This window comes from Prionailurus bengalensis, chromosome B4 (genome assembly GCF_016509475.1).
Source record: "Prionailurus bengalensis isolate Pbe53 chromosome B4, Fcat_Pben_1.1_paternal_pri, whole genome shotgun sequence".
Lineage (NCBI taxonomy): Eukaryota > Metazoa > Chordata > Mammalia > Carnivora > Felidae > Prionailurus > Prionailurus bengalensis.
The window spans coordinates 82,139,716-82,414,995 of NC_057358.1; the positions used below are offsets into that span (position 1 = coordinate 82,139,716).

The following is a 275,280-nucleotide window of genomic DNA, read 5'->3' on the forward strand; positions in this document are numbered from 1 at the left end:
TAAATGAACAAGAGACTTCCTTTTATAAAAGGCAGAAATGTAATATAACTAGAAATAAGTTTAACAAATGTTCAATATCTACATGAAGATATCTTTGAAATACTCCTCAGGGAACAAAAGAAGATGTGAACAATTGGGAAAACATAACATACTTTTGAGCAAAAAGATATGTCATTCTCCCTAAAAGATATTTCATATAATCCTAGGGGCGCCTGGGTGGCGCAGTCGGTTAAGCGTCCGACTTCAGCCAGGTCACGATCTCGCGGTCTGGGAGTTCGAGCCCCGCGTCAGGCTCTGGGCTGATGGCTCAGAGCCTGGAGCCTGTTTCTGATTCTGTGTCTCCCTCTCTCTCTGCCCCTCCCCCCTTCATACTCTGTCTCTGTCCCAAAAATAAATAAACGTTGAAAAAAAAAATTTAAAAAAAAAAAAAAAAAAAGATATTTCATATAATCCTAATAAATAGAGCAAACATTATACTCAATGGTGATAGACAAAAAGTTTTTCCTCTGAGATAAAGAATAATAAAAGGATTCCTGTTTTCTCCACATCTATTCAACACAGTACTGAAAATTCTAGCCAAAGCAAGGCAAGAAAAAGAAATAAAAGTCATCCAAATTGGAAAGGAAGAATTATCTTGAATGTAACTACATTACTTATTTAACACAAGGACTTCTGTCTCAACCCCAGAGCCCACATCATTCTTTATGGGTTCTGTGGAAAACAGTATGGTGGTTCCTCAAAAAATCAAAAACAGAATTACCGTATAATCCATCAATTTCACTTCTGGGAATATACCCAAAAGAATTGAAAACAGGGTCTCAAAGAGATATTTGTACACACACTTTTATAGCAGCATTTTTCACAGTAGCTAAAACATGGAAACAACCCAGTGTCCAATGATAGATGAATGGATAAGCAAAATGTAGTATATACATATAATGAAACATTATTCAACCTTGAAAAGGAAGAAACTCTTCAATATGCTACAACATGGATAACCTTGAGGACATTAGGCTAAGTGAAATAAGCCAGTCACAAAAAGACATTTATAAGACATACCTGGAGCAGTCAAAATCATAAAGACAGAAAGTATAATGGTGGTTTCCAGGGACTAAGGAGAGGGGATAATAGGGAGTCATTGTTTATTGGATATAGAGTTTCAGTTTTACATGATAAAAGGAGTTATGGGGATGGATGGTGATGATGGTTGCACAACAGTGTGAATGTTTTTAACACCACTGAATAGTACACTTAAAATGTCTAAGATGGTAAGTTTTGTTATGTGTATCTTACCACAATAAAAAAAGAAAAATAAATGGCATTTCCTCTTTAAGGGAAGAGACCCAGCTTCCTATCACCTTAAACCTGTCAGAATGACTAAAATCGAAAACCCAAGAAATAATAAGTGTTGGCAAGGTTGTGGAGAAAAAGAACCCTCATGTACTATTGTTGAGGATGCAAACTGGTGCAGCCACTATGGAAAAGAGTATGAAGTTTCCTCAAAAAATTAAAAATAGAATCCCTATATGATCCAGTACTTCCACTACTGGGTATTTACCCAAATAAAACAAAAATTCAAAAGGTATATGTGCCCTATGTTTATTGCAGCATTATTTACAATTGCCAAGATAAAGAAGCAATGCAAGTTTCCAAAAATAGATGAATGGATAAAGAGGCTGTGAGATAGAGATAGATAGATGATTGATAGATAGATAGATACATACATACATACACAGATAGATACATAGATACATAGATGATAGATGATGATGATGATGATGATAGATAGATAGATAATGGAATATTACTCAGCCATAAAAATAATGAGATCTTGCCATTTGCAACAACGTGGATGGACCTAGAGAGTATAATGCTAAGTGAAATGTCAGACAAGGACAAATACCATACAATTTCACTCATATGTGGAATTTAAGAAACAAAACAAACAAAGAGAAAAAAAGGAGACAAACAAAAAAACAGACCCTTAAATACAGAGAACAAACTGGTGTTTGGCAGAGGGGAGGTGGGTAGGGGAATGGGGGAAATAGATAAAGGGGATTAAGAGTACTACTCATCGTGATGAGCACTGAGTACTGTATAGAATTGTTGAGTCATTATCTTGTACACTTGAATTAATTAATTATATATAACACTATGTGTTAATTATACTTCAATAAAAAATTAAACAAATGACACTTCCAAAATAAAAGAATAATTTCACATTATAAATAAATAAATAGCCATTCCACACCCAGGCAATTACCCAAAGGAAATGAAAATGAAAACATATGTCCACACAAAGACTTGCACATAAATGTTCATAGCAGCTTTATTTGTGATAAACAAAAACCAGAAATAATCCAAATGTCCATTAACAGCTGGATGGATAATTTGTGGTATATCCATAAAATGGAATACCACTTAGCAATAAAATGAATTACTGATACATGCAATGACACAGATGAATCTCCAAATAATCATGCTGAGTGAAATACGCCAGACAAGAAGAATACATACTATAGGCTTCCATTTATCTAAAATTCTAGAAAATGCACTAATCTATAGTGACAGAGCAGACCAGTGGTTGGTTCCCTGAGGATGGGGATGGAAAAGGGAAAGATGGATTGCAAAGAGACATGAGGAAACTTCAATGGTTGGTAGACATGTTCATTATGTTGACTGTGATGATGGTTTCACAAGTGTATTCATACATCAAAACTTATCTAGTCATACACTATAAATATGTATGCTTTCTTATCCAACTCATACCTTAATAAAACTGTAAATAAATAGGGTATTAGGTTACAACCCATTGAATAAAATAGGAAATCTGTGAGTCAATAATAATATGAATGAGTGAATAAACAGAGAGATGATAAATAGATAGATAGATTAGATGATTGATAGATAAAAGATGCATAACACCAAATGTTACTATGTTACTGGTGGAAGTGTAAATTGAAATAGCCACTTTGGAAGACTCTTGGGCAGTATCTGCCAAACCCAATAAAGCAAGGTATTCAAGAGCGTGTACAACACACTATCATTTGTAAAGAAAGGGGAGTATGTATATGCATATGTGTCTATACATCTAAACGCATGGTGGGTGTGTTATCTGCTAATTTGCAGATCCTCTCCAGCTCCAGAAAGATTCCAAGAAATGGCTGATGTGATGCTTAGTGCATCCAGAGGGGGCATCCGAGTGGTTGAGAGATGGGAGTAGAAGACAGAACTTTCTCTGTAGTCCCTTTGTACCTTTTAAGTTTTGTGCCTTGTGACTGTATTACCTTTTCCAAAAAAAAAAAAAAAAAAAAAAAGAGTTTAATGATTCTTTTAAAACCAAAAAGAACCCTTCTCTAAGGAACAACTATTCTCCGACCTCACCTCCCACCACTTCTCCAGCTCACCCCAGTCTCCACTGAACTGAGCCACTCACCCTTTCCAGGAAGGGGCAGGCAGTGTCTGTCCCGTACACCTGCTTCGTTCCATACACCTATCCCCCTCTGAGGCGCCTCTTTTGTCCCCCAGTAGGGTTGTCTACCCCTGACTCTCTTTACTACTGCAGAAAGCAATTCTGTGCCTACACCGTGTCATGAACAGGCTTCAAACATTGCCACTTCCTTCATGAGCTCGCGCCCCTACTGTGGGGGGAATTTCTGCCTCCTTTACAGGGACAACAGAAGCAAAGCCTAGAGAAGAATGTGTCTCACTGTGGGGTCACAGAACCTCTCTCCTGAGCAGCAGCACAGGGGCTGCTCCTGGCTCTGGCAGCTGTGTGGGAAAAGACAGTTTCCTGAAATAGTTCATCCCTGCCTGACTCAGGAGTTGTCCCCAGACCTTTTTTCTAAGGCCCCCACTGGCCAGGGCAGATCCGTTGGTGGGTCGACTGGAGGGCAGAGGCAGCGGATTTTGACAGAGTGACCCTCTCAACCAGGGACTTTTTTTTTTTTAATTTTTTTTTTAACGTTTATTTATTTTTGAGACAGAGAGAGACAGAGCATGAACGGGGGAGGGGCAGAGAGAGAGGGAGACACAGAATCGGAAACAGGCTCCAGGCTCCGAGCCATCAGCCCAGAGCCCGACGCAGGGCTCGAACCCACCGACAGTGAGATCGTGACCTGAGCCAAAGTCGGATGCGTAACCGACTGAACCACCCAGGTGCCCCCCAGGGACTTTTTTAAAACTCATTCCTCCTCCAGAGGCCATCAATGGCCCTGGGAAATGTTCCTCATGAGATTTTAGATTATTCTCATTCCCTCTTGTATAATTCTGAGCTATACAAAATTTCCTTTGGCCTCTGTGCAATTGGTGTGCAGTCCTTAGGACTGTCTGGGGGAGCTTCCCCCAAGACTCTGAGGGAGGCTTGGGCCAAAAGAAAAGCCACCATCTAATAATTTGGGGACTTTCTGCTAAGATGACTATGACCCCAAAATCTGGGCTCTGAGACTCCCTTGCCTTAGTGGCAGCCTAGTACCGAAGCCTCAGGGGGTACCGTCCTAGGCTGTAAGGACAGCTAGCATCATCCCTTAAGGACGGGAGACCTGCTTCCCGTCTCCCCCCACTCTCCTTAGATCACACGAATGTGGAAATAGGAGGAGACCTTGGAAACTGTGTAAGGCCCACCCAATCTCTCTCCACCTCCCCATTTTACAGATGAGAAGTTGGAGCCCAGAAAGCAAAAAGACTTGCCCAAAGAAACAGCAAGTTGTAATGGCAGAACTAATTCTGGGACCTACACTTCCCGACTCTTCTTCTCCACTCTTTTTCTCCCTTCTTTTCTTCTATTGCTGAGGCACTGCAGCCTTGAATGTGATAACAAACACCAGTCAGTTGAGAAAATGCCTTCCTTTTGGCCTGCAACCTCCCTCCTTCTTCTGACCAATCAGGCCTTACCCTGAATACTCTATCTGGGGCAATATTCTATCTGGGGCAAAGGCATGTTACAGTTTACAGGCCCCTGGGGGTGTGCCAGGAGAATCCAACCAGAGTTTCCAGCTTGCATAACCTGTGCACGTCCCGGGGACAGAATGAGGCCAGCACATGCCCATGAGTCAGCTCTGTCCCAGCACTTGGCCCCCATGAAGCTGTGACCTGAGACATATCTGTCTCCGCCCTTCCTACTCCTCTCTGAAATGATCAGCACTTCCTGCCTTCAACTGACAGAGCACCCCGGAACTCAGGACACTAGCACCACCTGTGCCTCCACCCCTCATAAAACTTGTTGAAGAGCCTGTAGGGCTAAAAGAGCTGAGCCCTCCAGAGGTATTCCATACACCCTCCCCCATCCTGGCAAAGAAAAAATTGACAATGAGGACACAGGGAACAAAGTCCTGTCACAGGAGGAAGAGAGACTCCTGTCTGCAGTGACTGCAAAGAGAGAAAAGGCCAACGCCCCAGCGGAAGCACCACTCAGAGTCAGTCTGTCATGGATGTCCTGGTCCGACTCCTGCAGCTGCTGGTGCTGCTCCTGACCCTGCCCCTGCACCTGATGGCCCTGCTGGGCTGCTGGCAGCCCCTGTGCAAAAGCTACTTCCCCTACCTAATGGCGGCACTGACTGCCAAGAGCAACCAAAAGATGGAGAGTAAGAAACGGGAGCTCTTTGGCCAGATAAAGAGGCTTACGGGAGGCTCCGGGAAGGTGGCCTTGCTGGAGCTGGGCTGCGGCACTGGTGCCAACTTCCAGTTCTACCCAGCTGGCTGCCGGATCACCTGCCTGGACCCAAACCCCCACATGGAGAAGTTGCTGACAAAGAGCATGGCTGAGAACAGGCATCTCCAATATGAACAGTTTGTGGTGGCTTCCGGAGAGGACATGAAACAACTGGCCGACGGGTCCATGGACGTGGTGGTCAGCACCCTGGTGCTGTGCTCTGTGCAGAGTCCGAGGAGGGTCCTGCAGGAGGTCCAGAGAGTGCTGAGGCCGGTAAGCAGAAGGGAGAGGGAATGGGCAGGGGGCAGGCAAAGGCAGCAGTGGCCGCTCCAGAAAGGCGAATGTGCTGTACTAGCGCATTAGACACCCATCCACCCCCATCTGCTGGTGAAGAGCAAATAGGACCAGGGCTTCGACGGGGCAGAATAGGATGCTGTGGAAGCACACAGGAGAGCCACCTTACGCGGGGGTTGTTTGGGAGGTAGGGGAAGACGGGAGGAGGGGAGAAGGACACCTAAGGAAGTGAGGTTTTACATTGAGATCTGAGAGATTAAGCAGGTTGTGGAGGAGTGGGGAAAATAAAAGAGTGTTCTAGATAGAGATATTAGGGGAAATAGAATCTATAAGATTTTGAACTGAGCATGGAAAGGAGTTTAGGATGGTTTCCAGGTTTCTGGCATGAGTGACTGGTGGAGGGAGGGAAGTTTAGAGGGAAGTGTCATTTGCTGAAATGGGAGAAACCTATTTGGGGCTTGTTAGGCCTGAGATGCCACTGAGACAGCCAGGAGGAAAAGTCACAGAGGCGGTTAGAAGTCCAGATCTGGAAGTCAGAAAAAAGTGTAGCCTGAAGATAGTGATCTGGAAGTCACCAGCTTGTAGCTGGTAAATTCAGAGCACAGCGGTACATGAGATCACTCAGAGAGGGTTCAGCAAGGAGACAAGAGCTGAAGGAACCCCAATGTTAGAAGTCAGGCACAAGGTTTCCCTGGGATGTTGGCCAAAGGAAGAGGTTGGGTGTATGCATCTGAGTTTCGGAAGTGAGCATCTCTGTACACAGTGAGATCTCTGCTCTAGTCTCTCCATCTCACCATCTATCTGCCCTTGGCTAGGTTGTTCCTCTGGCCATCTTTTAAAGATCTCTCACCAGTCATCCCCACTGGGAGGTTCCTTACATGCACTTTTGAGTGGGAGGGTGGGACCCAAAGTCTGCAGAAAAAGTCAGGAGCAGAACAATTCCCCTCATAAACTTGCAGACCAGCAACCCCTGCTTCACCAAGAGGCTTGACCAGGTTTGGTCAGCGGGGTGGGGGTGAAGTGAGAGGAAGGGTGCGGAATGGAGCAAGTAAGTGACACTAACTCTTCTCTCCCAGGGAGGAGTGTTCTTCTTCTGGGAGCATGTGGCTGAGCCCCGTGGCAGCTGGGCCTTCCTGTGGCAGCAAGTTTTAGAGCCTACTTGGAAACACATTGGGGATGGCTGCTGCCTCACCAGAGAGACCTGGAAGGATCTGGAGAGTACCCAGTTCTCTGAACTCCAAATGGAACAACAACCCTCTCCCTTCAAGTGGTTACCTGTTGGGCCCCACATCATGGGAAAGGCTATAAAATAACCCTTCCCCAAGCCCTGCCTCCAGCCAGAGCAATCCCACCTACCTGCTAAGTCTGCTTCCCCTGAGAGAAATCTAGGCAAAGAAGTCATTCCCCCCACCACCCCCTCTTCCTCCTTCCCTCCACCTCTGCCAGGAGTCTAACTTCAATTCTTCCTTCCAAAGTGAAAAAGCTCTGGGGCGCCAGCCTGGCTCAGTCAATAGAGCACATGACTTTTAATCTCAAGGTCATGAGTTCAAGCCCCACACTGGGTGTGAAATCTACTTTCAAAACAAAATGAACAAAGTGAAAGAACTCCATTCCCACCCTGACCACAGGGAGGAAAGTGATATTCTCTCCTTTCCTAGACTGGGTCTCCCAATTTTTGCCCACCCACTCCTAGGGCAGTTCCCTGTCCCTTTCCTTTGTTCCCACAGTAGAGCTCCCCCTCCTCTCTGTCTGAAGCACGTACCTCCAGGGACTGGTCACAAAAGTCATGATACGTGCACCCCCGCCGGCTCCCCAACCCTCCCTCCCACTACCAGCTTTGTCTGGAGCTGGAGCGGGCGGTGCAGAGAGAAGCAATCTTACCCTGGAGATCCTGGACAAGGGGGAGCAGGACTCAGCAAAGAAGTCAGAGGTTTTGTCCTCAAATATTGTTTAATAAATAGATAAAATCCACTAGATTGATGCAGCAAACTAAGGTCAGAGGAGAGGGGGAACTAGGGAGAGAAGAACCCCTGAGTCGGCAACACAACCTCCTCTCCAACCCTCTGGGTTTAAGGCACTTTCAGGGGGACAGGTCCTTGGGGTCCTATTAAACAAGGTGAATGGGAGGAGGGATTAGGGTCCCCTCTCCCACTTTTGCATCAGGACCTCACTGCCCTTCTCCCCCGACCCCCACAACCCCATTCTTGATCTGCCCTCATCTCACAGTGTTCTAAGGGGAAGTGTGTTCTAAGGGGAAGTTTTGGGAGGTGCTCCTTGTAGGGGGTGGGGGGAGACATCTACGCCCCTGAGGAAACAGATCCTGTCACATCCTGATGGGACTCCAGCAACCCACTCTACCCTCTTCATCCCAAGGAGCCAAATCTGGGGAAAGGGTGGAGGGGACCCACAGGCCAGGCTGGGACGGAAGCAGCTAGGCGGTGCCTGACACGGGATGCCCCTCTGAGCCTGGCTCAGGGTGCCCATCCGCAGCCAGGATGGGGTGTGCATCGGGGCCCTCCCGCCGGGGGCTGCCCCAGTTGTTCCTCAGGATGGTGCCCGTCTTCTCCTCTTTGAACTGCTGTCGGTCTTCCCGCGGGATCTTCACCGCGTGGTACTGGGGCACGGTGGCCTCGGGGTACCGTGCCCGCTTGAAGAATCCCATCTGTAAGGACACCAGGCCCAATGTGAGGAGTGTGCAGGGCTGAGGTCCCTGGAGCAGATATCAGCACAGCACAGAGCCTTGCCTCCACCATCACTGGGACAGAAAGTACCAACTACGGCTGAAAGGGGTTGCGTTGGACAGCATCCAGTGCAGTGCGCGGCCCCTGCAGGTGCCACAGTCAATGCGGGGTCCCCAGGTCCTCACTCACAGAAAGAGAAAGACCAGGAGGGGCCAAGGGTGCAGGACCAAGGACATATCCCTTGGCTCCTGGAAGAGGGAGTTGAAGATGGAACGTCAGGACCGCTGACCCCACCCAAACTTTTTAAGAGACCCAATAGCATGCCCCAGGACATAAACGAGATCTGAGGCAAAACATCGCTCCCTAGACCCCTGCATACTTGGAATGACTTCTCTCGAGCCTCAGATGCACACAGCCCGAGTACTCAAATGGCATCTTCCTCAGGGCAGGGCCCTCTCATCCATGAATATGGTGGCCTAGCCCCTTCCTACATCGTGAACATGCTGGCCCTTACACACGAAAGTGGAAATGTGTCCCTTGCACACTCACACTCAGGACTGCCTGAGACTCCTACGTGCTCCAACTGCACGGCATGTCCTTGCACGTTTGTCTCTGCACACAATGCCCACAGAAAAGCCATGCACAAGCCTTCCTGCACTCCCACATGCTCATATGCTGGGAGCCCACCCACCCCTCTGCACATGCCTCAGGCTATGTATACTCACCCTTATAATCTCACCCTTATGATAACCACCCACCCCAGTTCCTAGAACTCACACCACCCTCATGCAATCTCAGTTCTTCACCCTGCACATTCTTGGTCCCCTGAATGCCGGGGGCTCTACTCACAGTTACACACACACACACACACACACACGCGCGCGCGCACACGCACACACATGCACACACACAATTACCCCGCAGTCCCTGGGCCCCCAGCTTCCACGGCCGAGGGCTGCACAGCCAGACGGGCCCGGTGATAGTTGGTGGGAAAAGACGAGCTCTGGCTGCTCCGATGGAAGAAGCCACACTGGGATGTCAAGGCGGGGGAAGGGAGCAAAAGAGGTGGAGGATGGGAAGACTCAAGAAGGATGGAGGCCCTTATCTCTGCTCTGTCCCCCTCCCATGAAAGCAGGGAGCAGGGAGTCTGGTGCCAGTTTCATGAAGGTATCCATCTCCCCTAAGACTGGCCAGGCTCCCAACAGTTTGGATGCTAATCCAGAGGCCTGGTCCACTGATGACTCACATTTGCCCAACAGTGTGCTTGGTCAGCAACTGGTCCAGGGAAGACTAGGGCCAGTCCCCGATGGGGCCCCAAGAACATGCATGGTTCCCCAGAGCCCCATTGTGGCATGTGGTTCAGGGTATGACCACTGATGGTGGATGTGATTCCATGTACTGACATGTGCATGTGCATGCTTTTACATGGAACCCCAGACACAAATGTGATTCTATCTATACTATGTACGAAGACAGTTCCAGGTACAGCCTGGTATGTAGAGGCTCCGAGCTCAGTCCTGGAGGTAGTCCCTGGAGTCCCTGCTGTGCCTTCTGTGTCACAGTTCCCTTCTCGGCCTTACCTGCCAGGCTCCAGTGAGATCAGACCACACTTCCCTGCCTCTATGACTTTGCCTCCCTTGATCCCACCCACCTCATCCCCCACATCCACATCCTACAACCGCACCTTCTTCTAAGCCAACTGCTCTCAAGCTCTCTCACCTCTGAACTCCCACTGCACTGTCTTGCTTTAGCGCCTTCTGCCTTGTCCTTAACTACAAGGCTCACCTCCCCCACTAGACTGACTCTCAAATCCTTGAGGCCAAGATCTGCATCTGACTTCTCTCTGAGATGTCCAAAGCCTGAGAGAGTCCCTGGGACATACAAGTGTTGAGCGCAGCCTGACTGAACAAATGAGAGTGTGGCTGGGAAGGAGAACCACAGCATGAAAGGCCACCTGCCTGGCAGGGAAGACCCCCGGCCCCACCTCCCCGAGCCTCACCTTCCACATGAGCAGCACCAGCAGCGCCAGCACCAGAAGCCCGGCCAGTACAGCCAGGAGGATGACCCACCAGGGGACTCCTTCTGCCACCACAGCCACAGGGTCCAGGTAAACCATCACTGGGATCTGGGGAATGAGGGGTTAAGAGAATGAGGGCTGGCACAAAGGGAAAGAAGAGCTTCCTCACCTCAACATCCCCAGGCCTGCAGCTCACCACTGTGGAGGCGTCTCTGAGCAGCAAGTTCTTGATCGAAGACTTCACAGTGATGTTTGCTCGCACAATCACTTCCAGGGACTTCACAGCTGAGTACTCCTAAGGGAGCAGGGAAGGACAGATTCCTCCTGAATGCCCCGTGCCCCCCATCTCCCCTCCCCGCCAGCTCCTGAATTTGTAAATGGAAGGGTCCCCAGCCCAGAGGGTATTTCTGTCTGTCTTGGGTTAAGAGTGTGCTATATTTCGGGAGAAGGCAAAAGCAGCGGTGAGTCCCAGACAGACTGCTGGGGAAGAAGACACCAGTCCGGCACCCCCACAGGGCTCTTACCTCCAAGAAGGTGCTGTTCCAGAGGCGGCCCCAGACGTGCAGCACAGCAGCTCGGTCAAAGCTATATAGAGGGCAGCTGAACACCACACAGTTGGCAGTGCCCCGGACACAGTCCTAGGGACAAGGACAGGCAGGGCTCTGAGCCACTTGGCCCCAGCCCTCTGAGCATACGGAGGGCCCAACACCCTCACATATGTGTTCACACAGACACAGAGTCTGCCCAGTGCCTACACTCCATCCCTCCATGAGCTCCGACACCTTGGACCCCCTTTTCCCCTTGTTCCTCACTCATGTCTCTCCCATTTTCCTTACCCGACCTCAAACTCACCTTCTCCAGGAAGTCTTCCCAAACTAACCCCATGGTCCAAAAGAGCAGCCTACCCCAAATCTGGTCTACCTGGCCTTGAAATACGTGGAGAACAGGGAGGGGGTCTCTTACTTGACATCAGCAGCAGAGTAACTTCCCCAATGAATGCTTACGTTATATAACAATGGCTCCCTTTACTGAGCACCACTTACCTGCAAGGTACTTATTAAAGCTTCCAACTGTCCTGCAAGGTGCATATTATTATCATCCCCATTTTCCAAACTAGGGAATTAAAGTTCAAAGAGGCCAGGTGCAGGACTCCTGGCTGGCTCAGTCAGTGGAGCATGCAACTCTTGATCTTGGGGTCATGAGTTCAAGCCCCATTTTGGGTATAGAAATTACTTAAAAAAAAAAAAAGAGGGGGGTACCTGTGTGGCTCAGTCCATGGAGCATGCAACTCTTGATCTCAGGGTTGTGGGTTTGAGCCTCACACTGAGCTTGGATATTACTTAAAAATAAAATGTTGGGGCGCCTGGGTGGCTCAGTCGGTTGAGCGACCGACTTCAGCTCAGGTCATGATCTCATGGTTTGTGAGTTTAAGCCCCGCATCGGGCTCTGTGCTGACAGCTCAGAGCCCGGAGCCTGCTTCTGATTCTGTGTCTCCCTCTCTCTCTGCCCTTCCCCCACTCATGCTCTGTCTCTCTCTGTCTCAGAAAGAAATAAACATTTAAATAATAATAATAATAATAAAATCTTAAAAAAAAAAAAAAAGGCCTGGTGACCTGCCTCAAGTTGCACAGCTAGCAAAGCTGGTAAGTGGTGGAACAGATATTTGAACCCAGGTCCATGGTGGGCAAAGCCACATGCCTACACTAAGCCCAAACCCACAGAAGGAGGAGGAGGCTGTCCCAGGAGCTGCTGTGGGACAGGGGACTTAAGCCCTGCTCCTTCCAGGTCAGACCTAAGTTCACTTGGCCCAATCCCACCTGATGATCCAATTGCCTAAAATTTGTGTTATAGTCACCACACTTCACGTACAGAAGAATGGCTTTGAAAGCATTCGAATTCTTTGCATGGTCTTTTATTTTGCCACTTTTGAGCAATTCAAGAATCCTTGATCGGTTTGTCTAAAAGCAATTTTAAAGTCTTTGGGCGCCTGGGTGGCGCAGTCGGTTAAGCGTCCAACTTCAGCCAGGTCACGATCTCGCGGTCCGTGAGTTCGAGCCCCGCGTCGGGCTCTGGGCTGATGGCTCAGAGCCTGGAGCCTGTTTCCGATTCTGTGACTCCCTCTCTCTGCCCCTCCCTCGTTCATGCTCTGTCTCTCTCTGTCCCAAAAATAAATAAACGTTGAAAAAAAAAATTTTTTTTTTAAAATAAAGTCTTTAAGTTTATTTCTTTACTTTGAGAAAGGGTGCGGGGAGAGAGAGAGAGAGAGAGAGAATAGGGGAGAGGCAGAGAAAGAGAAAGAGAGAATCCCAAGCAGGCCTGATGTGGGGCTCAAACCCGTGAACCATAAGATCATGACCTGAGCCGAAATCAATGACACTCAATCAAATGAGCCTCCCAGGCGCCCCCCTCTAAAAGCAATCTTCAGCAAAAGAATAGATTTCAAGTTCTTATTAAAAAGGGAGGCCTTTCAAGGGAAATTAGTCATGTAGAAAAAGCAGGACAACACACGTAACAGGGAGTCTGCTGTTTTTCAAGTTCGGACTACCCGCACGTGCCTTCATCTTGCCTCCTGCCATGCTCCTGCTATGCTCTAGTGGAGCAGGGAGGCTGAGGGCCCCCACAAGAAACAGGTGCTCTGGTGGAGCTCCCTCCCAGACAGATGACACCAGAGCTGGCCCAACTGTTTAAGATCCCCCTGCAAACTGTCTCTTTGACTCCTTCTATTGCCCACTCCTCCATAGCTGGGATTCACCTCCTTGCAACCAGGCCATAGTCTGCCCCCACCACCACTCCCCTAGTCTGCCCCTCCACACTCTCACTGCCAGCACCATCCTACAAGGGTCGAGCACAGAGCGCGTGCTCATCGGCTCAATATATCTACTTAAAGAACCAAACTATGTAAAACAAGGAATTGATTGTGTGGCTAACTGGCTGTAGGTCAAGTGCCCTGCTCTGGACTGAGTAGTACTTGGTGGCCACAGGGGACCTGTAATGTCAGCAGCTGTGACGTAACCTGTCTTGTCAACTCTGTCCAAGTGTCTGGCCGTCACACCTTTCAACAGGCCAGCCTCTCAGGCAGCCACCCCCTAAAGCTCCACGTCCCCCAGCATCCCGTCACAGCACCAACACCCCTGCCCTTCATTCCGACTGTACCATGTCTGCCCTGCCCTCACCAGGGTGATGTTTTTCTTCTTCTCAGCAGAGGACACTGGCCACCAGGATGTGCTGGGCTCTGGCTGCTCAGGATGTTCCTGCTGCTCTGGCTGCTCCAGCTCCCTCCGCCTCCTATCCCTGCTGTCCACGTCCTGGATGCAGGGAGTGGAGGCAGTGAGCATCCCTCCAAGCAGCAATCCTGAGGTGGCCTCTCCTCCCCCACTGCCTTCCTCCTGGCCCTCCCTCCGGCTTCCCAACCCCAAGACATCCCCAAAGTCTAACCACCCCCACCCTGTTTCAGTGGCCCCGACCACCCTGCCTAAGCCTCACCAGTTGGAGGATGTTGGGCCTTGGGGAACAGAGCCCCTTCTGCCCAGGCCCTTGCCCGCCCTCCAGCTCCACCCGCATGGGGTACAGCAGCCACTTTCCGTTGGCAATCTCATGGGGCCACATGATGTTGAGGAAGGCAGAGCCCAGGGTGTTAAGCGACTGGCCTTGGTTGGAGACCTGTGGGCACAAATAAATATGAAGGGAGGGAGCTTGGTTTTTGAACAGGCCCTAAATCTGCAGAGATAGAGGAGACAAGGGCTGAGGGGAAGGCCTCAGGAAGCAGAACTTCAACAAAGATTCGGGATCCTAGACCCCACCAAGCATCATTCTCTGCCCACTCCAAACCAGGAAGACCTGGAGATGTCACTGCAAGGGTGGGAGGCCCCAGTCAAGCAAGGGCAGAGTTCTAAGGAGAAACATCATCCCTCCCCCTCTGTCCCCATCCCCCAGCTAATGGCCCTGGCAGAAAAGCTTCCCTGGACCCTCATGGCCTACCCAGACCAGTAGGTGAGATGTCCATACACACTTGACCAGAAAATGGTCAACTGAGGCCCCAACACAAACACCTGCCCACAACCAAGGTCCAGGACTAAGGGGAGGCCCTGAACTTGCTGACCCATCATACTGCCATAGGGTAGAAGAACCACAGCTTTGGGACATGTCTCAGCCTCTCTACGTGCCAAAAAAGGAGGGGCCTTACCAGGACACTCACCGTGACCTCATACTTGACCTTGCTGCCTATATCCCGCTCAGACCGCATGGCGCTCTCGCCCCGCACCACACCAGAGAAGAAGAGCTGCTGGGGAATGGCCACCCTGGCGCAGAAGGGTCAAAACGGGGGCTGAGGAAGCCTGGGGCCTGGCTGATTGGAGGGTCAGTAGGCAGAGCCCGGGCCAGGGCTCAGGAGTAGCAATGCGTCCCCCCTTCCAGCAGATATGCCCATTTGGTCGGAGCTTACCCCGTGATGGACAGCGGCAGCTCAATGAAGACACGTGCTCGGGCAGAGACCGGATGAAGCTCCTGCTCACTGATCCTGGCATATGAGCAGGAGCAGGCATGGGCAGGGGGCACAGGCACCACCCCAAGGGCTCAGATGAAGACAGCAGAGCCCCACCCAGGTGGACATCAACCAAGCTGCCCCCACCCTCACCACACCCTGGCCCCACCAGGCTTACGTGGCCAACAGCAGCTCCACTTCCAGCTCTGTGGTCTCAATAGTGATCCCTGAGGTGCTAAGGATGAGGTAGAAGGTGACCTAGACCAAGAGTAGAGAAAGATTAGGGTCAGGGAAGGCTAAGGGCGGGAGAAGGGGTCTGGGCTTAGACGGGCACTCCAACAGAGATAAGGGCTGACATGCTCACCTGGGCACCTCTCTTCATGGGGTTCCCTAGCTCACACTCGACATGGGAGGCATTCTCGTTGGACAGGCAGAGCGGCTTCTCCTGCAGTGGGGAGGGAAGAAGAGGTTAGTTTGGGTTACTGGAGCCCCCAAGACCCCACCCCCACCCCGCTGCAGGTCTTCACCGCAGGGTCCAGGGCTCGGACTCCTGAGTAGTGCAGGGAGGCAGGGAGGGTGACCAGAAGCTGGGCTTCATGAGCATCATCTCCATCAGCCTGGGGCTGGGCTGGATCCGAGGGCAGGTTGGTGACCGTCAGCTCCAGGCCAATGACTGGCTGCCCACTCAGGGCAAACAGGGCTGTTGTCCCATCCGCATCCCTGGAGGTCAGATCCCATTCACTCTAAATCTGAACACCTCCCTCTGCCTCTCCCACTCCTGCCTCCTCCTCGCCCAGTGCACACTGCCTGCTTCTACCCCGAGTCTCTCCTCCCACCAGCTCCCTCACATTGGCCTCCACACCAGTCCAAACCTCAGGTCTTCCCACACTCCAGAGAATCAGACTAGGAGTCAGGAGACCTCCCTTCCGGTCCAAGCTCCCTTACTTACCCACCTGGGGGAAGTGACTTAACCTCTCAAGGCCCCCGTTCTCTATCTATAAAGGGACTAATAATAATTCCTACCTCACCGGGTTGGGAAGACTAAACAGTGAGCTGTATGTAAACTTTATATTATCATATACATTCACATACATATACTATCATATATCGTGAAGGCTTGTTATTCTTCGCCAGGAGAGCCCCTATGGCCCCATCACTGATCCTCATCTTCTGCATTATCACAGATCCTCCCCAGCCTCGGCCTGGCCCTCCGGAGGGGGCTTCCTTCTCTTCCTTGAATTCTCGCCTTCCCACCCCACCTGACCCCTCACTCCTCCTCACATGGGCAGAGGTTGGAACTCCGTGTCGCTGACCCGGGCACAGAAGCGAGCATGAACCAGCTGCAGGTTGCTCTGACAGATCTTGTCTTCACCACAACCTTGTTTCAGGAAGTGGATCTAAGGAGAGATTTGAGGAGAGGGTGATTCGTAGGTGTGAGGCAGGGGATGAATGTGTCACTAAGGCATACAGTGGGGTAGAGTATCACAAGATTAAGCAACCTGGGTTCAACTCTCAGATCTGCTGTTTACTAGCTGTGTGATATTGAGCTGGTCACTGACCACCCTGTGCTGTGTCCTTTTCAGTAAAACAAGCATGTGATGATGACAAGGTAGAGGCCAGCAGGTAAGTCCACAGCGAGGCCACATTTCCCTAGCCTCCCTTGCATGTAATTGAGTTCCAGATTTAGAACATGAAGAGAAGTGAAGAGCATCCCTTCCAGACTGGCCAGGAGGGCCATACAAGGGGCTTCATGTTCTTCCTTCCGGGTGATAAGGAGGGAGGCTACCTAAGGACCTTGGAGGCCACATCTGAAGATGGCAGATCCCTATGAGCCCAGGCCCCTGAATGAATGCATGGGATGGAAGATTAGTGTCCCCTCTGACTAGGAACACATGATCACTTGGGCCATTTTCCATTTGGGGGTCTACTTGTCACAGCACCTAGAGATATGAGGAACTGCCGAGGTAGCACACAAAAGAGTTTTGAAAGCTACAAATGCAGGTCACTGGGAGGGACAATGATCACTGCTTCTCCTAGCCCCTTCTCCTGAGCTAAACCAGAACCCATGGCTCACCTCTGCCCTCTGGGTGCTGGGCTGGTGGGCATTGAGGATGGGGGCCACTGGGGGCAGACCCTGGCCAGGAGCCTGTCGCCGGAGCCGTGGGGTCTGGAGACTGTAGGACAGGGTCACCACAATGGCCCGAAGCTTGTCTTTGACATTCTCCTGGGAAGAGGAAAGATGGACAAGGATACAATCTTCAGGCCCCAACCAGATCTAGGACAGATTTTGAAACCTGGCAAGAAGATTAGGGAGGTAAAGGAGAGAGGTGGAGACCAGAGCAAAGGGGAGGGAAAGCGACTGGGATGGAAAAGGGAGGAGCCCAGGATCTAGGGCTTTGAGGACCATGTGTGACAGAGGAACCTGCCATCTCTATCTCCAGGGAGGACAGAACTTGTACTCTGGACATAGAAGGCGGAAGACACAAGAAGGCAGCTGGCGAGGAGAAGGTCAGCCTATAAGGGAGGCTTCCCAAAAGCGGAGATCAGAAAATGAGGTGTAAGCATGTTTGGGAAGAAGCTAAGAGGAGTCAACAAAAAGAGACCATGCAATGACAATGACTCTCAGAGGCCAAGGGGTCAGTGTCCACCTGTAGCTGGAACATGGTGTCTCCACAGACTCGGTCATGCTGGTGCTTCAGCCACACGGTGCCTGAGGCCTGGTGCTTGGGGTCATCTGGGCCACGGCTCAGGAAGGTCACACGGGGGACCTGGCCCCGGAGCCTTCGGTCTGTGTCCCCATCTAACACATAATCCAGGGCTATGGCGTGTGGGGAGAGGAGGGGAGCCAGTGAGCTGGAGAACTGCTCTAATCGGACCCTGTCTCTGAGATGCCTTTCTCTCCACCTCAGAGTGACCCACCCTGAAACCCAAAGGGTGGAAAATGGGAAAGGAACCTCACTCACCCACAACAGGGCTGTAGCTGCTGGGGGTTGCAATGTAGCTGAAACAGACCCGCAAGTCCACACTGTGGGGGCAAGGGTAGCTCCTGAGCCAGGCAAGACCGATGGGCCAACACCTCACTCCTGTCGCAGCCCCAGTCCCCAGCCCCACACTGGGCAGAGGAAGAAAAGGGGAAAATGGACCCTGAATTTTCCCTGCCTCCCCTTGGATCCCACCTCACCAGACTGAGTGGCCAGCAGCACAGTTAGGCTGTTCTAGATCAATGGCTCGGGGAGCAATGAAGACCTCATGCGACACATGAAGGACGGGTCTGGCCCTGTGGAATGAGGAGTTGAGAGCACAAGAAACATGAGACTATGAGGCAGGGAAAGAGAAGAGCTGGCCTTAAGCAGGGAGAGGCAAAGGCAGAGGAGGGGGCTGATCACCTGAAGAGCACAGCAGTGTCAGCCAAGGAGCCAACCAGTAGGTCTGGGTAATGATTCCCATCCACATCCAGGCCACCGGACAGGGAGTAGCCAAAGCTCTTTATGCCCACGGCCTCACCCTCCAGCACCTGCAGGACCAGACCATCAGCTCCCCACCAGCATCACCCCCAGCCTGCCCCCTGCCCTCTGCTGTTGTGCCCCCTTTATTTCCCCCACACCCATTACCCCCACACCTCATCCCAATGACCCCCTCTTACCTGGGAAGGTTTGATGACAACCCCCAGACTGCTCCCATGGTAGATAAAGACTTTCCCATCCCCATCAAAGGGAGCCCCCACAGCGATATCTGTGGGTGTGGGAGAAAGGTAATCAGACTGGGGCGGGGCAGGAAGATGGGGTCCAGGCCCCAACTTCCCCTCAATCACTCAGTTCCATATAATATGCTTTCTATTTTATTGAGAGGCTACTAAGTCCCAGGCACCTTACACACATCATCTTTAAGCCTCTTAGCTACTCTCTGCAGATATGACTATCAGAAAGGTTACTTGCCCAATGTCCCAAAGCTGGTAAAATGATAAAGCTCAGATGTGAGCCCAGGTTGTTTCTCTCTCAGAGCCCTCAGAAGGCCTCCCCCTTGACCTCTGAGGCACTTCCCCATCCCTGCTCCTGCCCCCTCCCACCCCTGAGGCTTTCCAGTTCCCAATCACACCTGCAAAGCCATCTTGGTTGAGGTCCCCCAAGACAGCCAGGCTGATCCCGAACATGGAGTCAGGAGAGCCACAGAGCCGGAGAGGGGAGACCCCAGCCCAGTGACCCCCCTGGTTCATGTACACATACACGGCACCCCCCAGCTCTTCTTGGCGCTCAAAGAAGTAGGGGGCACCCACTACCAGGTCTGCCCAGCTATGGAGAGAGGGAAATAGTCAGTGTGGCTCCCTCCCCAGCCAGGGGAGTCAGACAGATGCCAGAGGCCCCTGAGACCTCCTAGACCCAGCCTCCCCCAGGCTGCACTCCCCTGTGCCCACTCTTACCCATCATTATTGAGATCGGCCACAGCCAGTGAGTAGCCAAAGCCGGAGGTCAGGCGCTCCCCAGACAGCATAACTTCAGGCACCAGGCGACTGGCACTGTCTTTGCGCAGAATGACCACAGCACCCTTGTGGTTGGCACGGGGGGCCCCTGCCACAAAGCTCAGCTCTTCTGCACGCACCAGACCCTTCCCCGAGTCGATGGAGAAACCTGGGTGGGGCGGCTTACCAGTGAGCACTCCCCAGAAGATTTAGGAGCCAGGGTGTGTCCAAGCTCCCCCCACTTTGCCCCCTCCTCACAGGTCCGGAGCCAAAAGGTAGAGGTGCCCTCCAAGTTATCAGCACCACAGCCGGACTGCTCTACCTCCCCCTCCAGAGCCCTGGAAGCCCTCCCACACCCAGAGGCTGGAGTTTGGCACAAGAAGTGCGATGAGATCAGCCTTGGGGACTGGGGAGGAAAGACAAAGGCAATGACTAGGAAGGCCAGCCAGCTGGGCAGGAGCTGAGCAGGGCACCACGCGTAAAGTTCCCAGGGAACGTCTCCCCTCTGCACCCCCAGGTGGCCCCAGTCCCATCCAATGCACCTTCTTTGCCCCCACTCCCAACGCACTCACAGGGAGAGGAAGTCTTCATGTGGACAGAGGGGAGCCAAAGGGGAGTGGGAAAGAACTTGGTTCACCCAAACATCTCCCAGGCCTCGTTTCCTCCCCCTCTGCAGAGGGATGCAGTTGAGACAAGGAGAGGGACTTACCAACAAGGCTAGGGCTTTCTCGGGCTTGTGCCCACCGTCCACCCTTCAGAGAAAGTCCCACTAAAGCTCCACCCTCCTTCTTTCCCAGTACGGTGTCAGCCCACCTGGTTCTTCCTCCATGGAGACCCCAGGTCACATCCCCCTAGGCCATCCCCCTGGGGGCATCTTCTCAGGCCTGGTCACCGCGCCCAGCTCTTCTCTGAAATTTGGGCCCAACATGGATTTCCCTGGGTGTATGTTGGTGAGGGCAGGGCAGGAGAGGAGGGGAGGCCAGGCCAAGCCCCCAGGGCCCAGGGAAGCTTACAAACCTAAGTAGCTATTCAGGGCCAAGTCTCCGGCTGGTCCTGGGAGCCGGTCAGCGGGGTCCAAAGTTTTATACACCAGCTGGTCAGGGTCTGAGCTATCAATGTTGGTCACAAAGAGCAACCCTGCGGGGGGCAGGTAGGGGGAGACACCAGGGAAGGGACATCCAGAGGAGGGGCCACAGAGTGGGGAGACAGAGTCAGACATAAAGGCAAGAAGAAGGAGGTACAAGAGGAAGAGGTGGAGAAAGAATATGAGAGAGACAAAGAGGCCAGAGAGGTAAGAATCAGAGACAGAAAGACAGAGAGAGACAGGGTGAAAGCCAGAGACAAAGACACAGAAGGATGGGAGCATGGAGAGGGATGACAAGAGAGAGGAGCAGAGGGTTAGAGCAGCTCTGGGCCAGGGAGGGGTCCCTACCAAAGTAGCTGTTGGCAGGGACCGGGATGAGGCGGGGGTCCTGCTCCTTCTCACCCCCCGCCTCGTAGGGCCCGTCGTCCAGGTGCGCCAGGTCCGCCGAGCCCTGCACACAGAGCTCCACCCTGGCGGTGCCTGCAAGGACAGACCCATTAGTGCTCCGGGGCAGGGAGCTAGGAGCACCTCTCAGGCCAGATGCCAGTTAGACAGGCACACGGCGACACCCCTGGTCTCCCATGCAGCCCTGTCTCTACCCCTTCCCCAGCCCAAGCTTCCTGGCCCCACAGACTTGCTGTCCCACTCACCAAGTGTCAGCTCGGCCAGCGGCAACGTGTGGACACGGGGATGGGGGTGATGAGGTTGGGGAGTGAGCAGGCCCAGCCGTGCACGTGGGGGTTCATGCCAGCGTGGTGAGGAACACTCGGCCATTCGAAGGACAGGAGATGCCCCCATTTGTGTGTGTGCTGGCACGATGGGGGTGGGAGATGTGCCAGTGCCCCAGGGCTACGTGGTAGTGAATGTGTGGGCATGCTCAGCCACGTGCTGCTCCCAATCCCATTGCTGAGGTAAGAGGCCATTTTGGTTCCCTTCTCCCCTCCCCAAGGGGTGACTCACCCTTCCAGTTATAGGTTCCCGGGGCCCCAAAGAGGAGGTAGTGGCTGTCAGGGGAGAAGGCGGCAGCTGTGCCCTGCTGGCAGAACCCAAATTGTTCATGGCCTTGGGGGCGACCCTCACAGAACTTCCATTCCCCGCCATCCAATTCATCACGGACGGCCAGGTCTTGGCTTAGCACAAAGCAACGACCGATCACATCCCTGGTCTCCAGGATCTGGTCTACTCGCTGCCGTGCCTCATACCGGTGTGCACAGGTCTGTGGGAGGAAGGGATGTGGGGTCATCCACTGTGTGGGCCAATGACCCACAAGAGCCACGCAGCCCGCATGCAGACGTGTGGCAGGCACAGTTTCGTGAGCACACACCACATGCACACAGACACACACATCATGTGAGCACCGCCACTCAGCTCAGTGGTAGGCAATATATACGTAACTATCCCACTTGTGCCCACTCGCTTGTCCCAGAAGGGAAGAAGCCTTGTTCCACATTCTGCCCGGGCACCCGCAGGTATGACTAAGCCAGCACACAGCACTCTGCCTCTTTGACCATGCCATATGTGCCTGTCCCCAGCACGCCAAGCTGGTCCTGTCTCTACACTTTGGTAAGTGCCACCACTTTGCAAAGAACTTCCTCCCCTCTCTGCTCCTGACACGTTGCTCATTCTGGAAAGGTTGCCTAAGATCTCTGCCACCTGCAGGAGTCTTTTCTGTCCACTCTCCTTTGGACTTTCACACAGTGACTGTACCCCTCACTTAACATTAACCATATTCTGCCCCACAGTGGCTTAATTGTGCATCTGCGTGTCAGTGATGGTACAGAGAGAAACACGCAAAGAAAAAGAGAGAAGGAGCGTCTCCAGAACTATGTGGTAGACTCTTTGCACCATGGACCAGGCTTTTCCTTGTCTTTACGTTTCCTCTCTTAGTAGCTAGCACAACACCTGATGTTTAAAACGTTCTCAGTAAGAGTTTGACAAATGGATAGATAGATAGATAGATAGATAGATAGATAGATAGCTGGCTTTAAATTATAAGGACAGGGACCAGGGGTACCTGGGTGGCTCAGTCAGTTGAGCATCCAACTCTTGATCTGGGCTCAAATCATGATCTCAGGGTCATGGGTTTGAGCCCTGAGTTGGCCTACTTAAGATTCTCTCTCTTTCTCTCCCTGTGCCCCTCTCCCCGGTTCACACTCACTCTCTCTCTCTAAAAATAAAAATAAAATAAAATAAAAATAAGGACAGAGACCATGTCTTATACCTTTTTTCTATCTCCCTGAGGTCCTGGGAATTAGGCCATCATACTACATGCCAGCCTGTGTTCTATAAACACACCTGTGCACATGCACACCATATACACACTCACACACCCCACCCTTGCATACAGTCACAAGGAGTAGTACTCACGACAATCTTGCCTCCAGGCCCCTGGCTCCGAACACTGACTCCCAACCACTGGTTCTCCTTGCTTTCTTTCTGCACATCAGCTGGAGGCAGGACACTGGGAATAAGGAGAGGGAAGAGGAGGCCAAGTCCTCTCCTCCCCTTCATGCGCTGCACCCCCTCCCCACCCCTACAGGGACCACACCTCCACGGTCGATGTCCACTCTGTAGCAGTCGGTCTCTTCCAGGCTCAGGGGACAAGCGAAGAGGCCTCCAGTGCGATTCGCCTGCTGCCCAGGCAGAGCCAGGGCCTGCGGAGCACCCACCAGCAGCCTGCACAACGGGACAGGAGCAGGAGTTAGCAGACAGAACGCTGTGCCTCCCCAGGGCTGCCCAGGTCCGACCCCTCAGAACCAAGCCGAGTGTGGAGAACTAAGGAGTAGGGCCAGAAGTCAGTTTCCCCAAGTCTGGCGAGGACAAATTAATATACTTGGCCATGCAATCATCACATTACACACGCACATACTATCTGGATGAGGGGCCACATGCACTGTAGATACACACACGTGCGCATGTGCCAAACAAAGCAGCCTGGCCAGAGCTGCTAGTTTGAAAGAACCGCCTGTTCCCAGCACCTGTTCCTGACCAGGCCTTCCCTACCCACTTCCTGGCCCCATCCCCAAGCTCTACCCTCCTCCCCAAACCCAGTCCAGTTAGAACCCTCCCAGAAATGCCAAGAATGCTGAGAGCAGAAGCAACAGGAGCCCACACTGGTACCACAGGGTGGCCCAGGGAGCAGCCTCAGAGGCCGAGCAAGAGGCTAGATATGGGCCTGTTCCCCCACGCTTCATCCGGGGCCCACCAAAGACCCCACCCCACCCCCAGCAACCCTGCCAACCCCAGATTCCGTCAGACAGCTGGCCTCGAGGTAGGGGCCAGTTTCTCCTCTGTCTCCAATCCTACCCCCATTTTCTGCCCCTGTCCTGAATCCCCTTCCCCATTGTTCCTCCTCCTCCCCACATCCATGATTTTCCCCATTCCTCTCACCCTCCCTGCCCCCACCCTGTCCTCTCTCCTACCTCCCCCTCAGACGCTTTCCCAGCTACAACTTTCTTGGCAGGACAATTTTCCATGATCACAGCCAAGGTTTTTTTCCCCAGGGGAGGACTGTGCTGGGAATGAAGGCTGCCTGGGTCCCCTGGGGCTGAACCCCAGGCCAGGAGTGAAGGAAGGGGTAAGGTGAGGTGACTGGCACCCAGCTGACTACAAGGATCTCTCTTCACAGAAGGAGAGACTCAAAAGTGGAAGCAGAGAAACCTCGAGGCCTCTCTCCCACATTCTTCCTCCATTTCCCTTGCTGGGGATGAGGCCCAAAGTGGTGTCGGGCAATATTGCAGACAGGCATCTATGGGGCACTGTGCCAGTCCTGAGGGGGAGGGGAGGGCACAGAGCCACACTCCCTTCCCACAGCTCTAGTCTCTTAGCAGCTGTCATCCCGCGTCAGAGCCAGTGTCCAAGTGAGGAGGGGGCAGGGAGTGGCAAGGAAGACAGCGTGCATTCGGCATTCATCAACAGCTATGTATTGAGAACTTAGCATCTGCCAAGCCTTGTGTCAGGCACTGGTGAGACAAGGAAGTAGTATTTCTTCAGCACCTACTATGGGCAAGGCCCTAGGCTAGATGCCAAGGATATGAGGAACAAACATTTGTCACCCTCTACCTAGGTTGCAGACATCAGGCTGGGCAAGTTACATGCATTCTCTCTTTTAAGCATCACAGCAATCTTATATGAGGGTTCCTTTCTCGTCTTTCAGAGGAGGAGACTCACTCACATACATTAAGTAGGATGCTGGAATTCAAATCCACATCGGCCTAACTCCAAAACCCATGCCTTTTCCACCATAGCCAATGATGGGCCATCTCCAGAACACTGAGACCACTCCAGAGAAAGAACAGGAGGAAGGGGAGGGGAGGGTACCCTGCACAAAAAAGGAAATGACACGGCCAACCTTCCAACAAGTCCGCAGTACCCCCCGCCCCATCACCAAACTCAGAGATGGCCCTGTCTTGGAGGACTGGGGCTATCTTACTCATCTCTGCACTTGCCCCATAGGAGGCACGTGGATGCTTTTGTTGAACACACACGTTGTGTGGACTCCCAGAGACACCCAGTGCCTCAGCTGGTCAACACATAACTAAGAACCAGAAGAAGCTAATATCAGTGTTTAGTGTTCACTTCTCCCCTAGAGGTCTAAGTGGGGAGGAGTATGGAGGGAAGAGGTCCATATGGAAGAAAGAGGCTTGTGCACATACATGCGGCCAGCCTCACTCTCGGTGGAGAACAGACCAGCCCACCCAACCTGGGAACAAGAGTTCCCACACACAGCCTCTCTAGTCCCTCCACCTCTGCCCTAGCCACACCCTTTTCTGGCTTCATCCCACAGTCCCTGGCCACCCCAGGTCTCTGGACACTGACTCCCAACCACTGGTTCTCAGCCACAGCTGTACCCATTGCAGACAAAAGCAAGAACACCTTGGCAGCTGGGGGCAGAGGGATTCCCCAGGAGCCTGGCCAAGTAGAAGCAAAGGAGTAGCCCACTACCACCACACCTCTCAATTCTGCACATACTCCAGGGCTCTGACCCAAGGCCTGCCCTCTCTGACTCTCTCAAACTGGGTGGCCCTCTGGGGGGAGTGGGGGTGTGCTTGGCCCAAAAGTTGACTCAACCGGGGTGATCTGGCCAAGCCTTTGGATCCAGGTTTGCAGTAAGGCACTAAAGCTATTCTCTAGCTCTGTGGATCATGATACAGGAATAACAGTAACAGGAATAACACTTTCACAGCATTCCCTGTGGACTTTGCGCTATTCTAAGGGTTTTATACATACTAAGAACTCTTAATCCCCACAAAAACTCTATCTGGTAGTCCTACGGTTGAACTCCACTTTACAGCTGAAAGATATAAATGAGGCTGAAACCACAGAGCCAAGAAGGTTAGACTTCAAAGTCTCATCCAGGGGCAAGACTGAAAGACATCACAATGGGCGAAGCCTTTCAATCGGTGGGTGCTGGTGAAGGAAAACTGAAACTCAAAAGCTAGGGACTGAGCAAGGTACCTGGTCTCTCACGTGCCACCAGGCAGCAGAGCACCCCTTGCTGGAACCAAAGCAGGGTTAGACAGTCAGGCTCCTCTGGGAGTGCCCCCAGTTTGGCTCTGGGAGACAGAGTCAAGGGGCCACCTTCAGAGAGGAGGGGGAAATGACAAGAGACCAAGCTATTAAAAATAACTTAGAATTTGCCTGGAAATAGCTCAGAGAGTTCAGCATGTCCTAAAAAGGCCTCCAGTCCTGGAACTCTGGCCGATGGGGGAAGAAGGGAGGGAGAGACAAGATGAGGTAGGAAGCAGATAGAAGGCTGAAGAGATGAAGTCAGTTGCTTTCTATCTCTCCCAAAGGGTGGGGGACCACTGACCATGCTCCCTGATGACAGGGATAATGGAAGAAGATTAGAGCTAGCCCCTCCTTCCCAAGCTGGGGAAGAGAAATGAGCTCCTGTCCCTACCCTCTGCCCCCAAGCAAACACTATCCAGGAGGAGACAATCCCAATGGACAGCATTGATCCCAGTAATGGACACTTAGTGTGGCTTAGGCTCTGGCCTAGGAAAGAAAAGCCCCCTGGCAGGAGGGGGTGGGAAGCTTTCTTCCTCTTGTCTCTCTTCTTAAAATCATACATGTAGCTGGAGCCAATAGGATATGAAACATGACAGACATAGGCCCCACACATATGTGTCCATCTCCCAATGAACCCTGAACTGAATAGGAAATAACTAGAATTGTACTCTGCCCCTCACTCCTCCCTGCCTTCCCCCACTACTGGGATTCCTAGACCTGGAAATTTCCTGAGGAGGAGGAAGGGGAGCACGAGCCTGGCCAGCATCCTTCTTGAGTCTCTGTCGCTGTTGCTGCTGCTGCTGCTGCTGCTGCTGCTACTGCTGTTGCTGCTGCTGCTACAACTTTTGGGGGTTCTGTTTTCTGCTCCATAATCAAACCACCTAGTACAGGCTGCCCTGTACCCTCCCAGGTCCTCTCCCAGCCTCATATTCTTGAGCCACAGAAACAAATGGCAGGTCTCCCCTGGTCTCCAGTGTCCTGCTGTCTTAATTCCATCCCATGGCAATGTTCTCACAGGAACTTATGTCTGGAGTCTAACCCTCCATCCTTCCCAGGGTGTCTTCAACCTCTCTGCCCTTTCCCTCTCCTCCTGCCCTAAGCACAGACAAGACGTTCAGTCCCTCTTCCTGAGGAAATTCAGCCCTCTGACGGAGGGGAGTCACAGACCCTGGGACTGGAGCAAGGATGCAAGTTGGGGGGAAAACAAAAGGAGATCGTTCCCTGCCAAGACAAGAACCTCTCTCTCCCAACTCATCCCCAAAGCAAGACCCTCGGGGTCTCAGAGCCTGAGGGTACGCCTCCAGACCCAAGACAGATGAGGCAAGGTTGGAGTGTGGGGTATCTGCGGACAGCCTGAGTCGTCGTGGGGTTGGAAGACTGAGAGATGGGATGGGGGTTGGGGGAAATCTGTGGCTCGGGCACGGGGATTCTGGGCGGGTGCGGTGACTCACCAGCTCTGGGGTCGGGGCTGCAACTGCCGGTGCAGAGCCACAGAGAAGCCGAAGAGGCTACCCGGCTCGCCCTCCTTGCGCAGGGCGCCCATCACGTCCAGATTGAAGGCGACAGCCCCCGGGCAGAGCAGTCCGGCCAGCAGGGAGCCAAGAAGGTAACAAATCCCGGGGGGGGGCCGAGGACCACGGCCCGGAGTCCCGGCCATGCGGCGAACCTTGCGCGCGCTTCCCACGAGCGCAGGAAAACTCGCTCGCGCCCCAAGCTCCAGGTCTCCCACGGCGAGCCTCTGGTCTCGCGTCTCGCAGATCTTTCAGGGGTCTCGCAATCTCTCGCCTCGCCCCCCTCTCCCGCCGCCCCGCCGCCCCGCCGCCCCGCCGCCCCAGCACCCCTCCAGGGCAACTGCAGCGGCCGCAGCCCAAGGGTAAGCCCGAGCTCCCGCCTCCGCTCCCAGGGGCGCCGCCCCGCACCCCGGCTCCGCCCTCGGCCCCGCCCCTCGCCCGCGCGGCAGGTGGAGGCTTCGCTGCGCCGCAAAGGGATGCCCAGGCTGGCGACTCCGGGTAGGAACGGGCCCGGCTCGGCGGGATCCCCACCCCAGCTTCGGCCCCGCCCCAGCCTGCGCGCTCCTGCCCTTCCCCCACTCCAGCCCAAACCCGCGAGTGGTGCGGGCGGCGCCTGGGAATGGGGGGGAAGAGAAGTACAGATAGAAAGGGACCGAAAAAGAGAAAGGAACGTATGAGATGAGAAGTGCGTGACGCAGTCTGGGAAGAGAGATGCAGACGGAGAGATGAAAGGGGAGGGTCCTGTGTGGTCCTTTGGTGCTCCTTTCTCTCCAAGGTCAAGTAGAGCGCCTCATTGCTTTTTGAATCACGCCGCTTCCCGCCCCATGCCATCCCACCCCCCACCCCCCACCCCCAGAAACGCCCAGCAATGACAACGGCTATGCTAGCCACGACGTCAGCATTCAGGGAGATTGAGGAAAAGATAGAGGAAAGAGGAGAGAGAGAAACTCAGCAGGTCTGGAGAGGAGAGCAAAAGAAGCAGGTAGAAAGAAAACAGAAAGAGAAAAGAGATGGAGAAAGAAGGGCAAGAGTTTGATTAATAAAGGCGGGGGGCGGGGGGCGCTTGGCTGGCTCTGTCCATAGAGCATGAGACTCTTGATCTCCCAGTCTGAGTTGGAGCCCCACCTTGGGCAGAAAGATTACAAGAGAGAAAGAGAGAAGAAAGAGAAGAAAGGAAGAAAGGGAGAGAGAGAGAAGGAGGAAGGAAGGAAGGAAGGAAGGAAAGAAGGAAGGAAGGGAGGGAGGGAGGGAGGGAGGGAGAAAATAAAAACACCCACAAGGAATGGAATGGAGAAAAGAAAATTACTGAGGCTGATACAAGAAGAGGAAATTAAGCAGCAAAAAGGGAGTGGGGGGTCAAAGAAGGGCAAAGATGAAAAAGATTGGACCCAAGAGGGAGAGGGATGGAAAGGATGTCTTCATTGGAGAGGGCAGAGTTCCAGACTGGTCCAGGCAGGATCAGGGTGGGGCTTTGCAAGGATCTCCACAGGGAACTGCAAGCCTGTCCCTTTTCCTCTCCCTTTCCCCCAGGCTGAGACAGAAGCAAAGGGAGGGGACATTTTCCAACCCTCTGCTATTTATAACTCCAATCCAGAAACGGAGCCAGGAGGAGAGATAGGAAATAATTTGGGACAACTGGAACCTAGCTTGTTCCCACCTCCCTTCTCATTGGGTGTTGGTCTTTTGTATATCCACCTGTCCATCTTTCCCTTGTCTCTCTATCTTGTTTTGTCTCATCTCAAACTCTTTTTGTCCCTCTTCTTGTCTCTGTCACTTGGAACCCTTCTTCGACAATTTTTCAATATCTATATGTTGTCTCTGCCCCTCAAACTCTATCATACTCTTGAGATTTTCTCTTCTCAGGGGCGCCTGGGTGGCTCAGTGGGTTAAGCGTTCAACTTAGGCTTAGGTCATGACCTCACAGTTTGTGGGTTCCAGCCCCTTCAACTCCACTTCAGCCTCTGTGCCGACAGCTCAGAGCCTGGAGCCTGCTTTAGATTGTGTCTCCCTCTCTCTCTGCCCCTCCCCTGTTCCCTCTCTGTCTCTCAAAAGTGAATACACTTTTTAAAATATGTATTTAGGGGCGCCTGGGTGGCTCAGTCGGTTAAGCGTCCGACTTCAGCTCAGGTCACGATCTCCCGGTATGTGAGTTCGAGCCCCGCGTCGGGCTCTGTGCTGACTGCTCAGAGCCTGGAGCCTGTTTCAGATTCTGTGTCTCCCTCTCTCTCTGACCCTCCCCCGTTCATGCTCTGTCTCAAAAATAAATGTTAAAAAAAAATAAAATAAATAAATAAATAAATAAATAAATAAATAAATAAAATATGTATTTAAAAAAAAGATTTTCTCTTTTCATGGAGCACCTGGCTGGCCCAGTCTGTAGAGCATTTGACTCTTGATCTCAGGGTTGTAAGTTCGAGCCCCACATTGGGTGGAGAAATTACTTAAAAATGAAACCTTGGGGGGGAAAAGATTTTCTCTTCTTCCCTTTCTTAAAAGCCCCAATGCGTCCTACCTAATTTTTCCCCATGCTCCCTTTGTCTCTCTTACTTCTTTGTCCAAGATTATACTTTTAAAAAACAAACAAAAAGGTAGGCTTTCACTCTGCTGGCCCTGAGACAGTCCTCGCCCTGGGTAAGTTACCATACATTTGAAGGTTTGGTCCTCTGTTTTTGCAACACTACACTTGTGGACATCCCTTCCAGGGGACTAGCACTATAAATAAGTACTATCAAGGAAATACATGTGCTGCCAGCAAGTTGGCACCAGGATCCTACTTTTATTATCCCCAAGATCTGCCCTCTCCATCCCTTTTCTATCTCAGAGCCCCAGACAGTAGAGCTGATATGTGACTGCAGAGTAGTAAAATCAGGATCAAACCCAGGACTCCTGACTCTGAGCCCGGATCTCCAACAGGAGTCAGAATGCCTTTAGAGCCCCAGGTGCCTTCCTCTCTGCACCTGCAACTTCTGCCTTCCTTCATCTCCACCCCACTGGCTCCTGCTAAATCCAAGGTTGAAATCGAATGCCAAGAATCTGCTTCTGACCTCCTCTGCCCAAATATTTGAGAAGTCATCTCACCCGCCACAGGAGGAAGGAGCAGGAAAAAGAGAGCGAGAGAGGCTGCCCAAAATTAGCCTGGCTATAAATAGTGGGGCAAGGGAGGGCAGTTGAAAATGTAAGAGCCCTAAACCAGCCTAGTAAATTTAGACATGTAGATTTTCCCTAAACCTCCTTTAGGAGGACCAGGGGCGCCTGGGTGGCTCAGTCGGGGTTAAGCGTCTGGCTTCAGCTCAGGTCATGATCTCCCTATCCGTGAGTTTGAACCCCGCATGGGGCTCTGTGCTGACAGCTCAGATCCTGGAGCCTTCTTCGGATTCTGTGCCTCCCTCGCTCTCTGCCCCTCCCCCACTCACACTTTGTCACCCTCTTGTCTGAAAAATGAAGAAACCTTAAAAAAAATTGGTTTTAAAAAGAAAAGGAGTGAGACCAGATTGTTGGAGTGAGGCACAATATCATAGGTAAAGGGGGGGAATGAAGAAGCAAGAGGGATCTGAAAAATAAAGGAAGCTCAACGTGTCAATAAATAATCTGCCAGAGAACTTCTTGTATTTGAGTGAAGAGTTTGGAAATTCATTAAATTAAAACTATAAAGATGAAGAACAGGTTAGTGATTGCCAGGGGACAGGGATGGGAGGAGATAAATATAAAAAGATAGCACCTTATACCTGAAACTAATATAACATGTATGTTAATTATACTTTAAAAATAAATAAATAGGGGCGCCTGGGTGGCTCAGTCAGTTTAAGCGTCCATCTTCAGCTCAGGTCATGATTTCACAGTTTGTGAGTTCGAGCCCCATATTGGGCTCTCTACTATCAGTGTAGAGCCCACTTCAGATCCTCTATCCCCTCTCACTCTCTGCCCCTACCCCACTCTCGTGCACTCTCTCTCTCTCTCAAAAATAAATAAACATTTATAAATAAGTAAATAAATACCAAATACCAAAAAAAAAATATATATATATATATATACATATATATATATATATATATATAGCATGGGAGGTTCCATTGTGGTGATGAAGAAATCTGTATCTTGATTTTGGTGGTAGTTACTCAGATCGATACACGGGATAAAATTGCACGGAACTACACACACATGTACACACTTACACACACATGAATACATGTGGGGCACTGATAAAAACTGAATAAAGCCTGTAAGCTAGTTAACGGTATACCTATGTCAGCTTCTTGGTTTTGATATTGTGCTACAGTTATATGAGATGTCACCACCGAGGAAAGCTGGGTGAAGGGTACACAGGACTTCATGTACTATTTTTGCAACTTCCTCTGCCGTCTATAACTATTTCAAAATAATTTTAAAAATTGATAAATGTCCAAGCCCAGCAAAGCTTTCAGCCTTTATCTGAGTGGAAGCTGAGACTTTCTCCAGCCCCAACTCCATGTAGGATCCGTTTTTCAGCTTCCCCAGACTAGACATTTTCTAACCACTGCCTCTAGCCTACAAGCAAACACTTCTAGAACACACTGCAGGGTTAACTTCCCTCCACCTCATCTGGCAGCAGAGGCTTGGAGCATACATCCCAGGGTCAGCCTCTTCCTCCCCAACACACACAACATGAGGACTTTCTCACCCCACCCACATCTCTAGCACTGGATTCCTTCTGCCTGCCTCTGAATGCTGGCTGTAGACAAAGCTCAAACTATGGGAGTAGCTGGGAGAGAAAGAATATAAGTTTGATTGAAAGGAGTCACGGGGGAAATGACTTGACTGCTTTAGGGATCCTAGGGAAACCCATGCATCTTCTGGAGAAGGGCTGGGAGGTCACTTCCCACAGGGAGCCATTTAGGCTGTCTTGAGGGCCCTTTTCTTGGAGCACTGGCCTTGGGCCAACATTTGGAACTTGGCCACACCACCAACGGCACCCCCCTTCTTGAAGCCCAGCCAGACTTCCCAGCATGAGAAGCCTTCTCCACTCACTCCATGTTCTCCTTCAGTCCTCACCCAACCCTTAACAATTCAGCAGCTTCCGGCCCTAATGTTTGGCCCCATCTTCAGTTTGAAGCTTGCTAATTAAAGCTAACTCAGAAAGAGATTTCAAAAGAACAAGGAAATGGGTGGGGGAAAGGAGCGTGGAGTTGCATCCATTCATTCATTAAGAGAAAATAATCTAGGTGGGAAAGTGTACAGAGAGGTGGGCAAAAAGAGATTTCACATGTCAAGTCATTCTCCAGGGATGCACGAATCTTGTGCCCATCTCTACCAAAGGCAACTGGGGAGCTGAGCTTCAACTCAGCAGAAACTCAAGTTACACAGTGAGCAGCAAAAGCCTAGAAAAAGAGCATCTGGACGATGACCCAGAGAGATCAGCTGGGGTCCCCAAACACAGGTACCTGTGTCCTCTGCCCTAGGGCAAAGGAACAGCCAGTGTGGGGAGGAGGGCAGGGCTGATGTCTGCAGAATCCTGGCAGTCTCCATGCCGATTGTGAAAATGTCAGGCGGTTGTGCCAAGGGGGGTGAGGGTAATGCAGGATGGGCTGGCACTCTCCCTGAGTCAACTTAATCTTAACATTCACAAACTCACCACTGAAACCCCCGACACCAACCCCCCCTCATTAGCCCCTGCCCTCTGTTTCACATCCCCAAGTAGCCATTTTCTGGTACCCCTTCCAACCCCTGCTCTTCTCTCCCAGGCCCCACAGCTCTGGGAGTGAGGCACCCAGCATCTTCCAATGTGCTTCTATTTTGCTTGCTCATTGCAGTTGGAAGCTGGAGCCAAGTGGGGGGTTGGGGGTAGGATTGGAATAGGCTGCCCGGTGATGCTCTCACTCTTCCCACTTCTATTGATCAGCCCCTTGCTAGAGCAGAACCTCTTCCCAAACACTCCTCCCCTTGCCAGGATTCTCTTCAACTGTGCCCACAAGCTAGAAGGTCATAGTGATGAGAGACAGAATCTCCCCTCCTGGGGTCTTTCCCATGGTTTATGCAGCATAGTACAGTGGTTACACTCGGCCTCCGGAGCCAGATAGCCCGGATTCGTATCCTGGCTCTACCACTTAGCTCTATTACTTATCTGCTCCGTATCTCAGAATCTTCATCTGAAAATTGAGGACAATACTTCACACGATAGTTCTAGGGATTAAATGAAGTAATACATGTAAGGCATTTGACCCATGAGAAGTACTCAGGAAATGTTGGAAAAGTAAATGATAGGACACATACAAGCATAGACACAGACATACACATTCCAACATTTAAAAAAAATTTTTTTTTAATTTTTTTTTCAACATTTATTTATTTTTGGGACAGAGAGAGACAGAGCATGAACGGGGGAGGGGCAGAGAGAGAGGGAGACACAGAATCAGAAACAAGCTCCAGGCTCTGAGCCATCAGCCCAGAGCCCGACGCGGGGCTCGAACTCACGGACCACGAGATCGTGACCTGGCTGAAGTCGGACGCTTAACCGACTGCGCCACCCAGGCGCCCCTAAAAAAAATTTTTTAATGTTTATTTACCTTTGAGAGAGAGATAGTGACAGAGCGTGAGTGGGGGAGAGGCCGAGAGAGAGAGAGACAGAGAGAGACAGAGACAGACAGAGAGAGACAGAGAGAGACAGAGAGAGAACAGACAGAATCCGAGGCAGGCTCCAGGCTCTGAGCTGTCAGCACAGAGCCTGACACAGGGCTCAAACTCACAAACCATGAGATCATGACCTGAGCCGAAGTCGAACACCTAACCGACTGAGTCACCCAGGTGCCCCCACAGTCTAACATTTTTATTCAGAGTTTTTATGTTGGGGGCATTTAATGTCCTGCTTTATGCTACCACTTAACTATTTCATTCACTAACACTTTCAAGGTTGCACACCTCCCAGGACTTAATATGCTACTCTCCAAATAGCTGAATGACTCAATCAATCAGTGATCCTCAACTCTTTCTCAGAAAACCCAAGAAGAATGTTTTATTCTAAATCAGCACCTATCGGGGTGCCTGGGTGGCTCAGTTGGTTGAGCTCAAGTCATGAACTCACAGCTCGTGAGTTCGAGCCCCACGTCAGGCTCTGTGCTGACCGCTCAGAGCCTGGAGCCTGCTTCGGATTCTGTGTCTCCCTCTCTTTCTGCCCCTAACCCACTTGCATTGTCTCTGTCTCTCTCAAAAATAAATAAACATTAACAATTTTTTTAAATAAATAAATAAATCAGTGCCTATTTCTCTTCCCCTGCAAGTAGATATAGCAAGGCTAATTTTCTAGTATGTAACTGGATCACAAAATGAGACTGCCAAAGTTGGAAACAGCCTTAGATATGGTTTAGTCCAACGATTCTCAATGTCAGATGCATACTAGAATTAAATAACTTTTTAAAAAATACTTGTACTGGGGCACCTGGGTGACTCAGTCTGTTGAGTGTCTGACTTCGGCTCAGGCCATGATCTCATGGTTGACAAATTCGAGCCCCTGGTCAGGCTCTGCGCTGACAGCTCAGAGCCTGGAGCCTGCTTCAGATTCTGTGTCTCCCTCTCTCTCTGCCCCTCCCCCGCTAGCGCTCTGTCTCCCTCTGTCTCAAAAATAAATAAACATTAAAAAAATTTTTTTTAAGTTTTTGAAATGTCTATTTTTGAGGCAGAGAGAGAGACAGAGCATGAGCGGGGGAGGGGCAGAGAGAGAGGGAGACACAGAATCTGAAGCAGGCTCCAGGCTCTGAGCTGTCAGCGCAGAGCCCGACACGGGGCTTGAACTCATAGACCATGAGACCATGACCTGAGCTGAAGTCGGATGCTTCACCGACTGAGCCACCCAGGCGCCCCTAAAAAATCTTTTTAATAAAAAAGTAAAAAATATTTGTACTTGGGGTCCACTCCTTACAGATCTAAGTTAATTTACCTAGGGCCAAGGCATTTTTGCAAACTTCCCCAGGTGGACCTAATGTTTAGCCAGGGTTGAGAGCTGCTGATTTAATCCAATCCCCTTATTTTACTAGGGGGAAAATCAAAATCCAGAGTGCATAAGCAACTTGCCCAGAATCACCCAGCATGTTAGTGCATGGTGCGCCAAGAGAGATTATGGCAATAGCAAGAATATGTTGATAATGTTTACAGTTTTTTCTTGTTGGAGTTAATCCCGGAAGCATTTCTCTTTAATTCAGAGAGGTGTCATATGATTTACCTTTTACTGTGACAGCAGCACTTTTTCTTCTGGTCAGACTGAAAGGCTTCGCATTCCCTGACCACAAAAGGACAGAGATGGGATTATACTTTCACCACACATGGAAAACCAAATTAGCAAAGCTCCCTAGGAGGCCGCTTGAAATGCCGAAAATGCTTCTTCTCTACAATGATCACCCAGAGCTGAAGAACCTTGGCAGAGTACTGAGAAGAGAAAGGGCTGGAAACGAGAGGAATGCTTTCCCTCCCAGAGGGAGAGTGCTGAGAATCAACTGAGAACCGGCCAGAGCTGCCAGAAGGGAAAGGCGAGGAAAGGAAAAGAATTTCAATGAGTCCAGGGAGCCTCTGCTCCCCCAATACGGAACAAGGATGGATATCCTGGCAGTACCAACCCTCCTGGGAGCCTTGAGATCCAAAGATGTCCAAAACGAGCTCTGTAATATGGGTACTGGAGAAAATTTCTTCCAACACTGACCAAAAAGGGAGCCCCCAATAAAGACAAAAGCTCGCTTACCCCCAACCCTCTACAAGTCCCTCCGTTCCCAGCCAAGATCTTCTATGTCCTCTACCCTAGGTCTCAAAAGGGGGCGGTCCAGGGCTCACGTGACACTGCGGTCACGTGACCCGGGCCCCTTGGGAGCCGAGGCACCAGTTCCAGCTCCCGCAGTCGGAGAGGGCCGGGCGCGCCCAGCCCCCAGCGCGCCGCGATCATGCTGTCTCGCCTGCTGAAAGAACACCAAGCCAAGCAGAACGAACGCAAGGAGCTGCAGGGTGAGCAGAACGTCCCTGTCCGCCGTTTTCTCTCCCGCCGCGGCCTAGCCTCAGCCGGAGCCTGGACCTCGAGTAACGGCCCAGATCCAGGGAAGGGCGCGGGCTAGTGGGCATGGGCGTCGGGGAGGGGGTGGGGGCGCTTTTTTGGAAATTCGGTTCCCTTGCCAACGGGCTCTGGCCCCTCGGCAACACTGCGGCCTCCTCTGGGCCACGCCCCCCACGCTCTGTCTTCCCGCATCCTGGTCCCGCCCCTGCGCGTGGAACGCGGTGCCGATTGGCCCAGGGAGCCTCGCGTCCTGAAAGTGGCAAGGGAAGCTTCTGAAGGCAGGGGGGTGCTAGGACCCGACCGAGCCGGGACTCTTAGAGGCCTGAAACCACCGAAATAGGGGTGGGGCCCTTGTTTCCTGAATCTGGCCAGGGAATCCGGGAGTTACCAATCCTCAAGCCAAGACTGTGGGAAAATAGTGCCCGAGGGTCTGGAGTCCTGGGCGCTGCCACTGACTCGTTAGCGTTCCCGGGTGAGTCGCTTCCCCTCCCAGGGTACCAGTTAACTCACCTCTAAAATGAAAAGGCCTAGAAAAAAAGTTTTCTAATATATTTTTTTTTTTTAATAATGAAATAAAATGAAAAGGCTTCATGTTTTGCAAGGTCCTTTTCAGCTCTGGCGCTGTGAGATTAGCTGAGATGTTCCCGCAACTAGCGGAATAGTAATTAATGGGTGGTGAACCTTCAGCACCACGCTTCAAAAAACCAAGTCTCCACTCCAATCCCTTTTCCCCCCACCCCCAGAGAAGAGGAGGCGAGAGGCTATCACTGCAGCGACCTGCCTGACAGAAGCTTTGGTGGATCACCTCAATGTGGGGTATGAACCTCTTCCCATCAACCACCAGCACCCCCCGCCCCCCAAATTTAGGCACTGGCAACGTCTAGCCCTCAGATTGCTGTTGAGGGGATGAGATGTTCCATTTCATTCCCTCCATTCCTGTCACCCAGCTTAACTTTATAGAGAAAGGCTTGAGTCAGCTCTGACCCCTAACGTTGCACAAGGAGGAGCAGCAGCAGTGGTTGAAGAGGAGCCAGATTTCCCCCTCCCCCTAATAACTTCCCTGGTGCTCACAACTTGATGCCATCTGCCCACTTCCCTTCACTCCTCCAAGTCCAGCTGTCGCTTCAGCAGAAGGGAGAGCACCCTCCTTTACCACAACTTGCCACCCTCTCCTTCTCTACCTCCCACCCTCTGGCAGGCCTGGGGAGCAGCTGGCAGGAAAGAGGTGGCACAGCCAGTGAGGGTGAGGGCAGGACCTATGCCAGGAGCTGTAGCAGAGCCAGGCTGTCTCTTCCCTTCCTTCCCGGTCTCCAGAGACCACCCCCTGTGCCAGCCCTATATGAGAATGCCAGTAACAACCAAAAACTTGGGAAGGAGCAAAGAATATTGTCTCTCGACCCTGAGTGACCCAGAAGAGTGCTGCGACGATGATGTGATAGGCTATCTGTCGGAAGAAAAGGGGCAGTATGATGTCTCCCATGGCAGGGCAAGTAGAATAGCTTGGCTGTGAATCCAGAGACTGAGTCACCCAAGTGAGCCATGCAGGGACTGTCATCTTCATTACTCATCTCTGGGGAAGATTAAGGGACAAGAAGGCAGTGCTTGGAGCCTCTGATCTCTCCCCTCCAGACCTCTCCCTTCACTCAGTGTGAAAGTAGGAGGTCAATAGGAAAAACTGGCATTTTAGGAACTCCCAGGGGAATCTCTTGAAGCATTGGGAGCCCGCTATTACTGTTTCAGCTCCTACACTACCCCCTACTATGGCCAAGCTGTCTCCCAAAGAAAAAGGACAGGGTCTGCCCCCTTTCCTTCCTCCCACATTGGCGCCTCTCGGGCTCTGCTGTGAGACTGGCCCAGGCTTCTCCCTATGCTCTTCCTTTGCTAGGGGCCACCCCTCTTTCAGCTTAAAGGACAGCTAAGCCAAAGCCAGATTAGAAAGGGTTTTGTGTTCTGCCCACGGGTCCTCTCATTCCCTGGAAAGGAAAACAAAGGCTCAGTCTATCTCAGCCCCTGTCAGGTGTCCTTCCCACTCTTTCCACCCACCCCAACCCGTTGCCCCCTCCAGCCCCCACAGATTCCAGTGGGGGTGGATACCGGATGCGGAGTCTCCCAGCTGACCTAGAGCTTTGGGATGGTGAGTGAAAAGACTCCCTAGCCAGTAAGAGAGAACAGTTATTGTGAGATTGGGGGAAGGGGGAACAGGGCAGAGAGTTGGAGGTACCAACCTCATGGTATTAATGGTAAGTACAGCCAACCTTGGTTGAGGAGAAAAGAAAAACTACTGCCTAGAGCAGAAAGAAGGAAGGGAGAGAGAGAGATTATGTGTGTGTGTTCGTTCATCTGTGTGGGCGAAAAGAGAAGGGTTGGGAGAGAGACTTGAGAGCCAAGAGGCAGCCCCTGGGATATCTTCTCTTGACCCTGAGTTCCTGGGGAGGGGAGCCGCTCTCCCATCCCATCCCAGAGTCAGGGAGGGGCCCAATTTCCCTTCCCAACTTCTTGCACAGACCCTTGGGCTTCCAATCACTGCCAGATGTGTCCCTGCTGCTGGATTTTCCCAGCTTCTCTGCACCCCCTTTACCCTCTCAGCTTCTTCCTCAGGGAATCCTCCCTTCTCCCACCCAGCTTCAGGAATTCCTTTGGGGGGGTAGAAGATGGTAAGTTTCTAGTCAGCTCCCAGTTAGGCTTTCCTGGGAATCCTGGGAGTGGGAGGAAGAAGCTGGTTCATTTGCATGTACAGTAGTCATTTGCATCACATCCAAGAATGGCCAAAATCATGAGGTTTTCCCCAGCCTGACTCCTGGCTGACCTCCGGCTCTTGCAGTGGAATATTAGTCCTAGAGACCACTGCCCACCAGCCGGGTGAGTTGATCTCGTCTCTCTTCCAACCTCTAGTGTGGCCCAGGCCTACATGAACCAGAGAAAGCTGGATCATGAGGTGAAGACCCTACAGGTCCAGGCTGCCCAGTTTGCCAAGCAAACAGGCCAGTGGATCGGGATGGTGGAGAACTTCAATCAGGCACTCAAGGTGGGCCACACTCCCTACATCACTGGCCCCATCCTGGGCCCCCGTTAAATGCCTCCAGTCGGGTCACCTTAGGTCTCATGTTAAAAAAAGAAGTGGGGCTGGTCCCAGAAATGCCATGTATGGCCCCAGTGTCAGAAAAGCTAGAGAGATGAAAATAGCTGGTGGGTCCAAGCAAAGCCCTTTCTAGGGGATGGACAGAAAGTGCCCCTGTCTGTCTCCTTAGAGCTACATTCTACCCACCCTGATTCCCCACCTCCCACCTCCTCCCCTTCCCAGGAAATCGGGGATGTGGAGAACTGGGCTCGGAGCATCGAGCTGGACATGCGAACTATTGCCACCGCACTGGAATACGTGTACAAAGGGCAGCTGCAGTCTGCCCCCTCCTAGCCCCTCTTCCCTTTTCTCTGCCCCGCCCCTCCTATCTCCCCCAGGGTGGGGCAGGAGACAAGAATAAAACACAAGCCTCCGTTTCTCTGTGGTATGTTTCTTTTTTTTTTTTTTTTTTTTTTAATTTTTTTTTCAACATTTATTTATTTTTGGGACAGAGAGAGACAGAGCATGAACGGGGGAGGGGCAGAGAGAGAGGGAGACACAGAATCGGAAACAGGCTCCAGGCTCCGAGCCATCAGCCCAGAGCCTGACGCGGGGCTCGAACTCACGGACCGCGAGATCGTGACCTGGCTGAAGTCAGACGCTTAACCGACTGCGCCACCCAGGCGCCCCACTGTGGTATGTTTCAAAGAGTTACTAGCCCAGCATGGTGGGTAGGAGTGGAAGATTCAAAGACTGTCTCCCTAAGCTACAGGTACCCTTTGGCTAGAGGGTGGAACTAGCTTCCTCTTACTGTCTCACCCCTCTTTTCCTCTTTGGGCCTGGTGCAGGTGTATGTTGGGTACCTAGAGGGTAGAAGTTTCCCGCACCTCCCCAGAGAAGGTCTGGGTGCCCTGCCCCAAGCTTCCTAACACAGGACTTCAGTTTCTTGCAGAGGAGAAATAGGACAGGGAGCAGGCCTGGTGCTGGCTCTGGCTCTCTGCCTCTCCACGTGCTCGTGGCCTCTCCCAGCCTGGTGCTAAGCAGTGTCATGAGTCCGGACCAGGTTGGAGATTAATTCTTGGTCATGGGGGCACTTCAGGGCTTGGAAGGAGGAGGAGTGTCAGGTCCAAGGTCACCAACAGAGAGGGGTAGCTGCCATCCTTGACATAGCCCTCTTCCTGGGAGCCCATGACACAGGTGGTCAGGTACCCCCAGCTGGTAAAGCCAGCCAAGAAGGGGGCCGGGGCACACCTGGCCTGTGCCAAGCCTTGGCTTCAATTGCCAGGCTCCAGCTTCCCTGGCTCCTCCTCCCAGCCCCTCCCCTCACCCACATCCACTTAATACCCTGACACCCAGTCCGCCCACTGCAGACATTGGCATTAGCTGTAGCTAGTGTGGAAACCTGGGAAGACTGGGAGCAAAGCCTCTCGAACAAAGGAAAAGAAGGATTTGGGGCACCTACCTGCTAGCTTTCCCCAGAGGAGGTAAGCAGGGCCCTGGGAGCTGGGTGCTATGAGAGGAGTATCCAGGTGTTGCATGTATTGATAAGTCAAAGCTTTTCATGTGTTTCCTCACACATTATCCCCTCTGACCTTCCACAATTCCCAGGTGGACCACAGTGGGTGTTGGCCCCACTGGTAAAATAGAAAACAGGTGAGATACTCAGCATCCCACAGTAAGTTTAGGGCCACCAGGACTAAAATGTGGGGCTCTTTGCCCATGTGTTTCAAAAAATAAGGCCCAGTTTACATTTAGAGAATTTAGATGTCCCTAGCTTAGCGGGAGAGGTGACTGCGAACCAGATCCCTCTGCTCCCGTGCAGCAGGCCTGCACACAGGACCCCGCTAATCTGATTTTAGTTAAGTTAGCAACAAATATAGGGTCTGCCTCAATCTTTGCTTTGCTTAGATGAGCCATAGTTTGCTAATTACCCACCCAGCAGATAATTTCTCAATATGCTCAGACCAGACTTCCAGTGAGGGAGGGGAGGATATTAGGGGCAAGGGTTTAAGAGCCAGAGTAAACTAGACAAGTTTTCCTGCCCAGTCTCGGCTGCCACCTGCAGGTCACTTGGGCTCTGGCCATGTGGCTGCCTCTGCTGCTGGGAGTCTTGGTCTGGGCAGCGCTGTGGTTGTTCAGGGACCGACAGAGCCTGCCCGCCAGCGATGCTTTCATCTTCATCACCGGCTGTGACTCAGGCTTCGGGCGGCTTCTGGCACTGAGACTGGACCAGAGAGGCTTCCGAGTCCTGGCCAGCTGCCTGACCCCCTCAGGGGCAGAGGACCTACAGCGCGTGGCCTCCTCTCGCCTCCACACCACCCTGCTTGATGTCACTGAGCCCCAGAGTGTCCAGCGGGCAGCCAAGTGGGTGGAAACACATGTTGGTGAAGCAGGTGAGTAGCAGTGGGGCCACAGGGCTCGTGGTGCAGGGTGCTCAGTCACAGGGGCAGCGGGAAGCTAGAAAAACTGCGTGGGGAAGGAGGAGTGATCAGGAGAGAGTGTTGGAACGCCTTACCTACCCAACGGGATCTGTTTCATCTCTCCACAGGGCTTTTTGGTCTGGTGAATAATGCTGGTGTGGCTGGTATCATTGGGCCCACGCCGTGGCTCACACGAGATGATTTCCATCGGGTGCTGAGTGTGAATACGCTGGGTCCCATTGGGGTCACCCTTGCCCTGCTCCCCCTGCTCCAGCAGGCCAGGGGCCGGGTGGTCAACATCACCAGTGTTCTGGGTCGCCTGGCAGCCAATGGTGGGGGCTACTGTGTCTCCAAGTTTGGCCTGGAGGCCTTCTCTGACAGCCTGAGGTAAGGGGTGCAGAGCCCTGGGCTGCCCGGCATAGATGACTAAAACACTGCAGAGTGCGATACTGAAAAGGAGACAGCTGAGGGCTTAGCTTTGTGGCTTCAGACGCCAGCCATCTCTCATGGGTGCTTTGTGACCTTGATAGGTTACTCTCTTTTCCCCCAGTTTATTCCCTGTTAAATCAAAATGAGAAGACGTGCCTCATGGGTGTTGTGAGTGGAATGAGGTACATGGAAGGCCCCAACAGAGACTGGCATGTAGAAAATGCCCCAAGAAGCCTGCTGTCATTATTAGTATTATTATTAATAACTGTTACTTGTGATGAGCTAGTACCTTTGTGGAACACTTTCTCATTTCTTCTAGCAACCTTATAAGGGATTAGGTATTGATATCCTCAGGGTAATATAACTTACCCAAGTTATTACCCAAGACCACACAACTAGTTAGTAGAAATGCGGGGACTTGCCCCCAAGTCTGCTTGCCTGGTCATTACATTCTCCCATCCCTCATCTTTAAGCAGTAATGTCCAAAGTCCCTTGAGAGCACAAAGGAGACTTGACAAGTACCACATGAGACCAGAGCCTGAATTCTGATCAGTACAAGTACCCCCCCAGCCAGCCTATCTTCTGTAGGAAGTCTGCCTTCATCACCTTCACTCAGCAATGAATTTAAATTATATACCTTTGCGGAGGGGGGGGGGGTTGTTTTTTTTAAGAGAGAGCACGCATGTGCGTGCACAAGTGGAAAAGGGGCAAAGAGAGAGGGAGAATCTTAAGCAGACTCCATGCCCAGCACAGAGCTTTCGATGCAGGCAGGGCTCGATCTCCCGACTGAGATCATGACCTGAGCCGAAATGAAGAATCTACCACATAAGCGACTGAGCCACGCAGGCGTTCCCTATCCTTGGGTCTTTTCATTTTCCACTCAGCATCATGGAACACAGACTTTATACTTGGATTTCTGCATCCATGTCAAGGGAGTTGGATGTATCCCTGCAGTCTCCGCAGCAAACACCAATCTACTCCCTTCATGTCCTGCACTCAAGATTCCATGCTGTGTTCTGGGACCTAGGGAAAGGGGTTCTTCTAGCTCAGGAGTTGGTAAACTGGTTCTTACGCCAAATCTGGTCAGTAGCCTACAAGCTAATAATGGTATTTACATTTTTAAATGGTTACACTGTAAGTGATTATAGAAGTACCTATCTGAGGGCACCTGGGTGGCTGTCAGTTAAGCTTCCGACTTCAGCTCAGGTCATGATCTCCAGGTTCGTGAGTTTGAGCCCTGTGTCAGGCTCTGTGCTATCGAAGTAGAGCCTGCTTCATATCCTCTGTTTCCCTCTTCTCTGCCCCTCCCCCACTCACACTCTATCTCTCTCCCTCAAAAATAAACACCTTTTAAAGTACCAGGGCACTTGGATGGCTCAGTTAAGGATCCAACTTCAGCTCAGGTCATGATCTCACAGCTTGTGGGTTTGCACCCCACGTCAGACTCTGTGCTGACAGCTCAGAATCAGGAGCCTGCTTCAGATTCTGTCTTCATCTCTCTCTGCCCCTCCCTTCCCCCTCAAATACAGACATTTAAAAAAATGTAAAAATAAAAAAAGTACCTACATGATTATCATTAATTTTTATGTCTGCGATGCCAAAAGTATTTACTGCCTGGCCCTTTAAGAAGTTTACTGACCCCCCCCCCCCTCTAGATCATAGAATATAAAGGAAACCTCAAAAATACCTGTCCCACTTGTCCCCATCCCAGGACAGCAGGGATCTCCTTTACCATCAGGACCCCTGTCCCTGGCCTGTGATAACTTCCCCATTTTAGCCCCCATACCCATGTCTCAGAAGATCCCTTTCCTATAGAGCAAGAACCCAAAAACCTCCGGTCTACTCCCATCCAGGCGGGATGTGGCTCCTTTTGGTGTCCGAGTCTCCATTGTGGAGCCTGGCTTCTTCCAAACCCCTGTGACAAACCTGGAGAGTTTGGAGAACACGCTGCAGGAGTGCTGGGCACGGCTACCTCCTGACACACAGGCCCACTACGGGGAGGCCTTCCTCACCAAGTGTGAGTATCTGGGCCCACACAGGGTCGTATGAAGGGAAATGAAAGTGCCAGAAGGGCCCATCCTACACCAGCCTGCTGGGAGGAGGTGGGCAGAGAGGAGGTGAGGGAGAATGAGATGCCAAAGAACATCCAGGCCATGTGGAACCTGCCCACTCGCCAAACTGGGGAGGGGACTAAGGATCCATCTCACCTCTGCTGGGGACCAGTTCCAGGACCCAGAAGACAGGGCCTGAGATAGGCTGGGGTGGGACAGGGACACTGATTACAACCACCTCCTGGACTGCAGACTTTAAAATGCAGCGGCGCATCATAAGCCTGATCTGTGACCCAGACCTGACCAAGGTGAGCAGGTGCCTGGAGCATGCCCTGACTGCTCGTCACCCCAGAACCCGTTACAGCCCAGGCTGGGATGCCAAACTGCTCTGGCTGCCGGCCTCCTACTTGCCAGCCAGCCTGGTGGATGCTGTGCTCACCTGGGTCATTCCCAAGCCTGCCCAGGCAGTCTGCTGAATCCAGCCTTCCAGCAAAAGATTGTTTCAGTCCCCACCCGGGTACTGCCTGGTACTGGTACAAAATAAGTACTGAATAAATGTGTATTGTTAAAAAAAAAAGCACCGGAAGTGGGCAGAAATGGAGTTGCCCATTGGGGGACTGACCCCATTTAAGTGCTCGCCCCTAGGCTGATTTAATGCCCAGGGTCTCTGGCCTGTTTAATGCCTGCAAAACAACTAGCAACTAGCGGGAAGGGGGACAGAGGCTAAGGGAACTGGCTTGTGACTAGGTGCTCTTTGAAGCACATGGAAGAATGGCCACCAGATGGCACTATTGGACATGTATTTTCTACAAGGAGTCAAGTTGCAGCTCAGTGTTGGGAGTGCAAATGGCCTTTACCTGCTTTTCTTGGGAGGGACAGAAGGTGGTGAGGAGGGGTCAGGGCCAGGCTGGGTGGTTTTCATTGGGGAAAAAAGGCAATACCCACTTCAGTTGCCTTCTATTATCTAAGTCCAGAAAGATGGATACTGGCCACAAAGGTGTCATAGCAACTTGTCACCAGCCTGAAAGGAGCCAGGTCCCCTTTGTTGGGGAGGGAGTTGCTGGGCCCTCAGAGGTGGGCAGAAGGCCAGGGAAAAGATGTCCATGGTAAATCTGGGCTGGCCTCTCCCAGACAGAACCTTTGTGGGGAACCCCCTGACTTTTGAAGGAGATGGCTTCATGAACATTGCAGCACATGGCTAGGAGACAGGGAGGACAATGGGCCACAGCCTCCAGATCCCCCTTCCACTGCTAGCCCCACTAACGCCTTCAGCAAAACCTGCCTTTCCAAAACATCCCTCCCCCCGCCCCCTAAAATTAGCCTTTCTTGCCCAAGGTGCAAATACAAGGTCCCACAGGACAGGAACACGGTGGAAGAGAGGGAAAGGATAAAGTATCATTCTTCAAGACAAACTGAGACTTTTTTTCAGTCTGAAAAAATAATCAGTTTAATTGAAAAACCTGGAGTGTGCTACCCCACTCCCTTAGATGAGGGGGCTGAAGCGACCAGACCCCTACATCACCTCATAGCCACTTCGGATGCTCTTCACGAGGCAGCAGGCAAAGATAATTCCCAGTACCTAAAAGCAAAGATAGAGGGGTGGAGAAGAGTCAGAAAGGCAAAGTATCCCAGACCCACCCAAGAGACCCCAAACACAACCAGGGCCCTCATCTCCAGGCCAGTACCTCCTCAGCCCCTCTTCCCACTGCCCCTACTGCTCAGATGCCCCAGAATGAGTCCAAAAGATGCCTCTCACCTCCACAAAGGCAATGCCCAAGGCTGCTGCAGCCACCACCAGCACATTGCTCCTCAGCCAGCCCCCAATCTTCTCCACACAGCCCTGAAGGGTAGTAGCCACACAAGGCAAGAACACAATCAGAAATTTCCCACCCACCTCCTGGGTCCTTTGACCTCTCCTGCACGCTCTGTATCTTTCACCCTGCCTCTGGGAATCTGGGCATTCCCAGATACCGACCCTCCCCATCCCAAAACCCCAACCCTCTCCACCTCCATCCCTGGTCTCTCTCAACTCTTGAAACATTTCCCAGGTTTCCCAAGTCCCCTGTTCTCTCAACTTCTCCCTTACCTCTTCGTGGATCTCCTTCACCTTGAAAGAAATCCCACAGCCCTGTGTGACATTGACGCAGCAGGAGTCCGGGACTCGGGCCTTGGGCATGAGAGGGATGCTCTCCCAGTCTGTGTAGTTAGCTGCCCCGCAGCATTTAAACTGCACGAGAGGAGAAATACCAGGCAGAAGGTTATTGCGTGAACATCCACCTTCAATATGAAGATGAGAATCTTCTTCCCCCACTACCCCTGCTCCCAGAAACCTCACTCACATCTTCCTGCATCCTGTCCACAATCGAAACCGTGTGGTTGTTTTTTGGATAATTCTGCATCTGCTGCCGGAAGTCCTTATTAAATTCTGACATCACCTGGGAATTGGAAGGAGCATTGTTGAGGTCAAACTAAGGCAAACGGGTCCCAGAGCAGCCAGACCTCTGAGGCAGGGCCCTCCCCTTTTCCCTGCTTACCTTGTCTCTAAACACATAGCCAGCAATGGCTACAGCCACCTCCACCAGCATGATAAGAGACAGGAAGATGGCAAACTGCAGGCACAATGGGCAAGGGTCAGGTTTGGAGTCTTGGTGAGAGCGGCCTGCTGTGGCCCAGCCAGCCTCTAGCTCCTTCATAAAGGTTTTCCTCACCCACCTCCTAAGCCCCCACAGTAGAAGTGCCCTCCCAGCAGTCCCAGACACCCATGCTGGCCCCACACTGTGCTCACCGTGACCATAAGACAGTAGTTCTCCTTGCAGGCCCCACAGCAGCCCACGAAGGCCACCAGGAAGAGGAAGGCACCCACTGCGATGATGACCACAGGCAACAGGGAGCCAGGAGTGGCCCCCTGGACAATGGTCTGCCTCAGGACCAGCTGGGCCCCTACACCCACGGCGATCAATCCCACTGCACAGGCCTGCGAGGAGGGCAGGTCAGGGTTAGGCCAGACCCACGACCTAGCAGACCTCCGTGACAGAGGGCAGCAGCTGCACCCAGGACACAGACTTAGCCCCATCCCAGAGAGACAGATTCTCACACCTGGGAGAATATGGTGTGGGATGACCCATATTTGCCCCACAGTTTGATCAAAGGCCGAAAGAGGAGTTCCCAGAAAGCCTTGACCCCAGGGCACATATTTCTAACCTAGAGTGGTGCTTCCTGTGGGCCTCTAGGGCTCCCAGAATTGCCATCTCACTATCTTCCAATGGCCACCCCCTCCTCCTCAGCTGTGACTAAGGTTCCTCAGGCCCACAAGGCCAAGGAGGAGAAGGGAGAAGGAAAAGAGGTAAGAGTGGTGAGCTCCTCCCTGGACATAGAGCAGTCTCTCAAGCCAGGACCCCAGGGCAGGAGCAAATTGTGGCCGGCTGAGCCCTTCCCCACCCCGAAGCGGTGAGAGGGATGAGGGAATGGAAAGGAATGAGGGGGTAGGGGAGAAGGGTGGGGAGGAGGGGGAAGCCCCAAGGCGATAGCATCAGGCCGGCCGTTGGCTGGTTGCCCCATTGCCCGGTATCACAAGTGGTTGGTTGGGTCACCAGACAGGAAGGGCCAGAAGGGGCGAGGGGGAGGGTGCTACGCACCCACGCAGTCCATTCTTGGTCCAAACTAGCCTCAGAGGTCCCTGAAAGCTGGAGGGGGTGGGGTGGCCCTGCTGTCTTCGGCCCGTTTCCCGGGCTCTCCTTCCACATCTGGTCTCCAGCTGCCTTCATTCGTGGCCCCCCAGCCCTCACCACTCCGGATCCCAGTCTCCCCACACCCTGCCAGCGCGCCCCGATCATCCCCCATCCCACTCACGCAGAAGGCCAGCAGAAGAACGTAGAGCAAGAACTTGACACATTTCATTCCTCCTTCTACCGCCATGGCTGCCGGGCCTAGGGCAGAGGGGAGGGCAGGGGGATCAGAACCGGCCGAGGTGGGGGACCTCGGTTGCAAGCTCCCCGCCGGCCCTCGAGGCCTTCCCTGCTCGGCCCCCTTTCCCGGCCCCTCCCACCCGGAAACCCGCGGTCGGATCCACGTCTCCCAGCCCCCTCTTCTTCCAGGCTGGAGAGGGGTGGGGGCGACCGCCGCGAAGCCCGGACCTGCCCCGCAGCCTCCCGGGCCCCGGGGCAAGATCCCAGGGCGCCGACAGAGACCGGAGCCCGACGCCCAACCTCGGCCCGCCAGCCCCCCGGCGCCCAACACCCCCTCCCCACCCCGCCAGTCCCTAAAACAATGGCCCAAGCGCGACCCCCAGCCGCCTTCCCCTGCTCCCTGACCACCCCCAAAACAGAAGCGCGACCAGCTCGCCACCGCACCCCGCCCGGGCCTCTGGAACTTTTCAAAGTTGCAAAGTTTGTAGGGCCTCGGGCGCGCCCGGGAGCACGGCGGATCTCCGGGGGGCCGGGCCGAGCCCCGGAGGAGGGAGCTGCCAGCGACCACCCACCCGGAGCCGAGGCCGGCCGTGGGCCCCGAGGCCTCACCTGGGCTCCCCGAGGCTGTGCGCTCCTCTCCCGCCGCGGCTCAGGGGCTCTCTAGCGGCGCCCCCGGCTGCGGCCCCGCCCGCCGCGCGGCCCCGCCCCGGCCTCCAGCCACAGCCCCCTCCCCCGCCACCTCCCCCGCCCAGTGGCCGCCTGCCTCCCTCATGTGACGCGGTAACAGCTGCGGCCTGAGTCACCCGGCCGGCGAGGGGAGGGCCGAGCCCCCCGCCCGGCCAAGGCCACGTGGCCCCTACCCAGAAGACGGCGCCCACCCCCGAGAGGAGAGGCCACCGAGGGCAGGACCTCGGGGTGCCTGGGGCCCTTCTGGCGTCCCCGTCCCCATACCACCTCGGACTGGGAGAGCGGGACCGAGCGGCGCCAGATTCTCTCTGGTTCAGGGAAGCGGAGGAAGCGTGTGCGAGCCAAGCAGGCGTGAGCGGCCCGGAGTTACACTCTGAGCGCCCGGACCGAGCGACCGAGCTGAGGCAAGGTGACGGAATGGTCTTCAAGAGGCCGCTTCATCCTGCACCCGGAGCCCACCTTCTTTTGGCTCCATCTCTATTGAAGCCCCCATCCCCATCCCCGAGTCGGCAGAGGGCGCTGTTAGATCTCTTGGATCGGGTGGGGTCAGAATAAACACTTCCAGAAAGTCCCTGGCCTCACATCCTGGGAGTACCCCAACATTCTAGAGTGGGTATTCCGGTCCCCCTTCTGTTAGTCCCTTTCTCCATATTCTGGGGCTCCGGAGTAGTGGGCTGAGCACGGGAAGACGCCAGTCAATCATGACGCGCCAGAGTCTGGTTCCTCCCTCTGGGGGTGGGTTGACAAGGTCTGTGCTCCCACCACCCCCACTCCCTGATGAGCTTCTTATCGGGTGGAGGCCTGGGGGAGGACACTAAAGCAGGCATGGCATCTATCTTATGGATCTCCCATCCCATACCAGCAGGCAGCACTTCACATCCCAGGGGGCAAAGCCAGATGAGGGCTGGAAGGGGAGGTGGCGGCCTCAAGCTGCCTCCCTCCATTGTGTGCCATAGTGGACCCCAGAAGGAGCTGTGTGAACCGCCAAGGACAGAACCAGCCATTACTCCAGGCTCCCCCAAGCCTGGGCCCCACGCCCGAGGTTCTTATGGTCCTGACTTAAGAACCACTTCCTGAGTCTTAGTATGTGTACACAAAGAAGGAAAGAAACTGTTAACAGCCAAAGGAAAGAGATCTGGGCTGGGCTGAGAACCAGTTAACAGAATCACAACCTTCCAGCAAGGCACACCAAGCCCATTCTGAACCTTGCTCCCCAGTTACCACAGTAGGCAGGCAGCGGAAGAGGAGAGAAGATGCTGGAAAAAGTATTCATCTGTTTATTGTGCTGCCACTAGATGCCAGGCATGTGCTATGCACAGGAGATGGAGAGGGCGGACAAGGGAAGGCAGACAGTGGCACTGACCTCGATCAACAGACAGAGCCAAGTCCACACTGTAATAAGCAGAGACAGAAACCCCTGGTGGTAGGTGGACAAGCTCAGAGGGAGGGGCAGGTGGTATCTCTGCCCCAGAGGAGAAAGAGAAAGAAGAGATTTCAGATTTCTTATCACAAAGGTGGGTGGTACTCTCTGAGATGACCTTAGAGAATAAAGAAACAAGCTCTCAGTTCCAGGGACCAGGAAAGAGCCAAGTATAAAAAAGGAATATTTTTAAAAGCCCAGGGCAGGCTGGGGTTGGCTAGCTCAAAGGGTTCAGGAAGGATGTGGTGAAAAATGGACAGGACAGTGGTCTGAAGTTAAGATTGAGAAACTTTAGATGGATAACAACCAAGTATAACGCTTGGTCTTTGATTAAATCTTTGAACAAATGAACTGTGAAAGACATTTTGAGAACAACTGGGGGAGTTTGAATATGGACTGAGAATTAGACATGAAAAAAATAATTTTGTTAGCTATGATGATGGTATGATTATATAAGAAAATTATTTTTTAAAGATGCATACTAAAATATTTAAGAGTGATGTGATAGCTGTATTTGCTTTGGAATACTTCACTAAACAGATGCAACAAAAAGCAGAGAGTCTAGGTGATAGGACCATTGACAGCCTAGAAGGCTATATTGGGTATTTTTTTTTTCTTTTAAGTAAACCTTATGCCCAATGTGGGGCTCAGACTCATAACCCCAAGATCAAGAGTCACATCCTCTACGGACTGAGCCACCCAGGCACGCCAATGTTCTAAAGGCAGTGGGGAATGTTCTAAAGGCGGTGGGGAGTTTTCGAGAGGTTGAACATCTTGGGGCTGGTCCTACATTGAAATAAGGAGGAATGAATGGCAGGTAGCCCAGAAGATCTTTGAGACATCACTGCCACCATCCAAGGGAGAGTTAATGAAGGCTGGAACCACAGGGTGCCTGTGTGGCTCAGTCGGCTAAGCATCCGACTCTTGATCTCAGCTCAGATCTTGATCTCAGGGTTGTGAGTTCAAATCCCACACTGGGCTCCGTGGTGGGGGTGAAGCCTACTTAAAAAAAAAAGAAAAAGAAAAAGGAGCCTGGAACCCTGGAAAAGAGGGAAGTCTGAGTGGCATTTCAGAGGGCAAATAAAGGACTGGGTGACTGCCTACCTGTGGAAGGGGAGAGTAAGTGGGAAAAGTCCGAAACAACTCAGAGCTTCCAGACCTGGGCACCAGGGGAGGAGGTGGTGGTCACCCAAGACAGGAGGCACCCACAAGGGGCATCCAGAAATTGGAGATGTGAAACTCAGAAGAGAGGAGCAGTCAGACTAGAGATAAAAAATGATATTTAAATTCATAGATGGATGAGGACCAGAGCAAGAGAAGAAAACAAAGAGCCTCAGGGAACCCTTATGTTTCAGGCACATGTGGGAGGGGTCAGTATCCAGTAAAGGAGCCAAAAGGAAAAGAAAGCTGTGGAGCAGGACCCCCACACTCTACCAGGCTCGGTACTGGCATTATACACATTAGCTCATTTGACCCTCAGAACAACCCTTTGAGATCTGTATGATTTGTCCTGTTTTAGAGATAGGATACTGAGATTCTATGATAGGGAATGACATGCCCAGAGTCCAAACCAATAATCACCAGTGTTAGAATCTGAACCCAGATCTCTCAGGGTTCCAAGGCCTGTGTTCTTCCACTTTTCTTTTGGGAGTTGGGAGAAAAGAGAACTTCACAGCAAGAGCAGGGACAGCGGCCAGAAGCATCAAATAGTATAGAAAGGTCAACTTGGGTGAGAAACAAGAGAAAACCGTTAGATGGGGTGGTCTTCTCCAGAGCAGTGTCAGGGCAGGATCTGGAGCACCTGCTGGGCCTGAGAAGGGAGGAGAGGGAGGTGGAGACGTCCAGGTGGGCAGGGGCAGAGCTGAGGTGAATGTCAGGAGAGGAATTCCAGATTAGGGCCAGAGACACCCCTGGAAAACAGCCAGTGTGGTGCTGGTAGCGGGAGGACAAGAAAAGCCCACACTGAGTCAAGTTCATGGAGATAGATAGTAGAAAGTTTGTTGCCAGGGGCTGGAAGGAGGGAGGAATGGGGAGTTAGGGGTCAATGTGTTTCAGTTTGGGAAGATGAAAAAGTTCTGGAGATAGATGGCCATGATGGTTGCATACCACGGTGAATGTACTTAGAACTGTACTCTTTTTTTTTTTGTAAGTTTATTTATTTATTTTGAGAGAGGGAGGGGCAGAGAGAGGGAGACAATCCCAGCACAGAGCCCGACGCAGAGCTCAAACCCACAAACCATGAGATCATGACCTGAGCAGAGATCATCAGTTGCTTAACCAACTGAACCACTCAGGTGCTCCTGACCTGTTCTCTTAAAAATGGTTCAACTGGTAGATTTTATGTCATCTGTATTTTAACACACACGCACACGCACATGCACACACATACACACAAATGGCCTACCCCCTAGTCTGGAAAGTTGGCATATGGCCCTGTGCCCCTCTGAGTGGGGAAGCAGCTGACTGGGTCCTGGCCCCTCACATCATGTCCTTCGGAGCTCCCAGCACCTACTCCAAAGGTCTGGCATCCAGATATGTCATCCAGATATGCAACTGTGGGTGCCCTGGTAGGAGAGGCCCCATGACCTGGGAGCTGCCACCTGCAGAGGCCAGTGGGGGTGGGGAGCATGAGAAAGGAGTGAGGAGACTGGGAAGGACTGGAGGAGAGAGAAGGGAAGAGTTGAGGACAGCTGGGAGATACAGGAAAGAATAGGGGAAGGGGAGGCATGGAAGGACGGCGGGGGGGGGGTGGTGAGGGAAACAATACAGAGGGGAAAAGAGATGCCAGGGAAATGGTGGGGAGGAGGAAGAGGAGGAGAGGGGAGGGAGACAGAGGAACCAAAGGGTGCAGCATCAGGGCCATCCCTTTGCTAGAGAGGATAGAAAGGGTGGTGGCTAGAACTTAAGGTCAGGAGGTTGTGTCTGAATTAGGGAACTGAGACCTAAATCCAAAGGCCCCAGCTTTGGTTATAAGGGAGGCATGGGTGCTCGATGGCAGCTCCCAGACTACAGGGTTAGATCAAAACAAGGGCAAGGTCAGAGATGCCCTGGTTGGTGGAGTCACCATGGTGGCCCTCTCTGACTCCCCCAGATGCCTGGCAAGACAAGGTCACAGCACCCTAGTACCCAGGAGAACACCATCACTGCCAAAGTCACCTTACATCCTTTCTTCAAGGAAAGCGAGGCTCAGGGGCAGCCTGCAGATCCTGCAGATACCAGACACACAGACTCCGGGTGCACCCCGCCCACCTCCAGCAGGTGCCCTAAGTTCAGAGGCACTCCTGCCACACAGGCTCTGCATGGCATGAATGGGGGGACTTTGGCCAAACGTTCACACTTCCTGAGCCTCAGCTTCCTCCCCCCTTAAGTAGGAGGAAAACTACTCCCTTCCACACCTTACAGGGCAGTTGTGAGGATTGCATAAGACATTAAGGGGATCGATTTTGTTACCTTAAGCCTTTATCCTACCCTGTTTTGGGGTAACATGAGAATGAAAATGATTTTGCTTTGAGAAATATCTGGACTCCACGCCACTTGACGTGACCAAGGAAAGTGTTGGGAGGGACAATTCAGCCTCCTTGCATCCCTCCTTCCCACTTTGGTCTCAGCCCAGAGCCCCGTTTCAAGCCCCAGGGCCTTCCCCAGAACCCCCTCCACTGCCCAGGCTCCATCCGCAGCGCTCTGCCCCAGTTCTTGCCTGTTCCTTTCCCTGCTCCTTGGGCCGGACTTCTGGCCCCTCCTTCTCCCCAACCTTGCCTGGCTCCTGTCCCAGCCTCCTCACTGTTGCCAGTGGGGTCAATCCAGATGCTCAGCTGGTGAGTGAGCAAGGCAGGTGCCCCAGGCTGTTCATGCACAGCCTGGGCCAGGAGGTCAGCTGCTGTGTGGTTCTGGTCCAGGGCCAGCTCAGGAGGGCAGTGGTCTCCCACCTGACAATCACAGACCCACACAACTAACCAGTCCCCTGGGATGCAGCAGACATGAACATGGGAGCAACGAGAAGAGGCAATGCTGGGACGGGGTAGTTACTTCAGGTTTCTGTTCCTTGGGGCATTCCTTCATCCATCCATCTATCCATCCAGTTACTGAAAGCCTAAACCAGCCAGGCACAGGGACTATACAGAGATGAGTGAGACACAGTTCTAGTTACAGCCTGTAGGCACAGACAACAAATAGTGTGGGTAGGGGTGTGCCAAAGAGAAGCTCTGGGTGCTGGGAGCCACCTACCACAGGCTCAGGGGAGCAGAGAGCACTGAAGGCCTCGGGGAGCATTCACTCAACCTGCTCACACAGTAGACTCCTTCCCGTGGATGCGGCCTTGCAGTCCAGGGCACTAGAAGTGAGGAGAGGATGCAGGGTTGAATGGGTGGGGGTCGCTGGCACCACCAGGCAGAGCCCAGAGCAGTCTGTCCTGCCCTCACATCTCTAATCTCTGGTTCCCATTCCCAGACCCCACCCAGACCTTCTGGCCATCCTCACACCCTCGCCATTGCTACGCACGCGCACACACACGCGTGCGCACACACCTCATTTGGCAACAACCTTGACCTTCACTGCCCCGTGCTTTCTCCTAGACATTGGATTCCCTCTGAACATTCCAGCTCTCCTCACCTGGCAGCCCACCTCCTGGGTCAGCACACCCACCAGCATTCTGAAGTCCCTGGAGAAGGAGAACCGGCTTTATGCTCAGACCCCTCCTTTCCTTGGATCAGCAGGTGCCTCGTGCTGGCCAAACAGGGCACGGGGGCGGCCTTGGCCGTGGCCCCCAGCAGGACCCATGTCAGGCCTGGGCATGGAGAGGGAGCAATTGTTGAGAAAGATGAGAAAAGATGGAGAAGCCTGGGGAGGCTGAGTGAAGGTGGGAAAGAGGGTGCACCTGTGAGTCTGGAGGGCTGGGCCTGCCCTAAGAGGAGCTGAAGGGGGCAGGGTAGGGTATCTTTAGGAAGAAGGCCAGTGGGCAAAGAAAGATGTGACTTCCAAATGACTCTCAGAGTTCCCCAGCTGTACTCCACCTCCACCTGCTCCCCACAAAATACAAACTCTCTGGATCCCTCCTCCCGACCTCCAACTTCTCTTCAAGGGCCTGGGGTTAAAGAGGTTAATAGGCCTGCTAGGAGATCCAGCAGGGTAATTATAGGGTTTAGAATGTGGTGTGGAAGAGGATGGTAATTACACAGTGAGGTCCTCTCTGGGGGCTTCAGGCTTTGTGGGCAGAGACCTGGGAGGAGTCCATTCCACTAACATTCCAGCCCAGAATAGTCTCCCCAAACCACATTCCCAGAGGCTCACCCTGGGAGGGCAGGAGAAGGGGGAAGCAAGCCTAGTAGGGAAGCCCCTCAGCCCCTTCCCCTCAGCAGCTTCTCAATGACCCCAGTCCCTCCCCTCCTTGGAAAGACCTGCGGTGCCAGGGAATGAGCCACTGATCCTAAAAATAGGGACTTTAGGAGGAAAAAGTGACAAGAGATGGCATTAGGGATCCTGGGTTGCTGCCCACTGACCCAGCTGTGAGGGATAAGGCAGTTTAAGTATGCGGGGTAGTCTGCGGGGAAGGGGTGCACGATGGCAGGAGTCCTCCCTCTTTATAGAGCTTCCCCAGTTCTGGTGTCTTCTGCTCCGAGAGTGGCCCAGGTGTCTCTGGCTTGAACCCTGGTGACCGGCTCCCAAGACCTCCAGTTCCTCTTCCTGAGCATGGAACAGACCCTCCACCCGAGGCTACCCAAGCGCCTCTTTCCTCCAGTAGCTCCTGAAACCTTACCCCTCCCCCTGGGACACCTCCTGCTTCTCTCCGGGCTGCTCGCAGCCTTCAAACCTCAATGCCTTCCCTTAGGCCCCGACCCACATTTGCCGTGAACCAGTCAGGACCTTGAAGGAGGCGGGCCTTGAAGGTTGCCTGGGTAACGCCTGAGAGGGGCACCCCTGGCAGGAAGACAGTTGCTAGGGAGACCAGGACAGTGGGCGGGGCCCCAAACCCTGGTTAGCCTGTTTAGGGATGAGAAAAGATCTAAATGTCCAGATACTCTCTCCCAGTTCGTTTTCTGTGAAGCCTCCAGGGCCCCCTCCTGGGGACTGGGTCTAGGGCAGCTGGAAGTCTGAAGCTTCTGAAAGAGACCTCCCAGGGGTTAGTTCCTGCAGCTCAGGGGAACCCAACAGTAATCAAGCCTGAGAGAACTAAGGAACGAGGCAAGATGCGGGAAGGTCTGGAGAAAGAAACAAGGCTTAACGCATTATGATATAGAACTCTTGGGTTAGAAATCTAAAGTGAAAATATGCAAAGTATGCAAAGCAAAACAGCAGTTCTAGTCCCACCTCCAAGGAGCTAAAATTCCAGATTCTACCACCAGATGGCAGTCTTGCCCACTCATTGGATTAAGCCCAGTCCTGAAACTGGTGGGGAAGCCAGGAGGTGAAAATCTTTTCTGTCTCACAAGTTGTTCCTGACTCCTGCTCTCTGGCATTTGGCAGACACTCATAACTCCTCATGGCCATAAATACCCAGTTTTCTCTCCCCCCAACCCGGCTCTGACCAGATCCAGTTAGCGGGGTCCATTCATTCTGCTTTCAAAGGAGCTAAGGAACACTTCCGTGGAAAAATTTCCTGTTGCCTTGGATCCCAGTCACAGTGTAAGGGTGAAAAATTGGGGTAATAGGAATGACTAATTAACTCATTTAGAATTGTGTGTCAGGGGGAAAAAAGAATTCTGTGTCAGGGAGTTAATCCTCATAACCTTATGAAATAGGTACAATATTGTTATCCCCATCTTACGGATAAGCATAAAGAGCCAAGTTTACATAGCCAGGTAAACAGGAGGGCTGGACCTTGAACCCAGGCAGACTGGTTCTAGTCTAGAAGCTATGTAAGAGTAACCTCCATACCACACAGAATGGTGCAGAGGTAGCTAGGAAGAGCATCTACTCTAGGCTTTGGAGTCAGGACTGGACTTTTGGAAGACATGTCTAAAATCTCTACACTGCAACCTGAAGACAGAATAAATTTGGCCAAGAGACTGGGGAGTGGGGGCAGGGGAAGTAGAAAGGGTAGTTGTTCCAAGAAGAGGAAACAATTTATGCAAAGATTCAGAGATGATCAAGAGAAAAAAGGTGAAGTCTAGCTCCAGGTTTCTGGCCTGATGATTCTTATTCAATAAAATGAAAATGTGCCTCAGCAATGGCACACTGGGGGCACATTTTCAGGGGAGAGAAGGAGTTATCTATTTATCATATTTAACTCATGATATTTGAGGTAACTTGGGACATCCAGATAGAAATATCAAGAAGGCATCTGTCTTGGAGTTTTGGCTGCTACTGTTTACCTAGTGTCATGTCCACTCTAGATGATTCCTGAGGAAAGGGGCTGAGTCATTTATCTTTGCATCTCTCGTAGACCTACCATTAGAAACATGCTTAGTGAGGAAGAGAAGGCTAGGCAGCTTCCTCCCAGGAAGGAGAAGGAGGTGATACCACCTCTGCTCTCAAGGAGTTTCGCTGAGGAAATTACATCAGAGAAACGTTTTGGAGAACAGGCTAGGCCAGGATATGTGGTAAAGGCAATCATTGCTCTAGGAGATCAGAAAGGAAAGAGTCACAAAGAAGAAGGAGCCCATCAAGGCCATTATTGATTGATTGATTACTATGTAATCCTCACAGCTTGTTGCAGAGAGATGGTGTGATCCACATTTTATAGATGAAGAAACTTGATGAAATGTTGAGATGCCCGTGTCTTGGTCCAAAGCAAGAGAGAGAACAAACTGTCTAATTTACTGCATTCTGTTGCAGTCTTAGTTCCTGTTCTCCACGGAAATGGTTCATCTCTTCAAAGCTCCCCAGCTTGGTTTTCCGGATCCCTACCCAACCTTCCTGCCTCACACCTGGACCTCCAGTTTCTTCCCTCATTTCACTCCAGCTCCCAACCCAACTTTGTCCTTATGCCTAGTGTTCCATTTCAAGACATTCTCTTGGGCTCTAATCCACAGAGGAAAGCAGTGTCTCTTTTTTCTGCCTGAGAAGCCCAATAATGATCATCTCGTTACTCAATAAAACACTGTGTGTACCAGGAAGTGAGCAAGACCCAATCCCTTCAAACATTTTCAATCTACTGGTTGTCTATTGATCTCCAGGGCTCTGGACTCAAGAAATAAGCATGGGCAAACTGAGGACTGGGAAAAAGAATCCAGAACCCGAAGTCAAGCACCTCAGGAGCATTTTAGTTCTCTTTCACTCTGCCCTCTAGCTGCACCCAGAGTCACACCTGCAAGCTAGGGCTGGTCCCACATCTGGGTTTCTCCCTTTGCAACTTGCTGTCTCCAACTCAAGGCGGCTGAGGGCAGACTTCTCTCTCATTCTCTGCAATCACAAGAGCCTTCTCAGACTTCTAAGACCCTGCAGATGCAACAGTGTAGCTAGGAATTCAGAGTCCCAGATTCCTCTGCAAGCAAGTGGTCTCCTGTATGCTTCCTCTACTCCTCCCCCAGTCCCAGTGGTCCCCAGTGGTCCATAGTTCCTGCCTTTTTCCAGCCTGCTGACTCCTTTATCCCTTTCAGGCCTCAATTTCAGGCTCACACTCTTCCCAGCTCTAAGACTCCCTCTTGTATCAGGGCTTCCCACCACCTCCCCAACTGCTCAGATTGTCCCTGTTCTCTTTCTCTCCTAGTCTCTTTTGCTACCCCCATGTCCCTTCCCTCCATTTCACTGTTCCTGAGCCCCCAGGGAGCCTAGCCTGATGCTTCCCTCCATGGCTTCTGGAAACATTTTATTTGGGCTACCCCTGGTAGCTGGGGTTCCTCTGGGTTCAAATTCTCTACCTCCTCTCCCTTGGGCTCTCCATACTCCCACCAAGGCTGACCCTGTCACTGTGCTGTCTCTCCTTCCCTTGCCAAGTCTCTGTCTTCTCATCTCCGCCTTCCTCTGATCTTCTGTGCCTGCCTCCTCAGGGGCTCCCTTGGCATCTCCCAAGCCTCCCTTTCTAGATTTCTCTCCCTCTCCTTCTTTCCCGGGGCTCTGGTCTCTGTCCCATCAGTTCCTCTGCCCCGGTTCCCATCTCTCTGTATCCCTGACCTCTTGCGGTCTGGCTCCATAGACCTCCATCTCTTCCCTCGGTCTGGCCATACTTCTCTCCTCTCTCTGGTCTCTCTCCCCTGTCTTTGTCCCTGATTCTCCCCCCTCTAACTGTCCCACTAGTTCTACCAGTCTCTTTCCTTCTCTGTCTCTGTCTCTCTAGCTAAGTCTCTCCTCTCTCTGTCTTCTCCCCTCTGTCTTCTCCCCCCTTTGTCTCTCTTTCCTCTTGCTGCTGCTCTTCCTCTCTGTCTCTTGATCTGTCTCCTACGTCTTTATCTCTCTGTCTCTCCTTGGTCTCTCTGACTCTGACTTTCTTTCTCTCCATTCCTCTCCCTCACCCCAGTATCTCTGTCTCTTCATCTCTATCTGGGCCCTCGCTCCCTCTCTCTCTCTCTCTCTCTCTCTCCCTCCCTCTCTCTCTCTTTTCCTCGGCTCTCTCCGGCTCCCTCTCTCGCCTCGGATGACAGCGCTGCCTCTTTTGTTGGCTCCGCAGCCAATCGCGGCCGCTGACGACACGGGGGCCGGGGCTATAAAGGGCCTGGCCCGGGCTCGGGCCCCCCCAGCCGCCCGCCCCGGCCGCCCGCCCGCCCCGCCCGCGCGCCCGCCGCCCCCGGCCCCCCCGGCCCCCCCTCGGCCGGGCAGCCCCCAATCCCGCGCCGCCCGGACCCCCTCCTCCTCCCTCCCTTCTCCCTCCGCCCCCTCCCTGCGGGACTCCGGCGTCCCCGCCCCCCAGTCCTCCCTCCCCTCCCCTCCAGCATGGTGCTCGCGGCCCCGCTGCTGCTGGGCTTCCTGCTCCTCGCCCTGGAGCTGCGGCCCCGGGGGGAGGCGGCCGAGGGCCCCGCGGCGGCGGCGGCGGCGGCGGCGGCGGGGGCCGGGGGGGAGCGCTCGAGCCGGCCGGCCCCGTCCGTGGCGCCCGAGCCCGACGGCTGCCCCGTGTGCGTGTGGCGGCAGCACAGCCGCGAGCTGCGCCTGGAGAGCATCAAGTCACAGATCCTGAGCAAACTGCGGCTCAAGGAGGCGCCCAACATCAGCCGCGAGGTGGTGAAGCAGCTGCTGCCCAAGGCGCCGCCGCTACAGCAGATCCTGGACCTGCACGACTTCCAGGGCGACGCGCTGCAGCCCGAGGACTTCCTGGAGGAGGACGAGTACCACGCCACCACCGAGACTGTCATTAGCATGGCTCAGGAGAGTAAGTGGGCGGCGGGGCGCGAGCAGTGGGGTGCTGGCTCGGGCTCCGGGAAAGTGAGCGCCTCCCGCTCTGAAGCGGGGCGCTCGCGGCTGTTCTGGCCCAGAAGCCTTTTCTGCGAAAACTTGACTGATTGGGGGACGGGGGCTGCTCCGTAGAAGTTTTTTGAGCGGTGGAGATGGGCTGCGGAGTTGTATGCACACTCCGTTCCCTGAGGTGGGAGGGCAAACCGAGAGGGTTGCGAGATACCGCCTTCCACCCCGTGTGTGCGAAAAAAGACCCGTGTTGCGGGGAGACTGGGGAAGCTGGGGCCCATTCGCAGCGGAGTGGAAGGGGCAACAGCTCAGTCCTGAGGGGCGATGGTGGAGAGGCTGGAGAACCGAATCGGGACGCTTCGGGACCCCCGCAGTCCCTAGCGGGCTGCGGTGCTCTCTGCCTCCCAATGGCCTTGGCACCAACTCTCCACCCTTTCCACCCCTGGCACCGCAGCGCGCCCACTTGAGCTGCAGAGAACTGAGCGCTCTTCTCCCTCCAGCAGGAGTGAGGTCCCAGAGCCCCGTGTCTCTCCTGGCAGCCCAACTGGCACTCATTTCACCCAGAGCCCTTCTGACACCAGGTCTCCCAAGGGGCTGGAAAAGCTGTGTCTTCTCCGTACTGACCGAGCTCAGAGAACTCAACTCTTGCGCTAGGGCTAAGGGCACCCCTTTGGCTACTCAAAGCTTATCGTTCCTTTCCATATTCACCCGCCTTTACTAGAAACCGGATTTGAGGAGAGAGAGGGAGACCTAGGGAAAAAAAGAAAGAAATAGATAAGGAGGGAGGGGGAACCCAGGCATTCAAGCCCCTGGCCAAACGGAAGATGAACATGTTAATAGACTTGAGCTGCTTTGAAATTTTATGGCCTGGAAAATCCAGGCCAGCCCCCCCCCCCCCAGCTCTCCCTAGGGTCAGATGACTCCCTTTCCCCTCCCCCACTGAGGTCCCTTCACCCCTTCCCCGCTCCAACTCCAGGGAACCAGGCCCTCTCTTATTCCCTAGTGGTTTGGCAAAGTCACTCCCCCCACCCCACAGTTTGGTTTTATGGCTCTGAACAGAAGGGGGGGGGGACTGGTTTATTGGCAGATGGGTCATAAAAAGCTGGGGGCTGAGGTGGAGTCCTAGTAGCCCACCCCATGGGAGAAGCAGGAACCCAGGTGTGCTTCTGGGAGGCTGAGTGCCTCATACTGCCACCAGTCTTTCTGCAGACCCTAACTCCACAATACTTGGCCAGGCCATAAAGAAAAGAAAACCCAAATGACTAGGAAACTTGCTGAGGAGGGTGGTGGTGGTGGTGAAGAAGAAAGCCTGGGATCTGTCTGGGTTCCTCAGTCTCCCTTGTGTTCCTGAGGTTTCTGCTTTACAGAAGCTAGGGTCAGTCTAAGATTGACTGAAGGCAGGGGTGGGGGTGGGGATTCTAGGAAACAGTTGTAGAGGAATTCTGAAAAAGAGTTTGCTGGAAGAAGATGAAGGGTACAGAGGGAAAAGGTACTCTGGTCCCTGTGGTATAGTGTGTGTAAGGAGTTTCAGAATGGGTGATGGACCTTCCCCTTGCCTTTCTCCATCCTTAGCATCTCTTAACCAACGGACTCGAGCCCAGAGTTAGTCTTGGTAAAGGGGGTGCAGGAAGTGAAGGCACTCTGTGCTTGCATCGGGAAGTGCAGGTTAGGCTGGGGTGAGGGGGGGGGTGCAGGGAAGAACACCAGTAGGTGGGGTTCTTCCCGAACTTCCGCCCTCTTTTCACTTAAGGATAACTAGGGAACTAGGTCTCCAGCCAGGTATTGTACGTCCCCTTTAAGAGCAAAGCTGAGCTCTTATGAGAGGGAGGGGGAGCGGAGGGGAAGGGAGGGAGAGAGGGGAAAAGGAAAAAGAGACTTTTATAGTCTAATCCCCAGGGACCCGCTTTAATAAGAGACTTGTGCTCTGCTAATCGGGGGAGGTGTTTGTCAGCAGAGATGGCCTCCGCTCCCCTCCCCCTTCCTCCCCTCCCCCAGCCCTCAGCCCTGGACCCCAGCCCCCACCTCTCCTAGGCTGCAGTGCCTGCCCTAGTTCCCTCCACCCTCTCAGGCTCTCCCACCCCAGCCTTCATCCTGGGAACCCAGCCCCCTTGCCCTTCTGGGAGCCAAGCCCAGCCCCTCAGTTTCTCTCTGCTCTCATACACCAAGAGGCCCCTGCCCTCTCAGCCCAACCTCCTGCCCCTAGGCCTTCCAGCCTGGGTAAGGAGAGTGTGTAAGGGGGTTGGGGGGGGGGGGCGGTGGAGGAGGAGGTGGTGAGCTGGGAGGGGGTTGGGCTTTTGCTGAAAATAGTGCAATGACCTCTCTCCAGACCAGCACCGCCTACTAAACCTGACCTGCTGCCTGCCATCAACCCGATCAATCCAACACAGATGTGGCTCCTTCCCCTCCCCTTGGGAGCTGGGCCTATGTGTGTGTTGGGGACTCTCCCAAGCCTCTTGTTTCCCTCTGTGGCACTACCTGCTTCTCCTTTGTTCCTCTCTCTGTATCCTTCTATCCTTTCTCTTTACCCCACAGAGCTTACTACCTTCCTCCTTTCACTTTTTAGCCTCCACCTATTCCTTTTGCATTCCCCCTTCTCTCCCAGTGTTCTTCAACTCCCAAGCTTATTTCTTCTCCCCCTACCATGATCTTCCCCTCTCCCTTCCTCCTCTCCTCCAGTTCTCTTGCCTGTCTTTTTCAGCCTGCCTTCATCTCTAACAGTCTCTTCTCTGTTCTTATCTCTCTCACCACCTCCAGTCTCTCTCCTGTCTCTTCTCCTTTCCCTTTTCTTTCTCCATCCATCTTGGCCCTGTCCCCTTGTAGTACCAATTGTCCCACATCCACTGGGAGAGAAGGGGATGGTGATTCCCTGGGGTATCTGTCTGAAGAAACCAAAGACTTCGAGGGATGGGGCCCTGGTGCCCAATTCTCCATTTCTAAACCTTGGGTCAGCTTAGGTAGGGCAGTATGTTTAGAGTTTACAAAACTAACAATAAACCACCATTTACTGAGAAGCTACTACTATTTTCATTCTTTATTTAATGCTGAGCACTCCTATGAAACAAGAATTATTATCTGTATCCCTGAGACATTTGGTGGGTAAGGTCAGATACAGGTTAATGAGAAGTCAAGCAGTGATCAAACCCACTTTGTAGTCAAAGAACAGTGTTTCAATGCCAGGAAGAACTTTTAGGCCCTTGCCTGTATAATATAAGATTTGAAGTTTCGGGAGTTCATTCAGCATGCATTTATTGAACACTGCTTGGTATTATGGGAGGCATTAAAGCTACAACAGGGAGCAAAACAGACACAGTATTGACAAGTGTCCACCCTCATGGAGATTAATAGCTAATAGTGAAGACAGGTGGGAAAATAAGACAACCTTATGAAATTAGGCATAGTAAGTAGCCCCATCTCACCAACAGCTTCCCCACCCCAGCTACTCTCTGAATCTCTACTCCCTGAACCCTCCCTTGAATACTGGCACTACAGCTCCAGCAGGAGGATAACTGGGAGGACTACCAGTGCCCTAGGACCTCAGAGAAGAACCAAAGGAAAGGAAACTACCAGAGGAATTTTGTGTCTCATTCCTGAATATATGAAGATCGTACAACACTTTCCTCACTTCACTTGGAAGACCCTCCTTCTCCTGGGGCGGCGGGGGGGGGGGGGGGGGGGGAGGCGGGCGGGGATGGGGCAGTGCTGATGGGAGACAATAGATGCTAAGTCCTCCATGATTATGCAGAACTCAAGACCTGGGCATGATACCTAAGGTCCTGGACTTCCTGCTCATAATTACATAGCTCTGGACACTCATGCCTCTTTTTCTCTCAGTTTGTTTAGAATGAGAAACATTATTTAGGGCATTTCCAACTGACTTAAGAGCTCAGAAAGCGGAACTGAGAGGAACTGAAATGGAAGCAAAGGCAGATGCTGAGGATCAGCCATTAGACCCAAGAAGGGTCAATTTATAGTCCAGAATAAGGGATAATGGGCCAAAATGTAAAGTTGAGATGTTAAACCTTTGTAAAGACTTACTGGCCTTGGACTGAGAAACCAAAAGAAACTAGGGGGAGAAAAGAAGACTGATTCCAGTTGATCTGATGTGTTGAATATTATTGCTGATGCTTTTGGGCAGTAGGAGTAAACAACATGGAGGTAGTTTTTCCCTTCTTCAAAAGTTGAGGCAGTATGGTGATGATGAGGAAGAAGCAGCTCAGGAAGCTTGTTCTCAGGTTCAAGGGACTGGAGAGTCAGATGCACAGGAAGTACTTGAGTAGCTCCATTCTTCTGAGTATATTATTTCTAGCATGAATGGTACAAGAAGCCTAAGATGCTTCTTGGTTTACCTCATGGAATACATTTAGCCCCTGTTCCCTACCTGGACCCTGGTTATCCACCCTCGAGACCATCTGGTTGGGGGTGGGGGCTGTGCCAGGCTCCAGCTGGCCACCATACAACACAGAGCAGAAATGGGGCAAGATGCCATGAGGACAGCAGGTGTGATATGAGGTTTGGCTTCTATGAAGAGCATCAAAAGTTCAGAAAAATTTGGAGCCCTACATGCTGGGGGGCAGGGGGTGCAGTTGGAGGAATGGAAGGCTGCAGGTGGAAGGGGATATCCCTGATAGCTATCTGTGCAGGTTATCTGGTAGAGGGGATTGTGTGTACTGGGGCAAATGGATGCAGATCAGTAAGGCCTGAGAGAGATATCCTATAGGGAAAGAAAGGAGGCACTGTTCTGAGTACCAGTGACATAGTAGTCAACAAGACAAACACGAGAAGGGTAAAGAACTGGACAACTCAGGAGGAGTTTTCCAAGTTGTCAGTGCCACCCAGGGCTGCTGATGCCCTTCACAAATACCCTTTGCTGATGCTGTGTCCCCTTCTCTCTTATCAGCGGACCCTGCGGTGCAGACAGATGGTAGCCCTCTCTGCTGCCATTTCCACTTCAGCCCCAAGGTGATGTTCACAAAGGTACTGAAGGCCCAGCTGTGGGTGTATCTGCGGCCCGTGCCCCGCCCAGCCACAGTCTACCTGCAGATCTTGCGACTGAAACCCCTAACTGGGGAAGGGACTGCAGGGGGAGGGGGCGGAGGCCGGCGTCACATCCGTATCCGCTCACTCAAGATTGAGCTGCACTCACGCTCAGGCCACTGGCAGAGCATCGACTTCAAGCAAGTGCTACACAGCTGGTTCCGCCAGCCACAGAGCAACTGGGGCATCGAGATCAACGCCTTTGATCCCAGTGGCACAGACCTGGCTGTCACCTCCCTGGGGCCGGGAGCTGAGGGGCTGGTGAGCAGGGAGCTTGAGATGGTGTCAGATATGTGTAACCTGGTCCTGAGGAGGTGGGATGTTGGAAAAGGTAGACCAGGGATGAGAAGGGCTGGGGACCAGCATTATTTATCTTGGGCCAGGAGCTGGTTCTAGAGGAGCAGTTTTGGGGGATTGGGTGGGGAGTGGCAGCTAGTGTTTTTCAGATACAAGCCAGACAACAGCTGAAGACTGGATTTGGGGTGAAGTGTGAGTTAATGGGAGATCCAAGAGAACACAAAAATGGGCTGTTGATGAGGCCTGGGGCCAAGGGGCTGATCAGGATCAGGTTGCCAGGAGAGGGGGAATTCAAGAAGTGAGTTGAAGGACAGATAGCTAGCTTACAAGGAGAGAGGGTAGAAGATATGGGGTATGGGAGCAGAGGAACAGCTTAGAAGGCAGTGGTCTCTGTTCTGATGCCCCTGTTGAAGGGCAGGTGAGAAAGGAAAGGGAGTAGGAACTCTTCAGGGCTCTATCACATCTCTTTCTCCTCTCCCTCAACACCAGCATCCTTTTATGGAGCTTCGGGTCCTAGAGAACACAAAACGGTCCCGGCGGAACCTGGGCCTGGACTGCGATGAGCACTCGAGTGAGTCCCGCTGCTGCCGATACCCCCTCACAGTGGACTTTGAGGCTTTTGGCTGGGACTGGATCATCGCGCCTAAACGATACAAGGCCAACTACTGCTCCGGCCAGTGCGAGTACATGTTCATGCAAAAGTATCCGCACACCCACTTGGTGCAACAGGCTAATCCAAGAGGCTCTGCTGGGCCCTGCTGTACTCCCACCAAGATGTCCCCAATCAACATGCTCTACTTCAATGACAAGCAGCAGATTATCTACGGCAAGATCCCTGGCATGGTGGTGGATCGCTGTGGCTGCTCCTAAGGTGGGGGACAGAGGATGCCTCCCCCATAGACCCTACCCCTAGACCCCCAGCCCTGATCCCCATGCCCCCAGGCCCTTGAGCTCCCTCCACCTCTTCCCATGAACATCACACCTTGTTCCCTGCCCAAGCAGTGTGCAATACAACAGAGGGAGGCAGGTGGGGATTGATGGGTGAGGGGTTTGGGGGACAGGGGGAAGAGGGGGCATGGTCAGGTGGGGAGTGTTTGAGGTTTGCAAGTGAGAAGGTTTGGCAAGAAGACAGAGTTACGTAGAGACAGAGGTAGAGCAGAGGGATAGAGACAGAGGAACAAAAAGAGCAGCAGTGAGAAGGCAAAGGGAGAGAGAGGCAGAAGAGACAGAGACCAGGCAGAGATAAAAGATGAGAAAGAGGCTGAAATGGAATAAGAGAAAGCCCCACACCCAGCCTCCTTTCTTCCACTGGCAAGGTGGGGGCTTGGTATGGTTTGGGGAGATCCCCTGACTACCATTCTCAGTAGGAGGAAATAAAAAATCCATTCTTAGCTTCTTCCCTTTCTCCCTCCAGCAGTGGCCAGGGGAAGGGAAGCGAGGGCAGGGGCAAAAGTAAGGATTTTGGAATTTTATTTATTTATTTATTGTGACTTTTCAGTTTTTGGTATTTGGCTTTACTGAAATAGAAGGGCCCCTGCCCACTGTGCCCCATTTCTCCCTTATTACCCACCTACCCACCCACTGTTCTCCCTCAATACCCACCTACTTAAGCACTTGTATAAAGCCTCCAGGGTTGGGAATGGGAGTAGAGGGCAAGAGGGCTAACACATGGAAGTTTCCAACCCATAATCACCCAACTTAACCTTCCTGAGCCAAATGGGTTGAACTGAATTCCAGCAGTCATGGAAACTGGTAAGAGGTTAGGGTTTAGGAGCTGGGGGTGGGGAGAAGGGGAGGGGAGCACCCTCAACATTCAGGATCTGTATGAGAGCCACTAAATTAACCCTCATATCCACCCTCATAGTCCTGAGTTATTTAGCCAGAGGGTGTGGCCCACATATGCCCAAATTCCCCCCAGCTAAGAGAGAGACCAAAGAGCCTGTGGAATACCCCTACTCCCAGCCTCTATCTTCAGGTCAATAAAAAAAGTATAGAGATCCCAGAGTCCCAGGTCTGGGAAGGGTTAGGAGGAGTCAAGAAATGAGTAGTAAGAAGGTTGAAGGTTACAGGGCATTTGAATCCAAATCACTGCTCTGGGCTAGGGAATAGAGCCAGCAGACCAAGATGGAAGGGATTCTGGAGGGGGGACATTCTAGTTCCTCCAAACCCAAAGCTCAGGGTGGAAGGGGGGAGAACAAGGGAGCAGAGTGTCTATAATTATTTTTATCTTTTATTTTTGGAATCTAGCAGTACCTGGCAGCAGGGAGGGGACAATACAATGGGGAAGGAAAAAGCATCTGACAAGGCCAGTTAGAGCAGAGGATTAGAAGGATGGAGACTCCCTGGTTTGGAAGGCTAGGAAACAGGCAGGGACTTGTTGCCACTCCAAGTCACTAGCTGGGCCTATTCATTCCTCCCATAATCCTGACCCACCATCCTCTGGACTCACTGTGCCTCAGTTTCTTCCCCTCGATGGAATGAGAAATAGCAGCACCCGCCACAGCCAAGAGATGAATTCTGAGCACTTACCACGGGCACTTTATGGACATAAAATACCTCTCGCTGTGGGACAGATAACCAGGGCACCAGAGTAGTGGTGAAGAGATGTGAGGCTTAGAGGAGTCACAGGCTTCAGAGTACAAGTTCCCCTCTGCCTCCCAGCTGGACAGTGTGCCTGAAGCCAAGGAGTTGAGATTCTCCTGATCCACACCCTATCCATACCTCACCACAGACCTCTTGGCTCCAGGCAAGAGCCTAGAGGATGTCAGGAGAGGAGATAAAGAACCTTCAGCAAAACTGTCACTCTAAGTAGAGCCAGCAGTTATGGGTCTGATGCAAACAGTACTGGACTAAAGCCCGGCCTGGAGAGATGACCTGGAAGGCCTGTTCTTCCCGAGTATGACTCTCCTGACTGGCCCAGGTAGAAGGGGCAAAGGTATGTGACCACCCTTGGGAAGGTGATGTTGGTTGAGCTTTAGTGTCTTCTTCCCATTCCCATAGTGAAAAAATGAGATGAGGTGTTTTGGTACAGGAATGGGCAAGGGCTGTTAAGTATTTCAACTCGCCTCCCATATAACAGCTATGCTAACCCCCAGCCTCTCCTCTCTGGCCCTGTTCTTCATCCTTCCTTCTACCCCAATCTTGGAGAACAAGATACACCTGACAACACCATTCACATTTCCTTGGTTGAAGGAGAGGAACAGAGAAGTGAAGAACAGAAGATGCCTCCTCCAAGATCAAATGCTCCGGTCTCCTGATCTTGGCACAGGGTGGGGGTTGGGCAATAGACATCAGGTGACTTCCCTCTACAAATTCTAGAGAGCTGGAGCATTAGACTTGGGGGACACTTAGACTATGCCACTTTAACACCGCCAAATAATGACCTTTGTTGGGGGAGGGTCTTTTTCTTTTGAACATAAATCTAAGAGTTGAAATCTCATTTCCTTGGTCCCCCTCACCCCCAAAGAGGCATGGGGTTAAAGAGGCTTGGAGGCACAGTCCAGCAACCTAGTGGGAACTAGCACCCCCTCTCCCACTTTATGTTGTATGTGGACCTGGCCAGTGCCCCTCTGATCATAAGTAGTGTAATTATTATTTACTTTGTGTATTTGTTACACCATGTGTGTGATTGCCTTTGTTTGTTAAGGGTGACTGAGGAGTATGGGGATGACAGGGGCACTGGAATGCCGGGAAAGGACTTCTTCACTGAGATCAAGGCTTCCTGGAGGGAACCATTGCAAAAAGGCCATCTGGCAGTTTTCAAGTTATGTGACAGAGGGCAAGGATGGCCATAGGGTGCTCTGAGTTTTGGGATGGTCACATGACACAATCCAGCACTTGAACCTGAAAAAAAAAAAATAAATAAAAGCAGTCAAAGAGTTTAGAATTCAGTGATGAACTCTTCTCCCTAATCAAGCGCCACATTTATTTATCGGAGACCAGGAACAAAAGAGGCTCTGACAGGATGAAACCTTGTGTTCAAAGAAGATGGGGGTTGGGGGTGGTGGTGGTTTTGGGAGCAAAAAAAACATTAGGGGTATTTGGGATGAGGGTGGGGACATATATAGTCCAAGGGAGGATGGGCAGAGAATGGGAAAGGGAGGGGACCTGCAACAACTCCTCTCTGGATAACTTGATTCAAAACAGTCCCAAAGATTACCAAAACCCTCTTCCAGGCTCACACTAACAGAAGATCTGTAGGTTCTCTTAAGATGATCCAGCTAATATCTGTCTCATTCTCCTACAGTTCCCTGATCCTAGGTTTCCTCAACAAAGTTTCACCAAAATCCACAAACCAAACCAACATAGGCTTCAACTTGTAAATGTACCAAGATGATTCAGCATCTTAAATAGTCTTTCTCTGATTCAGCCATAAAAATGTCTCCCATGTACCTAGAACAAAAGAATATTGCCTAATTCACATTTAAAAAGCAAGCAAACAACAACAAAAAACAAAGGAAAGCTCCTATCACATCAACCTGATCTGTAATAGGGGCCAGGGCCACTGTGGGTTCAGTGTGCCACCATGTTTTCCCTGTCCTGTCAGTTCTGTCAGTAGACTGACCCCACCTCAGACCAACTACAACAATAAGGTTGAAAGAGGATGAAAGTGCTACATACTGTATTTTCCCAAGGAACTGCTTTATCCACACCTACTCCTAGATTTTGGCTTGAGCTAAAAATAGGTTTTCTCTCTCATCACTCATTTCCTATGTTGAAAGGACACCTAGAAGAGATTGCCGGATGACTTTTATCCCCAAACAACCCCCCACCCAGTGCATGAGTAGCTATCCTAGTCTCTTCCTTGGCCCATTTTTAGGATGCCAGGGCCCCATGCTAAGAACCAGCAAGCAGTGGCATTTATAGCTTCTGATCCTTAGTGAGGCAGAGGCAGGGAAGTCAATGCCCCAGGCCACAAGGTCAGCTTTCCTGCCCCTGAGCTGGAGTATGGGAGCAATTAGGACTCCCACCTCTTCCCACCCTCAGAATCCCTACATGCATCTGCACATGCAGCGCTTGAGCACATACACTCACAAACACAGTCAAATGAATCTACTCAGCTCCCTCCCTACCCTCTGGCTGGAACCTACTCAGGGAAAAGAAATATTTCCACTGTAAGTCACCTAGTAAAATTAAGAGTTTACTGAATGATTACTATGCAAACTATGGTAAACAAATTGTGCTGAGTACATAATCTATTATCAATTTTCATAGGGTCGCTACTGGGTAGTCTGGAAAGTCATGGAATGATTTGCCCAGTCTGAGCCAGTAGAATTAGTATGGAGGAATGAGGAATTACATCTAAGTAGTTGCTACACAATATTCCACTCTAATCTGTTCTAGTAATAGTAATCTGAGAGGCAGAAAAACTAAAGTCAGGGAAAGAAAAGGACAAGAAAATTTCTTCTTTATTTCTAAAGAGAAAGCTGGGATCACCCTGGGCACAAAGGGTATGCAAAGGTATGAAACCTGCCATTATTTTTCAATCCCTTTGAAAGTAAAAAACAAGAATGTGGACATGTAGCAAGAGGGGGAGGTTAGATTTTAGTGGATTTCAAGAATCAGAGGGAAGACATTACCTGTGAGAGGCCCACACGGAAGAGAACAGAGAAAAAGTTATTCTCCCTTATATTAAGTTCCTTTCTTCCCCCTCATCTGTTTCTCATGTCAGACATGGCAATACGACTCAAACCCAAGAAGTCCTGCTCTTATTCATGTCTTCCTTCCTATAGCTCTCACCAGTACAGAAACTTCTAGCCTTCTATCTTCAGAAGTTCCTAGGAGTTGGAGTAGGGGGAAGGGCATTTTGGGGTGATGGTGGAGAAAAAGAACGATCCCATGGTTCTCAGAGAACCATAAAAAGGCACAGATTTATAGCTGAGAAAGGTAGTTCCCTCCACATCTTTTACAGACTCTCTCATTAAGAGCTTCCAGGTATGCAGAGAATGTCACAGCTTCAGGACAGGGAAAAGAGGACTGGAGTCAGCTAACTATATCTGGATCCTAGATCAGCTACACTAGGGCGAGTGGGGGATAGAAAGGAAAGGTACTTGGATCTTAGATAATGAATTCCAAGCCTGGATGCTTTTAAAGGGACTTACTATGTTAAGATTTGAATTATTAAAAAAGGCAGGCATCCTGAATTTTCATACACTCAAAAAGTATTCAAGGAATGACTACAATGAGACAGGAAGAGGAGGATTTGGTGATCAGGTTTGGAGATGAATGACTTCTGACCAACATAAGAACAGCTGCTGGAATTGGATGAAAAAGGTTATTAAAAAATCCATTTAGGGGCACCTGGGAGGTGCAGTCAGGTAAGCGTCCCACTTCGGCTCAGGTCACATGATCTCACTGTTCCTGAGTTCAAGGCCCACATTGGGCTCTGCACTGACAGCTCAGAGCCTGGAGTCTGCTTCAGATTCTGTGTCTCCTCTCTCTGCCACTACCCTGCTCACACTGTCTTTCTCTCTCCCAAAAACAAACGTTAAAAAATTTTTTTAACAAAGATGATGATGAAGAGACAAAGTGAAGAAAACTTCTGAAGGACCCAGTGCTCTATTCCTATACCTATTTCTTACTTTTCCCATCCTTGGGTAGAAAACCCTTACTGAATCTATAGTCTCTCTCAAGCTACAAAACAACTAATTTTCTGTGGTTCTGTTTTCAAATGAAGTAAGAGACACAGTAAAGAGAGGAAAAGTTAGCCTCAAGATCAGGGCCTGGAGAAAAGAAAAGGAAGGCAAACAGAACAGGCCAGAAGGAAGAGAGGGAAGGAAAAGTTTAAACAGTGTTCCCTTTTGTTCACCTCTCCAAAGTCTCAAATTGGGGCAATTTTCACAATAAATAGGCAATCTTTGGATCTGCTCTCCAAGGCATAGTTTTTTTAAAGCATCTAAACTTAGGTCCCCATCCTACTCAGCTACCAAAGAGGCATTGTGGAAGGAGATTCTTGTCAGGAAGGAATTCAAACCATTACTTTTCTATTAACCACAAAACCAGGAGGGTTTTCAGTAGAAACTGAAATAAGGAATTACACCACAGCAACACAGGATCTGATCAAGGTATGAAAGTCTTCACGTCAGGTGCCAGGCATTTAAGTTTTATTCTAAAAAACAAAACAAAAGAAACCAAAAACTAACCTTACAGAGATGTCTAGAAATAAAGAGCAAGAGGAGAAACCCTATACCAACATATCCAAAAAAAGATTAAGTAGGATGTCTCAAATCTAGGTGAAACATCAAATACAAACAAGTAGCCTGCTTAGAGCCAAACCTAAGTAAGAGGCTTAGCAAGGAAAAGGAGTTTTAGTAATATCTAAGAAACACAACCACTAAAACTGTATACTTCTGTAACAGAAGACAACAAATTAGCACAGGATTTGATTAGATAGAATGCAGAAGCTTCCAGGGGGGCCTGGCTGGAAGAGCATGCTTTTGATCTCCAGATCTATCTTGAGTTCACTGAGCCCCAAGCTGGGTGTAGAGATTACATACATACATACATACATAAACAAACAAACTTAAAAAAAAAAAAAAGAAAAGTAGAGGCCTCCAGTCCACTGCTTCCTAATGACCTAGATAACAATTCTTAACACCTCTGACCATCTTCTGTCTTGCTTTGAATCCCTACACTTTCTTCTAGCTCTGAGGGGTAACTGACCCATCTCCTTTCCTGAACTGCATAACCAGTAGGGTTCCACATATTGGCTCTGACTGAAACCAGATAGTATCATACCAGGTCACTCTTGAAAATAGGGTCCTGCTGGTCTCCTTAATAGGGACACGGAACTCCATTCCCTAACAGACTATCAATCATCAGACCTTGTATTTATATCCTTTGCACCCCCTAAAACTCAGGGTTCCCCCATGTTCTACTCCTGTGGGTCACGCCAACCTGCCAAAGCAAAGAGTCAGGGTGAAACTTGGCCTCTTCATAGAGGATAAAGAATAAAAGGATGCTTGTGAGTATGAGAGAAGGGAATAAATAGGCTTAAAGGGACAGACTCAAATCCTTTTCCTTATTCTCCTTTGTAAAGGATAAAGGCCTTATGGCTAATTTCCTGTAATATTTGCCCCTGAAGCTCCCCCTTATCTAGTCTAATCTGGCCCCAAGAACTCAAAGGAGCATCTGATAAAACGCATTGTTTTCTTTTCTATTTGTTTTTTATTAACAAGCAAAATAATAATTAAAAAACAACACAAGAACAACAACCTTAAAGTTGGAACAGCAATGAGTCAAATTGCTGCTGAAGTTCCTGGATGTACCCGGGGTACATGCTCTCTCACTGTGAGGCAGGACCTAGGCACATGACTGTGCATTTATATATATGACCAAGAAAAGTCAGAGAGATGGAAACCACTGGAGAACAGAAAGCATTAAGAGCTTTTCATCAGGCAATCCCAAAGCGCTCTGCCCTTTTCCTCTTCTTTGCCTGTAAGGAAGAAGCAAGAAGAAAAAAATTAGATTGCAAGACAACAGTGGCCTGGGTTCCTGGCTGCTTTAATCCAAACTCACATGAGCTATCACAAGGTTCAAGAAGGAGGGAAGACCCAGGCTTAAGCTTGCTAGCCAGAGATTTCATTCCTGAATCTCTCTAGTTATCCAGTTAGAGCTGGGAAGGTCTGGTGGGAAAGGAGGGGAGAAGACTGTAGGGAGTGGGGGGTAGGGAGTGGGGGGAAGAGGAAGAAGAGAATAGTGGTAGAAAAATAGATTCCTGAAGGAGAGGGCCACTCAGCCTTATAGCAAGTTAGTCTGGAAACAATGGACTCTTAACAGGCTGGAGAGTATTCTAGTCAGTGGGGAGATGACAGATCTCACAGGAAAAGAGTTGACCAATGCTATTTTTTCATAGAGAAAGTGAGGAGGATGCCCTTCTGGGCATTAAACCCCAACCACCAGCTATTCGGTAAGCCTCCAAATCCACAGAGGACACATAAATCTACAATGCTAACAGAATAACTGGGAGGGAAGTGAGTCCTTAATATGAATCTCCTTAAGGGAGTCAGTACTGGAGAGAGGCACAAAATGAGGAGTGGGGGAGAAGGAGATAAAGATGTTTTTGTTCTGGGAGTGACTCACAAACAGCACTGAGTCTTTCATCTTCACTCCAACTACTGCCTCCAGCAGAGGGGACTTTTTTTTTTTTCATTCCATCCACACAGGAAGTTTAATTTAGATTAAAAAGAAGAGTGTAATGGGGCGCCTGGGTGTCTCAGTTGGTTGAGTGACCGACTTTGGTTCAGGTCATGATCTCACGGTTTGTGAGTTCGAGCCCCACATCGGGCTCTGTGCTGACAGCTCAGAGCCTGGAGCCTGCTTCAGATTCTGTATCTCGGTCTCTCTGTCCCTCCCCCACTCATGCTCTGTCTCTGTCTCAGAAATAAACATTAAAAAAAAAAAAAAAAGAGTGTATAGAGAGCCTGGGTGGCTCAGGCAGTTAGCACCTGACTCTTGATTTTGGCTCAGGTCATGATCTTGCGGGTTGGGAGTTTGAGCCTTGCATCGGGCTCTGCACTAACAGTGCGGAGCCTGCTTGAGATTCTCTCTCTCCCTCTCTCTCTGCCCTTCCCGCTCTCTCTCTCTCAAAATAAATAAATAAACTTAAAAAAAAAAAAAAAAAAAAGAGTATATAAGCCCAGCCCATTTTACCTGGATGACGGATACAATTCTTTGGAATCAAATAAAAGTTACCTGATTCATGTAAACTCCATCAACCTCTGATGTTACTACTGCTTTACATGCACTGACTCTCCCAACAAAAGCCACTATTCCTTGGCAAGCAACAAAATCCTCATGTGCCTTATCTTGGAGAAGCCAAATGTACCACCTTAGTGAATACCACTAGTTCAACAGTTTCCTTGGCAAAGAGGGAGTAGTTTTACTACAATTAAAACAAGCCTTTAAGGGGGCACCTGGGTGGCTCAGTCGGTTAGGCGTCCGACTTCAGCTCAGGTCATGATCTCACAGCCAGTGAGTTCAGGTCCCGCAACGGGCTCTGTGCTGATAGCTCAGAGCCTGGAGCGTGCTTCAGATTCTGTGTCTCCCGCTCTCTCTGCTCCTCCCCTACTCACACGCGCTCGCTCTCACTCTCTCGGTCTCTCAAAGATGGATAAATGTTAAAAACAAAACAAAACAAAAAAACAAGCCTTTAAGTTTACTACTGCTCATTCTGGCGAGTCAGTAATTAAGCTGATATTTATAACAGGTAATGCTTTATTCTGAGGCACCTGGGTGGCTCAGTTGGGTGAGCGTCAACTTGGGCTCAGGTCATGATCTCACGGTTTATGAGTTTGAGCCCATCAGGCTCTCTGCTGTCAGTGCAGAGCCCACTTTGGATCCTCTGTCCCCGCCTCTCTCTGTACCTCCCCTGCTTGTACTCTCTCTCTCAAAACTAAATCAACATTAAAAAAAAAAAACAAAAAAACAAAAAACAAAAAAATAGGTAATGCTTTATTCTAAATTAGTAGCACAAAGAATACAAACTTCTTCAAGTTTCTTCCTAAAAGAAATGTAAACATCAGATTGTAAAATTTTCAGGGTTTATTTACAAGACTGACTGTGATATTTATTTATTTTTAATGTTGATTTAGTTTTGAGAGAGCACAAGCAGAGGAGGGGCAGAGAGAGGGAGAGAGAAGATATGAAGCAGGCTCTGCACTGGCAGGCTGACAGCACACAAGCCTGATATGGGGCCTGAACTCACCAGCCTTGAGATTACCTGAGCTGAAGTCAGACGCTCAACCAACTGAGACACCCAGGCACCCCAAGACTGACTCTGATATTTATTCATAAAAAGACTTTGTAAGATTTTGAATGTGTTAGGTAATAGATATTCAAAGGTCATTTCCAGGGCTGCCTGGCTGGCTCAGTTGGTAGAGCATGCAGCTCTTGATCTTAGGGTCATGAGTTTAAGCCCTATGTTGGGCATACAGCCTACTTTAAAACAAAACAAAACAATAAAGTCCATCTCCAGAGGTAGATGGAAAGAGGTAAATGTGGATTAAAGAAAGAAAGAACATTGCAAATTCTTTACCACCCAAGAAGTTTCTAGAATTCTAAACATATTTTTTTTTCTTCAACGTTTTTTTATTTATTTTTGGGACAGGGGCGCCTGGGTGGCGCAGTCGGTTAAGCGTCCGACTTCAGCCAGGTCACGATCTCGCGGCCTGTGAGTTCGAGCCCCGCGTCAGGCTCTGGGCTGATGGCTCAGAGCCTGGAGCCTGTTTCCGATTCTGTGTCTCCCTCTCTCTCTGCCCCTCCCCCGTTCATGCTCTGTCTCTCTCTGTCCCAAAAATAAATAAATGTTGAAAAAAAAAATATTTTTGGGACAGAGAGAGACAGAGCATGAACGGGGGAGGGGCAGAGAGAGGGAAACACAGAATCAGAAACAGGCTCCAAGCTCTCAGCCATCAGTCCAGAGCCCGACGCGGGGCTTGAACTCCCGGACCGCGAGATCGTGACCTGGCTGAAGTCGGACGCTCAACCGACTGCGCCACCCAGGCGCTCCCCTAGAATTCTAAACATATTATTTCAACAGTTCTTTATGTAAACCTCAGGTGATACTTGGTCTCCATTATAAATACCTTTTTTTTTTTTTTTAAATAATTTCTATGCTCAAGGTAGAGCTGGAACTCATGATCTGAGATCAAGAGTCCCATGCTCTACTGAGCCAGGACCCCCATTACTGATACTCTTAAATTTAAATTTAAACCAAATCAATATTGTCTGTCAAAGCTCTGAGTAGTTTTGCCAGTGCTCAGGGTCTCAGCTAACTCAGTGAGTTACTCCGGTGGATAAACACAAGTCTTTAAAAAACAAACAACAGAGGCCCCCTGGGTGGCACAGTTGGTTAAGCACCCTGACTCTTGATCTTGACTCAGCTCATGATCTCACAGTTCGTGAGTTCAGTGCAGAGCCTGCTTGGGATATTCTCTTTCTCTTTCTCTCTCTCTCTCTCTCTCTCTGCCCCTCCCATGCACTCTCTCAAAATAAATAAATAAACTTAAAAAAAAAATTAAAAACAAAAAAACTATAAATAAAGTGGTAAGAACAAGAAGTCTCATTTGAGTCCACTGACCAGAGGGGAGTTAGGTACAACTAGTGTCTGAGTTGGATATGGTCTTCACTAAATGATCAAAGAAATACGCCAAGCACATAATCAAACACATTGTTACTTACTAAATATAATATGATAGGCTTTGTGTCAAGCATTTTACATAGAATCATCCCTTTTTACATAGAATAATTTCATGCTTAAAATACCACTCTGAGGTAGGTATTATCTCTACTTCCCAGATGATGAAACTGAGGCTCAGAAAAGTGCCATAACTTGTAAGTAATACTAAGTGGCAAAAACACTTTTCAAATCCAAGCTTCTGTGATTCCAAATCTTGTGCTCCTTTCTAGGCTAATTGGCTTTAACACCGAATTAAATGTACTAATGGAATTCAGTGTGGCCACTTTATCCAAACAGATATCAAGCAAAGAACAAAAGATCTTATTACTTGGGCACTTAAGTAGTATGCTGAGGAAGGGGCACCTGGGTGGCTCAGTAGGTTGACTGTCCAACTCTAGATTTCAGCTAAGGTCGTGATCTCATGGTTCATGGGTTCGAGCCCTGCATTGGGCTCTACGCTGGCAGTGTGAAGCCTGCTTGGGATTCTCTCTCTCCCTCCCTCTCTGCCCCTGCCTCTCAAAATAAATAAACTTTAAAAAAAAAAAAAAGGCCAGGGAGGGGCACCTGACTCTTGGTCTCAGGGTGGTGAGTTTGAGCCCCAAGTTGGGTGTGGAGCCTACTTAAAAAAAAAAAAAAAAAAAAGGTAGTAATTAGTGGTAGTAGTAGGCTGGGGAAATAATGTTTCTTCACCCTCACTTCCTTTCAAGGGTTCTATGAAGCAGTCTAGGTATATTTTACCTCTGTATCCTCTGTGGTTCCTGTTCCAGCCGAACTTGTGACAATCCCAAATCGCTCCTTCCTCTTTTTCAGTTTCTCATCATCTTCAGACTGTTCAGGGACAAAGAAGAGGATTGAAACAAGTGAGCTTCCACTCACAAGACAAAAGAGAATGAAATTATAACTTAATGGTCACAATATGCCAGCCAATCTTGCACTAAGAACTAAGTTATCACACAAACAGAAAAAAACAGGAAACTGAACAAGCAAGCATACAGTATGCCATCCCTAAGAATGACAAAAAACTTAATTTTAAGTAGGGCCTCAATATTCATAAGACACGTGGAGTCAAGAAAACAAACAAAATACCCATACAACAAATTTCTGTGAAAAAACTTCTGTAATTCAGACATATGGAACACTGAGGCTTCAGTAACACCTAAGGACAAAAGGTTAGTAGGAGACACCCAAACTATTTGTTGAACACTGCTTACAAGTTCCATTTACTTGCCAAGGATTAGAAGGGAAAGACACCAGAATGATGTTTCTGAAGAACATACAAAGAAAGCCAAGCATTATGAATGCCCAGCAAAGTCACAGAAGGCTCTGAATAGTTTGAAATGATTTTGAAAAAAGGGGAGTCAAGAAATTAGCTGCAGTCATCTAAGAGAAAAGATGCTCTGGACCTCTCCCAAGCTTCTAAGAGATTTATGATATCTGCCCTATAACTGGAGAGAATATTACAGCTAGTATGCATTAGAGCTGGTCATTCTCCTATAGCTATTTTAATGACTGAGCTAATGTTCACATCTAACACTGTTCAATGTTAAGAGGCTCATATATATTCTCATCAGGACCTAAACCCTGCCAATTTATTTACCCTACTTTAAACAGTTATTTTCGGGGCACCTGGCTGGCTTGGTGTATCCAACTCTTGATCTCAAGGCTGTAAATTCGAGCCCCACGTTGAATATAAAGATTATTTAAAACTAAAATCTTAAAACAAAAACAAAACAAAATTATTTTCTCCTTTTCCACCTTCCCCCCCACACCCAATCACCATAATCAAAACCACAGCCCTGGGATTAGTAAACATATAAAATCAGGGACGCCTGGGTGGCTCAGTCGGTTAAGCGTCCGACTTTAGCTCAGGTCAGGATCTCGCGGTCCGTGAGTTCGAGCCCCACATCGGGCTCTGGGTTGATGGCTCAGAGTCTGCAGCCTGCTTCCGATTCTGTGTCTCCCTCTCTCTCTGCCCCTCCCCTGTTCATGCTCTGTCTCTGTCTCAAAAATAAATAAACTTAAAAAAAAAAAATTAAAAAAAAAAAAAGAAAAAAAAAACATATAAAATCAGATGGGCTCCCTGGGTGTTCTTCCATCCAGAAGGATTTTAAAGAATTTGGCACACATCTAGACAAAGATCCTATCCTCTCCGTATATCTCATGAGACCCTCTACTCCATACATACATACGCACCCTCACCAAGGGCTAGGACAGTTTCTTTGACTTTATTTACAAAAGGTAACCAATATAAGGTCAAGTCAATAGTTCAAACAAACTTTCGAACATACTTCTGTGTGATGCTCCTGAGCTAATTTTTTTTTTTAAACCCCAGAGAGTTCATATCCTGCAGTCTGAAAGTAGGTTGTATAAGACAGTCAAAAGAAAGGCAATCAAGAGATCTACAGAAACACATTAATTTTTTTAAATTTTATTTTTGAGAGAGACAGAGACAGCGTGAAAGAGAGAGGGAGAGAGAGAATCTCAAGCAGGCTCCACTCTGTCAGCACAGAGCCCAATGCTGCGCTCGAACTCACAAAACCACGAGATCACGACCTGAGCCAAAACCAAGAGTTGGACTCTTAAATGACTGAGCCACCCAGGTGCCCAAGAAACACAGGAATTTTTTAAAACCTCTAACTCTCATCCCCAAGGAGTTGCCTTTGTTCCTATGACCACAGAAGCCACCACTTTGGCCAAAAACAGGGCAGCTATCCAACCTTCTGCGTTTAATTTGTTTAACTAGTCCAGTTCTCCGAACACAGTAGGCAGGAATACTTTCTTGGTCTTACTTTGGTTCTTTCAGCTTGAGAAACATGTTTATTTTCTCCCTTTTGCTGTACCTGCCTTCTAGTAAGTTAGAAAGAAGTCAAGAGGGGTGCCTGAATGGCTCAGTCAGTTAAGCTCCTGACTCGATTTCAGCTCAGGTCATAATCTCTTTGGTTCATGAGTTCAAGCCCCACATCAGGCTCCGCGCGGACAGTGCAGAGCCTGGGTGGGATTCTTGCTCTCTGCCCCTCCTGTGCACGGTCTCTCTCTCTCTCTCAAAATAAATAAACTTAAAAAAAGAAAGAAAAAGAAAGGAGCCAAGAAAAGTTGGTGGCTATGAAAGACTGAAGTATCCAACACACACAAGTTCTCACTTAATCATAGTGTATTACTAAGAAAAAAATATTGCCTACATAGTTTTTCTTTTTCTGCCTTTTTCATTATAACCAGCAACAAGTCCATAGTGGGCACATAATTGATGCAATCTAAACTACTGTAAAACACTGAGCCAGGTTTGAAGAAAAAAAGTATTCTTGTTTGTAATAATCATAAATTAAAATAATGATATTACTGTCACTAACATCTGAGTGCGTACTATATGCCAGGTACTGTATGAAGTTCTTTACATGCAGTTATCTCATTTACTTTTTTTTTTTTTTTTTTTAGTAGGCTTCAAACCCAGCATGGAGCCCAGTGCAGGGCTTGAACTCACACACGACCCTGATATCAAGACCTGAGCGGATATCAAGACCTGAGCGGATATCAAGAGTTGGATGCTTAACTGAGTCACCCAGGCACCCTTACTTTTAAAATTAATTAATTTTTTTAGTAACTCTACTCCTAACATGGGGCCTGAACTCAAGACCCCAAGATCAAGAGCCGCATGCTCTTCCAACTGAGCCAGCCAGGCACCCCTCATTTACTTCTTATAATAATCTCAAACACGGTAAGTTTGTACTAAATAGGTATGTACTATTACATACATAGTAGGCACTATGACTAAATTCATTTCATAGGTAAGAAAACTAAGACTTGGAGAAATTAAGTAACCTGACCAAAGTCTCACAAATAGTAAGTGGCAGAGCCAGGAATGGAACCCAGGACATTTTACTCAACCCACTTTCCTAACTTTACCATTTCCTCAGGTATCTCACATAAGCATTTCTTTGGAAGAACAGTAGCAGAATGGAAGAACTGCTTAATTCCTAAAGGAAGATGGATTACTAGGACCCTTAGCTAAAGGTAGTTGTAAACTACTTCAACAATTTCCATATCAAATAACCTGGGTCAATGCTAGGATCCCATCCTCTTTTCTACCATAACATATGCCTCCACACTGTAACTAACTAGGGATCTAGGGAAAGGACTCCAGTTTGTAATCTTATACTAAAGATTTTCTCAACTGAATTTGTTTCTAATTTTGCCTAACTGGCTACTCCATCTGTTGAACTGTAATAAAAGAATTAGGAAGGTTTCCAATGAACACAGCTCTCATATATTTTTCCTTACCAAAGTCACTAGGAAAAGTTTTCTTGATTTCATCTACCACCATTTAGATAAAAGTAAGATAAAAATGGAGCACTCAAAATGAGAATCTCTATAGAATATTCTAGATGAAAGCTCTCAATTTCATGAAGTCTCCAGGCCAAGCACGGTATTAGGGGTAATAAAAGGAGCATCCACACCCGTCATGAGGAAAGGCAAGACTAGATCGTATATTGCTGAACTATCACTATATACTTATTTTCATTCAATTCAGAGGTAGGGGTACTTTTAGCAAGTTCAAATTACAGACAGGGAGATGGTACTTTTGAAACACAGCCCTCCCCCCCCCCCCCCCCCCCCCAGTGCAAACCCTGGGGCCGCTCCCTTCACAAATCTCATCACAAAGCCTATGTCTATTTAGAATGTGTGGGACAGCCTTTCCTCTGGTTCTCTATTTTGCTACATCCTGAAATGGGGATTTTCACTTCCAAATTAAATTTCCTGTGCTTCCTTTTGAACTAAGAGGTGAGGAAAGACTGAGGGAGGAAAAGAAAGGAGAGGGGGCACACTTCTCTAGCCACTAAGTCTAGGGTCAGAGAGTTCTCCATGAGCTTCCCTTTTTAATCAGACCTTTAGTATCTCTACTGGAGATCCAGGCAGAGCATCTGCTGCAAATCTACCAGGGGCTCTAGGGGGAAAAAAAAACAATACAGATCCCCCACCTCCCACCCCCTACAAACAGCCTGCCCACCCCTCACCCGCAGAGACCAGTGAGGGTTTTATTTATTTTGTGCATGCCTGCCCTTCCCTCCCCACCCAGAGCCCCTCAGCTCCCCTCCTAAAGCCTCTTTCCTCCTTGCCCTGCAGGGAAAGTGCACAACAGGCCCAGTAAATCAACACAGTTCTAATGATCTCTCTCACTTGACCCTTCTAGCGTGACGGTGTCGCATGGAAACAAACGTACAATAAACTTCACTCCATCTTTAGCTCCTTGCTGACAGGTTTTGATTCATGGGATGGTGAGACCCATCTGAGGGAAATTACCTCGATCAAAACGCATCTCTCTCTGCATTCATCAGGCCAATACTCCCTCAGGCCATGCTCAAGTGCACAAATGGGGTTGTGCATCTGCAGGCAGCACTGACCCCTCTAGCTCAGTGTCATATGCATTTGCAAACCTTTCCCGTCTTGATTCTCCCCCCACTTTCCTCCCGCAAACCTTCAACCACTAACAAATCCTTTTTTTTCCCCATGTATGCTCCTGTGTGGGAAGAATAGTGCTGGAATCTAAAATGCCCTTATTTCTTATCAAGTGGAAACTCCTCAAAACATACAACTTATATCCAAAACCAGAAAAGGAACCTGTCCTTACTGACTAAACACAGGCACTGGATGTTCAGATTGATCCATATACTTCACTTGCCCCATCCTCAAGATTTAAAGAGCAAGCCAACTGACTGATAGCCAGTAATTTCAGCATACATAATCCTTCTATCTCCCAATAACTACCTTGTCTTTCTTTTTAAAAGCTCGTTGATAAAAATAAGAAAGAGAGTTGTGCAAAAGATGAGAGAGCCCATATACAAAACACAGGACAGAAAGCAAGGTATATATTTAAAAAGCCAAATATCCCCATGAATCACTATCAATGTATTTTCCATCATGGAATAAGATAGTTCTAAACTAAGCTCTTCAGACAAATTCTTCAACTTTCCAAATTCACTTTTCTTGTTTCCCTTTCATATTTGGAAAATCCTCAGGTAACATAAAGAAAACAATGCCTTCTAGAAAGAAAAGACGGAGACATTCAAGACTACCCTGAGATATAAATTACATGTGTGAAAGCACTTGTATATAGGGACTATTATATAAATATTCAATAAACGATAGCTATTATTTCTACTGCAACCTTCCTCCTGGTCTTTGAAACAAAGTCTGAGACCACCAACAAAATTCCGAAGATAATAATACCATTTATTTATCTTCTACATTAGAAGCAAAGTCATCAAAAGTAGGTAAGGGGGGGGGGCTCCTGGGTGGCTCAGTCAGTTAAGCATCTGACTCTTGATTTTATCTCAAGTTATGATCTCACAGTTTGTGGGTTCGAGCCCCATGTGGGGCTGTGCACTGACAGTGCGGGGCCTGCTTGAGATTCTGTCTCTCTCTCTCTCTCAAAATTAAAAAAAAAAAAAAAGTAGGTAAGAATCTTGGGGTGCCTGGCTGGTTCAGTCTGAAGACCATGCAATTCTTGATGTCAGGACCATGAATTCAAGTCCCAAGTTGTGTACAGAGATTACTTAAGCGAATAAATAAAAACTTAAAAAAAGTAGGGACACATGGGTGACTCAGTTGGTTAAGCATCCAACTTCAGCTCAGATCATGATCTCAGTTTGTGAGTTCAAGCCCCGCATTGGGCTCTGTGCTGACAGCTCAGAGCCTGGAACCTGCTTCAGATTCTGTGTTTCCCTCTTTCTGTTCCTCCCACTACTCACACTCTGACTCTTTCTCTCAAACATAAACATTAAAAAAAAAAGTAGGTAAGAATCAGACCCATTACCAAGACAACAAAGAAATTCCCTTTGTCTGCAAAGTGAATGAATATTTGGAATGATGAGTAGATTTAGGGTTAAAGTGTGGCAGAGTAAGTAATGAGACAAAACCAGTCTTCTCCAATAAGTATTATTAACCATCTTCTTCTGAGACCCTAAAAAAAAATTTATGCTGCCAGGCTTTACTGATTTCATTAAATCTAACAATTAATGACAACACCAAAAATATCTAGATAATATCCAAGGGAACAGAGCAAGGATCCAAACTCTAACTCTGTAGACCCAACCTTAGGTACTAACTATAAAGGCCCCTGAGGAATTGCTTTCACTGAATTACAGACATCAGTTTCCACTGATAGTTTGGAGCCTAATGTGGGGCTTGAACTCACAAACCATCATGACCTGAGCTGAAATCAAGAACTGGAATCTGGGCACCTGGGTGGCTCAGTCAGTTAAGCGGCCGACTTCGGCTCAGGTCATGATCTTGCAGTCTGTGAGTTCGAGCCCCGCGTCGGGCTCTGTGCTGACAGCTCAGAGCCTGGAGCCTGCTTTAGATTCTGTGTCTCCCTCTCTCTCTCTGCCCCTCCCCTGGTCATGCTCTGTCTCTATCTCAAAAATAAATAAAAACATTTAAAAAAATAAAAAAAAGAATTGGAATCAACTGAGTCACCCAGGCATTCCTCCATCAACATTTTAAATAATACCACAAAATTAATCCATTCATCCACTAGTCATTCAAATATCTACTTAGTGTCTAGGTTAGGCACTGTTCTGGCATTGGGAACAGAGATGAGTAAGACAAAGATCCTTAACCTCATGGGACTTATGAATTTACGACTGAGTTCTGGTAAAGATGTATACTATTGTTTATTATATTACTGCATTATGAGGACCCATCGGGAAATTTTCTTTCTGGTCCCCAGATGTAAAATAATTATGCTTTTTCTGATCAACTTGTAAGTTTTTACCTTCTGAATCCTGTGAATCACTGGAAACACTCTGTGTTTTTTCCTATTGATAGCCATAAAATTTGGAGCCAAATGTATGGTATGGTCTGTCTCTGGTAAAAGGTTTTGATAATATTTCTATTAGCCTGAAGTATTAAGGTGAGAGAGAAGTATTAAGGTGAGATCTAGAGACAGTGATCCACTACCCAGATCCCTAGACAGAAGCTTAGAAGATGAAGTGAAGTTAGTCACAGGGTTGCTGCTGGTGCCTTAAGAACTTACTCCTCTCGGGGAACCTGGGTGGTTCAGTCGATTGAGCATCCAACTTCGGCTCAGGTCATGACCTCATGGTTTGTGAGTTTGGTCTCACTGCTGTCAGCGCAGAGCCTTCTTCAGATCCTCTGTCCCCCTCTCTCTGTCCCTCCCCTGCTTGCGCTCTCTCAAAAATAAACATTAAAAAAAAAAAAAAAGAACTTATTCCTCTCTAAATATAATGGGATTAATTAGAAAACACTTCAGTGCCCCCAAGAAGGAAAAAGAGGAAAAGGAAGTACCAGGTTATTACTAGACATATTAAATTAAGGGCTCTTGTCAATGGTTTGCATGGCATATATATACTATAGCCAGGAATTAAGTCCTAAACGGAAGATCAGCTACAACAATCAGCAGCCTGAAATTCACAGACGCTTTCTAAAGTGATTGTTTCTTTCTATGGCAAAGGGTAGCAAGAATATCCAAGATGGAGTAGATTCTAGCTTTGTTATCTTCCAAACCCAATCTGCATCTTCAAGATACAATCTTATTACCAATGCCATCCTGAATCATCAAAAGGAACTAGGAGTGGCTTGCTGGCTCAGTTGGTAGAGCATGCAACTCTTGATCTACGGGTTGTAAATTCAAGCCCCATTCTGGGTACAGAGATTACTTAAAAAAATAAAATACTGGGGCACCTGGGTGGCCTCAGTTGGTTACACGTCCAACTCTTGATTTTGGCTCAGGTCGTGATCCTAGGGTTGAGGGATCAAGCCCCACACGGGGCTCCACACTGAGCATGGAGCCTGCTTAAGATTCTCTCTCTCTATATATGCTAATTTGGATGTAAATTTAAAAAAATAAAAAAAAAAAAGACTTTAACCATCAAACATGTCTTAACAAACTAAAAGACTTTCTCTTAAACCTAAATTTTCCTTTTGTTAAGAATAAAATGAAACTACCCCCCCAAAAAGATTCTCTCTCAAAAATAAAATAATAAAGTAAAATAAAAACATATACACACACACACACGTATTTTTTTTTAAATTTTTTTTTCAACGTTTATTTATTTTTGGGACAGAGAGAGACAGAGCATGAACAGGGGAGGGGCAGAGAGAGAGGGAGACACAGAATCGGAAACAGGCTCCAGGCTCCGAGCCATCAGCCCAGAGCCTGACGCGGGGCTCAAACTCACGGACCGCGAGATCGTGACCTGGCTGAAGTCGGACGCTTAACCGACTGCGCCACCCAGGCGCCCCTCACACACACGTATTTTAGAGAGAGAGAGAGAGAGAGACAGAACGAGCAGAGGAGGGACAGAGGGAGAGAAACAATCTTAGGCAGGCTCCACGCCCAATGCAGGACCCAAAGAGGGGCTTGATCTCACAACACAGTGAGATCATGACCTGAGCCGAAAGCAAGAGTTGGATGCCTAACAGACTGAGCCACCCAGGCGCCCCCAAAAATAAAATCTTAGAAGAAGAAGAAGAAGAAGAAGAAGAAGAAGAAGAAGAAACAGCAACAACAACAACAACTAGGAGAAACAAAACAGCGACCCAAATGTAACCAAGACTTTTTTAGGGAACTGTAATTCCCAAAACACAAAACAAAAGTATTTACTGAATTTAAATGTAAGATATCCTCACTACTGGGGTGCCTAGGTGGCTCAGTCAGTTGAACAACCGACTTCGGCTCAGGTCATGATTTCATGGTTTGTGAGTTCCAGCCCCATGTCGGGCTCTGTGCTGACAGGTGAGAGCCTGGAGCCTGCTTTGGATTCTGTGTCTCCCTCTCTCTCTGCCCCTTCCCCACTCATGCTCTGTCTCTCCCTGTCTCCAAAATAAACATTAAAAAAAAAAAAAAAAAAAGATATCCTCACTATTCTCAGAGGAGACCAAATGAATTAACCAAGCCAGACATTTTCCCTGGTCAGTGCAACAGCTCATCACTCATCATCCCTCCTTATACCATGTTTGAGAAGCAGAAATTTCAATCTAAACAATTCAGTCAGAGATATCCTTATAAGCAGAAAAAGACACTTCAGGGAAGCTCAGGTACTACTATGAGTTGGAGCAGGCTGTTCTCCTAGAACTGTTTTAATGACAGCTATTCTTCACATTCAACACTCTTCAATGTAAGAGTCTCCTATATATTTCCATCACGACATAAACTCTGCCATTTTATATACCTCACTTTAACAGTTATTTTCTCAGAAGTCTTTTGCCTGGAATGATAGAACAGAGACTAAGAGCAAGCCAAGATGGGTTGCATTTCAAAAATAACAAATAACTGTCCCCTTTTGTAAACGAATTATCATACAAAAATGTTAATAGTTCTCAGGCCAGTCTGATTTTCCAAGGGAATGTAAGGTAAGAGTCAGGCAAAAAGAAAAGGAAGAGCTTTATGGGCACTTTCCTGACTCTCACCGCCACGTGACTGATGTCAGGATGAAAAGCAGAGGCTGGGGGCTTTCAAGCGATGGTAGATTAATAATGACATGGCCTTGACTTCCCAGAGGTAAAGGTTATGAAACACTCCAGGGTAAGTGGGCTTCCAATTTCATACTCTCAGAGTGAATGACAGCAACTGATGGTTTTTCTCTCAGAAACACTGCAATGCTTCAACACACAGCTGTCACCTCCCTGTCCCAGTTTCTGAAATTCATCTGAACATGTTTATTCTTGAGCCTGCTTATGCCAGTCAGACCACAGAAGATAAGGTGGTCCTAAACACTAATGCACAGAAGCTAACTAAAAAAGACAAAGGTGAAGGGCTGGACTAGCAAAGGGTATGCCATTTTAGCACATAATAATAGAGACACTCCCAACACTCCCACACACATAACAAAAAATACACTTCCCAATACAACCATCTTACCTACTCTAAAAACTTTTCAACTGTGAGATCAGAATCAACTTTCTAGGGCCAAGAGGATGCCAGGAAATTTAAAGCTACATGAGATTTAGAGACCACCAGGAACTGTATCTCCTCCTATCTTCCCAGGATTTGAAGTCCCCAAACACAGCTCAGAACCAAACACTCTTCTGAGTCACGAGCTCCCATCACTTTTTCTCTTTATCTAAATCAAGTTCCTTCCCCAACCCCCACTCCTCTCCAACCCCAGAGGAGGTCGTCTCGGTCTTGATCTAGCTGATTGTAGGACAAAGCAAGGCAGGTGGAGGAAATGAAGGCTTCACACTTGAGACCCCCGGAAACCAAGTTTCTATTAAAAGTCCCCACCCTCCCTCCCTTAAAAGCCAGGAAGCTGCTGCTTTTAAGGATAAGTGATGCAGAGCTTGGCAGAAATGTCAAGAAGTCAGTAGAGGGAAGCTAAAAACTTTGAGGGGAAGTAAATGTGGTCTTAACCAAATATACAGAGAACGAAGGATGATAGTTACCTGAGCATTCAGAAATTAGAATGGGCACTAGGAAAGCAGATTCTTCTCACCTGTAATACACACACACACGCGCGCGCGCGCACACACACACGTATTTTAATGTTAAGAGCTACGCCCAACATGGAGCTCGAACTCACGACCCAAGTCACATGCTCTACCAACTGAGATAGCTAGGCACCCCATCTGCAATATTTTAAAATGCAGATTTCGGGGCGCCTGGGTGGCTCAGTCGGTTGAGCGGCCGACTTCGGCTCAGGTCATGATCTCGCAGTCCGTGAGTTCGAGCCCCGCGTCAGGCTCTGTGCTGACAGCTCAGAGCCTGGAGCCTGTTTCAGATTCTGTGTCTCCCTCTCTCTGACCCTCCCCTGTTCATGCTCTGTCTCTCCCTATCTCAAAAATAAGTAGAACGTTAAAAAAAAAAAAAATTAAAAAATAAAATAAAATAAAATAAAATGCAGATTTCTGGGGCGCCTGGGTGGCTCAGTTGGTTGAGCGTCTGATTCTTGATTTTGGCTCCGGTCGTGGGATAAAGCCCCACGTTGGTCTCCGTGCTGAGCATGGGAGCCTGCTCAAGATTCTCTTTCTCTCCCTCCCTCTGCCCCTCTCCCCTGCTGGCATGCTCTCTCTTGCTCTCTAAAATAATAAAACAAAACGCAGATTTCTGGCTTCAATCCAACCTAATAAACCTGAATCTCAAAACGAAGAGCTTACTTAGGGAAATGTATTTTAAAAAGGGTCCCCTGGTGAGCCTTATGTGCAGCTACAGCTATGAATAATTGCAAATGGCTTTGAGAAAACAGAGACCAAAATTACAAAAAAAAAAAAAAAAAAAAAAAAAAAAAAAAAATCTCACCAAGTCCAAACAAGGCTGCTGCTTGATTCCAATTTTTCCCCAAAAGCGTCAGGCCTTCTAAAAAAGTTTACACTTCCTACAAACAGGGTATCTCAGCTGTAGGGACGTGAAAGGCAAAAGAAAACTATGAAGAAATCACAGCTGGCTCTAAGGAGCACACCTGTCTTGCTTCCTTTGTAGAATTCAAGCAGCAGAACACAGAAACTCTTTTGCAAGAGGAGCTCAATACAAGGAAAACATGCCAAAACAAGATCAGGGAAGACTTCAGGTATGTGGGGGAAGGAGGGAGGCAACTAGATTCAAGTACACAAAAGTATTTTTTTTCTGCAGAATTGATACAGAGGGTGAGGGGGAATATCAGTAGAGAGCAGACATAAGAACAGATAGAATTTGTCTTAGGGCTCATGTGCTTTGCTTGTTATTTAGAGAACCAAAGAAGTCCATTACATGAAGGCTCTCATCTTATAGCTCTTTTCACTTCCGGCTGCACTTCCTCAACTACCTCATACCTAAGCATGAACATGGTAGTGAAAATTCTGTAACTTCCTCCTCTACTCTATACCTCAATGAACTCCTCACCTGATACTTTCTAAAATCCAGAAAGCAAGCACTATAAACATAATATCTTTCTCAGGAACACATCTTCACTGCTAGAGATTTAAAGATTCAATATTTGACATGAATTCCAAGTGTAGAACATCCTGAAAATACATTTCAATTTCTGACCTAAGAATCTGCTCTAGCAATGAGAAGGTAAAATTTGGTTAAAATACTATTTTAAAAAATGTGAGAAAAGAGTAACAAAGGAAAGGAGGGGAGGGAAGGAGCTAACATTTTCTAAATCTTAACAAGACACCTCAGATTTTATGTATTTATTTTAATATTTATTTTGAGAGAGATAGAGACAGTGCAAGCAGGGGAGAGGCAGAGAGAAAGAGAAAGAGAAAATTCCAATCCCAAACAGGCTCCACACTGTCAGCACAGAGCCCAACACGGGGCTCAATCCCATCAACTGTGAGATCAGGACCTGAGCTGAAACCAAAAGTCGGATGTCCAACCGACTGAGCCACCCAGGCACCCCCAACACCTCAGATTTTATTAAGAACAGGAGGGACTTTTCGTGGTGCCTCACTGGCTCAGTCAGTACAACACGAGACTCTTGATCTTGGGATTGTAAATTCAAGCCCCAGGTTGAATGTACAGATTACTTAAAAAAAAAAAAAAAAAATCTTAAAAAACAAAAAACAGGGCCTTTGCTAGTTTGCAAACATCACCACCAAATATCCCCCCATAAGATATCTCCCAATCTGAGACCCTGGCTCATCCCCATCCCTATCTCCAAAATATACAGCATCAGCTATCAGGCCTGAAAAGTAATTCTATTATTCCAGTGAATACCTAAGAAAATGAACTGTCATATAATTATTAAACTTTATTTGAATTGAACTTATATCTATTTTTTTTGAACCTGTATGTATTTTCAAAAATAAAATGTTACTTCTTATCAATGTTAGTCCAAGGAACACTATTACTCAAGTATTAGCCTCTCAAGTATTAAAATACATCTTAAACATCCCTATATTGCTGCAACTCTCAAACCATGAGCTCTCAGACCCCCCCAAAAGTAGTAATACACACCCACACCCACCCACCCACCCCCCCCACACACACACCAACCACCAAACCAACTCAAAAAACACCCCATACTTTTTTCTCCCATACAGATTCTGAAGGACAGATAGACTTGGATTCAGAAACTAAGCTCATGCTCACATTTCACCACAGGGAGAGTATCTGAGAGTGATCAGACAGATACTGCTCTCCTTAAAAATGCCAGGCCAGCTACTGGTCACCTCGAAATTAGACACAGGTACTGGTCACTCCCAAGTCAGACTGATATACAATCAGATATGTGTTTGCAAGTGAATTTTAAAAATGAGGGGCACCTGGGTGGCTCAGTCGGTTAAACATCCGGCTTTGGCTCAGATCGTGATCTTACAGTGAGTTAGAGCTCACATCGGGCTCTGTGCTGACAGCTCAGAGCATGGAGCCGGTTTCCAATTCTCATCTCCCTCTCTCTCTGCCCCTCCCCTGCTCACACTCTGGCTCTCTCTCAAAAATAAATAAATGTTAAAAAAAAATACAAAAAATTATTTACCTTGTGTACCATGAGTGGAAAAAAAATTTTTTTTTTAAACTGACACTCAGAGAATGATCCCACCCCAACAACCTGGCTCGCACAAACAACTAAATGTATTTAAAATAAAACAGACTCAACAGAATCCAGCATTCCCTCCTTTTCCAGGCTGTGTTTATTCTTAGGGAAAATACTACAGGGGAACCACAAAGAGGCATAAAACTTGTTTTTTATCAAAGCCATCAGTTCTGACATGTTAGAAGAAGGAATGCAAAGACGTAAGTGGGGGTGGGGTGTTTAGCTGGGGAGATAGCGAAGAGTAAGTTTTTTTCTTACTACAAACTTCCTTACCTCTAGTTCTTTAGGTATAAAATCAGGTAAGAAAAGTAAAATGAAAAGGTATAAGATCCTTAGTGTTCTCAACCACGCACCCTAAGGAAATACAACCCTCTACCAGAAACTTCTCAAAGACCCAACTTATAGGAAACAGGGCAAAACACTAGCCATAAATGCTGACAAAACATCAAAATTTTCATCTTGCTTCCACAAATTTTTAAAGTTTTTCTTCTTCAAGTGTTCAATTTATATTCCTAACACTTCTGATCCAATTTTTCCCTCACACACAGCTAGGTAAAAACATGTTTAAGGGTTAGAATATAGATGGGAGGGTAGAAGAAGAAACAGAGCAAAGAAAAACCTGACTCCTATTTCTCAAGTTAAAATTGGAATACATTTTCAAGAGCCCTGGGCAGGACAGAGAAAAATTCCATTCTGCCTCTTTGCTCTTCCAAATTCCTATAGCCAAGTGGCTCAACAGCAGTTGAATGGCACACATAATGACATCATTGATTGGAACTATAATAGAAGAGAGTGAGAAGAGCGGGTGGTGGGGGGGGAGTGGGAAGGGAGGGAGGTGAAGATGTATTTGTGTTACAGACAAAAGACAAGTTCTGTTCCTCAGCAGGGACAAATGAAGAACCAGATGAGGGGATAAACTGAGGTCAGAGAGTTTTCCCTATTGTTTCCTCTTTAAACAGCTCCTTCACCACTCCCTCAAGGTTTGTTCCAATGGGCGGGTGGAGAAACAGCAGTTTTTATCTTAGAGAAGAGACAGGGGAAAAAATGGCCAAATATTCATTTTCAAATTATTATTAATTAGAAGAAAATTTTAAGGACTGGTTAAATTTTAGTTGGGCCCCAAAATGCTCCTAAGAAATGCCGAAAACTAACTATGTGGGGTTCATCTTAGCTCTTCCTGAAATTCATCCTGACAGCCACTCTCAAGTGCTATCTGAATACCATATATAAAAAACCCATACAAATCTTTTCTTGTGGGTTAATGTAAGCTCAACATAATGTAGTTTTTCAAGTGGAAGAAGCATTTTTGGGAAAATGCCAATCCAGGATGAGGTGTGCGATGTTCCCCCCAAACCCCTGCTCAATGAAATACAATGTCTAAGTAGATCTACAATTAAGTTCTTCCCATCTACAATCCTACTATATGCATTCTTCTTGGTCTCATGGGGCCCCATGAGAAAGGCTAATAGAGAATTAAGTAGTGTACTTGGCCTACATACTGCTACTTGAGTATATTTGGATGGAAAAGAATCCAAACCCACTTAGCAGGCTACTTTTCCAACTTATCTTGGGATCTAAATCTTCTACCACTACCCTTTTAAAAAATATTCTACCAAATTCCTCACCATAGCTTATGGTTCTTCAGGTTCTTATAGTACCATGTTGGCAATGTCCTATGCGTGGCCCCACAGTTCTTCCTTTGGAAAAGGTTTGTATACATATACCTAAACTCTAACAATTTATAGACTCTCTGAGAAAGCTGATGACTATGACTAAATCCATAGTGTGAACTTCCTTCTCTCCACATCCCTCTATACCAAAACCAAATGCTGAGGGGGAAGAACAAACATTTCTTCATTTATTTCAGGTGGTGGAAGGGAATATAGACAGAATCAAATAGGCCTTCCAGAAGAGACTGAATGGAAACCAACCCACCATCATTTAGCCACAGTGAAATCTGTATGCTAGGAGACACTGATGCTCTCCTGTGCCTGGAACTGACTCTTTGTCCCAGCTGCTTCTCTGATAGCTCAACAGATTTCAGTGACATCCTCAAAAAACAAGGAAAGTCCAGTATCTCTCTCACTCTGATGTGGTTCATCCCCAAGCAATGGTGAGCAAAAACATGTAATTACATGAAAAGTTCATGAAACTAATCACTGCCTAACAATCTTCTAACTACCAGCCTCAACAACAAGACAATGATCAATGGAGGGATATTTAATTTTTTAACCTTTTTATATTCGGACACTGTATAATAACACAGACCATAACCATCAGGGAAGAAAACTGGCAAAAATCAAAACACAGGAAAAGCAGCCTTTAGGGTATACAGGCCTCAAGGTAACTCATTAGGACAGTGACCTTAACACAAGCTACAAAGTAGGGAAATCTCAGTAAAATGCCAGCACAGAAATAAGGAAGATATACTAAGGTCAATAGGGATAAAAGATGCCTATAGTTTCTACTACTAATTAAGAACCAAGAAGCAGTAACACATGCCCCTCACATGTGGGGGAGAAGAGTATAAACTACATTTCAGTTTTCTGCCTAGTGCCTGAGTTTCGGTTTTGTTTTGTTTTGTTTTAATACTTACTGAGCTGGATGTTCTATAACTTCCTAAAGTATCAAGTTTTACTTCCCCCAAATATGCCAACGTTTGGGGAGAAAAAATGAAAACAAAACAATCCAAATTAGCTACATCACTTAACACCATAACTCTAAGCCCAGAGTTTTGATGAAACTAACGTCCTATGACCATCACCTATTAACTGAGCTGGCTTCCCATCTATTCCCTCTATCCATCTCTCACTCCTTTCAAAGATGAGTTTCTTACGTGCCAAGCCGAGTCCTGTCCTTCACCAATAGGACTAACCCAAACACTACTCCTCTTAGGAGACATGGAAAACTGACAGAGAGAGGGGGGAGAAAACAACAACAACCAGTCAAGCACAAGACTGAAAACCTAGCTGGTGATCAATCAGAACCAACCAGGCAGAGGTTATTTTATCTGGGTTTTGTTTTGTTTGAGGGGGTGGGAGGTTTCTCAGCCCATAGTCACCATGAGGCTTATATGAGAAAAGGCATGCCATTCTATCCTCAAATAGTCCAAAGAGTTGGAGGGGACAATTTACAGCCTCTTGTGTAAAAAATGTCTATAAACGCCAGTGCCATTCTTTGCCCTGTCACTTCCCATTATCCTAAACCAACAGGATTCTATTCACTGAGACTTGAGCTGGAAACATGAACGGACAGGCCTTTCTTGGGCAGGGGGAAAGGAGGAAGATGATTGGGGGGGGGGGGGTGAGGAGGGAAGCCAGATTTAAGTTTCTGTGTACTGCCTAACATGTAAAGTATACTAGTGGAGATGAAAGCTGAAATACACGAGCAGTCATGCAAAAGTCAGCCTAAGAAGAATAGCAGAGATTTAGTTTCCTCAAATTTGTAACATGCTCAAGATGTAAATCTAAAATATAAAGAAAAAATGATCGAATTGTGACAGTTAAAAAAAAAAATCAGTCATAAACACTATTGACCCATGGCTCACTTCCTCTCACACGCTTTCTCTTTATCATATACACTGGTCTATAGAGGAATCTACTGAAGAGAAACCAGCAAGCAATCTGGGATTTAAGCTGGATCAAGCAAACACAAACCCCATGCAATGGAGATAACAGGAGGGGGGTTTCTCATTGCCTTTTTCAGAATACTAGGATGAAAAGAGAAATCTCTACACTACCTGCTAACTTCCACTATTTGCATTTTATATAAATGAATGAGATCTGTGCCTAGAGAATTATAAAACTTGAAAGATAGATGACCAAATTATATTAGAGGAGGCTATACTGGAACCCAGGACCCCAGAGTGAGGCGGCCAGAGTATGCTGATCTGGCTGTTCCATAAATACAAACTTAATCAGGTCACTAACCTTGGCCAACCAAATACTAAGTAGCAAATCATCTCTGGTGATAGAGAACAGTTAAGCACAAGATTCTGAACCAAACAACTCTCACTGAGAATGCAGCCACTTGCAATTTGAGGATCTGGATCTAGAACAACTAAGTTCTGAGGGAAAAGTTACTTGAAAAAAAAACACTTAGTCCTTCTTATCTCTTACTACTCCCTCTCCTCCAATTTCTCTCCTTCCACATTCACTCTGAGGTTGCATGTATATATTTTAATGTTTATTTTGAGAGAGTGCGCACATTGCATATGTGCATGCAGGAGGGGCAGAGAAAGAAGGGCAGAGAGAGAATCCCAAGCAGGCTCCACAAAGTCAGCACAGAGCTTGACATGGGCTCAATGAAATCATGAAATCATGACCTGAGTGGTTAGTAAGAATCTGTAACTGAACCAACTGAGCCACGTGGAGCCCCTAAAACTGCTTATCTTCTATAGGCACTAAAAAATTCTGGGCTACAGAGACAGTGGTCCAAGTATGTGGTCTGATAAAGAATTTCTATGATACTTCCAAGTGTGAAAACTGTGTGAGATATAAGGTAGGCTTGAACTGTCCAATATACATGTAGCTATTTAAATTTAATTAAAATTTTCAGTTTCCAGGCACCCCTAAAAATTTTAAGAAAGCTCTCTCTGACCAAGAGATCAAGAGTCACATGCTCTACTGAGTGAGCCAGCCAGGTGGCCCAAATGAATTAGAAATTTAAAAAACCTTGGGCACCTGGGTGGGTCAGTTAAGCATCCGACTTGATCTCAGCTAAGGTTACGATCTCATAGTTTGTGGGTTCAAGCCCCACGTCAAGCTCTGTGCTGACAGTGCAGACCCTACTTGGGACTCAATCTTTCTCTTTCTCTCTCTCTCCACACTTCCACCACTCACACTATCTCTCTGTCTCTCTAAAAATAAATTAATTAATTAAATTAAAATTTTTTAACTAGTATTTTGCTACAGAATTTAAGAAAACTACTCTAGAACATATGTATGACAATGAACGTTATCTGAAAACGGAACTCATAAAGTGAGAGTTTTACCAATTACCATTATCTGATTATAACCCTTCAAAGATTAATTTTTTAAATTATTTTTTTAAGTTTATTTATTTTGTTTTAGTAATCCCTACACCCAGCCTGGGGCTGGAACTCACAACCTCAAGATCAAGAGTTGCACACTTTGGGCAAGAGTGCCCGACTCTTGACTTCAGCTCGGGTTATGATCTTGTGGTTCGTGAGATGGAGCCCCACATCGGGCTCTGCACTGACATCCTGGAGCCTGCTTGGGATTCTCTCCTATTCTCCTCTCTCTGCCTCTCCTCTGCACACACATGTGTGGACTCTCTCCCTCTCAAAACAAACATACATTAAAAAAAAAAGAGTTGCATGCTAGCCAGGTGCCCTAACTCTTCAGAGATTTAAAATAGGAACTGAAATCTTATCAGTGATGAACTAAAACACAAAAGTTAATTACCTCAATTAAAGTCATAAAGTCAGGTGGCCAACACAACTAAGAAAACAAACATTTATTAAAGATCAAAGTGTCACTACTTTAGATAATTTCATATACGCATTTCCCCTTCACAAACAGTGTTAGGTAGTTTTACTAGTGTTACTAGTTTACTAGTGTTACTAGTTTACTAGTGTTACTCCCAGTTTTACAGAAGTTTAGTAATTTGCTCAAAGTCACAAAGTTAAAAAATGTATTTATTCATGCTTTAGCTTCTTCCTATGGACTAAAAATGAAAGCAAGTCAAATATGGAGAAAGATTCTAGGTAAGTAAAGTGAAACGGCTGATATCCCTGTAATGAAATACTATGAAAATAACTCAGGTGGGCAGTATAAAGTGAGGGGCAAACTCCTCTCAGGAATGTACCCAAATGAGCTACATAGCTGGAAATAGTATGTTCAATTTTGTTAATTTTAATGGAACACACAATTCTCTACAGTGAAGTTACTGCTGAGATTTCTTCCAGGAACCACTTTGCTTGGAAGCTTGTAACTTTTGAGATATTCTCTTTGCATACAATTTCCATTTATTACACTGATTCCAATACGATTCTCAGACACCTAGTCTTCATATACAAAAGGAGACAGATAAGAACTGAGGCCACAGATCCAAGCACCCTTCCCCTTGGCTATCGAGCAAAACACAAAAGACTTGGTTTATTATAATTTTTCCCAATTAAGCTACATGTGGTTTAAGAATCACATACTCTGCCTACTCTCAACTCCTTTTTTTTTTTTTAATTTGAAATAGGGGCACATGGGTGGCTCAGTCGGTTAAGCAGCAGACTCTTGATTTCAGCTCAGGTCATGATCTCATAGTTCTCGTGAGTTTGAGCCCCACAATGGGCTCTGTGCTAATAGCACGGGCCCTGCTTGGGATCCTCTGTCTCTCTGCCTCTCTCAAAAATAAATAAACATTTAAAAACATAATAAAAAATAAATTAAAATTTCACATAAACTAGTAAATACCCCTACTGAACACCCAAGGTCTCAGCATCAAGCTGGGCACAAAGACCTGATGTTATGCTTCTGGTAAACATAAAAAATGTAACCTAAAAGGAAGGAAAATGGAGCACACTTTTGTCTGAGAAGCCCCACTGAGTCACAAGTGTTTACTTTTTAGTGCTCAATTTTTCTCCTGAGCAAAAATGTAACAACCACTGTCAGTATTTTCCAATAGATTTTCAGAGAGTTAAATGTTTCCAGACTCAAGTAAGAAATGACTTTTTTTTAGGTTTATTTATTTATGTAATCTCTACACTCAACATGGGGCTCAAACTCACAACTCTGAGATTAAGAGTCGCATGCTCTTCCAACTGAGCCAGGAGGCGCCCCAGGGACTTTTTTTCTTTTGACAGTTCTTCTGGTTTGAAGTAGTCTTCCTTAACCCTGTCCCCATTTCAACAACCAAGAAACATGCTTTCATTCTCACAGAACAAAGATTAAGAGACTACCTGCTCTAGGCAAAGGAGAATCCTCAGCATTTTCGCCAATGTGCCTGGCAAAACTCCAAATACAACAATGCCCTGTAGAACTGATTGCACCACACAGCAGGTGTTATCTTGCTTAATAAACTCAATAGTGTCTGTTAGCAGAGGAGCAGAAAGAATGAAATAATTTTCTCGTTTTTGTTCCAGGAAACCTTCAACTTTTGTTTCTAGGTACCTTTGATCTAAAGACAGGACTGTCATCTCCTGTTTCCATTATAACTATATCAGAAGTTACAGCAGATGTAGCAGGTTTTTAACATCATTGAATTCAACATCCTAACCAAGAGAAATGCAGACCATGTTCTAACTGTCTGAGTGAAAACTATGAAAAAAATCTGCAGCGGAAAAAAAAAAAAAAACTCGCTATGTGAAATAATTCCTGTAATGCAATCAAAAGTCAGTGAGAGGAGGCCCCTGGGTGGCTCAGTCAGTTAAGCATCCGACCTCAACTCAGGTCATGATCTTATGTTCAATGATCGTGAGTTCAAGCCCTGTGTCAGGTCCTGCACTAACAGCTCAGAGCCTGCAGCCTGCTTCAGATTCTGTGTCTCCCTCTCTCTCTGTCCCTCCCCGCTCATGCTGTCTCTCTCAAAAATAAACAAACGTTAAAAAATAAAAAAGTCAGTGAGAAGAGGTGATAGTCAAAAGACTTCATGAAATGAAGTGCTGAATAGCTTGCTATATTCTCAGGACAGTCATTTCCAGTCTATGTAGCCCCCAAGCTGTTCTAAGGTGGCAAAAACAGTACTTTACCTTTCTGGAGATTGAAGAGACATTCAAACCAAATCTTTGAGCTCTTTCCTTTAGTTTATCAAGGTTAACCTATAAAAAAAAGGCAAAGGGGGAACCCATATTTAAAAAAATCAAAACAGAAAATACAAAAAGCAGAAATTATAGTCCAAAGCTAAGAGTTCAATTAAACCTACGATATCAAAGATACTCTATATGTGCCAAATCAGGAAACTAAGCAGCACCCATCCATGCCATTAATTATTAAAAGGACTTTTCTGGAATGCAGTCAAAGATTCAGCCCAGCCTCCTTCGTTCATCAAAGGTGGCAAGAGCCTCAAGAGGGTTTAAAATCAAAGTAGGCCAAACACTGCTCGAAGGAGCAAACAAATACCTAAATAATCACCTCCAAACAAGTCTATTATTCACAGTTCAAAATCATTAATTCCTATACATAACCTTTGCAATAGTTCTTAACTCTATACCCAGCTCTCATTACTTCAGAAACCAAATCTACCACCAGTACCCAATTCAATTCTCTTCCTTTTTCTTGGAAGCCTTGATATACAAAACTTACTATCATAAGGATATGTGGGAGATTTCATTACTACTACTACTACTACTACTACTACTGCAACTACTGGTACTACTACATTTCAGCTTCACTTATGATACTACACTGTAATCCCAAACAGGATTTCATAAAGTCAAACATCATCCACCCAAAGTATTTGTTTTCATTTTCTAAATATGCCACCTAATCACAATGGTCCAGACATATTCTAGTATTCCTTATTTTAGGATTTTATATTTAATAGGTAGTGTTGAAAAATACCAGTATCTACCAACAGAACTCATAAGTTGCTTCCACAGATTCACTTGTGGTAACTAAGAATCAGACATTGTCCAAAGCCACTGGATAAGGCCTAAAACTACAGTATCCTAAAACAAAGAATTATATGGATTGTCCTGTAGCTAACAAAATCTATTCATTTTTTTCAAGAAGAATGATAGGAAGGAAGATGTCTATAGTGACTCTGAAGATATGGCATTTTCCTGACATCTAAGTACTCAATTCATTTTATTTAGGACATAAAACACTATATTGAAAACAGTCACCAAACTCATATGATCTCAGAGAGTCCTATGATCTGGGGAGAAGTTGTTTCTAACTTTAAAACTAGAGTTGAGATTTCTCTCTCAAGGTATAAAAAAAGATGTCTTACCATAGGCTTGGCATCAGAAGACAGGCCTAAAGAAGAAAATAAAAAAAGTTTTATTTAACATTTTAATTTTTTTTAATGTTTATTTTTGAGAAAGAGACAGACAAAGCAAGTGCAGGGGAGGAACACAGAGAGGGGGAGACAGAATCCCAAGCAGGCTCCGTACTGTCAGCACAAAGCCCAACACAGAGATCATGACCTGGGCCAAAGTCGGATGTTTAGCTGACTGAACCACCCAAGCGCCCTGGTAGAGCCACTTTAGAAAACAATTTGGCAGTTACTCAAAAAGTTAAATAGAGAATGTACCATATGACCCAATAATCCCACTTCTCACTATACACCCAAGAGAAACGAAACATACATCCACACCAAAACTTATATATGAATGTTCACAGCAGCATGAGCTATAGTAGCCAAAAGTAAAAACAACCCAAATGTCCATTAGCTGATGAATGGATAAAATGTGGCATATGCATACAATGGATAATTATCCAACATTAAAAAGAAAGGAAGTACTGATGCATTCTACAATGTGGATGAACCCTGAATACATTATGCTAAGAAGCCAGTCACAAAAAACTATGAATTGTACAATTCTATTTATATGAAGGCAAATTTATATGCACAGAAAAAAATGAGTGGTTGTTTGGGTAGGGGAGGTGGGAGGGAATGGGAAACAATTGCTAATAAGTACAGGGTTTCTTTTTGGGGAGATGAACATGTAAAATTAGACTGTGGTGATGACTGCACAATGCTGTGAATATATTTTTTAAAAAACCATTGAATTATATACTTTAAATGGATAAGCTATATGGAATATGAATTATATTTCAATAAAGTTGTTAAAAAAAAGAAAGACGGGTGAGTGGGTGGCTCAGTTGGTTAAGCGTCTTATTTCGGCTCAGGTCACTATCTCATTGCTTGTGAGTTCAAGCCCCACATCAGGCTCTCTGCTGTCAGCACAGAGTCTGCTTTGGATCCTCTGTCTCATTCTTGCTCTGCCTCTCCCCCGCTCATGCTCTCCCTCTCAAAAATAAACATTTAAAAATAAACAAACAAATAAAACAAAACATGTAGTGATAGTGGCTAGAATTTTGCTAGTCTTTTTAAAAAGCACACCAAGGGGCGCCTGGGTGGCACAGTCGGTTAAGTGTCCGACTTCAGCCAGGTCACGATCTCGCGGTCCATGAGTTCAAGCCCCGCGTCGGGCTCTGGGCTGATGGCTTGGAGCCTGGAGCCTGTTTCCGATTCTGTGTCTCCCTCTCTCTCTGCCCCTCCCCTGTTCATGCTCTGTCTCTCTCTGTCCCAAAAATAAATAAACGTTGAAAAAAAAAAAAAAAAAAGGCACACCAAAACACTAGATCTTTGGAGGACATTTTCTTAACACACTTTAAACTGACAGATCACTAGGAAGACTAAATTAGATTAAGATATTACATTTAAAATTTAAGTCTCTAGAATGTGGACTTTATTCTTTTTGAAAGTAACTTTTTCCTGGGGCACCTGGGTGGTTAAGTAGGTTAAGTGTCTGACTCTTGCTTTTAGCTCATCATGATCTCATGGTTTGTGAGTTCAGGGCTCACTGCTGTCAGGGCAGAACCTGCTTCAGAGCCTCTGTTCCTCTCTCTGCCCCTCCCCAGCTTACACTTGAAAGAAAAAACAAAACAAAACAAAATATTCTCTCTCTCCCTCTACTCCTCTCCCGTTTACACTCTCTCTAAAATAAAAAAATTTTAAGAAGTAACTTTTCCCCTAATTTATTACAAGATACATATTCAACGTACTAATTTTAAAAACATAGACCAGCAAAAAGTCGTCACTCAAAATTCCACCAATCAGAGACCAGGAGCAGTAACAATTTAGTATATATTCCTCCAACCTCTATTCCTTTTTATATTAAAAATTTTTTTTAATTTTTATTTTTAAGTAAACTCCATGGTCACATGTGCGGCCTGAACTCACAACTTTAAGATCCAAAGTCACATGCTCCACCAACTAAGCCTGTCAGGCAACCCCAACTTTTTTCTATCCATATGTGTACTTCTACTACCAAAAGGGGAATATACTGCAAATACAATTTTATAACCTGTTTTCACTTAATATTTTTCTGACAAATTTTCTTCAGTATCACTTTAACATTTACATAGTCTTCTACTATATACTATGGTACACATTTATTTAACCAATTCCCTATTGTATATTACATTGTTTCCAATTACCACTAAAAATAATACTGTGATAATCCTTATGGCCAACCAAGTCTTTAAGCATATTCAAGATCATTTCCTTGTAAATTCCTAGAAGTTAAGACTGCTGAAGCAAAAGAACTCTGTTCTTTCACTACTCACATAAGGCAGAACACCGGACAGGTACACAATAATTACATGCTGATTTGAGACACCAGAATAAGTAGGGAAAGTAATAAAAAAATGAAACTTCTCTAAAGATGCCCAAGAAGACCAAAACAAATGTTGGTACTCCCTCCTATGCTAAATTGCCTGGGAAGGCTTAAGTATGGTTTTACGTAAAGCAAAGAGGTGAATGCTATAACCTCTTAAAGGTTTTCTAAAACTAACAAGTTTGCCTTAATTTGTTGTGACAGAAAAGTAAAAATATAAAGACAACTTTCTCATTAGAGTCTCTGTACTCTTACCTTTTGATGGAACTGAAGAAATCCCAAATCTGTAGAAAGAAAAACAAGTTAAATTTTAGGAAGCTGTTCACACTCCTGGTTGTCTGTCTCCGTGTCAAGTGTACATATGGCACTTCTTGCTTGTGATCTCAAGCCTTGCAATCATTAGCTAATTCTAACAACCTCATGAAAGAGGTTCAGTTTACTCTTTTTCTCACCAAGAGCCCACAGAATAAGCTAAAAAGGGAGCCTTATCAAAATTGGGGGAAGTCAGTTTCTGACTTTCACCTATTAGAAAAATTCTGCTTGATAAGACCCAATCTATAGCTACTACATCCAAATCAGGAGAGATGTTCTGAACAAAGCCAAAAGAGTATTTCTTTTCAGCAAGGTCTCTATTCTACTTAAAATCAAGAATTATATTTAAAATCTAGGATCATGCCTCCACCTTCGTACTATCACTATCTCAGATTTAAAAGGCTCAGGACACTCACCTTGCTGCCCGAGCAGCTTTTTTACTCTCTAAGCTCACAGGTACATTGAATCGCTCAGCTCTCTTCTGCATTCTCTAGGTGATAAAAAGACAAAAGAAGTGGAAGAGAAAAATTAATTTCTGGTTTCCTTCTTTAAAGAGAAAAGTTGTTTAGAAGAGGGTATCTTTAGAACATCAGAAGTATATTTCATAAGGTCTAAACTGAGAATACTGACACCCCTAGAGGATATCAGGTTGTATCCACCCAGGGCTTAACTCAACAGCCTTTTCCAGAAAGCAAACACAAAAGACTATTATTACATTCATGTCCTCAAAAACAAAAGGAAAGGAATAAAATAAAACCCACATTCTGCACGAAGCCAAGAAGACAAAAGCTGTGTTTAGTTGACCTTTGAAAACGGATCAAAGGAACAGCTTGGTTCCAACACTAGTAGTACACTTTTAGTTAGAAATGAGGCAGTGCTGTCCTATGCCATCTCTACTTAAAAGGTACCAAAACAAAACAAACAAAAAAAACCCCAAAAAACCCCATACATCTCAACTGGAACCTAACTTCAGAGATCTTGACACAAAGTCCAGAGACATTTCAGTCTTACCAGCTTTCCAGTAGTGACATCTTCCCTTATTTTTCATCTTTTCCAAGGTACAATCCTCCCAAACTCTAATCCTAGTTTGCCAACATCTAAAGAGAGATACCACTAAAGCCTCAGTACTATATACAAAAAGACTAGGGCTTCAAAGATGACTATGCCAACCCAAATATTTTCCCAAAGGCAGGTGGCAGAAAAATATATCAATACCAAAACCTGTCAATACTGATTTTCTGCGTATGAGTCAGTTCTTTAAAGTGATGATACAGATAGAATAAAAAGAAGGGTGCTTGGGTGGCTTAGTCAGTTGGGCGTCCAACTTCATGATCTCAGTTTGTGAGTTCGAGCCCCATGTCAGGCTCTGTGCTGACAGCCTAGAGCCTGGAGCCTGCTTCGGATTCTGTGTCTCCCTCCCTCTCTCTGCCCCTCCTCTGCTCATGTTCTGTCTCTCTCTCTCTCAAAAATAAATAAACATTAAAAAAAAAAATTAAGAAACAAAGATATATAGAAAGACTGCTTTTCCACTAGGGAGCAGAATACCTACCTCAGTCTGTGGTATCTCAGATGTAATTTTTACCACTTTCTTCTCTGTTGTCCTGGAAATGAAAGAAATTTTTTTTAAATCAGAAAACTTATTAATATTCTAACCCTAAACCTTAGAATGTAGAAGAATTCACCTGAATCAGGTCTTCTGTCCCATTATCTCTCCATCATCCCTTAGTCCAAAAAAATATGAAACCCAAGAGAACTTCAGTTTCTTGAACTGCCATCTATTGATGAGTTCAAATAACAGACTAACTTACTTTGCTAAATAAAGTATTAAAAAAACAGGGGCGCCTGGGTGGCTCAGTTGGTTGAGCGTCCGACTTCAGCTCAGGTCATGATCTCACACTCCGTGAGTTCGAGCCCTGCATTGGGCTCTGTGCTGTCAGCTCAGAGCCTGGAGCCTGCTTCAGATTCTGTGTCTCCCTCTCTCTCTGTCCCTCCCCTGCTCATGCTCTGTCCCTGTCTCAAAAATAAATTAATAAAAACATTAAAAAAAAAAGTATTAAAAAAATATATCAGAAAAGAGGCCTGGGTATATACACTGGGTTGAAGAAAAACACTCAAGGGCACCAGAAACCATTTCATTTACTTTAGGAACTTTAAATTTACTTCCGGACTAATGACTATTCCTCCAACCCTCATTTAAATGGCAGCTCTCAATTTTCATCACGACGACGATTAACAAGTGTTATTCTACAAGCTCTGGTTTCCTTGTGTTACAAATCCTTTATTTCTCCCATGGGGACTGTAGCTCCAGCTAGAATAGTCAAAGTGAGACAAATAAAAATGCCAAAGGGAGTGGGAAGAAAAAAGGCTATGGGGAGTTTGAATTAGGAAAACATGGTAAGCTACTAGTCAAAAGGTTTAACAGAAAACAAAAGAGGGGGGACTATAGGGGTGGGAGACAAAGTTCGGAAGTACCCAGGATAAACGGAAGGGCATTAACCCTCCACCAAACAACTCCCATAAAACTGTGGGTCATAACCAGTCTCATTAAGGTCCCTCATTTAAAGACATGGACAGCCTTTGTTCCAGTATCCCGGACACTTTTCCCATTTGATGCCCTGAAAGGTAGTAATGGTTTAATGGCATTTTCAGAGGAAGCAATTCTGGAACAGGAACTTACTCTCTCCATCCTTTTGTTGGAGGTCCCTGAACTGACAGATAAGCAATGGGTGCCCCCTGCTGACCATAACTACATCCTACAATATTTAACTGCCCTGTTTGGGGATGGAGGGTGTTGGTGAGGGGTGGGGAGGAGATCAAACTAGAAACAAGCATATTTTGGGAGAACCTCAAGCCAAAGATGAAGCAAGAAGATCTCCTTTTGAATGTTCAAAGCACCTATATTAGCCCTGAATATTCCTACTTTAAAGAAATTCCTGAATTCTTCCCATTTCCTGGTCATTCTTCCTTCTCCAGCTCTCTCTCTGTCTTGTTCTGGCAGAAAGGGTCACTGAAGTGTAATGTTTTACTTGAAGTCCAATGCCATTAAGACCTCCGCCAACCTCAAGCTAATGACTTTCTTCACATTCCCATCTTGAAGCACAATTACTGCAGTACACCTCGTGGTAGAAAGGGAACCCCAGAGAGGAAGCTTCCTTCTGCTGTGTTCCAACTCCTTCAGGCACAATTAAGCTCAAGCCATAAATACACATCACATTTTGGAACTCATGGGAAATTTCTTCTCTTCACTGAGAAATCTCTCTCCTACTCATAGGCACATACAAGACACCCTCCAAACTTCAGGGACCCAGAACCTTTCTGTAGTCTAACCACGACTATCCCTCTAAAGAGCAAAATCACCTCCCCAAACACACACACTTTCAAATTCCTTGTTTAGAAATTCAATAATAAAACCAAAGCCCTCTAAATGAAGAATTACACATTTTACATATTCTAAGGATAATGAAACTTTTAGAATTTTCAAACTTCACTGTTAACCCACACAAGCCAATTATCACTGTATTTACCTCATCTTCTTTCTTACTCTAGAAGTCCCCAAAACATCAGTACTTTAAAGCTATTCTATAGGGCGCCTGGGTGGCTAAGTTGGTTAAGCATCTGACTCTTGATTTTGGCTCAGGTCATGATCTCATAGTTTGTGAGTTCAAGCCCCATATTGGGTTCTGTGCTGACAGCATAGAGCCTGCTGGGGATTCTCTCCCTCAAAAATAAGTAAGTAAACTTAAAACTATTCCATAAGCCATTTCCTTAAGGTAATATATCTAAACATAAACCTCCTATGATGGAAGATAACTACATGGCTTTAGAAAGCAGTATTGTTAGACAAAAATGCACATCCCCTTGCAGCAAATCCACTGCAAGGAGTTTATCATATGGACATACTTGTGTCAGTATAAAAATAGTTACATAACAACATTCATCACTGCATTTTTTGCTACTATGAATTATCTAAATTTCCACCAATAGGAAACTGATGAAATTACTGTTTATCTATAGGATGGAGTACTATTAGCTGCTAGAAAGAATAAGGTTCTAAATTGATAAGTATTAAATCTGGGTGATAGGTATATGGGGGTCTATTATACTATTCTCGTAACTTTTGTATATACTTGCAATTTCCATAACAAGCTAAGAGAAAAAAAAAGACCTATCACTTACAAGGATAATTATCCTTATTCCATACAGCTGATGTGAGGATTAAGCGACAATACACGTAAAAATGCTTATAACCCTGCCTAATATACACAGTAAAACCTTGGTTTGAGAGCATAATTCATTCAGGAAACATGCTTATAATCCAAAGCACTAGTATTTCAAAGCAAATTTCAAGAACCCTTGGCTCAGTTGTGATCATGTGACATTTGGTGTCACATACTACTTGTATTGCAAGCTATCGCTTGTTAATCAAGTTAAAATTTATTAGACATGTTTGCTCATCTTGTGGAACACTTGCAGAACAAGTTACTCACAATCTAAGGTTTTACTGTAACTCACATTTAAATAAAAACATTACATGTAATGATACAAAAAGATCTCCAGATCTGAAAAAAAAATCAAGGAACCCACAATATGTCTGGTGTGTGTATGTATCTGTATATACACAAACTCCCCATATAAAACATTCTAAGAGAATATACTGAAAACCTCTGGGAAGTCAGATGCAGGTGGGAACAAGAGGTACATAATTCTCTATTTATATACTCCTCTACGTATTGTTTGATTTTCACTAACACATATATGATCTCTTATAATTAACTGCATAAATATAGCTACGAGGAACAAAAATTTTAAAAAGGATTCAACTGTTACTAATGTGGAGTATAAAATGGCCAGACATTCATAGAAAGAGTCCCCCAGAAAGATGTTTGTGATCAACCTTTTTGTTTGTCTGTTTTATTATCAACCTTGTGGGATACATAAATCAAGATCTACTTGATCTTGATCTACTTTGGCCTCCCTTCCTCCACTGTAAATCAAAAAAGGAAGAGAAAATATAGTGTTACCCCAGAGATATAATCTCTGCTCAGTACCCTCCCTCCTTACAAAATTCCTTATACACAGAGAATCTATATGACTCTCTATATGGAAAAAGAATCACCTATTATGGTGCTACCCCAGAGGCTAGAACTAAACTCTGTCTGGGCTTGAAGTCTCCTGGTCCTAATTATCTATTACATAACCCAGAGACAAACTACTTTGCTTCACTGGGACCGTATACTTAAAATGAATTAGACTCTTCTAAAAATGATCTAATGAGAAATGAAAAAGACAATGAGAGGGCACTTAGGTGGCTCAGTTAGCTAAGTATCTGACTCTTGATTTCAGCTCAGGTCATGATCTCATGGTTCATTAGACTGAACAGTGCAAAGCCTGCTTGGGATTCTCTCTCCCCCTCTCTCTACTCCTCCCCCGCTCACTTACCCTCTCTCTCAAAATAAATAACCTTAAAAAAAAAAAAAAAAGAAAGAAAGAAAAACCCAATGGAAATGTATAAAAGGTAAGCAGAGTAAAAGACTAAAACCCCTCCATTAGGGCGCCTGGATGGCTCAGTCAGTTGAGTGTCCGACTTCGGCTCAGGTCATGATCTCACAGTCCGTGAGTTTGAGCCCCGCATCGGGCTCTGTGCTGACAAATCAGAGCCTGGAGCCTGTTTCAGATTCTGTGTCTTCGTCTCTCTCTGACCCTCCCCTGTTCATGCTCTGTCTGTCTCAAAAATAAATAAATGTTAAAAAAAAATTTTTTTTTTTTAAAAAAAGGAAAAAAAAGACTAAAACCCCTCCAAAACCCAGAACTGTCTGCCCTATACTCAGATCATAAAAAAGGGATAGTTACATATCAACAGTTTTCTCAGGGGGTTCTTCCTCTTTGATAGGCAGTTCTATGGGCTTTGGTTCTTCTTCCTAAAACCAAATGAGACAATGGTTAATATAAATCAACAGTAAATACCCATCAATAAGAGAATATGAGAACTCAAAAGTGAACCAATTTTTCAGAACCTTCATTCCCCCTCTGTGCTCCCCTAGCACATTAGCATTTGAGCCCTATAATAATTGATGTTAAGCAATGTGGCCAAGGTAGCAGCCACACTGACTAACCTTACTCTCCAACTCACCTCTGTTTCATCTCCCAGTACATCTTCTTCATTTGCCTCCTCTTCAGCTAAAGAATATTAAAATATTCAGGTCAAGCCCTGCTAAAAAACCATCTTGATCACTGTACTTAGGCTAGAATTATAATCATTCTGCTTTCCCAAAATAAATTCAATAATAGAAGGTAAAAATGATGCCCTTAAAATTTGTTCCACATGGAGAAAATAAAACAGTATTCTCTAACATTTACAAAGTTGAACTCCAGCTGGACTGAAAAATTGTGGTGAGGTCAAACGACAACACTAGTAAAAAGTAATGTGGGAGAATATCTTTAAGATTTAGTGGTGGGGAAGGATTTTTGGAAAAAGCCCTTAAGCAAAAGTAATATATGAAAAATCACAGATTTTCCAAAACTAAGCAAGGACACCATGGAAAAAGAAACAAATGACAAAGAAGGTACTTGTGCCTAAAACCAACAAGGGAATAGTTACCAGAATGTCAAATAAATGTCTGCAAACTAACAAGTGAATTATGGGAACACCAACAGAAAGACAGCAAAGGAAAAAGCCAAAAAAAACCATGAACACAGCAAACGTCCAAACGTTTTAATAATTAAAGGAAAGTATATTGAGCCAGCAGATTAGCAAAAATTAAGCCACTTGATAAAACAGTTCCAAGTTCAGGTGTGTGGAGGAGATACAAGAACCCTCATGCACTGATGATGAGAGTGTAGATTTACAGAGCAATTTTGGAAAACAATTTGTCAATGCTTAATCACATCAAATAAACATTTATAAATAGATATTAATTAGCAATCCCATTCCTGGGTATAAACTCCCACAGAGAAACACAAAGGAACATGAAAGTAGGCCAGGAGGCAATACAGGTGTCTATCACCAGGTGAATTAAAGTAAAATGTGGTGGATTCCATACATGGTAGAACACTATGCAGGAATTTGAATTAAAAGACTAGATGACCACACAGCTGCAGGCCATACGAATAAGTCTTAAAAAGAAAAAAAAAGAAAAAAAAAGTACTTAGAGAAAAAAAAGCAAGAAGGCAGGCTATGGCCTCATTGCCAATTCTATAAAAATATTGTATTCCAAAACAACACTACATGGTTTACAAGGACAAAGACAAAAATTACATATCAAGCACATTAGAATAGATGCCTAAGGGAGCTGGGGTAAAAGAAATGAGAATAAAAGGGAATAAATAAAAATTACAGCAGGGACTTGTACAACCGGGGATAATAATATGCCTTAAATAAAGCAAGTTTTGTTTTTAAAAAGGTGGAATTACAGAATGTTAGAGCTAGAAGGGACCAGAGATTACCTAGGTTTATGAATTTCAAGGGTGGAAACATTTGTCTCATTTCATAGATCAGAACAGACACCTAATCATGTAAATAGTGACTGTTCAAAGTGACAGAATAAATTTGTCATAAGAGGATTCAGAATTCAAATCTTCCCATTCTCAGTCTAACGATACTTGTTTTCCCATACTTCCTTTTAAATAATTTGCTGAAATAAACTTAGTGTCTTAAAAAAGGGGGAGGGGTGTATTTCTTTACATTATAACCACTGTTTTAAATGATCAAGAGTTTTCCTGACACAGTAAATTAAGAGCTTACATCACCAACAACCTAAAAGAAAAAAAGAAATCTTCATACGGCAGAGCCTAAAAATTAACCCCCTCACTCATATTACTCTGTCTGCCTCTACAAAGCACTCACCATGCTCTTCAAGATATGCCTGGAGCCTGTTGATGAGATCTTGTTTTATTCCCTTGGTCTCCAAACCACGAGCAAGACATTCCTGCTTTAGTTCAGCAAGCTGAGAAAAAAGAGTAAAGCTTTTCCTTAGTTAACAGAATGAACCTGGTGATTAAAAAAAAAAAAAAATTACTTCTCACAATAAAGAAAAAATGAAAAGTTCAATCCAAAACTACTGCTCCTAACTACACCAAGCCTCCAGATCCACAAAGATGGTCCACTTCCCTGTAACAATAGTCAATATACAAAAGGACTTTTCTAACAGATGGTGAAGAGTAAGTGTCCTACTTTAATAATAAGAATAAAAAAATGAATCTTTAAGTAGAAAATCTAATTATCTAAAAGCAGATTCTTCTTACTATTATCCCAGATCCTTTACTGCAATCTACTATACACATGCATACAGGCCTGACCACTGAAGAATTAGGTAGATGTGTTAGCTACTTTAATGTCAACAATCAAAGAATCTAGTCAAAGTGGAAAAAATATCTAATGGCATGCCATAGGGTTCTGTGGAAGAGTTTTAAATTTTTTTTAACGTTTATTTATTTTTGAGACAGAGAGAGAGACAGAGCATGAACGGGGGAGGGTCAAAGAGAGGGAGACACAGAATCCGAAATAGGTTCCAGGCTCCGAGCTGTCAGCACAGAGCCCGATGCGGGGCTCGAACTCACGGACCGCGAAATCATGACCTGAGCCAGTCGGCTGCTTAACCCAACTGAGCCACCCAGGCACCCCAGAAGAGTTTTAAATCAGTAATTTGACCAAACAAGTAACAGGTATGCTTATCAACTGTGCAGACAACAGGAGGAAGGATCAATGGATTACTGACAGAACTAAGGGGTGGGGAGGGCAGGGAGGAGATCTCTTCAGAGAGAACGAGCCAAAAAGAAGATTCAATTTAGAAGGAATAGGTATACCTATAATTACATTTATATTCAAAACTTAAATTGTTCAAAAACCAGATAAGGAAGATCTGACTCAACAGTAACTCTAAGGATAAAGACCTTATAATTTTAGATGATTACAAGTACAAAGAGGGTTAACAGTATGATTTGCTGCCAAAGTAATTCCAGGTTATGGTAACTGAAAAACAGAATCTATATTATTAAGTGATTACTTATTTGATTCTTATTTTAAGAAGTATAATGACATGCGGATCCAAGGAAAACAAGCAGGAAAAGGAAAGCTCCAGAAATCCTATATGCAGATCACTGCACAAATAGATGTGCACTGAAAGAAGACCAATAAGTCAGAAAGCAGATCCCTATGGAAGAAAAAACTTTACAATTAAGGGAATATGCTGGCCATCTCTAGAAGGCTTTCAACCAAAGGAGCATTTGAAAATGGAGAGGAGAGCTTTTTTCCTCCCCACGATGATTGGGCAAGTGGAGCATTCATTGAGCAGGTCAGGCAGGCAAGGATACTATGTGGAGAACTGTCCTACTCAACAAACCAACAGCACCCTCTATTGAGAAACATGGTAGGTAAATCACCCATTAAAAATGTGGAATGGCTGCACAGCATAACATGGCCTCTTTTAAAGTCACTTGGATTCAAATTCTAGCTTTACCACTTACAGCTGTATAACCTTGCATGAATAACTTAACCTCTTTGTGCCTCAGTCTCCTACGAAATGGGGATAATGCAATAAATAGTACCTATACCATAGGGTTGTTAGGAAGATTAAGTCAGTAAATATTTGTAAACCATTTACAATAGTGTTTGACAAGCTAGTAAGCACTTCATAAGTGTTAAACACTGGGTGAAGGGTTAGACAAGATTAGAATCACTGCTTCTCAGATTTCTGAATTTCACAGATCAGTGTATTTTTTATTAGGCAGACTGATAGGGCTGCCAGCTTTTTATAATATTCCAACAAGATGGATACTTTTCTAAAAAACAATAAAAACTGATTACTAGAAAAAGGATCACACATTTGGATGGAGCACGGATGCCAAACTGTTAGAAAAAGTTTCTTTTCTTTCTTTTTTTTTTTTAAACTTAGCTCATCACTAACCAGTAACAGTTCATGGACCAGCACTGGCCTGCAGGCCATACCCTGAATAGTATTAAGCTAAAATCTAGACTTAAGTGATCTCTAAGGTCCATTTCTTAAGAATCTGGGTCTTTCCCACATCGGTACTTTGTTTCTTCATTTTCTTTCAGCTTCCTGGAGAACAAGGCTTTTGATTTTAGTTACAGTTTAAAAAGTTTTATTAGTTCCTTACAAAAGTACTGTTCACTGTAGAATGGTTTGAAAATTCCAAAAAGTATAGAAGAAAATAAAATCTTATGTAAGCCCAACACTCAGACATCTAACATTTTAAATATATCATTTGTGTGTATGTGTTTAGAAGGTGCTGGCTGGTTAGTTACAAAGCAATACAACTTCTTTATTTCTTTTAACCCCTTATCTTCCTCCGAAGCCTCCATTCCTTTTCCCCCTGGTTTAAGTAAAACTTGGTAAATATTCAGACAATTCAAAGTTTGACTTGCTGGCTCAGTTGGTAGAATATGAGACCTTTAAAAAAAAATTTTTTTTGACATTTGCTCATTTTTTGAGAGACAGAGCGTGAGTGGGGGAGGGGCAGAGAGAGAGAGGGAGACGCAGAATCTGAAGCAGAAGCAGGCTCCCGCAACCCGCAAACTGTGAGATCATGATCGGAGCCATAGTCTGACACTTAACTGATTGAGCCGCCCAGGCGCCCCTAGAATATGTGACTCTTAATCTCAGGGTTGTGAGTTCAAGACCCACATTGGGCATGTAGCCTAGTTAAAAAAAATTAAATTTAAATTAGTGGCGCCTGGGTGGCTCAGTCAGCTAAGCATCCGACTTGGGCTCAGGTCATGATCTCACAGTTCGTGGGTTCAAGCCCCACATCGGGCTCTGTGCTGACAGCTGAGAGCCTGGAGTCTGCTTCTGATTCCATCCGATTATGTGTCTCCGTCTCTCTGCGCCCCTCCCCTGCTCACACTCTGTGTTCTCTCTCAAGAATAAACATTTAAAAAAAAATTAAAATTAAAAAAAAAAAGCTCAACTTTCTAACAAAGCTTTTCCTCCCTTCTCTTTCCTTCCCCAAACTGGATAGCATTTGACATTTGACATTAATCATTCATTCTCCCGATTTCCTCTAGTTTACAAATCTTGAATTTTAATTCAAATCTTTTTTAATCTGTTATCTCTCAATCTGGTTTGTACATTCTTTGAAGGCAGAGACACCTTATATAATTTATAATATTTCATATGACAGGAACTGAAATTTATTTTTTTAATGTTTATTTATTTTTGAATGAGAGAGTGCAAGTACAGGAGGGGCAGACAGAGAGGGGACAGAGGGTCTGAAGCAGACTCCGTGCTGACAGCAGAAAGCCCGACGAGGGGCTCAAATCCACAAACCCTGAGATCATGATGGGGGATGAAGTCAGATGCTTAATCAACTGAGCCACCCAGGGGCCCCTCAACTTTATTTTATTAATCCATGGCAGATAAAGTGCTAAGTACTTTGTTTTTTATTTTTTTAATGTTTATTTTTGACAGACAGAGAGAAAGAGAGAGGGGGCGTGTGAGCATGAGTGGGGGAGGGGCACAGAGAGAGGGAGACACAGAATTCCAAGCCATCAGCACAGAACCTGATGCGGAGCTGGGATTCCACCAACCGTGAGATCATGACCTGAGCCAAAGACAGACGCTTAACAGACTGAACCATCCAGGCCCCCACCTCCAACAGCACGAAGTACTTTGAATGTGATTTCCTCACTTAATCCTCACAACAAATATATATGATTAGTAGTACAACCCCACTTTATAAACTAAGAAATTAAGAAAATGCAGCTTTAAAAAATTCAACAATTTGCTTAACAATCACACAGCTAAAAAATAGTAGAGATAATATGGCAGCTGAGGCTCTTTAAGCTTTATCTTAACTACCAAGATGCTGGCACTGCTCTCATATACAAGCTCTATCTCCCCGCCTTTAAAAAAAAATTTTTTTTTAAGTTTATTACTTTGAGAAAGAGCCAAGCGTGTACACGCACGAGCTGGGCAGGGACAGAGCAATGGAGAGAAAGAGAATCCCAAGCAGGCTCTGCACTATCAGTGAGGAGCCCTTGACGTGGGGCTTGAACTCATGAATCCTGAGATCATGACCTGAGCCAAAATTTAAGAATTGGACACTTAGGCATGCCTGGGTGGCTCAGCTGGTTGAGCGTCTAACTTCAGCTCAGGTCATGATCTCACAGCTCGTGGGTTCGAGCCTCGCATCGGGCTCTGTGCTGACAGCTCGGAGCCTGGAGCCTGCTTCGGACTCTGTGTCTCTCTCTCTGGCCCTAACCCACTCGCATTCTGTCTCTGTCTCTCTCAAAAATAAATAAACATTAAAAAAAAATTAAAAGAGTTGGACACTTAACCTACTGAGCCACCCAGGCACCCCTCTATCTTTTCCTTGCTTTCTCTCTTTCCTTGCTAGCTCTTCTTCCATCTAACCCTGTGAATATTGATATTCACTAAGACTGCTTTGGCCTTCTTCTCATTCCATTTATATCAAAAGCTTTATTTTTAATATTTATTTATTTTTGAGAGAGAGAGCACAAGTGGGGTGGGGGGGGGGGGGGGGAGAGAGAGAGAGAGAGAGAGAGAGAGAGAGAGAGAGAGAGAGAGAGAGAAGACACAGAATCCAATGCAGCTCCAGGCTCTGAGCTGTTAGCACAGAGCCTGACTCAGGGCTCGAACTCATGAACTGTGAGATCATGACCTGAGTTGAAGTTGGACGCCCAACTGACTGAGCCATCCAGGTGGCTGAGCCACCCTGGCTCCCCTCAAAAGCTTTTTCAATCTCAGAACCCAATCACTGGCAAATCCTGTCAGCTTCACTTTAAAATACAGTAGTCCCCCAGGGCACATGGGTGGTTCACTCAGGTTAAATGTCCACTTTTTTTTCTCTTTTTTCTAAATGTTTTTCTTTATTTTTGAGAGAGAGAGAGCACACAAGCAGGCAGGGGAGGGGCAGAGAGAAAGGGAAACACAGAATCAGAAGCAGGCTCCAGGCTCTGAGCTATAAGCACAGAGCCCGACTTGGGGCTCAAACTCATGAACGGCAACATCATGACCTGAACCAAAGTCAGACACTTAACCGAGCCACCCAGGTGCCCCAAGTGTCCGTCTTGATTACAGCTCAGGTCATCTCTCTCTCCCTCTCTCTCTGCCCCTCCCCCCCTTCAAAATAAATAAGTAAACATTTAAAAATAAAACAAAAACATAAAACAACATAACATAACATAACATAACATAACATAACATAACAGTAGTCCCCCACTCATCCACAGTTTTGCTTTCTGTGATTTCAATTACCCTGGGACAACTGTAGTCCGGAAGTACATGATCCTCCTTCTGACACTTCATCAGGTCAATAATAGCCTAGTACTATGTCCTAATGCCTGCATCATTCACCTCACTTCATCTTAGCATGAAGGCATTTTATCATCTCACATTATCATAAGGTTGAGTATAGTACAATATTTTGAGAGACCACGTTGACATAACTTTTATTACAGTATATTATAGTTATTCTATTACTTACTGTGTTAATCTCTTACTGTACCTAATTTAAAAATTAAACTTTATGGGGTGCCTGGGTGGCTCAGTTGGTTAGGCGTCCAATCTCGGCTCAGGTCATGATCTCATGGTTTGTGGGTTCATGAGTTTGAGCCCTGCGTTGGGCCCTGTGCTAACAGCTCAGAGCCTGGAGCCCGCTTTGGATTCTGTGTCTCCCTCTCACTCTGTCCCACCCCCACTACGCTCTCTCAAAAATGAGTAAATGTTAAAGAAAACAAACAAATAAGTAAAAATTAAACTTTATTATAAGTATATACTTATAGGAAAAAATACAATACACATAGGTTTCCATACACTAGATTTTAGGCAGCCATTGGGGGTCTTGGAACATATCTCCTATGAATGGGGGGTGGGGGGAGGGATCTACTGCATCCAGAATCTAACCCTTTCAGGTCTTTGATACAAATTACTGTAAAAACTCTCAGCCCTTGCACCTCATTATAGTTTACTCTCAACAAAGTATCCAGAGTGATGTTTTAAAAATTTAAATCAGGAAAAAAAAAAGTCAAAACATGTCATTTCTCTATTCAAAAATCCCCCACTGGTTTCTTATCTCAAGGGTAAGCCAGAGTTCTAATCACCTAAAAGGTCTTCTTATAACACTTTGCATGTAAGACTCCCAACTTCACATCTGCGTCTCTGCTTTGACATCACCTTCTCACCAAGACCTTCCCTAGTCACCCTGTTTAAAATTTTAATACCCTTAGTCCCACTGTACTACTACCTAACCCCTTTACTATTTTTCTCTACAGACCTTATCACTATGACATACTATAAATTTTATTTATTGAGACTTCCCCCACTAAAATATAAACTCCATGACAGCAAGAATTTCATCTGCTTTGTTCACTGCTATATGTTCAAAACCTATGGTAGCACACATGGTAGGCACTCCATAAATATTTTGAGTAAGTTGCAAACCTTTCCTATCAGCCCTCAGCTCTTGAACTAGAGACCCACATTTGCAACTATTAGACATCTCCAAGTGCAAATCTCAAAGACACTTAAGCCAAAAACTGAACTTATCTTCTCTGTTCCACAAAACTGACTTCTTCCTCTTCTCTCAACCTAGACTACTCAAACCTTGGATTCATCTTTCATTCCTCCCACATCTAACTGATCTATACATACTTACAGTTTTATATCCCAAATTTCTTTCAAATTTACTCCCATTCTAATAGCCACTATCTTATTTCAGATTTTACTAAGTTTATTCACTTGACAATTATTGAACACCCATTCCATCAAGCATTATTTTAGATACAAGGAAATAATCATAAACAAAAGATAAAAGAGTTCTTGCCCACATGAAGTTTACAATCTGGTAAAAAACAAAAACAAAAACAAGGCAATCAACGATCATTAATATAATGTTTAATTAACATAAAAAAGTACAGCGTACAGGGCACCTGGGTGGCTCAGTCGGTGGAACATGTACTCTTGATCTCAGGATCGTGAGTTCAAGCCCCACTTTAGGCATGGAGTCTACTTTAAAAAAAAGTACAGGGTCCCATGAAAGCATTTAAAAAGTAGTCAAATCATGTGTGTGGATACGGAGAACTTATCCTACCTAAGGGTTCCTTGGGTAAATGATGTTTGGCTGGTATCGGAAGGGAACTAGCAGTTAATTAATTAATTAGACAAAGGTATGGGGGATGGGAGTGGCAGGAGCACTACAGCCAAAAGCATGTATAACACTTCTGGGTTCCGAGGTAAGACAGGCTGTAGCGCAGTGATTAAGAACACAAATCTGGAGGGAAGCCTGGGTGGCTCAGTCAGTTAAGTGTCCAGCTCCAGCTCAGGTCATGATCTCACAGTTTATGAGTTCCAGCCCCATGTCAGGCTCTGTGCTGACAGCTCAGAGCCTGGAGCCAACTTTGGATTCTGTGTCTCTCCCTCTCTCTGCCCCTCCCCAGCTCATGCTCTGCTTCTCTGTCTCTCTCAAAAATAAACATTAAAAATTAAAAAAAAAAAAAAAAAACACACCACAAATCTGGGGACAGGCTATTTGGATTTGAGCCACCACTTATTAGCTCTGCAACCTAGGGGGCAAGTTACTCAGTTAATCTCTCCGAGCTTCCAATTTTCTCATTTTGAAATGAGAATAATAGAGGCATTTACCTTACGGGGTTATTTTGAGAATTACATCAGTTAACCTATGTAAGTAGCTTCAACCAGATCTTGCAACATAGTAAATGCTAAGTATTAGTAATTAACACAGTCATTCTGAGGAATGAAATAAAATCAAGCCACTGTGGTTGGGAGTATAAGAAACTAAGCTGGATTTATAAGAATATAATTAAAAGTTGTTTTCTTTTTTTAAGTTCATTTATTTTGAGAGAGAGAGAGAGAGAGAGAGAGAGAGAGAGAGGATGCACATGAGCAGGGAAGGGGAAGAGACAGAGGAAGAGAGAGTTTCCCAAGCAGGCTCCATGCTATCAGTGCAGGGCCCAACACAGGACTCCATCTCAGGAACTGTGAGATAAAGACCTGAGCCGAAATCAAGAGTCAGATTCTTTTTTTCTTTTTAATTTTTTTTTTAAACGTTTATTTATTTTTGAAAGAGCAAGAGAAACAGAGCATGAGCCTGGGAGGGGCAGAGAGAGGAGGAGACACAGAATCTGAAGGAGGCTCCAGGCTCTGAGCTGTTAGCACAGAGCCCAACACCGGGCTTGAACTCAGGAGCTATGAGATCATGACCTGAGCCGAAGTCAGATGCTCAACCAACTGAGCCACCCAGATGCCCCAAGAGTCAGATTCTTAACCAACTAAGCCACCCAGACGTCCCTATAATTAAAAGGTTTTAAGCAGCAGAGTGACTACTATAATGAAAATCTAACTGGTAAAAATCTGTCTCCAGACCCCATCCTCCATACTGTCAAAAGAACAACAACTGATCATATCAGCTCTTCCTTTCAAATTTTCAAAGGCTCCTCACCTTCCACCTGCATGACAAAAAACAAACACCTTACACAAGTCAAAAGCCCCTTTTCAACATCACTCCATTCCACCTTTATGGTCACAAAGTTCACCTGCTTTCCAAACTGTCTTCAACCACCAACACACATGCGCTTTATGATTCAATATTATCTAACACTATACTGTACACCCTTGTGGTTCTCTCTGCAGTAGTCCCTGTTTTCAGCATGGACTATAAATTTGGTACTATTACAATTCAAGGCATTTTCATCCACATTCAGTCTCTTTCTGTGTTAGAATGACTGCATTTCTACAAAATCTTCAGAAATTTGCTGTTGATGTGGACTTACATATCAATCCAATTAATACTTTCCCCTCTTACTTCAAAGCTTGTTTCTTTCTTCTGGGACTCCATACTAAAGCCCCAAATTCTTTTTATAAAACTGGGAGGAGTTTTTAAAAAAGAGATAAAACTCTAAGTCAACCCAAAAATCAGGATCACTCCATCAAGATCGACAGTGGAACCAAACATTAACTGTCCCGGAAGTCAGAATTAAAGGCATAGGTTCTTAACCAGAGGTCCACGGACTCCTCAGGGCTACAAGGTAGTTTTATGAAGCCCCTCAAATCGCATGCAAAGTATGTGTACATGCCTTTTTCTGGGGAAAGGGTCCATACCTTTCATCAGAGTTTCAAAGATATCTGTGACCTCCAAAAGGTTAAGAAGTGCTCTAGAGAAAAAGCAAAGACAAGCAAATGTGATTAAAAGAGTGAATCTTGGGGCGCCTGGGTGGCGCAGTCGGTTAAGCGTCCGACTTCAGCCAGGTCACGATCTCGCGGTCCGGGAGTTCGAGCCCCGCGTCAGGCTCTGGGCTGATGGCTCGGAGCCTGGAGCCTGTTTCCAATTCTGTGTCTCTCTCTCTCTCTGCCCCTCCCCCGTTCATGCTCTGTCTCTCTCTGTCCCAAAAATAAATAAACGTTGAAGAAAAAAAAAAAAAAAAAAAAAAAAGAGTGAATCTTTTTCAGGCTGTCAGGAGTGCCTCATGTTCTCTCAGACTATAAAACCCGAAATCAGGTCAGAGGACATTATCCTGTCAATATCAAATTTAATACAGACCTGACAAAACAGATCTCATAGAAAGAATCACTCCATAAACCAATATTAAATCCATAAAGGCAAGTCATACAGCTGGTGACTTACTCCAGTGATTTCAAAAGTGGAATAAAAAGAAAATATTAAATCTTCTATTCATATTTCCTTTTTATCTCATTCACTCAAAACTTTCTTTCCTGTGCATGCTTCATAACACACATAACATTATGGCAGAACACAATTTATTTAAGTAACTACACATATGACAGAGGTGGTTACTCAATTTTTTTTGCTCATTATATTAGGAGACCACAAATATGATCTACACATTTCAGTGCCACCAATTTAACAGTAACTCCGTGATCCATGAAAACCCACTAGCACAGTTTAGAATCCATGAGTAAGAAACCAGTTTTCACAGAAAGGTTAATTGGTGTCAACTAGTATGTGTCCTCCCTACACTTATTCTCCTTATGTCTTTTTTTAAGCTCATCAAGCTTTAAAGCATCAGTTTTTAGCTTTGGCTAAATCAGCCTGGTTTGTCTAAGGTTCCCAGGATGTGACCAAAACAAGAGCAAAACATCTGATGGGAAAGCTACTTGTGAAACCACAAATGGACAACTAAAGAAGAAGTTCTCTTAATTCGCCCTAAAATTACTCTTTTCTTCTAGAAAAATAACAATCTCAATGTGTCGAAGCTACCAACATTCCTCAAAGATACAACTTAAAACCACCCTGTGACTGAGAGTGTCACCCAGTGGTGACACCAAGAGATGCAGGGTCCGGATCCATCCGCAACGTGAAATGGGAAGAGCTAAAGCTAACCTCGGAAATGCTTTCCCAAAATATTAACAGCTATGACTGAGTTGTCTCTCTACTGGTAAGGGGTAAGGGTAGGGGGTAAGGCTGGCAGGCGGAGAAGCGCGTGGGAGAATTCGAAAAACTTTTAAATCTGACCTATCTGTGCCTTTACTAACCCTTTAGGTCTCGAAACCCCTGGCTTCTACGGAGAGGCCTAGCTTCTGAGGCTTCTCCTCAAATTTCAAAGTTAGCTCCGAAGGCGTGACCCCACCTAAAAAAAAAAAAAAGGAGTGGAAGCATTTTTGGCTCCTGTCTGAGACCTGGATGGGTGGAAAACACAAAGATGCCATCTGCTAACCGCAATCGCGGCTCTGGACAACAGACTGGGAAGCATCAATCCAAGGAAGAGACAGGGGTCCTGGCTCCAGCACGGGGCAAAGAGGAGGGGACCATTGACGTAATGCAGCTCTGACGAGAAACGAGAAGGGGGTATAACAGGTTGAAAGCACTTGCATACCCGGTGGGGAAGTGACACAGATGAGACAACGATGAAGAAAGAGTCAAAATAACAAAGATACCGTAAAATCATGCGGAGAAATGGAAAATTGGGGAAGGCGTAGCGGGGACGAAGGGAGGCACAAAAGAAAAGAACTACGGCGGGAGCCAGAAAACGAAGTGGAAAAGCCTGCAAGGTGAACACGTAGGAAAAGGCGCAAGCCACCCAGCAGAATTCAGTCCCAGCAAAGTCCAACTCAGCCCTTCCCCGCCTCACGGTACCTTCAGCTTATGGAGCTCCACCGTCTCCGACGCCATCTTGTTACCGCTCCAGTCCACTAGGCCCCCACCCGCAGCCTCGGCTTCCAGGAGCTCCCGCCTAGGCGCAGACAACCACGGCCGACCAATCGCTGCCACTGTTACTCCCACCTCACACTATCAGCTCTTCCTATTAGTCAACAGCTGACGTCGCTCTCGCTCTTCCAGGCAGCTTTCCCCACCTCTCTCAAAAGGTGGGACAGGGAGAGGGGCGGGTTCCGCACTTCCCGACCGGCGGAACTGGAGACCAATTGCGCGGCTCCATTGCAAACTGCCAACCAATGGGTGGTGGCAGCGCTGATTCTGTTCCACCAATAGAAAGAGCGCAGATGGGCGAGGGCGGCTGCTTCCTGGAGACCGCAGGTGTGGAAGCGAGCGCCGCTCCTCGAGCCCCACGGGCTTCTGAAGCCAGCAGGTAGGGGCAGCCGGTCGACTGGAAAGGGGTGCTGAGGAAAACTGGTGAGGGCCGAAAGGTGGGGGGGAGGAGGGAGACAGAGCAGCGGCGAGTTAAATACCGAGAGAGGAGCTCTGAAGAGAGCCTTGAGAACAGCCAATGAACGACAAACGAGAGAAGGAAGCTGGGAGGAGCTTGGGGTGGTTTCATAGCAGGGTGTGAGGAATTTGAGTAAGGGGGAGGGACGAGATCTGCTTCCCAAACAGACCTCAAGTTTAGAGTTGGCACGACTTCAAGGAGCCAGGTTCAGACGCTCAGAGCCGCCCCTGGACTCGGGGAAAGGGCTCCATCTCTCAGGATGCTGAACGCAGGTCCCTTCGTAGCTCAATCCAAAAGCCACGGGTAAATACTTGGCAGCGCCCGACGCTTGAGAGAAGGAATTGGGATGCTGCCTGCTCACATGCCAAGGGGAGGAGAGACAGGACGGGCAAGCCCCAGAGGAAAAGGTGGGAATTAGAAGTAGTTTTATTACCACAACGTTTCTCAGTGGCTCCTTGTTTCCCATGACCTTCTAATGAAATTCTCGTGCATGTAACCTCTTTCTGATTTCTTATAAGCTTCTTCAGGAAAGTGAGATACTTGTTTCCCTTGCTGCTTGAAGTCCCTGCCCCAAGCCTAGGCGTGCCCCTTCAAGTTACAGTTGAAGTGTAAGGATCAGAGTAAAGATTACTATTAATGTCTTGAAGAGTAGAGGACCCATCTCGTCTTTCAAGTTTTCTTCCCTAAGTCTTCAGTTTTTCCTTTGCGCGCAGTGGGGGAAGTTCTTTCTTTCCCAATAGAGGTCAGGGGATTTGGACTATTCAGGAGACAACTTGGGGGAACAAACTCAAAGAGGTGGAGAGGAAATTGAGTAGGACTCCTGCCTGATCCCCCACTGTGGTAGGATGAATGTAGGGGTGGCACACAGTGAAGTGAACCCCAACACTCGAGTGATGAATAGCCGGGGCATCTGGCTGGCCTACATCATCTTGGTAGGACTGCTGCATGTGGTTCTACTCAGCATCCCCTTCTTCAGCATTCCTGTTGTCTGGACCCTGACCAACGTCATCCATAACTTGGTGAGCACTAAACCACACCGTTATACCTAACCCAGGCTTTTCCCAACCAAAACCAAAAGCACCAATTGTTTGGGGATGTATGTCTTCCTTTGGGGATCTCAGTGTAATTCTTGGGCTGAAGGACCATTTTCTGCCTCCTCACACTGCCCCCATCCGTCTTCCCAGGCTATGTATGTCTTCTTACATACTGTGAAAGGGACACCCTTTGAGACCCCTGACCAAGGAAAGGCTCGGCTCCTGACACACTGGGAACAGATGGACTACGGGCTCCAATTTACCTCTTCCCGCAAATTCCTCAGCATCTCTCCTATTGTACTGTGAGTCCAGGGGGAGAGGTGGGAAATGCCCCAAGTGCCAAGTACAAACACCCACAGGGAAGTTTTAAAAAAGCAGACTACTCACTTAAACACTTTGAAGATAAGGTATGATCTAAATCTAGGAAGAGCAGTAAAGAAATGGAAGACAGTAAACAGGGTTTCTTTGCTGTCCCTTTGGTGGTAGGGGAATGGAGAAAGGACTAAGAAAACGCCAAGTAAAACTAAATGGTGTTACACTTCCAGAGGAAGTGAATGAATAAAGCAGAGATTATATAAATCTGTGAAAACTGTTGGGAATGGAAACAAAGGGACTCTGACATATAGGCTTCAGCTGTCATTTGCCACGTCATTAACAATTAAAAAACACTCTAACTTAATCTCCAGTTAAAGGTGTCATCTGATTATCTCCCCAACCCCAAAGTAAACACTGTTAAAGTGACCGGAATATTTTCAGATATTCTTGGACTACATGCAATAAAACTGGTCATTTAAAATAGAAGAGAAAGTCACTGGAAAGGCATAAATACGGATAGGGAAGGCCAGCTTCACTCAACCCATTTCTTCTCTCCACAGCTACCTCCTCGCCAGCTTCTACACCAAGTATGATGCTGCTCACTTCCTCATCAATACAGCCTCATTGCTCAGTGTACTGCTGCCTAAGTTACCCCAATTCCATGGGGTTCGTCTCTTTGGCATCAACAAATACTGAAGGATGGGGCTGGGGATGACACTGGACCAAAGGGCTGTAACATCCTTTCCTTCTCCATACTGTCTTCTGTATCTTCAAAGCCTGAGAACTATACCACCTTTCCCAAACTCCCAGGAAGAGAACAGATAGGAAAATGGGCCTCCCTGGGCCCAGCCCTGCTAACAGCAGGTTTCTTTAAATCAGGAAAGGCGGGAAAGATAAGGGCCAAATCACTCTTTTTTCCACAGAAGGAAGCCAAGTTTGGGCAGCTTGTTTGGTGATTTAAGTTTTTCTAGATCTTCCACTCCCACTACCTTCCAGCTTTGTTTTACTGTGTATTTTCCTTATAATAAAGATAATTTTTTTTCAGATATGACTACAGTTCGGTCAGCATGAAGGGTTGGGAAATGTCCTCATAAGACTGGAGAAGAAACAATAGTAACTTTCTGTATAAAACTTCTCTAAGGTATTTTTTTTTTTATCCCCTCTCCCTTGGTCCAGTAGGAGATGCCCTTCACTCTCAGCTAAGAGTAGGAAAAGGATTCTCAAGTGAGAAAAAGGGCTCCACTATATGGGCAAAGAAGAAAGGGAAGATACAGGTTGCCAGTTATATATTTATAGAAAGATAATCCCCTGGCTTTAAATAGATATGTACATACAAATATGAACAAACTTAAAAAAATACAAACCCTTGGATCATAAAGGGGCTGCTGGGAGCCCCTTTTTCCTTCCCTCTCACCCAAGGGCAGAGGGCATGAGTCTGCTTTTTAAAAATTATCAGTTTTGGCCATCCCTGCAGCAACAAGCATGAAGTTGGGTGATTACCCACAAGGTGGATGTCAGGAAAAATGTAGAGTTCCCACTCTTTGAATTCTATGTATAATCTCCTATAATTAGGGCTACATGCTTTCTTGTTCTGTCTTTTAACTAGTATGTTGGGGTAAAGGAGGGGGCTCCCTCCTGAAATGGGTCAGGAAATCAGATAGACTTACAGTTTTAAAAGAGGGGGGGGGGGAGTGTCATCTGCTCTAGAAGCAAAAGACAAAGGCATACAGACCCCAGGGAAATACCCAGTTCCCATGCTACCATGGGAGATACTGTCCAGCCCAGATCCAGGCTCTAGGTTCTTTGCTCTAGCCACCCCCTATTTCTTTGGTATTGTCTAAAGACAAGTTTCAGTTCCTAGGTGCTGGTGGAGGAGGGAGAGTGGTTCTGGGGCTTCCTACAGGTACTGAGTGAACAATTTGAACTTAAAATTTTCCCTTTTTTCAATATTTAAAAATAAACAAATCAAAACTCCATCCTGTGCTATACACAGCCCTTTTGACTCCCTGACATTGATCTGAGGAAAGAAGAGAAGGGGTGTCATCGTTGGAAGGGCCTCCTCACTTTCTTCCGCCGCTTCGGTTTGGCTTCTCCCTTGGGTACTGTGCTGTTGGGCTTAGAGGCTGCAGTGGCCCCAGGGCCAGGCTGAGGAGCTGCAAAGAAGTTCCCATTGGACATCTGGCCTGGGGGTACTTGAAAGATCCGGCTCAAGAAATCCTGAAGGTCTGCAGGAGGGGCTTCTGGGGCTGCTCTGAGGGGACAATAGAAGACATAACGAGGCAAGAAATACTGAGTTATATTGTTACCTGTTTATACCTAAGTTAAAGACATACTAAGTCAGTTGCCAGACTTCTTAAGGGTGAGACATCTAGGTGTCCTAAACGGCATGTCGTCTGAAATCATACTCAGAACTAGAATAGCAGGTAGATTGTTGAAAGAAATAACACTTACCTCTGCCGCCCACTGGTGCCTGGAATCCGAGAACCAAATGAGATGTGATAGGGGACTCTATGAGTATCTGGGGAGATTCCCACACGCTGGCATCCAGCCCACTCTGCAAGCATGAGAAATAATTAGCCAAAACATTATAGTTTTGAGCGTACATAAGCCCATATTTCTAGAGAACAGAAGTATACCTGTGATGTCATACACCTTTCCATCCATTAGCGCAAAATAGGTGATCTTGAGGCCCAACATGCTTGACTCTGCCCAAAAGTCTCCTTCCTCAGCAGGATGCAGTCTATTACACTCAGCACAGTATCTGGCACTTTTAGGTTCCCGGTCCATTTCAAACCTCCTACAACCCAACACAACAACAAAAATTCCTTAATTTGTCAAGCCTGCGGTGTTGCTATAGTATCATCATTATGATCACTTCTCGGCCTTTTGGCTAAGATCAAGTGTATATTTTTTTTTGTTGTTTATTTTTGAGAGACAGAGACAGAATGCGAGTGGATTAGGGGCAGAGAGAGGGAGACACAGAATCCGAAGCAGGCTCCAGGCTCTCAGCTGTCAGCACAGAGCCCGACGCAGGGCTCGAACCCACAAACTGTGAGATCATGACCTGAGCCGAAGTCGGACGCTCAACCGACTGAGCCACCCAGGCACCCCTAATATCCTCGTTATTAACAAAGATGGCTGAGAGATCTAAAATTATCTCCACTCAGTTGTTACATATGCCTACAAACACCCTTACCCTCAGCCTTCTATATTAAATCTAAAAATAACTTTTTTTTTTTTTATTGCTAATTCAAATCCCCAATCTCTTGATACGATGGCAAAAGCAAAAACCTCAGGGTCTTTTTACTCATCATCTATATCCCCCAACTACCAGAAATACTCACAAGGAGGTCTTTGGCTACCCAATCCCTAAGTTGTGGCTGTCCCATTCCTGTCCTATTTCATACCTATGCTTTCCCTGGCATCGGCTGCACATCATAGTGTTCATTGCCTCTTTAAGGTCATCCTGCAGCTTGGACAGAAACTCGTTCACCGACCGGCTCAGCTCATTCTCTGCCATTCGTTTCCTAAGAGAAGAAAGCCTTTGTAAATGAGAGGGTATTGAGCAAGGGACAAAGGGAGATGAATCTTTTAGCCTCTTGAGGCTCCTGGCCAGCTAGAAAGATAAGCAACCCCAATTCCCTCCACCTCAGAGAGCCTCCTCCAGCCACAAATCCAGGGACCTCTACTACTGAAGATTACTCATTTACCCCACTTTCCTATTTTCCACTTACAATTTCCTATTTCCCACTTACATTTCATATTCCTTCCGCCTTTCAGGATTGCTGACAATGTCCCAAGCTGCCCGCAAAACCTTGAAGGCCTCCTCGGCCCGGGGATGATGATTTTTGTCAGGATGAACCTACCAAGACAAAGATTTCCTCACAAATCCATTCCAACTTTCTCCCCATCTTAGGTCAAAATAACCTCATATCAAAGTGTTCTCTTTGACCACCCTTTTGGAGAGTCAATACACCTAGATAAGTAATTGCTCTAGCTCTGCAAATAGTTTCAGGATCAAGACCCAGGTCTGTCACTATTAGCTATATGACCTAGAATATTGTATCTATCACGGATTATTGGGAGTATCGAATGAGAATACACATGATATACATAGTACAGAATTTGGCATTAGGGTGATCCGCCATCTCAGTGTGCTTGGGATTGTCCCAATTTTAGCACTGAAAGTTCATGTCTCAGGAAACCCTCAATCCCAGGCAAACAGGGATGTATACGCTACCTGGTATACATATACTAAGCCCTCACATTTTAGCTTTATCATCAATCATAAAGAATTCCAAGGATATTATATCCTCAAACTCATTCTTTTTTAACTAGAAAATTCTCATATATACTTCCTACAACAGTTTGCTTTTCTGTCCCAGAAATGAAATATAGCATATTGTGATCCTCACAGGCCTTTTACCCACTTTTCAACCTTTTCTCTAGGACAAATAGTATCCTTACTTCCTACAGCTTCTTGATTGTTCCCATCCTTGTTTTCCAAAGGTACAGAATAAAGCTAGTCTCCTGATGATGCCAAATAAATAGAATGCTGCTAAATCTCCCACATATCCAAGCTTAGAGAACAGCCTTTTAGTCATGGTCACTCTGGGGCCTAATAAGGGCAGTGAGAGGTTCCATAAAAGAAGCCCACAGACACTGGCCCAGAACAAGGAAGAATTCTTACATGTGTTACAGGTGTGTTGAAGATTGGGGGACTTAACTCCATCTCTACTCCAAGAAAACAAGTTGAAAATGAAAAATTTTGTGACAATATTTCCCAAGAGAGGATTATCTGCTAAAAGACATGAAAGTGAGGGGCGCCTGGGTGGCTCAGTGGGTTGGGTTGGGTTGGGTTGGTTTGGGTTGGGTTGAGCGGCCAACTCTTGATTTTGGCTCAGGTCATGATCTCGTTGTCGTGGGACCCAGCCCCATGAGCCTGCTTAGGATTCTCTCTCTGCCCCTCTCCTGCTTGTGTGTGCTCTCTCCCTCAAAAAATAAAAATAAACTTAAAAAAAAAGAAAGACATGAAAGGGAGAAAAGAGCTCTACTACTAGTATCTAACTGAGTGTAAGCTGTTGTTCCCCACTCTTAAGAATATGCCCCCGTCTATCCACTAAGGGGCATGAATTTCCCACCAAACTAATTTAGTCCTCTGCTAAGTTACACACCTGGTATATTACTGTGTCTTGAATAGTTAATGGACACCTTGGTTACTCATTCCTATTTGGTGTCATGCAATCATTGAGGTAATTTACACACCATGATTTTTTACCAGTCCAGTTCCATACACTCAAATAGGCCCCCAATGGAATTTACACACATTACTTAATATTCATAATATAGTTTAACTTACAGAAAATAGCAATAATCATCACATCTAAAAATAATTACCTAATATCTACTAATAGCAATTTGATTGCATGCTCGTGTTAAACCATTTCCCTGAAGCATATGGGGCATCACAACTGCCATCTGTACCATGCCCTCTTATCAACAAAAGCAACCCTATCTTGGGGTGCCTGGCCAGCTCAGTCATTAAGGCAACTGTGACTCTTGATCCCAGGGTTGTGGGTTCAAGCCCCAAGTTGGGTGTAGAGATTACTTAAGGCTCGCTCAGTCAATTAAGCATCAGACTCTTGGTTTCAGTTCAGGTCATATGATCTCACAGTTGGTGAGATCAAGCCCCACATTGGGCTCTGTACCAGCAGTGTGGAGCCTGCTTGGGATTCGCTCTCCCCCTCTCTCTCTGCCCCTCCCCTGCTCACACTCTAAATAAACATTAAAAAATAATTAAAAAAAAAAAACAGACAACTGTATCTTCACGTATGACATACATATGCACACGCCTCTCTATGGTTTATGCTCTGTTCTCTTTCCTTTTCCCACTCTACATTGCTGGTCCTGAAATATGTTTTCTTTCACCTGGTCCTGGAATAATCACATGCATTTCCTGAACTTTCCCACTCTAGGTCCACATTTGCCTCTCTGGGACAGATAGCTGGATTTCCCCATGTTCAAAAAACCCTCTTTTGTTCAAAGTAGAGGAATTGACAGGCTATCTGACTAGGCCTTTTCTCCACCCTAGTTAGAGGGACTTCACCTGGAAATTCCAGGGTGAGTGGTCCAACATTGAACCACTAGGTTCATTTCTTTTTATTAAGAATCTCATGACAAAAAACTTAAAATGAAGGGAAAGTCAGATCCCATAGTGAAGGGGAAAAAGTCTTTATGAATGTTTCCTAAGAATTAAAGTTACTCCAGCTTCAAGTTGACTTTTTACTCTGCCTTCTCTTTATTCTAGTCTCCCTAAAATTGGAATAGAAAATAAAATTTAACAAAAGAGGAAAAGGAAACAGAAGGGAAGAATACTCACCATCACTGCCAGCTGCCTATAGGCCTTCTTCAGTTCAGTATCTGATGCTGTGGCTTCAACCCCCAACACATGGAAAGGGTTTAACTCATCCTCAGGAACCCCAGCCATGGTCAAGAGTCGAGCCACTTCTTCTTCAGGCTGGCAGTAGCGACCACCAGCTATAGGTGCATTCCCCTGCCTGTCAGTCCTTGGCTTGACCCAAGGCAACTCCAGCCAACCCCACTGAAACATTTTTACCAACTGTTGCCATGGCCTGCTATCTCTCAGCAGAATCAGGCAACGCTGCAGGGTGGGAAAATCCAGCCAAGAAAAGAGCCAAGTGGCTTTACCCCTCCAGCCTAACCTGTCACCCAGTCCCACCAGAAACCGCCAGCCCAACTGTAGACAGCCCAACAAGAGAGCCAGAGCCAAGAGGAGCAAAGCACCCAGTAGCCTAAGAAAACGGGTTAATAGCCCTGCCCCATAGCAACATCCTTGGCTCATAAATTGGAACATCACCTGGGCCCAGCCCCCCAGCCGCCCTGCCCAGACTCCCATCCAGACTCGAAAAAGGTCCAGATCACTGCCTTTCAGCTGCCTGCATGCATAGATGAGATGGCCACAAGTTTCCACATACTCTCCCACCAATACCAGCAGTTCAATCAGCCACCAGAAGCCTGCCTGTCCAAGCTGACACAGTTCCTCTGCTCCCCATAATCCCAGGCCTCTGCGCTTATCTGCTTGACTTCGTTTCCGGCCCAGCCTATGTCGGCCAGGGGACCTGGGATCTCTGCGTCCACCTTCCCGAGTATCCTCCTTGGCTGGAATGCGGTGCCGCTGTCTCCGAGGTGGTTTCTTTCCACTGGGCACACGTGAAAAATCACTGGGGAACTTAAGAGGTTCCTCATCATCATATTCCTCTTCCAACTCTTCATCTTCCCCCAAAACTGGAGAGGTACAATGGTGGCAAAAGTTGCTAGAAGAGCTATCTCCTCCCTCAGAGTAAGGCCCTTCAGGGATTCCAGGGGTTCCCTGGCAGTTGCAAGCAGATGGAATGGAAAGAAAAGAAGGGTTCCCATCCTCCTGGTACCCAGCCTCATTCTCTCTTGAGAGTTCCTGGTCCACTCCTGACTCTTCCTCTGAAGATGCCTCACTCTGATCAGGGTCCTCTCCATCCCTAGGGGGTCCTGGACCCCTTGGGGGGCCATGGCTTGGATCCGACCAGTGGGCTGGGTTTGGGGGCTGTGTGTACTTAGGACTAGAGTGCTCTGTGAGGCAGCGGGTACCATTAGAAGCAGGCCTCGCTGAGTCCCTGAGTCCTGAGAATGAAAGTATTTCAGGGTCCACAGAGGATCCTAAAGTCCTGAGGGAGGCGCCACCACTGTGGTGGGCTCCACACAACCCTCTTTCTCCGGGGTGCTTCTGGGCCATGACCCCGGGGCTTCCTGAGGATTTTAGGTCACAGCCATCATGATAAGTTCTGAGGCCTGTAACAAAGGTATTAAGGTGGGGGATGATCAAGTATAGGACACAAAGAGAGGGGCTAAATTATCTTAAATTGGGGATACAGTTAATGCACCCACCTCCCTTGTTTTCTCAGATTCTTCTGGAGCGTTCGTTGTCCCCAGCAATAAGCAAATACTCCATTAACCACAACCATGCTCCCTCCCCTCCTCCAAATCCCCTTAGTTTTTCTTCTTCCCCCAGAAAGCTGCAAACCAAAATCTGGGAAAGAGGGAGGTACCGTAAAGGGTGTGGTCCTAGGGTCACTCGTGGGGGAAAAAGGGAAAGACGACCGGAAAGGGGTGCCGCAGGCTGCCCGAAAGGGTGGGGACCGCGCGGCTCTTAAGAAAAACCTGGGGGACCGAGCTTAGGGTTGCAGCTGAGAAAGACATCCAGGAAACCCTTGGGCTGGGTAGAGGGGGTAAAGGTAACGTACCGGAAGAGCGGCGGTAACTCCTCCCCCTCCAGCAGCTGGGCCTAGGGCCAGGGGGAGCTACGAGAGCAGCTCCCCCGGCTCCGCCTCCCGCTCACGCTCTGCTTCCGCCTTCCGTCCCCGCCGTGGCCACCGACCTACGGTTACTTCCACTTCCGGGGTCACCAGGGAAGAGACGGGAAGGAAACGAAAAGGCGGTTGGCGGAGGCGCGAGCCAGTCCAGCAAGCGCTGAGTCAAATCGGAGGAGGCGGTCCTAGGGAACACTGGCCCCTCCCCTTAAAGGGCTCTCTGCTGCCGCCCTCCGAGTGCTGGAGTCCTATCCCCGCTGGCTGCACCGCTGGTGGGCGCTGCAGCTGTGCCTGCGGACTGGGGGCAGATTTTCAGGGTTCCTCTGGCTGTATTCTTGGGCTTTGTAGAGACTGGGAGATAGAGGATAGCCACCGAGCCACAGTCTGTTTCCTTTGCAGACAAAACCAGGGAGCGTAGAGGAGCCACCGCCCCGATCCTTTCCCTGCTGCCTGTAGCGAGGACAGAGGACCTTTTGTATCATGCGGAGGTGGAGCGGCGGGGAGGACGCCCCGGGCTAGCCCCCACCCTGGCCTCCCTGCACTGCCCCTTCTTTCCCAGCAATCTTCGGCCTCCCCAGCGCCAGACCCAGCTGGCGAACTGCCCGGTATAACTACAGCTCCCACGGCCCAGACCCACCCCTTAGGACGCAGCTCCCAGGCACGGTCACGGAGCGGTTCCAGGCGACCAGGAACGTAGCTCCGCCGGGCTCAGGACCCGAGCGGAGTGCCAAAAAACACTGCACTCATCTGCATGCTGCTTTGCGTCTCATTTGCATACCGAGCTGCTCTCGGTCGACGTCGACACGCGCCCCCGCCCCCACGCAGACCAGACTTGGGTCCCCTCTCTGTCGGTCCCCTCCTCTGCACACGCCTCTCTCGTTAGTCCCCCTTCCAGACCCCGTCTTGCTCCGCAAGTTTTTCCGCCCATGAGCCCCTCGCCGGCGCCCCCAGTCCTGTAAAAGCCCCTTCCCCGGGTCCCCGTCTCGACCACCAGGTTCTCCAGAAGACAATACTCCAATTCTCTGGGAAGTGGAAGAAACCAAGCCGGGACTAGGGGGGCGCTGGGACCCCCGTTGGGGCTTTGAGAGCTTCTAATTGTCGAGTTATCGCCTAAGTATTCAGAGACATTTTCTTCAACTTCGTGTGGTGCCCCCAAACCCTTCCCTGCTATGGTTGCGGGGGTGTCTGGTCCCAGCTTAGATCAGTGGGCAAACTGGGTCCCCCCACACATAGGGAAAAGAGTTGGAGGGGCCCGCCCCGTGATGTCACCCCCACTCCCCCACCCTCACACACACACCCTGTCCCCTTCCTCCACCCCCTAGGCTGATTGCATTTAGCTCTCAGGGCTTGGGCTACGACTTGCAAGAGTTTAGGGGGGCAACGAACAGAGTGGCCCTGGGGGTGCCCACGCCCGACAGCCGCCCCGACGCCTAGGACCTCCGGGCAAGGATGCAGCAGGGGGGTTAGGGAAGCACTTCTACCCCCTCCTCTCCTGAGTCCTGGCAGGGTGGTGAGTAGTTAACACTCCTTCCCCAACCCTCTCCTTATTTAGGGTCCCTAGACTTCCAAGCGGATTAAGGTGAGGAGCGCCAGGGATTCCCCACGCCAACCCTCCAGCCTGTTAGGACCTTGATGTCCAAAAGAAGACAGATGAAAGTGCCTGCATCCACCCTACCCCACTCCCACAGTGCTCCCCAAACCAGCCCTTCCTTGGTGTTCTCCTTTCAGGAACTGAATTCAAACCCCACTGGCAACCCTGACACCCCTGGGGAAAGGGGGGGGGGGGGGGAGGAAAAGTCCCATCAGTGTCCTGAGGGGAGGAGCAAGAGGCTACCAGGATGTGAGATGTCTGCGGGCAAGGTGCCTGCTTAGTCCAAGAGGGACCATGGGAATTGGACTGTGGCCGGATACCCCTTCCCCCAACTTAACTCCATCTACCTATGAAGCGGAGGCTTCAGAACCTTGACAAAGTGCGGGAACTGTCTCTGGTTCCTTGTCCCAAACTTTTTTGATATGCTTCTTTTTACGTCTTCCTTCCCTGGGGTTGGAGCAGCTGTCCAGAGACCCCACTATGACTCATTCTCTCCTGTTTCTCCTCCTCCCCCCCCCCCCCAGGATTAACCCCACCTTTCCCAGTCCTGTAGGGTCGTATTGAGTTCCAGCTGCAGATTGGGCAAGCTTTGTTTTTAGCTCGAACAGGCGGCTGAACCTTCAGTTCCCAGTCCCACTAATGCCCCTGGGCCCCTCCTTCCACCCACTTAGGACTTCTGACTCTTCCCACCCTGGAAAGCTAGGGAACAAAGTCTCATTACCTTATGAGATTTTAGTTTAAGTTTCACTTAGTGTCCTTGTTTCAGAGGTTACTAAAGAGACAGCCAGCTCCCCTTGACCCACTCCTGTAGATTTTTTCAGTTACCCCAGCAAGTCCATGGTCCCTCCTGAAATGGGCCTTTCTTCGTAAGAAATAGAGGTACAGAATCCTCAAGATTCATGGGCACCTAAGTTCCTGCCCCCTACCCCCTTGCAGGTTTCCCAACCCCCTCAAGACATTCATGGATGGATGAGAGGAGCTGACACTGACCTTCCCCTCTGTGATCACCTTTTCTTCGGCCATGGAGGAAGCCTTGCTGCCCCTGGCCATGACCTCTGACCCCAGGCCCTTTAATCAACAACTCCCAGAGCCTCCAGACCCAAGATGTGTCTTGGAACCCCAGGACAATCCTGAACTGGCACCCGCCCTGGTGTGTGCTCTTTGCTGCTGCTTTGGAATCATCTACTGCTGCTTCGGTGAGGGCAGAGCCAGGATTCTGGGGGGCAGCTGCCCAAGACTCTCACCCTCAAGGATGATGGGAACTTTCTTCTTTGCTCCTAGGCCACCTCTACTCCTCTATTAGGGGATGCCTACCTTCAGTGTAGCCCCTGCTGCTCTTGCCAGCTCTTCTTGTCCACCCCCCCCCCACACACATCCATGCCCCCTGACTCTGACCCCTGGCAACTATCATTTGCTTCACCCTTCCCTCCTACCTCAAAACTCCATTCCCACATTATCCTCCATGATTCTTCAACCCTTCCCCAATAACCTGAATCAGCCTGTGCTGATTCCTTCTGCCATCCCTGGAAGGACTAAACCTTTTTTCTATAGCTATTTCCCACAACATATCCATCTTTCCTCCTAATTTTTCCTCCCACCCCTCACAGGTTTTGAAAGCTCCCTGCCCTCCCTGAGATGATCCCTTTTTACCCCTTGCCTTGTGGTCCCTGGGTTGCTGCTCCTGTCTTCTGCTCCTCGTTAGCCACTCCTCTCCCTTGTAATTCATCAGAGCCATCCGTGTAGATGCCCCCTTTCTGTCTCTCAGTGCCTCCTGCCTCCCTTCCCAGGCTACCGCTGCTTCAAGGCAGTAATGTTTCTCTCGGGCCTGCTGTCAGGAGCTCTGGTGATCTTCCTGCTGTGCCACAAGGAACGAGTGCTAGAGACACAGCTGAGCCTGGAGGTGAGCGCGGGCATTGCGCTAGGCATCGGACTCCTCTGTGGCCTGGTCACCATGTTGGTTCGCAGCGTTGGGCTCTTCCTGACTGGTCTCCTGCTAGGCCTAACCCTGGGTGCCGGGGCCCTGCTGGGCACAGAGCCCATCTACCAACCACCTTCAGCCTGGGTGCCAGCTGGGGGGCTGGTGGGGCTGGCACTGCTGGGAGCCCTGCTCACGCTTCGGTGGCCACGTCCATTCACAGTTCTGGGCACGGCCCTGCTGGGTGCTGCGGTGCTGGTGGCCTGTGCTGACTACTTCCTAGAGGGGCTGGCACTGGGCAGTCGGCTGGGCCAACGCTTGCAGGCACTTCCAGCCTTGCCTCCTCTCTGCTGGTATAGCTGGGTCTTGCTGGGCACCTGGCCAGCCCTGGGGGCCCTTGGGGCCCTGGCCCAGTGGAAGCTCATGGATGAGGAACATGGAGGCCACGCCAATGGTGAGTTAGTGCCATGGTACAGAAGCAGCTAACCTGTGCCCATGTCCCCAGTTCCCAGACTTGATGGGGGGGAAGAGGGGGGAAGTGTCTAAGGTGAATGGGGCAGGGCATCGAAAGAAAGTTAGAGTTGGAGGAACCAACGGTCTGGGTGAGAATGAGGAAAAATTGTCAGAGGGAATAAGGAGGAGTTAGTTACTGGGGACCATTACAGAAGGAAAGGAATATCACAGGGAAGTCCAGAAGGAAAGTGTAGGAGGATTCCAAAGAAGAGTTTCTTTTAGAATAACCAGGGGAAAGATGAGGTTTGAGAGACCCAGAACAGGAAGAACAAATGGGTTTCTGTAGAGGGTGAGTGTGTTTGGGGGTGGGATTTAGGGTCTAAAGAGGCCTGAGTCTGTATTGCCCCCTCCCAAGCAGTGGTCTTGAGCCACCAGCGAAGGCATCTTCAACTCCTTCGGATCCGCCAGCAAGAGGCCAAGTGGCACCGAACATCCCCTGGGGTGGGGCTCTGTGAGGGCAGTTACCGGCGCCAGCTCCCCCACAACGGCCGGAGCCCTGCTGATAGTCTGGCTCCTGTGAGTGAGGGGAGGGGCACACCTGGGGATGGGGCAGAGGGCACTCAGGGATGGTCAGGGTGGGAGGGGGGGCTCTGACCTAGGCCCTTCCTTCTGCCTTCTCTGCCCTGTGCCTCTCCAGAGTTATCTCCAGAGCCTTCGAGAACGCCAACTGGGACCAGGCACCCGGGCCACAGCCCCCCACACCATCCTGGACTTGGATTCTGACTGTGGTTCCACTGTACCCCTCACCACACCTTCTGGTTCCACCCATACCTGAGCCTAAACCTCCACTGAGGCTTCCACCCCAGCAAGAGCCTGGGAACACCCAAATGTGCAAGGCCTGAGCCCACAGGACACACACACAAACTTCCCCACCTCTCAGATTGGGGATAGAATCTGTACTCCAACCCAGACCAACCCTGTAGGGATATGTTTCAGGGACAGGTAAAGGAGAATCTTGTGGGGAGGGGAGAAGAATGGAAGTAGGAGAACCTACCTCTTCCAAAAATAGAGGTGCCCTGGTCCCTAAAGTAACTGACTTTCTAATTCCCTTTAAACCAAGGAGAGCCCTTACCCAAATAGCCTTTTATATACTTGCCTTGGTATGCCTCACAATGGTAAAATAAAGAGTTTTGTTGTTTTAGGACCTATTGAAAATCAGGAAGCCCACTAAAGCACTTGGTAGCTTTTTGATGGGGAGAAGGACACAGAGGAACTCTAGGATCACCTAATCCCTAGGCCTCTCTCATTAAAAGGTAGTTGGCTTCCTGGTTAGCCTTTACTCCCGAGTCCCATAGGCTCAAGCCTCCTTCTCCTACCTCAGTTGGGAGTACTGTCCTCCATGGTGCTTCCTTTTCCCTCCTTAATGTAGGGAAGACAATGGGGCAATGTATGGAACAGCACCTGCCTCCCCCAAAAGCTGGCTATTTGCCCCAAGGAGAAAGCATTGGCCCACATGCCAGAGTCCTGCCCTTTTGCCCAAAGTAGCCTGGTCTTCAAGGCTGCACAGGAGACAAGTGCCTTCTCTGCTTCTCATTGTAGGTGATGCTAATCTCCTTAACTAGAACTTTGTCCCACCCACTAACCCATTCTAACTCTCCCTCCTCTGATTCTCCCGCTCAAAGTCTGTTCCCTGGTTCCCCAGACAGCATGAAGGAAGATATATTCCTCCCCTGGGCAACAAAGCTAGGATGGGAGGGAAGAAGAATATGGGAGCACGTGAATAAAATGGCATTGAACACTGAACCAGGGAGTCCAGCCTCTGCTGTTGCTGTTTTTTTCTTTTTTTTTCTTTTTTTGCATCCCCAGTTAGCCAGGCTGACAAGTCCTCTGTCCCCTAAAGGTCTGATATGATCTTATCAGATTGGACTACGGTACACACAGCTACACACACACACAGCCAGAGGAAGAACTGTTCAGTCCTCCCTAATGAACATGGAGTTAGCCTTTATTAAGCACAAATGTGCCAGACACTGTGCCATATACTTCACAAATAGTATTTCATTTAATGCAATAACCCTGCAGGATTGGTATCCACCTTATTTTGCAGATGGGGAATCTGAGGCTCCGTGAGGTTAATTAACTTGTCCAAAGTCCTCAGCAAGTAAATGTGATTCTCAAGTGTTCCAAAGCCCTTGCTCATTTTACTGGCCATGCTGTTTCCTTGCACTTTATCTAGGAAGAACAGGACCCAGGCATTTAGCTTCCCAGCTTTGCTGCCTGTAAGCCAGGGGCCTGAGTGGTGCCTTCCTTCTACGACTGTCTTCCAGAGAATAGATAACACAGCTGGAAGTGCTATCTAGGATGGAGGAAAAATGTCTAGAGGCTGACCCAGAGTTAGGGAGTCACTGCCCAGGAGGGAAAGAGCACAGAGGAGTGGTGGCTAGGAGTTAGAGGCCTGGGGTCTATGGCATGCCCCTGGTGCAGCCCTCCTGCCTAGTGAGCAGACGTTTGCTTCACATCTTGTCATCTGCGAGGGTGACATTACCAGGGAATGAAAGGGTGGTGGAGACTGTGGCTGAGGGGGTAATGTCCAAGATTGGGTCTCTGGGTGAGGGGGCTGTGTTCAAGGTGGTATCTATGGGTGAGGAAGTGGTATCCAAGTTTGTTCCTATGGCTGAGTTGTCAGTCCCTGAAGGAGTGGTGTTCCCACCCAATGGAGTATTGTCTGAGGTCTGGGGACGACAGTGCATCCAATTGTGGGCAGTATCTCTGGGATAGCCTTTCTCTACTCGAAGCTGCTGGTTGAGGCGCCAGTACTGTTTACCCTTGAAGAAGTAGACATGGCCATCCCGCCAACCCATAGCAGCAGAGGGCTGGTCTGGCACTCCTGTAAACAATCCCTTGATTGGTTTAGGGTAGTGGCTGAAGTCAGTTCGGGCCAGCTCGTCCCACTGCCAGTACCCGGAGCCCTAGGTGTGGGGTGGGTAGGGAAGAGAAGAGGATGAGGAGAGAGCTTAAGGATCCCCAGAGGTCTAACCCCAACCCACCGCAGCTGCAGATGATCTCCCCTCAACAGCAAGTTGGCTTCTCAGTGTGAGGTAGCCCACCCCTCCTAAGAAGCTGTTTGCCCTTGCTTTAAACTGTTTACCTTAAAGAGGAACACCTTTTTATTGAAAGGCCAATAGAGAGCTGCATCCAGGTGGGGGTCTACCCTATTCAGCTTCTTGGGAAAGCCAGGAGACATCTTGAAATTAATATAGCGCCACACCTTGTCTCCTGAGTGCATGTAAGGAAAGAACAAGTCATCTCTGTCTTCAGGTGATAGCTTTCGGTCCTCCCATTCCACCCTTCCAGGAACTTCTCATCTCTCCCTCCCTTTTATGGCTTCTTTAATGGTAGGCCCTCCTCAGGTAACACACTGTAAACTAGTCCCTTTACCCTTAAAGAAGTGAATCCATTGTGTTCGAGGAGAGTAGACAGCAGCATCTAGGTTTCCTGGGAGCCCCTCCCAAAGGGCAGACACTTGGAACAAGGGACCCAGCCCTGAATCTGTCACAGTCCACACGTAGTTCCCCTTGAAGGCATAAGTCTTCCCGCGGGGCCCTGAGAGCAAAAGTGTGTCAAGTCAAAAAGAGATGGGTCAAATAAAGACTTGTGGATACCTCAGACAAGCTGATAATCTGCCTTCATCCCACAGGCTGGTCCCTCAGAAATTCACTCAACATTAATTCAAAGAGAAGATTAAAGGTAAAGAAGGAAGACTCCGTGTTCAGCCTCTTTGCTGTTCAGAGCAGTTTAGCTCTGAACAATAAAACAAAAGCCCTGCAGATAGCTGCTCCCCTTTGGGGACCTCACCTTCCATTCCAATAGCTTCCAAGTTGTCCTTCCGTGCATGTATAACACACTCTCTAATAGACATTCCAGTAAATATAGTTTTCTCCATCTTGCTAGATTACCAGATGTGTTTTAGTGACCCTTATAGGGAGGCAACCGAGGTAAATGCCTGCCTAACCCACCTTTAATTTGGCTCTGAAGCCTCCCTCCCCATGCCACATGCCTCCTTCCATGGCCACTAACCTCTGCTGGGTATCTAACCCCTGTTGCTCATGCTGAGGTTCCATGTCATTCCCATTTGTCCAAGTCTCAAGTGAGTGGGGTGCTGCCACTGCCCACCTACAGCCTGAAAGGGAAGGGCCTCACCCAGCATCACGGCATCCAGTTCACCACTGCAGGGGTCTGGCATGGGACTGGGTTCTGTAGGCACGTGTGGTACAGTGGGGAGCTCCATCTCTTCTTCCTCATCCTCTGTCTCTGGGCTCTTCTTCCCTGCAAGGTAGCATGATGCTGTTCAAGGAGAGAACTCATAGCAACTGGCCTCCCCCCACTTTTCTGTAAGTTTGGCTCAGAGGCCCTGTATAAAGGGGAAAAGGGAATCCTAGAGCGTTTCTCTTGATGGGAAGCAAGATCATATTGATATCAATTGATAGTGTTGACGGGCACCAGAAAGGGAGAAGGAAGTTTGCTGGAATATTCATTCTTCATCCCCGAGAAAGGGCAAGAGGGGAGAGAGGCCTGGAAGGAAGATCAGACATGGAAGTGTCAGAAAAACAGCTGCTGAAAATGAAGATGCCTGAATAACTGGGTAGGAGGAAGAGAAGAAGACAAGTCAGTTCCTGCCATGGAGGTTAGACCTGTCTCTATAAGCCTGAAGAGATGCTGGTCACACTGACCCTCATGATCACCGGGGGAAAAGACTAACCATATAGAGCCTGAATCCCTGCCACATCATCCGGGTGCAGCTTGAAGTGGGGCCGATAACCAGCATAGACAGGGGCCATGAGGGCCTGTGTATATCGGGAGTGCCCAAGCCCCAGGGCATGGCCCAGTTCATGGGCTGCAATGATGCGCAGGTTCACTCCCCGGTAAGTCCGCTCCGTCCAGAGTTCATCTTCATCAAAGTGCACACTGCCCAGCTCTGGGATGTCAGCATGGGCCAGGACCCTCCCTGAACAAAGGCAAGGGTGAACAGGAATGAGGTCAGAGTCTCCTAGGCTAGAGCATCCCCTGCCTGTTACAAACCCCAATTTCTCCATTCCCTTAAAATTCCATCTACTTTCAGTCTCCTGCATGCCTCTCTCTCTCTCACCTTTCAGATCCCCTGTCATCACCCACTTCTCTCTGGGATGCCCATCACTCTGTTTCTGTACCTCCCAACCATTCTCTTCTCTCCGGCCCAATCCTCTCTGAGATGTGCCTTGAGAAGGGGAACTTAGACCAAGGAATAAGACATAACCTTCAAAGAGGAGGCTTGATAAGGCCCCAGGGAGGTGACCAACTGCCCCCCAAAGGAATATTAGAAGGTAGTTAGAGAGTGTAGGGTGCAGTTGGACATAGGCAGCAGACTGAACATTAAGGTTCCAGAGTCACTAGCTCAAGGGAACAGACATAATCTCAAGGTCTGTGATGTGGGAGCCAAGAGCTGGTACCTACCAGGCCCATCAAAGGAATTGGAGCAGTACAGGCTCTGGCGGCCATGGAAGGAGAGGCGGATGTCAGCCCAGCCAGCCTGCACCTCCCGGAAGGTCAGGGGAGCCACATTGCTCCAGTACCGGAAAGCTTGAAGCAGGGCTGCCCGAGCTGTGTGGGGTGGGAGGGTGGAAGGCAGGTTCAAGATGCGGAAGGTCAGGTGCTTCTTTCTCCAGCGGCCTGGTTATTAGACCAGAAAACAGGTTAGAAACACAGATCCCCTGCCAGCCCCAGAAAGATCCCCTGAGTCTGGGCATTCATTCAGCAAAGCTATGTCTCCAGGCAGGTGATGATCAGGTAATCACCAGGTGATCATCCATTCAACACTGAGCTGGGCCAGGCTGTCCCAATGTCACCTGTACTCCAGAGCCATGCCACCCCCTCCTTTCCCTCCCTTTCCCAGTCTCAGTCCTCACCCAGCAGGAGGTATTTAAGGGTCTTCTGGTTGAAGGGGTCCTCCAGGCCACAACGGGGCTGCCTCATGCGGGCCCTTGTGGCATCATCCAGCTGACCTGACACTGGCAGCTCAGATGCTTCCTGGAAAGCTCTGAGAAGAGGAAGAATGATGGGCCCAGCAGAGCAGGGGAATCTGGAATGACTGGAAACTGAGGAAAGCTCTCTGGCCACCTGCTGCCCAAAGTGGTAGCAGAGAATGGCACAGAATCTCTGAAGCTGATGGGGTCACTCCAGTATCCAGTCCTCATAACTAGGACTTTCTCTCCAGTTCTGCAGAAATAGCGATACTCCAGCTTCGTCTCCCCATCTTCCGTCTCTTATTTGTGTTAGGTTTCCCTCAGGTGTAGCCCTCTTCCCCTACAATTTCTAACCTTCTCCTGAGGAAGTGTCCCGTCCCCCTGCTCTGGAGACTCTCCCACCTCTGATTCCACCTGAGGGCCTGTCCTCCCTCAGCCTTCTCCTCCTGGCTAGATGCCCCCCCCCCCCAGCCCAGCCTGCTCTGGGGCAATTTCATCCCATAGGCATGTCAGGCATCGTGGTTTTTGAAGGGACTGTAAACATAACCGAAAGCAGAAAGAAAAACTATCCGTTAGATCCAAAATATAAAAAGAAAACTTCAAAATATAAGTAAATGCTGACTTAAAAGTCTACAAAAAGCAACATCATGTCAACAACTCAACTCCAATTCAACCCAGCTCATAGCTTTACATACAAATCATACTTCATGTGGGATGTCACCAATAGTATATTGGATATGATGTGGAATGGAGCCCCCAAAGCGATGCTTAGGGCTTAGGAAGACCCAATGACTGCTCCTCATCTTTGATCCCCATCTCACTCCACACCCCACCACCCAAACTGTGGCGTGTCCTATTCCCTAGATCCCTGACATGGATTTGGGTCAGGCAGAAGTGGGCCTGGGGAGAGGAAGAGATGAGAAGAAGGAAAGATGACCTTGCAACCTCAACCTTTACAGCATGTGCCTTATGACCTCTCACCTCAGAGCCTCCATGATATCTTCTGGCTTGAAGTCATCAGGTCCTTCGAGAGGCTTCTGTAGGTATCCATACTGCAACAGGTAATCCTATGATGGGGGTCAGGGTAAGCAGAGTAAAAAGGGAGTTAGTCTTAGGGTAAAGCTTCTCAGTGATCTAACAGATCCATAAGGATAGGGGAGGACAGACATGGAAGGATTAAAGGAGAGAGGCACCTTCGGGAAGGGGCTCAGGTAGAACAAAGGCAAGGAGTGGGAGATGGGCCAGAATAGATCATAAAGTAGAGGAAGGAAGGGAGAGGCACGTTGAAGTTCAGGATGGAGGCCTGGATGGGACTGTGGCGCAGTACCCCGATCCCTTCCTAGGCCTTGGTCCCTTTTTCCCTGGGAGGGGTGTGGAGAACTCACCACGGCTGCCTCCTTCCCTGAAGGCCCCAGGGTCCGGCCTGAGACTGTCATAAGGAGTAGGAAGCCCAGCCATAGCCACTGCCAGTTCATGGTCCCACTAGGCAGGAACTCCAGAGGCTGTCCTTGTCCTCTGCCCTGAGATTTCTGGGAGCCTGGGGAGTAGGGCTTGGTGGGGGGTTCTTGCCTCCAGTTCTTTCCACTCTCCAGTCTCTGGCCCTCTTTAGAAAACTTAAGGGGAGGGGAATTGGGGGGAGTGGCAGTGGGAGGTGACTAAGCCCAGAGGTATGTTGCAATTCTCCATTAACCCCTGCCCTGCCACAGAGCTTCCATCAAGAAGGGCCCCCAGCCCATTCCCACAGGGTCCTCTGCTGGAGATGGGAAGACTTTTCATACTGCCCTGCCCCAGGGGTGGGCATCCTGGCAGGATGAGAAGCAGAGTCTCTGCAGAGCTAAGGATGGGGACCATGGCTATCCCCTGGAGTTGGACATTCCTGTGCCCCAGGAACCCTGGGCAGCAAACCCCTCATCTTCAACATTCATAGGTCCCTGTCTGCTCTAGGATAGGAAAAAAATAAAATAAAAGTGAAGAGGTAGGAAGCAGCTTAGGTGCTTAGGTTTCAGGTGAAGGAATCAGAGATGAGGTCTCAGTTTCTTTGTACTCAAGACCAAATTAGGAATTTAAATGTTCTTGAAGCCTACTTGTGTCTGCTTTAATAAAAAGTCATTATTTCAAGCATTTCATGAGCCCATAATGTCAGGGTGGGGGTGGGGGTTAACAAGGGTACAAAGAAGTAAAAGGCCAGAGCTTGCCCACAGGAAGCTTGTGGAAGCTTGTGGCAAGGCTGACCCAAGTACCCGAAATGAGGGGAACCAGGATGCCAGGCAGGAGATGCCCCATCCTAAGGATCATGGGGCCGTGGGGAGGCTCGCCAAGAAACCAGGCTTTGAAGCCTGGCTAAGAATTGGATGGAGTAAAACAGTACCGAGGGACACGGACAGTGCAGGCCTTGAGTAAAAGTGCAGAGCTGAGAAAAGCCACTGTGCTCACTGAGTGGTTTTCCAGGGTCTGGATTGCTTCATTCACCACTGACTCCCTAGTACCTACTTCAGTCCAGCTCAATGCTTCAGGTGGTGCTTAATGAATCTTTGTCAAATAACTGGGGTGGGAGAGTGGTTGGGAGCCAGAGTTTAGAGGGGGTCTTGAGTGCTATTTAAGGAAGAAGTGGAAAACTTACATTTTATTTATGAAAAAAAAAAGTCTATTTTTTATTTTTTATTTTTGAGAGACAGAGAACACACGCTTGTGTGAGAAGGGCCAGGGGGCAGAGAGAGAAGGAGACAGAGAATCCAAAGCAGGCTCTATCAGGACAAAGCCCAACATGGGGATCAAACCCACAAACCGTGAGATCATGACCTGAGCCAAAGATGGATGTTTAACTGACTGAGCCACCCAGGTCCTGAAAAACTTACATTTTAAAACACTTACTTTGTGTTGGGTGATTTAACTATTATCTCATTTAATTCTCACAACCCTCCTAGGACAGAGGAATTATTCTGGCCTTTTTTTTTTTTTTTTTTTTTGGACATTTTTTGTAAGAGAAAATGGAGACCCAGAGAGGGAACTTGACTAAGGACACGGAGCTCCCAGTTGATCTAGGCTATATTCAGATCCCTCTGCTGACTCCATAACCCATACTCTTTCCATGCACCACACTAATGACTTTCAGAGTTTTGCTCTTTGAATGTTTAGGGGAAACTTTAGGGGCTCCACTATTACTTATGCATCATACAATGTTGTGCAGGGAAGTAGGGGTAAGACTGGGAGAAAGTGTTACTGAACTCATGTTCTCAGTAGGATCCCAATTCTGAGCCCTTCCCCACACCCTAGGCTATAAGGCTGGCAGGCTACAGGGGGACACTTCACACTCCAGGGTTGAGGTGGGGGAGACGCCTGAGTCATATTGTTTCCTTTGATGACGCTGATCCCCCTGACCCATCCAACCCTCAACTGGGTAACAATCAGCTGACTAAGTCCCAAATGGCCAGTGACAGGCCAGGAAGAACAGAGAGCTTCTGACTGATGAGTGACAAAGGCCATGACTGAAGCCATCACCAAGGCTGATGTCCCCAGGAAATGACAGAGTTTAGGAACCAGCTCCCATTCAGCCCCCCGCAGGGTTCTTTCTCAACCTTGCCCTTCTCTCCTGCTTTCCACCCTCCACCCCTCACTCCCTCTTTTTTTGAGAACAGGACATGGTCCAATTAAATATTATAATTTCTTTCTGATTAAAGTTTTTGCTCTTTTTTTCTGAATAAAAGCTATCCTTTGCTCGTTGTCGTAAATTTGGAAAATACCAAAATAAGCAAGGAAGAACACGAAAACCACCACTAAATTCTACGCTTCTACCCAGAAGAGAGTCACTAGCAACATTTTGACTCATTTACTTGAAACTCCTTGGTTCAGCTCTAGCTCTGCCTGCCCAGACTCCGCCCCTGGAGACTGGGGCTGGGATGGAAGAAAAAGTGGTAAGAAATAGAAAAAATAATGGAGGAGGAACAGGAGCTGAGGGTGGTGGGGAGAGAGGAGGACGCAGGCAGGAGGATATGAAAGAAAGGAGATGAATGTGATAGCAGACTACTCTCTCCTCTCTCACATAAGTAAAAACCAAAAACGAAAACAAAGACAAAAACAAACAGAACAGGGCAGACCCTTAAGACTGTGTGACAGCATGTTAGTGAGATGATTATTATTATGAAAGGTAGGTGCTCACTCTGGCCTGCCTTGGAAGGCCCCGGGGGAATGAAACCACATTCTAGATGCTAAGGAGCCAGGAGAGAATAGAGTAAACTAGTAAAAGCTGCCAAATAATTTACCTCGTTTAAATCTCAACAACCAGGCTGGTATTATCACCTTCTTACAGAAAAGGAAACCGAGTGTCTAGTAGGTTACTTCGGGTCACACAGCCAGGAAGCAGCAGAGGCTCGGGCTCAAGCTATGATGATGTGCGCAGCTTCCCAAGAGTTTCCAACGCACCCAAACAAAACCCCCCTACAGAGCCAGGAGCTGCAGGCGGGGCATCTGGTCAAGGATTGCATGACTAACTCTTCCCATAATGGCATGGTGACCACCCCTTCCGCCAGCCCCCACCCCCTGAGCCAGGCTGGCCAGCTCTTTTTGCCTCTGAATTTGTCATCTCTCACTGGGGGAGATATGGGGATGTGTGCAAAGGGTTAGGACATGTGGTCTGCCTGCCCCCAAAAGAGAACAGGAGTCTGAGAGAAAGAACTCCCAAGTTCTTTGGCTTGCTTGCTCCCTTCCTGCAAACTAGTTTCCCTCTCTGCCCACAAATTGTGGTGGAAGAGTTTGTATAGAAATATTATTAATTAAAATATTTGAAACGGTAGCAGGAGGAAGTAGGTTAGATTCTGAGAGTATTTTCTCGTGATCAGGGGCCATGGGGCAAAAGTTTGCAGAAGTCTCTAAATCCAAGAGAAGCCAATGTGTAAACCACCACCCACCCTCTCCGACAGCTGCCCTTACCCGAATGGGGTGGCTCCTAGGGCTGGACATCCTGGTATAAGGGTAAGTCTGGGAACTGAAACTGGAAACTGGAGGTGAGAAAAACATAAGATATAACTCACAGGCACAGATACTGCTCTTGATTTAGAGAAATGTGGTGTTAGCCTCCGGCCTGTTTCCCCTGAGCCCAGAGGGAATCAGGAGAGAAGGAACTTTCCCTGGCTGAATGGGATTGAGTTTTCCAAGCTGTTACCCTGGAAACCTCTGTTTTTAAGCGGACCTCCCCACCCCCCCAACACACACTCCTTTAATTAGTCATGAGTTCCTAGAAGCCAGATGGGAAGCAATGGGCTAGATCGTGCACAGCTGGAACTGGTTAGTGACAGGAGAAGTGGGAGGGGTTTGGAGATGGCTCATGGCCTGGGCCAGCTCATTCTGTTCCCAGGATGCTCCAGACTTCCTCAGAACCCTACAAACATTCCCCTATCGTGGGCATTCCCACCCACCCATAGCTCTTCAAACATGTACCCACTGGGGCACTGGCCTGAACTGGCTCAGCTTAGAGGACATCAGACCCAAATCCTTAAGTTCTTTAGTTCCTGTGAGGGAGACCAAGATCTGCTCCTTGACCCCAATTCACAGAAGAAAGTATTATCCCACAGCACTCCCCTGGAGATTGCTGGAGGCTTCTGCTGGTTATACCATTACCCAGGACAGTGCCAAAAGGATGCATGAAGGAATCAATGCTAGCCTCCAGAATAAGGAGGGGAGTAGAGGAATAAAAAGCTTAAGTGGGAGCACCTGGCTAGTTCAATCAGTACAGCATACACTCTTTTTTTTTTATGTTTATTTATCCTTGAGAGAGAGAGAGACAGAACAAGAGCAAGGAAGGGGTAGAGAGAGAGACAGAGACACAGAATCAGAAGCGGGCTCTAGGATCTGAGCTGTTAGTACAGAGCTCAACACGGAGCTTGAACTCATGAGCTGTGAGATCATGACCTGAGCCGAAGTCAGACACTTAACGGACTCAGCCACCCAGGCATCCCTATAGAGCATACACTCTTGATCCTGGGGTCCTGAATGCAAGCCCCACATTGGGTATAGAGTTTACTTTTCTTTTTAAGTTTATTTATTTATTTATTTATTTATTCATTTATTTATTTATTTTGAGAGAAAGAGCAACCATGAACAGGGAAGGGGTGGAGAGAGAGAGAATCGCAAGCGGGGTCTGCACTGCTAGTGAGAACCCACAAACCGTGAGATCATGACCTGAGCCGAAATCAAGGTTCAGACACTTAACCAAATGAGCCGTCCAGGCGCCCCTCAAGTTTACTTTTTCTCTTTGAAGTGACTAAATTAAAGGGGAAAAAAAGCTTAAGTGTTCTTTCAGCATCTAGGATTATAACAAAATGATGATATCACAAAGGATTTTTGCTCCTTCTGGGAATGACTATTTTTTCCTTAATGAAAACCAAACTAATTTTTATTGTTTTTCGCAAGGGCAGTAGGATATGGGGAAACACTCTGGCCTCCTGTTCTCACTTTGTGATCCCAGGAAACAGATCTGTTGTAATGTTTGGGGACTGTCATGGGCCTGGAAAGTTCATGTTTGGCTCCCTTATGTATTGGCAAAAAGCTCTGATAGGGGTTTGGCAAAGGAAGGACTTCAGCACTGACTTCCCCCTTTGAAGAGGGTAGTAACTAGATGGGGGAAAGGAGACCCAGGGATAACCCAGTTCTGCATCCACCAGGCCAGCAACCGCAGAGAGGGCTGGGGGTGGGGGTGGGGGTGGGGGTGGGGGTGGGGGGGGAGGGCGGGGTAAGAAGGCTGTGCTTGTTGGGCGAGGCACGTAGGGAGCCGGCTCTCCTTTGCAGCCCATGTTTTGTTCCTAACTTACTTAAGGATAATGGAGGGTTCACCAGTCTGGTTCTGTTTTTATTTTTTAGTGAATTCATTAATTGACAATGGGGGAAGTATGTCCTGCAGATAGTGAGGAAGAAAGTGCTAAAGGATTTTAAAGTGTCAAAGGGTCAAAGTTCCAGTTTGAGCAGCAGGCAGCTATGGCATAATGAGCACTACCCCTCAGCTGCGAAAGAAGTTTTCAAAATGGGAACTATAGGGGCGCCTTGGTGGCTCAGTTGGTTGAGCATCTGAGTCTTGATTTCAGCTCAGGTCATGATCTCACAGTTCATAGGTTCAAGCCCCGCGTTGAGCTCTGCACTGGCAATGCGGAGCCTGCTTGGGATTCTCCTTCTCCCTCCCTCTGTCCCTCCCCCACTTGCTCTCTCCCTCTCAAAATAAATGAAAACAAACTTCAAAAAAATGGGAAATAGAAAAAGATAATGGAAAAAGAAGACTGTGGATCCTAAAGAAGGCTGTATTCTCAGATATTTTTTAATCCAGAAGCTATTCTTAATGATGTGTGCATTTGCCTGTTGCCCGTTTTTGTAACACTCCTTAGCGTGTCTGTGCGTGTGTGCATGTGTGTGTGTGTGTGTGTGTGTGTGTGTTATTATAGGAGTGATGCTCCATGTTGTAAAAACTTGAGATGATACGTAACTTCCTGCTTTCAAAAAGGAAGCCAGGGGTGCATGGGTGGCTCAGTCAGTTGTCCAACTTTGACTCAGGTCATGATCTCATAGTTCATGGGTTCAAGCCACACACTATCAGCGTGGAGCCTGCTTGAGATTCTCTCTGTCCCTCTCTCTGCCCCTCCCTGGCTCATGCTCTCTCCCCCCGCCTCTCTGTCTCTCAAAATAAATAAACAAACTTAACAAAACAAAACAAAACAAAAAGGAAGCCAGATATTAGCGGGATAGGAGCACACCGGGAGGAAAGATTTGGAGATATTTAGAAACAGAAGCTGGTGGGGTGCGTGGGTGGCCCAGTCAGTTGAGCGTCCGACATCGGCTCAGGTCATGATCTCAAAATCCATGAGTTCGAGCCCCATGTCAGGCTCTGTGCTGACAGCTTGGAGCCTGGAGCCTGCCTCAGATTCTGTGTCTCCCTCTCTCTCTGCCCCTCCCCTGCTCATGGTCTGTCTTTCTCTGTCTCAAAAATAAATAAAAACATTAAAAATTTAAAAAAAGAAAAGAAACAGGAGCTGGAACAGATAGAAAAATATCTAGTTGATCACTGGCCACAAATTAAGGCTGGCCACTGACCAGAGTAGCCATGGTGATCAATAAAACCAGATAAAATTGATAAGCAAGCATGTTAACCCTCTGATATGAGGCCAATGGTGGTGGCCAGAGACAAAAGAGAGTGAAAAAGAAACAAGTAAAAGGGTGAGAACTCAAGGATTCTAAGAATCCTAGCTTGGATTAAGGGCATTTATTTGAGGGCAAGTAGAAAGAGTTGTTTTTCTGACTAATCAACTGTACCCTTGAAAATAAAAGAACTGACCATTGGCAAAAATTGTATTAATTTGTCATTTGCTGCTTCACTTACTGAATCTATTGGTGTTTCTTAAAATTTCTACCAAAATTCCCCAAGTAGATTATGAAAATACATGCTTAGAGGTTAAAGGTATATGTATGTAAATATGGTGGGAAATTTGTCCATCTCACAATGATTACCTCTTCTCTGTCCCCCTTCCACATGGTCAAATGGGTGACTGCAAGCAGCCATATTTATGCTATGTAAAACTCTGTCCTTCAGACCTGCTAAGTGAACCAGAGATAGACAACAGAGTCAAGCAGTTTTATTCCTCCCAATCCCCCAGGAGTTGGGTCTGAAAAAGAAATACATTTATCTCTTTATGTGACTGGATCTGAAACATGTAAAGCTCAGGCAGTAAGTTGTGGCTATTTTCCGCCTCTCAGGACAAAAACGAGAGGAAGCCTATTGCTAGGAAAGAAACAAAAAACAGAAGGTTGGAGGCAAAAGGAAAGGAGACACGGGAAGAACACACCTGGGCTCATGATAGCTTCTCTTCTGGTTCCACAAGAACAGATGCATCCTTGCTCTTGGTTCTTTGTAACACAGAGCTATGCTGAATAATGGCCCCCAAACATGTCCATGTCCTAATCCCCAGAACCTCTATATATGTTACCTTGCATGTCAAAAAGGGCTTTACAGGGGCACCTGCGTAGCTCAGTTGGTTAAGCATCTGACTTAGTCTCAGGTCATGATCTCACAGTTTGTGAGTTCAAGCCCCGCATCGCGGGGGGGGGGGGGGGGGCTGTGCTGACAGCTCGGAGCCTGGAGCCTGCTTTGGATTCTGTGTCTTCCTCTCTCTCTCCCCCTCCCCACTTCACACACACACTCTCTCCCTCTCTCTCTCAAAAATAAAAATATTTTTAAAAAGGGGGGGGGCTTTACAGATGCGATTAAGGATCTTGCTGTGGGGATATTCACGTGCAAAAAAATGAATCTAGACATACACTTTATACTCTTCACAAAAATTAACTCAAAATGGATTATAGACCTAAATGTAAACATAAAACTATAAAGTTCCTGGGAGAGGGGCGCCTGGGTGGCCCAATAGGTTAAGTGTCCACCTCTTGATTTTGGCTCAGGTAATGATCTCACAGTTTGTGGGTTCAAGCCCTTCATCAGGCTCCGTGCTGGTGGTGCAGAGCCTGCTTTGGATCCTCTCTCTCCCTCTCTGCCCCTCCCTGCTTGTGCTCACTCACTCATGCTCTCTCTCTCAAAAAAAATAAAAAACTTAAAAACAACTGCTAGGAGACAACGTAGATGACCTTGAGCATGGCAAAGAATTTCAGAGACAATACCAAAGGCACGAGCCATGAAAGAAACAATTAATAAGCTGGACTTCAGTAAAATTAGAAACTTCTGCTGTGAGAAAGACAATGTCAAGAGAATGAGAACACATGCCACAGGTTGGAAGAAAATATTTGCAGAAGACACATCTGATAAAGGACTGGTATCCAAAATATGCAAAGAACTCTTAATAATTCATAATAAGAGGGCCGCCTGGAAGGATCAGTTTGTTGAGAACCTAACTTGAATTTGGCTTAGGTCATGATCTCATGGTGGTGAGATTGAGTCCTGCATTGGGCTCCAAGCTGGGTGTGGAGCCCACTTAAGATTCTCTCTCTCCCGGGGTGCCTGGGGTGACTCAGTCAGTTAAGCATCTGACTCTTGATTTTGGCTCAGGACATGATCTCATGGTTCCTGGGGTCAAGCCCCATGTCAGGCTCCATGCTGACACCTCAGAGCCTGCTTGGGATTCTCTCTCTCCCTCTGTCTGCTCCTTCCCTGCTCATTCTCTCTCTCTCTCAAAAATAAATAAACTTAAAAAAAAAAAAAAAGATTCTCTCCCTCTCCCTCTGTCACTCCCTCTCTTGGGCTCTCTCTCTCTCAGAAAAAAAAAGGTTAAAACAAGCAGAATCTCATGAAATTTAATTTAATTTAAAATTCAAAAATACTCAGTAATAAGAAAATGAACCATCTGACTTTTTAAAATGGGCAAATGACCTGGACATCTTGTCAAAGAAGGTATACAGATAGCAAGTAAACATATGAAAACATGTTCAACATCCTATATCATTATGGAGCCTCAAATTACAAACAACAATGAGTTATCACTACACACCAGTTAGAATGGTCAAAATCTAAAACGCTGACAACACCAAATGCTGCCAAGGATGTGGAGCAATAAGAAATCTCATTCATCGCTGGTGGGAATTCAAAATGGTATAGCCATTTTGGAAGACAGTTTGGCAGTTTCTTACATAACTCAACATATTCTTACCATAAAATCCTGCAACCACCCTCCTTGGTATTTACTCAAATGAGCCAAAACTTGTGTCCACACAAAAACCTGCACGTGAATGCTTGTTTATAGCAGCTTCACGCATAGTTGCCTAAACTTAGGAGCAATCAACACATCCTTCAGTAAGTGAGTGGATAAATAAATTGTAGTGCATCCAGACTGTGGAATATTATTTTTTTTTCAAGTTTGTTTATTTTGAGAAAGAGAGAGAGAGAGCGTGTGCAAGTGGGGGAGAGGCAGAGGTGGGGGGAGAGAATCCCCAGCAGGCCTCTCGCTGTCTATGCAGAGCCCAACACAGGGCTAAATCACAGGGACCACAAGATCATGACCTGAGCTGAAACCAAGAGTTGGACACCTAACCCACTGAGCCACCCAGGTGCCCCTGGAATATTATTCTGTGTTGAAAATAAAAAGAGCTATCAAACCATGAAAACACATGGAGGAACCATGTTAGCATATCGCTAACTGAAAGCCAATCAGGAAAGGTTACATATGACATTCTGGAAAGGCAAAACTACAGATAAAGTAAAAATGTAATGTGGGATGTAAATAGTGGGGGAGGTTTTGCATGTGTGGGGACAGGGAGTATATGAGAACTCTCTGTACCTGATTAATCTTTCTGTGAACCTAAAACTGCTCTAAAAAATAAAGTTTATTAATTAAAAAAATTACTAGTGTATATATGGGAACAAAAATAAAACAACCTTTCCAAAGTTAGAAATAATATTACCCATTAATCGAAGAAACAACTTTTTTTTTTTTAATTTAGCACATATAATAAATAGGGTATTTCAGGTCAGTGAGGAAAGAGTAGATTTTTCAATGAACAGAATTAAGGCAATTATTTGTCATTAAAAAAGAAAATCAAAGGGCATCTGGGTGGCTCAGTCAGTTCAGCCTCTGACTCTTGATTTCAGCTCAGGTCATGATCCCAGGGTTGTGGGATGGAGCCCTGCTTCAAACTCTGTGCTAAGTGTGGAGCCTACTTAAGATTCTCTCTCTCTTTTCCTCTGCTCCTCTCCCCCATGTGCTCTCTCTCTAACATGAAAAAAAGCAGGGTATCTGGGTGGCTCAGTCAGTCAAGCATCTGACTTTGGCTCAAGTCATCATCCCACTGCTCGTGGGTGGGTTCGAGCCCAGCATCAGGCTCTGTGCTGACAGCTCAGAGGCTGGAGACTACTTCTGATTCTGTGTCTCCTCTCTCTGCCCCTCCCCTGCTCACGCCTTGTCATTCTCTCTCTCTCTAAAATAAATAAACATTACAAAAAATAAGTTAAATTAAATTTAATTTAAAAAAAGAAAGAAAAAGCTAGATCTTATGTCATTAAATGAACTGAAATAAATTGCAGACCAAACAGTGATCGAAATGTAAATTACTGGGGGCTCCCTGAGGGCTCAGTCGGTTAATCTACCAGACTCTTGGTTTCCACTCAGGTCTTGATCTCACGGTTCGTGGATTTGAGCCCTGCATTGGGCTCTGTGCTGCCAGTGCAGAGCGTGCTTAGGATTCTCTCGCTCTCAAAATAAATAAATAAATAAATAAACTAAAAAAAAAGAAGAACTGTAAATTAATGAACCATAGAAGTATTTTTAATATATTCTTTTTATTTTTAAAAGAGATAGAGCACAGTCTTATATAGCTTATATAAGATCCCCATTCCCATGCTTCCCATGTGAGATCATGAACTGAACTGAAGTCAGACACTTAGCCAACTGTGCCACCCAGGCACCCCACATAAAAGTATTTTTAAAAGGTATTTATTTCTGGGGCACCTGGGTGGCTCAGTCAGTTGAGACTCTGACTTCGGCTCAGGTCATGATCTCACTGCTTGCGGGTTTGAGCCCCACATTGGGCTCTGTGCTGACAGCCCGGAACCTGGAGCCTGCTTCAGATTCTGTGTCTCCCTCTCTCTCTGCTCCTCCCCTGCTCATGCTCTCTCTCTGTCTTTCTCTCTCTCTCTCTCTCTCTGTCTCTTTCTCTCTCTCTGTCAAAAATAAATAAACATTAAAAAAAAGGTATTTATTTCTAAAGCATCGGGCAAAATCCAGAAGCCATTATGATCAAATAAACATTTTTAAAAGTTTGAAAAGTTAAAAAAAAAAAAGTCCAGTTAAACAGGCAAATGGAACACTCTCTCCTCTAAAATGATAGTAAAAGAATAAAAAAGTAAATAAACCTACAACGGCAAAGAGAACTGGAAAGAAGTCAACAGTAGATAGGAGATAACACATTTTGGAAGAAGGAAATCAAATGGAGGAGTGATAACTTCACAGTTTGGTGCAAGATGAAGCCTAAATGCCCATAGTGGGTGAAACCAATAAGAAGCATGCCAATTTACAACCCTGCCCCATCCCCTCATTCCAGAAGCCTCAGAACTTGGAGGCACAAGTCCCTCAGATTGCAAGAGAAAGGGACAGTTTGTATAGTTTATATAAGATCCCCATTCCCATGCTTCCCCAGCCAGGTAACTTCTTCAGATAACTTCCCAGAAGGAAATATGAAGTTTCTTCTCCAGAGAAATTGAGCCAGAGGACCCAGAGGAGACCAGGGCACTAAATCAGAATGAGAACAGGAGTTTAAGTGAAAGTCCCTGTATTAGTTTCCCTTAGCGGTGCTATCAAATTACCATAAATTTGGTGGCATTAAAGCAATAGATATTTATCCTCTCATTGTCTAAAGACCAAAAGTTCAAAAGCAAAGTATCAGCAGAGTCACATGCATTCCAAAAGCCCTAGGGGAGAATCTGTGCCTTGCCTCTTCCAGCTTCTGGTGGCTCTAGATGTTCCTTGGCTTATGGCCGCATCACTCAGATTTCTGACTCCAGCTTCACATTGCCTTCTCCTCTGTGTGGACCTCCATCTAATCTTCCCCTGCCTCTCTCCTATAAGGATATATATATAATTACATTTAGGATCCACCCAGATAATCCAGGATAAACTAACTTTTCTTTAGATCATTAACTTGATCACATCTTTCCATACATGGAAATAGTCATTCTTTTGCTATATAATATTCACGGATTCTGGGGATTAGACAGTGCATATATCTTTGGTGGGGGTGTGCATTTTGTGTGTGTGTGCCTACCACAGTTGCTACACCGAAGAACGAGACAGACCCCTTTTCCTTCCCAGACACTAGCATGCTAGCACCCAGAATTTCACCCACCTCACAGAAAACTGGAATGTTCTTCTCTGGAGAGACTGAACAGCTCCAGAGAGACTTACAGCTACTGATACTTGGGTACCCCCCAACAAAAATCCAACTCACTGCCTGCTTCTCCCCACAATGAAACTCATCTATCAACATACCTCTCTGAAACACAGAGCTTCTAATCAGTTTTTTTGGTTTCACACTCTCACATATAAAGGAACAGTCACAGTTTGCAGAATAATTCAAGAAAGGCTTCCAATAGGGAAAACTCAGACTAAAACAAACAAACAAAAAAGGAGGGGTGGGGCTTGGAGAAAACAGACTAAGCAACAGGAAAAGATTTTAAAATATATATATAATTTATATCTTCAGAGAGATAAAAATAAAATAATACTATGAAACAAGTACAGGACACTATTTTTAAAAAATAAAAGAAGGGGTCCCTGGGTGGCTCAGTTGGTTGAGTGTCCGACTTTGGCTCAGGTCATGATCTCGTTGTCAGTGAGTTCCTCGGTCAGTGAGTTCCAGCCCCTCGTCGGGGTCTGTGCAGACAGCTCAGAGCCTGGGGCCTGCTTTGGATTCTGTCTCCCTCTTTCTCTACCCCTTCCCTGCTCATGCTCTGTTCTCTCTTAAAAATGAATAAATGTTAAAAAAAATTTTTTTAATAAAAACAAAAAAAAGAAGAGGGGCACTTAAAAAAAAAAGAATAAGAAGAAGAGGGGAGCCTGGGTGGCTCAGTCCATTAAGCCATTGACTTTGGCTCAGGTCATGATCTCACAGTTCCTGAGTTTGAGCTCTGCATGGGGTCCTGTGCTAACAGCTCAGAGCCGGAGCCTCCTTCAGATTCTGTGTCTCCCTCTCTCTCTGCCCCTCTCCCATTCGCACTCTGTGTCTCTCTCTCTCAAAAATAAAAAGAAACATTAAAAAAATAATAAAGTCTTTAAATTTTTCTTTTGATACAAACATCTTAAAAAATGTACAGCACCTGCTGCCAAACAGGTTTGAAAGTGAAAAGTGAACTGAAATAAACCAGGCGGCTTCTGAGCATGGAACAAAAAGGATGTGTTTAGGGAATTAAGCGGAGCCATCAAGAAATTCCATAATAAGAAAGCAGCCTTAATCTAGATAATCCTCCATCTCACCAACTCAGTCACAGTCTTTAAAAAGAGTTAGTTTGGGGGCAGCTGGTTGCCTCAGTTGGTTAAGCATCTGACTTTGGCTCAGGTCACGATCTCACGGTTTGTGAGTTCAAGCCCTGCATCCAGCTCTCTGCCATCAGCACAGAGCCCACTTGGGATCCTCAGTCTCCCTCTCTCTCTCTCTGTACTTCCCCCGCTTGCTCGTGCTCTCTCTCTCTCAAAAATAAACTTTAATAAATAAATAAATAAATAAATCGAGTTAGTTTTACATGGCTTTCTGGTTTGTTGATGTGAATATTACTTAATGAAAATAGGATTGCAGAAACGCTGATTCTTTCCCTTTCAATTCACATATTACCCACATATTCCATTACTCATTTTCAATACTTTAACTTTCATTAAAAACATCTGATTTTTTAAATGTTTATTTATTTTTGAAAGAGACAGAGAGAGAGAGGGCACGAGCAGGGGGAAGGGCAGAGAGAGAGAGGGAGACTTAGAATCCAAAGCAGGCTGCAGGCTCTGAGCTGTTAGCAGAGCTCGATGCAGGGCTCCAACTCATGAACCTTGAGATCATGAACTGAGCCAAAGTCAGATGCTTGACTGAGCCACCCAGGTACCCCAAAAAACATCTAGTTTTTAAAAGGAGGTGTAGGGATATGTAAGTAAATATATTAATGGCATTTGTCTAAATAAGCTGTCAACATGTTTGCTGCAGCCTTGTTTTTATTAATAAAATGTTGGAAATATCTTGAATAGCCATCATGAGGGAACTGGCTAGATAGATATTGCTACATAAAAGAATAAAATAAAAGCATTAAAAAGAATGAAGTAGCTCTATATGTACTATCATGAATGGTTTCCACTACAGCATTCAGTGAAAAAAGTAAGCTGCATGGATTGCATGGGTGGCTCAATTGATTGAGCATCTGGCTCCTGTTTCAGCTCAGGTCACGATCTCATGGTCATGATCTTGAGGTAGTGAGATTGAGCCCTGTGTTGGGCTCTGCAATGAACATGGAACCTACTTGGGATTCTCCCTCTCCCTTTCCCTCTTTCTCTGCCCCTCCCCACCAAAGTAAATAAACATTTTTCTTAAAAAAGGTAAGTTACAGAACATGTATAATGTGAAATCATCTCTGCAAAAAACAAAAATATATCCAGCTGTTTGACAGTGTGGAAGGATATTTACCAATATCTGAGGAGGGGATGAAGAGAAGGGAATTTCTGCTTTTTGCTTTATACCTATGATATTTAAAATGTTTTTACTGGAAGTATGAATCAAATTGTAAAATAAAGAAAAATGCAAACCTAGGAAAGGACAGTAAGTGCATAAAAGGTATACATAGGAACAGAATATTGATATTTATATTTTTCATTATGATGTTTTTAAAATATACTCTGTTTAGAATTTTATATCATGGGACATAGTATATATGCTTTCTAAATAAAGTATATTTTCTTTAAATGTTTTTATTTTTTTATTTTTAAGAGAGACAGAGACAGAGCAGGAGAGGGGGAGGTGCAGAGAGAGAGGGAGACACACAGAATCTGAAGCAGACTCCAGGCTCTGAGCTGTCAGCACAGAGCCTGACACAGGGCTCAAACTCATGAACCACAAAATCGTGATGTGAGCCAAAGTTGGACAATTAACTGACTGAGCCACCCAGGCACCCCATAAAGTAAATTTTCTTTAAAAAAAAAAACAAACAAAACAACAAAACAACAACAAAAAAAATTGAAGCCAGAAAATAAAGAAACAATGCCTTCAAAATTCTGAAGAAAATTCTTTTCAATCTAGACTTTAATACCCAGCCAAACAACAAACTAAGTGTGAGAGTAGAATAAAAGAATCTTCATTAATGTAAGCTCTCAAACAATTTATCTTCTATGTGCCTTTTCTCAGTAAGGTGTTCTCCACCAAAAAGATGAAGCCAAGGAAGAGGATGACCTGAGATCAAGGACACAAGAATTTATACATGAGACAGTTGACAATCATTCCCAGGATGAGGACAAATGGAAGTCCCAGAATCTCAACTATGTAGCAGGCCCAGACAGCAACCAGTCCAGGCTAATAGGCACAGAGGTAGGTTCCAGAGGATGTCACTATGAAAAAAAAAAAAAATGGAATCAATAGATTATCTAAGACATGTGATCTTGTGAAAGATTTCACTGAGAGATCATTGGAGGCTGTAGGAAGAATCAGGCCTAGCAGAAATTGGCTGAGGTAGACTTACTGTGAAGCTAATGAATTTTAAACTTCAGGCTCCTTCATCTAAGTGAATCCTTTCCAAGGTGCTCTAACTAATTTGTTCCAAAAGTATGTATTCTATGTAAGAGGTTCTCTCAAAATGCACAAACTTCAACCTTATAAAACCTATATCTCCCCTGCTGGTGATTTTATAATTCCATAATTCCTTCTGATCTTATTATCTGTGATTTTTCTAAAAAGAAAGAAAGAAAGAAAGAAAGAAAGAAAGAAAGTTTCCCTTATTAATTATTAGGTAACCCTGAAATACATTCCTTTACATGTCAGGATATGTTTTATTCTTACTTCTATTTATAAACTTTTAGGACTATTTAGTTAGTAACATAGAAAACCTCTAAAAGTGACCAAGTTTTTCTTTGTTTGTTTCAGGGTTTTTAAGATATAATTACAAAATCATGGATTAAAGTATATATATTATGGGAATGCAAGCTGGTGCAGCCACTCTGGAAAACAGTATGGAGGTTCCTCAAAAAACTAAAAATAGAACTACCCTATGACCCAGGATTGCACTACTAGGTATTTATCAAGGGATACAGGTGTGCTGTTTTGAAGGGGCACATGCACCCCGTGTTTATAGCAGCACTAGCAACAATAGCCAAAGTATGGAAAGAGCCCAAAGGTCCATCACTGGATGAATGGATAAAGAAGATGTGGTATATATATACAATGGAGTATTACTCGGCAATCAAAAAGAATGAAATCTTACCATTTGCAACTATGTGGACGGAACTGGAGGGTATTATGCTAAGTGAAATTAGTCAGTCAGAGAAAGACAAAAATCATATGACTTCACTCATATGAGGACTTTAAGAGACAAAACAGATGAACGTAAGGGAAGGGAAACAAAAAGAATATAAAAACAGGGAGGGGGACAAAACAGAAGAGACTCATAAATATGGAGAACAGACTGAGGGTTACTGGAGGGGTTGTGGGAGGGGGGATGGGCTAAATGGGTAAGGGGCACTAAGGAATATACTCCTGAAATCATTGTTGCACTATATGCTAACTAGTCTGGATGTAAATTTAAAAACATAAAAAATAAAATTAAAATATATATATTATATTTATATAAATATAAAAATATATCAAGCATCCCAAAAATTTCCTTTGTGTCCCCTTCAGTCACTACCTCCAAATGTAACCACCATCCTAACTTCTTTTCTTTTTAAGTTCATTTATTTATTTTAAGAGAAAGAGAGAGAGAGAGAGTGGGTGGAGGAGCAGAGAGAGAGGGAGAGAGAGAGAATCTCAAGCAGGCTCCATGCCACCAGCACACAGCCTGACTCAGTGCTTGAACTCACAAACCTTGAGATCATGACATGAGCCAAAACCAAGAGTCGGACATTTAACCGACTGAGCCCCTTTCCACCATCCTAACTTCTAACAGTAATAATTGGTCTTATTATTGAATTTATATAAGTGTAATCAGCATGATTTCTTTTTCTGTTGGTTTGGGTTTTTTATTTGTGCTTTGGTTTTTTTGTCTTGTTGTTGTCATTATAACACTTTTTTTAAAAATTTTTTTTAAATATTTATTTTTGAAAGAGAGAGAGAGACATTGAGTGTAAGCTGGAGAGGGGCAGAGATAGAGGGAGACACACAGAATCTGAAGCAGGCTCCAGGCTGTGAGCTGTCAGCACAGAGCCCCACATGGAGCTCAAACTCACAAATGGTGAGATCATGACCTGAGCCAAAGTCAGACACTTAACTGGCTGAGCCACCCAGGCCCTGTAACACTGTTTTATTAAGAGTGAACTATTTTTGGAGGCACTTGGGTGGCTCAGTCGGTTAAACATCCGACTTGAGCTCAGGTCAAGTGATATCATTGTGATATCAAGCCCCGAGTCAGGCTCTGACTGACAGTTCAGAGCCCGGAGCCTGCTTCAGATTCTGTATCTCCTTCTCTCTGCCCCTCCCCCACTCACACTCTGTCTCTCTTTCTCTCAAAAATAAATAAACATTAAAAAAAAAAAAAAAGAACAGGGGCGCCTGGGTGGCGCAGTCGGTTAAGCGTCTGACTTCAGCCAGGTCACGATCTTGCGGTCCGTGAGTTCGAGCCCCGCGTCGGGCTCTGGGCTGATGGCTCAGAGCCTGGAGCCTGTTTCCGATTCTGTGTCTCCCTCTCTCTCTGCCCCTCCCCCGTTCATGCTCTGTGTCTCTCTGTCCCAAAAATAAATAAACGTTGAAAAAAAAATTAAAAAAAAAAAAAAAAGAACATTTTCAGTATTCCTAAACTGTAAACAATGGGAAACTGAAGTATCAAAGGAGACACATCAGGGGTCATATGTTACATATATATATATATATATATATATATATATCATATATTACAGACAATAACCTTTAAATTTTCTTATTGCCTTTATACAATCAATGCATAATATTTAAGTAAAACTGAAATAACTGAAACCTTTATTAGGCAAACATTTTTGCATACGCTGCCTTCTCTCCATCTTTCTGTGCCTTTATCTTTTGTTTAACTTTCAACAATTCTGTCTAGATAGTTTTATCTTCCAGTGCTGTCTCCTGAGCTTTCTCAAGATCAGCCCATGCTCGATCATATTCCTTTAATCCTTGCCATCCTTGAGCTCACAGTACAATGCTTTGGTATTTAATGGGTCTATTTCAAGAGCCTCCAAACAGCTGTCAATTGCTCCCTGCCAATTTGGCATCTTCAGTTTATCAGCACCAATATTCAGCATGCAGCTTAAAGCTATAGGTTGCCGCTTCTATCTGTCCGTTTTCTCAATAACAGCGTTTGAACCTTCCATATATCTTAAAACTTTTGTATATTTTGGGGGGCGCCTGGGTGGTTCAGTTGGTTGAGCGACTGACTCTTGATTTCACCTCAGGTCATGATCTCACAGTTCATGGGATCAAGCCCCACGTGCTGTCAGCGCAGAGCCTGCTTGGGATTCTCTCTCTCTCTCCCTCCCTATCTGTCCTTCCTCTGCTTGCTCTCTCTCAAAATAAATAAATAAACATTAAAAAAACACTTTTGGGGGCGCCTGGGTGGCGCAGTCGGTTGAGCATCCGACTTCAGCCAGGTCACGATCTCGCGGTCCGTGAGTTCGAGCCCCGTGTCAGGCTCTGGGCTGATGGCTCGGAGCCTGGAGCCTGTTTCCGATTCTGTGTCTCCCTCTCTCTCTGCCCCTCCCCCGCTCATGCTCTGTCTCTGTCCCAAAAATAAATAAAAAAACGTTGAAAAAAAAACACTTTTGTATATTTTTAATAGCCATCTCCCACTTCTGGATTTGAAAAAAAATATTTCCATTTTTTTTTAAGACTTCTGTTATTAGTAAAATTTTATCTGCATCTTTTAAATCTATACATCTGCATCCTCAGGGAAATCTGGACGACTGTCACCAGAACCGTCTTTTGGGAATATCATCCCCTTCCTTCAGTTCTCTGTATTCTGCAATAATGCATAATTTGGCAAGGTTTTCACCTTTCACTTCTACATTTTCCAATATCCTTGCCATACCCATTCCTTTAATTACTTGTGCCAAATACCACATGTTTCCCATCCAAATGAGGAGTGCAAACCATTGTGATTAAGAACTGAGAACCATTTGTATTGCAGCCCGCATTTGTCATGCTCAATAATAGAAATTTTCATCTTCACATTTTTTACCATCAATACTTTCTCTACCTGCCCCATTTCGATATGAGAGGTCTCCACCCTGAATCATAAATTTCTTAATAATTTGATGGAAAGGGCACCCTTTGAAATGGAGAGGTTTCCCAGTAGGATGTCTAATGCCTTTTTCTTCTGTATCCAATATTCAAAATTTTTCTGCAGTCTTGAGTACAACATCTGCAAACAATTCTAGGACAGTTCGACCAATTTGCTCCCCTCCAATGTCCACAGCAAAGAAGATGGGGTGGGGGTGAGGTTTATTGGGGTTGGAGGGCTTAGTTTGGGGGTCCTGGTGCGACACTTTGAATCCCAGATGTTTGGGAGTGGACTCTGATTTCTTTTAAGTTAAAAAGCTCTCCGGGGCACCTGGGTGGCTCAGATGGTTAAGCGTCCAACTCTTGATTTTGTCTCAGGTCATTATCTCTCGGTTACACGGAGCCTGCTTGGGATTTTCTCTCTCTCCCTCTCTCTCTACCCCTCTTCCACTCGTTCTCTCTCTCTCTCTCTCTCTCTCTAAATAAATAAACTTTAAGAAAAAAAACCTCTTCTCTATTCTCCTATATGCCTAGAAAATATTTTAGCATTTTTTATTATATTATTATTTTTATATTTATTTATTTATCTGAGAGAGAGAGAATGAGAGACAGCACATGAGAGCAGGGCAGAGGGATAGAGGGAGAGAGAAAGAATCTCAAGCAGGCAGAGCTGGAGGTAGGGCTTGATCTCACTAACCCTGAGATCATGGTCTGAGCCAAAACCAACAGTCTGATGCTTAACCGAATGAGCCACCCAAGGTGCCCCTATAGGCTTAACCGACTGAGACAACTGGGAGCCTCTACAGGAAAAATATGTTAGATGATTAGTATCTTAGGTTCAAACTGTCTCCACAAGAACACTTCGACAATTTACACCACCAGAAATATGAGTATACCCATTTCCCTGATAACCACACTGAGATTTTTTTTTTAATAACATAAGAGTAAATTGTATCTGGTTGTTTTACTTTTCATTTCTGATAAAGACACACTGCATATAGGGGCACAAAGATGACAATATAATTCAGAAGAAAATGGAATGACGTCTTTGAAGTACTGAAAGAAAAAAATGTCAACCTATAATTCTATACCAACTGAAAATTGAGTTATCTTATTTCTGACTATGACAAAGTAACTGGTGTCAGACTAGTCCTCCCATTACACACACACACACACACACACACACCCCTAGAAAACTGCCCAAAATATATGAAACAATTGTTTTAAGATATTGGGCAAAGGCAGCATAGGGTTGTAATCCCTGAGGGAAAAGGAAAGAAAAATTGTGTGCACCTTCCAATTATCCCAACTACCTGCCCATAAATACTCTTCACACTATAGCACAGGGATGGGAAACCCAACAAGAGTACAGGGGTTTTGTTGAGCTGAGGAGACAGAGATTAGATTTTGGGGAGGCTGAGGAGGCTAGATTCTATGAGAAAGTCCTAGAGAGAAGAGAGCTATGCAAAGAAAGAGCTCCACAAATTTGCATAGTGGTCCAGTGTCTTTGGCTGAATAGCAGGCTACATGTGCATAGCGTGACAGAGGAAACTTCTTGAAACTGACCAAAAATCAGCTACCAGGTAAAGAACAACTGCTGGGGAATTATAAAGTCAATAATTACTGGAGTTCACACAGGAATGGAAGAAATTAGAGTTCCAACCAGTCAGACTGGAGAGACTGCGTCAAATATTCAGAGCATTCATTAGATACCTTAAAAAAGCTGTCTTAGGAGTAGACGCCTACTAGCCCAAGAGTAAAGTTACTCTAGACCTTCCCTCACAAAGTTTAAAAACTTGCCTCAAATGAATCAAGCTGATATGCAAGTAATTAGCTGCCTGCCAGAACAAAGCTTAAAGAAAGACAATAAAATCCAGAAATTCGATGATGTAACATTTACAATGTCCAGCATCTAATATACATACTCCCTCCAACCACCAAATAAATAAATAGATAAATAAGCAAAAGAAAAAAAGAAAATGTGATCTCTAGCTGGGAGAAAACTTAAACAATAAAAACAGACCCAGAAATGAAAGAAATTATGCAATTAATAGGTAAAGACTTCAAAACATCTTGATATAAGTTCAAATAGTCCAAAAAAACCATAAATCCAATGAGGAAATAAATGGAGACTAAAAAAAAGAAATGAAAAATACCATTGTATGACCTTTAGAGAAAATTAGATGATAAAGTTGAAAAGGTCAGTGAACTTGAAGATGCAGAAGTAAGAACAACGTAAACTGAAGCACAGAGAGAAAAGGAAGATGGAGGGGAAATAAGCAAGCCTCAGCGACCAGTTGGATGATATCAAGCATTCTACCACACACATAATCTAGAGTACTGGAAAACAAGGGAGCAGGAAAGAATATTTGCAGAAATTATGGCAAAAAATTCACCAGATTTCATGAAAAAAATATTAACACCCAGATCCAAATAAACTGATGAACCTCATGCAGGATAAACACAAAGAAAATTATACCTAAACACAGCATAACCAAATTGCTGAGCACCGATGATAAAAAATAAATCTGAAAAGAAGACAGAGAGAAAGATATATGGCACAGACTGAAGCAAAGGTTAAGTATAAGCATTAACTTCTCATCAGAAACAGTGCAAGACAGAAGATAATGGAATAACACCCTTAAAGTGCTAAATGAAAAAAAAAATGCCAACCTAGAATAGTATTTCCAGTGGATGTAAAAATGAAGACAGAAAAGACATTTTAAGACAAATAAAAGCTGAAAAAAGTTATCACTTATAAGAAATGCTACAGGAGGTTCTTCAGATGGAAGAAAGATGATATCAAGTGAAAACTCAGATGAACACAAATAAAGGGAATGGAAATAGTAAATTTGTGGGTAAATATAAAAGACACTTTTTATTTTTTTAAAATTTTCTTAATGTTTTTATTTATTTTTGAGACAGAGAGAGACAGAGCATGAGCAGGGAAGGGGCAGAGAGAGGGAGACACAGAATCAGAAGCAGGCTCTAGGCTCTGAGCCATCAGCACAGAGCCCGACGCGGGGCTCGAACTCACAGACTGAGGTCATGACCTGAGCCGAAGTTGGACGCTCAACCGACTGAGCCACCCAGGCGCCCCTAAAAGACACTTTTAAAAAGTTCTTTAAGGGGAACCTGGGTGGTTCAGTCAGTTAAGTGTCCAGACACTTGGTTTCGGCTCAGATCATGATCTTATGGTTGGTAGGTTTGTGCCCCAAGTCAACTCTGCACTGACAATGTGGAGACTGCTTGGAATTCTCTCTCTCTCTCTCTCTCTCTCTCCCTCTCTCTCTCTCTCAACACAACTAAATAAACTTTTAATAAATACAATTTATTTATTTTGAGAGAGAGAGAGAGAGAGAAAGAGAAATTGCATGAGCAGGGGAGGGGCAGAGAGAGAGATACAGAATCTGAAGCAGGCTCCAGGCTCTGAGCTGTCAGCACAGAGCCTGATGCAGGGCTCAAACTCGTGAACTGCGAGATCAAGACCTGAGCCAAAGTCAGACACCCAACCGACTGAGTCACCCAGGTGCCCCAATAAATAAACATTAAAATATTATAATAATAATAAATTAAAAAGTTGTTTAAAAGATAATTGACTCTTTGGGGTACCTGGCTGGCTCAGTCATTAAGAGCATACAACTCTTGATCTTAGGGTTGTGAGTTCAAGCCCTGCATTTGGTGTAGAGATTAAAAATAAAATCTAAAAAGGGTGGCTGGGTGGCTCAGTTGGTTAAGCCTCTAAATTCAGCTCAGGTCATGATCTCACGGTTCGTGAGTTCAAGCCCACATGCTAACAAGTCAGAGCCTGGAGCCTGCTTCAGATTCTGTGTCTCCCTCTCTCTCTGCCCCTCCCCTGCCTGCACTCTGTCTCTCTCTCAAAAATAAACATTTACAAAAATAATAAAATAAAATCTAAAAAGAAGATAACTGATGCTTTAAGACAAAAATAGTAATAATATACAGGGGGATATATGTAGAAGTAAAATGTATGACAACAATAACAAAAAGGATGAGTGAAAGGAAAATGGAAGTATACTATTGTACAGTTTTTACGTTACACATGAAGTCATAATATTTGAAGGTAGTCTGTGGTAAGTTAAAGATGCATATGGTAAGCCTTAGTGCAACTATTGAAAAAATATATATAGTTAATAAGAGGAGATAAATGAAATACCAAAAATACTCAAAGATCAGCAGGAAAACAGGAACAAAAATAGATAAGACAAATATAAAACAGCATGGTGGTAGATTTTAATCCAACCACATCAATTAAAATTGTCTCTTTATGCATTTTGCCATTTTTTCTATTACAGTGGTTGTCTTTTCTTGTTGATTTGCAAGAGCTCTTTACATATTAAAATATAAATCATGTCATGTATGTTTTCTGCCTTTGATGTTATCTTTAGGAAACCTTCCCCTTCCGAACGTAGATAGCATTTTGACAAGAAATATGAGAGGAGTATAAACTTAGACACTGAGGTAGAAAGGCATAAGCTATATTTGGGAAATAAACATTGAGTAGAAGAGTTTGGCTATAAAAGGCATTTTAGGGAATCACACAATATAAAAATAGGAAGAGTCATTCAGGACCAGAACATAGAATGCTGTCTTAAACTGTTCAGGCTGCTATAATAAAATACCACAGACTGGGTAACTTATAAACAAGAGACATTTATTGTTCACAGTTCTGGAGGCTGAAGTCCAAGATCAGGGTGCCAGCATGGCCAGGAGAAGGCCCTACTTCAGGTGACAGACTTCTTGTAACTCACGTGGTGTAAGAGTCTAGGAAGCTCTGTGGGGTCTCTTTTATAAAAGCACTAATCCCACTCAGGAGGGCTCCACTATCAAATCCTAATCACCTCTCAAAGTCCCCACTTATTAATACTATCACCTTTGGGGGTTAGGATTTCAACATGAATAGGGTGTGTGTGTGTGGGGGGGGGCACATTCAAACCATGGCAACTGACTTGACTATTGGATAAAGGAGCTTGGTCTCCACTGGGTAGACCAAAGGGAACCTCTAAAGGTTGATTTTCTTTTTTTCTTTCTTTTTTTTAATTTCTTTTTAACATTTATTTATTTTTGAGACAGGGAGAGACAGCATAAACGGGGGAGGGTCAGAGAGAGAGGGAGACACAGAATCTGAAACAGGCTCCAGGCTCTGAGCTGTCAGCACAGAGCCTGACACGGGGCTGGAAGTCATGGACCTCGAGATCATGACCTGAGCCGAAGTCGGATGCTTAACCGACTGAGCCACCCAGGCGCCCCTAAAGGTTGATTTTCAATACCATAAACATTGGGAAGATAAATCTTGTTGAAGATCGAAGTGTATAGGACAGACTGGAGAAATGGGTGGTAGAGAGAGATTGAAGTTGGAGACCGGCTAGTATACTTTTGCAGTAATTCATACAGGAAGTGATATCCACCCATATATTGAATAAGGATAAAAATTATATGATTACCATAAAAATCAAAAGCCTTGATCCTCTTTCAGTGCTTTGTTTTAGACAATTTGAACAATAACATTCAAATAGGAGGTACTGGATGGGCAGGTTTTGGAGATGACAGGGCTAGGGAAACATTGAGAGTTATTAGCACAGAGGTAATTGTTGAAATAATAGGAGTAAATGAAGTCACCAGGGGAGACTTGTGGATTTCTAGGATATTGGAAGGCTCCTATTTATCCTTCCAGAATGAAAGCCTAGGTGCCATCTCTTCTAGGAAACCTTCCCTGATCACCATCTCCCTGGCCCCCCCACCACTACTGACTTAGGGGTCCTTTCTCTGCTTCCACAGAGCCCTGTGCATGCCCCTATTTATCACACTGTATTATTGTTGAGTGTTTCCTCTTTTCCTTGAGCTTCTAGAAAGCAGGTTCTAATTTTTTTTTTTTTTAATTTTTAATGTTTATTTTTGAGAGAAAGAGAGACAGGGCGTAAGGGGGTGGGGCAGAGAGAGAGGGAGACGTAGAATCCAAATCGGGCTTCAGGCTCTGAGCTGTATGCTGTGCAGCGTTGGTGGTATAGTGGTGAGCATAGCTGCCTTCCAGGCTCTGAGCTGTCAGCACAGAGCCCAACACACGGAGCTTGAATTCATGAGCTGTGAGATCATGACCTGAGTCGAAGTCGGTTGTTTAACCGACTAAGCGACCGAGGCGCTCCAAGCAAGTACCAAAATTTTTTTAATACAAATTTTTTTTTTAACATTTATTTATTTTTGGGACAGAGAGAGACAGAGCATGAACGGGGGAGGGGCAGAGAGAGAGGGAGACACAGAATCGGAAACAGGCTCCAGGCTCCGAGCCATCAGCCCAGAGCCTGACGCGGGGCTCGAACTCACGGACCGCGAGATCGTGACCTGGCTGAAGTTGGACGCTCAACCGACTGCGCCACCCAGGCGCCCCTAATACAAATTTTTAAAGTTTATCATTTATTTTGAGAGAGACAGAAAGAGCATGAGGAGGGGAGGGGCGGGGGGGTGGGGAACCCCAAGCAGACTCTGCAGGGTCAGCGCAGAGCTGGATGTGGGACTCAAATTTATGAAACTGTGAGATCATGACCTGAGCTGAAATCAAGAGTCAGACGCTTAACTGACTGAGCCCCCAAAGCACCCCAGGTACTTAAACTTACTCAACTTCGTGTTCTCCTGGCCTATAGAAAGCTCTTGAAAAATGTTTGCTGAATATAATCAGATTCTACGATTTGTTGCTTTCCCAAGGAAGATATCCTTTAGTATTTCCTCCCTTCCCTCCTCTCAGCCAATTCTGTTGCCCCATAAACCAGTTACTCTTTTTGGGGTATAACCTCCACCTTTTTCCACTGCAGTTCAGCATCTTCTTTGATCTCTAGGGGGGAATGGAAACCATTTCTGATCTCTTTTGAGAGATGGCAATACTGACAAAAAATTTTACCTTCTTGATCCCAGATTCTCTAACCTCCTCAATTTGTAAAAGGAAGTTATAGTTGGAGAGGAAAGGGAGATCTATATGCCCTGTGATGGAATGCCTGGGAACTTGAAAAGAAAAGATTTTCTGACTAAGTAACCCTATCCGCTAATTTCAAAACAAGCTGGAGTCTAGCGACAGGCTAACTTGCAAATACCAGCCCCTCACAGCACCACCTAGTGGATAAAAAGAAACTAACATGGAGTGTCTGGGTGGCTCAGCCCCTTGAGCCACAAACTCTTTTATTTTGGCTCAGGTCATGGTCCCAGGATCCTGGGATGGATCCCTGCCCTGGGCTGAGCATGGAGCCTGCCTGGGATTCTCGTTCTCTCTTCCTCTGCCCCTCTCCCCCACTTGCACTCTGTTTCTATAAAAGGATAGGATAGGATAGGATACGATATGACATGACACGATAGAAAAAATGAAAAAATATATAAAAATGAAATGAAATAATAAAATAAGATAAAATAAAGTAAAATAAAATAAAATAAGGGCTCTGAGACCATGAAGGTAAATGGCCAATTCTAAATTAACTCACTTTCAGATCTCTAGAATCTTTGCTATTTACACATTAGGAGGAATCATCAGCAAAGGGGAAAGAATTGCCAAATAAATAGTAATATAGCTTCAAGAGTATAAAAAAAGCAAGGAGCTAATTTACTTTGCCATAAGCTATAAGGGCCCATTGGGGAAATAATTAAACTAATAACCTTCTACCCCAACCATCCCAAAGAGAGAGACCAGAGAGAGAATGTGTGATGCCCCAGCCCCTTGGTATTGATTTTATCAGTGGCTTTCAAATGTATTTTTCTGCAAACCAAGGTAAGGAATACATTTTATATCCTCACTCAACACTGGAAACAAAATTATCATGAGACATATTTATCCTTATTAAGCATCAGTCTCTGCTATTTTCTAGTCTACTCCACTTAGAAACACCACTAGTAGGGTGCTTGGCTGGCTCAGTCAGTAGAGCATATGACTCTTGATCTTGGGGTTGTAAGTTCAAGGCCCATACTTGATGTAGAAAATACTTAAAACCTTGAAGGAAAAAAACTCCAACATCCTACTGGCCAGAACTTTCTAAATTGATTTCATGACTCACATTTTGAAAAACACTAGCCAGTCTATGTGTAAATTTTCATCCTATATCAACACTGATGTTTTGCTAAGGAAAAGTGCCCCTACAGAATTGAAACCAAGTTCACCATATCTCTTCCATGCTGCCAAGCCTTTGTGCACAGTTGCTCTCCCCTACCTGCCTTTGTTGAGATATGAGTCATAATCTTCTTCAAAATCCAACACCATCATTAAGTCTTTCCATTCCTCCAACCAGAAGAAATTATTTCCCTCTTAGTTCTCCCTCAAAACAGTGCTGGTACCTCTACCCTAGCACTTAATTAATGTGCCTAGTACTCAATTAGTGATTTACACAACTTATAGCTTCCTTAAATGAAGGTTCTACATACTCATAATTGCATCCCTGTATTCATAATTGCATCCCTCCAGACTGGCACAATGACTAACAGGGCCCAACAAATATCAAAATAAACTTGTATAAAACTACTTAAGATCCAGAAAATTTAGAAGCACCTGGGTGGCTCAGTTGGTTAAGTATCCAACTTCGGCTCAGGTCATGATCTCACAATTCATGAGTCCGAGCCCTACATCAGGCTTGCTGCTGTCAGAGCAAAGCCCACTTCAGATCCTCTGCCCACCCCCCCACCCTGCCCCCGTCCCTAACCCACTTGTGCGCTCTCTCTCAAAAATAATTAAAAACATTAAGAAATACATTTTAAAAATAATTTTAAAAATAAAGATCCAGGAAATTCAAAGGTTTACTGAGGTAAATCCTTTTGCAAAGCACTTAATCTCTCCCTAGTAATAGTTAAGTATGATTCCCCTAAAACATCTGAACTTATAAAATATCGAATATCTATATACATAAGCCAATTAAGCCTTATTTATAAAATTTTCGTAATTGTGCAGGGGTCCTACAGAAGGAAACTCAGGCTTTTAGTCTCACACTGAGGTGCCCAGGCAAGTCCTTACTAATGAGCTCAGCCATTTGAGGCACAAATTATCCCTCATCTTCTGTTTCTACACATGGCTTGTGGCCTTATTCATTAAGTATTTGAGAATTTACTATTTGGGGTAGTGTGATGCAATGATAAACAGTCCCAGGGCTGGATGAGTGCAATGATCTAACAAGGAGGAGGGCTAACACGGAACCGAGCATAACATAATATAATAAATCCCATCACAAACCTAAGTAAGGAAGCAAGTTCAGAGAGGCATCTAAATTAATATTTGAAGCTAATGGAAGTCTTCCTAGAGAGGATAACACTGAGATTCAAAGGCTAAGAGTTGACGAGGCAGAAGGGTCAGCAAGAATATTATAAGCAGAGGGATCAGAAAGGACAAAGCCTCTCTGAGGCTCAGAGAGAATATGGCTCTTTTAATAGAAAGTAGTCAGTGCACTCGGGAGCACATTTTGACCAGAGCTGAAGAATGGCAAAAAATGAGGCTAGATTGTATGGGACGTTATGAGTCAGGCTAAAAACTCTGAACAACGGAGGCAGTTCATTACAGTTGACTTCCCTTCCATTGGTCTCTACACTAGCAGCTGGCTAGAAAGAAAGATTGTGGTGAGGGTGTGGGAATCAGATATGCAAAAATTAAGTGACAGCTCTAAATGCCTCTTCTTGTATTAGTTTGTCAGACAATGCCATCTTGGGGTAGCATCTAAGAAAGTAAAATTTCAGAAGAGCTGCCCCAGTGATGCTGTGAAGTGGATTATTTTTGGAAAGAAACAGTAAGGAAGGTACAAAGGCCCCACTGTTATGCAGCAGGATAGTAATGACACATGTAAATTAACATGTCAAATTCAATTTGTTCTAAGTTTCCTTTTATTATAACCTAATTACTATTCACTGAAGTCTGAGCAAACAGGTACAGAAATCCGGGTCACTAATTTGGTCATACACTCACAATTTTTAAAAATTAAAAGGAATAGGGGCGCCTGGGTGGCTCAGCTGGTTAAGCAGCTGACTGTTGATTTCAGCTCAGGTCATGATCTCACAGTTCATGAGATCGAGCCCTGCCTGGGGCTCCACACTGGGCATGGAGCCTACCTGAGATTCTCATTTTCTCTCTCTCTCTCTGCCCCCTCCCCCTGTTCACATGCTCCCGGAATGCTTTCTCTCCCTCTCTCAAAAAAGTTAATGGGGGGGGGGGGGGCGGGTGGAGGGAGGAAGGGAACCTGGGTAGCTCAGTTGTTGAGCATCTGACTCTTGATCTCAGCTCAGGTCTTGATCTTGATCGCAGGATCATGGGTTCAAGCCCGGTGTTGGGCTCCACACTGAGCATGCAGCCTACTTGAAAAAGAAAAAAAAAAAAAAAAAGGAATATTACTCTCAATATTTGTCTTCCTATACCAAACTGGAGGAGATAATACACCTACTGGAAGCTGGAAAGAGGGACAAAGCCAGACATGTTGTCTACTTGAGTTTATTCTGTTCTTTAAAAAAAAAACAAAACAAAATAAAACAAAAAAACCCCAAAACAAAACAAAACAAAACAAAAAAAACGGTGAGGGATGGCAGGGGAAATAACCCATAAACACTGTGAACAGGAACCAAGACTCCGACTTGAGTGTACTCCCCCTACCCTCAACCTCAGTTCTCTAAGACATTCCCACCCGCCCAATTTTCTTTTAAACAAGACACCCAAATCAGCAGCAAAGGTACCTGGGGTAATCACTGAGATTTTGAACACTGGGAATGGGAGGGAGAAAAGTCCAAAAAATAGGAGTTGGGAAGAAGAGGGAAGGAATGACGGCGAGGCTAGGCTCTGGAGGACGGAGTTGGGCCACGAGAAGTGGAAGTGAGTCAGTAGGGAGGGGGTACCCCCCTGACTGCTGCTGCCCACATTCCCCAGGACCCCAGAGAGCCCCATGGTTTTTTCTGCAGTCCATTCCCTGCTCCCCAAAGGCCTCACAGGCCCAGCTCCAAGTCCTCGAGCTCCTCCTCTAGCGCCCTCCTCCGCGCTAGCTTCTCCAGCTGCTCTTTGCTAGGTTGGCTGATTTCCCCAGCCTGGATCCGTTGCTGCAGCTCTTCCACCTGCCGAAGCTTCTTCTTTAGGTTCTTTATCTTCTTGGCCTTCTCGGTGGTGACGGCTGAGTCAGGCTGGTCAGAGGCAGCTGCAGGGGCTGCCCGGGAGCCCTGCGGAGCGCTGGGGAGTGGGGCAGTCTCTCCCAGGGACACCTTATCGAGAGTCCGGCTTAAGGCCTCTGCCTCCCCTTTCTCTTGCTGCTGCCGCCGCTTCTCCTTCCGCTTCAGGTTGCGTTTGGCTGTCTTGGAGAGGCCTGGTTCGCCACCTTCTGGCCTGGATGGGGTGGCAGGAGCAGTGGCCTCGGGGCTCAGACCTGGGGGCAGTTCGGGTTTACTCTTGAAAAACTTCACATACTTGTTCTCATACCTGCAGGGAAGAGATGCCAACAGTTTCAAAGAAGCACTGACTTCTGGAGCCCTTTTCTTAACCTTCCGAATCAATCCACTCTTTTCATTCTCTCGCTTCCTTCCTCTCCTATGGTCCCTCCCCAATTTTCTTCTGTTCTGCAGGCTGTGGGAAGGTCTCTAGGACTCATAGTTCCATATCCTGAATGCTGTTTGGAGATTCTGATAGAGGCCAATAGGAACAGAACTAGTCACTTGTAACCCTCACTCATCGCTGTATCCCAGCCCCCTCTCCTCTTTTCTCATATAGTTGCTCCCTCCTCGCATTTCATGAGATATTGGGATCAGGAGATTTTTCTTTTCTGTGGATTCCATTAAATACCCCCTCCTCACGCCTGACCACGCACACTGGGACCTCCTCCTGGGGCACATAGCCTTCTTTCACCCTCCGCTGCTTCCGCCAGGTCCCGTCGGGTCGTTGTGTTGAGGCAATGTATTTGCCTGCAATGAGAGAATTAAGTTAGACAGTTACTCTAACTTTCAAATAGTTCCCAATTTGAAAACATGAGTGAATGTATACAGCTTTCCTGGGCACCCATCTGTCTATTAAATGCAGCCATTTAGCTGAGTGCATAATAGCTGAGCGCGCATTATTTACTGAGGTATAATACACCATCCCTGCCCTCAGGAGTTTCTATTTTTACACTATTTTCTATTTTTAATCTAGTTGGCAAGAGGACAGGCACAGAGGAAGAGTTTTTTTTAAAAAAAAAAAAAAAAACAACACAAGACAAAAATAGCATTGGGGCATCAAAAGGCAATAACTGAAAAAGGGGCCAAAACAGGGCAAAAACAAGAACCGTAGCAAGGAGAAATGACGAGAGAAGATGTAGACAGGGGAAGCTTTATTAAGATGGGTCATGAAAAACAGGTCAACTTTTAAGAATCCATACTATAGATATAAAAGCACCAGTACACAAGGATATTTGTAAAGGATGTTTGTTGCTACATTATTTAAAACAGCAAAAACTGAGGCAACTTGAATGACCACCAATAAATGAACAATCGAATACATGTGGATCATCCACAGGATGGAACACCATGCTCTTATGAAAAAAGAATGTCAGATATAAATGCACTGACTTTCTTTGCTGCCAGCTATACGCCGTTGTAAGTTAGAAAAAATGAACAGCAACACTGAACACTAGAAATGCGCTTTGCCCAGTAATACTTGAGTTGTTGCAATATTTGATCATCCATTTGGTTGTTACAGAAAAATTCTTAACTGTAATGATGGCTGTTGCTGTAATAGTATATTGCCTGTATTTCTACCTCTATTAATGAGCTTTATGTGCTAGATTTTAATATCCTTGTGCCTGGGCAAGTACACAAGTCTTTAAAAAACAAACATGGTTTACTTGCACAAAACTGATCAGTTTTGACGGATCGTTAATGCCCCTGAAGTGGTTTTGTGGGTGTGAAACAAATGGTGAGAATCTGAATTGGTCCCTCTTATTATAGAATTGAAATTAAGTCTACTTACTTTATCAAGTCATGTTCATGCCCTGATTTTATATAGTTGCATCTATCAATAAACATTGAAAACAAAATAAAAAACAAATAAATGCATTGACCTTGGCTTGAATGGTGTTCATGATACACTAAGTGAAAAAGCAAGTTGCAGGATAACATATAGAGTAGTTATCCTCCAAGTTTTTTTATTTCAGGATCTCCCTTCTGCTCTTATTTTGCAATATTATCCATTTCACCATGCAATATTTTTTTAAAAACCATATTTGCTAATATCCTCAGAAAAGTCTTTACTGGGAAGCTGTCAAGCTGGCAGTGGCAAATATAACTTTTCCAAAATTCTGATTTTTACTTGAAGACTTGAATTTTACCATCGGCAACAAATACTGTCAGTTGTTTTCCTTGAAATGACGGGTTCACTTCCTTCATTTTCAGGAAAATGCCAATCAGATTCCCAGTTCTGAATTACTGGTTTGTCAGCGGTTCTTTTAAGTAAAAATGGTGTTCCATGAAAAGGAAGCTGTTTAGCTTGTGACTTGCAGACAATTGCGCCAGTGCTTTTCCTTAAGACACCACCTTACTCCAGTGTGCGGTAGTGTTTCATCCTTACTTCCCAATTAGTCCACAGAGAACATAAAAGAGATGAGTAACTTCCAGTTACAGAATGAGTTAAGTTGTGAGGAATCTAAGGTACAGCATGATAACCATTATTAACAGAACCGTACTGTATTCTTGAAAGTTGCTATGAGAGTACAGTTTTAACAACAAGATGGATGGCGATTACGTGAAGGATGTGTTAACTAACTTTATTGTGTAAACATTTCACAATATATACATGCATCAAATCACACTGCACTCCTGAAACCTACACAATGTTATATGTCAATTATATTTCAATAGAGCTGGAAAAAAAAATAAGTAAAAAGAGGTGTATTCAAGGGCCAGGTTTTAATAAAATTAGCAAATCTTATTGCATAATCAAGGATATTCTTAAGTGAAACTGGCCTTATTTACTGCAACCATGTGGCGGCAAAGAACACAATGACTGGTCGTTTGGTGCAACCACCTTGATTAGTGCTAAGGGGCCAGCGGTTTTCCCCACCTTGGCTTTTGCACCCTCAGAGCAAATGTCAACCCAGCAAAAAAAGACAATGAACACCTTAGTCTATAATGAAACCAGTTATGCTTGCAGACGTCCTTAAAGTGTCTTAGGGAACCCGCAGAGATCCTGGACATTCTGAGAACTGCTGGTGTAGGGTATGCTCCCGATTTTGTTGGGGCAAAAGGAGCAGCACTTAGTAGTCCATACAGTCTGGGCACAGGGGCAAAGAGAAAGGTGTGGAAGGACACATACCAAGATACCAAGCCTTTAATGCTGGTTATTTTAAGAGGGATAACCTGGAAGAAGAGGTAATAGAAACCATTAACCATTAGGATATATACTTTTTGCCCTTACAGATATCTTTATTTTTATAATTTGTTTTTAAAAATCTTATATATACATACATATCTTGTGTTACTTTTTTTTTTTCTTAAGTAGGCTCCACATCCAACATGAAGCTTGAACTCACAACCCTGAGAGCAAAAATTGCATGCTCTACCGACTGAGACAGTCAGATGCCTCATGTATTATCTTTTTTTTTTTTTAAGCATTACTTTTATAAAAAGAAAGAAAGATTTGTAAAATAAAAGTAAAAAGTTAAGTCTGGGGCCTTCCACACAGATTATATATTGTTCCATGAATTGGCTTTTTTTTTTTTTTAATGTTTACTTATTTATTGAGACTGGGGGAGAGGCAGAGAGAGAATCCCAAGCAGGCTCTGCACTGTCAGCACAGAGCCCAACCCAAACTGTGAGATCTCACAAACTGAGATCATAACCTGAGCAGAAATCAAAAGTCGATGTTTAACTAGGGACCTCTGAATTGGCTTTCTGTTCAAAATGCAAATGTCATTAATAAAATTAAACTAAAAGCAAAAAAACTGTTAAAGAAAATGGTTAAGATTTGAAAGGTAGAAAAGATGGGACAAAGAACAAAAAAGCAAAAAAAAGCATGGATGTGGGAAGGGGGTTGGGGTATTTAAAGAATAAAAAGTAGAGGAGTCTAGGTAAGTCAGACAGCTCATGTTAGGTACTAAAAAATGGGGCCAGATCTTGGAAAGCGTTAAACAAAAGGTCAAGGAATTTGAAGTTTATCTGGTGAATAAAACGAGAGCCACTTGAGGATACTGCTTGCTTAAATCCAACAGTTTAAACACAAGAGTATAAATTGAAGAATCAAAAAACTCAGGTTTCATGCAGGGAAGACTGAGACCGAACCTGGGCTTTAAAGAGTCAAACTAAAGGAAATGAAAAAGGAGGCAGATTGAATTCTAAATAGAAGCTCATTCTAAAACAAAATGTCACACATGGGAATGGAAATGGCATGATCAGGAGATGGTGGGTGAGAGGGCTGATATAAAGTAAATGAGAGGAGGGGCACCTGGTGGCTCCAGTTAAGCATCAGAGTTTGGTTCAGGTCATGATCTCACAGTTGTGAGTTTGAGCCCCACATCGGGCTCGTGCTGACAGCTCAGAGCCTAGACTTCTTCGGATTCTTTATCTCCATCTCCCTCTGCCCATTCCCAGCTCGCATGTGCGCTCTCTCTCTCTCTCTCCCTCTCTCTCTCAAAAATAAATAAACATTAAAAAAAAATTGGGGGGGGGGCACCTGGGTGGTTCAGTTGGGTTAAGCGGCTGACTTGGGCTCAGGTCATGATCTCGCGGTCCGTGAGTTCGAGTCCTGCGTTGGGCTCTGTGCTGACAGCTCAGAACCTGGAGCCTGTTTCAGATTCTGTGTCTCCCTCTCTCTGACCCTCCCCCGTTCATGCTTTGTCTCTCTCTGTCTCAAAAATAAATAAGCGTTAAAAAAAATTTTTTTTTAAATTTTTTTTAAGTAAATGAGGGGAGAATGTTCAGACCCTGAAACGCCAGTTAAGGAGTTTAATATCTGGCAGGTGGCACACATTCAGTAAATACTTGTTAATGAATGAATTCAAAGCAGTGTTTTAGGACAATTAATCTGGCAGGATGAAAAGGTGAATTAGAAAGTGGAAACACTGGAGACGTGGAAAATCAGGGGGAAAAAGGGTGCAGTAACCCTGGCATGTGATAGAATTGGCTGAAACAGTGAGAAAGGAAGAGACTTATGCCAAATCCATTATCAAAGAATCAACATTTGGGAATTTGCTGATGGGGGAGGGGTAAAGGGTTAAAGTAAAAAATAATTTGGGGCTCCTGGGTGGCTCAGTCTGTTAAGTGCCCAACTTTGGCTCAGGTCATGATCTCATGGTTCATGGGTTTGAGCTGCACGTTAGACCATACTAGCAGCATGGGGCCTGCTTGGCATCCTCTGTCTCCCTCTCTTTCCGCCCCTCCCTCGCTCATGCACACTCTCTCTCTCAAAAATAAACACTAAAAAAAAAAACTCTTAAAAAAATAATTCAACACTTTATTTTAGTAATTCTAACCTTGAGAATTTAGCATAAGGAAATACCTCCAACAGGAAAAAAAACAAAAAGGTAAAAAAGGAATTGACAGTGAAAATTATGGCATTATCTAAAAAGAGCTAAAAATTAAAAACAAGCTTCAAGTCCAGTTATATAGGAATGGTGTATAACACATCCATTGCAAATGATAACAGGGTTGCCTGGCTGGCTCATTCAGTAGAGTGTACAACCCTTGATCTCAGGGTCAAGAGTTAGAGCCCCACGTTTAGTGTACAGATTACTTAAAAATAAATAATCTTTAAAGAGACAGGATATGGGGCGCCTGGGTGGCGCAGTCGGTTAAGCGTCCGACTTCAGCCAGGTCACCATCTCGCGGTCTGGTCTGTGAGTTCGAGCCCCGCATCGGGCTCTGGGCTGATGGCTCAGAGCCTGGAGCCTGTTTCTGATTCTGTGTCTCCCTCTCTCTCTGCCCCTCCCCCATTCATGCTCTGTCTCTCTCTGTCCCAAAAATAAATAAAAAAACGTTGAAAAAAAAAAAAAAAGAGACAGGATATAATTCTTAAAAATGATAATAAAATTTTAAATCATGTAATGTGACATAATGTAAACTATAATGAAATTATATAAATATACTATGATTTCAATTATTAAATGTTATGCATATTTTTAAATATCTGTTTATTTGAGAGAGAGAGAGAGAGCATGAGCTAGCAAGGGAGGAGCACAGAGAGAGAGAATCCCAAGCAGGCTCCACACTGAGCGTTGAGCCTGACGTTGGGCTCAATCTCAAGAACCATGAGATCATGATCTGAGTCAAAACCAAGAGCTGGACACTTAACCAACTGAGCCACCCAGGCGTCCCATTAAAAATAAAATCTTTAGGGGCACCTGGGTGGCTCAGTCGGTTAAGCGTCCAACTTCAGCTCAAGTCATGATCTCAAGGTTCACGAGTTCGGGCCCCGCATCGGGCCCTGCGCCGACAGCTCAGAGCCTGGAACCTGCTTTAGATTCTGTGTCTCCCTCTCTCTCTGCCCCTCCCCTGCTCACACTCTGTCTCTTTCTCTTGCTCTCAAAAATTAAAACATTAAAAGAAAAATTTTTAATAAAATCTTTAAAAAAGATCTAATTTTAGGTTTCAAACCTGAATGGGTTGGAGAATGGGTACACAATGAGAGTGAAAATACTTTTGACCTGGTAATTATTATAAAGATTTTGTGGAAGACACAGATCTGTTGTAATCTTTGGAAGATAAGCAGGATTTAGACAGGTGGAGGTGGGGAGTGTGGTTACAAGAAAAGAAAGGGAAGTATTTCAGGAGTATGGGACAATATACGCAAAGGGACAAATGAGACTAGTCAGGACCCTGCTAAAAACTTTTTCTGGATTCCTATTGTCCTCAGGGTATTTACATGGAGGACGGGACTACACACAAAAGGCCAAGCCTCTCAGCTACTAGTCACTCACACTCTGCTCCAGCTGACTGAAATACTCACAAATCTCACCAGACCTGTGTCTCTATTTTCTATGCCTTTTTGCTTTTGCTTCCTTTGGCCTGGAACAGGCTTTCCTTGATTCTTATCTTAGTTAATTCCTGTTGGTCTTTAAAGGTCAAGTTCAAGTATAAACTCCAATTCAGTTCCTCCTTCCCACCCCAGGCCCTTTGTATACAACACCTGTTTTGGCCTTTATCATGCTCTGATGTTTAACATAATTGTGTACTTCCTTGAGCACTGGGACTTTGTCTTTGATCTCTGAAGCAAAGGGCCTGGCGCATAGAAGACTGTAATTAAGTCAAATTAATAAATAAATAGGGGTTCCTGGCTGGCTTGGTTGGTAGAGCATGTGACTCTTGATCTCAGGGTTGTAAATTCAAGCCCCACATTGGGTGTAGAGATTAAGAGATTACTTAAAAATAACTTTTCAGGACCCCTGGGTGGCTCAGTCAGTTGAGCCTCTGACTTCACCTCGGTCATGATCTCAAGGTTCGAGCCCCACATCAGGCTCCATACTGACAGTGCAGAGCCTGCTTGGGATTCTCTCTCTCCCTCCCTTCCTCTTTACCCTTTCCCCATGTTCTCTCAAAATAAATAAACTTTAAAAAAATAAAATAAAATCTTTATGGGCACCTGGATGGCTCAGTTGGTTGAGCATCCAATTCTTAGTTTCAGCTCAGGTCATGATATCACTGTTCATGGATTTGAGCCCCCTGTCAGGCTTTGCACTGACAGTGCGGAATCTACTTGGGATTCTTTGTCTCTCTCTCTGCCCCTCCCCCCACTTGTATTCTCTCTCTCTCAAAAAATAAATATTAAAGATAAATATTAAAAAATAAATAAGTAAAATCTTTAAAAAATATTTTAAATAAGTAAGTAAATTTAAGTATCATATTAGAGAACAAGAACCTAGAATATTTTGGGCAAAAAGCACATGTAATGGGCAAAGAGACTAGAAGTAAATTAGTCAGAATATGAAAAGTAACCAATCTTCTCTGGAGTTTGGACTTAAGCTTCAGACCGTAGAAGAGCACTGAAGGCCAAAAACAGAGTACAGACGATATGCTCAAAGCAATGCTTTCAGATTAACCTCAAAATGTGTAATATAAACTAAAGGTAGAAAAAATGAAAATAGCTAAAATAGAGAAAAACTGATTTAGATGGTCTCTGTGGGTATTGAAAGGAAAATGAAAGAGAAATTCATTGTGAAGAACAAGTCAACAGACTTGAAGCCTGTTGAGATTTGACTGCCAAGATTTGAATTAGACGAAATAATTGACACAGTGCCACCGTGGGTTTGATCTGGTGCTTTTCACATGTATGCTCTTATTTTCACAACATACCTGTGGGTAAATAGGGCATATGGTAATAATATTTCTTCACACATGGATTTTAAATGTTTATTGAGCCACTTGGGTGTTGTGCCAGGCACTGTAACAGGAGCTAGGGATACAACAATGAATAAAGAAAATGGTCTTGCCTTTTTGTAGCATACATTCTAGTGAGGAAGAAAGGTAATAAATAAGAACACAAATAAACAATTACAGTATCACTCTTGAATGTGCAAAATTTAGAGAATAAAAATCACTGATATGAAGAAAGCCCAACACCTGAAACTAACATAACACTGTATGTTAATTATACTGGAATTTAAAAAAAACACACACGAAGTCCAGAGAAGATGACAACTTTGTGAAAATAACTAATTCAATTCTAGACAGGCAGTGTCTTATGTGAAATTAAGGAGAAAAGGACAATGCTCGAAACATATATTTAAGAAAAATGCACAAAGATTATAGCTGAAGACTTAAGATTAATAAAGATGGAAAATGAGGAAAAACAGGTCAGAAATTTCTTGAATGGCCATCCTAACTGGAAGCCCTGCGATCCAAACAGCCAACTGTCACAAAGAAGCATCTATTTTATGTTCTCTTGGTTCCATTCTCTGGCCTTCACGGTATCCAAAGGTAAAGTCAGAAAGAAGGGAGTGGTTTGGAGATTCCTACCCATAGAAATAAAAAACAAGGGCAGAATATCAGGATTTTCAGGTAACCCCCTTGAGAAAGTCAGAAACTACAGATTAGAGATTGCTATAAGAACTTGCTAAAATTACTTTCTCACATTTGCTATTTGATAATCCTTAATCTGTTGCCTTAAACTGTAAAGGGCCTTGTTTTCAGGGGTGGCAGGAAGACAGTGAAGAGACAGGACAGCAAGCAAGGCTTGCTGGGAGAACTCTAAGGGGTTATGTGGAAGTGACTGTTAAAGGTCTGTTGAATCCCTGGGACCTGCTCAAATAAGAAAGGAGATCTACAAGACAGAGCTGAGCCTAGTGGTGATCTCAGGGCCAACAATTATTATAACGCCCAGATGTGGTTTCTAACACCTAGAGAAAATATAGAAAGAGAAGATCCAATTTGGAGGAATGAGCCTGGAAAAACAGTCATGATCATCTTCCTCAACAAGGAAAAGGTGTCGGCAGCAACAGAAAATAATAATTCTAGAAAAGAACCAGGAGAGTGTTATGCCATGAAGACCAAAAGAGTTTTAAGGGCAGGTGGTAAACAGTATTGAATAGTGCACAGAGATTAAGGAAAAGGAGAACTGAGAAGAAAAAGATACTGATGTTGGCGATTTGCATTTTCTAGTTATCTCCAAGAATATAGCCTCAGAAAAGTACAAAGCAATGAAATGTAATAAACACTGGAAGCCTCCTAGGACACAAGTACCCTACTAAGTGATACAGGGATTATCAAGATTGAGTAAAATGGTCCCTACTTTCAAGAAATTTACAGTCTAAGTAAGGAGAAGGGTAGGCAAGTTAGGCAAACAAAGAATAAAACAAAAATATAAATGTCTTAGGTATCTTAAGAGACACTGATACATACTGGTAACAAATTTCAAGAGAATAAATAACCACATCCTGTTTGATGGGGGAAGGTAACAGAAAATCAAGAAAACCTTAGGGATTTGACATTAAATACTAGGTAGAAGTAGTAACAATAACAGTAACAAATCAGTGGCTGATATTTCTGCAGACAGAGAAAGGAAGGGAAAGGGCCTTCTAAGAGTAACAACAAATAAAATCATAGCAGTGGAAAACTCACAGTATGCTGAGAACAGTTAGGAAAGAGCACTTATTAATAAGTATCTACATTGCAATAAGAACTTTACATACATTACCTTATTGAATCTAGACAATGGGTAGGTATTACCATCTCTAGCTGAGGTCAAGAGTCTTCAAGAAGTTAAATATATGTCCAAGTCCACAAATGCACAATACTATTCCACCTTATACTACATAGTCCAGTTTCACTAGGAGTTATAAGCAGAGACCTAGTATGTGGTGATACTATACTGAAAAGTGGTTTGTGCTCATATTAAAGAGTAGTATCTAAGCTAATGGTACATATGTGAATTTCACAGTCAATTCCAAGAAGAGAGTAGCAGCTACCATTGTGTGCCTCCTTAATGCTCAGGACAGGGCTGTGTTTATATACATGACTTATTTCACTTTCATAACTCCATGAAGGATTATTCTAGTTTTAATAAAGTTTATTTATTTATTCTGAAAGAGAGAGAGAAAGGGAGAGAATCCCAAGCAGGTTCCATGCTGTCATCACAGAGCTCGGTGTGGGGCTTGAACTCACAAACTGTGAGATCATGACCTGAGCTGAAACCAAGAGTCATATGCTTAACTGACTGAGCCACCCAGGTGCCCCTGGATTATTCTAGTTTTAGAGATGATGAGAAATTTAATAGCCTGCCCAAAGTTACAAAGTCAGCAAACTGCAGAATTCAAACCCAGGCTGTAGGTTTGTTCCAAAGGTTGTGCATTTTACGCTGTTATTGCATACTGTGTTATAAACAAACAAAACATACAAAAAAGGCGAACCATACTAATAAAGAAAATATAAATATAAAATATAATTTTCATCTGTCAAAGTAGTAAAATTTTTGGAGATGATAATAGCAATGCAGTCAAAGATGTGGTTAAACCAGCATAGTCATATATTATTGGTCGTAAAAGTCTTTAGAAAGCAATTTGGCTTAACATAGCAAGATAACATAAGGTAATCCTATCTTTTACCAGCATTTCCCAAAGCTTTTGTTATACAAGACACTTCTGGAAAACACTTCCATAAGATAGTAACAAGAGTTACCCCAAAAAATTGTTAAATAAGTGGGCAATTCTGGGTTAAACATAGAAAAAAAGGGGGGCACCCAGGTGGCTCAGTTGGTTAAGCATCAACTCTTGATCTCAGCTCAGGTCACGATCCCACAGCTCATGGGATTGAGCTGTCAGGCTCTGTGCTGACAGCAAAGAACCTGCTTGGGATTTTCTTCCTCTCTCTGTCCCTCATCCCCTGCTTGTGCTCTCCCTCTCTCTCTCTCTTAGAAAGAAAGAAAGAAAAAAAGAAAAAGAAAGAAAAGAAAAGAAAAGAAAAGAAAGAGCAAAAGAGAAAGAAAAAAGAAAGAAAGAAAGAAAGAAAGAAAGAAAGAAAGAAAGAAAGAAAGAAAGAAAGAAAGAAAGAAAGAAAAGAAAAAGAAAGAGGAAGGGAGGGAGGGAAGGAGGAAGGAAGGAAGGAAGGAAGGAAGGAAGGAAGGAAGGAAGAAAAAGAAAGAAAGAAAGAAAGAAAGAAAGAAAGAAAGAAAGAAAGAAAGAAAGAAAGAAAGAAAAGAAAAGAAAGAAAGAAAGAAAGGAAAGAAAGAAAGAAAAAGAAAATTTGTTCTTATTGGCAGGACTTAAATGAGGAGTTAATGTGTTCTTATTCGTGTGAGTATCCACAATGGGAATGTGATCCACAGTATTTCCCAAATTTATTTGACCAAAGGAACCTTATTTTTATTTTGTTATTTTGTGTTTACTTATTTTGCAGTACATCTCACAAGACTACTAAGCATTCTGAGAATCATATTTTGGGAAACAGCCATTTGGTATGATCCCAATTATGTAAAATACAGATATGCTACATATGTACACAGACAGAAAAACTAAAAAGAAGTGTAACTGTAGTTATCTTTGGGTTCTGGAATTTCCAAACATGCATGTGACTTCTATTTTATACTACTTACAAAAACATTTTCCAAGTTAGCTACAATCAACATGAATTAATAAATAAATAAATGTTTGAACCGCCCCCCAACCCAGTAATTCTACTTCTGGGAATTCAATCCTAAGAAAATGACCTAAATGCAGGCAAAAATTTATGCACAAAAATGTTCATGGAGTTCTTGTAACAAAACTTCTGGAAACAATCTAAAAGCCCAGTAACAGAGGCACCTGGGTGGCTCAGTCAGTTGAGTGTCTGACTCGTGGCTTCGGCTGAGGTCATGATCTCACAGTTTGGGAGTTCAAGTCCCGCATCAGGCTCTGTGATGACAGCACAGAGCCTGCTTAGGATTCTCCTTCTCCCTCTCCCTCTCTTTCTCTGTCTCTCTCTGCCCCTCCCCCACTCTCTCAAAATAAATAAATAAACTTAAAAAAATTAAAAAATAAAAGTCCACTGACAGATGAAACATGAGAGGGTACATGCCCAAACAGTAAAACTCTGCCAATATTTTTAAAAATATTTAGAGTTTTTAATAACAAGAAAAAATATTTGTGTCATAAGGTTAAATGAATAGGCAAAATGTAGGTGTATATACCATCAAATTCAAAAACGTTTTAAAAATGTACAGAAAAAATAAAGATCAGAAAGATATGTGCCAAAGTAAACAGTAGACTCTGGGTGGATGAATTATATTGAGCAAATACTACATAAGTAAATCTATACTTAAGGAACAGTAATCTGGCAACAGTGTGCCAAATGAACTGGAACAGAGACTGGAGACAGGACAAGTATTTAGGAGGTCACAGCAATATTTGCAGGATAAAGGAAAATGGAATTTGATCAGGCATGCAGAATGACCCAAGTACTATGCTTGATATTTTGCATTTATCTCTTCTAATCCATATAATAATCCTTATATAACAGTAATTATTACAGAACTATTTGCCAGGTACTTTCTATGTGCCAAACATATACATTATTTCATTTAAATTTTAATTCTCTCAATAATCCTATGTTGTAGGAGTCATTACTCCGAATTCATTGATGAGAAAACTAAGGCTTAGTTTCCCAAGTCTTAAAATTCCCAAGGCCTGGGGTACCTGAGTGGCTCGTTGGTTAAGTGTCAGACTTCCACCCAGGTCATGATCTCACACTTCGTGAGTTCGAGCTCCACATTGGGCTCTCTGCTCTCAGCGCAGAGTCTGTTTCAAATCCTCAGTCCCTCTCTCTCTGCCTCTCCCCACCCCCTCTCTCTTTTTCTCTCTCTCAAAATAAATAAACTCAAAAACAAATAGATATACAGATAAATAAAATACCTTCTTTACAAAAAAAATTGCCAGGTCACCTGGGTGGCTCAGTCGGTTAAGTGTCCGACTTCGGCTCAGGTCATGATCTTGTGGTCCGTGAATTCGAGCCCCACATCAGGCTCTGTACTGACAGCTCAGAGCCTGGAGCCCACTTCGGATTCTGTGTCTCCCTCTCTCTCAAAAATAATAAACATAAAAAAAAAAAAAATTCCCCAAGGCCATATACCTAACAAGTACTGAAGATGAGATAAGGATAATAGCAGTAGGAATAGAATGATATTTTGACAATTGGTATGTGGTGGAGGATGGGGAACAAGAGAGGAATAAAAGATGATACCACAAATATAACAATATCTAGTGCTCGCATCTTGGTTTCTTGAGACTATTCTTCAGTAACAGGAACAAGGGCTCCTTGGAGAAATGTCTGATTCTAGGACTGGGATAGGAAAGATAAAAGATGAGCCTGGAGCATATTCTAGACACAAGAAAGTAAAGAAGAGCTAAAAACAAAAACAAAAACAAAAACCTACACTGGTGGGGGTAGGTCAAAGGGACACAGAGCCAACTAAAAGAGCTCCCAATGTCCAAAGCTGGAACATTTAGAGCAATAAAATAAATAGTATTAGATTATAACCCAAAGTCCATATTGATATAAGTAAATGATTGAATAAATGGAGAAGAGACAAATCTGCAGAAATATTCCAAATAACATATGTAAATACTCCATCCTTAAGGAAGGAAACGTAAGTATAGGCTGTGAATAGACACTTTCTTCTAAAGACTATAGTATGAAAAAGAGAAGGAAAAAAGGATAACTTTATACTGGAGAAAGCTTACAAATACGACTTCAGCCAGGTGACCACAATCATGGTCAATATCAACAGTAAAAACATTATGATATTGTACCCTTGATATGATGAAAATGTCACTTTTCCTCTGTGATTGTCCCCAAAAAACACATAACCCCAATCTAATCATGAGAAAAACATCAGATAAATTCCAATAGAGAGGCATCCTATAAAATACTTGATTAGCACTCCTCAAAATTCCTCATCAAAAACAAGTAAAATCTGAGAAACTATCACAGCTAATGGGAGCTTAAGGAGACATGAGAACTAAAAGTAATAGGGTACCCAGGATGGGATCTTGGAACAGAAAAAAAAAAAAAAAAATTAGGTAAAAACTAAGGAAATCTGGGACACCTGGCTGGCTCAATGGGAAGAGCATGCAACTCTTGATCTCAGAGCTGTTAAGTTTGAGACCTATGTTGGGTGTAGAAATTACTTAAAAATAAAATCTTGGGGCACTTGGCTAGCTCAGTCGATTAAGCATCTGACTCTTGACTTCAGCTCAGGTCATGATCTCACTGTCCTGAGATTGAACCCCGCATCAGGCTCCGTGCTGAGCATGGAGCCTGCTTCATATTCTCTCGTTTTCCCTCTGCCCCTCTCCCCGGCTCACGCTCTAAAAATAAATAGGGACACCTGGGTGACTAAGTCGGTTAGGTGTCTGACTCTTGATTTCAGCTCAGGTCAGATCTCACGGTTTGTTGGATAGAGCCTTGTGTTGAACTCTGCGCTGACAGAGTGAAGCCAGCTTGGGATCATCTCTCTCCCTCTCTGCCCCTCCCCTGCTTGCACACACTATGTGTGCACACTTGAGTGTGCACACGGGTGTACTCTCTCTCTCAAAATAAACATTTTTTTAAAATAAGAAAAATAAAAATAAAAGGGGCGCCTGGGTGGCTCAGTCGGTTGAGCGTCCGGCTTTGGCTCAGGTCATGATCTCCCCGTTTGTGAGTTCAAGCCCCGTGTCAGGCTCTGTGCTCAGAGCCTGGAGCGTGCTTCAAAGTCTGTGTCTCCTCCTCTCTCTGCCCCTCCCATGCTCATGCTCTGTCTCTGTCTCTCAATAATAAAGAAACGTTAAAAATTTTTTGAAAAATAAATAAAAATAATTTTTAAATAAAATGAAATCTTTAAAATATAAGGAAATCTGAATGATGTATGGACTTTAGTCAATAATAATGGCATCAATATTGGTTCATTAACTGCAATAATGGTACCATACTAATGTAAGATGTTAATAATAAGGGAAACTGAATATATGGGAATTGTCTATCATTTTCTCAAGTTTTCTATAAATCTAAAATTGTTCTAAAAAATAAAGTCTATTTAAAATTAAAAAGAGACGGTACAAAAAATTGATCTTGGGTTGGCTAGGATGAGGATGCCATTAACGAAATAAGGAAAAAAATGATATTGATTTTGGGCAGATTGAATTTAAGGTGTGACAGTATATTCAAGAATAAAAGTTATCCACCAATCTATTAGAAAAGGGAAATAGCAACTAAGGAGAGAGGTTGGTGCTAGAAACAAAACTGTAAAAAGCTAAAGGACAAATAAGAGTGAGAAAATGAAAACAGTATGGGTAGACCTAATATTCAAGAAATCGGGCTGTGAACAGGAAAGAAACAAATGCTAGGCCTTGACTTTTCCATGAAATAGAAAGTGAAGACATCTGCTACAAGAGGGGGGAATTAAAAGGGAGGTCACAGAGTGCTGGAAAAGGTTGGGGAAAAGCCATGGTAGAATGTAAGCAAACCAAGAAAAAAGAATTTGAGAGAAGCCATGATCTTGGCAGAAGTTAACACTAAGTTATATTACACTGAATGTACAGGTTTTGCACTTTTTCACTAGCCATGTGCTGTGGGTGGTCTAGACACGGAAGCCAAAAAAATAGGTGATGAGTATGATTCAAGATAACAGAAGTGCTTGCCAAATACAGAAGATCAAAATGAATGAAGCAAACAATGAAGATAGTATCAAAGTGGCTGGTCACTAAGGTCTAGCAGAGCAGCATCAAAGATAGTCATGAAGGTACTGGTAGACTCAATGAAATGGGAAAAGTTAAGAACCTCAGAAGGGCAAAAAGTGGAATCTGTGGATGGGAAGGAGTGAAAAAGGTAACTAGTAAGGAGGCTAAAGTGATAAAGAGCACCTGAAGGGGAAGTAGCGTAATAGGTCCAGGTTGTAGTGATCTGATGTGTAGCTACTTTAAAAATACAAAGGAAAGTCAACTGTCTTGTGCTGAGGAACTATAAGATCAGTATTTCAAGGATGCTGGAGACACTGAGAATAAGAGCAAGAAACAGTGGAGAAAAAAGTATGATGCAATAGGTCTGGGTCCTTGTGGGCAATAAATGATGGCCCTGAAGTTTTAGAGACAATGCTCTAACTGCATGGCAATACCTTCACAGAGATTAGAGTGACGGTGGTAGGCCAATGATCTGGAAGTAGTAGGGGAAAGAAAAAAAAAAGCAGTGTGATTCCTTCTCTTCTACATAGTCACAGAGAACAGAAGATACGTGTTTAAAGAAAATCGTTAAGAAGAAAGAAAAGTGTACTGGACGATGAGCAATAATTTCGAAGCACATATTAAAGGAGCTGGTAGAGGAAGGACCTACTGAATAGAGAACAGAAGTTCTGTGTACCACTTTGAAATGTGAGGCTGAGGAGAAGTAGCAGAGAGACCTGGCTTGCCATAGGATACCATAGGAGAGGTGGACTGAGATGTAAGGAACATGGAAAGCAGCAAAGCAACAAATAAAGGGCACATTTTTAAAACAGACTGTATGTACCAACCACAGTATACACAGTGTCACTTCTACAGAAGACTACACATACACAGTGAAGGTTACAAAAAACATTAACACCTTGCCTTGCACAGCATTTTATAAATTGCTTGCACATACACTATCTTATTTAATGGTCACTAGGTAGATATCACTATGCCCATTTTTCTACAGATGAGGAAATAAGGATGGGACAAAACCAAAATGAAAATATTGACTCTCAGTTTTCAACACATAAACCTCCATACACAGTGGACACTTCATCTCAATCAGCCAGGCTGGAAATTCTTCTCCAGGCAGAATTTATAGTGGGTTCTATGAACTTGTCAGAGGACTTGAGAGGCCATTAGACACCTCTTGTTTGCCTTCTTCCACCTCAGATCCCTCAACTTTTATCACCATCACCACCAGAGAAGTACAGAAAGGTGGTGCCATCAAAAAGAAAACTCAAGTTTAAAGTTATACTAGGTTACTGTTCCATTCACACCTCTGAACCTCAGTAACCCAACAATGAAGATGTGGGAGAGGATGGAAAAGGCATTATGCAGGAAGTCTACATAAAAGCAATGAGGAAGTCTTCAACAGATACAGCTTCAAGAATAGGAATTAAAATGGGGCTGGGGTAGGGCAGAAGGCAGGTACCGCTGAAAGATGGGGGAGGGGAACAGCAGAAAAGCAGGAATTGGAGGGAACTGAGAGTGTAAGAGCTCCCAAGCCTGGAGAAGCCAAAAGAGATACGAGATCTCCAGCTGCTGAAGAAAAGGTAAGGGCCTGTGAGGGTCCTGGAGCAGGAATCTGCACTGGAGGACCCCAGGGCTTGGGTGACCGGAAGCGGAGACCCCCAAACACGAGACCAGAAGGGGGCGCAGGTGACACCCCATAGGAGAGAATGAATGGGGAAGGCGGTCCGGAGGGCGGGGCAAAGGAGGGGCCCCGGGATGGGCGGGGCACAGACCCCTTTCCAAGTCCGAACCCCTGCCCCGAGAGCCCGGGGAGAAGCGGCTCCGCGCCTCCCGCACTCACCGCCGGTCTCGTCAGTTACATAGGGAGTCGCCATCTTGAAAACGCAAACCACTTCCGGCGTGAGCGGGCTGGGGTCCCGCCCCCCTCCCCACCGGAAGTGGAGTCCTGATCGTAGCCAGCCACCATTTTAGTCTTAAAGGGAGAGTACACCGTTTCGTGGACGGAGAAGGAGGAAGAGAGTAGAAGCTAAAGACTTTCATAAAATAAAAGCCGCAGACTCTAGTACTGCCACTGAATCCAATATTGGGCGTCTGCTCCGTGTAAAACAGTCCTCTGGGCACCGAGAGAAGTTCTGGGGCACGGCTCCTCTCCGTCCAGGACCTTCGAGGGAAAAGGGGGCAAGGCCCACCTGCACCCCGAAAGTGGGGCTGATAAATGAGTTAGAGTATTCAGGCCCTAGCCTGCACCCAGGTCGCAGAGCGGCTTCGGGACATGGGGCGGCCAAACTCCGGTAACGCACCAATCTTGTCAGGGACGAATGGAAGACCCCCAACTGACCCTCTCTTAGAAGGTGGAGAGGTCGAAATCGCGTGTCGATTGCCCTCGGCTACCCAGCTCAACCCTCGGGTCAGATCCGCGAAAGGGGCGTGCAAGGCAGGGGGTGCTGCTGTCCGGTCACCTGTCCCCGCAGCCTAAGGGCTGCCGGCGAATTCCACGACCGAGGAGGCGGCGGGCCGGGTTGGGCGGGCAGCCCTGGCTGGCCCTGCCCCTGGGGCGGCCCGGAGGATTCGGGCGGCGAAAAGACGATGGCCCAAGTTTGCTCTGGCCTTCGACCCCGGGAGCCTCCTTAGGCTGGGCCCCAGGGTCGGAGGGCAGGGTGAAGGCTTCTGGGCGGAGCCAGTTAATATTCTAATTAACCTCGTGTAGGTCTGGGCACTGAGGATCCAAAGCCCCGGGCAACTCGCCAATGGTCCGGGCTTGTACGGTCACCCCTTTGCAGTCCTGCCCTGCCCCTTGCCTCCCTACTCTTTAGATGTACCCAAATGTTTTCCCTCCCCCGCTCTTTGCAGCAGCCGTTGATCCTTGAGGGCTAAATCCTGCTAAACTCGTTTCCCCTGCAGCCTGGGAGGGACCGACTGCAGGTTCCTCTCCTCAGGTGTTGGCTCTGCCCTCTCCACGCTGCTCTTTCCTTATGGACTCTTTTACCTTCCTCCAAATCCCCCATTTTGGTTTAGGTTCATGTCCAACTGTACCTCTGGAACCCGTAGAGAGGGGCAAATATTACGATCTCCAACAGTAGGCTGTGTGCCTACTTAAAAAACAAAAAAGGTGAGAAAAGGAAAAAAAAAAGTGAGAGCAATGACGGACTAGGAACTTCCTAAAGGGTTGACATGAAACTTTTGAAGTTTTCTCAGGTCTCAGCTTGTCTTCTAGTCTATGTTCCACCTTCCTGACTTCCACCAGAGGCCCAACTCAGAAGGTCTCAAAGAGACTCCTTTAAAAATTGATTTGCATTCAGTACACAACATTGCAGGTGTTGTAACGCTGCCATCCTTAACCCCTGCTCTCTTTCAACAATTGTGCTTCAGCCTCACAGGATCAGCATCCTGTTCTTAGCCTTGTTACTAATGATTATTAGAGGTGAGAATGTGGGAGGAAGCCTTTAAAAACTAGAGGGATGTATTGGTCTTGACTACCTGAGAACTAGAACTAGTAGTAGTAGGCTGCTCAATGAATGGAATCCTAAAGTGGCCCCAGTTGACTACCCAGCACAACCCCCCCCCCCAACCCCCACCATGCCCCCTGATGTCTTGCCTCAGCTCTGGGGTTGACAGGAAGTGAAACTCAGTTGTCTGCCCGGCAAACCTGCCTAGGACCCAGCCCTGGGCCCCGGATGTGCCCCCCCTCCCCCCCCACACACACATACACCCTGAGAAGGAAGAGGAGAAAGAAGAGCCTGGGGAGAACAAAGCTGTTGTTTTTTCCTTTTCCTTTGTTCATTGCGGTTTCTTTCTTTCTGATTTTTATGATGTGGTTGGTTAAAGAAATGAGCACCTGGAACAGTAGGCATTATACGCCTCCTCCTTAGAAGTTTCTGGGCCTTTCTTCCCCTCCCATCCCCACCAATAACTGATGAGGTATGATGGAGTAGAGATCCTAAAGAAGACACAAAGAAGCCTAGAGTATGACTGTTTCACTTTATTCCTTATTAGAGATCACCCTATGCTCCACTTTGAAGTCTCCGAAAAAAAGAGGTCTTTAGAGGAACAATTTAACTTCAAACAAGGACATAACTGAGGATGATGGAATGAAAAACACAGGTCATATGTAGGATGGTATCACTGCTAGTGATATTTGCAAGGAAAGCTGAGTGCCTTAGGCTTGGTATCATTCCAGAATTTCTAGATGAAGGGTCCAGGAGCAGAAAACTGGAAAAGGTAGTATGGGACTTGTGCTTTCTTATATTGTTTGTTTATGATGGCTTAGAGTCATAAGGCTTTACACACACACACACACACACACACACACCCAAGCTACTCATTGGTGCAGTCCTTAAGCTGGGCTGTGTCTTTGGCTGTCCTACAGAACTAAGTACAGGACCTGGTGCATAATGGGCCTTCAAAAGTGCTCTTGACTCCTTATGACTAAAGAGGTTGTATAAGAAGGGGAGATAGGGGTGCTTGGCTGCCTCAGTGGGTGGAGCATGCAACATTTGGTCTTGGGGTTGTAAATTCAAGTCCCACATTGGGTGTGGAGATTAGTTAAAAATAAAATATTGAAAAAAAAGGGGGGTGTATAAAGGATGGGGAGTGGCAGGCCCCTTGTCTTTTTAAGACTGGGAGACAGGAGCAGAGAGACAGACTTTCTCCAATCCCTTTCATCTCCCTCAGATTTTCAGATGCAACAGTACTCCCAAACCCTGTTACTCAGCAGCTATATTTCTGATAAAAATGGAGGACTCTCTTCCAACAAGCCTGTCTGGAAACAAGCAAGAACTGCTTAGATCCCTCTGTTTCCACTAGAGGGCCTCAAGTATTCATTCCTTCTCTCCAACCCCCACCAAAAGTTTGTATATACTGTGTGTGTGTGTGTGTGTGTGTGTGTGTGTGTGTGCGCGCGCGCGCGCACGCACATACACAACATATATACACCACACACGCACAGGCTTCCAGTCAGAGCTTTCCCCTCCCCCTCTCTTCTACCACCAGCTGTTAAGAGGAAAGATTCCAGGAAATCAAGCCCTTGTTACTGTGCCCTACTTCAATGAGGGTTAGGAGGGGTTAGCCTGGGTTGGGGCGGGGCCAAGGAGCAGGATGCCTGGGTCCCCAGTTCCTACCAGTTAGTCCTAGGCCTCTATCTCCCTTGCACTACCAGCCTCACCATCATCCATGCTGCCCTAAGAGCCTTAACTTCAGAAGTTTCCAGACAGGAACTGCTGAAAGGATCTTCTTTCAACCTTACGTTTGGCCAGGGCCTTCTACACCACCTGCCAGGGCCAGCAGGTAAAATGGGAGGGTTAGGGCATGGAGAAAGAGTGGACACAGACCAGAGTTCTCTTTGCACCTAAACCACCCCAGAATTAAGGGAAGGCCGTGAGTCTTGAGACAAGGAGGTGTACTTACATTGGGGAAAACAAGTCTGAGCCATCTGGGGTTTGGGTTTTAGGGAGGTGAGGAAACTAGAGGTAAAGGTAGGCCTCAAACACTGTTAAGCAGTGCAGAGCCCATGGGAGGAGGGAGCCCATGTGTTAGGATGTAGAGTCTGGGACTCTGGGCTTGCTGCTGTGGGATCTTTTGAGTATGAATTCGGTCAATGGTGGATGGAAAAGAGTTGGGAAGGGAAGTCCCCCGGATGGCAGCAACTGGGAGAGGGTTAGACGTCTCCTAGGTGTGCCGCTGCCAAGCTGTGCCATCATCGGCCCCGCCCCCTATCTTGGCCTCCCAGGGTTGGGATGAGGGGAGAGGCTGTGAATGATTAGAAAAAAGGGCAGATGGATAGAAACCGAGCTGTCCCGAGGCGGGAAGATGAGAAGCGCAGGATGTGGAGAAAGTGGCGCAGACCAGAGCCCTACAGATATTGGGGAGGTAGGAAGATCAGGCTTGGAGAGCTGGAAACAGGGACCTCTCCAGACTGGAGTTCCCGGAGTTGGGGGCGCCGGGATTGGGCGCAGGCGGGCCGGCCGGGGTCGGGGGCGGGCAGCTGTGTCGTCAGGAACGGGGCGGCCTCGCGGCAGCCGCGCCTGCCTGGTCCGTCCCCTCCAGCCCAGCTCGGGCTCCAGCTCCCGCGCCGCGCTTCAGCTCCCACCGCGCGCCCTCCGCAGGCAAGGTAGAGACCCCGCGAGCCCCCTGCGCCTCCCTCCCTCCCACCGGAGCAGGAGGGGGCGGGGGCCGCGGGAGGGGCCGCTGCTCGGGCTGGGGTAGGGTTGCTGGGCCGAGAAGGAGGAAGCCTGACAGCTGGAGCGGGTAGCTAGAAGGGTTTGCGCCAGGACTCGGGGGGCAGCGGGAGAATGGGCCAGAGCCCCGCAGGCAGCGTCTCCCCCAGACCTTCCCCTCCATCCCTCCTGCTCATTCGGAGGGATGGTGAAGCTCGGCTCCTGGGGACCCGAATGGAAGCAAAGTCCGTTTTGGAACCTTCACAACACTGCATGGGTGCAGAAGGATTCTTGTTTGGCCTCCTGGTCCCCAACTTCCCACCCCGTCCTTTCCACACCTGTTACCGGGAAGTTTCTGAAACTACCTGGATCTGAATCCCACTTTTCACCTTTAAATGGGGGGAAATGAACCTCACTGAGGAAGAAATGTGATTATTACTGGGCATCTCCTCAGCCTCAGAACGTTTGAGCCCACATCCCCCAACCATGCCAACATCGTAACTTCCTCCTGTACTACACATTGACACATGCGGGCTCCCGCGCGCGTGTACACACGCACACACACACACACCACCCCTTAATCAGGCAACACTCCCATCTGCAAGATGTATGTAGGCTTACCGAATTTCGGGACTTCAAGCCAAATGATTCCTTGGGGGGCAGGGGGCACTGACTTGTAGCAGGGATGGGCAGGAAAGAATAGACCCTCTGTCAGTCCTGGGAAAGAGGAGGAGGGTGCAGGCCCTGGTGTGGTTAAGGGATTCAGAAGTCTAGGTAATCAGGCCTGGGCTTGCTGCTTGGGGTTCCTTGCTGGGTCAGCCTGAATGTTCTGGGGACATAGCTCATTCTTCAGTAATGGTAAATCTATATGACTTGAAATGGGAGTGATGAATGTTGAAGTGAAAAAGGAAATTTTAAATGTTTGCACTGGCCTTGGAGATCATATGTACCTCTTGGTTACCAGCAATTTTAGTGTTTACTGTTTAAAATAAGATCTAGAAAACAGAGGCTCTGAGATTTAATGGAGGTCTAGAGTCTGGGTGTCCCTGCGAGAGTGGCTCTCTGACTGGGCCTCAGTTTCTTGCTCTGTAAAATGTGAGAGTTGGTACCTCCCAGCTCTGAAGATGTTCTAGGATTCTCTGCCTCCAAGTCAACTTACTTTCTCACCCCAGGTTGGTAGGGGCGGGCAGGGAAGCCAGGGGAGGGAAGGGAAGGGTGAGTCACAAAGAGCTGGCAGGCGGGCAGCAGACCGACCCCACCCTCCCAGCCCTGGCATTCGCCTAGACTAGCCCAGGTTATAGCCTCAGGGTTAGTATGGAGCAGGTAGGACAAAATTGGATTTGTTCCAGCTCTAGGGTCCAGGATCCTATAGTTTATTGCGATTCGGCAACAGGGGCAGCCAAACTTTCAGTGAGGGAAGTCAAGGGGACAACTGAAAAGATACCAGGAGCCCTTATGTCCAAGGTCCCAGCCCAGAGGTATCTTTGGACCCTGATGGTCTAGTTTCTCGCCACCTCCTCACCCTCCCAAAGGCAAAGTGCAGTATCCTAATACTACATGTCTGTGCCTGAAATGACACAATAAGGGCAAGTGTACAACTGGGCTTCACTGCTGCTGGGAGTCCTTAGAATTTATGCCTTCCTGTGTCAACGACATCATTTTTCCTAATTTCCAGATGTGTTTCTCTGTGTACCACCCTCATATAACTGCAACAACAACAATAACAGCAACGACAACAAGAATAGCTAACATTTACTGAGTTCTTCTTCTGTGCCATGCCGTTTGCTAAGTATATTGCATGTATTATCTTACTTAATCTCCATGCTGTGACTGATTTCTCTATGTACCCATTTTACCAATGAGGAAACAGGTTCAGGAAGATGAAATAACTCACCCAAGAGCTAGGATTCTAATCCATGCCTGTATAATTAAAACATCCATTCTCTTAAGCTGTACTAAAAACTACATGTAAGATGGGGGGGGGGGGGCTAGGAAGGGTCATTGCGAAAAGAGAGACATGTTCTCTTTCCTGTTCATCATCCCTCCTTTGCTCTCTCCTTGTCACTTTCTCTCTCAGATTTCATTTCCTAGAATCTTGGAGCCATTTAAGAATCCCCAGGGGTAATCAGAGAGGCTAATTAAGCCATACAGGCCCAATTAACCCTAACACTATTATGTATTCATTAGGTCTGTTGGCAATAGAAGTTGGATTATAGTCATTGAAAAGAGCCAGATGGGTGGAGTCCTTTTCCCCAGAATATCAGTGTCCCAGAACTCCCTTCTTATTGTTCCCAGAGAACCTCAGAACAGGAATGGTATACTACATAGACAGGGACAGCAGAGATGTCCCAAGGGCAGAGGCTGCAGAGAAGATTCTTGCACCATCAGAAAGGAAATTCTTGTAGGCCCTAACTGCCTCCTTGAGCCTTACCCAACTAACCCTAAATGAGTGGGCAAAGGGGAGGCAGGAGCCCTAGATGGAGTGCCACAATAAGTGCTTTTTAGCATCATTCGTTCATTTAACAAATATCTACCAAGCACCCCCTAAATGTGTTCCAAATTGTTTCATATTCCCCTGTCAGGACGGACACTATGGAATCCCCTTTAACCATATTTGGACTAGCATTTCCAACATATGGCTCCCTAACTTTATACTACTATTTGTGCAACCAATATGGAGCACCTACAACATGCTGAGTGCCGGTCAAGGTATTGGGGATATAGTGGTGAACAACACTGACAAGTTCCTGCCCTTGTGGAATTTACAAGTTCTTGCCCTTGTGGAAGGGGAACAGTAAACAAAGAAGCAAATAAATTAGCAAGATAATTTCTGTGTGCGATAAGTACTATGAAGGGAACAAAGGAGAGTGCTGTTGCAAAGGAGGGGGGCTACTTTAGGAGAGAATGATCAGGGAAGGTCTCTTGAAGAAGCTGACATTTCAGCTTAGGCAAAGAAGTCAGCTCTGCCAAGAAGGGAAAGGATGTTCTAGGCAGAGAGAACAGTAAGTCTCATGGCCCTGAGCAGGGAAGAACTTGGCTTAAGGAACAGAAAGGAGGGCAGTGAGATTAGAAGAAGGCAGTATGTGGAGGGGAGAGTAGAACAAGAGGAGGACAGGGAGAGGCAGGGGCCCCATCATGTGGTTCTTGGGGTAGAGCTTTGACTCCTCCACTTACCACCTGCCTTGGGAAGTCCCAACCTCTTCAAACTCCAGTTTCTTCGTGTGTGGAATGGCTCTACCAGTAATTTCTTATCTCATGGGATTTGATTAGAATTGTTAGTGCAGTGAGAACTACCATTTCTTGTAGGCCTTCTTTTTTTTTTTTTAATTTTTTTTTTCAACGTTTATTTATTTTTGGGACAGAGAGAGACAGAGCATGAACGGGGAAGGGGCAGAGAGAGAGGGAGACACAGAATCGGAAACAGGCTCCAGGCTCTGAGCCATCAGCCCAGAGCCTGACGCGAGGCTCGAACTCACAGACCGCGAGATCGTGACCTGGCTGAAGTCGGACGCTTAACCGACTGCGCCACCCAGGCGCCCCTTGTAGGCCTTCTATATGCAGGTGTTACACTGGTACTTTTCATACAGGATTTAACTTCATACTCACAACTGTGACAGATAGGTATCATTCTTCCCATTTTGCAGATATAATTTGTCCAAATCACACAGCAGTATCAGATCTAAGGATGGGACCCAGATATGACTAACCCTAGTTTTGCTTGACTCCTAGACAGTGCTATACTATACTAATGTAAGATATAACTGTTATTGCTGTTATTGAATCTTCAAGCCAAGTTGCCCTCTGCGACTTGGCCCTTGTTGTCAGTGGTCAGCATGATCCGCGTGAGGGTCCCTGGGTCCCAAGGCTGTAAGTTAGGGCTCCCTAAACACTGGTAATCTAGCAGGGTGTAAGGAAAAACCTGAAACTGAGACTCCTGCACTCCGCTCAACCCTCCTAGAACTGGGAGGCCAGACGGATAGATGTTCAGAGACTTCTACCTCCTTCCAGTCGCGCGCCAGCCTGGGGTCCCCGCCCTTCCCCAATAGAGCTCTGCGGGACTCAGGCGAGGCGGGGCCAGGGCTGGGGACACGGCCAGAGCTGGTTCTGTGTCGCGCGTCAAAAGCGCTAGAGGTCGTTGAGGGGCGTGGGTGGTTCGGGAAGTGGGCGGCTGAGTAGTGCTGAGGACCGAGGCCCGAGGCGGAGGCGGAGCAAGATGGGATCGTGGCCGGGGAGGCGTGCCACAGCCGCTGTGGGAACGGCCGGAAAGGCAGAAGGGCCGGGACTGAGGGATGCGAGATGGGAGAGGGAGCGGGCTCGGAAGAGACTGCAAAGACTGGGGGTGGTGGGAGAAAGGGTAGAAACAGGAGAGGGACAGGGACACACCCACGGAGACATACATAGACTGGGAAAGCGATGGGGGGGGGGGGTGGAGGAGTGGGAGTTGGGGAGGGTGGGGGGAGGATAATGAGTGTGTGGGGAGAGTGGGAGATGGATTGGGACAGATTGGGGGAGAAATCAGAAAGCTGGAGAAGGATCCAGAAATGGAGGGGAAAGAGTCAGAGATGAGTCAGAGAAACAGAGACATAGGACAGACTCTGTAAGGGAGAGACAGACACATGGGAGAGGTACACGGGGAAAGGAAGAGACTGGAGAGGGACTCAGAGAAAAGGAAAGAACAGAAATAAGAGTAGGAGTGGACAATGAACGGAGCAGACAGAAGCAAAGACGAAGACAGCTGGCTCTTCCCACCACATACTCTTGCCATCTCCCTCCAGAGTTACCCTTGGAAGCAGAGGTCCAGGCAGAGGTATTACCAAGTCATCTTTGTGGCCCTCCTTCAGAATAAAAGAAAGATGGCCAAGGAGAGGGGCCAAATAAGCCCCAGTGATTTTGCCCAGCTGCAGAAGTACATGGAATGTGAGTCTTCCTCTCAGTCCTCAAGTTCGGCAGACTTAGCCCAGAGAATCCCTGCTCCACATCCCTGCTTCCCCGAGTTTCCCCAGCAGCCCAAAGCCAGCCATAGGCATGGGAAAGGGGGGAGAGAGAGATGGGGAGACATCTGTGGTCTCAGCTTTCTACCCACCTTCTCTGAACCTTAACAGCCTGCCCCAAGTCTCAGAGAAAAGATGTAAAGAGAGGTACCACTCTGGAGCATCTGAAATGTTATCCTCGCGGTATTTCTCTGTGCATTTCTGTGTTTCTTCTTGGAATTCTTCTTTCTTTATCTTACTTGACTCTTTTTTTCCTGTTGGATGTCTGGGTGGGACTCTGGCAGAGGGCAGGGAGAACCAAACCAGACTAATGCACTTCTTTCATCCTCTTCACACCCTAGACTCCACCCAAAAGGTCAGTGATGTCCTAAAGCTCTTTGAGGATGGCGAAATGGCTGAATATCTCCAAGGAGATGTGAGTGACATCTGGAAAATCCTCTCCTTGACCAACCCCTCCCATCTTTGATTTTGTTACCCCACTGGGATCCCCAATTTCCAGTGATTATTCTGGGCCCACCCCTTGCTATCCTCCCTCTAGATACCCCTGTGTCCACTGTTACTACAGCTATTGCTATAGGACAAAGCAAGAGATTCTGATTCAGTACTCAGCCTTGAGAAGAAACTATATTTCTGCCTTGGATGCTTCTTGGCTCTGCAACTTACTGTCTCTGTCCTTACTACTCCTAATTCTTCAGTCCTCAACTCCCATCCTGCATACTTCCTAGGGTAATGCTTGTTCTCATCATAGGCCATTGGGTACAAGGGATTCCAGCAATTTTTGAAAGTCTATCTGGAAGCAGATAATGTTCCCAATCACCTAAGTCTGGCACTGTTTGAATCCTTCAAGACGGGTCACTGTTTAGAAGACACTGTGAAAAATGGTATGATCATGTAGGTGGGACAGGGCTGGGCTTCCAAAAGAAAACTGAAATTAGTATGAGTGTCGGGGTGAGAGTTGAACTGAGTCACGTGTTGGGGGCAGGGTTGGGGAAGAGAGGTAGAGGATAGCCATGCTGGTCTGGGAACTGGAGGGAGGAAAGTTAAAGGGAAGAGTTGGAACAAAGGCAAAGAGAAGAGCCACGGTGGAGAGAGCCCCAGCCTCAGAAATGCTGTACTTTCTGTAACCAGATCTGGTATGTCTCAGTGATGTCTCCTGCTACTTTTCCCTTCTGGAGGGTGGCCGGCCAGAAGACAAGCTAGAATGTGAGTTGTAATCCTGGACTGGAAGAGGGGAAGAAAGGAGAGGGAAGAGGAGGTGTTCTCCAGCCTTCTTTCCCCTATTTTTTCAGGATTCCTAAGGGCTGATGGGGCCAGACAAAGATGGGGCCAGAGAATGGACCCATTTCCTCTGTTCCCCCAGACTCCTATACCTAATGCCATCTATCATAGTTATCCCAGTTCCCATGTCCTGTATGTTTTAATGTGGGTATCCTGGGGGTGTTCTTGGGTTGTGGGAGGTGCGTGTTGTCTCCCCAATTAGATTCACCAAGAGTGGAATCCAGGCCTGTTTCCCCTCCTTTTTTGTCTCCTTTCTCAGTCCCAGCACCAGGCTCTGGGCTTTTCATCTAAAAGTTCTCTCCCATGTCTTTATTATTCCTGTATTCTGTTATTAATTTTTTTGGTATCCCTCACAAACTGACCCTGGCCCCCCTAAAACACCCCACAGTCACCTTCAAGCTGTACGACACGGACAGAAATGGGATCCTGGACAGCTCAGTGAGTTGGGGGACCTGTATGCTGGCCAAGGGAGTATGTGTCCATTTGTCTGTGCCCTCCCGTCCCAACTCTTCCAAGATCCTTAAGAAGCAGAGGAAGCTAGAGGGATAAGTCAAATCCTCCAGGACTAAATTTGGGAGTGGGTCCCCAGCTCCTGCCTCCTAAAAGTAGAGGCTAGAGACATGAATTGGGGGCTGCCTTGCAAACATACCAAAACACATAGACACTCGTTTACTTGGCAGAGACACCTGAGAATGAGAGGTGGCTCTCGGGGTGGAACCCAGGAACCCTGATTTCTAGAGAAGAGTTGAATGGTGGTAAGGAGGTGGGATATGGCTGTGGCTCTTACCTTTTGGCCCCCAGGAAGTGGACAGAATCATCATACAGATGATGCGAGTAGCTGAATACCTGGATTGGGATGTGTCTGAGCTGAGGCCGGTAAGGCGGTTTTTCCTTAATGTCCCTCCTTGTGCCTTTTCCCTGGTGAGTCCTATATCTACCTTACCCCTTTTCTGACAGGCAGCTCGGTTCCCTGGGCTAGGATAGCAGTGGGCTGGATTGCCTAGGGGGCAGCACCAAGAGGTGTCAGATCTGAGAGTCCATTCACACTAAAAGTCCCCTCCATTCTCTGCTCAGATTCTTCAGGAGATGATGAAAGAGATTGACTATGATGGCAGCGGCTCTGTCTCCCTAGCTGAGTGGCTCCGGGCTGGGGCCACCACCGTGCCACTGCTAGTGCTACTGGGTCTGGAAATGGTGAGTAGGAGAGACTTGTGAGGATGGGTAGGATAGCTGCTCTGGGATGTGTTTGCCAGAGGCTGGCCCTCTAAGGGCTTAGACACTCTTTACATCTGTTGTGCCCTCCCAGACTCTGAAGGACAATGGGCAACACATGTGGAGACCCAAGAGGTTCCCCCGACCAGTCTACTGCAACCTGTGCGAGTCAAGCATTGGTCTTGGCAAACAGGGGTTGAGCTGTAACCGTGAGTGATGGGGCCTGGGAGTGTGGGAGCAGAGGGGCACCCTGGCTATCTGCAGGACATGGTGCTTTGAACTTAGAGAGAGCTGGGTTTGAATCCTGGGTTCTGACATTGACTAGTTATGTGGGAAAGCCATACACTTCCTCTTTCTTTCTTTCTTTCTTTCTTTCTTTCCTTCCTTCCTTTTCTCTTTCTTTCTTGAAATACAGTTGACACATAATGTTACGTTAGTTTAAGGTGTACGACATAGCCACATAACTTCTTTAAGCCTCAATTTAAAATGAGGTTTTAAACTAAAAATGAGGTAATTGTGAGCATTACATAAGTTGATGCACGAAGAGTAGTTCACAAGGTGCGTGTACATATTATTGAGTCTACAGTAAAAATTAGCTGCTATTATTATTATTATTATTATTATTATTATTATTTATTAAATCTGGAACTCCTTTGCATCTTTCAGCTGAGTTCCTGGCATTTGGAAAGAGTGGGGGTAGGCATGTGGTAGCAATTGCTTTTTTATGGGGAAGAGTGAGAAAAAGGCACGGGTCTTGGAGGTGAGCCCCCACCTCAAACTTTAATTCTCTACCACACTCTCACAGCAAGGGCTTATACGTCTTGTTTCAGTGAATGATCCCGCCTTACACCCAGGTAAGGAGGAAATAGAGGGAGGGGCTGCAGCTAAGGCTCTGACCTTCTTCCTTCTTGCCCAGTCTGTAAGTACGTCGTTCATGACCAGTGTGCCATGAAGGCCTTGCCTTGTGAAGTCAGCACCTATGCCAAGTCCCGGAAGGACATTGGTGTGAGTGATCCCATAACCACCCCATTACCACCTGCATCCTGGCCCTTGCCCTAGGCCTTGGCCACTTGCTGCCCTCAAGCCCTTCCACTAGTCTCTGCTCAGACTCTCTCAGACAAGGGATTGCCTTTCTCCCCAAGGTCCAATCACATGTGTGGGTGAGAGGAGGCTGTGAGTCTGGCCGATGTGACCGCTGTCAGAAAAAGATCCGCATTTACCACAGTCTGGTCGGACTGCATTGTGTGTGGTGCCACCTAGAGGTCAGTTTGGGAGCTGTCCTCCAGCCTATGCCTTGGGGCCCCTTCCTAAACTGCCCTCTCTGCACTGGCCTCCCTGACTGCATCTTCCTGGCAGCCACCGTTGCCCTTGCTCCCAAGGGCTCTCTTTCCAGCACTAGGCCCTCAAGTTGAGAGGTGTTGGGGTTCTCTCCATGATGTCTGCATGCCCACCTTGTCTTTCAGATTCATGATGACTGCCTGCAAACCATGGGTCATGAGTGTGACTGTGGGCTGCTCCGGGATCACATCCTGCCTCCATCTTCCATCTATCCCAGCGTCCTGGTGAGACCCTTGGGCAGTGCCTAGGAGGGGGCAGGAAGGGTGCTTCCCTGATTTAAGCCCTCCCCCCGCCCCCCTTCCCCCCCCCCCCCCCCACACCATGCCGTTTAGAACAGAGAGCCTATACCTTTTAGGATTCAAGTCAGACTCTCATCTGTTTAGGGATTCACACACAATCCAGTTTTCCTTCCCTTTGCTTCCCTGCCTTTCTAGGCCTCTGGACAGGAGCGTAAAATTAACAAAGCAAGCCAGAAGACCACAGATGATTTAAGTTTGAGCACCTTTGAGGCTCTGCGGGTACATGTTGGGGGTGGGTTTTTCTTGGCTGGAGCCCTCATGGGAGGAAATTAAGTGGGAAACCTGGGGAATGGTGCCTGTTCTGCAGAAGCCCCACCGTGGTAGGGGAGGGGGAAGCATCGTGGGGGAATGTCAGCCTTCTGCCCCTGTCTCCAGGGTCTATCTTAACTCTGACAAAATCCTGTTTTCCTTATCTTTGTTTTTTCCCCAAATTCAGATTGACCCTGTTTCTAACACCCACCCACTTCTGGTCTTTGTCAACCCTAAGAGTGGCGGGAAGCAGGGGGAGAGGTGAGAAGAGATATACTGGGTCTTCTAAGATGGGGAAGGAGGACCGACAGAGGTTGGGAATTCTGTGTATATGGAGGGGATGTACTTGAGGAGGACATCAAAAGGGTAGAGTACAGAATATCCATCCCCCGCCTTGAACTTTCCTTTTTCCCTCACACAGGGTGCTTTGGAAATTCCAGTATCTACTAAACCCTCGACAGGTGTTCAACCTCCTAAAAGATGGTCCTGAGCCAGGGTGAGTATAGGTTAGGGGCTATATCACAGTGTTTGTATGTGTCTGCTTGTGTATGTTGGGGGAGAGCAGAAAAGAGTACATGTTGGAAGGGCAGGGCTAGGGGACCTCAAGAAACCAGAATTCAGAATCCTGCCTTTATTAGCATCACTGGGTATCCCCCATCTCTGACTTCCCTGGTTCATCTTTGCTCTGCTCTCAAAACATAAAGGTGGCTCAGTAGGTTAAGCCTCCAACTCTTGGTTTCAGCTCAGGTCATGATCTCACAGTTCATGGGTTTGAGCCCCATGTTGGGCTTTGTGCTGACAGCAACAGAGCCTGCTTGAGGTTCTCTGTCTCCCTCTCTCTCTCCTCCTCCCCGGCTTGCTCTCTATCTCTCTCTCAAAATAAATAAACATTAACAAATGTTAAAAACAAAATAGATACCAGTTTCTCCCTAACCACTGGGGAGAGTCTATAACTTTCCCCATTGTATTTTTTTTTCTGCCCTTAATAGAAACAAGTCTTTTGACAAAGGGAAAGGGGGTCATAAGGAATGAAAGATAAGAAGTAATCTGCCCATCCAGGAGTTGGTAGCCTCGGTCCTATTGTCCTTCCTCATCTTCTCTCTTACCTTTTATCTCAGGCTCAGATTCTTCAGAGATGTTCCTGGTTACCGGATTTTGGTGTGTGGTGGAGATGGCACAGTAGGCTGGATTCTAGAAACCATAGGTCAGTGCAGGGAGAGGCTCTGGGAAGGGTACCGGGGCATTGGCCTTCTAGAGCTAACTCCCTCCATCCATCTCCTGACCTGCCTCCCTAGACAAAGCCAACTTACCAGTTGTGCCCCCTGTTGCCGTGTTGCCCCTGGGCACTGGAAATGATCTGGCTCGTTGCCTAAGATGGGGAGGAGGTAAGTGATTAGAAATTGTTTTCCCGGGAATTAGGGGGAGTTGGGTAGGAAGAAAAAAGCACATGGATAAGGTGTCTAGGCATCTGTTGTAGAAAGAGCGTTGGGGAAGAAGAGAGGCAAAGATGGGATGTTACCAAAGTGGATTGTCCCAAAGGAAGAAAGCTTTGGAAGAAGCAAGGACCACAGTCTGAACCTAGAAGGGTCAGAGGTGACAGTCCCCTTCCCTGTGTACCTAAAAATATCCTTCTGTTTTTCCCAACCAACTTTTAGGACTCAGAGAACCAAAGAATATGGAGGTAGGGGAGGACAATGTGGGAATAAGAAAGATTGTATAAGAGCTAAGTCAGATGCTTAGTGATGGAGCTAGCAGGGAACTTGGCCATGATTCATTCAGTCAATCAACCAATTAATCAGAGGTCATTCGTTCATTCATAATCATTTCTTCCCAAGTCAATTGCAAGTCTCTTAAATATAGTCTTTGATTTCTAGTCTCTTTTTCCGTTCAAACAGAAAGTTTGAGGGATGGTATTGGTAGATAAAGAGGCCAGGGTGGACAGGTTGAGTTTGAGGTGTCTTGGTTTGAGGCTGTTGGATTCAGAGTCCAGCTCTGAGATCATGCAGAAGATTCTGGAATAGGGGACTGCTAAGGACAGTGAAAAGCATTCTAGGCGGAAGGAGTTGTGTAAGACCACCAAATAGCATGGTAGTGCCTCTGTCAGGGAAAGTGTGAGTCATTGATTATGACTAGGATATGCAGTGCAAGGTGGGGAATGGGGAAGGGAAAGACTGAGTTGAATAGGGTGCAGATTATGGAGGGTCATGAATGCTGTGCTGAGAAGTTTTTAATTTTACCCTGCCAGAGACTGAGAGCAGACGGCCTACAGAAATGATTAATATTGTTTGCATTGCTTGCCTGGAAGTGTGTTAAATTTTTTAAACTTTGGTTATTTCTGAGGAGTAGGTCATATGTTCTTCAGTTCACCACTTTTTAGCTCCCTGCTATTCACTCATTCACTTTACCTTTCTAGCCACTGAGGCATTTGAATGTGCAAACCCTGAACCATGGGGAACACTTGAACTCATGAAAAATGTAACTCAAAGAGAAAATAGGTATATCTATAAATTACATTCTCTCTATATAATAAAAATTCCTGTGTATATAAAATATTATTTCAGAATGTAAAAATATCTCTGAGTTCATACTGTTTTTTACATTTCTATTTTTTAAAGTTTTATCTATTTAAACAATCTCTACACCCAACGTGGGGCTCAAACTCACAACCCCGTGACTAAGAGTTGCATGCCCTCTAACTGAGCCAGCCAGGCGCCCCTCTCTGAGTGTATATAATAATCTAAATCTTGTATATAAACTATATGACCAGCTTTGGGAGCCAGTTTTTATTTTATTTTATATTTTATTTTATTTTATGTTTAAAGATTGTATTTTTAAGCAATCTCTACACCCAGCGTAGAGCTGAAACTTACAACCCCGAGACAAAGAGTTGCACGCTCTACCACCTGAGCCAGCCAGGCACCCCAGCCAGTTTTTAAATCTTCAATATCTATCTTTGGTTTTACTTACAATATCAGACCCTCTGAAATTGTATATTTGGGGTCTTCACTGCGCGTTCTGCAAATGAGACTCTCATAGAAGCTTCTGCCAATTCAATCTAAATCATGAAATAATGATATAAATACCACACTAATGAAAATTTGTGTTGATATTGAAAAAAATCATAAGACTCGAAGAAGAAGAGATGAAAGAAGTACTACAGTGGGAGCTTTGTGGAGGATGGATTGGAGGAAGGAATCAGGATAGAAAATTACCTACATTGCAATAGTCTGGTCAAGAGATGCTGAACACCAAAGCAAAGGCAACAGCAGTGCAGTTCATGAGGTAGAAACCACAGTACTTGTAACTAATGGGTTGTGGAGGAGTCTTAGGACATTTTCTAGGTTTGTGAACTGAGCATGTGGGATGCCATTTAACATAGAGAATACAGGAGGAGGACCAGTTTAAGGAAGATCAATTCAGTTTGGGCACGTTAACTTGAGGTGTCTAGTGGAGCATGTGGAGGAGATGGAGATGTGTGGTGGGTAGTTACAAACAGATGTTAGGAAGATACACATTTGAGAATCATCTGTTTCTAGGAGGTAATTGACATCCTGAGAGTAGATGAGTTACCTGAGGAAAGAGGTGAAAAGAGAAGATGGACAAGGAGAACACCCTAGTAAAACATTCTATTTAACAGTTAAGCAGAGGAAGATGCATTATTAAAGAAGTCTGTGTTCGTGTACTATTGTTGCTGCAACAAATCACCATGAGCAGTGGCTTAAAACAACACAGGTTTATCATCTTACAGTTCTGGAGGTCAGAAATCCAAATAGGTCCGACTGCACTAGAATCAAGGTATTGATTGGCAAAGGTTGTGTTTTTTCTAGAAGCTCTAGGAGAGAATTCTTTGCCTTGACTTTTCCAGTTTCTAGAAGCTGCCTGTATTCCTGGGTTCATGGCCCAGCTTCCAACCAGCAACGTTATCACTCCAACCTCTGCTTCCATTGTCACATCCCTTTCCATGAGTCTTCTTTCTCGCCTTCCTCTTTCACTTAGAAGGATCCCTGTGATTATATTGGTCTTGCCCAGATAATCGAGGATAATCTCCCCCATTTAAAAATCCTTAATTTAGGGGCACCTGGGTGGTTCAGTTGGTACAGCATGCAACTCTTGATCTCCAGGTCATGAGTTTACGCCCCATGTTGGGTGCAGAGCTTACTTAAAAACAAACAAACAAACAAAAAACTTAATTTAATCCCATTGGCAAAGTCTCTTTTGCTTTGTAAGGCAACATGTTCACAGATTCCAGAGATTAGACTGTGGACATCTTTGGGGCGCCTGGCTGGCTCAGTCAGTAAAGCATGCAACCTTGATCTCAGGGTTGTAGTTTTAAGCCCCACATTGGGTGTAGCAACTACATACATACATATATATGTTCATACATATATACATACATAAAATCTTTAAAAAAGAAAAAGGATTCAGACATATTTGAGGGACCATTATTCTGCCTGCCACAGACACTAAGAAGAAACAGTCAGAGAGGGTCCTCTGTAGCTTAGAGAATGGTATTTTAGAGGCCAAGTGAGGAGTTTCATGAGTTAAAAATGAGAACTAAAGATATACTGTTGGTTTTGGCAGGAATTATTGGCAATCTTTGCCAAAACAGTTTCAGCAGGGTGGCATCGGGAAAGGCAAATTACAGTGAACTGAACTATCAGTGGAATGTGAGGAAGTGGATACTTACTTTTTTTAATCGTTTTTTTCCCCTGATTACAAAAATAATACATGATTGTGGTAAAAAACAATTCAAACATTTCAGATATACATGCCAAGAAAGTTCCCTGTAATCTACTTCCTAAAGTTTTGGAATCTATTCTTCCATGTTTTTCTTTCCAGACATACTCATATGTACTTAAAAAGATCTTTCTATTGATGATGTTTTTCTTCTTTGTTTTAACTAAACCATTCATCGTGGTTATCCTTATATTTCAATATAGTCAGGTTTACCTCACTCTTTTTATTACAGAGTAGCATTGCATTTCTCTAGGAAATATTTCTAGAAGTAGAATTGCCAGCTCAAAGAGTATGAACATTTTACATTTTACTAGTTATTTTCTTTTTAAAACTTACACAAATGAGGGTCACCTGGGTGTCTTAGTCGGTTAAGCATTAGACTCTTGATTTCAATTTAGGTCATGATTTCACAGTTTGTGAGTTCAAGCCCCGCATGGGGCTGTGAGCTGACAGTGCAGAGCCTGCTTGGGATTCTCTGTCTCCCTCTCTCTCTGCTTTTCTCTCTTTCTTTCAAAAATAAATATATAAACACTAAAAAAATAAAAATAAAAGTTACACAAATAATATATCAGCACATTCTCATTGTAAAAGACTTTAAAAGTAAAAGGTATGTTTTCACATATAGGTCTCCTCCCCCTACTCCCCACCAAATTCCATGTGCCTCCCCAGAGATAACCACTGTTTCTTTTCTTGCACTCATTTTCCTGTTTTTACATGCATGCATACACACGCACATACACACATACACACACAACTTTTAAACAAACATAAATGGGATCATACTACAGAGACTGTTCTGGGACTTCTTTTTTCATTAAATAATATGTCTTGGGATCTTTCCATGTTAGTACACACAGATTACATTTTATATTCAACGGCTACACATTATTTCTTGGCATGAATTTGCCAAAATTTACATAACCTGCCCCTGCTGAAGGACATTTAGATTGTTTCCAATTTTGTGCTGTCTTAGACAGTACCTCAGCAAACACCCTTGTACACACATCTCTGTTCACATGGGTGTTTGTTTCTATAAGAGAAATCCTAAAAGTGAAATGGCTGCATCAAAGTATTTTCATAAAATTGGATAACATTTGGATAAAAATTGCCAAATTGCCTTCCAAAAATAAAGATCAATTTATGCTCCAACTAACAGCAAATAAGAGTGCTGGCTTATTCATAATTTCATTAACACTTGGTGTTCTCAGTCTCTATACATTTTGTCAATTTGATAGGCAACAAAAGTTAACTAATTGTTTTAATTCACATTTCTTTTAATTATTAGCAATACTGAGTGTCTTTAATGCGCATATTGGTCATTTGTATTTCTTCTGTGATTGGCTTATTTGTGTTATTTGCCCATATTCTACTAACTTTTTAGATTCAGTGATTTATAAGTATTTTTTTGAATGTTGGGGAAGTTAGTCTGTTATATGTGCTGTAGATATTTTTCCCTAGTTTGTATCTTTTTTTCGGTGTGTGTTTAACCATACAGAAGTTTTAAATTTTAATATAATTGTATTTATCAGTCTTCGACATTTTGGCTCCCTGTTTTGTATTATGCTTTAGAAAGGGCTTTTCCACTCAAAGAGGACAAAAACATTCACTCATGTTTTCTGCTAGAACAAATTCGGCTTCATTTTTTTACATTTAAAATTTTTTTCATGTTTATGCATTTTTGAGAGACAGAGTGCAAGCAGGGGAGGGGCAGAGAGAGAGGGAGGGAGATACAGAATCTGAAGCAGACTCCAGACTTGGAGCTGTCAGCACAGAGCCCAACGTGGGGCTTGAACCTATGAACCGTAAGATCATGACCTGAGCTGAAGTCTGACGCTCAACCGACTGAGCCACCCAGGCAATGTTTTTTACATTTAAATTCTTTGACCTGTCTTGGGGCACCTGGGTCATTCAGTCGGTTGAGCATCTGACTTCGGCTCAGGTCATGATCTCACAGTTGGTGAGTTCGAGCCCATGGGCTCTGCACTAACAGCTCAGAGCCTGATGCCTGCTTCAAATTCTGTGTCACTCGTTCTCTCTGTCCCTGCTCTGCTTACATTCTTTCTCTCTCTCTCAAAAATACATAAACATTAAAAATTTTTAAATAAATTATTTGACCCACCTTGAATTAATTTTGGTGTAAAGAGTGACATCTACATCCAGCACCTTATTTTTTTTAATCTTAGAGAGAGAGAGAGCAGGGAAGAGGGGCAGAGGGAAAGAGAGAATCCCAAGCAGGCTCTGCGTGAGCTCAGTGCAGAGCATGAGGCAGGGCTTGACCCCATGACTGTAAAATCATGACCTGAGCTGAAATCAAGAGTCGGATGCCCAAATGACTGAGCCACTCAGGTGCCCCAATCCAGCACCTTTTTTTATTGAATAATCTATCTTTTCTCCCATGTCTTTGAAATGTAATCATATACTAAATTCACTTATATACTTGAGTCTATTTCTGGACACTCTGTTCTTTAGTATTGAACTTTTTATTCTATTCACTGTGTCAGTATCGCAGTGTTTAAATACCACTGCTTCATATTGTGTTCTCTCTGGTAGAATAGGGAAAGGAAGCATGAGAGAGAGAAAGAGAATCCTTATTCATCACTCATCTTTTTCAGCAGTTTATATTTCCTTTTTAAAAAAAATTTTTTTTACATTTTCTTTATTTTTGAAAGAGAGACAGACAGAGAGACAGAGACAGAGTACAAGTGGGGGAGAGTCAGAGAGAGAGGGAGACACAGAATCCAAAGCAGGCTCCATACTCTGAGCTGTCAGCACAGAGCCCGACATGGGGCTCGAACTCACAAACCATGAGATCATGACCTGAACCGAAGTTGGACACCTAACTGACTGAGCCACCCAGGAGCCCCAGAAGTTTGTATTTTCTTGGCTGTTTTATTAATCTTTCAGATGAATTTGGTGTTACTGCTTTTTTTTATTTTTTAATGTTTATTTATTTTTGAGAGAGAGAGAGAGAGAGAGACAGAGCATGAGCAGGGGAGAAGCAGAGAGACAGGGAAACACAAAATCCAAAGCAGGCTCCAGGCTCTGAGCTGTCAGCACATAGCCTGACATGGGACTCAAACTCACAAATGGTGAGATCATGACCTGAGCCAAAGTCAGATGCTTAACTGACTGGGCCACCCAGGCACCCCTAATTTGATGTTATTGTTAGATGCACATATACATTGGCAAGATTCACTCTCCATGACAGTGTGGAGAAAAGGGCCAGCAAGGGGCTGACCTTAAGATTGGTCCATGGGAGGGGTATCTGGCTGGATCAGCCGATAGAGCATGCGACTCTTGGTCTTAGGGTCATGAGTTTGAGCCCCACATTGGGTGCAGAGCTTACATAAAAAGAAAAAGAGAGAGAGAATGGCCCATGGGAGCTCTGACCAAGCACCCTGCCCCTTCACTGGCTAGAGCTAGGAGGGTCTGCAGAACTAGGGCAGAGGATCTCTGGGAAGTTGTGGGGCTGGGAGCTAAGAAGAGGGCCCTCTGAGACCCAGGGCTCAGTACTAACCTATCTTCTTCCCCATCCTTAGGATATGAGGGACAGAATTTGGGGAAGATCCTCAAGGATTTAGAGATGAGTAAGGTGGTACATATGGATCGGTGGTCCGTGGAGGTGATACCTCAACAAACTGAAGAAAAGAGTGACCCAGTCCCCTTTCAAATCATCAATAACTACTTCTCCATTGGTGTGGTCAGTGGAGTGGGGTATGGGGGCTAGGGAGGAAGTAGGGGTTAAGAAGGGAAAGGCTAGAGCTAGTTAGAAAGAGAAGGTAGAAGTTAAAGGGGCTGTGACACAGGGAAATGAGGGGTGGGGTACAGTGGTGTGAGCTGCAAGAAAAGAACATGGGACATACTACTGCCAAATGGGGAAGTTAAAGAGAGAGTATTCTGTACTGAGAGAAGAGGCAGGCCTCTGATCTTACATGCCCTGAATTCCCCCCAGGATGCCTCTATTGCTCACCGATTCCACATCATGCGAGAGAAATATCCTGAGAAGTTCAACAGCAGGTAAGGGAAAGGGGGGTGGGTGCGGATATCCACAGTGGCAGGGACCAGGTTATGGCCAAGTTTTTTTGGTGTTTTGTTTTTAATTTTTTTAATATTTATTTTTGAAGGAGAGAGAGAGCGTGAGGGAGGGGAGGGGGAGAGAGAGAGAGGGAGACACAGAATCTGAAGCAAGTTCTAGGCTCTGAGCTCTCAGCACAGAGCCTAACTTAGAGCCCCATGTGGGGCTCCAACTCGAAAATTGTAAGATCATGACCTGAGCCAAAGTCAGACTCTTAACCACCTGAGCCACCCAGGCACCCCATGGTTTTTTGTTTTTTTTTTAAATTTATTTTTTAGTGTTTGTTTATTTTTGAGAGAGACAGACAGACAGAGTGCAAGTTGGGGAGGGGCAGAGAGAGGGAGACAGAGGATCCGAAACAGGCTCCAGGCTCTGAGCTGTCAGCACAGAGGCTGATGTGAGGCTCAAACTCACAGACCACAAGATCATGACCTGAGCCAAAGTAGGATGCTTAATTGACTGAACCACTTGGGCGCTCCTGGCCAAGTTTGACTCAGAGCACGTAGATAGGCAGTGGCACCTCTAGGAAGCTGCTCAACCAAGGCCATCCTTTCCCTGAGAGGTTGATGTCTTTCCCTGTCTCTTAGCCTTCTTCTGCCAACACTTGTGTAACTTGTCCTCTCCCTATTGGGCCTTCTTTCGGGTCTGATACAGAATGAAGAACAAGCTATGGTATTTCGAATTCGCCACTTCTGAATCCATCTTCTCAACATGCAAAAGGCTGGAGGAGTCTTTAACAGTTGAGGTAGGTGTGATGAGACCCGATCCTACATGCTTTTCAGCTTCTTATAACTTTGTTTCCCCCTCCACAGGAACCTTAAGAAACTTCCCCTATTCTTGAACATGTACTTTGACCTCCCAGCTGTCCAATCCCGATTTCCCAGGTGGCATGTGCCACCAGGCACATGCATGGTGGGACCTATTTCCTGCCACCCTTTGTAAACCTCCAACTCCTGGCCTTCGCAGTTTGTCATCTGGTAGAGGGAGGGCTCACATCCATGATTATGCCATGATTTGTGCTCTCCCCCTTCTCAGATCTGTGGGAAACCACTGGATCTGAGCAACCTGTCCCTAGAAGGCATCGCAGTGCTGAACATCCCTAGCATGCATGGTGGTTCCAATCTCTGGGGTGATACGAAGAAACCCCATGGAGATATCCATGGGATCAACCAGGCCTTGGGCGCTGCAGCTAAAGTCATCACCGACCCTGATATCCTGAAAACCTGTGTACCAGGTGAGAGGAGCAGCCTTGGGAACTGAGTGGGCAGGACCCAGAGGAAGGTGTGGCTCCCTTTGGAGGCACCCTGCTTCTGCAAACCTTATCTCCTTGCTTCCCACCTCCAGACCTAAGCGACAAGCGGCTGGAAGTGGTAGGGCTGGAGGGTGCAATTGAGATGGGCCAGATTTATACCAAGCTCAAGAATGCTGGACATCGGCTGGCCAAGTGCTCTGAAATCACCTTCCAGTAAGGAAAACTCTGGCCAGGGGCTCTGAGGGAAGGAGTAGGGCCAGGAGAGCAGAAGGGTCATGGGGATGGTAGGGAGGAGCTGTACTAGGAGATTTTCCTCAGCAACAAAGGGTCTCAAAACCAAGCCAAGAAAGAGTTTTGGTATTCAGTTGGTAAAGAAATCTCCACCAATCTGCCTTGGCCTCCCACAGCACCACAAAAACCCTTCCCATGCAAATTGATGGAGAACCCTGGATGCAGACACCCTGTACAGTGAGTATTATCTATGCCTGCTCAGAATTGAACCCTCAGGCTTCATGGATCCTAAATCTCCATTCCATCGCTTCTCTACCCTTTCCCAATGTCTGAAGTTCCCCTGTGAACCATTCCTCCCAAATCCTGATTTCTTAGCCCCTGGCCTTCCTGCCATGGCCTCTCTAGGACCCTGGTAACCCCTCTGAACTCCATAGATTTTCCCCAAAATCTCTACTGCTCCAGCCCCAAAGAACCAGGTCCTACCTCTGAACATGCCCCCTTCCCTTCCAGATCAAGATCACCCACAAGAACCAGATGCCCATGCTTGTGGGCCCACCCCCTCGCTCCTCCAATTTCTTTGGCTTCTTGTGCTGAAGGGGACACCTCAGCCTCCAAGCCAGCCTTGAACCCACCTCTTCATCCCTGGACTCTACTCCTAGGCTCTGTACATTGCTGCCACATCCTCCTGCCAGCTCAGGAGAGTGTTCCTTCACCCTCAAAATATTTATTATCCTGCACCACTTCCACTATTCGCCATGCACATGTGCGTGCACACACACACACACACACACACACACACACACACACCCCACTACCACCACCACAAACACATACATTGAAAGTGCCTCATCTAAATAAAATGACTTTTTCCCCCCACTGGGATATCTGTTAAGTAAATGGTACACCTCCTTTCTGTATACCTCCACTCTGTAAATGATACAGACTCTCCCAGAAGCAAGAACATAAAACAGCACCAGGTTCTGAGTATTTATTTCAGTTAATGGTAGTTTCCAAGGGAGGACTGAGAAAAGATAGGCATTGCTGTCCACCCTCGGCAAATCACAGCATCACATAAGAGTACTCAGACCTGCTGCTGCCCACTGAGGAGGGGCCTGTTCTCACCAATGGGGCAAGAGCGGAAGACCCTGGGCAGCCGCAGCCAGTGGGTGCTACCACGTGGCAGCTGGGGAAGGGGGAGGGCTGAGCCCTGCTTCAGAAGTCTTCGCCTGATTTGGGAGAAAAAGAAGAAACTGATTAGCAATGGACAAGGGAAACCTACCTGTGCTTCTCCAAAAAAGAGGACACACCCATATCCCAAGTTTACTGGGCCTTGACCCAAGGCCCCTCCCCTTCTCACCAATAGGGTTCATCCTATCTTGTTTTTATGGTAACCTCTGTCCATTCCTCTCTCACACTACAAGCTTCAGTGCTTTGAGGACCTTGGCACTCCAGGCCTGGGGATCTGCCCTTCTCACAGGTAGAGGACTCAGTTCACCCAGTTTCCTCCACTCTTGATATTACTAATAACAACAGTCATCAGTATCATCATTTATTGCACTCTCGCTTCAGAACTGGGTGCTTTACCACCATTGTCTCTAATCCTGACAACAGCCCCATAGGGCAGGTATTAGTTTTCCTATTTTTCAGAGGCTCAGAGACATTAAGCTACTTTCCCAAGGTCCCACCAGCAAGACTGCAGCCTGGGTCTGTTTAACTTCCAAGTTTGGGCTCTTTCCTGGATACCAGGCTTCTTCAAAAAAAGTGGTGGTTCCCTCTCCTCTTGAGGAAGAATGAGTGGTGGTAATAAGGGATAAGGAGGTGTGAGCTAGATGGTGGGGCCCTCACCTATAGATCAGAGATACAAGCACCATAGCCATCAACACCAGCAAGATGCCCACGAACAGGGGAGCCTGTCCAAGGCCTGCTTCTCGACCTATGAACAGAATCCCAGGGACAGTTTCCGTCAGTGTCTGCTCCCTACCAGATAGCCTCTTGCTGTTCCCCCCTTCTCCCTACTTGTTGTCCAAGTACATACCGGGCATTACAAGCTGGGTGCTGACCATCGCCAGGCTGTTAGCATCAGCCAAAGACACATTGAGGCAGTAGGTCCCTGAGCCACCCTTCAGTGCTTGGTGCAAAACTAGCTGGCAGGCTGGGCTGGGTGGCACAGGCTGACATAGCCGCTGGGCAGGGGGCTGGCACCCTGGAGATGAGATGTCCATACAGGCTTCCTTGGGCAGCCTGCGAAAGGTGTCAGCTTAGGTCAGGGCAACTGGGAGGGAACATTAGACACCAGAGAGCGGGGCAACAGTCAACCCAAGAGTTCTCAGGATAACCAGTGGGACACTCACCCGCCTTGGCAAGACACGGTCAGCTCAAATGCATCTCCTTCGCTGGATGGCACAGCCTGCAGGATCTCAGCACTCTCAATACCCTCTGCAAAGTTGCAAGATTTTAAGTCTGGGTACAATGTGGGATTCCTCTACCAGGCCTCCCCAAAGGCCCACAGACAGGAAAGCCCTCGGGCTACTTCCCCAATCCCATCCTCATGCCTTCAAAATAAAAACCCTGGGATCTGGATATTCTTGTCCAGGTGAGTAACTCCTTCCAAGGTATGCTTCCACTGGTCAGTCTTAGGCGGTACACACCTCCCTCCACCAGCCCCCAAAGTAGTCAAGACTCACGGACAATGTCCAGGGTGAGAGAAAAGGAGCCATATCGATACAGCACACAATCCAGGGGGGTTTGTCGCTTCACCAGGATTAAGGTAGCTGCACCATCCGGCAGGGGGCTCTGGGAGCCTGGCAGGAGAGGATTGAAGAGGCAAAGTCAAGAGACAAATGACTCACCTGGAAGTAGAGGCCACGCAAGCGTTTTTCCAGGTACAGCCAGAGCTATTGCACCCGGGCTTGGCATCAGGCAAGGCCTGGAAAATCTCATTTTACAGATAAGGAAACTGAAGCCCCAGAGGAGGAACGAGCACCCCAGAGCCACACAATTAGGAGTAGCACTGGAGTTTTAAGAAACCCCAAATGCTTATCATACTCCACACTGTGCTGGGTCCTGATCTAGACACTCGACAAAAGTTAACTCTTCCACGTGCCACCAGGTCATTCCTACCTTTTCAGTGTTCCTACCACAATTTCAGGTTGACCTGCTTTGGGAAAGGAATCCAGGGGTGGTAAGTGGTGCCAGAATCTAAGACGGAATCCTATGCATTTATACTTGCACAGAAAGAGGTACAAATTACTATGTAAATGACCACAGTCTGTTCCCTGGCAGAAGCCTCAGGGAACAGCTCTCCTGAGACACAGAGAAGCAACAAGCTCTCTCCCGGTGGCCGAGGGGCAGACCCTGGTTTTCTTAACTCCAGATGGATTCCATGTTCTTAAGAGGGACTTGAGGGCTTAATAACAGTGAGAGCTCTGATGAAACTCCATTGCTAAGCAAAGGATTGGGTAACATCTGGGGCCTGGGTAAGTAGAGTAGCTCTTTAGAGTAGTGACAAAGAACCCACCTCAATGAACCTTGTTCACACTGACCCTCTTACCTGTAATACCTTCTGTAGGCACGAATGGGCGGGCATCTGGACCCTCAGGCTCACGGGTGGGTACCTCTCCAGCTGTGGGCTCCACCAGCTCTCTAGTTGTTACCTGTACAACTGTGGTTCCAGAGGGCTCTGCGATTGACACTTCAGGTGTTGTACGTATGGCCTCTGCAGTGGGCATCTCTACGGGTGTGGTATCTAAGACCTCCGAGGTCGGCACCTGCTCAGTTGTAGTACCTATGTCCTCTGTAGTTGGCACCTGTACAGGTGTAGTGCCTGTGACCTCCGTGGTTGGCATCTTCACAGCTGTGGTTCCAGAAGGTTCTGCAGTTGGCACCTGACCAGATGTAGTACCTATGACTTCTGCAGTAGGCACTTGCCCAGCTGTGGTGCCAAGGGCCTCTGCTGTTGGCCCATGCCCATCTGTGGTGACTGGAACTGGGGAGGAGCCACAGGAAGTGAGAGGAATCGCAGCCTGCAACACCACTTGGGCAGTGACTGGGCCAGACTCTAAGTAAGTGTGAGTGACCACAAGTGCCCGAGAGATCAGGGTCCCAGTATCATCTCCGAAGTCCCAGGTGTAGGAGAGGTCGGCCCCAGACAAATAGCCACTGGGGTCATGAAGCCGGAGGGCAAAGGTCAGAGGATGATTTCTCAGGAAGTGCTTGTTCCCTCCATCCAAGGCCTGCAGCTGGGACACGCTCACAGAGAAGGGTACCTGGTCTGAGATAGGAGCCAGAAAAGGTGAGAACCAGACCTGGGCTGAGGGAACGTTACACACCAACTAAACTCAAGCTGACTGGCCCTTCACTGACTCTAAGCCCCACCTTCTTCTGTCCAGGTCTTCCTGGCTCTGCCCCTTTAAGGTTACATACCATTTCCCCTTTCCCCTCTCCCCTTACTGGTCAGGCCAACCCTCCCCATCTTTTACTGTTCTGTGACTTATTCCTTTGCTCATTCTTAAATCCTTACCAGTAATGGTGAAGGCTGAGCAGGAGTGAGCAAGGGGCACGTAGCTCTGGGACTCCCGGCGGTGGTAGACAGTCACTTCCATGGTATGTGTGCCCAGCATTGCCTTGCCTGTCACAATGCTCAGTCCTGACACTGGGCCCCCCAGAACTTGCCAGTACTGGCCTGAGGTTTTTGAAAAGAAAAGCAAGGGTCAGGGAGGTACTGATCCAAGGGAACTGAGGGGAAGGATTAGAGACAGGGCAGTACAGAAGGAAGGTCGAGAGAGATGTATTGAGTAGGGGTCAGGAAAGGAGTCCTAATGAGGGGTTCCATGGGATGGCACAACAATTCGGGAAGGGCCCCCAGAAACAATATAGTAGAGAGAGTTGGAGCAGGCTATGTGCTATGGAAGAGGAAAGAACCAAGGGGGCAATAAAGGTTAGGGAAATTCACAGCAAAACAAAAAGGGGATCAGGTAAGAATAGGTGAATCGAAGTGTGGATGACTCACCCCAGGTCTTCCAGACATAAACAAAGCTTCGTGTCTGAGACCCAGGGCCAGATGGGCAGGCCCTCCCATCAGGGAAGATGCAGGTATCATCAGGTACCTGGGGATACACTGGCTCTCCTCCCCACACCTGGCTTCCTGAAAGATCAATACAGAGTCACCCTCAAACCCTGGCATTCCCTTCTGTACACCAAAACTCCTCACATGGCTCCCAGAGAGGGGCTGTGGGAATACTCCTTAGCTACAAAGTACATTCCCCTTGGTATAACCCTTTTGGGTGGCAGCGGGAAGGATGGAAACTGGAATTAAAGATTCATATGTACTTAACGACAGACATAGGAAAGAAATTAGAAGGCCATATATCAAAATATTTAGAGTGGTTTGCTCTAGCTAGTAGGATAAAAACAAAAATAAGAGCCACCAGCTAACATTTTTTGAACCTTGCCTTAGCCTAGGGCAGGCATTATGCTAAATTCTTTATATACAATCACATTTTAATCCTTACAACAACTGTTCAAGTAGGTATCATCCGCATTCTACAGATAAGGGAATGGAAGTACAAAACAATTAAGTAACTTGCCCAGGGTCACATATTATTTACAAATTTAAATCCATGTCTGTCTAAATTCTAGGTCCCCTAGGTCTTCTGCCTACAATTTTGCATGCTATGTATTTTTTTTCTTTATCTGTGTTTAAAATTTTTTTCTACAATGAATATTATAGAATATGTATATAATTTATTTTTTTAAGAAAAGTAGAAAGGAAGAGAATACTTTGTGAGCTCACTGGGGACACCAGGGAATCTGAGCCCTTAGAGTAAGGTCCTAGAGCGGAGAGGTACTCACCATTGATGATGGTGTTGTTGGCCCAGATGACCTGCCCATCTGGCAGCACCTTTTGGCTTTCAGGGAAGTGCAGGGCGATAGAGAAGGAGGCATTTGCCCCGACCAGTGTAGGGCCATCATTACTGACCTTCAAGGACACCTGGCCACCTGGGAAGGACAGCTGCATTAGCTGAGACTCCTTGTTTTTTTCTCCCCTTATACCTTTCCTCTTCCTATCTTCCCAAGCTCCATTCAACCCAGTTCTTGCTCCTCTACCCACACCCTGCCCTCCCTGGAAATTGCTAAGTTCCCACCTCTCCAGCAATCAGGCCCCTGGATTTCTGTCCACTCTGGATACAGCTGCCTGTTCCAGGGTTTTGTTGTGAGCGGCCTTGAGACACCCAGCCAGTCCTGGTCTCTGGGTCCTAAAAAGAAGGTACAGTGAAGGTCCTAGGATCACGCCTCAGTCCCGTGTCAGGGAATAGCACTGTCCCATGTCACCCTACTCACTCTCACATTCAAAGTGCATCTTAATTTACTGAACACCCACAACGTACCAGGCACTGTAATAGGTACAAAGGACTTAAGGAACGAATAAGACACGGGCACCTGGGTGGCTCAGTCGGTTAAGCATCCGACTTTGGCTTGGGTCATGATCTCACGGTTTGTGAGTTCAAGCCCTGTGTGGGGATCTGTGCTGACAGTTCAGAGCCTGGAGCCCGCTTCAGATTCTGTCTCCCTCTCTCTCTGCCCCTCCCCTGCTCATGTTCTATCTCTCACTCTCTCAAAAACAAATAAACATTAAAAAACAAGAACAAAACCAAAAACAAACAAGACATGACCCTGAAGGGATTCAAGGTAAAGTATTGGAAATAGATACATCCGTAAATTATAATAATTGAAGGCACTGTTCAATATGCCCTCATATTGTGAATGTTGTAGACATTCACAAAGTATATGTCTATGTTGTAGACATTCACAAAGTACAACAAAATGACAGATGAAAAAGATTAGTTCTACTCTGGTGAATTGGGAAAGACCATCGGCTTGACGAGTTGGCCTGTGGGATAGAACACTCTGAGCAGAAGGACCAGCATGAGCAGATGCATGGAGGCATGTTAGCATGAGGCATGACAGGGACTACCAGTGTGGTTGATGAACACTGTAAGAGATGAGGCCAAGAAAACAAGTGGAGGCCCTGAATGCCAAGCAAAGGAGTTTGGCTTTTATTCTGTAGACAAGGCCATGGCAGAAGATTTTGTGTCATTGACATATAATTTCCATGCCAAAAAAATTCACCCTTCAGAAGCTTTTTTAATATGATCAGATCTGTATTTTAGAAGGATCATTATAGCAAGCAATGTAGAGGATGGATCAGAGGCAGGCAGAGGTTGGGAGTGAGGACCAAGCAGACAAAATTATTATAACTGACCAAGAGAAAGGTCTGAGAAAAAGGGGTATGAGGGATCTACATATACCTCACCCAGATACAAAAACTATCCTTTTTCTATCCTCTGTTATTGTTGTTTATTTATTTGTTGGCTAAAGTATTTAGAAGTAAATCCCAGACATCTTGTTATTTTAACCCTACAATTTCAGTATATATCTGTAAAAAATATGAACATTTTCTTGAATCAGCACAATGTCATTTCACACTGGACACAATTATCAAACCCAATTCATATAAAATTTCATGAATATCTAACATGTCTTATGATTTAAAAAAATCAATATCTAAAAAGTAAGCACAATCTTTTTAAGAGGGTCAGGTGGACAAGTATGAACAGAATGTTTCCAAAATACAGTTAGGAGCATAGTAAAAGAAAAAGACTTGAAACTACAATGAGGGAAGTCAGATGAAGGAGAAGCTCCTAGAAGTCTGTGAGACCAGGGATCTAGAGAAAGAAAGGGGAGACTGGGACATGATATCTATATTTTAGCACAGGAGAAACTATCTTTGCTCCATTTCTAATGTGTACTGGATACCTAGCTGAGTCTGCTTGGGGAGGGGAGATCTGGAATCATTTCATAGAGCATCCTACCACTAGAGCAAGAGAATCATAAGATGCCCCATTCTTTCTTCATTCCCAACCCTCCCTCCTCAGAGCAGCACGGGACATTCCAGACCCTCTCACCACCCACACCCCCACCCCTTGCTCCTGTCACGAGGCCCCAATCCCCCAGAGCCCTTTCATGTGATGCTCAGCTGAGACCCCTCTGCCTGTCTCTTCCAGCCCCAGAACAAAAGCCTGAGCTATGTTCACCCATCCCCATCTCAAAGAGGGGAGGTGGTACCTCCATACTTTTTCAATCCAAAACCACATTCTCTCACTTCTCACTTCAAATACCCTATCCCAGGTACCTAAGTCATTGCCTAAAAGAGTCTCCCACTCGTTTCACTTTTGAAGCCCCTACTTGGACTCACTGCCCTAGGGGCCTCAGGATTAGGGCTACAAAGACCCACTATCCTTGTGCCCTTACAAGCAGATGGTATTATTCTCAGGCTCAGTCCCAGGTCTCCACATAGGGAGGGAGCTCAGATGCCCATGTCCTCACTAACTCAAATGGGTGGGAGAAGCCTGAGATATTGCTGGTATCTCCCATAAAGAGGGGAAAAACCAGAGCAGGTGTGCAACCCCAAATTCACACTTGTTCATGGCAATACTCCCCACACTCACCTTCTGTAACCCCCACAGCCAGAAGAGCACTCATCATAACCACATGGAGAAGGCATTTTCTCAGCACCAGATACATCCTGTTCTTTCTTCCAGCAACCAAAGGCGCTGGGGGGCTGGGGCAAGCCCCTATATAGGAGAGGGGTGCTCATTTGCATAGCCCTTCCTCCTCTCCATCCAGAGGAGTCTTGGGAGGGGCAGGAGGACGGAGAAAGGCAGAACTGACAAGGGATCCTGGTCCCTGAACATCCCGCTACTCAACCACAGTTTCTAGTTTCACTGGGTCGCTCTCTTCTTGACTGGGAAAGAATTGACTGAAGGGCAGGTGCATAACATGTACCTAACACATACGATTCACCATAGGAGAGTGAATCAATCTGTTTTTGTTTTTTTAATCAAATCAGGAAATCTTTCAAAAAAAAACAAAGACCCTGCATCCCAAAAGAGAGAGTATAGAATAGACAGAGGGCGGAGGCAACTGCATCTCCGGGGCCCAGAAAACCCGTACAATGAGATTCCCAATTTCCTGCTTTTCAAAGGAGGCTCCCTGGGCCAGGTGGAATTTAATCTTAGGGAGAGACACATTTTCCCTACAGGTGGTGAAACGGCGAATTAAAGATCAGGAAATCCCTACAGATTCAGGACACAGGTAGGAAACGCGAGTCCAAATCAGGTACTTGGAAAAAGACATTTTGCTTCCCCACAGAGGCAGAAACTTAAGTATCTTCGTTAATAAACTTGCGTGAGGTGGGGTCATTTGCTGCAACTAGGCGCGCTGGGCTCGCCCCCCGCCGCTCTGACGTTAACCAATAGGAAGGGCCGGGGGCGGAGCTAGGGAAACGCGGGAAGGAGGGGCGGGGCCTCTGGTGGCGGTAGGGAACTGGAGGGGAGGCGGCAACATTGTTTCAAGTTGGACAAATTGACAAGAGCGAGAAATACACTGCGTTCCATCCCGACCTGGGGCCGCGGAGCTGGGCCCGGTTTTCCCCTCCTCCACCCCCCGAGAGTCGGGGCCCGCCTTTTGCAGGTTTCCCAGGCCCCCGCTCCAGGGCCGGGCTGACCCGACTCGCTAGCGCTTCATGGAGAACTTCCAAAAAGTGGAAAAGATCGGAGAAGGCACGTACGGAGTTGTGTACAAAGCCAAAAACAAGGTGACGGGAGAAGTGGTGGCGCTTAAAAAAATCCGCCTGGACACGTGAGTGGCCTCTGTACCCGGGACTCCTAACTCGGGAGCTCCTTGAGTGCCCCCTGCCCCCACCCCAACAGGCGGGTAGCAGTCCAAGGACCGGAAGGTGGCAGGGAGGGACTTCTTTTTAAGTGGAGAGGTGGGTTGGAGGACAGCGATGGGTTTCCCGGTGGAGAGTGTAGGGCACTTAGAATATATGGGAAACTTCCTCCCCAAAGTCGAGGGATGCCCCCAAATGTGCAATCAGAAAGACTCAGAAAGAGGAAGGAGGCCTCTGAGATGGGGTCCAGGACTCCCCATGGAGTTGGGTTTTGTGGGAACCAGTGAAGAGCACCTTTCTGAATGAAGAGTCCTCCTGACTGCCCCAACCCCACCCTCATCTTAGAATTCTCTACCTCTTTCAAAAGAATGGCAGTTGAACCTCACTGGCCCTTCTAGGGAGGCTGGGTGCTGCTACTCCTATTTTTTTCCCTGTTTCCTTCTCTCTTCTTTACCTCCACCAGGAGGCTTTACTTACCTACCGCTGGGAAAAGAAGAATAATGACCTTAATATATCCCCTGTCCAAAGGCGAATTAACCCTACAGCACCCTTTCTCTTCTCTCACTTCCCTAGGGGATGCTGGGGTGGTGTCTCATTGGGAAGAAAAGAATGACTGAGCTGGGGGAAAAGGAGTGTTTGTAACCACATTCCTATCTCTGCTTTCTCCACCTCTCCAAGTGAGACAGAGGGTGTACCCAGTACTGCTATACGAGAGATTTCTCTGCTTAAGGAGCTTAACCACCCTAACATTGTCAAGTAAGTATATCTGGGAGGTGTTCTGACAGTAAAGGAGGTGTTCTTGTCTGTGTAGCCTGGGTATTATTCTTCCTCACCTCCATTCCTGGACCTCCCTTCCCTAGGCTGCTGGATGTCATCCACACAGAAAACAAACTCTACCTAGTTTTTGAGTTTCTGCACCAGGATCTGAAGAAATTCATGGATGCCTCTGCTTTGACTGGCATTCCTCTTCCCCTCATCAAGGTAATCCTTCTCATTAACTCCTCCCCAGCATGGGCATGTTTTGGGGGGACTGAAGGCACGCTGTGCAGACTGAGTGATGATTTGTGATCTTGGCTTCCTTCCCAGCCCTCATCCCCCTGCACACACAGACACAACACACACACCCCTTTCTTTTGTGGCTCTCCCACTGCTCATTATGTTTATTAACCCTAGGGCTGGGTAAGAGAATCAAAGAAGTTGAAACTCTAGTGAGTCAACTTCATAGCTCAGGTGGAAGGTCAGATGAAACTCAGATAAATGGGACTTGAGGGCACTTGGTAGGTTCCTCCAAGAAGCCCTTCCACCTGTTTGGTAGGAGAAATAGCCAGTGAGTTTCTGTTGTCTGTTTTAGGGCTGGGTTCTTTACTCCCCGAGTTATTTTCAATCTCTCAACAAACGTTTATTTAATGCACATTTATTGAACACCTTCAATGTATTAGGTATAGGATATGGAAAAGAGATGCAAAACTGAAGAAGAAGACCTGGTCCTTATCTTCACTAGACTGATAGTCCAATGGGAGATACAGTTTATAAACATGTAATTATAATCTAATATAGTAAAAGGCTTTGGTAGAGCTTTGCAGGCACAGAGCAGATCTAGTAGCTCACTGTGGTAGAGAAAGTTTTCTCTCTCTCCTTTGTCAGAGCTATCTGTTCCAGCTGCTCCAGGGCCTAGCCTTCTGCCATTCTCATCGGGTTCTGCACCGAGACCTCAAACCTCAGAATCTGCTTATCAACGCAGAGGGGGCCATCAAGCTAGCAGACTTTGGACTAGCCAGAGCCTTTGGAGTACCTGTTCGTACTTACACCCATGAGGTGAGACCCTCTCTGCATTTCTTCTCTGAACTTCCTGGGAGGTGTTAACAAGAACATTCACAAAATTTTAAACATCTCTGGCCAGCAGTTTCTCTCTCACTACACGGAAAGTATCTCTGGCATTCCAAGAGGTTTTAGAGTATGCACCAAGTTCCAGTTGTGGGGCTAACTGGGCTTTGATAGATGCCAAGCCAGGAGAGCTGGATGGCACACTATTAAAATTATGAGCACTTTTCTCAAGTTTTCCAGGAAGGTTGTAAATTCTGGGTTCAGAAAATACGGTCCCCAGAGACTAACTCTGGTCTAAGAAGTTGTATGTAGTCATCTATACTTAGGGGAAGTCAGAAAGATGGGAAAGATGGAGGGAGAGAGGCTGCTTGTTAACAGGCTGAGAGTTAGCAGAGTAACACTGAAGAGCTGAGATATGGGAATCACCATGCCCCACGCACCGCCCTTCCCCTTCCTGCTCTTGTCCCCAGGTGGTGACCCTGTGGTACCGAGCACCTGAAATCCTTCTGGGCTGCAAGTACTACTCCACAGCTGTAGATATCTGGAGCCTGGGCTGCATCTTTGCTGAGATGGTACGGAGGCAAGCCCGAGTTCCACCCAGCTCACTCCCCCACATTCAAGAACAACAGAACTGTTTCTTGGCCTAGACTCATGGCCATTCTATATTATCACAGGGTTCCTTCTCTAGGGTAGCACCAAGGTGGGTAGGGGGAAAGGATAGGACTGTTGTCCCTGATGTCAACCACAATGTTAGTATATCCTCAAACAGCCTTAGCATCCAATACACATCTCTTATACCCGAATTGAGCGAAATTATTTCTGCAGCTGTTTTTAGTCTGCATATACTTGGGAGAATGAGTACCAATTTAGTGCCTCCTTCATTTGGCCTGTAGACCTTCTTGTAGGGTTCCAGGATTATGGTGAAGTCAACTATGTTCACCTTATTCATACTTTTATTTAAACTGCAGGCTTAAATCATGTCCTCCCCAACCTCTGGCTTTTCAGTTTGAAAGATCCCTGAGGCCCAGACTTTTCTGGGAGCTCTCATTTTCTTTAATATAACAGTGGAGTGGGCTGAGTTTTCAAATCAAATCAGCAATTTGTTTTATGGTCCTTTATCTGGGTTGTAACTGGGAGCTTGGAGACCATTAACCTATATATAAAATGTGCATTTATCCCCCAGTACATTACCTTACAATTGCCCATATTCCTCTCTCAATTCATCAAAAAATATTTGTTAAGCACCTAGTGTGTACCCAGCACCATGCTAGGTGCTGTGGGGAACACAGAAGAAATGGAAGACACAGTCTCTGCCCGCTGTGCTCCTATCTAGAAGTGGCTGCATCACAAGGAGGGGGGATGACCGCAGTGTCTACCCCACACCCCGTGAGTGGCTTGGGATCCCTTTGCTACATGTCAGTGGCACCCCAGACATTCACCCCCTCCCAGCCCCACCCAGCCTTGGGGATCTGCAAAGGCATGGTTGGGGGAAGGAAGGAGGGGGCGAGGAGACAGATGAAGGGACTTCATTGTCTCAGGCTCTGTGTGACTGACCCCATGAAAGGCCCTGGGGAGGGAGTCATGGGGCCCTCCTGACCTTCCACTGCCTGTGGGAACCTCCGGTGCACAGGAAGCAGCTTTGACTGACATCAGTGCGGGTCTTGGCCTTTTCTCTTTACGCATTTTCAGGTGACCCGCAGAGCCCTATTCCCTGGAGATTCCGAAATCGACCAACTCTTCCGGATCTTCCGGACTCTGGGGACCCCAGATGAAGTGGTTTGGCCAGGAGTTACTTCTATGCCTGATTATAAGCCGAGTTTCCCCAAGTGGGCCCGGCAAGATTTTAGCAAAGTTGTTCCTCCCTTGGATGAAGATGGACGGAGCTTGCTGTCGGTGAGAGTTGGGGGTGGGCACCCATTTCCTCTCATTTACTCCCCCAGGGCAGGTTTTTTTCCAGGATGTAGGAAGGATGAGACCCTGGACTCTGGGTCTTGGCATTTCCTTAGTCCCTGCTCCTCTCTCCCTGTTGGCACACCCATTCAGATGTAGGGAGGAGGGAATTGGGAACCCTGCTTGGGTAAAAGGAATTCTGCTTTCCTGATTTCTCGGAACACCTGCTGCCCATTTAGTCCAATGTCACATCACTGAAGTCAGCATACATCTTTCCCTCCAGCAAATGCTGCACTACGACCCCAACAAGCGGATTTCGGCAAAGGCAGCTCTGGCTCACCCTTTCTTCCAGGATGTGACCAAGCCAGTGCCCCACCTTCGACTCTGATGTCCTACCCCAGTCTCACCCTCTCCTCCAGTGGGGGCCTGATCTGCCTTGGCCCTGGGCTATTTGCCCTCTGATCTTGTCTGGCTGCCTTAACACCTCCCCCTCTTAGCCAGCCAACTCTGAGGATATAAGGGGTGGAGAAGAGAAATAGGTGAAAATGAAAGGAAGCTTCAGTATTAGATGCACTTAAGTCCCTCCACCACCCTCTCCCCCTCTTCTTAGTCATTGCTGAGGAGGGCTGGTATTTAAAAAGAAAAGAAAAGACTGCCCTCCACATAAGGCTTGCCATCCCAATCTCTGAAAGCCCTGAAAATTATTATCTCCTGTGTTCGGGATGACAGACACCCCAAGCCTCGCTCGGCCACTGCGTTTATAAGGTCAACTGATAGCAGAGAACCTAAGTTGGGACTTTAGAAAACCAAGCAAAACAAAACAGAGGGAGGGGCCTGTTTTAAAGAATTAGGTTAAAAAATAGATCCAACCAGTTTATACCCTAATTTTAGTGTTTCATCTCACCTAACAGTCTGGGAGACTCAAGACTCCCAGTCTCTGCAGTCTTGATGAGACTGCAGTAGAAACAATTGCCCCTAGTCCCTCTATCTGTCCCAACTATGGGCAAGAGGTATCTGGGAGGCTCTAGGACAGGGATTGTACTTCACCGTGGCCTTATGGGGCAAGTAAAAGTTGTCTGAATTTTTCTCTTCCTTTTAAGACTCTTGGTTCTTCACATGCCAGGTCCCATCTTCCTCTGAAGGCTACCCCCATAGGAGTGGAAGTTAGGGTTTAGACATCATTTTGAAAATGCTGACACTTTTTTAGGGCTGTGACTGAGTGAGGGCATTGGGAAAATTTTTTTCTTTAAAAGAAGGATGAACAATTATATTTATATTTCAGGTTATAGTGTTTTTTAAGTGGGAATGGGTGGATTTGTTGCCATGTGCACCTTGGGGTTTTGTAATGCAAATGTTTTTTTTTAAAGTTTTTTTTTTCTTTTTTTGATGTTTGTCTCCCTTCTCCCACCTCTTGTCTTCGAGTGTTCATGCTATTAACATTATTTGTAATTTAGTTTGTGATTCATTAAAAACAAAAGTTCCTAGTTTTATAGTTCATCTCTTTCCTCCTTTACTTAGGTGTATTTATTTACACAAAGAATGATGTGTGAGAGAGAATATGAATGTATATGTGATAGTTGGTTTCAGAGCTCCCCTCTTCCTAATCTCTGTGCAGGGCTATCCACCTCACCCCATCACCCCAGTTTAGCTTCTATTATGCAATTGGGATAGTGCCCAGGGTGGACAAAATGGGAATTACTGCCCCATTTTACGGCCGGGTTAATGGAAGCCTACTTCATTTTCCCCACGAACCTGAATCATCCCCTACCACACACATGTACACACAGGGCGGCAGTTCCTGGATTTCAGAGGTTTAGGAGGGACTTAGGAGCAGCATGTGGTTGGAAGTGGGCTCCGTGGGAATTCGCCTTGACACTGCATTTCCCAGTAAGCTCGTCGTTTTTCCTTTTTGTTGCGTATCACAGTTTTCTAAAGATACTTTAATCACATTTACATATAGTTCAGAATATATAAATTGTCTGTATGAAAAATCATTAAGGGGGCTAACGTCCCCCCAAGCTACCACTTCTTGGGAGTTGCCACTGTCTCAACCCCACCAAAAACCATCTCAGACCGCCGGCGCGAGCCACCCGCAAAATTGCTGTCTTCTGGGGCCCCACAAAAAGGAGGACGCACCGACGTGAGCTATACTTTAATTCCTGGACTCTGGGTCCTTAGGTGAGATATTTCTCTTTACGCCGCCAATTTGTCATAAAGGGCGGGGAGCTAGAGTCAGCCCCCGCCAAATTCGGGGGGAGGGGCGGAGGTCAGTAGCGGCCTTCCTAAGGCTACTTTCAACCCGCCTTGCCTGCCATTCAAGTTCCGAATTTTCCCAGTACTGGTTAAATCTTCACTTGGATCCGCCTCCATCACTCACCTGATTAGATGTTTATGAGTCAGAAGGCGGGGTCATGAGGGCGTCGAGATGTTATTGGTTGATATGTACGCCTGTCAGCAGTGCACCGCCCCCTGTCTCAGAAAGCTAGCTCTTTACTGGCTCCTCACCTCGTCCATCTTCGAGGTTTCCCTCTCTATATTGGTCTGGAGCCCTGCCTGTCCAGTCCCTCGCTGGTACCCGTTGGTGACGGCGCCGGAAGAGGCCCGCCTTTCTCCAGAGGATTGGCGGATTAGTGCATACATCGCCCACCCTTGGTGGTAGGCGGGTAATCGTGCTATTGGCTGGGGCCCCCACCCCAAGGCGAGGAGGAGGAGGAGGAGGAGGAGGAGGGGCAGGAGGTTTGGTTGAGCTGCAGCTGTTTGTCTGTTCGACACAGGCTTGGGCCCGACGGGGGAGACGGAGCCCCAGGTACCGGGCTGATGGAGCCCACAAGGGCAGGGGCGGAGGCGCCCAGGAGAGGAGAGCGGACTGGCCTGAGAGCAGAGGCGGGTCTGGACCTCAGCGAGGGGTCAGGGCGGCCCACTGGAGAGGGGAGCAGGGGGCCGGGCCCCGGCAGGCCTAATGGGGGCGCTGAGGAGGGGGCCGGGCGGGCTGGGAGCCCGAAGTTGGTGAGGCCGGGAGGCGGCCGGGTTGTGTTGGCGGCCTGCGGGGGCCGAGGGCCGCCGCGGGAGGCCCGGGGCTGTGTGAGGGCAGGGGCAGGCCTCATTGAGCAGCTCTGAGGAGGGAGGAGCTGGGGGAAAGGGACGGGGCAACGGGTGAGGTAAGCCCATTTGCCGGGAGGTGCGGAGGGGTCAAACCAGACGCCCGGGCCGCGAGGATAACCGGGGCTGAGGCTTTCGAGCTGTCTAGTTGGAAGGGCCTGAGAAGGCATCTTAGTTGGGTAAGGGGCATTCTCTTTAGGGAAAGTGTCTATTATGAAAATAACTAGGGTGCTCTGAGTTGAGCTGAGAGGGATTTGGGTTCATTGAGGGAGAATTGAGGCAAAGGAGGAAAGCTTTTCTAATCTAGAAGACTAGTTAGTTGGAGAAGTGGAAGCAGGGCCTGGTATCAGTTATGGGAGCTTCTGGGAATGCTCATGGGTGGACTGGAGGATCTGGGTCTTGAAAGGACCCACTCTTTTGTTCCTCTTAGTGGTGAGTTGTGGTGACTCGAAGTTTTTTGGTACTCCCAGGGTAGCGAATGAAGACAAAAGTTAAAAAAAAAAAAAAAAAAATTGTGACTGTTGGCTGTTCCAACTGTTCCCTACACTTTTCCTTGGCTTCAACTGGTTTAAGGTGCAGTCTGTGTTTCTTCTTACCAACCTCAGCTGGGTTAGGGTGCAATGCTGTCTAAGAAATAAGAAGTTGGATTTGGGGGTGTTTGTTCTCACTTAATAATCTGATCTATGGTGGTTACAGTATCTCTGACCTAGAAGCAGGGGATCAGCGATTGTATTATCCGCCCTGGAAAGGGGCTTAAGAGATCCCCAGTCACAGATCTTCTGACCATAGTTGGTGAAACTTTTATGGGACTTCAGCTTGGGTATTTCCCAGGCAGGTAATGGTTAGGTGGAACAAGCCTGGAAATATGAGGTGATATCACTGAGGAAGGGATTTGAGGAAGAGTGAGAAATTCCATTCCAGAAGGTTGGCATCACCCTTATTCTTTGTCTACTTCTTCAGGAGCCCAGGTAAAAGTTGGGTCAAACAGTGAGGCATATGAGGAACGGGTGAGTAGAGAAAAAGATGGATTACTAAGGCACAGGAATCACATTCTCCACCCCACCCCCCCCCCATATATTTTTAATGGTCTTCTGATCTCCTTAGTCCCCTATAGTTGGAGTTTATTGGATTTTCCCTTATACTTCCTCCTTTTACTCTCTTATACAAATGTATTTTATGATTATATTTCTTCTTAATTACATAAGTAATATGTACATATTTTTAAATACTCAGGCTGTACAGAAGTGTAAAAAGTGTAAATCTTCACACACATACTTCGCTCATTTTATCCAGAAAGGTCAGAGATAAGAGACAACAGATCAGACTAATCTTACTTTGGGGGATGTGCCACCAAAGGCAATTCTGTTTTCATGTTCCCACTAAACTCTGGTCTCTCATTCTTTCCAGTTTTCTCTTCTGGAATGATACTGTCTTATTTATTGTGCTCCTTTCACAGATCATTTTGTCTTCTATCAAATTCACACAAGCAGAGAGCTATACTTTGGGTTATTCCTCCTCACCTTCTTAAAACACAGAGCACCGCACCTTCCCCCCCCCCCCCCCCCCCCCCCCCCCCCCCCCCCCCCCCCCGTCCCCAGCATCCCCCAGTTGTGCATTAGGTATCCTAGGAAATGCCCAAATAGATGGCTAATACTTTTTTTATGGGCAGGAAAGAAGCATTGAGGTAAATCTTTTTGTTTGGGAGAATTATTGGCATCTTTGCTAAAGTGAGGAATTTGAGACCTCCGTCTTCTGGTTCATGGCCTCTACGTGTTCAGACATTCATTGAATATCTTTCATTAACCCAAAAGAAGACAGTGGCTCTCCTAAGGGGCCCCTGTATCTGTCTTTCTGTAGTGATGTGAGAAGCTCTCAAGTTTCTCTGGATTTGAAATTGGTTTTCCTCTAAACCTCAGTACAGCTAGGACATTTCATACTACCACCTTATTAATTGAATTTGTTCTTACTGGCTCTAGAAGCCCTCTAATATTAGTGCCCAGCCTTTGTACAGTGCCCTCAGAAACTTCAGTTATGTCCCCCAGGAGTTTCTTTTCCTTCTGCAAAGCCAGTCCTAGAGAAAATTGTGTGGATATGTGTCTATGTGTGTGTTTTAATCCTCTACAGGCTTTGCCATTTTCTACATCCTGGTGGTATCGTGTCCCTTTCTTCTAGACTTTTTTTTTTTTTTTTTTTTGTCTTTTCCACCTTCTTTTTAATCCAAGTCTACCTTCAAGAAACAATCTGACACAGATCCAGAATTATAAAAATGTATTTGGAGAAGAGGGCTTTCCCATTGTCCTTCAAGTCATACCTCCTATCTTCTAACTCTCACCTTGCCCAGGAGCAAGGATTGCTTTTCTGTAGTTTGCTTGTTTGTATGCATTGATACGAATTTGACTTCTGAGGATATATAAGTTAGGAGAAGCAAGTGTGTAGGCTGCTCCCTAATCCTAAAGCATTTCAGATTGGAAAGTAACCAAAGTGTAAGACAGTAAACTCAAAATAAGGAAATGCAACAGCCCTCAAGGAGGAAGGATACCTTAAAACCCTACACAGTACACTCCCACTTCCCAAGAGTGTTTTAGGAAAGAATTAGTCATTGAACGGTAACTGAGCTTAGTAAGGAGCCAACCAGGTGGGCAAAGTGTATGCAGATTTCTGAGCCAGGCTGTAGCTTTGGTTTAGGGGCAGTGGATACCTTTTCAGAATGTCCTCTAACTCTGTGGTGGTGTGATGGTGGGTTTTTTTGTTTTTTTGTTTTTTTAACTTGTGTTTCTCAAGTTCAGGAATTAATAGAGATAATGACCCAAAGTTTTTTTAACACTTAACATTAACTGAAAACTCAGGGAACTTGTTTTAAGCCACAGTTGCTTCAGTGTTAAGGTGGGAGGGCCACATATTGGGTGTGATTAGGCCATCTGAGCATAGTAACGGGTGACAGGAAAAGCAGTTAGCCCATGTGAGTTGCAACAGCACTTTGTGGGCTGGGTCTCAAGGGGGCCCTCCATCCAAGGGAGATCACAAAGAGGCCAGGGAGAGAATTGGTATTCTGAGGACTATTAAAAACATTCCCAAATGGAACTGAGTAAGAAGCTATCCAGGTGGCACAAAAAGGGGAAGAATAGATGAAGGAGGAAGCAGGACTGCTTTAGCCTTAATTAATTTAGAGAGCATTTTTTTTTTTAATTTTTTTTTCAACGTTTATTTATTTTTGGGACAGAGAGAGACAGAGCATGAACGGGGGAAGGGCAGAGAGAGAGGGAGACACAGAATCGGAAACAGGCTCCAGGCTCTGAGCCATCAGCCCAGAGCCCGACGCGGGGCTCGGGCTCACGGACCGCGAGATCGTGACCTGGCTGAAGTCGGACGCTTAACCGACTGCGCCACCCAGGCGCCCCTAATTTAGAGAGCATTTAATGAACACCTACTAGGGACCAGGCATTGTGCTGGAAAGTCAAGATGACATAAAAAAAAAATAGTAACACTGTTTGAGAGGTTGATAGTTAAGCAGAACAAACACACACAATGAACTCATATAATGTAATAAATGCTGTGATAGAAATACCGTCGTAATTCTAGGGGACCCCAGAGGAAACTGATGAATTCTGCTGGGTGAGAAGGTGTCTCACAGAGAAGGTGACATTTAAGCTTGGCCTTAAAAGATAAATTACGAGTTTACTGGTCTCACAAAGTGGGGAAGGACATTCCAAATCTTTCCTAGGTCAATAGAGTTTGTACTACCATACTGATAAGAGATAAGTATGCTTTTTACCTCTTAGGGAAATGGAAGGGAGAGTGGGGGAAGTGGAAGGACTCTCTCATTTAAGACAGTGACTCATTAATTAACATTGGTCAACACAATGAAAGAGCCAAGTAGTAGAACTCTCAGTTCAAGATTTTAGTAATTTGGGGTCTAAAAGAAGTTGAGAGTTGAAGGTATTCACTGGCTTTTGTCCTATCTTCCTAATCATTAAATCTCTTACATTAGTCCCCAGCACACAGACCCTTGTAAAAGTTACCACTCTTTCCCTATCATTTATTCCATTAAATTATTTCCATTTCAGCCTTCCTGGCAGGGTTGGTCAAGACCTTCTAGAGAGGCATGGTAATGAGTGAATTATTCTGTTAGAAGAATATAGAATTGGATTCTAGTTCTCAGGGAAGTCCTGGATCTGTCTACCTGGTTTTAGTCCCAAAGGAAGTACTTACCTAAACTGAATAGAGGCAGAAACTATCCAATCTAAGCTCTTGATCCAGTCCTGGTGCCCTCTTCAGGGTTCAATTCAGAGTTAGCATCTCCTGCTTCCTTAAGAGGTATAGTGGTATACTACTAGCAAGAGTACATGACTTGGAGTACTTACCAAAAGGAGATTTAGCTGTCTGTATGATAACACCTGGCAAGTTAATATTATTTGTGATAGCTGTCTGTATGGTAACACCTGGCAAGTTGATTAATATTATGTGCCTCAGTTACCTTACCTGTAAAATACAGAGACTGGACTAGACCTCTAGACTGCCTCTTATCTGGCAAACTGACCTTATGGGACTGACATTTGAGTGTGGGCTAGACTCCAGTGGCAATGTATCTGGAAGTTAGTCTCTGTTAATAGGTGATAGTCTTCTAGAGGCTTCATAATGTGTTTGGCTCAGACACTCAAAGATACCAAGTGGAAGGGGGGCTGAAGAATAGAGTCTTGCTCTGCTGGAACCAGCAAACTGAGAAACCTTTCCTATGCATACTTTTCCTGAGCGTTTAGGGGAGCTTCCCAAACTAATAAACTGACCCCTTCATCCTCCACCTTCCCCTCCCCAGTGGGCTGATGCCATGGTCAAACCTCAGTCCTCCCTAGTTAATGGTCATTTGATAAACCATTTTTGTGGAGCTGCACTTCTAAGGGAAGTTAAATCTGATTTTTTCTTTCCCAGTCTGAAAGGGTTGAAGGGAAGAATAACTTCCTTGTCCTCCCTTTTTTGGCCTCAGGTTTGAAGGTAATCATCACACCACTTGGCTGGGTGGCAATGGTTTATGTTTTGTCTTTGAACGGATCATTTGCCTACTGTCAACTCTTAGGAAAAAAAAAAGTCACCACTAGGAATCATTTGAATCTTATGTATATTATTTCACATCTGTACCCCTGATCTTTTGAGAGTCTAGCTATTGCATAAAAAACATAATAGCCTTATATACATGTTGGGGTTGAAGATCAAGGCACAGTGATGGGCAGCCCATCAATTACTGTGAACAGGCAAGGTAAGACATATTATTGAGGTGACACATCAGGTAGGAGGTAGTTTTTTCTAACCCACTAGTTTCTAATCTGTGACAATCCAAGGTTGCTTAGTAGCAAGAAAGTTTGCTGATTTGTCTGTGGGGGTAACAAGGGTTTTGCAACCTGAATGTGCTTGTGACTGTTTCCTATCTCCACATTTCCCCTACTCCCTACTACTATTTTCCCAGGCCTAGAGCCATGTGCCTATGAAAATTCAGTCCATTCTAACTCCCATGTTTTCTCCTTGTAAAGTAGTAACATTGAGGCTTAGTGTTCTGCCCCTTAGATCACATGATTTGAAATAGTTGAAAATGTAAGCAAATAATTGGGGCACCTGGCTGGCTCAGCGGGTAGAGCATGCAACTCTTGATCTTGGGATTGTGAGTTCAACCCATCTTGGATGTAGAGCTTACTTTAAGAAAGGAAGGAAGGAAAAGGAAAGAAAGAAAAGGTGAGCAAATAAGTCAAAGAATCTAGTAACTTTTCCTGTTGTGTCTTAAAGAATATAGCATATGTATGTCACCTAAAGGAAACTTGATCAGCTTATCATCTGTTTTTTCCTCTTGTGTCATCTGTTTTCTGTTCTAAAGTGTAGAGTTATGATGGCCTATCTTTTCTTATGAAACAGTGTATATGAAGTGCCACATAAATATGTTCTTAAAAATCATTTCTCACAGATTCTGAGAAACTCTAAGGGAAAGAAATTTCTTTTTTTTAATGTTTATTCTTTTTTTTTTTTTTTTTAATGTTTATTCTTGAGAGAGAGAGAGAGACAGAGCGCAAGCAGGGGGGGTCAGAGAGAGAGGGAGACACAGAATCTGAAGCAGGCTCCAGGCTCTGAGCTGTCAGCACAGAGCCTTGACACAGGGCTTGAACCCATGAACCATGAGATCATGACCTGAGCCGAAATTGGATGCTTAACTGACTAAGCCACCCAGGCACCCCAGGAATTTCTTAAATGTACCCAGAACTTTGGAAGTGAATTCAAATTTCACTCTTTACTACTTTTTCCAACCCCCTCCCTCCCCAACGATCCTTATAGATAAGGAAGCCAGGGCTCAGAAAGGCAAAGGGAGTAGCGTAAGATCACAGTAGATTTTAACTGGCAAAGCAGAGTGTAAAACCCAGCCTTGCTTGATTCCAAAGCCGTTACCAGTACTACACGGGACTGCCCCTGTCTAATTTGACTCCCCATTTTCATAATTGTGTCATAACTTCAGTAGCAGGGTTGAAGAATCCTCTGACCCCTGGAGAGCTATAGTCAGCCCTCATCTTAATTTCATCTAGAAGTTTTATAACAGTAACCATAACCTATAGGCTGGCGAGAGACTAGACTTCCTCCCATCCTTATTAACCCCTCCTTCCTTGTCAGGCCTCTCCAGAGCAGTTTTTTAAACTTTTTTTTTTAATCATGACTCCTAATAAAACAAAACATTTTACATCATAATTCAATGTGTGTACATAAAGTGAAACATTTTCACAAAATGATTCTTATTTGCAACATACTTGTTATTTTTTTCTTTAAAAAAAATTTTTTTTAACATTTATTTATTTATTTTGAGAGAGAGAGGACAAAGAGAATCCCAAGCAGCCTCCACACTGTTAGCACAGAGTCTGACATGGATGGGGCTTAAACTCTTAAACCACGAAGTCACGACCTGAGGCAAAATCAAGAGTCAGATGCTCAACCAACTGAACCACCCAGGCACTCCCCCCCCCCTTTTTTTTAATATACTGATCATGATCCACAAGTGATTTCAAGGTCATTATTGGTTTACAACCCCCAGTTTGAAAAAGAGCTAAAGCATTGTGACTAGTCGCTAAGAACCTAATTAATACCGATTCTTGCAGTACTGGATCCCAGAATTTAGGATTTTGTGGACCAATTAATTTAAATTTGAGGGTTTTGTTTTCCCACATACTGGTATTTAGAAGTCTTACTATTGCCAATCAACACCATTATATTTTTAAAGCATTAAAACAGTTATTTAGAAAGCTTTTAAAAAAATGCTTCCTAAAAATATAATTAAAAAATATATATTTCCTCTTAAAAAAAAAAAGAATTTGGTAGAATGAAAAACTCTTAAGTCCTTCACATAACACCCTCCTCAATCCTACTCTCCTCAGAGAGAGGTAACAAAATTGTTAACAAATTTGTATGTATTCTTCCAAAATGTTTTATATGCAGAATTTTGTTTTACATTTGTAGGATCCAACCATGTGTTTTGTACTACAACTTTTTAACAAGAGGTGTTAGAGGTTTTTCTATATAATACATATTTACCTTTGAGAGGAAATTGATACTAAGAAAGTAAGAAGTTAGAAGTCTTGTTACAGAGAATATTCTTTTAAATTGAATAAATTTAGCTTTATGAAAAACTTGCTATATCGTCTTTATTTTTACCATTTCCTCATGAACCACTGAAAACACCACAAAATAGCCTGTGTGTATCTGGATTCGTAGGACTCACTGGCCTGGGGAATATCAGTAGAATCAGAGTAATTTCTTACATTCCTCTGTCTTAATCTAGTCTACTTTGGGACTTTTTGGAGTTCTCATTGATCTTTTCTGTAAATCAGGGCCACTAAATAATACTTACCTTTTTTTCCTCAAGTTTATTTATTTTGAGAGAGAGAGTGCGAAGAGGGGCAGAAAGCTGGGGGGGGGGGGGGTCGATTTCATGACTGAGATCACGACCTGAGCCAAAACCAGGAGTTGGATGCTTAACCGACAGAGCTGCCCAGACTCCCCAACAATACTTATTTTTTAGCACTATGCTAAATATATCTTTTCCTTAACCTTTATTGCTACTCTGTGAGTTAGGTGTTTTTTCCATTTTATAAAGGTGGAAGGAAAGGCTCAGAGAAATTTCTTGATGTCGTTAATAATGAGGAGTGCCTGGATGGCTCAGTCGGTTAAGCATCCAACTCTTGATTTCAGCTCAGGTCATTATCTCGGGGTCCAGAGATAGAATGTCAAGCTTTTGCTCCACACTGGGTGTGAAGCCTGCTTGAGATTCTTTCTCCTCTCTCCCTCCCCAGCTCACACATGCACACTCAAAAAAAATGATTAGTGGTTTAATATTCATGAAGCACTTTTTGCCGCATATTTATTTTTTAAGTTTATTCATTTTGAGAGAGAGAACATGCGCATGCTGGGGAGGGGCAGAGAAAGAGGGAGAAAGAATCCCAAGCAGGATCCACACTGAGCATGGAGCCCAAGGCAGGGCTCAATCTCACGACCATGAGATGATGACCTGAGCTGAAATCAAAGAGTCAGAAGTTTAACCAACTGAGCCACCCAGATGCCCCTGTCAATACTTATTTGTGTTATCTCAGTCCTCACAACAGCTTTATGCAGCCCATAAACTATTATCCCATTTTACAGATGAAAGAAATGCACATATGGATTTAGTAATCTGCCCAAAGCTTCACAGGTAATAAGCAAAACTGTAAAATAAACCCAGTGAATTAGACTTCATAGTCTTTGTTCCTCTGCACTGCCTCCTGTATAATTTTTCTCTTTACTATCTTTATTCTATCTTTACTAGAATTACAGATTGTTAACGCTGATTTGACTCCAAAGCATCTTGCTATAGTGACAAAATAATGTTTCCCCACGTGCCATAAAGTATGTTTATGGAGTTATTAGAATCAGCCTTGGAGAACAGAAAGATTAATTTGAACAAAGTACAACCAAAGTAATGCTTAGGTTTTGGACAGAAGTTTTGCATATTCTAATCATGCTAACACCTTTGAATCTTATAGTTCCTTTCCCCTCAGAATCAGAATGATGAAGTATATTCAGGTTTGGATGATTAGACTCTCAGAAGTCTCCACTTCTGTCTCTGTCTCCTCTTCTACCACCAGCTTTCCAAGCTCCTTGGGAGGTTAAAAAAAAAAAAAAAAAAGGTGGTTCAGTTTCTTTTCATCAAATGTTTATCACTTGAAAACTTATCCCTGCATCATCCTCTGGAGACTCCTGCTTGTGTCAAAAGGTACACCTTTCTCTGCTTCAAATTTGGAGGGCTACAGCTGTTAGGCCCATTTAGTGTGGAGAGTAATCTAATCCCTAGGCACCAGGAAGACAGCTGCAAATTGAGAGGTTAAGCCTACTGATTCTTAGACATGGTAGATTCTCAGACTCAGAGAGGTGGCAGAAGCAAAAAGAAAGTTGATGCTGAATGCGGTTTGTTGTCTATGGTCTATTTCTCTACTCACCTTTGACCAGAAATGATAAAGGACAGATTTTTCTGGCAAATGGACCCTGGTTAGAGTTTCAGAAACATCAAGAAGACTGGTTGTGTATGAAGGATATGGGCCCAGAAGCTACCCCTCTGCTCCTAGGGAGGGGTGACTCATCCCACACCCCTAGAGTGCATCTCTCATTTTGAAAGCTAGAAAAAAGATGGGGGTGAGGGGAAGGGCAGCACCAGGGATACCAAGGAGATACTGGGGGTCTACGGTACTTGTGGGTAGATTTGGGTGTTCTTCGGGCCAACTAAAAATTGATCAATTTGTTATTTGAAGATCTGGTGGAAAAGTAATGGGAAATAAACTTATTTCATACCATTTTCAGTCTCTCCATTTCAGCTCCCTTAGCAGTTGGAGATTATGTAGTAGGGCAGACTCCACTTCCGATGCAATTTTTATTTTATTGTTCTGCATTCTTACCACTGAGTGTCAGCTACCTGGGACCCTCTCCGTGGGGTTGATGGGGTTAATGGGGTTGATTTTAATTATTAAGTCCTCATAGGAGCAAAGAAATTAGGAGATTTATCTTTTCTCTAAAACTGATTGCAGCAGCAATGGCCCGGTGTTTAATTTTACCCACTTTTTTTTTCTTGCAGGACTGTTGAAGCCTGAAGTCCCCTCCCCTTCCCCCTTCCCCCTTTGCCGCTTTGTGGCATCCCCCCTCCCTCCACCCTTTCCCATTCCGATAATCTAGCCATGACTAGCAGAAGCACAGCCAGGCCCAATGGGCAGCCCCAGGCCAGCAAAATATGCCAGTTCAAATTGGTCCTGCTGGGTGAATCTGCAGTGGGGAAGTCTAGTCTGGTATTACGTTTTGTCAAAGGGCAGTTTCATGAGTACCAGGAGAGCACCATTGGAGGTGAGTACCTCAGGGAAAGAGGCTTTTTGAAGGGAGATCTAGAGACCTGATTGTGGAGCTGGCCTTTTTAGCTCTCTGGAACAGAAATCCTTTATAAAACAGAAGAAAAAAAAATTGTCATAATGCCAAAAAATAGATATGTTTGTTCTCTTGCTTCCTAGAAGAAAATTAGAAAGGTTGACCTTTGCACACCAAGAAAATCACTAATTTTTTTTTAATCTGTTTGTCTTCTTCCTCTCACTTTCCTCTTAATCCAGTTGAAGTTTAGTTGAGTGTCATCTTGAGCAGGGTTGGCTTAAAGCAGTGATTCATAATCAAAAGTGTACATCAGAATCACCTGGGGAACATTTTTATCCTGTCATGCTTGGGCCCTGCCCTAGATGTACTGATCAGTATGGGAAGTAGGGTGAATTTGGTGGAGGTGTAGACATGTATGTTTGGAAAAGCTCTGTAGAAGAGGCTGGAACTAAATATAAAAGATAAAAGACATCTGCCTTTCCCACCTTTGCTACCTTCTCCCTTCTACTACTCCCTAAGGCGGTAATTCAGTAAAAGATCTTTTATGAGAACTCCCATGTTACACCTTCCCTACTTTTACTAGTAACCTTGGAAATTCAGTGTTCTTGGACCAGCAGAAGATTATATAAAAAAGTAACAGCCAGATTTATTGCTAATAGTGGGATCTGTCATCAGTCTTTAAAATCTTCTAATTAATTATTGATGTGACCTTTGAAACTTATTTTCTGTTACTATCCCTTATTCCTCTATTTTGGTTAGAAGAGAGATAAGTGTCAGCTCCTCTCTCTAACATTCATAGCTTATGTGCCCCCACTACTTAGAGGAACTTCTGGCAGGAAGGACTTAGCCAAGGGCAGTCTTAATCCTGGTTCTAAGACCTATACATAAGGAGAGGAACTCTAAACCTTTTCCTTAGCTGAATGACCTGGTTGGTAACTGGTCTTAGACTGAGAATGGAGATATTATGAAGGGGGCTGGGATTTTCCCATTGATCCTCCTACTTACAACTTCTTCCCCTCCATTCTCTCATCCACAGCGGCCTTCCTCACCCAGTCTGTTTGTCTAGATGACACAACAGTCAAGTTTGAGATTTGGGACACAGCTGGGCAGGAGCGATACCATAGCTTGGCCCCCATGTACTACAGAGGTGCCCAAGCTGCCATTGTGGTTTATGACATTACTAATCAGGTAAGTGGGCTGTGAAGTTTCTTGCTTTTATTAATAGGAATTAAATTAGGTGGGGAAGAAAAAAACAAGTTCTTGAAATGGCAAAATAAAATAAGAGTATAAATTCTACTCCCAAGTGCTGGTAAGACGGAGGTAATGACACAAGTGGTTTCAGTGAGGGAAGGTTGCCTAGAAGAGGTGAGTTTTGAGACAGGGTTTTGAAGGTGATGGGCCTGGGGCACCTGGCTGGCTCAGTTGGTGGAGCATGTGACTCTTGATCTTGGGCTTGTGGGTTCAAGCCCCACGTTGGGTGTAGAAATTACTTAATAAAATCTTAAGTTAAAAAAAAAGGTGATGGGCCTAGATTGGCAGTCATTCTAGCCTACCTTCTCTTCCTCATGTTTTCCTAGGAAACCTTCGCCCGGGCGAAGACATGGGTAAAGGAACTACAGCGACAGGCCAGTCCTAGCATCGTTATTGCCCTGGCAGGGAACAAAGCTGACCTGGCCAATAAGCGCATGGTGGAGTATGAAGTAAGTTGGCCCATAGAATCCCTCTGTAACACACTCCCTCTGTACTTGGGATCTTTAGTCCCCAAACCTGCCCTCTCTGAAAACCTCATCTGAGGTCATTTATCATCTCCATTCCCCAGTTCCACACCAGGCTAAATACAACAATACTGTGACCCTAATGACAGCCAGGAGATTTTAGAGGAGTCAGAAAAAAACTTCAGAGCAGAGGGGTAGGGGAGTACCAGCTATAGGGGTATCAATGTGAAAACAGGAAAGAGGGAGCAGGTGAATTTGAGGTAAGGGACTATTCAAGTGTCACAACCTAAAAGCCCCCAACCAATTTACCTTCTCCCTCATTATCAAGATTCCTGATATCTGCTTGTTGGATTAAATGGTCTAGACCATGAGTTATCCTTGAGGAAGTCGTCACCAAAATATGAGTCCAGAGCCAGCTGGCTCAGAGGGCAATTAAACCTAGGATACTACCTAGTTCTGGTGCTACATGGAAGTGGAAAGACAGTACTTGTTCCTGTCTTACATTCTGAGTACCAGTATACCCACCCCTTGCAGGAGGCCCAGGCGTATGCAGATGACAACAGCTTATTGTTTATGGAGACTTCAGCCAAGACAGCTATGAACGTGAACGATCTCTTCCTGGCAATAGGTAAGGTCAGAACAGCCTGGGGTCTTCCTGTCTTTTTGCCTTGCCTCTTGGCAAGATCACTAGCCCAAGTCGTAAAGACAGAGGGGAGTGTCTCCTGCTGTGAAAACTAGGTATGGAAATAACTTTCCATTATGACTTCCATCCTTTGGCTACAGCTTTAGCCCCCATCCCCCCACATCTTTAATGTAGTTTACAAAAGTGAACCTTCCCCTCTTCAAAACATTCTTTTAATCTCTCACATTTCCCCTTTCCCCATATCACTCCCCCACCCAATAGTCTTTTTGGAGAGATGAGTAAAATCTACCATACTTTTTTCCCTTCTCTTTTTATCTCTAGCTAAGAAGCTGCCAAAGAGTGAACCCCAGAATCTGGGGGGTGCAGCAGGCCGAAGCCGGGGTGTGGATCTCCATGAGCAGTCCCAGCAGAACAAGAGCCAGTGTTGTAGCAACTGAGGGGGTGGCTAGCAGCAAACAAGTATGGAGCTAGCACGAGAGCTAAGAAATAACCTCCATCCCCACCCCTCAGCACACAGCCCCTACGGTAACAGCACACTGAGCCCTGGCTCCCAAGGGCTGCCTCCTGACAGCTCCGTCATGGCACTTTTTAACGCTTCAGCAACCAACACCAGGCAGCTGTTGCCACTGGCCTCCTACCCCTACTCTGGGGCTTGGGGGTCAGATCCCCCAGGACTTACCTTCCAAAACAAACTTTCTTCACTTTGTATTATAGGTGCAAGACAGTGACCTACTTATCTTTCCTCTTCCTCCTCCTCCTCATTTTTCCAGAAAACATTTTTTTGTCTCCTGCCCCTTCCCCTTCTGCTTTTGGTCAATCCCTGTTCTTGATCCCCTTTTCCTCCTCTCCCCAGGATGGAGAAGGTGGTGAACCCAGGAACTGAGGAAGGAGGTTTCCAGTTCAGTCACATTAAAGGGCCCTGGGGGAGAGTAAGGCTCAGAGCGGGAGGGAGTAAGGAAACCTTTCCTTTTTGTTTTTATTTGGTTGGAGTTTCTCGTATTTGAAAACACTGCAGTCTCCATGAGTTGGCCTTGTGGAGGTGTTTCTAGGTAGAGATGAGAACGGGAAGGCAAGCTCTCGGGTACCAGGTGGGAGTTGTGTTGTTAGCTAACTGGGCAGAGGTAGAGGAGGTGGAGATGCAGTGTCACCTGTGGCTCTGGAACTGTTCCAAGGCCTGATTTCCCCCTCACCCAGCCTCTTAGGTAGCTTCTCCCCCATAGTGGGGGAGACTCTGGACCCCAGAGTCCTCCAAAGAATCTTCACTGGTTGCCTGCATCTTTGGCTCTGCTGTGATCTAATTAGAGGAGGGACCAGTTTCTGAATCCCATCCTCTGATTTATACATATGCATTTTTTTCTCTGGCCTTTAGATGGCCTCAGCCCCAGCCACTATATTCCCCTGCAGTTTGCACTTTAATTGGTGGTAGTTCAGTTGGGATACTTGTTTTATGGGGGTTTTGATTGATTTACCTGCCCTCTCACCTTTTTAATTAAATGGAACCCAAGGTAGTATATATATGAGGTTTGGGGAGGGGCTGTAGAGAACAGGACCAGTGGCAGCTATTCAAGTCCAGTCTCCATTGCTTGCTTCCTCCAGCTCTGACTCTTAACCTATATTCTTGCCAACCTAGCTCTCAAGTATAGGTTTGCCTTTCCTGGGGAATTAACTGAGCAACTGGAGAGTGGTCTCAGGATAGCCTAGGCCATTGTATGGGAGTGAAGAGGGGTGTCAGGCAGGAGGGAGGAGTTTTCTATCCTTTCCTAGGGTTCACATTCAATTTGATCCAACCATTACTGTGTCTTTTCTACTTCCCTGTAAATAGGTATGATCTTTATTCCCATTGTACAGTCTGTTCTGTCCTCCACCTCCCATCAATCAGGCCCTGTTTCTTTTCTCCTTTGTTAGTATCTTCCATTTAGTCCCCCGATTCTTATCCTCATACTCACCCCCAGCCAGTGGTTTAATCCATGTACCACTAGAAGTTAATACCACAGGCCTACTTGTGGACCCCTCAAATCATAACACCTGTTCCTGTGGACAGGGAACAACTGCCACTGAAGGTCCATCACAGCTGTCTCATGTCACCAGAGGATGTTGGTCCCTTCTAAATCTCTAGCCACTCTTCTTGGCCTCTCTCATCTGGTGTTTTAGCATATCTTTGTGAAGCCATTAAGGCAAGAGAGAGCTCTAAACTCCTTGTTCCAGCCCAGAATTTTGGGAAAATTGGGGGAAGTAAGATAGGAAAGGTCACAGTGACCTAGGATTGGAACCTTTCTACCCTTTGATTTGCAGACTGCCCTCTGTCCCAGAGCAGCTGAGAAATCCTTGAAGCTGAGATTCCGAAGGACCCAGCTTAGGTTCTTCCACTTAGGCCTCAATTCCCTTCCTTTTCCAGGGGCAGCCTTAGTTCCCGTGGCCCTGAAACACATATATTTTTCTCTTCCTTTCCCAGCATCCACTAGCTCCCCAAAGCACCCAGTGCATCCTTATAAGTGGAAGAACTAGGATCGCTCTCTTAAATTCCTTAGAAATGAAGGGGTTTTTTTTGTTTGTTTTTTTTTCTCTGTGCATCTTTCCCCCTGGAATGGGAGTGAAGTGGTTCATTGCCTTGGGGCTGGGAAACCATTTCTCCAGGCTTTTTCTCCCCTCCCCAGCCCCCTTAGGAACAGGATTGGCCTTAGCTTTTAGGCCTATCTGCTGCTTTCCTTCTACTTCCTACCAGTCCTTCTACTTCCTACCAGTTCTTCTGCTTTCCTTTGAGCTTTCTTGGGCTTGGGGATCTTAGTTTTTATTTCCCAGCTCTTCATTTTTTTTCTCCCCTTCTGATCAGTTGTTGTTTTTTTTTTTAGGCGGGGGTGGGGGGGTGTCCTTTTTTTTTCTTCTAAGAAAGCATTTGCCTTTTTTCCCTTTTCTTCCTCTCCCAACATAACAATCGTGGTAACAGAATGCGACTGCTGATTTACCGATGTATTTAATGTAAGTAAAAAAGGAAAAAAAAAAAAAGAAAAGTGTATTGGAGTGTTGCTTCTTTTTTTCTTTTTTCTTTCTTTTTTCTTTTTTTTTTTCTCTTCTTTTTTTTTTTTTTTTTTTTTTTGCTATTTGATACTAGAAATTTGGAAGAAAGGGCATTCAGTGTTTTCGTGAATCAGAAATATACCCTCTCCTACGTCATCGTACTTCCTTATAAGTTCCCTTTAATCTTTCTTGAATAGTGAGATAGCCCAATTTGGAAAATATTCGCTTTATTGCTGTTTAATCACTCCTATTCCCAAGCCACTAGAGAGCTCATCAAATCTGACGTAACTTATTTTTATAGACCTCTTAATACATATTGGGCAGGGTGGGGTAGGGGGTGTGGTCTGTGGACCTCTGGGCAAACAATTGATGAGACTGGAAGGAAAGGTATTTGTGAATCCTTTGAAGTATTCTGCAAAAGTTTATGTGCATTTCTCCAGGGAAAGTGTGCCTTGCTTGCCTTGCTAGTATCTTAGAGGGGTCCGTGACCTAAAGAAGGTTAAAGAAAGCACTAAATTTGTATTTTTAATTGATCATTTCCACCCCAACAGGAAAATTTATCCTAGATCTGCTCTTGTTTGCTACTGTACTTGAAGCCGTTCAGTCCATCACGGTCTAAATGGAGGTGGGTGGGAGAGAATGACACAGAGAAAGATCAGGTATGGTTGCAGAAGTACAGGAAGAAGGACTGGTTCCAGACAGAGCTGGCATTACAATCCCATCTACCAATTTATCAGCTGTGGCCTTGACCTAGGTACTTAACTGCTCTCTGCCTCCGTTTCTTCTGTAAAATGAAGAAAAGTTGAGGTTCAAAGGTCAATTGTGTAAAGTATGTGTGGAGCACACAAGATGACACTGTTATTATGGAGAAGTCTTATCCTCAGACAGTCCCTAACTGATTTCTCTGTATTCTTGGGCTGAGCCCAATTTTCAAGGCTGGTAGGATAGGTTGGGCATCAGACCTCTCCAATGATTTAATTGAACACGGTTGAGCTGGAATTTCCAAAACCCTCAGGGCCAAACTCACCTTTTCACTGCCGATTCCCCTTTCCTTCTGTCTCTTAGTACTCCCCCCAGGGCTCAATGATTCTTGACAAAAGCTCTAGTTCACTTTAGGAGAGCAGAAAGGGAGAGGAAATGATCTTCCAAAATTAAAGATGAAGACCTTCACTTAGTAAGGTTGTAGTTCAACCTTTTGGCCTCTAGAGGGCAGTGTGGATACGTTCGCCTCAAGTTCACAGCCAGCCAATAACAAACTGTGTACTGCACCAAAGGATGAAAGGATAATGGCAAACGTATTCTTAGTGCTCTCCACTGTGTGATTATGAGCGATTATAATCTTTATACTTGGGGGTATTAAAATATTGTTCTAGTTATGACAATGATTTTTTAATTGGCTTAACTAAAAAAAGTCGGTATTTGTATTGTTCTATACTTTGGGAAGAAAATAGACATGTCCAAGGGAACTAGTCTTTGAACCACTATTTAAGCTTCGTTTCTGTATTTATTCTTGGATATAAGAGAATTGAGCGCTTGACCTTGTTTTCACTAAAAGGCAAACTGGGCTGTTTTAGTTGCAACACAGATGTTTGTCAAAAACAGGGTAGAGGTGGAGCTCACGGCCGGGAGACTGCCCGCTGGATTCCCAGGCCTTCTCAGTGAACGCACCTTGTGTCACAGCCGTAGGGGCAGGGCGGGGGCGTCTCAAAACCTCCCACCTCTCCGCCCAAGCTTTGGAGTCCTCGTCACCTTCCACTGCCCAGTTCTGGACAACAGTGAGAGTCCCATTTCTTGTCGAGCGGGGATTGGAAACAAAAAACAGCCAGTCTTAGCTCCGAGCCCTCGTGGCACCCCTCCTGCCTCTGCCTCCAGAAGGCGGGCACAGCAGCTTGCAGGCGCGCGGCCAGCCAATAGCTGGGGGATGAACAGAAAGGCGAGAGTGCTCCTTCACTCGGCCCCCAACGTCACGATGCTGGCCCCGCCCCTTCGCCAGCAGTCTCTGGGAGCTGGGCGGGTAAGCCAGCCACCCTGCCGACGCCGGACGCCGAACCCGAACCCGGTAAGGGGGCTGGGGACTGGGAGTGGGAAGAGGAGGAGGAGGAGGAACGACTGGTAACCTGGGAGATGGCCAGGGCCTTGGGACCCGGGGGTGCTCCGAACCCCATGGGTTCGAACAAAAACCCAGTACCACCTCCACTCCCGCTGCTCCTCTTAGGAGCGCAGTGTGTTGCTACGAGACACTCTTGTACCAGCTGCTGGGCAATGGCATTGGACTGGGTGCTTGTGCTCTGGAGTTGGACATATCCTCCTACCTAAAGTGCTCCCCGGGGGGTGAGGCGTCACCACCCGCAAAAGGGAGGTGGCGTCTGTTTTGGAGCAGAAGGCTGCTTCTCCCAAACCTGGGACACTGGGTTTACCAAGTTTACCCGCAAGTCAGTCCTACTTGGACCACTCCCGTCTGGTTCAAGTGGGCTGCTGGGACTGAGGGCAGGTGGGAGGGAGAGTGAGGATCCCATGGCCCAGGAGTAAAATGCAGACTGCTCCTGTTCCTATCTCCTTCACAGTTTCTCGGCCTGCCCCCTTTTTAGCATTTCACCAGCAATTGGGACTCTTCTTACTCTTCCTGGATTCGGCCTTCCTGGGGTCAGTGAGCTGCTCAATGCTGTGAGGAACGAACTGCTGCAGGGCAGAGAGGGGAAAAATTACTTCTTTAGCCCACTCCCTGACACCAAAGCCATTAACTTCTCCATTTGCTGAGTTCACGGGAATGGCATAGACAAGGTAGGGGTGAGAACCCTAGGTTGGAGTCCAGTTCCCAGCCAGGTTCAATTTTCTTTTTTCCTAAGGTTGGTAGAAGGAAAGGAAGGGACTGAAAGGCCTTCAAAAACCATGTTATTGTGTGTTTGCTCCTCACAGCCGCCCTGCTAGGTAGATCTCATTTCATAGATGAGGACATAAGTTCTGAGAGAGTTGGTATTTTGCCCAGGAAATGGGGCTGGTTAATGGTAAGGCTCATTTCACAAACCCAAAACAGTTTGACTCCCCAGAATCTGAGCTGGTTCACCCTGTTAGGCTGCCATTGCCTTTTTCATGTTTTTGTCCCTAAGTTGGTCTGCCTCTCATTTGTCCTCTGCTGACTTTGGAAATAATAAACCAGTAAACTGGACAGTCGACATTTTGGCTTCTGACCTTTAGGCCCTTGGCCCTGAACATTGGTCTCTGTAGTGGATAGAGAATGGAGGATGGTGATTCTAGAAGCCCCCTACCCACTGCCTCATTCCCTTCCATCCTGTCAGCACAGTCTCTTTGAAGTCCTTTATGTTTTCTCTAAGGACCCATTTGGACCTCCCCCCACACATAGTCCCTTCCTTTGGCCTCATTACCACAGAAAAAGTCTCTTCATTTGCCCAGAGAGCACCTTGCTGACCTCTGTGTCTTCTTCCACTCATTTCCTCAAGTTTCACTAATATCATCCCTTCCCAGAACTCCTTATCTTGATCCTGGAATCTTTTTCCCACAGGTCTGTCACAATGCTGCTGCACAGGGCTGTGATCCCCCATCTCCGACAGGCCTGCAGGTAGGCCATCGCATCCTAGAACTTGTGTCTCAGCCCATATTCCCCACCCCCAGTATCTTTATGACATTTATCTACCAGATAAGATAGTTGAAATACTGGATACTAAGGAGGAAAGGGAAAGCCATATCTCACCTGCTTGTTCCACTCAACCCTGGAGAAACTTAAGTCCCAACTGAAGGAACCAATGGCCAACCTGGTAAACCTCAGGCCTTCACTGTCCCTTTCCTATGATCAGGAGTGTGCTGCTAAGAGGACCTCTCTCTCTTCCAGACTCAAGTCAGCCCCCTCAAGGCTCTATATTCGGGCTTGCTCTACAGATGATTCACTTCAGCCCCAGTGCCCCAGCCTTGCCTTCTCTGGTGATAACTCCAGCACCGGGGGATGGAAAGTCATGGGGACTCTGCTAGGCCTGGGTGCAGTGTTGGCCTATCATGACCGCCGGTGTAGGGTAAGTGGGGAAGAAAGGGACTTCACTGTCAGAACAAGGGGGCCCTAATAAGCTCCCCAGGCAACCCAGGCTATTACCACAGAGCCCATGGTGATACTGTCTTCATGCAGAGTAAAGATGAAATCTGCTACCTCTCTTTCACAGTGGCCATGACTTTATGGTTTGGGTCAGGGTAAGCAAGAGTGATTCCTTCTTACTGTTTATGTTTCTTTTTGCCTTACCCCTGCGTTGTCTGCAGGCTACTCAGGAGTCACCACATGTATACACAAGAGAGGAAGTGAGATCTCACAGCAGCCCTGAGACTAGGATCTGGGTGACTCTGGGCTGTGAGGTGTTTGATGTTACAGAATTTGTGGACTTACACCCTGGGGGGCCATCAAAGCTGATGCTAGCAGCAGGGGGTCCTCTAGAGCCCTTCTGGGCCCTCTATGCTGTTCATAACCAGCCCCATGTGCGTGAGATGCTGGCTCAGTACAAGATTGGGGAGCTGAGCCCTGAAGACAAGGTACCTTCCACCTTGAAGACCTCTGACCCCTACATTGATGATCCCGTACGTCACCCAGCCCTGAAGGTCAACAGCCAGCGCCCCTTTAATGCAGAGCCCCCCCCTGAACTGCTGACGGAAAACTATATCACACCTAACCCTATCTTCTTCACCCGGAACCATCTGCCTGTACCTAACCTGGACCCAGAAACCTATCGTCTGCATGTAGTAGGGCCACCTGGGGGTCAGTCACTGTGCCTATCCCTGGATGACTTGTACAAGTTCCCCAAACACGAGATCACTGTAACTCTGCAGTGTGCTGGCAACCGGCGCTCTGAAATGACTCAGTTCAAAGAAGTGAGAGGTCTGGAGTGGAATATCGGGGCCATTAGCACTGCACGCTGGGCTGGGGCACGCCTTTGTGATGTGTTAGCCAAGGCTGGTCACCAACTCTCTGAAACTGAGGCCCACGTCTGCTTTGAGGGACTGGATTCAGACCCCACAGGGACTGCCTATGGAGCATCCATCCCTCTGGCTCGGGCCATGGATCCTGAAGCTGAGGTCCTGCTGGCATACGAGATGAATGGGCAGCCTCTGCCTCGTGACCATGGCTTCCCTGTGCGAGTGGTTGTTCCTGGTGTGGTGGGTGCCCGCCATGTCAAATGGCTGGGCAAAGTGAGTGTGGAACCAGAGGAAAGTTACAGTCACTGGCAGCGGCGGGATTATAAAGGTTTCTCTCCATCTGTGGACTGGGACACAGTAGATTTTGACTCCGCTCCTTCTATTCAGGAACTTCCTGTCCAGTCAGCCATCACAGAACCCAAGGATGGGGAGACAGTACAATCAGGGGAGGTGACTATCAAGGGCTATGCATGGAGTGGTGGTGGGAGGGCTGTGGTCAGGGTGGATGTGTCTCTGGATGGGGGTCTAACCTGGCACGTGGCAGAGCTGGATGGAGAGGAACAGCGTCCCAGAAAGGCCTGGGCCTGGCGACTATGGCAGCTGCAAGCCCCTGTGCCGGCTGGGAGAAAGGAATTGAACATTGTTTGTAAAGCTGTAGATGACAGCTACAATGTGCAACCAGACACCGTGGCCCCAATCTGGAACCTGCGAGGTGTGCTCAGCAATGCCTGGCACCGTGTCCATGTCCATGTCGCCCCATAAGAAGGTGAAATGGAATTACCTACTCCCCAGAATCATCATCTCAACCCCTTTCCACACACATCCTTTTGCCTTGTTACCACAGGAAAACCTTTCCTTCCACCTCCACTTCTTGGATCACAACCCTATACTATGCCTTCCTAAACCACACACAGATATGCACATTGCACATTTCCACCCAGACACCAGCTCTCCTTTGACACTATGTTACATATCCCTATTATGCCAGAAGTTGAGAGCTGTTGAAGATGGAAGCTAGAAGTGGGGAAATTTCTGTAAACAAGCACTCTTCTCCTACCCCACCTCCACTTCTAGTGTTTACCATCACTTTATTTTGCTTTTCCTCTTAGGAGTCTTCAGAGAATGTGTGTGGATATGTGTACAAAAATGTATATGCAACTTTCTACTGACTTTCTGGTTGCCAGGGGTCGTGAGAGGTGCAATCCTGCCCCTTTATAGTTCCACTTTTCTAAACACATCAATAAAGTATCTGTTTAAGACACAACTCCGAAAAAAGAAAAGATTATGACTTTGGGGACTTCTTGAGGCTGGCGCGTGAGCATATTGCAGGAGGGAGGTGCACTGGTACTGGGATATGTAGTGAGATAATCCCAAACAAGGTGGGGGGGGGAGGGAAAAGGGAAGTAGGGAAGTCAAAAAGTGGGGCTTCCTTCTCCGAGGTCCGCCAGTATCTGTAGCGTTGCTTAGGTGACTCAGCTAAGAATACCCTCAAGAGAGATTTTTTTAAATAGCATTGTTAAGCTCCTCCCGCCCCTCCCCATTTCTAAACACTTGGCAGGAAAAGCAAAGAATTCTAAGAGGCTAAAATCAATATTGCCTTAGCAGAGGCAGGACAAAACTTGGCACTAGGGGCAGATATGCCACGGCAGGTGGGGGCATCCAAAGTGCGCCTAGCTTACAAATCAAACGCAGATGCAGGGGCAGTCATCGAGTTACCCTCCGCACGCGACCGCTCCTTTCCGACTTGAAGCTTTCGGCGCTCGGCTACTCTCCCCTAGCTCTTTTTCCTTTCCCCAGCAGTCTCCCTGGCTTGGGGGCGCTCGGTGTTCGGCCACGCCGCCTGTCGCCTGGTAGTGGGACCGGAAGTTGTTCGGGGGAGGGGGGACGGCTGTGGTGGGGGGGGTTGCTGGGGGGGGCCGGTCCCTCCTCAGGTGAAGCCGCTGATGGAGATGGAGCCGCCGCCGCCGCTGAGTGCCCGGGTCCCGGGTCCGGCCCGATTGCCGCCGCCTCAGTGACCCCACTCCCCCCGCACTGGGCCGCCCGGGCCAGAGTGGGGGACCCCCGCCGCCCCGCCCCCCTCTTCCCCAACACCGTCCCCTCTCCCTAACCCCCCCCAGCTTGCGCGCGCGCGGAGCTGCCTCAGGTGAGTGAGGGGCGGGGCTTGGGCGAAGCGCTGGGGGCGGGGCCTCGGTCGCCGGGGGCGGGGCCTGAGGGGCTTGGGCGTGAAGCAAGGGGAGACCCGGACTGGGGGCTGGCGGGAAGAGGGTGGCCGCCTGGGCTGTGGCCCGAGGGGAGGGAGCTGGCCCAGCTAGTGGGGGAGTTAGGCTCGAGGCTCCAAGGTTGAGGGGAAGGTAACGGAGAGCCAAAGGGTCCTAAAAAGGCGGGAGACGGGTCAAGACAGCCAGGAGCTGGGTGCGCGAGGCTCCTTGGTGGGGTACCGCTGGGGTAGAACAGAAGAGGGTGAGAAAGGAGAAGCAGAGGGGGTACCTGGGCAAAAAAGCGAGAGGACTGGGGGGGGGGGCGGTTTGTCGAGAAGGTTAGAGAGAAGGACATAGGCCTCGGTGGGAAGATCTGGGAGGCAATGAGCAGAATGAGAGAAACAGTAGAGAAGAAACTTAGAGTGCAAGTGGAAAGTGCGGTCTAAGGTACCATGTAGGGTGAGACGTCTAGGGAACCTGAGAAGCAGGGCTGGGAAGGAAGAGATTCACTGCATATGAGTCCTAAGAAAGAAATGTGACAGAGGAAGCCCTGGGTCTGAGGACTCTAAGGAGAGACAGACTTTGGGAAGCAGTTGTAAACTGAAATAGGCCTCCGTGTACCTCTTCGCACAACCCATCCCCAGTTATTTTCTTCCCCCTTGTCTGCTAGAGTTGTAGATTCTCACTTTTGAAATTTTCATTTGACTTCTCTACTTTTTAATTTTTTCAAATTTTTAATGTTTATTTTATTTTTGAGAGAGAGAAGACGACAGAGGATCTCAGTCAGGCTCTGTGCTGACAACAGAGAACCCAATGCAGGGCTCGAACTCATGAACCACAAGATCATGACCTGAGCCAAAGTCCCCTGCTTAACCACCTGAACCATCCAGGTGCCCCGCTTTTTAAATTTTTTTAATCGTGACTGGTCCCGTCATGAGGACCAGTTGGAGTCCTGTCATGAGTTGGGTTTTAATGGAACACAGATCTTTAGGTTTAAGATGTTTAGGAAATAAAGTACCCCATTTCTTTCTCCAGGGTCAAGAATTTACTAACTCTGCTTCCAGGAAGATTTGATGCATTACCAACTATATTGTGTCAAGTTTTGCATACCTTCTTTCATTTCAGTCCTTTCTCTCATAAGCAAAACTGCCAACTGTTGTGACTCTTACAGATCCCCCACTGACATGTTTCATAGCCCCATCTGTTTCCCAGTCTACCCCGCCTGAACCCTTAAAGCATCAGTGGTGAGCTTAGAAAGTTTCTGACTCACTCACATATCAACGCTAGGCCTTCCATCATCAAGGCCAAGCAGAAGACCATTTGAGGCCAGGGCACCTGGGTGGCTCAGTTGGTTAATTGTCCCACTTGGACTCAGGTCATGATCTCACAGTTTGTGGGTTTGACCCCCGAATCAGGCTCTGTGCTGACAGCTTGGAGCCTGCTTTGGATTCTCTGTCTCCCTCTCTCTCTCTCTCTCTCTCTCTCTCTCTGCTCTCCCCTGCTCATGCTCTCTCTCTCTCTCAAAAATAAATAAACATTAAAAAAATGTATAGTAAGAAAAACATTGAGGCCTGCTGTTTCCCCTTACTGCTATTTGTTCACGTTATCTGTGTGAAGGTACATGTTGATATTCTTAGGAAGCATTAAAAACAGGTGTCTGACTACCTAATAATTCCACCTAAGATAACTGTGATTCTGAGGACAAGACCAGGACAAGTCCAAATCAAACAATCGTTGAAATTGTAGCTTCTTGTTTGGTAGAAGTATCTCCTCATTGGTCTGTCAGTAGTTCAGTTAATATTGCTTTGTGGTGTAGGGAACTTCAGCCTTGCCTGAACACCCGAAAGCCAGAGAATCCAGACAGCTCCCTGGATCATGAGAATAGTCAGAAGAGTGGCTCATGAGATAAAAACAAAGTCTTAAAAGGAGAAAATTTTAGGGGCGCCTGGGTGGCGCAGTCGGTTAAGCGTCCGACTTCAGCCAGGTCACGATCTCGCGGTCCGTGAGTTCGAGCCCCACGTCGGGCTCTGGGCTGATGGCTCAGAGCCTGGAGCCTGTTTCCGATTCTGTGTCTCCGTCTCTCTGCCCCTCCCCCGTTCATGCTCTGTCTCTCTCTGTCCCAAAAATAAATAAACGTTGAAAAAAAAAAAAAAGGAGAAAATTTTTAAAAATAAAATAAGAAAATAGTGTAGCCATTGGGAAGCAGGATAGATCTCACTGGAGCTTCTGGGGTGGGTCCCGGGTGGTGGGAGCTGCCCTCAATTTGGCAGGGTCGGAATTATATCTTGCCCTAGTCAATAGATGCTGATGTCTCAAGCACAGAATATAATGTCTTTGTTGCCCACTGAGTGCAGGTAGTTCAATTGTAGCTTCTGGGCAATCCCCTTCCTCTTAGTAGGTTAAGGGCAAAGCATGTTTTGGGACTTGGCTCAGAAAGAAGTCCTGACTTTTTTCCAGTGAAAATGCAACTGAACATTTCTTCTTTATTTTCTCCTAGTTTAAATCTGCAGCTTGTACTTCCCAGTGTGGGAGGAACATTATCCCACCTTTTACCTCCTACTAACATCCACAAAGAAATTATTTTCTCCCAAACTGGCCATCTTTTTTCCTTCAACATACACACAAAATAACCAAGGAAAAATGAAGACAAATTATTGTAGGGCAGGTATTTCTGGGCTCATTTTACTCTACAAGAACAAATAAGAATGTGGAGCTCTGTGGGTGTAGACAATGCTACAGGCAGAGGGACTCCCTTTCTTTGTTGGTGTCATGACTCTGCCTAAAGAAGGCTCTGAATTCCCAGCTGTTTGATTTGCCTCCTTCTCAGAAGAGTTGTAGATTCTGTATTGGAGATAATTTCAAGGTTTATCTGACGAAAGCATGTAAGAAAGGATAGTGCTGATATGAATGGCCTGTCCCCTCCTACCCCACCAGTGGGAGTGGCATCAACCTTGTAGACTCTGCTGGAATACATATGCTGGTGTAATGCTTGAGCCAAGGAGCTCTGTTTCTACCTTAAAGAGACCTAGTAAGGGCCTAGGTTGGCATTTCCCTCAGGCTCATAATCTCTAAAAAGAGACATGGGAGGGAGAGGATTATTTTTTCTTCCATCCATAAACCAGAGTTTCTAGTTTAAGGATTTAAGCCACAAGATGCAGACCCCCAAACTTTTCATTTCAACATCCGAGAAAGAAGGTAAGCGTGGGTGGTCCCAAACCTTCCCACTGTGGCAAAATTTAACTTTGGGCTGTAGTAGAAAGACTGGTTACCAGACTGATAACCTGGGTTCTATTTGGTCTTAATTCTGTCACTAACCAGATAGGTGACTCAGCTTAGTTTCTTCTTCTGTTAAAAAACAAGAGATTGGAGATCATCTCTCAACTCCATTCTAGCTGCAAGATTCCCCAGGTCCTACAACATTCCTGCCCTAGGCCCTCCACAAGAAGAGAGGTTTACTTGTCAGGGCAAGATTCTTTGTTAGCAGAGGAGCCTGAAAATATCTGTCCCGCCCAAACAGTGAGCCCTTTTGATCAGCATGCATTAGAGACTTCTGGTCAGGACTGCCACCAAAGGCAATTGTTCCCATCTCTTCCCCCTTTTTACTATATACCAGTCAGGATAGTTCACTGAACCTTCCATGTAATTTCAAACTTCACTTGAGCTAACTTTGTTAGGGGCATCTTTGGCTTCAAAACTAATTATTAAGAAACTCAAATCGAACACTGCTGGCCTACTTTTCTCACCTTTACCCAAACATAAAGTTGAATAGCAGTGACTTTGTGGGGCCTTTCTATAAACACAGGGCTCAAATACTTCAGGGTATACCACAAACCCAGAGAGTATCAGCTCGTGCACATCACCTAGTGATTTACCTGTTTAGTTTAGCCCCTCCATAGTTTCTTAAGTCCTAAAATGAGACATGGGAGGGGTACGATTGTTTCTCCTCCCACCTATAAACCTTAGCCTTCTCTCTCTTCTGCAGTCTATGTGGGGAGGACAGGGAAGCGCAAAGAACAAGAGAAAATATTCATCCTTCTGAGATCTAAAAGGAGACAATGAGGTGATATTTTCCCACTCCCCAGACGTTGTGTTTCCAGCTCACACCCCTTCTTTTTTTAGAGACTGGTCATTCCTAGGATTACCTGGGAATTCATCCCCTCAGCACTGCTCCCCAAGCACTTGGATAATGAAGCTGAGCTGTCTTCGTCTGTCTTATATGTAGACAGAAGGTCATCATCTACAGCCTGGTGAAAAAAATGAGTCAGACCTTTCTGCTATAAAGACAGATACATGAGCTGAGAAAAGGTTGGTGGGTTTCCTTCAGAGAGTACTAGGTTGACCCAAAGATCATTTCAGAGCTGCAGATTGCTCAATGTCAAGGTCTGTTTCCTGGAAAGGGGCACGTAGTCAGGCTGCAGACAATGCCTTATTCCATCTCTTCCCTCAACCATTTACTTCTTTCCTGTCCCCAGTTATGCAAAGCCCTGATAGACCACAGAACCAGCTATGTGACTCCAACATGTTTTTGTGTCGCTTTCATTCAGTTCATGGAGGTACAGACAGGAGAGGATGATGCTGTGGGTTTGGTTTACTTGCAGTACCTGAACTGCTCACTCCCAGGCAGGTGAAAAGTTCTGTCTTGCTAATAATCACCGGGCTACACTTCAGGTCCCAGGTCCTAAGAGACACCAGAGAAAAGATTGCTACTCTCTGCTGCAGTTCCGGAACAATAACCAAAAGGATGGCACAAATCCTTGCCACTCTCTCCACCTCCACTTTCTTTCCCAACAATATCCTCCTTGCTGCCTTTCTACACACTAGACCACATGGAGTATATTTTAAATTCCAATTTTGGAGTGTCACTGGATCAAACAGGATTCTTTGAAGGATTTGAAGAGCTTTAAATACTTGTGATATCCATCTTATTTCAGGCTTTCAGAGCTACCACGTACAGAAAACTTGACTTTCTGACATTTTTGTCACCCAATAGTGAAAGCTGTGGGGATGTTTTTGTGGAGATGAGAAGCTGGGGGTGGTAGCTGATGCCTGACCTGCCCCTGGAAGTCAGACTTTGGATTGGTCATGACCTGGTGCTTGTCTGGAAGTGTGGTGGGAAATCTTCTGTCTAAAAGGAATGTCCCGGGGCGCCTGGGTGGCGCAGTCGGTTAAGTGTCCGACTTCAGCCAGGTCACGATCTCGCGGTCCGTGAGTTCGAGCCCCACGTCGGGCTCTGGGCTGATGGCTCGGAGCCTGGAGCCTGTTTCCGATTCTGTGTCTCCCTCTCTCTCTGCCCCTCCCCCGTTCATGCTCTGTCTCTCTCTGTCCCAAAAATAAATAAACGTTGAAAAAAAAATTTTTTTTTTAAAAATAAAAGGAATGTCCATTCCTGCCCATTCCTGTTCAAATGTGGTACTGTGTTGAGGGGAGAAAGCCAGGGCCATGGAGGACTCTTGTTACAGTGCCAAGTGGATTCAAAAGAACAGGGAAGAAAACCTTTGTCTCCGGAGGTTACAATGACCAACCTTTCCTCCCTCACAGAGACGCTTCCTTTTGAATTAGGAGACTAGCTATTTCTAGTTGCTTTGTATTCAGCTCACTGAACTGAATTTACAGTACATATGTGCCTACCTCCATCACTGAATGATGCCTATGTTGCTATAAAGCCGGTTTCTTTCCAAGATCTTTGAGCCAAACCTGTCTTGTGTAACTAACTTCTCTCTTTTTATGCCTCCTCCCCCTGTGGTATGTCTCCAATTGGCAGTGCCTAATTTGACCCAGTTCCTCTAAGGAGACACTAAGATCTGCCTGCCTGGCCAGGCAGGGGAGGAGGTGCTTTGAGGGGCGGGGAGTGGGAAGGTTGGAAGGGATGTGCTGCCTGGAGACTTGAACAAACAGTGAAGTACATCTACTGATTTGCTTCTGGCTCTCAGAGCACCAAGATTGGGAACAGCAGAATCTCAATCCCCTCTCACTTCCAGGGTTACCAACTTGGCATGTAGACCTGTTAGAGGCAGCCAAATGCTGATTTTGCCCAAGATGTGTCATGGAGCACCTGTTAAGAGCAATTAAGAAGCAGAAGAGCTCAGTTTACTGCTAGGAACAAAGTCCAACTCAGAAAACAACTCCTTCAGACCCTTCTGGAAATTGTTTTGGGACCATTTGGGCAGGTGTCCAAGAATGAGATGTACTTCCTGAGCCAGTGCTAGCTGAATGCTATGCTTCAACTGTTTTGCCTACCTAGTGCTTATCTAGCCCCTGGTTCCTTCGTGTTCTCTCTCTCTGTCTCTGTCTCTCTCTCACACACACATACACACACCACATACACATTACATTAATATATTTCTCCCTGTAGAGCCTGCTCTACTTTTTCCTCCTTTTTAAGTAACAGACCCCACTCCCACGGAGGTCATACCAAAGGAAAAGATGCCTTAATTGATGTTAGAACCAGGGGAAAGCAAGAAGATCCATGAAGGCCTTGAGTATTCTGACTTTCCAAAAGAAACAAGACAGTGGGGTACCTGGGTGGCTCAGTCGGTTAAGGGGCCGACTTTGGCTCAGGTCATGATCTCACAGTTTGTGGGTTTGAGCCCTGGGTCGGGCTCTGTGCTGACAGCTGAGAGCCTGGAGCCTGCTTCAGATTCTGTGTGTCTCTCTCTCTGCCCTTCCCTCGCTCTCTCTCTCAAAAATAAACATTAAAAAAAATTTTTTTTTTTAATAAAAGAAACAAGATGGTTTAATGGGAAGAGCACAGCTCAGGAGACCTGTGTTCTTTTGTTTTGTTTTGTTTTGTTCCAGTCTCACCATGAGCCCAGAGACAAGTAACGTCACTGCTCTGAGCCTCAGTTTCTCCAAGCAGAAAATGGAGGAAATCTTGCCCATTCTTGCTTCTCCTGTTTGTGTGCATGTGTGTGTATGTGTAGGGAAGTCACATGTGGCATCTTAGCTCTGCAGTAGTTTTGAAAAATCCTAAAAGGCAATTATGGAGCTAATGATTCAGAAATGAGAGGGGCCCCATGAGTACCAGACCGCCCTTCCTCATTCTTTGAATCTCTGACCACCACAGTTCTATGGCTAGTTCCAGGGGGTATGAGTTTGCTAACCACTGTGGACTTGGGCTCTTCTAATCATTACCCCTAAGGGAACCTTCAAGGAACCACTTATTATTGTGGCTTGGTCTAGCAGTCTGATTCCAAAGCTGAGACCATCTCAGGGAAGATGTGAAGAAAAGAAGAACTGAAAATAAATTTAGATAAATTTTTCTTCCACACCCAGGTTTCCTGGGTGAGACTAGGACTCTCTGATGAAATCTAAGGCAGAGCTGCTTTGTGAAGTGAAGGAAAGCCCATGTTTCAGGCTTTGTCTTGAGACTTTTCAGAAGAGTATGATGTCTCTCGGCGCAAGAGTGACCTGGGGGAAGGGGGAGACAGGGTAATAGATACTTTTCCCCTGTGCATCCTTCAGAGTCCCCAATCCTTGCCTCTAACAGTATAGTATTACAAGCAAACCAAATTTTCATCCATCCACCTCAGAGAGATCCTTCAAAGAGACAGGAATCCTGGTGGCAGCTCCAACTGTTTCCTTTCCCCACTCTTGAGCCCTCAAATCTGCCCCTGGAGTATTTATTTTTCATTAGGTGACTGGTGAAATCAATTTTGGAGGTATGTAAATTTCTACCAAAGAGATTTTTTTTTTCTTCCTCCCACAGGCTCCTAAAGAGAGAATTCATTGCAACAAATTATCACTTTTAATTGTTCTCAGTTCTTGATTTGTTTAATACTCTACTGCCAATTACTGCTTGCTTCTGTCAAATAGACTAACCTGCATTTTAAATTCAGGGTTCCCACCCTAAAAAAATAAATAAATAAATAAAACATAGCAACGTAAGTGACAAGAATATGGGGAGAAGCCACTTGAAGATTTAATTGGTTTATTACACCTTCAGTAGTGGACTCCACTGAACCTGAGGTGGGCTGCTCTCCTCCATATTTACCTTCCTGTCCTCCACCCTCCCCCACATACCCCCCCCCCCAACAAAAAGAATCCCCTGAGACAGAATCCTGTTTCTTCCTTTTATTACTACCCCATCCTTAAGGTACAGAGCTTCTATGGAGCTGGTTTCTGTGCCTCCAGAAAGCTGGGCTGTAACCTGTCTCTTTTCCCACAGCATCAGCTCCACCTACAGGAGGAGGGGTCTACTCTCAAAACAACACAACCAGGACCACTCTGGAGTAAGACATTGTTCCACTTCGGAGGCTGGGGAAGCCTGTAGAAGTTGTGGGTTGGACAAGACCCTGGGGTCTGTAAGTCAGGGTACATTGTCTTTCTCATCAGGACAAAGTACGAAGTTTTTCATCTTTAGGATAGGGTCAGAGCACACTTGCTAATTCCAGAATGTTAGAAACCTCCTCCCTTCCCAGATCTGGCTTCTGATAGCAGCTATTTTCTCTTTCAGCAGACTCTAAGATGGATATAGAAGACTGCAATGGCCGCTCCTATATGTCTGGTATGCCCTCTTGTGCATTCTGTTTGTAAGGGGCTGGGAGCAGACACTCGCCTGTGGAGCAGAGTGGAGAGCCTTCAGCCTAGCACAGGACCTCTGAGTGCCCCAGTCGTCACAGAGCTGCCACTCATGCTTGGTTTGCTTGGTAGTGTGCCTCTATTTTAGTCATTTTACATTCCCTAAATAGTGATTCTCTTCCCAGACTTCTTGGAGGATAAGGGTAGGGGAAGGGAATAGGAGGGGAATACGAGTGGAGACTAATAGAGAGGAATGATTTAAAAGTAAAGAGATTGAAGGAAGATGTGATTCCTTCTCCTGTTCTCTGAGGTCACCAGCCAAACAGGATATTCTATCCCAGCCAGGTAGACAGTAGAGCAGCGTTTCAAACCTCAAAGGCCTGCAGGAGCCAGTTGGGTATGTAAATGAGTGAACTGGGTTGGGATAATAAGCTGAAGAGAATGTGGGGACTGTCATGGACAGAGAACACATGTCCTACCTCAAGGAGCAACTGCTCCTCGGTGTCCACCAGTCACTGCCATGCCAGAATGTGTATCTGGTGTGGCCAAAACTTCCAATTTTTCAACAGAATTCAGGAATCCATATTTTATGTGAAATGTCTCCATTTTAGAATAATGACTCAATATTTTAAAAAAATGTTCCATGGAGCAAGCCAAACTTATCTATGGGCTGAATTCAGCCAGTGGGCCAACAACGAAGAGCCTTTGAAGGAGCGATATAGAGCCCACTTCTCATTTCCCCCAGTCCTTTGTCATGGTCATAACATGCTATGGCTTTTCATACCTGCCAAATACTCTTACTGAGGCAGAAGAGATCACTGCTTATACTGCAAACGGCTTTTAGAGATATGAGGGTAATCAGGATCCTCTCAGAGTTTAACAACAAGGTGAAAAAAAAATGCGGAATTTTTCTGGCCCCCTCTCTGAAGGTGCAGAAAAGGGCCTAAGACAGAGTTTGTCTCTAAGACGCAAGGACTCCTTTTTTGGATCATTAGAATGTCAGGGCAGGGAATGATTATAAGAGATAAGGGGAGCCAGATTTGGGTTTTGACATGATGAGTATGCCCATCAGAAATCCAAGCACCATTGTAGAAATGACCCATAGCATTTTATTTTCTATACCCTGAAGTGGGACCAATGGAATTATGGGTACATTCAAAGATGATAGCTAGGTGGGTCAGACACACATATAAGAGTCATTGGCAGCATGTGGGTAACATAAGGTAAGACACTGACTCTGACCCCTTTCTTATTTAAGGGGGAAGGCGTTGGAATGGATTAAGGCATTTGATACCTGCCACACGGTGGACACAGTGACAGGGATCAAGTGGACTGATTTAATTGAAAGAGATTTTGTTGGAACTAAAATCATGGCCCTTCTGAGGAACCACCCAGTCCTTCTATCTCCTGCTCAGTTAGGCCTACTCAGAAAACCACTACTGAGCAACAACCACACTCAGGATGCTGTTTTATTGCTGGGGAACACTCAGATAAAAACCAGTCCCTGCCCTAATGTAGGTAAATGAGAAACTGAGAATGTGGCTGGGGAAATATCCCATGGATCTCTGTCTCTGGAGAATGCTGGATATTAGAGGAAAGCCCCTAGGGTGGTTGCTTCACTGTGCTATGAAACCAAATTTTCCCCGCTTTCAGCGGGTTGACATTTCCTAGACAAGAGAAGCCTCTGCACAGCATAGTTTTTGAATGGAAGTAGAGGCCAGAAACCCCTCATCTGTGTTTTGAGAATTCTAGGGCCAGTAGCCACCTTAAAGAGAAGGAAAAGGGAAAGCCAAGGCTAACATTAGTTCTGAAAAGTAGCCCCCGCAGGAATGGGTATGGCTGAGACAGTCCATTTGAGGGCATCTGAGAGTCTGTAAATGACCCATCTCTCCTGGGCCAATATGCAAGCAGTGGGAAAGGCTGCTGTGTAGACCCCTCCTAAAGCACACTTTGGCCCTTCAAGGTCATCACAGCTCTTCTGTCTTCATACCAGGTGGCCTTCCCTCACCTGGCCACTTGATGAAGGGAGTATCTCTCCTGTTCTTTAAAGAGATTTTCCCACCTCACAGATCCTGATTCAGAAAATGCATCTTCTCTCCCTTTGTCTCTTTCTAAAGGTGCAGGTCAGTCCCTCCTGAGGGAGAGAGGGAAGAGAAGGGATCCACTAACTTACCACACAGATTTTCTCCCCACCTCCATTCCCTGTCTTTCAGGGGAAACTGAGTTGCTCAAACCCAGCTCATGCAATTAATTGACTGAGCGGTGCTTTTCACAAGTTTTCTGGGACTGTGAACTGTTTAAGGGAACCTTCGAAAGGGATCCAGGGGTAGGCAGCCCAAAGTTTCACAGCCCCTCCCACCCCCAAATTCTTGGAATCAGAAAATCTAGTCTCCAAAGTAGGTCAGCACGTCAGTGAGCAGCTCCTCTGGAAGGGAAGGGAGCAGAGGCCTTGTCTTGATAGAAGGCGGATTCATCCAGGGCTGTCGGCCGCCCAGGCCCCAGGGGCACAGGAGGGAGGGGAGTGGAGGTGGGGAGAAGATATCAGGATTTTGCCTGGGATCTGAAAAGCCTCAGGGCCACAGAGCAACACTAGCCTGAGACCAGACTGCTGGGCCTTCTCGCTGCTGGGAAGGAGGGGGCTGTCAGTCCCCAGATCTAAAGAGCAACCTCCCTCCTGGAGGAGGAGGGAAAGGAGGGAATCTGAGTGCCTGAGTTTAGTGGGGGAGGGGCTTTCTGACGATCTGAGAGCCTTGAAGCTGCCCCATGTCCTGGGCCCCATGACCTCTGGGGCCTTGGCTTCCCCAGCTGGCAGAGGATTGGGCCTTCCCTGGGGGCCCCCCTTTCTCCCTCCCACCCTGAGGGCCCATCCATCTCTCTCTCTCTCTCTCTTGCACACACTCTTGCCTCTCTCAGGCATTTGTTGTGCAGTTCCTCTTTGTCTGCTGGGCACGAGGGCAACGGCATCTGCCTCCCCCTCCCTGTGCACACCCCCCACCCCCACCCCTTTACTGGCTTGGGAAAGGGATGCTGTAGCCTAGCATCCCCCCCACCAGACACACATATACATTCTCTCCAGCCCCCTCCCCAAGCACATCCAAGCGTGCTCTCGCTTGCTCTCTCTCTCCCTCTCTCCCTCTCTCCCTCTCTCCCTCTCTCTCCCTCTCTCCCTCTCTCCCTCTCTCCCTCTCTCTCCCTCTCTCCCTCTGCCTCTCTCTCTCTCTCTCTCTCTCTCTCACACACACACACACACACACACACACACACTCACACACATACACCCTGGGCTGAGCTCTTCTTGTTGGCTGCAGCCGTGGGCCCCTGCTCACCGTGCCGCTGCCTGCGAAATGACGGCGGTTCCCCTCACTTCCAGGAATCCACGCTTCCTGGAAGGTGAGTGGCTGGGCTCACCCCTGCCTGCCACCGAGACGCAGACATGCACACACCACCCGCACTCCCTCGCCGTTTCCAAGGCGGCGGCCGCGTTCGCACCCCAGGGTCTCACCGGCAAGGGAAGGATAATGTAAGTTCAGGCAGAAGGTGGCTAGTGGAGGGGGAAGGGGGGTGCCGGGGCTAGGGAGCCAATTCAGTAACAACTCCCAAGCCTGAGGAGAGGGAAAGGATGGGGGCTGTGTGTGTGTGTGTGTGTGTGTGTGGCGGGGGAGGGGGCGTTCCTCCTTACACTTGCGGAGGATGGGAAGGGTGTTTGGTGTTGCTAAGCAAAGACTGCGACTTGGACAGTGGGAGATTGTGGTGACATCTTGATTAGGCCTTGGGGACAGATGTAGAGCTGCCCTGGGTGAAATGCCGAGACAGGCCTGGGTGGGAATGGGTAATAGAATCTAGGTAAAGAGGAGCCTTGGCAGCAGAAGCCTCAGCCTCGAACAGAGAGATCCCAGGGCCCTCAGCCTCCTCCCCACAATAGAGCCGGGGATGGGCGTCTTTCTTTGCTCCTGTACCCACTGTTCCCTGCTAGCAGGCTAGCAGGCTAGCATCCTGCCACCCTGGAGCCCATGGTCAAGACAGGGAAAGCAGTTAGGATAAGATTCCTTGCTGATAAGTGTGGAGGTTCTTAGACCTCATGGCTGTTCCCTAGAGCCAACCACTCTTTGAAGGGATCGAGGAAGGGCAGCAGGAGTGGAGGGCTTGTCTCCTTCAGCATGTGAAACACATTTAGCTGGTGGGACCTTGCCCCATTTCCTCTCTCTCCCTCCTGTTTTTCTGCCCCATACCCGCCTCCTTGTTCCTCTGATGTCAACCTCATGATTTGGCTTTGCCTTCTGGGGGTTCAGCCAATCTATGATGACTTTGACCAAGAAAATTTATCTGAGACCTGAGAGTGGCCTTAATTCTTGGCTTTGACAGTCTGGGGTTTCTTGGGAGTCCCAGGCATTTGAAGTTCCCTCACTGGGGTTTCTGGGACTGACAGAGGAACTGCTGAACTTCCTAAATCTGACTCTAGTCCCCTTCACCCTCCAGCTAGAACTCAAAATCCCAGGGTCCCCATAAAGACTTTCTGACCCCTAAAACAGATTCATTTTTATGTATTAGTGCCACAAAAGTAGACTTGAACCTGTTTTCCCTCTTACCTTTATCCTAGGGAGGGCAATGGCATCTAAGACCCACTCAGACTAACGGTGTGACTGTGGAGGCACCTACTCTTCCTCCTGTTCCCAGGCCTTAATAAGGAAGGGACAAAGGATATTTTCCTCTTAATGCCCCTAAATATTCCTTTAAGCATATTTTCCCCATATATCAAGCCCAGTAGGCTGGGACTAGAGATGGATTTCCAGCAAGTTCACTCATTGTTTTAGGGTCCAGGGCTCAGTACCAGGGCCCAGAGCTCAGTTCTTCCCCCATTACAAATATCAAGTGATTTAGGGCAAGTTAGCACTAATGTCTGAAAAGGAACAAGGAGACACTCCTTTTAGCCCTTTTAACCATAGTAAACCCTACACTCTGTTAAAGGACGTATTGTAAAACTGGGTCTGAGTCTACACATCTCAACCCACAACTCCTGAGATGCTCACTTTGATGATATGCGTGTGGTTCTGACTTGGGCAACTTTTCTAGATAACCATGGTTCATCTAAAGAGCCCCAGCTGGGAAAACTGAAAATGCCATAAGGCATTTTCTATAGATAGTGAACAAATTTTCCTCAGGCTTTGATGGGATAGAATGGGGGAAATGGGACTTTTAGAAGAGGATATGAATGGGAAATGGTCCCAAAGTCCTGAGTGGTTGTTTTCTTCCCACTGACCAAGCTGGAGAGGGATCCCTCAGGAGGGTGTGTTCCGGATTTCTTGCCTCAGGCCCAAGACTCCAACCATTTTATAATGGAATCTTTATTTTGTGAAAGTAAGTATGTACATAGCTGGGAAATTGGGTAAAGTACTAATAGGTGGACTTTAGGGATGAATTTTAGGGTTTGTCTCTCTCTCTCTCTCTCTCTCTCTCTCTCTCTCTCTTCCATATTTAGGCTTGTGTGTACGCATCCATGCATGTTCATGTTAGCAGATAATGTAGAAGGCTATGGGTGTGTTTACCCCCGTAGGTATGTTCTCTTTATGTGTATCTACATGTGTGATATATGTCTGTGTTTCTGTGTGTGTTTACCTACTTGTATGTTATTGTTGTTTGTTTGTTTTTGTGGATTTTTTTACCTATAAATTTGTGCAAAAGATTGCGGGGAGGAGGGATTTTTTTTTTAAAGACATGATTCATATCTTCAGATATGTTAACTAATTTTTAAAGACATAACCAAACTCTCAAAACTCATTTTTACAAAGCAATTTATCAACAAGTTAACAATGAATATATTGAGAATAAACTTATGTCACTGTCAAGGGAACATCAAGTAGTATTTAGGTATTTGGAATCATATCCGATTGGAGGCTTTCTAGAGTAGTCAAATTTTTACTGATTTCAGAAGAGAAGATCTAATGGGCCCAACTCTCCTCTGCTGAAACAATGACTCTCAACTGGCTGTGTAGAGGGTGGCTAAGGACATGAGTGCTTACTGTTTATGTTCCATCCGGGTTCCACCACTATGTCACCTTGGACAAGTAACACAGTCTCTTTTGTGCCTCAGTTTTCTCATCTGAAAAATTAAGACAATATTGGCACCTGCTTCTACAGGGCTGTTCACATAAAGTGCACAGAACAATACCTGGCACAAAATAAGCACTCAATAACACTCAGTAAGTGTTAGCAGCTGTCATTATGGTCACTTTTATTATCATTAGACTCAGGGACAATTCCAGCTGCCCTTCCTACAGATCCCGAACCTGGTGCTGGGGGCTCCGGAGAGGAACAGTAGGGAAGAGCATCTGTCCTGAACCACCTCCCTTTTGAGGCCCCCATTTTCCTCTCCACCCTGGCCCGCCCAGCCTCAGCCTTCCTTCCTGTAGATGTCAGGCAGTGATGCTCTTCCTCTCAGGCCTAGAAAAAGGTAGGGTGAACAAGATGCAGCCACTGAGCTTGCAGAAGTCAGCACTGGGCACCAGGCTGACAAGGGCACAAGGTGATGAGGGAGCATAAGTTAAGCTGAGGACAAAGTACAAGCTAGCCTCCTGGGCCACTCCCCCCCACCCCAGGTGGAATATATGTGCTATTCCTCAGGCACTCCTGGCTACCCAAGAACAAAGGAAAGGGGCTTAAGTGCTTACCATGGTGATGTGGGAAACAAAGGCAAATGAAAAATTAAATTCCCTTACTGCCTACAGCCCATTGATAAGTCCTTGAAACAGGCAGAGTGACCTTCCTCTAGAGCTCAGCTGCCTCGATGATGACACTTTGCTATGGGCAAAAGAGAATCTTAGCTTAACATTATCCCAACCCCCAGGATCCTGTAAGTCTACTTTAACATATAAAAATTCCTTTGGAAACTTCCTTTATCTCAACTCCCCCAAGATATATGCTGGCAATCATACCCCAAGCTTATGGTCCTCTGATATACATCTGAAGGGTCTCATGACTGAGATTTTACTAAATGGTAATAAATGGCATTTTCCTAACAGTAGCTGGCCCCTTGAAGTCCTGGAAAGCTTGTTTCCAAAATTCCTTGGAGACTTACTCTGTCCCTAACCCCCTCCCAATCTGAGGGTATATAATCAGTTACCCGTAGCAACCCCAGTGCAGCTCTTCCTGCCCACGGGTCCTGTCCCCGTGCTTTCATAAAATCACCTTTTGCACCAAAGACGTCTTCAAGAATTCTTTCTTGGCCATCAGCTCTGGACCACCCCACCATCACCCCAAAACTTCATCACAAGGTATGGTGCTGAACGTATAACACTGCCTTGTACATGGCTACAAGATGAGTGTTTGCAAAGCATAACAGAATTTTGAAAAGGTGAGGCAATGGACAGTAAAAGTCCCGGCTGCAGCTTCACCTGTCCTCTTATTCTCTCCTCCAAGGTAGCGGGGACTCATCTCTGGAGAAGGAGTTCCTTGGGGCCCCAGTGGGGCCCTCGGTGAGCACCCCCAACAGCCAGCACTCTTCTCCCAGCCGCTCACTCAGTGGTAAGTGCAATCTCCTGCCCTGCCCTGGCACTAGGCACCCTGTTTGTGTTTGGCCCTCAGTTCACCCTCCACTGGCAGCCATTTCCCCATTGCTGCCTCCCTCTGGTTTCCTGCATACAGCCTCTAAAACACTAAGGAGTTCAGCATCTAGGGTCCTTCTGACTTCTGGAAGGAGAGTGAATGGTCTCTGCCAGACAAGGGTAGAATTAAAAGAAGCATGGGTGGGATTAAACTAAAGTCTCCAAAGAGAAACCCTGGAGTTGGAGAAGCAAGGACATAGGAATGGTCACAAGCTAGAGTCAGACAGGAAATAGAGATGAGAGGGATCTCCTCATCACCACCAACCCAGCCCCACCCCCATTCTCCTGCCCGGACAGGGTCCCCATTACTGCCTCTCCTAGCTGGCCCTAGATCTGTGACATTCTCTAAATGGTTGGAATAGCCAGGAATGTAGGTCAGAGCTAGAGCCAAAGCTTACTCCTCAGTGGCTCCTCCCTCCTTCATCCCCCTCTCCAGATTTTAATGGAGGGGAGTAGAGGGGGTTCACTCTTATGGGGAGGGAGGATAACGTGAGCCATGTCTGTCTTCCAGTTTTGCTCTCTCTTTAGCCTGCCGTCTCTTTGGTCTTCCTAGGACCATTTTCCCGCCACTGTTACTTGCTGGCTTCCTGCCCAGGGCCAAGCCAGACGTCTTTCTTTATTACAAGAGAGTGGAGAAAAAGGCTCTCCTTAGCCTCCTCCTCTCCCCAGTGGGACAGAAGACATCCAATGTACCCTAACTTCTTTCTCTTGAAGCCTATTTGCCTGGGTGGTGAGATAGAAGGAAAAGGTTGTTTCAGGTCCCAGCAGGAGTGCCATATCACCACCGAGGATACCGAGGGTATTGGCCACTTTTAAAGCCCACGTGTCTCAGGGCCAGGAGAAAGCCTTCTGGACATTGGGAGTGACATTCTTGTCTGCAGGCAGGTTCCCCCCTTTGCCTGTCTCTGTCCTAAACACCATCCCACCCTTCAGCCAACTCCATCAAGGTGGAGATGTACAGCGATGAGGAGTCGAGCAGACTGCTGGGGCCAGATGAGCGGCTCCTAGAAAAGGACGACAGTGTGATCGTGGAAGACTCGTTGTCAGAGCCCCTGGGCTACTGTGATGGAAGTGGGCCAGAGCCTCACTCCCCCGGGGGCATCCGGCTGCCCAATGGCAAGCTCAAATGTGATGTCTGCGGCATGGTCTGTATCGGACCCAATGTGCTCATGGTGCATAAGCGCAGCCACACGGGTGAGTAAGCCAGGGGGTTGAGGAGGAGCTCCCAGGGTAGGCTGGAAAGGCAGAGGCCCACAATGCAGTGGGACAGCCTCAGAAAGGGAAGAGTCTCTCCCAGCACATTTTCTAGCCAATGAAAGAAAGGGGGGATGGCGTTTGGATTCCCTCCACACTGTACTTCTTTGGCACTCTCATCAGCTGTTGTTATAAAGAAAAGCTGGTATTTTTCTCAGGAGGTGAGGGAGAGGTAGATGTAGCCTCAGGATGAATCCTCCAGCCCAACAGGGGTAGGACCCTGTTTGGGCCCTGTTGATTTAGACAAACAAACATACACAAACAAAGAAAAGGAAAACAAAAGCCTCTTCTCAGCTTTCTCAGCCTTTGGGTTCCAGGGGCAGAGTGGGTCTTGTAAGGCTCGGTTTTGGGTTAATGATCTTTTGGCCCAGAGTTCCAGGCCTGGTGCCCTTTGCCCTGCCATTCATCCTGATCCACACCTTCCCAGGGTAAGGCTCTTCCCAAGGGAATCTTTAGAAAGCAGGAATTTCCTGTGCGTGCCACAGCTCTGCCTCTCAGAAATTGTTCTGAGCACTGTCCCTTAAGCAGGGTGGGGCAGAGGGTGACAGAAGAGGTTCAGCCTTCAAAATTCCTCACATGCAGTCCTCAGAGATCTGTTCTTTCTCTTGCAGGTGAAAGGCCCTTCCACTGCAACCAGTGTGGCGCCTCCTTCACCCAGAAGGGGAACCTGCTGCGCCACATCAAACTTCACTCTGGGGAGAAGCCTTTCAAATGTCCCTTCTGTAACTACGCCTGCCGCCGGCGCGATGCTCTCACTGGCCACCTCCGGACACACTCAGGTCAGTTACCTATTTAGGGGGAAGGAAGAGTGGGACCTCAGTACACCCAGAAAATAGAGCTCAGTGACCTCTCTGACATTTGGGGAGTTACAGTGTCTGTCACTGAGGAGGGCAGAGCACTCA

The 275,280-nt window shown here is 46.4% G+C and overlaps 18 protein-coding genes, 2 long non-coding RNA genes and 1 pseudogene across 56 annotated transcripts in view; 11 read left to right on the forward strand and 10 right to left on the reverse strand.

Annotated features, from left to right (window-relative positions):
* The first annotated feature begins 5,083 nt into the window (after positions 1-5,083).
* On the forward strand, positions 5,084-7,915 carry METTL7B (methyltransferase like 7B). Its single transcript, XM_043564343.1, has 2 exons — positions 5,084-5,923; positions 7,021-7,915. The coding sequence occupies exons 1-2, from the start codon at positions 5,426-5,428 to the stop codon at positions 7,255-7,257; spliced, it is 735 nt and encodes a 244-aa protein (XP_043420278.1). The 5' UTR covers positions 5,084-5,425; the 3' UTR covers positions 7,258-7,915.
* On the reverse strand, positions 7,876-27,993 carry ITGA7 (integrin subunit alpha 7). Of its 7 annotated transcripts, XM_043564337.1 has the most exons (27): positions 27,625-27,993; positions 23,211-23,338; positions 23,030-23,109; positions 21,623-21,878; positions 21,011-21,142; positions 20,596-20,715; positions 19,540-19,747; positions 19,218-19,411; positions 18,766-18,854; positions 18,509-18,636; positions 18,304-18,399; positions 18,086-18,147; positions 17,771-17,940; positions 17,197-17,346; positions 16,404-16,519; positions 15,650-15,842; positions 15,487-15,567; positions 15,301-15,380; positions 15,084-15,158; positions 14,838-14,940; positions 14,126-14,302; positions 13,816-13,947; positions 11,167-11,280; positions 10,839-10,937; positions 10,625-10,750; positions 9,543-9,655; positions 8,361-8,606 (listed from the first exon to the last, which is right to left on the reverse strand). In XM_043564337.1, exons 1-27 carry the CDS (start codon positions 27,828-27,830, stop codon positions 8,546-8,548), a joined length of 3,489 nt encoding a protein of 1,162 aa, XP_043420272.1. In that variant the 5' UTR covers positions 27,831-27,993; the 3' UTR covers positions 8,361-8,545. The 7 variants fall into 7 exon arrangements, with proteins under 7 accessions (XP_043420270.1, XP_043420271.1, XP_043420275.1 ...); XM_043564335.1 differs by lacking the exon at positions 9,543-9,655 and having other exon boundaries at positions 7,876-8,606; XM_043564336.1 differs by lacking the exon at positions 9,543-9,655 and having other exon boundaries at positions 7,876-8,606; positions 21,065-21,142; positions 27,625-27,992.
* An 8,479-nt stretch (positions 27,994-36,472) lies between these two features.
* On the forward strand, positions 36,473-40,180 carry BLOC1S1 (biogenesis of lysosomal organelles complex 1 subunit 1). Its single transcript, XM_043564350.1, has 4 exons — positions 36,473-36,642; positions 37,432-37,504; positions 39,581-39,713; positions 39,990-40,180. Exons 1-4 carry the CDS (start codon positions 36,582-36,584, stop codon positions 40,098-40,100), a joined length of 378 nt encoding a protein of 125 aa, XP_043420285.1. The 5' UTR covers positions 36,473-36,581; the 3' UTR covers positions 40,101-40,180.
* A 263-nt stretch (positions 40,181-40,443) lies between these two features.
* RDH5 (retinol dehydrogenase 5) lies at positions 40,444-45,223 on the forward strand. Of its 2 annotated transcripts, none has more exons than XM_043564345.1 (5): positions 40,444-41,230; positions 41,793-42,139; positions 42,295-42,553; positions 44,449-44,612; positions 44,899-45,223. In XM_043564345.1, the coding sequence occupies exons 2-5, from the start codon at positions 41,830-41,832 to the stop codon at positions 45,120-45,122; spliced, it is 957 nt and encodes a 318-aa protein (XP_043420280.1). In that variant the 5' UTR covers positions 40,444-41,230; positions 41,793-41,829; the 3' UTR covers positions 45,123-45,223. The 2 variants fall into 2 exon arrangements, with proteins under 2 accessions (XP_043420280.1, XP_043420279.1); XM_043564344.1 differs by having other exon boundaries at positions 41,812-42,139.
* Positions 45,224-46,065: 842 nt separating this feature from the next.
* Positions 46,066-49,252, reverse strand: CD63 (CD63 molecule). 3 transcript variants are annotated; one of them, XM_043564348.1, is made up of 8 exons: positions 49,161-49,252; positions 48,496-48,572; positions 47,432-47,620; positions 47,181-47,255; positions 46,986-47,081; positions 46,733-46,873; positions 46,403-46,486; positions 46,066-46,225 (listed from the first exon to the last, which is right to left on the reverse strand). In XM_043564348.1, the coding sequence occupies exons 2-8, from the start codon at positions 48,559-48,561 to the stop codon at positions 46,160-46,162; spliced, it is 717 nt and encodes a 238-aa protein (XP_043420283.1). In that variant the 5' UTR covers positions 48,562-48,572; positions 49,161-49,252; the 3' UTR covers positions 46,066-46,159. The 3 variants fall into 3 exon arrangements, with proteins under 3 accessions (XP_043420283.1, XP_043420282.1, XP_043420281.1); XM_043564347.1 differs by lacking the exon at positions 49,161-49,252 and adding an exon at positions 48,996-49,015; XM_043564346.1 differs by having other exon boundaries at positions 47,432-48,572; positions 49,161-49,208.
* A 4,869-nt stretch (positions 49,253-54,121) lies between these two features.
* LOC122473722 lies at positions 54,122-56,539 on the reverse strand. Its single transcript, XR_006294701.1, has 3 exons — positions 56,411-56,539; positions 55,267-55,441; positions 54,122-54,988 (listed from the first exon to the last, which is right to left on the reverse strand). It is a non-coding gene; the product is annotated as an uncharacterized LOC122473722 (long non-coding RNA).
* A 3,863-nt stretch (positions 56,540-60,402) lies between these two features.
* GDF11 (growth differentiation factor 11) lies at positions 60,403-70,148 on the forward strand. The gene is made up of 3 exons (XM_043564357.1): positions 60,403-60,895; positions 65,825-66,222; positions 66,748-70,148. The coding sequence occupies exons 1-3, from the start codon at positions 60,463-60,465 to the stop codon at positions 67,126-67,128; spliced, it is 1,212 nt and encodes a 403-aa protein (XP_043420292.1). The 5' UTR covers positions 60,403-60,462; the 3' UTR covers positions 67,129-70,148.
* On the reverse strand, positions 68,471-123,870 carry LOC122473728 (SAP domain containing ribonucleoprotein). 2 transcript variants are annotated; one of them, XR_006294702.1, is made up of 12 exons: positions 123,602-123,813; positions 112,359-112,458; positions 110,646-110,692; positions 110,366-110,433; positions 106,065-106,116; positions 104,932-105,005; positions 104,459-104,487; positions 101,809-101,834; positions 100,607-100,675; positions 79,175-79,264; positions 74,473-74,692; positions 68,471-70,101 (listed from the first exon to the last, which is right to left on the reverse strand). XR_006294702.1 is itself a non-coding variant. In XM_043564363.1 (11 exons), the coding sequence occupies exons 1-11, from the start codon at positions 123,635-123,637 to the stop codon at positions 74,651-74,653; spliced, it is 633 nt and encodes a 210-aa protein (XP_043420298.1). In that variant the 5' UTR covers positions 123,638-123,870; the 3' UTR covers positions 74,402-74,650. The 2 variants fall into 2 exon arrangements, 1 of the variants encoding a protein (XP_043420298.1); XM_043564363.1 differs by lacking the exon at positions 68,471-70,101 and having other exon boundaries at positions 74,402-74,692; positions 123,602-123,870.
* Positions 123,871-123,941: 71 nt separating this feature from the next.
* Positions 123,942-126,523, forward strand: ORMDL2 (ORMDL sphingolipid biosynthesis regulator 2). Of its 2 annotated transcripts, none has more exons than XM_043564364.1 (4): positions 123,942-124,052; positions 124,975-125,149; positions 125,315-125,466; positions 126,040-126,523. In XM_043564364.1, exons 1-4 carry the CDS (start codon positions 123,967-123,969, stop codon positions 126,173-126,175), a joined length of 549 nt encoding a protein of 182 aa, XP_043420299.1. In that variant the 5' UTR covers positions 123,942-123,966; the 3' UTR covers positions 126,176-126,523. The 2 variants fall into 2 exon arrangements, with proteins under 2 accessions (XP_043420299.1, XP_043420300.1); XM_043564365.1 differs by having other exon boundaries at positions 123,985-124,052; positions 124,649-125,149.
* A 225-nt stretch (positions 126,524-126,748) lies between these two features.
* DNAJC14 (DnaJ heat shock protein family (Hsp40) member C14) lies at positions 126,749-134,634 on the reverse strand. Of its 5 annotated transcripts, none has more exons than XM_043564352.1 (8): positions 134,480-134,634; positions 133,777-133,925; positions 131,859-133,324; positions 129,235-129,341; positions 128,887-129,006; positions 128,116-128,276; positions 127,931-128,033; positions 126,749-127,730 (listed from the first exon to the last, which is right to left on the reverse strand). In XM_043564352.1, exons 3-8 carry the CDS (start codon positions 133,266-133,268, stop codon positions 127,520-127,522), a joined length of 2,112 nt encoding a protein of 703 aa, XP_043420287.1. In that variant the 5' UTR covers positions 133,269-133,324; positions 133,777-133,925; positions 134,480-134,634; the 3' UTR covers positions 126,749-127,519. The 5 variants fall into 5 exon arrangements, with proteins under 5 accessions (XP_043420287.1, XP_043420286.1, XP_043420288.1 ...); XM_043564351.1 differs by having other exon boundaries at positions 133,777-134,292; XM_043564353.1 differs by having other exon boundaries at positions 126,749-127,725; positions 133,777-134,622.
* A 479-nt stretch (positions 134,635-135,113) lies between these two features.
* On the forward strand, positions 135,114-139,604 carry LOC122473727 (transmembrane protein 198-like). 4 transcript variants are annotated; one of them, XM_043564358.1, is made up of 5 exons: positions 135,114-135,352; positions 136,370-136,629; positions 137,221-137,802; positions 138,217-138,377; positions 138,499-139,604. In XM_043564358.1, the coding sequence occupies exons 2-5, from the start codon at positions 136,455-136,457 to the stop codon at positions 138,634-138,636; spliced, it is 1,056 nt and encodes a 351-aa protein (XP_043420293.1). In that variant the 5' UTR covers positions 135,114-135,352; positions 136,370-136,454; the 3' UTR covers positions 138,637-139,604. The 4 variants fall into 4 exon arrangements, with proteins under 4 accessions (XP_043420293.1, XP_043420295.1, XP_043420294.1 ...); XM_043564359.1 differs by having other exon boundaries at positions 135,115-135,352; positions 138,220-138,377; XM_043564360.1 differs by lacking the exon at positions 136,370-136,629 and having other exon boundaries at positions 138,220-138,377.
* A 181-nt stretch (positions 139,605-139,785) lies between these two features.
* On the reverse strand, positions 139,786-145,427 carry MMP19 (matrix metallopeptidase 19). The gene is made up of 9 exons (XM_043564356.1): positions 145,186-145,427; positions 144,782-144,867; positions 143,744-143,874; positions 143,292-143,507; positions 142,561-142,806; positions 142,002-142,127; positions 141,240-141,404; positions 140,950-141,077; positions 139,786-140,770 (listed from the first exon to the last, which is right to left on the reverse strand). Exons 1-9 carry the CDS (start codon positions 145,273-145,275, stop codon positions 140,315-140,317), a joined length of 1,644 nt encoding a protein of 547 aa, XP_043420291.1. The 5' UTR covers positions 145,276-145,427; the 3' UTR covers positions 139,786-140,314.
* Positions 145,428-163,420: 17,993 nt separating this feature from the next.
* Positions 163,421-175,583, reverse strand: LOC122473643 (annotated as a pseudogene).
* PYM1 (PYM homolog 1, exon junction complex associated factor) lies at positions 175,149-194,510 on the reverse strand. The gene is made up of 3 exons (XM_043564366.1): positions 193,610-194,510; positions 176,491-176,584; positions 175,149-176,105 (listed from the first exon to the last, which is right to left on the reverse strand). The coding sequence occupies exons 1-3, from the start codon at positions 193,641-193,643 to the stop codon at positions 175,622-175,624; spliced, it is 612 nt and encodes a 203-aa protein (XP_043420301.1). The 5' UTR covers positions 193,644-194,510; the 3' UTR covers positions 175,149-175,621.
* Positions 194,511-196,880: 2,370 nt separating this feature from the next.
* On the forward strand, positions 196,881-218,459 carry DGKA (diacylglycerol kinase alpha). 5 transcript variants are annotated; one of them, XM_043564372.1, is made up of 25 exons: positions 197,810-197,875; positions 199,597-199,710; positions 202,697-202,838; positions 203,254-203,327; positions 203,661-203,793; positions 204,041-204,115; positions 204,579-204,628; positions 204,992-205,066; positions 205,265-205,384; positions 205,497-205,611; positions 206,319-206,407; positions 206,545-206,664; positions 206,866-206,964; positions 207,175-207,258; positions 207,476-207,549; positions 207,710-207,784; positions 208,407-208,492; positions 208,584-208,673; positions 215,565-215,725; positions 215,978-216,042; positions 216,755-216,845; positions 217,136-217,334; positions 217,445-217,565; positions 217,760-217,820; positions 218,094-218,459. In XM_043564372.1, exons 3-25 carry the CDS (start codon positions 202,775-202,777, stop codon positions 218,175-218,177), a joined length of 2,205 nt encoding a protein of 734 aa, XP_043420307.1. In that variant the 5' UTR covers positions 197,810-197,875; positions 199,597-199,710; positions 202,697-202,774; the 3' UTR covers positions 218,178-218,459. The 5 variants fall into 5 exon arrangements, with proteins under 5 accessions (XP_043420304.1, XP_043420303.1, XP_043420307.1 ...); XM_043564369.1 differs by lacking the exons at positions 197,810-197,875; positions 199,597-199,710 and adding an exon at positions 196,881-197,052; XM_043564368.1 differs by lacking the exon at positions 199,597-199,710 and having other exon boundaries at positions 197,764-197,875.
* A 98-nt stretch (positions 218,460-218,557) lies between these two features.
* PMEL (premelanosome protein) lies at positions 218,558-226,216 on the reverse strand. 2 transcript variants are annotated; one of them, XM_043564373.1, is made up of 11 exons: positions 226,091-226,216; positions 223,727-223,837; positions 223,434-223,580; positions 222,592-222,726; positions 222,103-222,264; positions 221,134-221,853; positions 220,268-220,384; positions 219,935-220,019; positions 219,619-219,824; positions 219,429-219,516; positions 218,558-218,809 (listed from the first exon to the last, which is right to left on the reverse strand). In XM_043564373.1, the coding sequence occupies exons 1-11, from the start codon at positions 226,164-226,166 to the stop codon at positions 218,665-218,667; spliced, it is 1,992 nt and encodes a 663-aa protein (XP_043420308.1). In that variant the 5' UTR covers positions 226,167-226,216; the 3' UTR covers positions 218,558-218,664. The 2 variants fall into 2 exon arrangements, with proteins under 2 accessions (XP_043420308.1, XP_043420309.1); XM_043564374.1 differs by lacking the exon at positions 219,429-219,516 and having other exon boundaries at positions 218,671-218,809.
* A 705-nt stretch (positions 226,217-226,921) lies between these two features.
* On the forward strand, positions 226,922-232,517 carry CDK2 (cyclin dependent kinase 2). Of its 3 annotated transcripts, XM_043564375.1 has the most exons (8): positions 226,922-227,282; positions 227,992-228,069; positions 228,174-228,294; positions 228,958-229,128; positions 229,608-229,709; positions 230,380-230,523; positions 230,827-231,030; positions 231,311-232,517. In XM_043564375.1, exons 1-8 carry the CDS (start codon positions 227,167-227,169, stop codon positions 231,413-231,415), a joined length of 1,041 nt encoding a protein of 346 aa, XP_043420310.1. In that variant the 5' UTR covers positions 226,922-227,166; the 3' UTR covers positions 231,416-232,517. The 3 variants fall into 3 exon arrangements, with proteins under 3 accessions (XP_043420310.1, XP_043420311.1, XP_043420312.1); XM_043564376.1 differs by lacking the exon at positions 230,380-230,523; XM_043564377.1 differs by lacking the exons at positions 229,608-229,709; positions 230,380-230,523 and having other exon boundaries at positions 226,949-227,282.
* A 1,189-nt stretch (positions 232,518-233,706) lies between these two features.
* Positions 233,707-249,888, forward strand: RAB5B (RAB5B, member RAS oncogene family). 3 transcript variants are annotated; one of them, XM_043564382.1, is made up of 7 exons: positions 233,780-233,833; positions 243,267-243,394; positions 244,247-244,509; positions 245,564-245,715; positions 246,105-246,227; positions 246,777-246,870; positions 247,207-249,888. In XM_043564382.1, exons 3-7 carry the CDS (start codon positions 244,347-244,349, stop codon positions 247,320-247,322), a joined length of 648 nt encoding a protein of 215 aa, XP_043420317.1. In that variant the 5' UTR covers positions 233,780-233,833; positions 243,267-243,394; positions 244,247-244,346; the 3' UTR covers positions 247,323-249,888. The 3 variants fall into 3 exon arrangements, with proteins under 3 accessions (XP_043420316.1, XP_043420317.1, XP_043420318.1); XM_043564381.1 differs by lacking the exon at positions 243,267-243,394 and having other exon boundaries at positions 233,707-233,833; XM_043564383.1 differs by lacking the exon at positions 233,780-233,833 and having other exon boundaries at positions 243,220-243,394.
* An 84-nt stretch (positions 249,889-249,972) lies between these two features.
* Positions 249,973-256,075, forward strand: SUOX (sulfite oxidase). Of its 3 annotated transcripts, none has more exons than XM_043564379.1 (4): positions 249,975-251,959; positions 253,421-253,477; positions 253,748-253,925; positions 254,164-256,075. In XM_043564379.1, the coding sequence occupies exons 2-4, from the start codon at positions 253,431-253,433 to the stop codon at positions 255,571-255,573; spliced, it is 1,635 nt and encodes a 544-aa protein (XP_043420314.1). In that variant the 5' UTR covers positions 249,975-251,959; positions 253,421-253,430; the 3' UTR covers positions 255,574-256,075. The 3 variants fall into 3 exon arrangements, with proteins under 3 accessions (XP_043420313.1, XP_043420314.1, XP_043420315.1); XM_043564380.1 differs by lacking the exon at positions 249,975-251,959 and adding an exon at positions 252,001-252,681; XM_043564378.1 differs by lacking the exon at positions 253,748-253,925 and having other exon boundaries at positions 249,973-251,959.
* Positions 256,076-256,602: 527 nt separating this feature from the next.
* The window catches only part of IKZF4 (IKAROS family zinc finger 4), a 26,842-nt gene continuing 8,164 nt past the window's right edge, over positions 256,603-275,280 (forward strand). The window contains exons 1-6 of one of the 7 annotated variants that reach the window (XM_043564385.1): positions 256,696-256,954; positions 265,462-265,512; positions 270,788-270,881; positions 272,940-273,044; positions 274,058-274,318; positions 274,990-275,157. In XM_043564385.1, the coding sequence (XP_043420320.1) occupies positions 265,492-265,512; positions 270,788-270,881; positions 272,940-273,044; positions 274,058-274,318; positions 274,990-275,157 (649 nt within the window). In that variant the 5' untranslated portion in view covers positions 256,696-256,954; positions 265,462-265,491. Of the gene's footprint in view, positions 256,955-265,461; positions 265,513-268,743; positions 269,047-270,787; positions 270,882-272,747; positions 272,795-272,939; positions 273,045-274,057; positions 274,319-274,989; positions 275,158-275,280 lie in introns of those variants that run through there. The other 6 variants (XM_043564386.1, XM_043564388.1, XM_043564387.1 and 3 more) reach the window with 6 other exon arrangements.
* LOC122473740 overlaps positions 274,645-275,280 on the reverse strand; it is a 2,725-nt gene continuing 2,089 nt past the window's right edge. For both annotated transcript variants that reach the window (XR_006294705.1, XR_006294704.1), the window contains one exon: positions 274,645-275,166. This is a non-coding gene — a long non-coding RNA (uncharacterized LOC122473740). The remainder of the gene's footprint in view (positions 275,167-275,280) is intronic.

Bases quoted from the DNA above. Each gene is read 5' to 3' on its own strand.
- PMEL (XM_043564373.1), bottom strand. From the start codon at position 226,166: ATGTATCTGGTGCTGAGAAAATGCCTTCTCCATGTGGTTATGATGAGT. The intron at 223,838-226,090 runs GTGAGTGTGGGG...CCTTCTTTTTAG, and splicing joins GGCTGTGGGGGTTACAGAAG to GACCCAGAGACCAGGACTGG. The intron at 220,020-220,267 runs GTGAGTCTTGAC...GCAACTTTGCAG, and splicing joins TCTCACCCTGGACATTGTCC to AGGGTATTGAGAGTGCTGAG.
- MMP19 (XM_043564356.1), bottom strand. From the start codon at position 145,275: ATGAACTGGCAGTGGCTATGGCTGGGCTTCCTACTCCTTATGACAGTC. The intron at 142,807-143,291 runs GTAGGTACCAGC...GCCTTTGTTCAG, and splicing joins CAATTCCTTTGATGGGCCTG to GGAGGGTCCTGGCCCATGCT. The intron at 141,078-141,239 runs GTAAAGGGACTA...ACATGCACTCAG, and splicing joins ATGGATTCACTTCTTTAAGG to GAGACAAGGTGTGGCGCTAT.
- CDK2 (XM_043564375.1), top strand. From the start codon at position 227,167: ATGGAGAACTTCCAAAAAGTGGAAAAGATCGGAGAAGGCACGTACGGA. The intron at 229,710-230,379 runs GTACGGAGGCAA...ATATTTGTTAAG, and splicing joins GCTGCATCTTTGCTGAGATG to CACCTAGTGTGTACCCAGCA. The intron at 230,524-230,826 runs GTGAGTGGCTTG...ACGCATTTTCAG, and splicing joins CAGTGTCTACCCCACACCCC to GTGACCCGCAGAGCCCTATT.
- BLOC1S1 (XM_043564350.1), top strand. From the start codon at position 36,582: ATGCTGTCTCGCCTGCTGAAAGAACACCAAGCCAAGCAGAACGAACGC. The intron at 36,643-37,431 runs GTGAGCAGAACG...CCCCACCCCCAG, and splicing joins CGAACGCAAGGAGCTGCAGG to AGAAGAGGAGGCGAGAGGCT. The intron at 37,505-39,580 runs GTATGAACCTCT...TCCAACCTCTAG, and splicing joins GTGGATCACCTCAATGTGGG to TGTGGCCCAGGCCTACATGA.
- RDH5 (XM_043564345.1), top strand. From the start codon at position 41,830: ATGTGGCTGCCTCTGCTGCTGGGAGTCTTGGTCTGGGCAGCGCTGTGG. The intron at 42,140-42,294 runs GTGAGTAGCAGT...ATCTCTCCACAG, and splicing joins AACACATGTTGGTGAAGCAG to GGCTTTTTGGTCTGGTGAAT. The intron at 42,554-44,448 runs GTAAGGGGTGCA...ACTCCCATCCAG, and splicing joins GCCTTCTCTGACAGCCTGAG to GCGGGATGTGGCTCCTTTTG.
- METTL7B (XM_043564343.1), top strand. From the start codon at position 5,426: ATGGATGTCCTGGTCCGACTCCTGCAGCTGCTGGTGCTGCTCCTGACC. The intron at 5,924-7,020 runs GTAAGCAGAAGG...CTTCTCTCCCAG, and splicing joins TCCAGAGAGTGCTGAGGCCG to GGAGGAGTGTTCTTCTTCTG.
- CD63 (XM_043564346.1), bottom strand. From the start codon at position 47,719: ATGGGGCTAAGTCTGTGTCCTGGGTGCAGCTGCTGCCCTCTGTCACGG. The intron at 47,256-47,431 runs GTGAGCACAGTG...TTGTGCCTGCAG, and splicing joins ACTACTGTCTTATGGTCACG to TTTGCCATCTTCCTGTCTCT. The intron at 47,082-47,180 runs GTAAGCAGGGAA...TCCAATTCCCAG, and splicing joins GCTATGTGTTTAGAGACAAG to GTGATGTCAGAATTTAATAA.
- GDF11 (XM_043564357.1), top strand. From the start codon at position 60,463: ATGGTGCTCGCGGCCCCGCTGCTGCTGGGCTTCCTGCTCCTCGCCCTG. The intron at 60,896-65,824 runs GTAAGTGGGCGG...CTCTCTTATCAG, and splicing joins CATTAGCATGGCTCAGGAGA to CGGACCCTGCGGTGCAGACA. The intron at 66,223-66,747 runs GTGAGCAGGGAG...CCTCAACACCAG, and splicing joins GGCCGGGAGCTGAGGGGCTG to CATCCTTTTATGGAGCTTCG.
- SUOX (XM_043564378.1), top strand. From the start codon at position 251,486: ATGTTTGTCAAAAACAGGGTAGAGGTGGAGCTCACGGCCGGGAGACTG. The intron at 251,960-253,420 runs GTAAGGGGGCTG...TTTTTCCCACAG, and splicing joins GGACGCCGAACCCGAACCCG to GTCTGTCACAATGCTGCTGC. The intron at 253,478-254,163 runs GTAGGCCATCGC...CGTTGTCTGCAG, and splicing joins CATCTCCGACAGGCCTGCAG to GCTACTCAGGAGTCACCACA.
- DNAJC14 (XM_043564352.1), bottom strand. From the start codon at position 133,268: ATGGCCCAGAAGCACCCCGGAGAAAGAGGGTTGTGTGGAGCCCACCAC. The intron at 129,342-131,858 runs GTGAGTATTCTT...TTGTCTTGGTAG, and splicing joins ATAGGCAGCTGGCAGTGATG to GTTCATCCTGACAAAAATCA. The intron at 128,034-128,115 runs GTATACTTCTGT...TCATGCTTGCAG, and splicing joins AAAGGTGTATGACATCACAG to AGTGGGCTGGATGCCAGCGT.
- LOC122473727 (XM_043564358.1), top strand. From the start codon at position 136,455: ATGGAGGAAGCCTTGCTGCCCCTGGCCATGACCTCTGACCCCAGGCCC. The intron at 137,803-138,216 runs GTGAGTTAGTGC...CCCCCTCCCAAG, and splicing joins ACATGGAGGCCACGCCAATG to CAGTGGTCTTGAGCCACCAG. The intron at 138,378-138,498 runs GTGAGTGAGGGG...GTGCCTCTCCAG, and splicing joins CTGCTGATAGTCTGGCTCCT to AGTTATCTCCAGAGCCTTCG.
- ORMDL2 (XM_043564364.1), top strand. From the start codon at position 123,967: ATGGGCGAGGGCGGCTGCTTCCTGGAGACCGCAGGTGTGGAAGCGAGC. The intron at 124,053-124,974 runs GTAGGGGCAGCC...CCACTGTGGTAG, and splicing joins CGGGCTTCTGAAGCCAGCAG to GATGAATGTAGGGGTGGCAC. The intron at 125,150-125,314 runs GTGAGCACTAAA...CCGTCTTCCCAG, and splicing joins CCAACGTCATCCATAACTTG to GCTATGTATGTCTTCTTACA.
- LOC122473728 (XM_043564363.1), bottom strand. From the start codon at position 123,637: ATGGCGTCGGAGACGGTGGAGCTCCATAAGCTGAAG. The intron at 112,459-123,601 runs GTACCGTGAGGC...CTTTTTTCTCAG, and splicing joins TGGAGCTCCATAAGCTGAAG to CTTGCTGAACTAAAGCAGGA. The intron at 101,835-104,458 runs GTAAGAGTACAG...TTTCTTCTTTAG, and splicing joins TTCTTCAGTTCCATCAAAAG to GCCTGTCTTCTGATGCCAAG.
- DGKA (XM_043564367.1), top strand. From the start codon at position 202,135: ATGGGATCGTGGCCGGGGAGGCGTGCCACAGCCGCTGTGGGAACGGCC. The intron at 205,385-205,496 runs GTGAGTAGGAGA...GTGCCCTCCCAG, and splicing joins TGCTACTGGGTCTGGAAATG to ACTCTGAAGGACAATGGGCA. The intron at 206,665-206,865 runs GTCAGTTTGGGA...CTTGTCTTTCAG, and splicing joins GTGTGTGGTGCCACCTAGAG to ATTCATGATGACTGCCTGCA.
- PYM1 (XM_043564366.1), bottom strand. From the start codon at position 193,643: ATGGCGACTCCCTATGTAACTGACGAGACCGGCG. The intron at 176,585-193,609 runs GTGAGTGCGGGA...CTCTCATTGCAG, and splicing joins TGTAACTGACGAGACCGGCG to GCAAATACATTGCCTCAACA. The intron at 176,106-176,490 runs GTGCGTGGTCAG...TCTTCCCTGCAG, and splicing joins CCCCAGGAGGAGGTCCCAGT to GTATGAGAACAAGTATGTGA.
- RAB5B (XM_043564381.1), top strand. From the start codon at position 244,347: ATGACTAGCAGAAGCACAGCCAGGCCCAATGGGCAGCCCCAGGCCAGC. The intron at 246,228-246,776 runs GTAAGTTGGCCC...CACCCCTTGCAG, and splicing joins AGCGCATGGTGGAGTATGAA to GAGGCCCAGGCGTATGCAGA. The intron at 246,871-247,206 runs GTAAGGTCAGAA...TTTTATCTCTAG, and splicing joins CGATCTCTTCCTGGCAATAG to CTAAGAAGCTGCCAAAGAGT.
- ITGA7 (XM_043564335.1), bottom strand. From the start codon at position 27,830: ATGGCCGGGACTCCGGGCCGTGGTCCTCGGCCCCCCCCCGGGATTTGT. The intron at 14,941-15,083 runs GTAAGCTCCGAC...CTTCTGCGCCAG, and splicing joins CTGCCGCTGTCCATCACGGG to GGTGGCCATTCCCCAGCAGC. The intron at 10,751-10,838 runs GTGAGCTGCAGG...CTCATTCCCCAG, and splicing joins TCAGAGACGCCTCCACAGTG to ATCCCAGTGATGGTTTACCT.